General features: G+C 41.5%; 2 protein-coding genes across 2 annotated transcripts; one reads left to right on the top strand and one right to left on the bottom strand.

The window, feature by feature from the left end:
• Window positions 1–35,150: 35,150 nt before the first annotated feature.
• Window positions 35,151–77,276, bottom strand: SELENOF (selenoprotein F). Its single transcript, XM_030572606.1, has 5 exons — window positions 77,144–77,276; window positions 74,928–75,095; window positions 47,659–47,722; window positions 38,139–38,188; window positions 35,151–35,382 (listed from the first exon to the last, which is right to left on the bottom strand). Exons 1-5 carry the CDS (start codon window positions 77,210–77,212, stop codon window positions 35,251–35,253), a joined length of 483 nt encoding a protein of 160 aa, XP_030428466.1. The 5' UTR covers window positions 77,213–77,276; the 3' UTR covers window positions 35,151–35,250.
• Window positions 77,277–77,965: 689 nt separating this feature from the next.
• Window positions 77,966–235,509, top strand: HS2ST1 (heparan sulfate 2-O-sulfotransferase 1). Its single transcript, XM_030572605.1, has 7 exons — window positions 77,966–78,260; window positions 203,459–203,697; window positions 209,504–209,589; window positions 212,894–213,032; window positions 225,936–226,033; window positions 227,443–227,600; window positions 234,237–235,509. The coding sequence occupies exons 1-7, from the start codon at window positions 78,137–78,139 to the stop codon at window positions 234,461–234,463; spliced, it is 1,071 nt and encodes a 356-aa protein (XP_030428465.1). The 5' UTR covers window positions 77,966–78,136; the 3' UTR covers window positions 234,464–235,509.
• Window positions 235,510–237,262: the final 1,753 nt, after the last annotated feature.

Below are 237,262 nucleotides of genomic sequence, written 5' to 3'. Positions count from 1 at the left end.
TGAATTTTCAGTAAGTTGTCAATTACATCTTTGAAATGCACCAACCTATTGCTGCCACAGAGCAGCCTGGCTCTTGAAAAGGATAATGGGGATCTAATGAAACGTCATTTATTAAATAGTGAAAGTAGATAAAATGTCTGGCGATGATCGAAACTAACTCTTAATGTCTATGTCATGAAAACCCAGAACTTGTGTCGGAACATGCAAGAGATCTTTGGAGAGCTTAACATGATTGTGATGGACAAGAATAAATAGATAGCCAAACAGTTTAAATAAAAAATGGAGTTCAAGAGCAGAGGTAAAAAGGAGATGCATCTGTTTGGGTTTTTTTCCTAGGTAATAAGTCTTTTCCTTACTACTACTCTACCAACCTGGTTACCATTGTGGTGACGTAGTGTATCACTAAAGGTGACTTGGTGCACTCAGAACAGAGCAGGAGGTTGGGAGGAATATACAGACATTAACACTTGTTCAGAAGCAGAACACAACTTCATTGCAATTAAACTAAGAAGTCACTTGGAGAAACAGCCCCTGGCGCCCCCTTAATTTTCTTGAGCAGTGATCTCCTTTCTGTGCAGAGTTCTTAGAACCTGGATTTTTATGCTGAACTCCTTGGGAGTGGGCTTGTGACTGACAGTTGACCAACCACGGTGAAAAGTGCCTCAGTCATGTTAAAGGGCTCAACCTTCTTGCATTTCACCGCCCACATGTCTTATACGTACACCTTCTGGTCACGTCAGCTTTTCCTTCTCCCACCCACCCTTACTTTCTAGAATGTTGTTACTGTGTCAGAAGGGAGCCACGATGAACAGCTCTAGCAGTGTTACAGTTTGGAACTAGAGTTACCATTTAGACCAGGGGTCAGCAACCTTTCAGAAGTGGTGGGCAGAGTCTTCATTTATTAATTCTAATTTAAGGTTTCGTGAGCCAGTAATACATTTTAATGTTTTAGAATTCTTTTTATGTCTATAATATATAAGTAAACTATTGTTGTATGTAAAGCAAATAAGGTTTTTAAAATGTTCAAGAAGCTTCATTTAAAATGTAATTAAAATGCAGGCACTCCCACCCCCACCTCTCGGACCAGTGGCCAGGACCCGGGCAGTGTGAGTGCCACTGAATATCAGCTCGCGTGATGCCTTTGGCATACGTGCCTACCCCTGATTTAGACCTTCCTTTGAATAAAATACTCAATATGGTGTTGAATGTTTCTTGGACATACCTATAATTATGTCTGTACTGGCTTCTGGACACATGTCCACTCATGTTTGTGCTAGAATCCCCCCTCACCCTTCCATCTGCATCTAAACCCCAGAAATACGGGCCTCCAGGCATGTACAAGGCAAGAACTCTACCGGTCCTGAGGGGTGTGGGTATGATCACACCTTAGGCTGTGGTGTGGCATAGCCCCCTACCCATGCCACTCTGTAGTGTGGATGAGTGTAAGGTGCATGTACTGAATTAATTAGTCATCTAGCCCCTTTCCCACACTGCATTGCACTTTCTTGCCTGACTCTCTCTAACCAAATCTGCAAAGGTTCCTCTCTGTCTTTCACACACCCACACATGGACATGGAACATGCTGAAGAGCAGCTGCCTGGTAGATAAAATGTCTGGAGATGATCAAAGCATGTTCAAGTCCTGCTACATCTGATTAGAGTTCACTATCCTACATGGCCTCTCCCCAACACCAGGTACAAGTGAAAGTTTTGGAGAGTTGGTGCAGTCGGGCATTCACTGCACTGTGGCCCAGGGCCAGGAATGGATAAAGCACTTGAGGCTCCAGTAACAGAGGTCAAAAGACTCTGTTAGTTGCTCTGGGAGCGGTCCTGCAACATATCCCTTCTTCAAAGAACGGAACCAGGTGTTCTCCAGCGCTAAGCCGGAGGTGACGCATGACCCCCTCCTCAAGCCTGCTGCTTTGTCATCTGGTGGGATACTAATGGAGGCAAAGTTGTGGAGGCAGCAGTGACCATGGAGAAGGAGAAGAGCACATCATTCTGCACCTCTACTTGGAGGAGCCAGTTCAGCAAGCCCCTCCTGAGGAGTCAGAGGACCACCTTGAGACTCAGTAAGATCCATGCATGATTGGAAGCTCCCCCACCCCGTACATGCCTTGAAGTCTGTGTTTTCTGGGGTTTAGATGCAGACAGTAGGGGAGCTCTGGCATAAACATGTGAGTGGACCTGTGTATAGAAGCCAGTGTTGACATATAAATTATGTCCAAGAGGTATGTTCCCCCCACCCCACAAATCTCAGTGGTCACCAACCAAGACCCAACTGTTCTCTGGACGAATGAGATGCATTTCCTGATATTGCAGGGGCTGGTTTGGGGACAGGTAAGCACTTGAAGTGGTTCACTCACCTCTATACAAGTTCTGCCTGCTAGCTTAGACTATAGTCTCTTTCCATTGGAATTCTCTCCCAGTCCTACAAGCATATGTTGGCAAATGTTTGGTGCAGCAGAAATCCCAGCTAGTTCTTAAGATTCAACAGCAGTGTAATTCTGCTTGGTCCACTTTCATGGCTCCCCAAGCCTCTCAGTTCAGCAATTATGTAAAGAGTTGACAAGTTTTACATAACTTTTCTCTTTTGCATAGATTGCTGGATCCCCATCACAGGACAGTAAAGCCACCTTCTTCCCCCCACCACCCCAAACCCTCCAGTCTGGTATTTCCAAAACTATATTCTGCAACAGATGGCCAGTCTGAAGAGAAAAAATTGAGAACTCTTAATATTGCCCCTGAACTAAATACCCCCACCAACCCAATCACACAATTTCAAGGCATTACCATTTTTAAAACCGTTAGTTCATGCTACCTACCATTTTCAGAAGGTGCTCTTTTCTCCGTCTGTAAAAGGTATCCGAATGAAACAGTGGCATTCTTCAGATGCTGTAAAGTGCCTACATCTTGGCCTTCCACAGCAAAGTTGTGGGAGGGTTTCTTACCTGCTTTCAAAGGACAGATAAAACATAGCGCTGCTCTTGAGATTGTAGTTGCAGGACATCTGGCTGAGGAGACTGCACCCATTCTGCATGGGGAATTAGGGCCAGATAGAGAAGGTTACTTGAGGACCAGCTTACTGGGCTCGACAGGAGAAGCTAAGAGTAGTTTGACTTTCTGAGGGAATGGGAGCAAAGAGCTGTGGAGTGGAAGCAACAGACTGTTGGGGGAAATGTTTTCTCAAAGACAGGAGGGATTAATGGTCCAATTCCTAGAGCAGGATTCATGGTTCAGGGAATGAGAACTTGCTCCAAAGGACCCAGGGGTATGTCCTGTTGTAGTCTCTGTTACAAATTGTGATGGAACAGATTTGGGTCCCACCTGCTACAATAGCTGCTGCCAGTATCTGAGAGCTGGCACCTCCTCCTGCATCCTCAGCCCACTTTGCTGCTAAGGTGGAGGACCCCCCCCCCACTCTCCATGATGGAGGGGGAGGCCTCAGGACTCCAGGCATAACACCCTGCACAAGTACCCAAAACCCTTCCTGGGGGAGATCTGTGACAGTGCAGCAGGAGGATAAGCCTGAGACTGTACCTGACACATGTCTGCCCCCCCAATGCCATGCTGGAGATGCCCCTCCCAAATGTTTTCCGCAGCTGTTTCCCACCCCTCCTTGTCCAGGGGAGAGGAAGGTCAAGGCCAAGGAGACTGGGTCATAGGCAGTGAAGTTTTAATGTACTTCAGGGAGTCTGGTTTGTTTGTTTGTTTTTAATGTTCAGAGTTCCATTATATGCACTAGTTTCAACAAATGTTCGTTTCCTTTACTTGTGTGCACACCCACCGTTTGGGCTATGATAAGAGGGGTTTTTTTTTTGTCTCCCCCCATCTTTGGTTTTGGTCCTCACCAGTTTGTGCCTTGAGTTGTGTAATTGCCCAGGACAGAGAACTGCAAGGTTCTATCTGTCCCTCCCAGAACTTCCAGCCAGTCCAACCACACCCCTGTCCAGGTATGTGAATATAAATAAGCTGGAAACGTGTTGAAAGTACAATGTGCATGGAAATAACAAAATTAATTTAACAGGAGTCTGGGAGAAGAAAGGGTGGATAAACTTCCCTATGCATTTGACAAGACCGAACAGGAAAAACAATGATGTAACTGTGCCATCATACACGTCTTGTTCTGTGCCCACTCTGTCCTAAAGTATTCACCTTCAGTCTCACATGTTATGAAATGTACAGCATGCCACAATAATGGGGATGGCATTGGCCACACTGGCATCCAACCAGGTGTGTAGCGATCGCCAATGAGCCTTTAGCCATCCTAAGATGTTCCATTCCTGTCCTGAAGCTGCTTAATGTGGAGATGAATTCCCATTTTTGCCAGGTTGTTGATGTTGGGGTACGGTTTTGTTAGCCAGGGTAGGAGTGGTTAGACGGAGTCCCCCAGAACGATCCTGGGCACAGAGACACTGCACAGAAACAAATCATTTCTGGGGAAATAAAGTCCTTTCCTTCCACTTCAAGTACAGTTCCAATCTCCTCAGCACTCTGGTGTCATGAACCCTTCCTGTGTGTCTGTCATTAGTGTTCGTGAGCCTGCCTTTGTGGTCTACTAGACCTTGAATGAGGACCCTTTCTGATTGATGTATTCACTCACTTTTGATGGACAAAGTATAGGGGGATGAATGCCATTGATGGCCTCCATCTAGCCCAATATCCTGTCTTCTGACAGTGGCCAATGCCAGGTGTCCCAAAGGGAATGAACAGAACAGGTAATCATCAAGTGATCCATCCCCTGTCACCCATTCCCAGCTTCTGGCAAACAGAGGTTAGGGGCACCATCCCTGCCCATCCTGGCTAATGGCCATTGATGGACCTATCTTCCATGAATTTATCTAGTAGTTCTTTTTTAAACCGTGTTATCGTCTTGGCCTTCACAACATCCTCTGGCAAGGAGTTCCATGGGTTGACTGTGCATTGTGTGAAGAAATAATTCCTCTTGTTTGTTTTAAACCTGCTGCTTATTAATTTCATTTGATGGCCCCTAGTTCTTGTGTCATGAGAAGGAGTAAATAACACTTCCTTATTTACTTTCTCCATACCAGTCATGACTTTGTAGACCTCTATGGTATCCCCCCTAAGTCATCTCTTTTCCATGCTGAAAAGTTCCAGTCTTATTAATCTCTCCTCATATGGAAGCCATTCCATATTCCTAATCATTTTTGTTGCCCTTTTCTCAACCTTTTCCAATTCTAATATCTTTTTTGAGATGGGGCAACCATATCTGCATGCAGTATTCAAGATGTGGGTGTACCATGGATTTATATAGAGGCAATATGATATTTTCTGTCTTATCTATCCCTTTCTTAATGATTCCCAATACTGTTAGCTTTTTTGAGTGCCGCTTTACATTGAGTGGATGTTTTCGGAGAAACACCATTGTCTGGAAACCAGCAATAAGTTCTATAACTTTGGCAGCCACCCATGGGTAGATGAGTGTTTGATAGTTTTGCAAGCCTGACAGTGGACTTCTCAATCCCAAAGTGGTTTGTCACTGACTGGTAGCTGTCTGGCATTGCCAGCTTCCAGAGGGCAATAATCACCTGCTGCTGCACCAGTATGCATCTCTGGAACCATGTGTTTTGCTGCTATAGGGTTGGGACTGGCTCCTCACAAAGGTCCAGGAACAGCTGCTTCATTCTGAAGTTCTGGAGTTTTGAAGACTATGTTGCCCCACCGTACTCCATTGGTTTTTGTGGTCCAGAAGCAGCAGTCCATGGACATACAGTCACAACACTGGCACTCTCATGCATCTCTGTGTCATCGGATGTTGGTAGATCAGTCACTGTCCCAGTCACCTGTGTCTGGCTTGTGAGAGAGATTTGGATCCATTCACCCAAGATTCTCAATTGTCGCATACTGCAATATACATACATTTGTCCAGCAAGAAGGAGCAGGAGCAGAACCACATCATCAGTTACTTGCTCCAAGTTGGACAGGAGAGAGGGCTGAGCAGGAGTTGCCATTGCCAGATTTGTGAAGGCGCTTGCAATACACAGCAAGGCAGATCCTAGGATATCTCCCGTGACTCACTGAACCCTGGGATCCCACCCCTGAAATGCTAACGTTAACCGTGTGTACCAAAGAAGTGTGTACCAGCATGGCTGTGGATCTACCCAGGTAGAAAGCATATAGCCATGGCTAGCACAGCATATTTGGACACTTGTCAGAGGAGAGCACACACGTGTGGACATGTATCCAGTGTAGACATAGCCTATATGCTGCATAAACACCAGTTCTGAAAAGATTGCTACCTTGTTCTCTAGAAGTCTTGCTGAATTCTATAGCTTCATTTCACAATGGGCCATTTTCTTTGACCTTCTGACCATTTGATCATCCTGAGAAAAATGGATAATTTGTTCAATGAAAAGTAGCCTCAGTATGAACATTCCCATGGAATGCAGGGGTAGGGTGTCCGAAAGTAAAGCCTGGTTGGTTGAGGTTAGTAGAGGGAGAGCCAGAGATCTATCAGCTTTCTAAATTCAGTTGTGTGTTTCCATCTTCCTTCATGTTCTTGGTTTGATGCGTTTGATAAAATAAAGGCATAATAAATGAATTGTCAAACTAAGGTATGATTAGCATTGACCCAAATGAATAATGCAAAACAGAAATGAACCACGAGGACCATATATATTTCTATAGTTTATATATAAGCAGTATTTAACACTTATGTGATATGTGAGGAAGCTGAACTCGTTTTGTAGTTCTTGCAGTTTATATTCACATGAATTATAGAACACGCATAAATTTGTACTGCTGAGGTATTTTATGAAGCATTATTCATCCATCAGCCAATTATATTAGTTTTTTTATGCTATGCATTCTAATTAGGATGCAGATACAAAAGCACTGTGTGCGTGCTGCAGGAAACCACTGTCTAAACACTTCAGCTGTACATTAGTCCTAAGTAAATGCACCCCACCAGGGCTTCTGAGCAGAAGCTCTATGTGAGATGTGCTTCTGAGATGCTTCAGTAAATTGAGACCATATACTGGGCCATAACCAGACAAAAATCAAACTCACTGAAAATTTCCAAACATTTGGGACCAGTATTGTAACGTGGAAACACATCACCTATTTTTAAATAAACTGGCATCTTCTTTTGGAAGCCTGTCACTAAACAGTGGCTTACCCTATGTCTGGTTAGAGAGACAAGCTGGTCCTTAAACAAAAGTTATCTTAGACTATGTACCTGTGGGTACAAAACATTGTTTTCCATTGCAACTTCCATTTTGTTTCCCTGACACTTCTACGCGGCTTTCATTGTTCACTTTTCCTCCTTCCGAAGTACGCCTTGTTCGCGCTATCCTTTTTACATTAGAAATCTGTTGGTCCTCCATTAATGTTCTACTTCATAGAACAGTGATTTTCAACCTTTTTTCATTTGCAGACCCTTAAACAATTTAAAATGGATGTGTGGACCCCTTGGAAAATCAACCTGTGGTCTGCAGACCCCTACCATAGAAGTCTTAGACTGAAAACTGTCTAAACAGAATTCAGCTATAAATGTTGCACATGCTCAGCATGGCATTTGACACAGCATGAGACAGGGCGCTAAATAGTGGGCTTCTATGGTAACGACAACACTTCTGGGTTTTGACCAGTAGATGAGGGTATTCACATACTTTTTAATGCATTTTCTGGATCTGGAACTATTTTCATAGTCACCTTTCTCAGACCCCTTAGATATAGTCTGCAGACCCCAGATTGAAAACCACCATCATAGAACAAAGGATACTACTTTACTGGTAGAATCCAGTAGTAGTATTATCACTGCCTTGTACAGCTCTATCTCAAAACACTAATAACTTGGTATTTTAGATTCTAGTTCTAGTAACCAAACTTGAGAACACTATTGGGAATGGGGAGGGAGAAACTCTGACTGAAGCCGTATTTCTGACTTGATAGAGCAATTTTGTTTTACTACTTTTGTTAATTCTCTCTGATTGGTTTTATTTAATTTTGGTGGTAATGCAGAATGCATTCTGAGTTTACTCTGTAAAAGGGGTACAGGTATTTAGGGATCAATACTTTGTGTGCTGGCCTGTGTGGGTGTACATACTTCCACCACTATCCAGTGGCTTTTATCATATCAAACAACATAGTCATAGTGCTGTGTACTCTGCAGCAAGCCAAACCCAAATTCTGGAGCAGGGTTATCAAATTCTGGAGCAGACTGGAAAATATGAAGCTTCATTTATATTTGGAAAACAAAGGTTAAACAAAACACCAATTTGAATGTCTGCTAAAATATTGCTAAAGTAATAACTATTTTTAATGCTTCATTTGTTGCATTTAGGTTTCAACCCCCTCATTTGATTCTGACCTGAGGTATTGTTTCAGGCTCTCTGCAGACTCAGGAACATGACACTGTGTGATCATTTGCATTCAATTAGTGTCTTTAGATTTTTATAACCAGTCAGCTGAACTCCTCCACCCCCTCCCTTGGTTTTCTTTTTAATTTAAGTGTTTTGATTCTGGAACTCAAATATTTGGCAAATTCTTCACAGCCACAGAATCATGGACTATATAGAGCCCTGACTACAGTCACGCAGGGGGAGAGAAAAGAGGATGTAGAGTTAGGATCATATGTCCTGGTTATCATCCTGGCTCATATGATGATATACACATCTTTCAGAGTAAGAAGATCAGAATGGGCATTTCCTTTCTTATGGTACATAGGCTGTAGACACATGCTGTGTCTATCACAATATTCAGCTACTGTCTACACTGCAATAAACCAGGATTTTTGAAGAGGGTTGCATGATTTATTTCAGAGGGGAAAAATTCCCTTCTTCCCCAAGCTCTTGTTCTTCCATGATGTTTTTGGCCTGAAGCTATTTTTCAAACTGTTAAAATAACTAATTTAAAAACCTGATCCTAAAATTTTAATATAAGTGATATCCTGCCTTGGAGGAAATGTACAATCCTATTGAAGTGATCAGGCCCAACCTTGGCTTCTCTGAGAAACATAACTAGCTAAAAGAATAGTTCATGCATCAGTATGTTTGCCAAACCTACACTTCTTTGGAGTGGGTCACTGAAGCAGACTTCTCCATTGTGAGAGGGATGTGGTTTCCATAATGATGCTTCTGGCAAACATGGCCATTGTTTAAGCTGGGTTAGTACATTAAGTAGTTTTCTATACTGTTCTCTTCTAGCGTTCCAATTCAGAAGACTATTTAACTGTTTCTCTGCTGAATGCAAGACAAACAAAGCAATTATGATCACACTTCTGATTTCCCCAACACAGGTATGACCAAGAAATAAAAAATATTGGTTCATTTGCTCATCTTCCTGCTCTTACAGGAAAAATAGCTCCCTCTTCCTGAGCAATGCACTGCAGTGGCCTGTAGGGAACCTAGAGGGTTGTAGCTTTTGGTGGCCTTGCAGCCCCAAGTCACAATTTGTATTTAGTCTAATTTTTGTTCTTATTTGTGAGGCCTTCTGAAACAGTTAATACAAATGAATGCTATCGAATTGTATGATGATGGATTAATTAAAAGAGAATATCATTTAAATCTGTCACATACTATAAAAATCTATGTATAGGGTTGAGTGCATCCATGTACTGGTTTAGGGATATAACATTTCAGGGTGAGTCTTATATCCACGTGATGTCTCCACACTGAGTTTTGCAGTGGGAGTTTTGAGTTAGTTGACCTAAGAAACTTGTGTGCCTTATAGCTTAAGAAAGCTCTGAAACTGCATGTAAGGAATTTGTTTTTGAGGGGCCTTATTCTGGATAGGCTGTGTATGAACAATTGGTGCATATTGCTATCTGCTAGTCTCTCGGGAGGTGGGACGATTCCAGAGTTCAGGCTACAGCACAAACACAAACATCTACATGGCAATTAAACAGACCCTTAGCCTGAGCCCCACAAGCCCAAGTCAGCTGGCACAGGCCGGCCCTGAGTGTTTAATTGCAGTATAGATATTTCCTTAATTAATTAATAGGCAGCAGATTTAAAATAAAAGAAAGTATTTCTTCACACAATGCACAGTCAACCGGTGGAACTCTTTTCCAGAGGATGTTGTGAAGGCCAAGATTATAATAGAGTTCAAAAAAAGATTTAGGTTCATGGAGGATAGGTCCATCAATGACTATTAGCCAAGATGGGCAGGGATGCAAAACCATGTTCTGAAGTGGCTCTAGCTTTTATTTGCCAGAAGCTGGGAATGGATGACAGGGGATGGATAACTTGATGATATCTGTTCTGTTCATTCCCTCTGAAGCACCTGGCCTTAGCCACTCTTTACTGGGCTAGATGAACCGTTGGTCTGACCTAGTATGGCTGTTTTTTTGTGCTTGAGGACTGCTACTGTAATGCAAGTACAGCAACCACAATCACCTACCACCTGGTGGGGCAGGTATAGAAGAAGCCTGCTTGCTAGACCCCCTTAAAATAACCCTGTGACACGCACCCCGCCGCAACTCCTTTTTTGTCAGGACCCCCAATTTGAGAAACAGTCGTCTCCCCCATGAAATCTGTATCGTATAGGGTAAAAGCACACAATGAAAAAAGATTTCATGGAGAGAGACCACATTTCACAGTCTGTGATGTGTTTTTTGTGGTGTGCATTTGATAGGACCCTACTTATGATTAACTGCACATCTGCTCTCCAGGCTCTCATGTGGGTTCTAACTCAATTCTGTCTTGTCACCTGTCCTGTTCAGTGGTGCATTGAACTGCTGCAGACAGATTCTGAGCTGCAGAGTCATTAGGTTGCTGATACTTAGCTCTGCCCCAGCTTTTCAGAGAATTCAGATTCTGTGGCGATGTCTGTTTCTCATTGCCTAGCTGAGATAAGGTGTGTGGTGAGACTCATTCCAGATCAGGCTGAAGTGATGCCTGTACAGGAAAACATTTGGAGACGTGGGGAAAGGCTGTGTTAGCTCCCTTTTGGGGCAGGAGTTGTCCTCCATTTGCAGAGAGGTCCTTGCATCAGGGTTCTATTGGATCCATTGCTGCTCTTGGTTTCTCAGTTACAGGGGACATTTTCAAAAAAGCCCCTAAAGGATTTAGGATCACAAGTCCCACTGAGTGTCAGTTGGTACTTGTGCTCCTAAATCTATTTAAGGAAATTTTCAAAAGAAGCTAAGTGCCTTTTTCATCTACAGCTTGTCATTAGGCTTTGAGCTTTCCACTTTATTGGAGCCGTTCTGGAAGCTACAGAGTTCAGCTCCCCTTCTCCTAAATGTGCGGAGACACAGAGTTCTCCACCTAACACTAGTGCCATGTGTTCAGCAGTGGTTAGCAGTTCAAAGAGTAATTCCATCCTCTGGTTATAGAAAGGCCTAGATCATGTATGTCACGGAGCCCCCTGGCGATGCTCTGGAACTGCTTCCCACAAAGCCAGGCAGGACTTTGGGGAGCCTCCTCTCCCTTGGAGCAGACTGTCTTCAGGGCAAGAAGCTCACACGGCTTCACTTCCTGGGTCTCTCCTAGGAGCATTCAGCATCCTCTGCCCCTCCGTGCACTTCCCACAGACAGCCCACAGCGGTGGGGTCCCGGAGAAGCTAGAGGATCCTGCACCCCCACTTCGCAGTCAGACGTGACTCTTAGCCAGCCAGTAAAACAGAAGTTTATTAGATGACAGGAACACCATCTAAAACAGAGCTTGTAGGTACAGACCCTTTAGTTGGGTCCATCTGGGGCCCCCAGGGAGGCCACAGCCCATTGTGAAGCCCAGGCCCCATTGGGGCACCCCTCTCCATTTCCCAGCCAGCTTCAAAACTGAAAACACCCCCAGCTTCTCACTCAGCCTCCCCCCGGCTCCTCCTCTAGCCTTTGTGTCCTTTGGTTAATTTTACTTCCTGCTTTTCCAGTACACCCCTCCATTCCCTCCTCATGAAACTAAGTCCAGGGCTTTCTCGAATGTACTCATTTCTTTTGCTTCAGTTGTCTTTTCCTTGTTAGCTTATTCCATCTGTTTGGCTCTTGGCTTGAAATAGACCAATAATGCTCTAAAAAAAAAACCTGGGAGTAAATAAGGAACTCGAGCAGAACAAATTTGCTAATTCCTTGAGGTTTGCCATAACTGGAAGAAAGCCCAACCAACTTATGTCATGAATGTAACAGACAGAGCTGCAAGGAACAAGACCATGCATCATTCATGCTAATACACAAATCATAGATTTCCTTCCAGGAGTTAGGGCCCACTGAGGCAAGCTTTCCATTGAAGGCAGAAATTTGGCTGAGTCAGAAATGCAGAGTGTAAAGTTATGACTGCGGCTGGGAGTGTGCAACAGACATGCTGTAGCTCTTCTCAAGTTAGCATGCTAAAAATAGCAGTGTAGATAGAGTGGCCTGGGCAGTGGCACACACCAGCCACCCAAGTACAAGCCCACCCAGTCCCTTGGGTCCAAGCTTGGATGGCTAGCCTGTGCCACCACAATGCCCACAGGATTTTTAGTACACTAGCTCAAGTGGCTCTAGTGTCTGTCTGACGATGCAGGCTGGGAAGCATGCTCCCAGTTCAGCGTCGCCACGTGCTAAGGCATTAGATGTAGTAACCAGAGCCAGGGGAGGAGGAGGGGCAGACATAGAGCTTGGTCCAGCGCTCAGTAAGATAAAGGGGAAAACTCCTGTTGACCTCACTGGGATTGGATTGGGGCTTTTAGTTCATTGACAAACTGATGACAGTGGGCCTTATCCTGTAAACCTTTACCCATGCAAGTAATGGTCCTGTCTCACACAAGTTGCCCTGTTGCCCTGTTGAGGACGACTCATGAAAGTAAGCGTTGCAAGATGTGGGGCCATTCTGCATACATTGTGGGAGACCTATCTATTCTGCTAAGTAACTGAAAGTGGAATTTCTGAAAGCCTGGACTTACTGAGAACTTATTAAAGCTGACAGAACGTAAGAACCAGAAATAAATCATGATAGAATTCATCGTTAGTGTGTCCATGTTATGGCCAAGCAGACTGTTTAGAATTTACGCTGTGAAACCGTTATCCAGTATAGCTCATGTTGGGACAGTTGACCTCTTAATATATATTAGAACTGATCAAACAGCAGAATTGTTTCATATTTCAAACAACCCAGCTCTTGGGGATGTTTCAAGCTGGGACTGTGGTTTAGCTCATTATGTAGAAACTCTGAGAACAATAGATCGGTGCCTGAGTTCTAAATGGCCATGTGCACCAACACTTTGAGGTTGTTTGTATGTGGGGTCTAGGCAGCTGGACTCTCTCTAGTATTTGTCTGAAAAACAAAGGAAGAATCCATGATCATAAGGCCAAGGCATAGTAAAGAACTCATGGCTTACCTGCCAGGAAAAAAGAAAAGTTTGAGGCAAGTTAAACTTTGTAGTCACTCATTCAAAAAATGCCAGGGTATCTTCTTGAATCAAATTGCTAGCAAAAATCTGGTCAGTTACATCATTTCCTTTCACCTGAAAAGAGAGCGAGGACTTTAAGGTTTATTAAAGGTGACCTGCCAGGGATTTTTAAAAACTGGGCTGTTTCAGCTTTGTCTTTGTTATCATGATAAGCATACAAATTATCCCGATAGCCTTTTAATAACAGTAGGGCTGATTAGTGAGATGACTTGTAAAGCTGCAGCGTGACTGACTACATCATCCAATGATCTTTTCTGGCTCTACTGTCTATGATCCTGTGACTCCTATTATGTATAGAGAGTACATTCCTGAGAGTAAACCAGCTGACTATGTTTAATCAGATACGAGAACAGCATCTTTAGTTTAGTAGTTAACATTTTTGCCAGTATCTTGAGGTTGCTGGAGGTACAGTTCTCTGAAATTCTATTTTGGGGGGACCCCTGAAATCTGCCATTCCTTGCCATTAAATAGAGCACCTAGTCATGAGTCAGTCCAAAGGAAAATTGAATATTTCCAGAATTTTCATTTCAGTCACCCGGACCCAAACTTTCCTGTTTTTAGGGCAATGTGGGATTTTAAATGAAAGGACCAATATCCTAACTGCTAAATCATTTGGATAGTGGTGTTCTTCACTGTTGCACAATCCTGCATCCCTGAGAGTGGTCCCAAAAGTGAAGGAAGACTTCAGAATTGTGCTCCTTAATGTTCAATTGCTGATTAGCAATGAGGAATTTTATTACCTCCACTGGGGAGTGGTACTCAAAGTTGCTAGGCCCCCAGTGCAGTGAAGTGTTAAAAAATATGCTGAACTTTGAACATGAGGGTATTCTTATCCCTATTCAAGATACAACATTTAGGCTCGTGTGACTTTAAGTCCATGCTTAAGTGCTTTTCTGAAAAGGGTTTCAAAATAGAATAGCAATAGAAAATTTGAAATTGTACAGTGCAACTAGATGACCCTTTAATCCACATTTCAATGTGCCTAGAATGTCTCCATCTGTCAGGGAATTAAACCAATATTAAATATTGAACAGAAAGGAGTTCATTTGTGACTGAAGCATTTTAATTAAAAAGAAATACTAGTGCAGATCATTTGGTTCGTGGCTTCTCTTGCCTTGGTCAGCTGGAGACTTTTGGAGGAGCAAGAGATCATTCAGCTTGGAAGAAGCCTTAATGGGGGAGAGAAGCGGGAGCACCTAAACCAAAGGCCCTGCAATCCCAAATTAAATCAGGTTCAATCCTTTAGACCGTCTTCAAAAGAGTTATCCACTAGAGATAAAAGAGGTGAAATCTTGTCCCCATTGAAGCCAAAGGGAGTTTTATACCATTAACTTCAGTGGGATCCGCATTTCACCTGCGGAGTTTTGTCCAGAGAAAGAGTTCAAGATTAGATCATTTGATCTCTGTGAAGTGGCAAGAGTATCTATGAATTTGGAACTAGGATGTCGGTTGTAGCCAGTGAGACTATAGTGGATCTTCCTGGCTCAGCCTCACTGGGAATACATCCTTTTCACATACAAATCCTCTTTTAGTTTGTGCTTCATCTTTTTTACCCTAGGAAGTAGCAGAGAGCCAGAATCCTTTACTAAACCAGAAATACAGCCTAGTCTAGATCCACTTCCTACTTTAAGTTGAATCAACAATGAGGATGTTCTAATACAATGGTTGTAACCAAATTTATTACTCTGGGCACATGGAATTGTACATCACAAGCCTGTTAGTTTCATTTAGCTGTAAATATTTATGCCAGCTGAAACTGCAAATACATTGGTCCTCGTGACCCTCTACGTGTCCTGTTCTGTATTACCAACAAAACAGCTGTTCAATGATGTGGAGCAATGGGTAAGGCATCTGGAAAGAGGAAAACCTCCAAACAAATAAGACAGTTTGATGCATAGTATAATTCAGCTGTGGACAGTGAGAAAATTTCTAGTAAGTGAAAATACAGAATTACTTTATGAATATTAAATCTTTTACAAATAGTTTCCTGACCCCAGTGCTTGATGGAAAAACACATTAGCATGGGGAACATGCATCAAGTTATTAATCTGAATGTTAAAGAGAGTTTTTTTTCTGACAGCTCAGAATTGTTTTATACATTTTTAAAAAATGTGAAATAGGAATCTGACATGAACAATTAAGGGAAACTATTTAGAATCGCAAAATGAATTAAAGCTTTAAAATGTCTTTACACAGTTATGGGCAGAAGCAAAACTACTGATATTGGAATAATGAGCTAGGAAATTGCTGTTTCAAGAGGAGAATCAGCTGAAAACTACCTTTCCAGAAATAAACCCCTTCCAGTACTGGCCCTATGAGTGCAATTGATTTTAATTCTTGAGACTCAATAGCAGTGTGGAAATGGAGCAGGAGTCTAGAAACATGCCAAATGTTTTCTGTACATTTAGAAGTTAAAAGTATTTTGGTTAGAAATCTGGAAAATACCCCCACGGATATTTGATGGACTGGTCTGTGTACATACATGCAGGAAAAGGAGAGAGATCACCCCATTGTGTGTGTAATCTAATTTCTTCTCAAATTTCTACCATTAACACACTATGCGATTGGGAGTGGGATTTGTGCCACTTCACTGAAAATGTGAAAACCCAGATTCAGCAAAGTACTTTAAGCATGTGAGTAATTCCCTTGAAGTAAAGATTAGTTAGGTACATGTTTAAAGAGCACTGCCAAATCTTTGCCTCAGCATTTTCAACTGAGTGGCATCAATTCCATTTCCAAGAGTGTAATATGTAAAAGGTGGTAATTTGAGGAAAAAGTAGGATCTTGCCCTAACTTGTTAGCCCACTAATATCATTAAATGCTTTCATTTTATGATGAATAATAGGATTTTTTTTTTAACCCAAAGAATGTTGTGATCCCAGACTATTATGATGGAGAGGTACTAGCGTCTTCATGGCTAAGGTTGTCATCAATGTCCATTATAATGGTTTATTTTAGCCCCTATGTAATTTTAGCTTGCAAAATTCATTTGTGTAGAAAATTGTCAGATTTACTGTGAGGGGAAAGAAAAGGTTTCTGCGAAATTTGAAGAAAATTAATCAAAATGTGTTTTGAATTACAGCTTAATAAAAATGTCACCCTAATTGAAAGGTTGAATTTTTTCTAATGTTTCCTTGTCTTATTTAGCTCAGAAATGCCACACAACTATCCCTTCAAACTTTCCATAATCTTCCATATCACTGAAAGCTCACGCACTGGCTATGTTTGAAGAAAAGAGACTGTAATTAAGCAAAGTTATTCACAATATGTGTGGAGTCTTTAGGCCCCATGCTGCTCCTGTGGAAGTCAGTGGAAGAAGTTTTTTTGCCATTGACTTCAGTGGAAGCAGGATGTGTGTTTGTGAGCAAGTTCGCTTTTCATTGGTTGCTGCTTAGAAAGAACAATGTGTTTTTCTACAGTTAACAGAGATGTTTCTCTAGCTCAGGGGTTAGAGACTTATCGTTTTGAACCCCTAGAGCAGGAGTCGGCAACCTTTGGCATGAGGCTCACCAGGGTAAGCACCCTGGCAGGCCAGGCCAGTTTGTTTACCTGCTGCGTCTGCAGGTTCGGCCAATCGCGGCTCCCACTGGCCACGGTTTGCTGCTCCAGGCCAATGGGGGCGGCAGGAAGTGGCGGTGAGCACTTCCCTCAGTGCGCACTGTTTCCCACAACCCCCACTGGGGGAGCCGCGATCAGCTGAACCTGCAGATGCGGCAGGTAAACAAACTGGCCCGGCCCGTCAGGGTGCTTACCCTGGGGAGCCGCATGCCAAAGGTTGCCGACCCCTGCCCTAGAGGCAGGGTTCTAGTTCCCATTCTTCAAATATGTGTATTGTATTATGGAGAGGTAACAAGCTCTCCAGAGATACGGTTGCAATGAAAGACCCCATTTGAAGACTGCTTTTTGCAATTTTTACAGTGTCCCATAATGCTGTGTGTCTCTGGCCAGTGCAATCACATTATACAATTAGTTTCTTTAAACATACTAGGTGTGTGCAGGAGACACAGCTAAAGGAATGAACTAGACATATGTTTAAGAAAATTAATGTATTGTAAAACCTAGACCAACAGAGAATAAAAACATGGCAGTGGAAAAAGTTATCTTCAGACACACGCTTCTCCAACGTGAAAGGAAATGCCTTTAGGGGCTTTCCTCACCAAAATGGTCCCTAGGCTAGGAGGATTATTTCCCATCTAGCCTTTGAAAGTTACAACTCCCTCTTCCTCAATTGCCCCCTCTGGAAAATGAACCTCTTTACCTTCTCCTAGGCCATGTTCTAGAGTGGGTAATTAAGAAAGAGAGAGCAATTTTCAAAGGCTACATAGGAAATTGGTACCAAAAGCCACTCTCTGAAATGGCAAGCTCATATCTTATCCATTACATGCCAGTGGTTCTCATACAGATTTTTCAAATCTCTGTTTTCATGACACTATAAAATTAGGCAATTAATATTTACCTTTGTCATATTCTTCTAGAGCTACAGATCTAAATGCCAAGCATTGTTGCTAACCCAATTTTTCAGATGGTATAACAGATTAAAAAAACCCAACAACTTGGTCCAATTCAGCAAATCATTTAGACACATGTCCAGATCCATCCCTATTCAGCAAAACTCTCACAAAGGCACTTAAGCACTTGCCTAAATTAACTTAAGCATGTGCTGAATTAGGGCTGTAGCTGGAAGGCACTGTGGCCTAGTGGTTTGGGTATTGACCATAGAACCCAGCAATGTGAAAATCTGCCTTTACAGTGAAGGCAGGCTGGGCACTAAATGCATGTATAGCTAACTTGGCAATGCAAGGAGAATGAGTATATCAGGACCACACTGAGCCTGGGCTCTAAAAGAGCTGTCATTAGCTTTACCCTTGCTACTTATTCCCTTAATTTCATAATCTGATGGCCAATCCATGCCTCAATTTTTTTCATATATTTACACAACAGAAAAAAGTAAAGATTTATAAAAAGAAAAACAAAAAACACCCTCATACCCTACCTGGAACATGCCAATAATGTAAAACGTTGTTTCAGCAGCCAGTTAAAGTTGCTATATTGGCCTTGCTGACACATCATTTATAAAACCCAAGTGAGGATATTTAAAAGTGAGGAAATTACTAGGTAAAGACATCATAAATCTTTTACTGGTCACAATGGTCCTGATTCCAGCCTCTTCTGAGGCTCAGCTGCTATAAAGGACTAGAAGGCCCTCTCACTGTCTCTGGTAGTTTAGATGCTAACACAAAGAACACACCAAATAAGGAATTATGGTGGGAGAGGAAACAGATGCATAGGAAGGTTTATTAGGAATTTCATCAGGTTGGTATAGACTCCTACTTCACACTTATATTTCCCACAAAGACACTGTAGGTGCTTTCCAGTCTAACTGCATCCAGAGTTAAAATAATAATAGTTATTAGCATTATGCAGTCAAAAATCTCCAAGCACTTCACAAAGGTGGGTAAGTATCATTATCCCTATATACCAATAGGGAAAGAGAGGCCTAGAGTGATGCGGTGCCTTGTCCAAGGTAACTGGCAGTAGAGTTGGGATAAAGCTAAGGGGGATACTCCTGGTTCTTTACTCCTCCCCCCGCACCGTCCCTGTTGCTGTCTCTGGTTGCAATTCTTGGACAGCCGATTAGCACCCCACCTGCACTGGCTAACCAAGTGTGGGTTTAAAAAGCATTTAAGCATGATTTAAACTTAATTCTGACCCAACAAAGTTTTAACATGGCCTGGCCAGATAGTCCAGATGCCCAAATGAATCGATGATACAGACACAAAACCCAAACTGTATAAAACCAGCCACATTTTAGCCTAATATAAGTAGGGACATAGGCTAGAAAACAGCTTTTGAACAAACATTTGTTTTATCCCAGCCAAGTCTCGGGTATGAGCATGGTTTTTAAGCCTGTGCAGACAGACCCTTAATTGGCAAGGGCTGTGGGGAAGTGGTGACACAGGAACCATAACTGGTGCTAATGTAGCCTGAACAGTTTTTCTTATTATTGCAGTAATAAATACCATCTTGCACCTATAGCCATTTACATCTACAGGCTGATTGATTGTTCTTGGTTCTTTCTGAAGTCATGTAGATAATAATTCTAGCAGATCAAATCAAGATCTCATGGCTCCCTCAGCAATCAAGGCACTATTCCCAATGGTGTGTGGCTCAGCTGACATCACTTGAATTTGATGTTATGAGAGACAGGAAACTAATGGGAGAGTTCAGCTCCTCTAGAGATTTGTTGCTTTCCTAGTCTGCCTTTCTCCACAATGGTTTCTTCTGCCTCCAGGTTTGCTGCAGTCTAGTGGGAAACTGCTTCAGGGAAGGCTTAGTCCTTTTCCACCTTCTAGCCTCTTCTTCAAGTCTGGAAGCCAGCCTGGAGACAAGGTAAGAGTTTAGAGGGTAGAAAAAGGAGAAGTTATGAAAAAATCTATGAGGAGAGCAAGGGGAAATTCTTACAGTAGGGAGCTGGGAAGAAAGAATGGGTGTGCTTTGCCTTGCTGTGTTTAGCAATTACCAATCTCTCCTGGGGCTCTAATTCCTATTCAGGTGTGGGTCTGCTGTTTGTCACAGGATTGCTAATGCTCTGAATGGGTTGGGGGTAGTTATATGGGGTAGTATCCTGGGTGAAGATACATTCAGCTTTCCATTAACTGATTGATTGTTCTGTATCCTGACAAAAAAAAGGAGGGGGGGAAATCTAACTTATTTTCAATAATTAAGACAAAGTTGTCTTTCTCTCTCACCAACAGAAGTTGGTCCAGTAAAAGAGACTTAGCTCATCCCTCTTAACTCTCTAAAATTGATTGCTGCATTTCTAGGTGTAAAGTATCTGCCTGTAGAATTATGTCAGGCTTGAAACAGCTGTGGTGGCTGAGAAGTATTTAAGCTTTCTGGTGCAGCATGAGTGTCTCTGGAAACTAACACTGTGGACTAAGAAAGGCTGAACAGACACTAATACTAACGGAAAGTCTCAGAGAAAAGCTGGAGTTTGCTTAGTGGTATGTTGGCATTTAGGTCTTGGGGGGTAGTTTTTCCTAGTTTGGGAATTTCTGGAATATTTTCTCCTTTCAAACAAAATCTCCCTCTGGGTAGAGCCTTTCTTGAGATGAGTAGACAAAATTCAGCATTGTTGATTGTTCTGTTCCATTGAACTGGTCTTGAACTCATCACTAGGGACTGTGTTCCTTATAACAGTCATAGGTACCAAGCAAGGCCAATGATGGGAGAACAAACTACCTGTGACAGATGTGCAGTCACACTGATTAATGCATTATTGGAAGGTGTTCAGATACTACAGTGATGTGTGGTATAAAAACCTGTATAGAAGAGATTCTGAATCCACCTAGTCCCTAGTTTTAAAAACTAAGTTGACATCACCTAAGTGGGTGATGCAGACTCCTGGAATTAGGGGCGTGCATGAGATTTAATATTTGTAAGAACTGTCTGAATGATGGTAATACCATGAAGATGAGTTCTTGTGTTACTTCAGTCGCAAAAACAGGTTGAGGCACAACAGCAACCCTTGGTGACTTCCCATGAATAGTAAAAGGGAGCTATCTGGGTTCCTGTAGATTCCCAGCACAGAGTCCTACTTGGAATTGTGTGTGGTAGTTAAATCCTGGAGCATAGCAGCTGGGAGACCTGAAATACCATGGGAGTGCTTGGATACCTCCTCATGATGGGTGTGGTACCAAACACAGACTAGATTAATGGGGGGGTTACACAGAAATGGCAGCTTTTTAAAGAGTCTGTCTATCAAATGGCTCTATATTGTATGTTCTTTATTTTTACTTTTAAGAGACTTTTTAGTGTTGTTAAGATAGTCACAACCAGACTCCAGTGGTTTCAAAGTTTTGACTAGGACAGGTTCTCATTGACCGTGACACATTTAGAGGCAGGGGCAGGTGAGGAGTCTCTCTCTATTGGTTGTCACTTTTAAAATCTACTCATCACATCTTAAAATGGTTTTAAAAAAAAGTCTGTAATCATGTCCGATAATGATGATCCCTAATACATTCATGTAGTAATGTTCACCTCAGCACTAGTATGGACATGCTGTTTCTATATGGACACAATATGAAGCCACAATGTTTGTATTCCTGTTTTGTGCACCTTTTGCACTATAAAAGATCCATTTCTTAAAATCTGGGTAACTCTATACCAGCAAAGAAAATATCTTGATAAACAAGGTAGATGAGACTCCAAATAGGGAAGGGCCTTGTGGGAAAAGCTGAGCAAACAATCAGTGACAGTCACAAAGACAACCAGCAGATTAATCTTTCTGGGAAAGAGACTTCTTTCTTCAGATGTTACAGAAGGAGAAATGTTTGTCCCAAGATTGTCCAGCTCCGTTAGTCAAATACTTCTGTGTTTTCATACACATTACTGACTACAAATATCTGCTACATGTTCTGTCAGATCAACTAGGAAAGCTCTGACACTGTTGCGAGGGATGGCTACAGTCAACTTAGAAATACATACCTCAGGTAAAATCTAGGTAACGTTCACATTCCAAAGGGACTTGCTTTCATCTCATTGACATTGTGGCATTGTTCCTAAACTAGAGTGGGGTAGAGACAGTTCTGAAAGAAGGCAAGAGAGTCTGAACACTTGATTTTGCACTGGGTGAATTGGAATGTTAAGCTTAAGTTTATGTTGCCTGCTTTTAATAAGCTTGCCTAGGAATATGTGATGGTTAGGAAATATGCCAGGGGAGTTAGGGTAAAAAGGGCAAATGTATGGAAATGTGGTGAAAGCAATATTTCAAGTCCTGGACGCTTCTAATTGCTCTCACAACCTGTATTTTTTTCTGTGCTAAGGCAAATAATGGTAAATATCTTCTTTAGGTTTAATTCTGTAAGGTGTTGAGTGCTGCCAACCCTGATCCAGCAAAGCCTTTAAGCATGTGTGTTAATTTCAACATGTCTATTCATATACCTAAGGGCTTGATTGGGGCCAGACTGCTCAGCACTTTAAGATCCAGAACTTAGTAGTTCCTTAACAGTTTGAAAAGAGTTACGCTTGTCAACCCAACCTGACTCTCCAGATTGGAGGAGATTTCCCTCCTCCCTTCCCCCACACTTTGGAGGTGAATGCAGGAAGCACCTATTGGACAACTTCAGGGTCTCCCTGGGGAGCCTGTTCCTTGGTGATCCTGGTTTTCTCTTCTTCACTAGCCTCCTACACAGTCCATTGCTGCTGCTGTGGTTGTCATTAAAAAGTCAACACTTGGCAATGGTAGCCATGCAATGGTATTGGAGGCAGATATTTCCTTATGTTTCAAATAGGAAATTTCTGTGGTATTATGGAGACCACTGTATGTTAACATTGGAAAATGCTGACTTTCTTTAATGGTGGCCACTGTACAGAGGGTCTTTGTTAAATGTACTTAGTTGTTTACCATCACATTAATCTGCTCATCTTCTGCAGTACATTTTAGTGTAAAAAGCATTAGGTGGTATCTGTAAGACATCAGGATGGAGAATCAATGGCTCCCAAGTTAACAGTGACTGCTGTCCAGTCTTGGGTTCAAACACACTCCCCGTTGACTCTCTAGCTCTCATCTCCTAGGGAGAACAGGGACTAGTAGTAATGGTAACTACACTTGTGATTTTTATTGCATGTTGTGACAAATTGAAGCTCTGAGACCAGATGTCCCAATTTTATAGGGACAGTCCCGATTTTTGGGTCTTTCACATTTGCTGTCTGGTCTCCCCTCTCTGAGAGGAACAGTTTTTCTGAGTTTAGATATTTAGCACAACCCGTGTAAGAATACCAGTGCTTATGAGGCACACAGAATAGATTTGATTTAAAGCAAGTGTAATTTAAGAAGCTGACATCCTCCCTTTACCTTGACTGAAAAGGCAGAAGCAAATATATCTGGCATAAACATAATGCAAAGAGTCTGCTGAAATGCCAAACTTTCCATTGTACTGGCAGAGGGATTGATCTAGGTGACTTGATAGGTGGTTTTCATCTCTAATGGCCACGAGTCTTAACAATAGAAACAGCTTGCATCCCTTTGTTCTTTATAAGAACTCATCCCCTTCCTGGCAGAGGTGGCTCAGCTAAGGATTCTAGGGTTTTTATCTGCACAAAATGTAGCACATAATGTAAAGCATGGAATGTGGGAGTTCATGGTCACTTCACTTCAAAGTCAGTCATGTGCATACATACTTGTCTGTACAATATAGAATCTGTATGCCAGACTTACCAGTGAGCTAGACATTCACTGGATTGAGTGTGTTAACAAAAGAGAAATGCTGCTTCTACAAAATCCCTCTCAGAACTAACATAGGAGTAGCATAGCTTTGGAGGCACCTGCATTCATCTTGGAAATTAGAGTACATACCTAAATATGATCATTGCTTATTATAGCAACACTGCCATAACTGAGGAACCATTGGTGTTTCTGCTGTGAATAACAATGTGACCTTGGATAAACCTGCATCTCTGCATGCACTGGCCCCCCTTCCTCCACCTGTCTTACCTATTAGATTGTAAACTCTTCAGAGTGGTGTGTTCGTACAGTTCTCTAGCACAACAGGACCTCAAACTCAGCTGGAGCCTCTTGACACTACTATAATAGATCAGCTAAATCTATCCCTGATGATACTCAACTGAAACCGAGTCACCTGGGGATGAAATTGGACCAACATGTTTTAATCTAGTGAACCTAGTTGTTAATTCTAGAGTCTGGAAGAAACTTTTAAAGTTTTTTAGACTTGTCATATCTGAAGTGTTAAGATATACTTGGTTTAAAAAAAAATCCTTTTGCTGGCATTAGGTCTTGGGTGAAGCCTTTCACTGTTCTGTTTTGATAACCAATGAAATTGCACCAAGAACAAATTCAGCTGCTTAATTTGAAGTCAGTGGAATTACACTATAGTGCTGTTGGTGTAGTTTGGTAGCTGTTTTTGTGATTTGTTTCGCATAGTAACCTTTACATTCTAACAGCTAATCTGATGATGGGATAAGGGTATGAAGAGGAAGTTTCAACAATGACATTTGTTTCTATGTTATATGTACATGTGATATTATAAATTCATGGCCAAGGTGTCCATTTCTTCCTTCCCTGTGCTAGACAATCATTGCCCTAAATGGCGGGGGGTGGGGGGGAAGCACTATGATAAAGTAACATTTGTCTCTAGAACTGTGTAACTGAAGATCTAATGACCAAATTCTGACCAGATTTAGGATGCAGCTCATCAACTTTAGTGGGTTTGTGCACAGGTTGTAAATCAAGGTGGAAGATTATATTAAATCTCCTCCCGGGGAAGTTTAAAAGAGTAAAAATCTGACCAAGCTTTTTAAAGGAAAGCAAATGGGTGAGCATCACCTTTAAATCATTAGAGAAGTGCCCAAGACAGTTGATAACAATCTTCTTTGTAACATAATGTGATTGGCAGATGGCACCAAACATTTGGCCTGAAGAAGTGTGTGGGGAGGAGGGGCGGGAGTGGGAGGGAGTCTTGTGCTAGAGTATAACAGGCAATTAGAGAAGAAGCACATTGTTCTGTAGCCATATCTTCTGGGACTACAAGATTCTGATGAATTGTACTAGTGCCGTGGAACTCTGATTTATTCAGTGTATACCAGCACACTTGACAAATAATTTTGTGTACAGCATCAAGGACTAAGCACAGCTTTTCAGCACAAGCGATATATTCTCACCTTCATGGATGGAGATTTAGATGGGGATTTTCTCATGAGCCTACTGTCAGGATGAGAAATGCACATACAAATATTTATCTTGAAGAACCAGTGAAAGAGGGTGCAGTAGAAGGAAAGAGGCTGGAGTGGAGTTATGTAGAGCTCTGAAGGTCAGGACAAGGAGACTGAGCATAACATAAGAGACCATAGAAATCCAGTAGAGAAGGACACATGCTAAAGCGGTAAGCAAGGAAGTCCTTATAGCAGGGGTAAGCAACTATTTTTTTTTTTTGTCAAGGTTCAGATTTCTTGGTCAAGATATACTCCAGGTCCAGATTCTAGAGAAAATAATGAGGGGAATGGGCCACAGGGGATGGATCACTTGATGATTACCTGTTCTGCTCATTCCCTCTGGGGCACCTGGCATTAGCCATTGTCGGAAGACAGGATGCTGGGCTAGACGGACCTTTGGTCTGACCCAGTGGGGCCGTTCTTATGTAAGTAAATAAAAAGATATTGAGGATTAATTATCTCTGTTCTCCAAATACCGAAAGCCAGCATCATGCAGGGCCTAAAGCTTCTATCAAAGCCTTGAAAGGAAAAGACTGTTCCTACTGATCTCCGCTAGTTCTGCATGTGCTTCAGTATCTAATAAAGGGAATTTGCTTATCACAGATATATGTAGATCTGTAGAAAGAACTCTTTGTTGACCAGACAACCTGATTAACTTGATCTTTCCAAACCAGCAATTTGTGGCGCCTCTATCCCTGGTGATATAGGGCCAAAAGACTGCAGAAGTGTTAATGGGCCACTCTATCTTGAATGGTCTCTTAAATATGTCTGTCCTAACCAATCTGGGAGTACCTTTGCCAGACAGGAGGAAGAGGGGTGTGTGTGTGTGTGTGTGTCTCAAAAGGTTGTCTCTCTCACCAACAAAAGTTGGTCCAGTAAAAGATATTACCTCACCCAATTTGTCTCTGAAAAAGATAGGCATTCAGTTTTGTATATAAAATGCTTATGTAATTGCATGTCTCAGTGGTACACAGATATATGAGGAATTTTCCAAATTATTATTCAGCTTCCTCACCCAAAAGAAAATCACAGTCTAGTTTCTTCTGGTATCATTCGTCTCTCTCATCACCACAGACTAGTGATTTTTCACCTCAAGTCCTTGCCATCTGACAGCTAGCTTTCTTTCCGCTGAGCCTGGAGGCCCATCAGCCATCTTGGTGTACAATATCACCGGCAAGCTTTTTGTATACCAGCACAGCAGGCATGACTGACAAGCAGCCCTACTGGCTCCAAAATGTTTGCAAGTGAGATTGTCTGTCTGTTCTAAAAAGACATGTGCAAAGAGTTCCAAGGCCATATATATGAGGATTTTGTCATAACTCTTCTATGAAACCATGCTCTGAGTACGGGGACATCCCAGGACACCCTATGCATAGATCTTTGGCCCAGTTTGTAAGGGTTGGGTGCTCTTCTTTACCTTTCCTGCATGGGTATCTGCTTGGTCTCCATTCCCTCTGTGCGTGGACAATGAATCACTTCTGGTACAGAATAACTTAGTCATGTAGTTTTTAGGTATGCAGGTGCCTTAGTTGATGAGCTTCAGCCCAAGTGGGAAGGCTGATATGTATCTCAGCTCCAGCATGCACTGCTGTATGGTTCCTGGGAAGGGAATTGCTTAGTGAATAATTCTGCAAATATTCGGTTCTACACTGAGACTCTTTGTCCATGTACTCCAGTAAGTCAGCTGCCAGGCCCTCCCTCTGTGTGGAATTTCTTCATCTATATTAAAAAAATAAAAATAAACTAGCTAATATTTTCTTAAATGAAATTGTGGCTTAGCAATAAGATTGATTCATTCTATCCCTTCTAATAGTGACTTTTATAATGGGATTACATGAATGTAAATCTTCAGAAGAACAGTTACAAGATACATGTACATTGGCCAAACCGGACAGTCTCTACATAAAAGAATAAATGGACACAAATCAGATATCAAGAATTGAACTGTTTTTTTAATGTCATAATCTCCCCGGCCACTCAATTACAGACGTAAAAGTCTCAATATTACAACAAAAAACTTCAAAACCAGACTCCGAGAGACTGCTGAATTGGAATTAATTGCAAATTGGACACCATTAAATTAGGCTTGAATAAAGACTGGGAGTGGATGGGCTATTACACAAAGGGCTTGTCTACATCACAAAGTTGCAGCGCTGGTGAGGGGGTTACAGCGCTGCAACTTAGGAGGTGTACACATCTGCAGGGCATCACCAGCGCTGCAACTCCCTGTTTGCAGCGCTGGCCGTACTCCCGTTTTGTCTCGGGTGTAGAGGATCCAGCGCTGGTGATCCAGCGCTGGTAATCAAGTGTAGACACTTACCAGCGCTTTTCTTGACCTCCGTGGAATAAGCAGGTATCCCAGCATACCTGAGGAAGCGTCTGGTAATCAAGCAGGTCTCCTTCCCCGGTTTGCAGGGGGGTTCGGGGAACGCGAGAGCAAACCGCGGCGAAGCTGGTCTCCTTTCCCGGTTTGCTCTCACGTTCCCCGAACCCCCGTGCAAGCAGGTCTCCTTCCCTGCGGTTTGCAGGGGGGTTTGGGGAACGCGAGAGCAAACCGCGGCAAAGCTGGTCTACTTCCCCGGTTTGCTCTCGCGTTCCCCGAACCCCCCTTGAAGCCGCCCAACAGCGCTGCAGTGTGGCCACATCTAACACCACTTGCAGCGCTGGTTGCTGTAAGTGTGGCCACTCTGCAGCGCTGGCCCTATACAGCTGTACTAATACAGCTGTAACAACCAGCGCTGCAAAATTGTAGATGTAGACATACCCAAAGTGTAAATTTCCTCATGCTTATTCTCTTCCTCCCCTCTGCCCCCACCCCCAGTTCCTCACATCTTTCTTGTCAATTGCTGGAAATGGGCCATTTTCATTACCACTACAAACAGTTCTTTTTCTCTCTTGCTGCTGATAGCTCTCCTTAAAGTGTGTATGGTAACACCCATTGTTTCATGGTGTGTGTGTGTATGTGTATGTGTGTGTGTGTGTATATGTATATATATATATATATATATAAAATATAAAAAATAAGATAATGCCTCAAAGCACAACATGGAAGGTTTGACTCTTGGGAGCGACTTACTTCTTGCTGGTGATGAGTTGATCAAAGCTATATTACAAATCACTTAAACTGAAATGAGGCAAACTTATTTTTTGGGTTAAAGGGGTGATTCTCACAGTCTGATCTTTAACTTTGTAGTTTGCTATGGAAGGGAAAACTTATAAATCAGAAGAAAAAAGTAACAAGTACTTGTCTCTAGAAGAATAGCCCCCAGTACAATGAGGACAGTCTGAGCTTGACTGTCCCCTAATTATATTAGTATAAATAGGATTTGCAAAATAGCAAGAGCGTGTCTATTTTATTATTTATAGAATCTGTACAAATGCTTTCTTTATGAAGAAAATTAGCCTGTGTCCTAGCTTTGTAACTACAGTATGATGCTATCAGGCCACCACACTTGCTTCTTATTCAAATCCCTCTTAAATCAGTGCCCATAGTTCATGCTCAGGTTACTACTACATATAAATATACTGTCACTAAATATAAAAATAATATTCTCAGCCAGTCTTAATGGGAAGATCTTTAGTGCAGGGACTATCTATCTTTGTGTCTTGTACAGGGCCAAGCATGTAACTAGAGGCTGTGGCCTTCATGTCCATTCAGCCAATCTGACCTCCATTTCTCTAATACCTCACTCCAAAAGCAAAAGTAACATTCAGTCCTGCGTGGGGCAGACGAGCAAGATAAAGTTCTTCCATCATGCTTCACTGTTCAACACATGTTCTGTGTAGGCCTAAAAGGTCTGATGCTCAGTATCTGCAACTCCCATTGAATTATCACTCAATGACTCTGTCTCTTGCTATGCCTGCGACTCTGGTAACAAGTGTTAAGACAATACCAGGAAGATTGACAAAACAAATTCTGTTTCTTTTCAAATCTGTATGGGCTACTGCAGTAAAATACTAATGTGAAACTGTCTGCTGCAGCATTGATTTAATATCTAAATAAATATGCCATCAAAGCTGCTTTGGAAGAGGGCCCATTAGTGTGTGTAGTATGTATTTGTTCTGCTATTTTATCTCTTTGTGTGCCTACGTAGAGAGCGTGCAGTTCACACCACCCCCTGCCCCTACAGCAGCCAGACCCTTTCGCCATAGCTATACATTAGAGTTCCTGCATAAAGGTATGTTGAAACTTGAGCCTAGCTGGACAGCATATATATTTGCTTTATGACTCAGTAATAAACTCAGTTGCTCCCACTGCTGCTGGAAAATGATTGTTCAACTCCTTTTATACTCAAATTGTTGGTGTGGTGGAAAACAAGAGATGCATTTTACTCCACTTCAGGTAGGACCTCCAAGTACCTCAGATGGTTGGGGATAGACCTAAGCATCACTGAACTTGAGTTTCAATGCACCAAGAAGCACCTAGAATAGTTTTTTTTTTTCTTTTCCCTCCTCTTTTCCCTCAGACAGTACATCAGCCTTATGAAGGACATAGGCTAGTACGCCTCACTTACTCCCAGGAACATATTTCAAAATCAATAATTGATGTACTTGATCTGTATTTAAATGTAGGTGCCTATCACCATAGTTCCTAATGCAAGCATAGTTTTACTAAGCCTCCACCCCTCTCTGTAACTGTCCTCTTAATAACTAATTAGCCAAACCCGTTCTCTAGCAAACTATTTTTACATTTGATTACCATCACTTGCCAATATCTAATGAATGCCCTAGTGACAATATACATAGACTACAGAACTCTAATTAATATAAAAGTGCATTTGGCAGGGAAGACCGCCTACTGATCAATAGCAGATCAATAATGCAGTAAGGCAATATGCTGCACTCTGTCTTTTGTCTTCTAGTCACAGCTTCTCTCTTTTACAGGCTTTTCTCTTTGAAGGAAAAATCTGTTAGTGCTTCTAATAAACAGTCAATAAATTCTCTCTCAATATGCTGTAATAAACCATAGGCATTTTAAGGCTATGATTTGAGGAGCAGCAGGTCAGCTACAGCTGAGCTTCCATGAGTTAAGTCCCTATTGTTGTTGACAGAGGTGGTTTTATTTTTAGCCTCTGAATTCTCCTCTAGAGACATGCCTCCCCTTTTATAGGAGGAAAGAAATATCCTATATTCCCAGGCAGCTAAATAGCTTCCATAACAAGGCAAGTCTCTTCACAGTTGTCTAACTTTTCCCATACAACTTCCAAACAGTGCAAAGACAGCTACCAAATTTAAGTTCCTACTTGCTGTATGCGCTTGAAACTATGTAGGGGTGACAATTTCAGCATTCAACCTGGCTCGCATTCAGTGTTGTCAATTTCCCCCTTTCCACCAGTTCCATGTTGTCATGTGTATTGCAGGCACAAGAAGCTGGGTATAGTCATGGCTTGCCTCCACCAAAACATTGAAGTGTGGACTTGATTTTCTGCTCCATTAAGGCTATTTTGTACCACTCCAGTGGTGTAAGGCAGCCTTAAATCCCACTTAGCTAGCTGCAGGACTATGAGAGAAATCCTTGGGTACTGAGCTGCCTTGAGTCTTGGATCATTTCAGGGCAGTGAAATGGACCTTTTGGCATCATAGGAGCAGCTATGGATTGCAGCAGCCTTTCAGATGCTCGGGACTGGCCTGGAACCAGCTTGGCCCCACTCTCAAGGAAGTATCACAGTGACAAAGCTACTTCTGTCTTGCTCATTCCCAACTCCCTAGACCTACCCTGATCTTACCTTGCCTGAACAGAAGAGTCATAAATAGGCCATCTGCAGGGAGAACACCCACTTCTCAGTAGTCACACAATCTGTGGTTTTTGGTCCAGTTTATACATCTCGTTGATGATACAGCACTAGGCTACTAAACTGTGTGTGTGTGTGTGTATGTGTATGTGTATGTGTATGTGTGTGTGTGTGTGTGTATATATATATATATATATATATATATATATATATATATATATATATATATATATATATATATATATATATATATATATATATATATATATCTGAATGACAAGGCAGTAAGGACACCTGCTCAGGTGCACTGGGATGAATGATTCTTGTGGCTTGTCACAATTCTATTAAAATGCAAACAAAAGAGGATGTGAAGAAGAGTTTGTTATGGGTATCTAGAGAAATTCCAACTACTGTGGCTGGTGCTTAGATCCTACAATAGTAGCACACTTCTTCCAAGACCTGGAAGTTTCCAACTCCTTCAAATGTTGGATTAAAGCATATCTTTTAGAAATGTATCTAAGCTTTTCTTAAAGACTGCATGCAATGGTGAATCCACCACCTTCTCTGGAAAATGGTTTCAATATTTAGTTACCTTCCTTCACTGCTAGGAAACTACAACTTCAAGGTTGAATTCATCTAACTTCAACTTCCAGCCACTGGGTCGTCTTATGCCTTTATCAGGAAGACTGAAGAGCCCCCCCCCCCCCTTCTTTTCAATGTGTATGTACCTGCATGCAGCAATTCACCTTTCAAACTTATTTAAAGCTGAATAGGTTGTGTGCCATAAGCCTTGTCATAAAGCTTGTTTTCCAGTCCCTGAATCATTTTTGTGACCCTCTGAACTCTCCAGTATTCCCACATACTACTTGAAGTGTGGATACCAGAACTGGACACAGTATTCTAATAGCAGTCTTATCAATGCTGTTTACACAGGCAAGGTCACGCCCTACTATTTGATATTCCCTTGTCTATGTAGCCAGGATTACACTACCCCTTTTTACCACAGAATTGCACTGAAAGCTCACACTGAAAATTAACCTGTGAAGAGCCCAATGCCCTTCAGCAACACAGCTTTTCAGTTGCCATCTAGAGGTATAGCCTGCATTCTTTGTTGTGAGATATGACCTTGCACTTGGCTATTAAAATATATCTTCTTGAATTGTGACCACTTAACTAAGCACTCCAGATCACCAACAGTGACCCGTCAATCTTTGATATCTGCAAACTTGGCCAGGAAAAATTGTATATCATTTAAATAGCAACTTTTCAACAGAGCATCCGACGAAGTGGGTATTGACCCACGAAAGCTCATGCTCCAAAACGTCTGTTAGTCTATAAGATGCCTGTCATGGTATAAGCCCCACTCTGAACCTTAGCGTCCAAAAGATGGGGTCCCAGCATGAATCCCTCTAAGCTTAATTACCAGCTTAGATCTTGTAGTGTTGCCACCAACCAGGACGTGCAGTGCCTGGTACACTCTGGTCCCCCCCAAAACCTTCCCAGGGGACCCAAAGACCCAGACCCCCTGGATCTTAACACAAGAAAAGTAAACCCTTTCCCCCACCGTTGCCTTTCCCAGGCTTCCCCTCCCTGGGTTACCCTGGAAGATCACTGTGATTCAAACTACTTGAATCTTAAAACAGAGAGGAATTCACCTTCTCTCCCCCTCCCAGATTCTCCTTGAGAGAGAGACAGTAATCTTAACAGAGAGGAAATCAGGCTTTCCTCCCCCCTTCTCTCCTTCCTCCCACCAAGTCCCTGGTGAGTGCAAACTTCCTCCCCTGGGGTCTTACACAAGATAGCAAAAAATCAAATCAAGTTCTAAAAAAGAAAAGCTTTTATTAAAAGAAAGAAAAAAGTAAAAGTTGTCTCTGTAAAATCAAGCTGTCAAATGTTACAGGGTCTTTCAGCTTAGACACTAGAGAAAATACTCCCCCTAGCACAAATACAAGTTTCAGCAACAGAGATACAATCCTTTCAGCAAATACACATTTGTAAATAAAGAAAACAAACAAAGACTAAACCGCCTTCCTAATTGGTACTTACTAAATTGAACAGAAGAGGCTGTTTCAGAAATTTGGAGATATCTGCTTACATGTCTGGTCCCTCTCAGAACCCAGAGAGAACAGAGCAAAATCCAAAAAATACAAACAAAGGCTTCCCTCCATGGAGATTTGAAAGTATGTTGTCTCCTGATTGGTTCTCTGGTCAAGTGTTCCAGGTTTACTGCTAGTTAACCTTTTATAGGTAAGAGACATTAACCCTTAACCATCTGTTTATGACAGTGCCACAGGACTCTTTGCTGCTTCAACAGAGCAGTGTTTGGACCAAGAACTGACTCCTAGGGTGCCCTGCTAGAAACACCACAATTAATTTGTCACCCCACTAACAATTACATGTGGAGATCTGTTAGCGAGCCAGCTTTTAGTCCATCTAATGTATGCTTTGTTAGTTCCATCTAATGCAAGTTTGTTTTTAATCAGTGTCATGTGGTAAATGCTTGGAAAAATAACCATAACCTTATTAAAAAGAGATTTGATTGACAAGACCTACCTTCCATGAAACTATATTCATGGATTATAAGACAGACTGATTGTCATGGAAGTTGCAGAAATCATGGAATCAGTGACTTCAGCCTGTGGCAATCGGAAGCTGCAGGGTCCCCTGCCACTCATGGGGGCTGGGAGCTATGAGCTACCCTGCTGCCTCTGGCAGTCACCAGAGCTCCTGACTGCATTGGGCTGCAGGGGCACCCCCGCTGCTATAGGCCATGGGCTGCAGGAGATGCTTGAGCTCCAACACTGAACCTGCAGCTGCCCCAGTGGCAGGGCTCAGGCTTCTGGGACTTTTACTAAAAACCTGTGACAAAGTCTTAGCCTTAATTATAAGGCTAGAAGGGATCACAGATCATCTCGTCTGAACACCTCTCTTAGATGACTTGTATAATTTTAGCCTTTAATTTTTTGAGTCCTGAATAAACCATTCCATTACTTAACCAATCCATAGGTCCCGCAGTCATCCCTTTTTCAAATGTTTGAACTATGCTGGCAGTACTCCAAGGCTTGAAAATTTCTGTTTTTCACGACTGTTAAAAAATAAACGTCAGTGGTTCAGAGTGCTCCACAGCTAGTATCTTTAAGACTGTTGGATGCAAGTTATAAAGGCCTGTTGATTTGAAAATGCTTCATTTTAGCAGATTCTGCCTCACTTCCTCTTGCTACAGATAACAAATTTTCTATTCCACCCACCATCATACAAGATGAATACAGCATTTTGCACAATTTCTCCCTTTGATTTCCAGGCAGGTGCAGTGCTCTCTCCTTTACTTTGAGCTATCCATTGAGATACAAAGTTGTAGTTTTAAAAAAAAAAAAAAAAAAAAAAGGAAGTTTATGTTTTTTAATTATGTCAAGTGGTAGTTAAGGTTGCATGAGGACATATCTCAGCCATCCAAAAACCTTAAACTTACTTAAATAAGTTAAGGGGAGAGACTTGTTCATTAATTTATATTGAAGCTGAAGTTTAAGTCCACATTTCATAAGTTATCCTTATTTTAATGTATATTAACTCAACTAGCAAAACTGGGTCTCAGTCTCAGCATACTGTCAGTACAGGTATTTGTTCTCTGCTCACAGTAATGAGTTGATTTAAAAAGGAAATTTTTTATAAGTTCAATAAAAAAGCATATCCAAGAGTTTTTTGTGAAAGTGATTTATTGCCATCTAAACGCTTTACTACAGTAGATCTGAGTTATTAGAATATGAAGTAAAACACTTGGTTAAAGTACACTTGACATCAGACTTACACATGCCTTACAGGTTTTCTATGTAGTCTTCACTAACGTGCACCTACTTCATGTTTTACAATCACTCCAGATCGTGAGTTCTTCCTCCATCAAAACAAAATTTCCAAAACTTTTAGAACCAGGCATTTGTTATAAACTGTAAATAACATGTCTATAAAAAGGACAGCTGAGAAATACAAAATGCGAGAGGACTAGCAGACAATTCTTTTTGGAGAGAGAGTACATCTCACATTTGATTACCAGGCTTTTTGTATGTTACTTTTCTGTGTACAGGAAGTCATAATCATCTCAATTATTTGGAACTGCCAACTAGTTCTAAAAGTTTGTAAAAACTGGTCCAATTACAACAAACTTAGGGATTTGCATAATTAACTGAGTTCATCATTAATGAAATGCATTGTTACAAACACAAAGAGCTGATATGTACTAGCACAAACTATTTGTTCAGCTTGCCAAGTTGTCAGATGTATGCCATGCTGAGGCTTCACCTTCTAATTAAAAGATATTTAGTACCATACAATATTTTTTAAAAAAAAAAATAATGTAGAAGCTGGAATGATTTGCTGGGTGTAGCTTCTGAGAAACTGTGCTAACCAGGATCAAATGTGAGGAAAGGACAGAAAGCAGCAAGATTTATATACGTTCTAGTTTTTCACTTAGGAATTCTTCTACGCTATCTGTATTCCATTTGAGGATGCTCAGTTCTTCAGCAATGTTCCCACTGTCATCCAGCAGCTTTAGTATAGGATCAGAACCACGCACATACTGCACAAAGAGAAGGTTAGTTATCTTCTGTCTAGAAATCCCATTTCCCCACCCACCCAACCTCACAAATCAGCTTTAATTTAAATGTCAATTGCTGAAATACCAATTTCAAATTGAATTATTTTTTTATATGCAGGTATAAAAAATGAAAATTAAACAAAAAATTCTGACATTTAATACCATAAAGCACTAAAGTACAAAGTTTGTCTAATTTGTGCCATGCAAATTGTATTGGAAAATCTAAGCATAGTGGGTTTTTTTGGGGGGTGGGGAGGGGTTGGGGAGGCTTATGCTAATTTAAAAGTCCAATCTTTAATTTAGGAAAATAGTCATTCCTGCTAGGCCTTAAGAATGAATTAAAACATTGACAACAACAAGTGGAAAAAAAAACCTTGAAACTTTATCAGCATTTGCTCCAACACTGAAAATAGTGCCTAGCATCCATCTTGAACTGGATTCTTATTCTTAAACAAATAAGGAAAAGTAGAAAGTAACCTCAACAAAACTGAGTGAGCAATTTAAATTTATTTTAAAATAGTCTTAGTCCACATTTAAAATTTTCTCCCTAGTTCTTATTTTTCCAAGTGTGAGATACCATAAGTTAACTGAAGTGATATGCATATAGGGCAAACATTTGATACTCCATCCCTAAATATATCACCTAACTGATTGCATAATATTTACAGAAGGCCCCAGATATTTGCTTTCCTCCTTCAGTGCTTTTATAAAAAAAATTTAAGTTAGTGCTTCTGTAAAGAGCCTAGTTGCCAGTCATGGATACTTAGAGTCCTCCAACCCTAGAAGCAAAGGCAGAGAGCATAAAAGCTTTCTCATACTGCCCATCAACAGAAGTCAAACCCATAGGTGAGGGACCATCACAAAAAGTTCAGTTTTGATGCTCTTTCAGTCCTTGTCCTTTTTCCTATGACTGCCAACAAAAGATGCCAGTTACTAAAAGTTACTGAACTAAGCAATAGTAGTAATATGGTAACCTCTTCATCATACTACTTACTGAGGCAGGATTTCAAAACTGTTAAGGTTCAGCAACTACTGTATTACACAACACAGGATGGGAGGGAAGGAGGGTACAGATTGGATGGCTCAGGGAACTGGTATTTTCCTTCAGTCATTTAAAAAATTGTAATTGAACTTCGTTTGCCACCTGTAGTAACTAGGGGTCTATCTGAATTGCTCCTTCTCCATATATCCACTAGTGTTCTCATAATGTAACTGGCATATTTTTCTAGTTACTTCTGGTCACCTCTTCTAATCTGAGTTCACTGCTGTACTATAGATTTGTGCTATTAACACATGCCTTGAGACTATAATGCATCCTTTGCTAATATGACCTGTTGCTAAAATTTTCTCACACTTTTGAAGACTCAGCAAATAAAGGGGAAAGGGAAGCCCAAATTACAACTTCTGTTTCAATGGGTTAGGTTCTTTAAATACAATTAATAAGTTTCTAGAACAATTGCATTGGGAATCTTATTTTACTCTGAGCTAACCTAGTCAACTTGTTTTAGTTTGCCATTACAAGTCACTACAATTAATCTAATGGCATCACTAATCAGTTTCCCAAAAGGATTGTGGAACAAATACGAGACTTACGGGTGCTACAGGGTTAAACTGATAATGTTTCATATCAATTCTAGCTGAGAATGCTTTGAAGTTAAATTGTATTACAAATGCAATTAAAATCAATTAAAAGTAGAGACAGTGAGAAATTGAGGCAAAGGAAAAAGATGCTCTTGGGAGAGATTTTGGAGAGAGTGTACACAGAATGCATGAGGCAGAAAGTCTTTTTCCAGGTGCAGTCTGCTTAAGAGAACATTATTCTCGTACCACAGAGGTGTTCAGACTATGAAGTGACATACAATGCTATTTTTTGGTGAGTGGAGGGGAGGAGAATAAATGTGCAAATTGTGTGTCAAATACAGGTAGGCATTTTAAAAACAACTGAAAATTTGAACTGGATCTTGAAATGAATGGACAGACAACATAATTGTTTGAGTACAGAACAACAGGACTGTGCTGCTCTGCCAGATTAAATGTGACAGGCAGCAGCATTCTGCACAAGAGGGAGTTCAACACCCAGCTTTCCAGACCATGAAGAAAGATTGGTGCCAGAGTCAAGTCTGCAGTGAGGACTCAGCAGGGAGAGAAAATTAGAGAATATGGAAGGAGGATAGACCTGAGATAAGGGGGCGGGGAAGGTGAATGAGGCCAGGAGGAGTGAACCATGGAAGGATGGAGTAAGAGGAAATAATGGAAACAAAGATTTATGTGGAAAGGAAGTATAAGGATGACTGGATGGATGGGAATGGTAGCTGATTTGGAGGTTGAAGTATATAAGAGGAGAACAACACAGGAATCTTAATACAGAAAATGAGAACTGGAACTACAGTAGGAAGCTCAGAATTCCATGACTTCACACCCAGCAAGTCAGCATAGTTGACATACATAAACCATGTGCTATTACATATATCTGGTTATTTAGTAACCAATAGCACAACTGAAGCAATCATATCTTAGCAATGGATACAATTATACCAGGTTTTCACTCAATTTATTTATAGATGGGCCAGAGCTCCTGCCATTAAGATTTTACATCAACACTCCACATACAAATCCTTTGTATGGGATACAGGTTTATTTGATAAGCAAGTACTAAACACTCTGTGAAAGGGCAGGTTTCAAATAGGTTTAATTCCTCTTAAGCCAGAATTTAAAATGTTTTAAAAAATGCCACTCACCTTGATTTGCAGTCCCCTGAATAGTTTAGGTTTGTCACTCCTGACAAAAGCTGAAGTTTGGAAGAAAGAACAAAGAAAACCAACTGAAAATTATTATTCTATAAAGAACACAAAACTAGGTTCTCTCCTTCTATGTGGTCTCACACTTAGGTTAAATAAATGCATATTTGGAGATTTAATATTTCCAGATATACTTTTAGATTATGAATACATCTTCAGCCTCCAAACTATACTGCTACGCCTCATCAATAAGCAATAACAGTTGTGGAATGTATTGTACTTGGAAAAATACACGTTTTTACTTTCAATACATCTTGTCTTTTTCCCCCCAAACACTTGGAAACCACGACTGGCATTAGATGTGCTTCCATGTATGAAGGAGAATCTTAAGAGATTTATATTTTAGGGTTGAGGGCAGGGCTGCCCAGACGGGGGGGTAAGAGGGGCAATTTGTCCCAGGCCCTGGGCTCCGCAGGGGCCCCCATGAGAGTTTTTTTTGGGCCCCTGGAGCGGGGTTCTTCACTCGCTCGGGGGCCCCAGAAAATTCTTGCAGGGCCAGGCCCCGGAGCTTCTTCCGCTCCCGGTCTTCGCTGGCGGGGGAGTCCTTCCGCTCCGGGGCAGATGGACCCCCTGCCATCGCATTACTGCCGAAGCGGGACCTGCCTCCGAAGTGCAGCCCGGTCTTCGGCGGTAATTCAGTGGCGGGGGGCCCTTCCGTTCAGGGACTCACCGCCAAAGTGCCCCGAAGACCTGCGGCAGTGGCCCCCCGCCGCCGAATTACCACTGAAGAGCGGGCTGCACTTCGGCGGCGGGTCCCGCGTCAGCGGTAATTCGCCGGCAGGGGGCCCCGCCGCGAGTCTTCGGGGCACTTCAGTGGCGGGTCCCAGAACGGAAGGGCCCCCCGCCGCCGAACAGGGCCGGCTCTAGACATTTTGCCGCGCGGGGGGCGCCCTGCCGGTCGCATGGCTGCGGAGGGTCCGCTGGTCCCGCGGCTCCGGTGGACCTCCCACAGGCGTGCCTGCGGGAGGTCCACTGGAGCTGCCTGCCGCTGATGGCCCCAGGCCCCCGGAATCCTCTGGGCGGCCCTGGTTGAGAGCAGTCTAGGGCTAGTACAAGGTGCTAATGTGCAAGAACATTAGTTTGAAACCTCATTGACAATGCATTCAGTTGTGAGTGGAGGAGGAAGGGATGTCTCTGGTCATCTCTCTCTCTCTCTCTTGCACACACAGTCAGAGAAACCCTAAACTTCTACAAAAGAGGCAGAAATCCTTTTGTCCAACTGACTTTTGAGGCAGCAGGTTTGAGAATTTCCCAAGACTCCCAAATCAGTCAATCAGATCCTCCCCTTTTAATTCCATCCTTTAGAAACCATCTGGCCCATTTTCTTCCAAAAATGTCCGGGGGGCTCTTCAGACCAATGCATTCTGCCAGTTCAAGAATGCAGCCATGAGTGAGACCATCTACAGCTGGCCTTTCCCTTTATGGGAATGCCTCTCATAAGAAACTATTAAGAGATCCTAGCTCCACTGCAGCTGACAGTTATAGAAGAGGTGCCAGAACTCTACAAGTTTTAATCCCAGCATTTCTTGACATCTTTTGAATGCAACAACATGAAAACTCCCAGTTTACATACATGAAAAAGGAGGAGGCTCTTTCAATGTTGGTGTAAGGGAATTAAAAAAATTTAGGAATTCTATTTAAGTCAATTTAAATGCATTAGCAATTCTTATCTCTAAATGTCACAAGATGGGATTTTCTGCTGGGAAGTGTAGTATTTGTGATGCAATAGCTTTCATTGAGACAACAGTACTGTTTCACAATGGAAATAGCAAAAAAAATTTCTAAAACTCTTAACTACAGTGGTATATATTCGTTACAGCTTTCCTTTGAGAGGTTAAACTTCATTAAAGTAGTAGCATGATGATTTGTGCAACTTCAAACTATATAAAAGAATAATTGATTTAGAGTATCCTAATGTATAAGAGGACTCCATATACCCTAAAGTAGACCTAACAGACTGGCAACTGTTACCTGGGGTTCTTTCAACCTAAAAGCTCTTGGTAATGTTTACTCTGAGAGGTGGTGTCAGGCAATAAATCAGGGGAGGCACGGCTGTCCAACTGGTGGATGGCTGGCACAAACAGGAGAACACGAGCGCTTTCACTTAAAGCTAAACTTAGTCTCAAGCACTTAAACATGTCTGCAACAGGTTAGTAAAACATCCCCAACCCTCGATTAATTACCAAAGCTGAGTGTCTCTCTCGAGTGGCACAGTGGCAGCCCATCTGCTGGTGGGGAACACAACATCCATTCAGAGAGAGAGTCCAGTTCTGAAGAGAGGCCCCTCCCCCAAACTCTTCCCCCTTATTGTATACATTAGTAACACAATGACATGTCCCTTAAAGAAAACTTGTTAAGCTAGCAGTTTTAATGGTCACACAAGAGGTTCCTTCTGATTAACCAGGTGTGGGTTTTTCCAGAGTTTGCAGCCTTGAGGCCCCAATAGACATTCCTGGGGCACATCCTACTCTTCTGAGCTCTCTACATGGCCATTTACAGCCTGCTGACTTGGCTGCTTTTAGCAATAAGCCATAGTGGTTTCAGGCACTTTACTGGTTTGCCAAAATCTCCCTGTATAGCAACAACTCTACTGTATATATTGCAGTTAATATAGGAGATAGGAATTTTCAGACAAATGAGTGCAAACACACAACACTGGACTGAAGCCAATGTAAGCTGAAATCAGGGGGAGCAAAATAAAAACAAGACCTTAATTTTCTAGTCAGCAAGGTCACAAAAGAGAAAAATCAGTAGAGAAGGAGGGGGATCTACCAAGACTAACAAACTACTCAAGATTTTATTCAACTGTCATCACAGAAGGAACATTTTAAGCCTCTAGTTTTCAAATGGAACATTCAAGAAGTGAGATTGCACAGAAGAGTAAAAATAAAACTCCATCCTATTATGTTTAGACATTCGTGTCTTATTTATAAAGATACGATACAATGAATTGTTGAGTAAACGGCAAAAAAGGGTTGGCTAGTAATATGTATAAATCATTCTGAATAGTAAAGTTCGCAGACTTAATTTCCTCCAGCGAGGACACTTCTGTACATTTATAATTTTGGGGGGCCGGGGGCAAATAACATGGTCCTGCTTCAAAACCTCCATAATGACCCATATAATTTTATGAAGAGACTAAATTACAAAAGATGAAGTGCACCTCTAGACTTTAACAGGCTCAGTCATTTTCCTTGTGGGGCCTCAACTCTGGAGAAAAAGTATTTTATTAACGTGGATGGCATATCGAGGAATAAAAGTTTATATGAAAAACAAGTACTTCAGAATAGCAATTTGATAGATTACAAAGAACTAAAGTTTTCAAAAACTGATTCAAGATATCTGGAATGAGGAATGTGATTGTTCACAAAAAAGATGCGGGTGTGCATTTGCAGTTTCCCACTCAACATGACTAATAATTCTGCTACACTTCTGATTTGAAGAGCACTGGTTTTGACCATTCCTACTGTGTGATGTTTGTTTTATCGGAATAATATTCTGGCTAAGGAAGACTGTGATAAAGGGCATTAGTATTTGGGGGGAGTTTTTTTTGAACAAAGGCCACATTGAAAATGGAAGGGATCTTAGTAAATACCTGCAAGGTGTAAGTCTTAATCAATGGGATTTATTGAAAAACCAGACATTTCCAATATTTGAGAATTGGGTTAAGATTTCTGTGTAACAGATTTGCTGGGAGTGTACCAATTGCTTGATTAAAACCAGTCTCATAAGGAGGTGAGCTGGCTGTTCTCTTGCTGATCAACGGAATGCACTGGGAAAGCAGGAACATCCAATGAATGTCTTTATTATAACAATGGAAAGAATGTTAAAACATTAAATATCACAATTTTATCTCCTTCATTAACAAAACAGGGCTACCACTGAAGTTCCACCTGAAGGTAAACAGAGTACTCAGTGATTGGTTAATTTAAAAGTTTGTGTTAAGATGCACTAATTAGACTGGTCAGTCAAATGGGAATACATTTTCTGGCTTTCTATTGTGAATGAATACGTGTACATGATCATACAGAAAACGTTTAATATTTAGAGTAGAAATTGTCTAATCTCACTTAGTACAAATTGAATAAGTATAGTGTGCTCAGTATTACAGTATCCATAACAGAAAATTTGAGGAAAATTCACCGGCATTTTTGCTAGTATCACTGTACAGATATCGGCAGAAAAATATTTCTGTATACTCAAAGCTGTTTATATGACAGATAATGGGTGATTCTGGCAATATGTACAAAGACATTTAAAATTTTCTGGAAGGTGGTTGGTTTTTTAAATAGTGTTGTATAAGCAATAAGCAACCAGTTTTCCAAACAGAATAACTTGCTGGGACTAAAGATTTTTCATTGTCTCTCATACTCTTAGGTGCTTAATATCCACTGACTACATTTTGAGCTTATTCTAGCTAGAAAGATTTTAAAAAACATTTCTTGAATATTGACCTTTTTCCTAAATTAAAAACAGCAATTAAAATCAACTACTGTACTAATCAGAGTTCCATTTGATGCATCAGTACCAGTGGTTAAAGAATGGTTCTTCTCCTTATTGTATAACTTCATTGTCATACAATAATTCACTTTTTCACAAAAAAGAACTTTAAAACTAGAACTCTGTACAGTGAAGATCATCTCTGGACAAAGAAAAACAAGATAGACGTACTGCGCCATCAGATTTAATTGTAAGCCAAGTGATAAAATTTCAATCCATGTTTTATAAGTACTTGAGGTCATCTGCAGAATTAACATAGTAATCTATGTAATTCTAATACATTCACAATCCAGCAATTAGTGCTGCCATCTTGTGTATACTCTGCAAGAAAAATAAATTCTAGAGGGAGTCACACAGGAATCAAACTGAAGTGAATGTTTGTAATGAGAACATTGGCAGTGACAGGTTACACAGTTCAATATAACCTAAAAATACCAGCACTCCTGAAGCTTCAAAAGCAGTAGCATGACCTTCAGTCATCCTCACTTCTTAACAGTCAAGTGACAACTGGAAATATATAGAGCCCTTAGATAAATTTTTTAAGGTTCCCAAAACATTAAAATTTAAGGTGGACTCTCAAGATAAAAATGATCATTTTTACCTCCTGCCAAAACAAATGGGCAAGTATACTAAAAACTCAAGATATCAATACTTGAGAATCTGAGATAAATTCAAATTAAATAAAATCAGAACTACACTGTGCTTCAAAATATTTTACAGTATGTGGGAACAAGAACTTTGGTTGTATCAAAACTGGTTTGAAGACACCAGTTATCAGGATACATTTAGATCTGCTAACTATATGAAAGTTCATGACCAAGCGAAAATTATGTATCTGTAATCTTTCCTCTATTACCATTGTACAAAAGAAGGGTTGACAGGCAAATGAGAGTATGTATTGGCAGGCTCCCAAGCTTCAGTCATGGTATGTTTACACCGAAGTTACTAGTGTGACTGCAGATTACACAGACATACCTGAGCTAGCTTTAATTTGGCTTGCTTGTGTACCCGGAGCACTGACGCTACAACAGCGTACGCTACAATAGTGTGCGCTCCAATGTGGGCTGTACAAACCAACCTGGAACACTAGTGATTACTTGCATGACTAGCCCATGCTGAAGCATGTGTTGCCATGGCTTCACTGCTCTAATACTGGAACTAGCTAGATTAAAGCTGACTCTGGTATGTCTACATGAAGCAGCAATCACACCATGATTGCAATGTAGACAATACCTTCAATCATTTTAAAAAGCAAGCTAAGTTTAGTAGAATTAAGAAAACCTATGAACTTTTTTAGAAAAAACAAGGATTAAGAGAAAGGACTCTTGATTACTAATGTGAGCCAGCTTCCAGGATATTAGATACTAGAGGTCCTGAATGAGAAACTGATTTTAATTAGTTCCCTTTCAGGATAAATTATCCACAGCCCCTCGATGGAGTGTCTTCCTATATGTTCACCATTATTTCCCAAAATGGGTATAAATTGTAGGGGACTAAGGGAACAGCATGTTGAAGCTGGTTTTAACTGAAGAGGAAGTCTCAGGAAGACCCTGGGCTTTTCATAAGAGGGTGGAGTGAGGAAGAAGAGAGGTTAATAGAACAGAAGTCATTTTATATCTGTGCAGCCTTAATTTGGCCCCCTTGTGCATATGCGTTTTGATGGATCGTGCTCAGTTAATGAGCAGCTGGACCTGATATCAAGATTCCTTCTAGCCCTTCGTTTCTAAGATTTTCTTTTATTCTCATTGTTTAGTGTGTCTCTCCATGCCTTATTTATTGCACACTATTCAAACCCTGCTCTGAAGAAGGAATGATTTCATCAGGGGCTTTTCTATGGTGCTCACTTAGTATGTGAAGCACTCATACTACATTTATCTTTGACATCCTTTTTAAATGAGGATGCGTGGAGAATGGACTTATCTGTATTTAATAAACCTATGCACTTCATGTCATTCAGGCATGTACCAAGGAAGACTGCATGGGGAAAACAATGAGCACTCTACTAATTGGGAAATGTGCACCAACCAGGCTAGGTTAATTTTTCCCTGGCCCAAGGCTAGCATCAAAGGGACAACAAGCTAGTGAGGAAATGGGGTGAACAGGCAGCAGCAGCTAGACAGGCAGAGAATACGCCAGTCTCCACCAGGCCAGGAGCAAGGAGTCTGGGCTTAGTGGAACGTTGTTTCCCATATCTTGCAAGGAAAGAATGGAGTTAAGACCCAGGCGGACAGGCTTTTTGTTTGTACATCTTTGCTTTGCTTGATGAGTAAGTAGTGCTTTGTTTTGAAGAAACTAGGACTTAATCAGTCACTGGCTCCTGAAGAAAGAGGGCATGCAGGTGCCAAATACAGTCAGGCCTGTCTATTCATAACAGTTTGAGACTGCATCTCTAGGATGCATTCATTTACAAACAGGTAGGATCACATGGTTCTGTCCAGAGATGAGTTAAAAGTAGTGAAATGCATCACCAGTGACATTCACCTGAAGGACTAAACAGTCTAAATTGCAGCTCACCTATAATGGGACAAGGGGAATACTGATGGGGAGGAATTGAAGCAGAACAAAGTGTTCAATTATGGTTGCCCATTTCAGATAGCAAGAACCTGATTTTTTTCAGAATACTTAGCCTTACATAGCACTTTATATGTTCAAAGAACAGCTCCTATTAACATCAGTTGCATCTTAAGTGATCGGCACTTTGACACAAGACCCTAGGGTCCGATTTGCAAGACCTCAAGAAAATGAGGAACACAATTAATTGCCATCTGTGAAAAGTCTAGATTAAGTGATATAGGAACTCTACAGCAGAAGAAAGGATAGGATAGAATCCAGTTGTCCATGGCAGCATTCAACTGCCTTAACCATGAGATCTTCCTTTCTCTTGCTGCAATCCCTTTTCTGAGTCACTACACAGTTTTCTACCATAACAAATATGGCAGAGGTTCTACAGCCTCTTTCACCACACAACCCTGATTCATCCCCTGAGCTGGACCATCTTATGCACTGCATCAGGCTGGGTGCCTGTGGAAAATATTAGGATGTGATCATGTATATTAGATCATTATAATGAATGTATACAAGGGACTGAGTTAATGTTGCTCAGGCATTAATGCAACCTTAGTTCTGGTATTTCCTAGCCTGAATGCTTGACTTGGCAACCTTGATGTTCTTTTCATGTAGTTTGTGTGTAATTCCCTAGCTTTTTAAGAAAGTCAACTGCAAACACAATTCCAGCATATGGCATTGTATTGACACCCACATGAGGTCATGAGCAGGGTTGGAATCTTTAGATTCACCTCAAACATTTGGCACTGAAGCTAAGTGAGTAACTGATAGCAACATCATACATGTGGACCAGCACTAAATGGGGATGAGATACCCACTTTGGCAGTGGTTTCACAGATATTTGCTCAGAGCAATAGTGAAAGTTCCACCACCAGGTTCTATTCTAGGCTTTTGGAGCAGGAGTGTGTTCCAGTGGGGAGAGTGTCTTCAGCCACATCCTCTCCAATCTGTCCCAGCCTCCTACCCCAGCTGGTACCTCTCCTCCCACCTGATCTGCCTCTCCATCCCATCTCTCCAGGCTTCCAGTCCCCCTCCTCTAGTTCCTTATGCAATCTGTCTCCTCTTACATTCCCTCATTCCTTGCCCAGCCCAGTCCCAGTCCCCATCTCCCAACAATCTACCTCCTGTCAGGCTTTTGTTTAAGCTTTTATTTAAGTCTGGCAGCTTCCTCCACACTGACTGTGCACTTTAAACTCCTTTTTAGTATCTCTCAAGTGCTCCTTGCTCTCAGTTCCAGTTCCCAGACATCCCAGCTGGGAGCGGCAGTTATAGGGCAAGTCCCAGTGAGTTTCTGCAACCCAGGGGCCAGAGCACACTGAGTTACTCTGTGGGGTTTGTGCATGTACAGTCTGGTCAGCACTAGGACCTGTGAGAGGCTGGAGCATGCACTGTTGGTGTGTAGGGATGGTACAAGTACAGTCCAGTCACATGTAAGAACTGCGAGAGTCTTAAAGCTTGTGCAGTGAGAATCAGAATCTGCAGAGATTGTGTTACTAATGCTGAAGCCTGTCCTGTACATGTCCAAACAGCAATTTCTCAAAGGCTTATAGCTTGGCCAAATTTGGCCAGACTTCCTCAGAGATAGCAAAAAGCATATCCCTTACACAAAGGCTGCACCTCTGCAAATTTCAAGTTCCTTCCCAAAGTAGGTTGGTGCTAGAGCATTTAAAAGAAAAAGCTGCCAGAATTTTAACATGGGTAAAACTTACTTTTGCCAGGTCTCATTCTCTAAAATGGCTGACATGTTTTGGCTGTTATATACCATTTCTTGGCATGAAAAAATTCACTCCAGTTTTGACACAGTTATATAACATCTTATTATAAACAGCAAATGAAATATAGGGCATACCTAATGGACAACGCTATCAACCCTGCCGATAATAGATTATGTTGTTTTCAGAAGACTGATTAGAAAGGATAAAAGTCCATAGCCGAAAGACTAAAGTTTAGGATAAGTACTTCTAAAACACATCTAAATAAAACACAAATTAAGAACTTACTAAACAGATGAAAGGGCTGCAGCCATTTAAATCCTCTCCCCCTTTACAAACATTTCTATATTGAAGTTCTTTATAGATTTAACCCTGAAACTCGCACTGTTCCCCTTCTACACTACTGTATTCCAGTCATGCTAGTCAGCTTATCCATGGAGAGAGCAGGCAGTTACATCAGGATTTGGGCTAATAGTCCATAAAATGGCTAGCAAGCTTCATGTAACAATACAGAAAGATATTGTAGTTCCAGTAGTCTAGACTCAATAGGAAAGTGATTAAAAATTGAGTCCCATAAACTTACAACTTGCTTTAATAAAATACTATTTAAATAGTGTCATAGCTGAATGATCAAATCTTTTTATATATACATTGACAGAAGATTTAGTGGTACCTTTACTTACCCTGAACTTGAGGGAACCTTCCCAATTTTCATCCACACACTTCAAGGATAGCACCTGCATAGAGCTGCAATAGAAGAAATATTTTCTATTTATTAAGTTCAAACTACTAGTTTACTTATATTTGTATCTACTTAATTATCTTCAGGAAAATTCAGTGTTACATGGATAATTTAAATGATGCTTTTTAAGCACAAGTCATCTTACTAGCAACCCATTTTTAATGACTTAACTGGTTAATTATTAACTGTTTTATTGTGTAGAAAGATCACTCCTGTGCTCTTTTTAACCCATTCCTTTCAGGTTAGGGGTTTGTTAAAGAAGTGGATGGGTAGGGTTCTGTGGCCTGCTTTGTGCAGGGGGTCGGACTAGATGATCACATCGGTCCCTTCTGACCCTAGAATCTATGAATCTATCATCCTTGTTTAAAATGGGATAGAGTAATTCCAGTTGCAATACTGTAGCAATAAATTACAGCAATGGCTGTATCTATGCGGATATTATCTAGAACAGTGGTTCTCAACCTTTCCAGACTACTGTACCCTTTCAGGAGTCTGATTTGTTTTGCATACCCCCCCATGTTTAATTTCACTTCACTTTAAAAACTACTTGCTTACAAAAATCAGACAAATATAAAAAGTTTCACAGAGCACAGTTAATTAAAAATTGCTTACTTATGTTTACCATAATTATAAAATCAATTGGAATATAAATATTGTACTTGCATTTCAGTGTATAGTATATAGAGCAGTATAAACAAGTCATTGTCTGTATGAAACTTCAGTGTGCACAGACTTTGCTAGAGCTTTTTCTGTAGCCTGTTGTAAAACTAGACAAATATTTAGATGTGTTGACGTACTCCCTGAAAATACCTCTGCACACACCGAGGTATATGTACCTCTGGTTGAGAACTATGGAATATGAATGGGGGAGGGGAAAGGAAATACAACAAAAGAAAATTCCTCCACAGGAAGATTTTTAATTTTAGAATGGGAACAAATCTACTTTTCAGATACTCTATTAAAATAGTATTAGAATATTTTAATATAACAATAGATAACTAAGGGGTCACAGCCATTGCATGAAGACTGGCTAAATGCTAAACTTCACTATGTCAAAAAGGCAGAAGCTATCACTCAAACTGGGAACAATCCTGACTAATTCAAACAGGTCTGTACTTACTTAAATGTAGGAATGTTTTGCTGTGCATTTTACTTAGGGCTTGTCTTAATGTACAGCAGTGTGCCACTGTAGCACTTTAGTGAAGATGCTACTATGATAACGGGAGAGCTTCTCCCATCAGCTACCATCTCTTGGGCAGCTTGATAACTATGCTATGTTGATGGGAGAAACTGTCTACACTGGGATTTTTCATGCTCCTGAGTGACAGTTATACTAATATTAGTCTGTAATATAGACATGGCCTGAGTATCCATAAAACTAGCAAACACAGAAGAAAGTTTTCAATGCTATAAATCAATCAATAATTCTGAAGACTTCAGTGAAACATTTTCTAGATTTAGAACTAGTCATCTATCTCTTAGGCCACTGGAATCCTCCTTGCAACTCAGGGCTTGTCTACACTACCACTCAGTCGATGCAACTTATGTTGCTCAGGGGTGTGAAAAAAAACAACCTCGACAGATGTAAATTACATCAATTTATAGTGTTTACACTGAACTGCGTTGGCCAGAGACACTTCCCTGCTGACATAGCTTCCATCTCTCACTGAGTGAGTAATTATGTTGAAACCAAGTACAATTTTACTTTGAAAAGTAACTATGTAAAAACAGTATCTTAAACATCTTTTCTCTCATGACAAAAAATAAGCTTTTACTGCTTTCTACTGTTTTCACAACACTGCTAAGATACAATGAACTACAGATTCTGTTGCATCTTGAATATAAACAAGTCTGTTGCTAATATACATTTCTAGAGCTCTTTGGGCTCAGTCAGCAGGCTGCCTTCCATCTTTAAATCTTATGCATCATAACTAAAGGTTCTGAGGCCAAATGATGCTCCTCAGTGATAACTGAAGCACAACTGCTTTTCAGTTCAAGTTCAAATTCAAATATGTTACACCTCAGCTAACCTACTGAAGGCTGGCAATTGTAAACAGAGAATGTTATTTTCTAAGTAAAAAATGTGAGACAATGAAGGATCCGTACAATCCAGTTTTCACAGCAGAACTGCATAAGGTTTGATGTAAAGTGCAGAGATTATATGAATTGCTTACATTTGTTGGCTTGATTCTGAGCTTGTAATTAACTTACTATTTTCCTCGTTTAAATAGTCATCACTTTGACATTCAGTTTAATTTATTACTACTTCAACACTGACTGGCCACAAAGTAAATTTGTGTCTAGTGTTAGATGTCTCAAAATAATGAACAATGACTATGCTTCATTACCTACAGTAAGGTATTACAAAGTTGACTTAAGGATGGATTTTCAGCTTAGCTTCTGAACCTCTTTCTTGAATATAGAAGAAACATTTCTTTCTTATTTTGTAGATTATCAATCTCAAAGTATGCTACTACTGGCATTCATAAGGACTGAGAGATTTTGCATGATCTGCATTAATCAGCAGTCATTTCCATAGGAAACTGAACCAAACATGTTAAAATAAAGCTACATGCTTTGATAAAAGCACTTTTGACTGTATTTAAATTAAATTGAATCTGGAAACGAAGTTTTTAAAATTAAAATTAGCATTTTGACTCCTGCTAAAGCCCTCTATTTCTGTAGAGCAGCATTTGAGATTAGCAGTGCCTGGTGCCTTCTAACTTCAGTTTTAAATCATGTAGTGACGCTGATTTAAATAAAACTAACTCCATTGATTAAACATTGTACAAACTGTATTTATACAATATTAGAAAAATGAAGTTCACAAACTTAAATCTTGGTGTTCCATAGTCCCAATAAATGTCATTACAAATCAAATACTGTTCATGCAAACCCAGTAGTATCTGAATCGAGCTGTTCTTTTTACCTGGCACATCAACAGTAATTCTGGATTTAGACTTCAGATAGCAAGTAAATTGATGCATAAGGCAAAATAGATTGTAAAGTGCTTTGCCATCCTTATCTTGGCTCTAAGGGCTTGTCTACACTGGCAATTAACAGCGCTGCAACTTTCTCACTTGGGGTGTGAAAGAACACCTTCCCTCCCCCACTGCCCCCATCCAGCAAGCTGCAGTGCTGTAAAGCACAGTGTAAACAGCGCTCCCAGCGCTGGGAGCTATATGCCCCTCATGGAGCTTTTCCCCCCACCCTCTCCCGGTGCTGTGCCCTGACCACACAAGGCACATTAACGTGTAGACTAGCCCTAAGTTTGACAGCAATAAACTTTTTTCCTGTGCAACAAGTTTAAAGTAAATAGATGGGATTATGAAACAGATATGGGAAGTAACAAGGTGCCTCTTTCTAATCACTTTCTGACCATAGACGTTTTTACATTTGTGCATAGCAAAGTAAAGGATCATCACTGATGACTATCAACTTCTAGATCTGATTGTTATAAATAAATATAATTAACTCCTTCCCTGTGAAAAAAGGAATTAGTTGTAATCATGTGTGTAATCCACATGTGTAAATTAGCTTTAAAAAGTTAACCACTCCCCTCAATTTACATAGCAAGTACTCAATTTTTCATGCATATATTCTTGAGGTTAAATCTGCCATAACTGAAGTCCAACTGTACTACAGAAAAGTTGATTCATGATGGGACAAACAAGTGCTCTGTGCCACTTTTCACAGGATGGTTAGACACAGTCAATCAACTTCATTTACAACTCAGGACAAAAGTTGCTTTTGTGAGATACATAGATCCTTTGCATCATCTACAAGCACACAATGTTGTACTTGTTAACATCTATTGCTGCTGCCATCCCATCATAACCAGATTAATGAAATCCACAACACTTGTTTCTGAATAATACGTAACATAGGGAATTGGTTCACAAAGAACATAAGGGAATGATACACCACTCTTATAGAAGTAGTACACATCTAAATTGACTCAGCTGTTCATTACACAATGCTTTTTTTAAATGAGTTGGCTCATTTTAAAAAATGCTTACTTGCTTTTAGTCTTTGAAAGTCATTTTAATGTCACAGAATGAAATAAAGGACTTCCTACAACCAACTATAGTGTCCATTTTAAAATTTGAAATTGCTGTTATGTATACTCACAAGCAGAAGTTAAATTATTTAAAACATTCTCAGTATCTCTTCCCCACTAAGGATTATCATGACATTAAAATTTGAAGTTCTCTCTGTTTTACAGGGCATCAACTTCAGCTAAGATTTCACTCAAAAGCTTTTTTTTTTAAGCACTTAAATGCTAATGTAGAAATCATGGCCCTTTAAATTTAGAGAGGCAGAATGTCATTAATGGAAGTAAAAATAGTTATTCAGAAAAGAAACAGTGCACATTATCTATAGAATGCCACTCACAGGAAGATATCATTGTTTTACACTGGTACAAATCATCCACCACTGAAAGGCAAAGAAGCCAACACGATAGAGTGTTTCTGGCGGTGAACTAAAGAGTAATTTCTTCAAATGAAGTTCCCAGTCACTTGTAAATAGTTTCTGTGGACATAATCCAATTAGCCAGTTTCCAGTTTGAGTAATGGCAGAGTTACAGTGCCAGAGTCTATGCTGGCAGAGTTACAGTGCCACTAAGAGCACTGAAGGGAAACCACTGTGTGTTCAGTCAGCTGCCTGCACAATAGCGTGTTGACACTCCCAGCACTTGCAGCAGTATTCAGAGCATTGCACTCTGGGGAGCTATTCTACAGAGCATTTCTTCCTCTTCTGCCGCTAAGAATTGTTGGAGGACTGAGGGGGTTGCCAGGCATCTTGGGTCCTGTCCCAATGCCCCATGATGCATTGCTTCACACCCCCAGCAATCCCTGTGCTTCTGTCCGCATTTGGCACCATTTTTCAATTGTTTATGTACGGCACACTCTGCCTCTTTTGGGCTGCAGGAATGGATCCCCAAATGTTGACCAGTATGCTGCTGCTTGAAGTACAAAGGCAAGAGGAGTGCAACATTGATCTTTCCATGCAGACTACCTATGACACAAAATTGCTTGTGGCATTCACAGAGATGCTGACCACAGTGGAACATCGCTTTTGGGATAGGGAAACAAGCAGAATGGTGGAATCACATAGTGATGCACGTCTGGGAAGATGAGCAGTGGCTGCAGAACTTTTGGATGAGGAAAGCCACATTCATGGGACTGTGTGGTGAGCTACCCCAGCACTGCGGTGCAAGGACACAAAAATGAGAGCTGCCCTGCCACTGGAGAAGCGTGTGGTGATTGGACTGTGGAAGCTGGCTACTCCAAACTGCTATTTATCGGTCACTAACCAGTTCAAAGTGGGAGAGTTGACCTTTGGACTCCTGTTGATGGTATGCTGCAGGACCATTAATTGCATCTTGCTCCGAAAGACCATGACAGTGGGCAATGTGCGTGACACTGTGGATGGCTTTACACAAATGGACTTTCCTAACTGCGGAGGAGCAAAAGATGGCACGCATATTCCAATTCTGGCACCAGACCATCTAGCCACCGAATACATTAATCACAAGGGGTATTTCTCAATGGTTCTCCAGGCACTTGTGGGTCACCGTGGGCGTATCACACACACTAACGCAAACTGGTCTGGAAAGGTGCATGCCGCAAGCATCTTTTGGAACACTGGTCTGTTCAGGGAGCTGCAAGCAGGGACCTTCTTCACGGATCAGAAGATCACAAAATGCCCATTGTGATCCTGGGAGTCTCTGCCTACAATCATAATGCCATGACTTATGAAGCCATACATGGGGCAACTTGACATCAGCAAGGAGTGGTTCAACAATAGGCTGAGCAAGTGCAGAATGACTGAGTGTGGCTTTGATCATTTAAAGGCCCGCTGGCACTGCCACTGAGAAGCTGGACTTGGCTGATGACAATATTCCTATGCTTATAGATGCATGCTGTACATTTCAGAATATTTGTGAAGGGATGGGTGAAAGCTTCACTCAGGGCTGGATGTGGAGGCTGAGTCTGAACAGCCAGAGACCAGGGTTATTAGAGGGGTGCAGCGCGGGGCCACAAGGATTAGAGATGCCTTGAGGCAGCAGCTTGAAGCTGAAAGCCACTAATTTGTTGCTACGCTTGAGAGTGCAATGCTTGTAATGCTAGGAGGAGGTTGTGATTGGTGTAGACAATGCAATAGGAAGGTTTAACATAACTGCTTTGCAGGGCTCTGTTTGCTATCAATTAATAGAATAAAGATTTGTTTTCAAACCACCACAATTTTTATTCAAAAACAACCACCAGAGGAGAAAGTCAAAACAAAAATCAGCAGTGAGGGGAAGGGAAGGTGCCAGGAGGAGGTGGGGTCCCAGGATGGCTAAAGATTTGTGCGTATCCAGGGATCATATCCAACCTTCTCCTTCAGAGTACAATGCAGTGGGTACTGAACTTCAGCAAGGCCAAACTGCAGAGGGATGGGTGTTGAGTGTAGTGGTTACTGGGAGTCCGCAGTGCTGGAATGTGAAGGGGAAAGAGTGTACCCACAGCATTCCAGACTGGAGCCAGGAGGTTAAGTGTGTTTTGGGAGTGTTGGGGGGAAGCATGGGAATGAGTTTTTTGCTACAGCAGTTGCAGAGCAAGGCAGGCATGGAGCTGCTCAGTTTGCAGTGCTAGCATCACCTGCAGCGTGTCTGCTTGGTGCTCCATAACATTTAAGAGCTGCTCCGTGGCTTCATTCTGGCATGCCACCTTCTCCTTTCAGTCCCTCTTCTCACTGTCCCACCACTCCTTCAGTTCTTGTTTCTCAGCTATGGAGAGCATCATAACATCATGGAGAAAGTCCTCTTTTTTTTTTTTTAATTCTGCGCAGCTGTTCAGATGCTGATAAAGAGGGAGGCTGGGCTCCCAAAATCATCGCTGAAGTTTAAATGCAACATTTTACAGAAGCAGTCTTGTTTGCAACACACAGACCACTGATTCAGTGATTTAAAACACAGCCAGTATTCTCATACCTGTCACGCTAACTGGCTGACCCCAGGCAACCACACATGAGCCACGACACCCCCAAAATGGTGAGTAGCTGCATGGGCAAGGTAAATCACTCTTCCCGGACCCTGCTGTACACTGGGCATGTGGCTCTTACGGAGAGCCAGTACTATAGGGGGGGGGCCTGATAATCATTCCTGTCCCTACAGGATGTGATCATTATGGAAACTATCTCACTGCCATGGGTGAGCAGGGAATCAAGGGAGGGTCTTCTCCAAGACTCCGGCTTCTGCCCTAGTCCCTATGCAGCTTGCCTGTGTGCAGCAATGCTGTGTCTCTCTTCCCCTATGTGATGGCACAGTGGCATGGGAAAGTTACCATTAATGGGGCAAGAAACAAAGTAGCTCTGCCAAAGAACCTGCAGAAGCAGATTGCCCAGTATCTCCATGAGTTTCCTGAAGATCTGAAGCAAATTCCTGTGAAGTGAGGGAGTCAGTCCGTTCCACTGCTCAGATTAGGCATGTGGTGAGAGACAAATCTTTCTGCAACCCTCCTTCCCCCAAAACTCGCTTCAGTGATTCCCAAAATGAAATTAATGTACCAGGGGCCTCCTCTCCTGTTTGCGCTTTGCCAAGATCTGACAGCTGTGACTGCCTAGTCTCCTTTGGGGTAGAAAAGAGCTCCTGGCTGCATGCATCTCTGACCTACAAGTCATCCTCTGCCTCTGGGTCCCCCCTCTCCGTCCCCCTCCACATCCTCATGCAAGATTTCCTCCTCCTGGCTCAGTCCACTCTCGAGTGGCATGTGAGCCACCGAAGTATCTAGTGTTCTTCGCAGTGAAGTTGGGGTTGTCGCTGAGTATCAGGTCCAGCTCTTTGTAGAACTGGCAGCTTGTGGGCGCAACACTGGAGCGGCAGTTTGCCTCCTGAACCTTTGTGGTAGGCATTCTGTAGCTCCTTCACTTTGACCCTGCACTGCAGTGTGTCCTGGTCATGGCCCCTTTCTCTCATTCATCAAGAAATCTGTCCATAGGTATCATAATTCCTATTGCTGGAGTGCAGCTGGGACAGGACAGCCTCCTTTCTCCAAATGCTAATGAGGTCCAGCAGCTCAGCATTACTCCAAGCAAGGAATCGCCTGGTGCATGGAGCAGGCATGGCCACCTGGAAAGATGCACTGAGACCACTGCATGCATCACCAAGAAAACAGGAAGGGGACTTTCAAAATTCCAAAGAAATTCACAGGTGGGGAGGATGATTGGATGAGAGCAGGGCAGCAGAGTTCAAACCTATGACCAGAGAAGCAAGAACAGGCATTGTGGGACACATCCCAGAGGCCAGTCGCAGTGCTGTAATCGACCACAGTTTACACTGGCACCGCAGCACTCTAGCCCCAGCACAGAAAGCTGTATGCCTCTCAGTGGGGTGGTTTTTTACAGCACTGCAACTGCGCAGTTTCTGCGCACTAAGTGGCTTGGCAGCATGTACTACCTCAGGAGTTAAAGCGTAGAAAGCGGCTTTACTGCACAGAAACTTGCCAGTATAGACAGGGCTTCTGACGGAGCTTACATCTGAATTATAAAAACTATCATAGAAGCTGTAGTGAACTGAATAGAATTTCTGCTCTCTCATAGAAATATAGCACCCCAACTAGCACAGATCACCCCCATCATCTTGCTATCGGTTTAGATCAATGCTAACTTAGGAGAGAGAGAGAGAGTTTCACACTGCCAATATTACTTTCTATAGCACCTATGATTTCCATGCAAGTTTTCTATCCAGATACTGAGCTGGCATGATCTTGTTTAGACCAACATCTAACTCAGACATACTTATAATTTTATGGCTGGCTGTAACACAGCAGTGATGACATTTTGAAAAACATAAAATGGATTGTTGAGATACAATAGTCAACTAATAATCATCCATTTTTAAGTACCTAGATAATCTGATAGCAACTTTTTTAAACAAAATGACTTCTGAAATCAAAAATTGCTGTGGCATTTGCCTATCTGTTGCACTCACTGGTTTAAAGACCTTGACAAAAAATGTTTTAAGAATACTGGGAATAAGAATCCTGAACTTTACCAAAAAAGAAGTAACAAATAATACTTGTGTGTTGAGAATTTCCAGTTGCCTCAGTTACAAATGTATGATCTAGTAAAATAATTCACTATCAAACCATCTCTTCATAAACCAAATTTGACTGACTCTGCCTTATATGAAATTGGAATTCTAAATCAGATTCTCTCATTTTGTTTTTTCCATACTGACATTTGAAATCCTTTAGTATGACAGCAATAATTCTTCTCAATTTGAAGATACTGCAACATATGGACAAAGAACTAGGGTAATTGATTTAACAATCATACATTGTCCTCTTTTTGGAGGAGGTCATTTAAACAGATTAGGTTATGCATGTTGCCAAAATGACCCTAAGCTTCCTGACAGACACAAAGTTTACAGGAATCAGTAGAATACAAGGAAGTAATTGGAGAATTTTGTTCCAAGGGGTATTATGAATTATTGCTCTGTAAATGAGAGAGCCAAAAGTCCATTTCTGCATAATTCCTAACTTGACATCAGACTAAATCTGGTGACAAAAACCACTCTCATTCAAACTTCACCCAGGGGTGGGGGGAAGGAGGCAGAGGACAAAGTGGGGGAGAAGTCAGGCTCTAAATGAGAGCTAAAAATGTAAAGGTCAGACGATCAAAAGGCATTGTTGTCTGGTGGTGTTCCTGTCTTCATGGCCATGTGTATTCAGAGGAATTTGCCAATCAACCCTTGTAGCAGAATTCTGCTGCAGAATCTAAACTTTCATTTATTTTAAGTTTAAAGTCTAGCCTTTGATTTTTGAAAGAGCATGCCAAACACACAAAATGTATACTAGTTAACATCCTTAAGATAAATGAGGGCAGTTTATACCTTTTCAGGACTAATGACTGTCAGATAAACACTGCTCCTCATTGCAGCAGAAACATCTAGTTCTTGAGTGCCCAAGCATCCAACTCTTTGCTAACCTGTTGCCAAAATCTTCAGCTTGCCTAACAACGTATGCAGTGTAGTTATGCTTTGTGACTACAAAAGTTTGAAGCATACTGAAAGTTTAGGGACAGTGTAAAATTGAATACTAAAAAATAAGTTAACATGGTCCTGATTGTATTACACATCTTGATATTTAATACATTTCTTTAGACTTACTAAAACACTAGTGGGCCTTGCTGCAGAGTTTAGCTTCATCTTATCTGTAATACTTCAAAAATGTGTACATGAAAGACCAACTGGCTGCCTTACACAATTCTAACACAGAGGCCTCATCCCTCTCTGGCTGAGAGGTAGCAATAGCTTTGGACTGAGGTCTTATTCAGTGAAACTGGTGAGGGAAGACCCTATGCTACACAGGACCAGAAATTCCATTGGATTATGATGGTCGTGAAGGTACCTAGACCAGCCCCTTCCCAAAGCACCACCTCTGATTTTCAAGATAAAATACCATATTTCTCAGATAGAATGACGGGTATTGTTGTCCCAGAGGTGGAAAGTGGAAACCAAGTATTTCATTATTAGAGCCATACCAATTTTATGGCTGTGAAAAACATGTTACAGACAGTGAAATCTGATTCCCTCCCCCCCCCCCCCCCCAGCTGCTGCTTGGAGCCCAGGCTCCTAACTGCTAGTCTCGACACGTTGGGGAGGGACAGTTGTCCTCCTCCTGTATGGCTGCTCCTTGTAGTGAGCTCAGACCCACCTCCAGAGGCAGCACAGAAATGAGGGAGGAACATCCTCACTTCTGTGCTGCAGCAGCCTGGGAGCTGGGCTCCAGGCTTCCATTCTTCTACTCCTTCTCCTCCCCCCCTCGCCCTGCCCCTTTTCTCCCTGCTGTGGCTCTAGGTGCTAAGCTCGAGGCTTCCACCCCTCAGCTGGCGCAGTCTGGGCTCAGAGTGATCCAGTCAGGGCTTCCACCCTGGGGCTTCTTCTGGGGCTAGGGCACCTATTTTTTCCAGGGGAGCCCCAAATTGGCTGGGGGTGCCTACCTTAATCTGTCCCTGCCGTGGACTAGCAGCTAGGAACCCACGGCAGCATGGGGGAGATGCTACCCACCTCCATCTTTGGGAACCTACTGTGCTGCCTTCAGAGCTCCCTGCAGCTAGAGAAGTGACAGTGGAAATCTTGGGACCCCTTCTACAACAACTTTGCAACCCCCCAGGATTTCATTTTGGGTCATGACTCAAGGCACAAGACTGTGAAATGTCAGATGTAAACATCTAAAATCATGAAATTGACCAATTAAAAACTCTTCTGGCTATGAAATTGACCACGATGGAGCATGAAGTTGGTAGGGCCCTATTCATTACTAAAAGAATAGGGATGATCATGTCAACATTCCCCGAAAGACTGGACACCTGTTGGAAGCAAGAGCCAAAGGGAAGCATGTTTAAGTGGATAAGAAATCATACTGGAACTAGAAGATATAGATGGATGTCTGGTAAACATTACTAGCCAGAACAAAAAAACCTACAGATATCTATAACAAGTGTTGGCACACCCCCACCCCATAAAAGGACTATATGCTAGTCATCTCTGAAAACTAGTGAATAGAACCAGTTTTATTATTTTATACTAAGTTCAGTTAGTGTACGTAATGAAGTAAATTGGCAAAGTATGGGAAACTATCTATTTTGCAGTCTTAACATTAGAATCCATTGTCTAAATAACTTTTAATGTCCCTCATCCCAGGAGGGCCAGCACAGCCCACAAACTACCTCCTTGTTCTCCAGGATCTTTCACTAGAAAAGGGTCTAGCATGACTAAGAACCTTGAAAATGTTAACAAAATGTAAAAAAGCAGTTATGTACTTGTTTGCAGAGTCAAATAAAACGTTGAGGTATGACTGTTTACGTTCATTTAACTGGATATTCATTCAGATGTTAACAGTAATACTTTAAGAGTATGTCTGGATTATTAAAAGACAACAAGGTTAGGTTAAGCATTAGCTGACTGCATCCTATTCTCTACTGTAGATAAAGATTCACAATTTTTTTAACCTTGCTTTCTACCCTCGATTCCCTCCGCTCCTCAACCTCCGTTTCCTAATGTAGACAAATGTTCTATGGCTATGTCTAGATTAGACAAAGAGGTCAAGGTTAGTCACCACTTTCTACCTACTACAGACACAGATTACCATCTCTGAACATTGATGTAGCTGATTGAGATCCACCTTGGGTTGATTAAAGCATTAACGCAGAGAAAGAGGATCATATTACTAAGAATTATAGTGAGTGGGTGGGCTTGGGAAGAGTACCATTTATTTAACCTCTTCCCTCCACTCCTATCTAAGAGCCATGCCAACAGAGCCTAGTGGGGCACCTAAATCCCATTAATGAGCCCAGACGATCAAGGGTATATTTGAACTTCATTTAATGGGAATCAAAGCTGAAGAACTCTGTGCCTGATCAGTTTGAACATCTGCACAATATTTATTAAAGGCATCTCCTTTATCATCTCAAGTGGACAGAACATGGAAGATCATAGCTACATGACTTCTTGTCCCCAATTTGACCTGCACTCCCCTAAAAATAAACACATTTATTCCATATATGGACTACACATGGAAACTGTTTTTTTTAAAAAACAAAGTTGTAAAGTTGAGTTATTGACTTTTTCAGCTTGAACTAGGCAATTAAGGTCATATGACTCAGTTGTTAGCTTTGTAAATTTACCATTTAGCTCTCATTCGGCAATTTCAAAATTTTATCTGTAATAAAAGTAGGATAACTTATTAATGGGGTACTGAACAAATTTAACTCCTTTTACATGGAAGGACAATGTGAAAACCCCCACTCATGCAATGTATCGGAAGCGAGGGCTACAGTTTTGTAAAGCCACAATTTGATCCTCTCTAAAGGGATTTCACCAGTGTGCATCAAGACATAGGATATACAAAGGATTTTTAATGATAGGATGGAAATAAACTAGTATTTCCACTCACCTGGCACAATTTAGTGGGCCTGATTGTTACACCCATTTTACGCTTAGTGTAATTGCAGTGAACTCTTAACAATTCCACTCAATTTACACTGAGCCAGATGAGACTGTCTCACTAGAAACCATGTATTTAGAATCTCTGGCATATTGACAAGAACAAACTCAGGATGCTTAGACTTAGACAAAAATAATCCTTATTTTGTTGTAGCACTTAAGAGAACGAACCCAATTTAAAAATGAAATTAAAATCAGGTCCCTCAGAAGTAGAATTAGCTCAAAGCACAAAATGCTTTCTATAATCATTCAACTACTCTACTGAAGATTCTTTAGGCAACCCAGAGAAAGTATTCAAATTTTTGTTCAAATTCTTCTTTCTTTTTACATCACCCATAAGTCTATTTAGAAAGTGAACAGTTACAGGAAGCTAGGGCTTTAAGAGGCTATTCTAAAATTGAATCTCATATTAATATTAAACATATAATATTCACAAACAACTTGGTTTTACATTAGTTTAAGGTTGCTCTAATAAAACTAAATCATAATTAGGAAAAGTTAGGTTCTGAAGTCAAGTTTCTCAAATTAGGAAATGTTAGAATAAATGTTGCCCATACAACCTTAATTTGACCCCCTTGTGATTTATTTTATCTTCACAGGACTCCCAATACACTCAAATCTGCTTTGGCAGTGAATTGGGGTTGTGCAGTGAAGGGGTGGCTGTAGGACCTAATTTGTTGCAGAAGTTGGCATGTTTGTTGTGAATGAAGCGAGACTGTAGGAAGAATCCTAGAATATCAGGGTTGGAAGGGATCTCGGGAAGTCATCTAGTCCAACTCCCTGCTTAAAGCAGGACCAATTCCCAGATAGATTTTTGCCCCAGATCCCTAAATGGCCCCCTCAAGGACTGAACACTCAACCCTGGGTTTAGCAGGCCAATGCTCAAACCGAAAAGATGGTCTTTGTAAGGGCAGTTGAATGCCATCCTGGAGACTTGGATTCTGTCCTTGCCTCTGCCACCATGTTCGTATGTGATATTAGGCAAGTCACTTAAGATATGTCAATGCTGCAATTAAAAACCTGCGGTCTCCCGTGTCAACTGACTCTGACTTGTAGGACTTAAACTAAGGGGCTGTTGAATTACAGTGTAGATATTCGGGCTCAGGCTGCAGCTCAGGCTCTAAGACACTGTGAGATGGGAGAGTCCCAGAGCTCAGGCTGTAGCCCGAGCCCAAACATCTACACCACAATTAAACAAACAGACCATTAGCCTGAATCAGCTGGCATGGATCTGCCATAGGTGTCTAATTACAGTGCAGATATGCCCTCACACAAAACTCACCACAGTCACTTCTGCATGTAATTAAAGGCAGTATCAAAGTGCATGCACAAAGGGGCTGAATTAAGGTTTCCTGGGCAACATTCATTCTAGCATTTCCTAACCTTTTCATCCTTAACTTTATATTTCCTTCTTTTATTTATACATGAGCAACCTTAACTAGTTAGTATTTTTGTGAATGCCCTTTGTTAAACAAATGTATGTGCTATTTAAATAATAAAACTTGCTTTCTCTGTATATTGTATTGCTACCACTTTTCTGCAGCTCCCTATTTCACCACTCAGTGCAATATTGACAAATACACTGAAAGTAATTCAATTGCATTCAAACAAAAAAACTTAATGCAATCTCAGTTTTACTGCAATTTCTAAATGACTAGTGAGGAAACAGTAACTTGGGTATGACTTTGCAGTGTGGCTGTTCACATCTGGGCATCAATCAATCCTGCTAACTCTGGTGAAGATATACCCTGAAGAGATTTCTGTTGATCAGGGAAAATCATCTCATGGAAGGAAAAAGCAAAAGATTCCAATGAAGGATCTCTTGCTGTGCTTTATATGGACTGGGAAGGAGGCTTCAACTTCTATTTCTTCAAATCTCCAGAATGTGAGAAACAAAGAACAGAGAAGTCTGGCCTCATCTTGCTAAATGTCACTAAATCTGAAGTGCTTTTGAACCTTGTTCTGGTTTCCTTCTTCTTGTCTGCAATGTTAAAGAGGGTTTTGGTACAAGGAACTAACTGAATTAACAGCCAAATAACAATCACAAATGCTATAACTACCTTAGTGTCAGGCAGAACCTAGAACTGTATATGAGCAGGAAGCTAACTGAAGTAGGACTTCAGAAATGCTTTAGCCTCAATTGCCGACTAACGTATCAAAGAAGGCAATTTTAATACTACTTTGGGTGTTTTATTTCTTCAAAAATTCTCTAGCAACACTGAACTATTAGTCCAAACTGGTGAATTTAAAGATGTAGAAAACAAATTTTCAAGCATTATAGCATGTGAAGTTTAAAATTTCTTACCTAACATAAAACAGGCCAAATGCCAAATTTTACACATTTTTAACCTTGTGCACTATTACATTCAGCCAGTGGTTCTCCAACTGGGAGTCAGGATCCCTCGGGGGCCTCAAGGTTATTACCATTAAGTGTTTTTAATTTATGGGGGCTGGGGGTCCACACTTGGAGGCTTGCTATGTGAAAGAGGTCACCAGTACAGAAGTTTGAGAACCACTGCATTAAGCAGTATGAGGGTGAAAAAGCTGCTGATGAATTTTTCGATATTCTCAGTTCAAATGGCTAAATATACCAATACATCACTAACCTATATTTTTCTAACTAGTCCTCTGCCCATATTATTGGTAGCTCAGAGTGTACAATCTAAGTGCCGTACAACGTAACTTAAAATCCAGGTGCTGAGTTGTCAGCTTATGAACTCCCTGTGGTGAAGACATTTATGCTTTTGGAAAATTTTACTGTTCTTGAGCCACAACTTACAGTCAGTTATATTTGATGATGATTTAGAATAATGGAAGTGCTGCTCCACACAACTCATTGCTGCTTTCTTTAGAACTATGGTTCCCAAACCTTAGTACTGCATTTTCCTTACAGATATTTTAGAAGTTTGTGGCTCCCCACAATTAAGTATTTTTTTAAACCAACTCACTGCAACTTTTTTTCAGCTACATATACTTTAATTATCCAATACGGGTTTTAAAACATGAATTTTTTTGGCATGTTTGGGGACAGCCTAAGATTTCAGTGAGAATGGGTCTGTTCCAAACTGCATAGTTGTACAACATTTGGTTGAATCCGATAGTGCCAGATGTAAGTTGTTTTCAGAGTTGAATTTTTTTCTATATTTAGTTTTCACAGAAATCATGGCTGAAAACCTGAACTGAGGTAACAAAGCAAACGGCAACAGCACTTTTACAGTGCATCACTGAATTCTTCATACTCTCACGTAAGAGAACTCCTGGTTTTATATTTGAAAAATTGGTTTTTAGCATGACAATTTTGATAATTTCTTGAGCCAAGTTACTTCAGCTTGGAATGGAGTAAATTTTTACTGAGAATGGGTTTCAACTCCCTCTATACCTGGAGATTTGTGTTCAACTCCAGGAAAATATTCATCAAAAGTGGGAATACAATCCAGTTTGCTATTAAAGACTAAATATAATCTGATCACTTTCAATCCATTTTTTAAAGAAGTCTGACATGTTCAGAGCATTCAGTTGATCAAATATGTCCATCAGGTAAGCTAACTTAGTCAAGAAGTCCACAATGAAAAAGACCTTGCAGATTGCATGTATACAGGAGGAAAGTTCTGACTGCACAAAATTCAAAGACCATTTTAACACTTTCCCATGTGACAACCACCTGCCTTCTCTGTGAAACAGAAGTTCTGAGTGGTCAGAGCCCATCTGTTTGCACAGCAAATGAAAACGTTAACTGCTTGGGATTTTATAAACAATTTTAATAAGAATGGTGAGGACTTTGTACTTCAGGTTGCAACTTCAACACCAAAACTCAGCAATTAATCATGCAAAATTGTTGCTAGTACCACTCTCTTTATTCATGCTGCAACCTCACTGTTCTTTATGGTCCTGGCTGCGGCCCCCTCTTTCAGGGTCCCACTATAACAGAGCCCAGGCAAGCCTCTCTATCTTCTGCCACTTCTGTGCCCACAAACCAGCCAGACATTTCTGCTTTGGTGCACTCACCCGTGCTCTTTATTTATAGTATAAATTCCTACCACCTTGTAGCTACAGACAGCATCAGCCTCATAGCCTCAGGGACTGCTAAAGAGGCTGGCAGCTGTTCCCTATTTGCCACTTAGGCCTGGGCTTACTCCCCTTTCCTGATTGAAGTTTGCACGACAGAGGTCTGGCTCAAGGTCTCCTAGCCAGCACCATCACATTCACACAGAACCAAGTTAAGACCTTCCATCCATTATGAATTTATCAAGAATCTTGAATATTTCCTTAATGGTAGTTCAAGTTGGGATTTCTTTAAAAGTTCTTCAGCTATTGTCCTGGCTTTGGCAATGGAAGCTCACTGTGAGTAAATAGTAGTAAGGCTGTCTTAAATAAAAAGATAGATAAGTACATGTAAAAATTTCAAGCAAACATTTTTGTTTTAGAACTTCTTTTGCTGGTGTGAGCAAGTCATCAGATATCACTGAGACTTTCTAGTGTTTAATGAAAATTCATTTAATGTTTTTTACAAGACTTTAAATATTTGCTTCTGGGTTAAACTGTATTACCAATTGCACCACTGTTAAAGAACTTTTATTGTTATACTAAATCTTTGGGAACTGATGCTTATAATGGGAGTTCATTTACAAAGCAAATGCTGTAGCTATTTTGAAGACGGTCTTTTTATGATACTATGCCACTCAGTTGAAAATGTGACAGATTTAAAAATCAGAAGAGACTTTTCACTCCTTCCACCACTATCAAATTGGGTTAGTCTACTCTTCAGAGCTTGAGCTTTAAAAACCTGGCAAATCCAGGCTGTGCAGTTCCAAGCAATAGTTTTACACATGAGTTTAACAGGATAAAACCTTCTGAAGTGTGTGTGTGTATATATAAGTGATTTTTAAAAGATCACTACAATACGATGCTGTATCTTATAACCATAGTAAAATGATCCAGTATTAGATATGAAATAAGTAGAAAAGTCAACCCTTATCTATTTTCTTATCCAATTTGTAAATGCAACTAGTACTAGTGCTTCCTTGATTAATCACTAGGCCATTCTGATCTAGTCTCATGGGCTTTATCAAATTGGTACTTAATGAGCCAGCTTCAAATCAGAAACGTGATTTGACAGTTTCTTCAACAAGGCAGCAGACTGAGTAAGAAAGGACAGAAGGATACTCCAAATGAGAATTGAACCCTACCAGTCTCATTTCTTTAATGAACTTGCCACAAAACCCAAGCAAGAAACCTGTGGCAGAGTAAATCGATATAAAAAGATAGCTTTCTTTCACCAGGGAAATCAAGTAGTACCTCATATCATTTCTATTTCCCTTTGAATATACAGCATATCCTGTTGGATAGCTTTACTGAAATGGAAACTCTCGACATATACTGTAAAGCCTTGAGCCTCCAAAGACTTGTGAGCATACTTCACTTTACACATTATAATCTCTATGAAGTTACTGTGGGTATGTCTACATTACGGGATTATTCCGATTTTACATAAACCATTTTTTAAAAGATTGTATAAAGTCGAGTGCACGTAGCTACACTAAGCACATTATTTCGGCGGCACATTATTGCACTGTGGGTAGCTATCTCGTAGCTATCCCATAGTTCCTGCAGTCTCCCCCGCTCATTGGAATTCTGGGTTGAGATCCCAATGCAAAAACAGTGTCGTGGGTGATACTGGGTAAATGTCGTCACTCAATCCTTCCTCTGTGTAGCAATGGCAGACAATCACTTCGCGCCCTTTTTCCCTGGATTGCCCTGGCAGACGCCATAGGATGGCAACCATGCAGCCTGTTTAGCCTTTTGTCACTGTCACCGTATGTGTACTGGATGCTGCCGACAGATGCGGTACTGCAGTGCTACACAGCAGCATTCATTTGCCTTTGCAAGATAGCAGAGACTGTTACCAGCTGTAGCACCGTCTGCAATTGGAAATTGGCGATGACGGTTATCAGTCCTTTTGTACCATCTGCTGCTGTCATGGGTGCTCCTGGCTGGCCTTGCTGAGGTCGGCCAGGGACGCATGGACAAAAATGGGAATGACTCCCCAGGTCATTCCTTTCTTTATGTTTTGTCTAAAAATAGTCAGTCCTGCCTAGAATATGGGGAAACTGTATTAGAGAACCAGAGAGCACAGCTGCTCCAGGTCAGAGCCCCAGAGATCCCACAGAAATGATGATGCCATTCTAGGGGTGCCCCTGCAACAACTCCACCTGTTGCTTCCCTCCTTCCCCAACCCTCCTGGGCTACCGTGGCAGTGTCCCGCCCATTTGTGTGATGAAGTAAAAGAATGCAGAAATAAGAAACACTGACTTTTTAGTGAGATAAAATGAGGGAGAGGCAGCCTCCCGCTGCTATGATAGTCCAGGCAGTACAGATTCTTCATTAGACATGAAAGGGGGGAGGGAGGGCTGATGGAGCTCAACCCCCAGTTGCTATGATGGACCGTTTTCAATCCTTTTGCACTGTCTGCCAGGAATGACCAGGAGTCATTCCCACTGTTTCCCAGGCGCCCCTGGCCGACTTCATCGAGGCCAGCCAGGAGCACTCACGGGATGATGATGGTTTTCCACCATTTTGCAGTGCCTGCCATCAGGAAAGGAAGGGGAGGGGATGCTGCTGTTCAGCACCGTGTCTATCAGCAGCATGCAGTAGACATATGGTGACACTGAAAAAAGGAGAGAGATGATTTTTTTCCCTTTTCTTTCACGGGGGGGGGGGGGGGAGTAAATTGATGAGATATACCCTGAACCACCCGGGACAATGTTTTTGAATTAGGAGCTCAGCCAAGAATGCAAAAGCTTTTTGGGGACTGTGGGATAGCTGGAGTCCTCAGTCCCCCCTCCCTCCCTCCACAAGCATCTATTTGATTCTCTGGCTTTCCATTACACTTGTCACGTGGGACTGTGAGTCCCTGCTGTGGCCTCTGTCTGGAGATTTTTTCAAATGCTTTGGCATTTCGTCTTCTGGAATGGAGCTCTAATAGGACAGATTTGTCTCCCCATAAAGCATATTTGGGGTTGGGAAGGAATTTTCCTCCAGGGCGGATTGGCAGGGGCCCTGGAGGTTTTTCGCCTTCCCCTGCAGCGTGGGGCACGGGTCGCTTGCTGGTGGATTCTCTGCAGCTTGAGGTCTTCAAACCAATTTTGAGGATTTCAATAACTCGGTCCTGGGTTAGGGGTTGTTATAAAATTGGATGGGTGGGGTTCTGTGGCCTGCCTTGTGCAGGAGGTCAGACTAGATGATCATATTGGTCCCTTCTGACCTATGAGTCTATGAGATCCAGTATCTCCCATACAGTCTGTGCTGATCAGCGCTCCACACTGGGCAAACAGGAAATGAAATTCAAAAGTTCGCGAGGCTTTTCCTGGATACACTGGCCAGTGCATCAGAGTTCAGATGGCTTTCCAGAGAGGTCACAATGGTGCACTGTGGGATACCGTCTGGAGGCCAATACCGTCACTTGCGGCCACACTAACTTTAATCCGACATGGCAATACCGATTTCAGCGCTACGCCTGTCGTTGGGGAGGAGTACAGAAATTGGTTTTAAGAGCCCTTTATATCGATATAATGGCCTTTGTTGTGTGGACGGGTGCAGTGTTAAATCGGTTTAACACTGTTAAGTTCAGTATAAATGTGTAGAGTAGACCAGGCCTGTGACTACTGATCTGCTTACTCCCCTCACTCCCAATGTCTTGGACGGAGCTAGAATTTCACCAGCTGTAAGTTTAAATACATACATAAATAAGCCTTTGCAACACCAGAACCCAAAATTGGGAGGCCTAAGAAATGAATTACTACAAAGAGAAATCCCTCTAATTCCACAATACACATTTTCAGCATGTCCCAGTATAAAATTTTATTACTCTTAAAAACAGCTATACAAGCAAGTATTCTTAAAGTGTTCTTAAACACTACATTCTAAATGAAGTTGTTCACTGCCCAAATTAACCTCCAGGCTGTGTTTCTATAGGGCAATTATTGTGGAATACATGACTACGAATATTGAAACAGGTTTTCACACTGTTAGTTTGTTAGATGTAATTAAGAAAATCAATGGTAAAATGTTTTATTTTTGCATTTCTCTAGAAACATTAAGTCAAGATGATAAAACAGAAGTTTGCGTATGAAATGCTTTGACAAAATGCTATACAAAATACTAGTATTGTGTAGATTGGAGAATTTTCTTAAACATATGCCCTTTAGTGCAAGAAAGTTAAGATGATTCACAGGACATTTGAATGTAAAAATTAAGATTTCTTTAACTTCAGGTAGGGTGGCATCTCTCATCACCCTCAACTGTTAGAAATTATAATTGTCATTTTTCTCAGAGAATGACTAAGCTACATCTAGATGCATATGCCTACAATATCCAACTTGGTGGTTATGTCCAATCTAAAGCATTCTCAAACTGGAAACACAATAACCCAGAGTGAAATTTATAATACTTGAGAAATGGTCTTGCAGAGTCTGATTATAATTGGTGAACAGATTATGTAGTGCAAAGAACTGATGTTACACAATTAAGCTTCAAATAAGTACTAGAGTGCACTGATCTTCACTGGGTAACTTAATCTTGGCTATAGATTTTACTAGTGCAACGGTATCCAAGGTCTGACCTCTAAGGATATATCTTTGGAAAATTACCCCAGCATTCTCTCAGTAGGCATATAGGATGGGTTAGAGTCAGAGCTGAAAAGATCGAATGTTGCAGCTGAAAAGTACACCTCTACCCTGATATAACACGACCCCATACAACACGGGTTCACATACAATGTGGTAAAGCTCTGACACACTGCTCTGAGCAGCGTGTTAAGGGTGCTGGGCCAGGCCAGGGCCAAGGGCTAGATAAGGGGCAGAGGGTCTCAGAGGTGGTTGGGGTGGTCAGGGGTTCTCCCCCCCCCCCCCCCGAGTCTGGGAGGCAAGCTGTGGGGAGGCACGTTTGGTAGCCCCACAGTGGCCCTGGGGATTAGTGGGGGCCAGGAGCAGCCCGCTCTACTTCCCTTGCCCCGGCCCCAGCCGTCTCGCTCGGGGGAGGGGGTTTGGGGGAAGGGATCCCCCCCTGCACTCAATTGCTTCTGCTGCTGCTGAGCAGCCCGACCTCAGCCCGCTCCACTCCGCCAGCTCCCAGTCATGGCGCTCCGCTTCCCACAGCAGGTGAGTATGGGGGTCATCCTTTCCCCAACCTCCCCGCACTCACCAATGGCAGGAAGTGGAGTGCCACAGCGGGAGGTGGCGGAGTGGAGCAGGCTGGGGCTGGGCTGCTCTGCTTCCTGCTGCTGCCCGTAAGTGCCTGTCAAGGGGTGGGGTGTGCGGATAGGAGCAGGAGCAGTCAGGGGACAGGGAGCAGGGGTGTTGGGTAGGGGGTGGGTTCTTGGGGGTGCTTAGGGACAGGGGTATTTGGAGGGGGTGGTCCAGGAAGAAGGAGGGCCAAAGCAAGTTTGATATAAGGCGGTCTCACCTATAACAGTGAGATTTGTCTCCCAAGGACCGCATTATATCAGGGTAGAGGTGCATTCACATGGACAGGGATCCTGTACTTCCTAATTTTCACAACATATACCGCTTATTCTTCTCTTCCCACTTGTAATATTTCCCACCTGTTTCAAAAAAATGCACAATTGTTCCACTAGTATAAAGCAAATACAGGCATTTTCCAGAATTTACGTAAAATTAATCTCATTAAATTCAGTTTAAACACTGTCAGATGAAAATGCAAGGTAATGCACATTAAACCAATGTCTGTACTGCAATATTTCTTCAAGTATTTTCTCAGAAAAAATATTGTTAATCTGTGTGACAAACCATAAATCCGTATCTCGTTGTACAGACATCAAAGGGAGAAGGCTGAGTGGCTCTAGCATAAGCCAAAAAGGAAAATGCTAAAGAGAGAGGAATACTAATTAGTTCGATAGCCTTCAGTTAATTTCTTTTTTGGAAAGCCTGCAAGTAAGAAATTTTAAATTGAGACCTGAACATAGTCTAAGGAAACACAGAAAAATATATAGTATTTGGATAAAAGCATCATCATCATCATCTGCAAAGAGCCATGTTTTATTTTCTTGACGCTCTCCACCCCAACTCCAAGTATGCTGTCTCTGATAGCAGCCAGGGGTTCAACTATGATAAATAGCAGTGAAGAGGGCAGGCAGTACTGCCTCAAGCCAACAAGTTTCCATTTGCAATTAATTTAACCTTTAAATCTCAGTAAAGAAGTCCAGGCTAACAAGTTTTGTTTCCTAAAGTGGAGAGTTTTCAAAACACTGAACACACAATCTCAGGGTTCTGAAAGACCTCTGCAGTATGTGAGAGAAGGCTCACTCAGCATCATGAATATTAAGAATTCATCTGATAACTATCTGAACTCCACTGTACATTGTCAGATTGATCATAAATTACTCCCACTGGTAAAAATTGTATCTACCCAGCCAGTTAAAATAATATAATCCTAGAAATAGAGGGCTGGAAGGAACTCTCGGGAGGTCATTTAGACTGGCCACCTGTGCTGCATCAAGACCAGGTATAACATCTGAGAGGTGTGTAACCTCTTCTTAAAGACCTCCAATAACACTTCACAACCTCCCAGGGAAGCCTATTGGAGTGCTTATTCTTAGTAAGTTTTCCGTAATAGCTAATTTAAATCTCTCTTGCTGCACATTAAGTCCTTTACTACTCACCCTACCTTCAGCAGAAATGGAGAACAATTGATCGCTGTTCTCTGTAAAACAGCCCTTAATATATTTGAAGATGTATCAGGTTTCCTCCCACCCCCAACCCCTTGGTCATCTTTTCTCAGAACTAAACAGGCCCAGTCCCTGTTTCCTCAGAGGTCTAACTCCTGCTTATACTGAAGTCCATCGCAGAGTTCTTGAAAAATCTCACTCATGGAGAAAAGGTAATACAATGTTTTAAATACAGATCCTTAATACCAGTAAAGGACTGCCTCCTCCCCACTGCAGGATTCTTGTATTTCTTCAGGTTCTATCTCTGGGTGTGTGTTTAGTTCTTTTTTTATTCCAGCCGCCAGCACTGAAATGCATTATTGTGAATAAGATCTGTTCAGATATCAAGTAGCATAGGTAACTGACTTGCGTATTTTGAATTTGTTGTAGAACATACTTGGAGTAAACATGATGCATAGTATTTTAACTTCATCTTTGAGCAGTCCTTTTTGAACTACATCAGCCTCTTTTATTGACATTCTCTTTCATTCCCAAAGGAACCATAGTCTTTTACCTTAACTGTCTTCAGATTTTCCAGCTTTCATACTAAGACACTTCAATAATTTCTCTAACTGTACAATTAGATTTTTTTCAAGTCCCCATACTTAGACTTCTTGAAATCTAATACACATCTTCTTCTGTATTCACTGAACCCTTTCTCACATTATGTTGAAATTAACTAGTTGCTGATGACTGACTGCTAGGTTTCCTCCTTATTTTCATGTTCTCACTCGACTGTTTCCTAGCCACAGGAAGGGAAGATGCTGGATTTTCCACTTTGAATTCTCTGTCTAGATAGTTTGTCCTTTACAAGTCTTCGGATCCCCTTTATTTAAATATATCTGACGTGTTTTACTTAGTAGCTGTGTGAATGTTTTTCATTTTTATGACAGGAAAAAATAACCAAAGACAGACATTTACATATTGTAGATAAGGCTAAAATAATCACAGAACAAATAAACTCAGAACAAAATGATGGAGGGACCTTGCAGTTGTCCCTGACACAGGATGGGCCTTCAAAGAGGCTCATGTATGTAATACTTAGTTTGGGAACTGAAGAGGTACAACCTCTCTAAACGATTGAATAGAAGAATCAGTTTTTTCCAATGAAAGAATTAAACTATACTAACATCGAACTATCATCTTAAGCAGCTCACCATACTGCCAAAACTTCAGCTTCAAGACTAATGAACCTGGTGTCAAGGCAAGTTATCTTCAAATCCAAGGTCTTGCAATGTCACTCTGAAGTGAAGTGTCTAAGAAGATTTTAAACACTTTGAGTGTCGGTCCAGGAATTCTTCTATTAATTGTCCTTTAACACAGCTGGAAGGGAGCAGCTTCTCTTCTAGCACAACCTCACTAGCACCAAGTTGATTGTTAATTGGTATGGCACTGGCATACTGCCACCTCTTTAACTACTTCACAAATTGTACCTCTCTCTTCCGACACTTCAGATATGAAAGTCTTCTCATGCTTTGATTCTACTACCACCATCAGTTGCCACTTTAAACCTTCACTTCATATGCTTCTGATGGATGGTGTACCATGAGAGAACTTTAAGCTAGTACTGGGTGAAAGAGAATATTTGCATAGATAGTTTTCTTCCCTCCTTTGATGATCTTGTCCCATTAGTATATACAAAATTAAGCTAAAACCTATATCAACGTAATGCTATGGTTGAGAAGGGAAGCATTCAAGGAACTGGAAATTGAAGTTATAAAATACAACATTAAGGTTTTTAGATTTAATATCAAGCACCTTTGAAGTCTGCCAAAAACATAACTCACAAGGCATATTCTGTACAAAGATTATAATAGTGTGTAGGATGTGAATATTAGGGTGCCTTGCATCAGTCACCTGTTATAACTGATTCCTGTTAACTCAGTGTTTACATCTGTTCTTCTCCCACAACCTTAACACAAAAAGGAAGTCCTGGTTTGTATGCTCTTTTACAGCTAAAGTGTGGCTGGCGAAGCCCCTCATAGCCTCCCACCCCCAATTCACCTACCAGACTTTGAGGGGTGTGGAGCAAGCTGAAGACCTCTGCCTTGCAGCACGGTGGTGGGGTAAGGTCTTCTACCCAACTGAGAGGTGGGCCTTGTGGCTTCAGCCCTGCAGGGTTTGCTTGCTGGGGTTTGGGGTGTCAGCAAGAGCAGGGCTGAAGCCCCGAGCCCTAGCAGGCATGCCCCAGCTCTTGAACTTCTGAAGACTGTCATACAGCATGGAGGGTCAGTAAGTTTGACCGCCTCTGACGTTATCATGCAATTTGTGCCCATACCATCACCACATCCAGTACTTGTGCAGTTTTTCCCCTACATCAGCTGCTTATTTAATATTTCTATGTCTGTTTTTCCAGTTAAGTGAAACTTCCTAGAATTATCTTGTGAAATGCCGACAGATGGATTTTAGTGAATTGCAACTGACTGTCAGCATGTCTTCCTTCAGTGTTGCTAGCACAGATATAAAGTGAGAGCAAGAGCAGAATGGCAAGGAATTCTCACAAAAATAAAGCATGTAAAGAAGCTGGACTCCTTAAAGCTTACACATACTGTGTGGTTCTCAGGAGTTCGCTATCTACTGTAATAGATCATTCTTCATGTAAGATACCTTTTTTATGGTAGCACATTTCTAAGGATCTCGTACAGGATTTATAAACATTAAATCTTTCACTGCACCAGTAGGGTGAAGTCTCACACACATTTGTTATTTAAAAAAAAAAAAAATCAATCTGTCAGACTGAAATGAGAGCTACTTCTGTGTGGACCCAGTCCAGGAACTGTTTTATACTTATGCTCTCTCTGTTGGCTTACCAGCTATACTAATTCCCAGAAATGTGCTGATATTTTTGATATACTGGCACAAAGTAAAAAAGAGAGCCAGTTCATTTCTTGCTCTCTCAGAACCATAGGAATGAAATCTGAAGTTATTTCTGGAAATCAGTAACACTGAAATCATTAGGTTTACTATTGTGATGTATACTTGGTATCTATCAATTTTGAATATAGTTATAATTATTGATTAGAGTTATTTTCAAACTGCTCTGGTTTGCAAACTATGGAGATTAAAATAAAATGTAAAAAAAATTCTTCAGTGTCCTTTAATACTTAGGTCATTACAGCAATAATAGCTGCTGCCAAAAACAAAAGAACAATTCTTCCTATCCTTCATTACGTCCCTTTTCTGCTCAAATCCCAATCATTCTTCCAGTTAACCAAAGTTGAACAGGGTTCCCACCAGAGCTAGTCAGAAGTATCTGAGTGACCAGAAGGGCTACTGTAGAAAAACAAAAGGTGCTCGCACTCATACCTGAGCATTATTTCGGAAGCTGACCTGTTCCAAACCTTCAAATTCAGATCCTCTCTATATTGGACTGTCCTGGAATAGCTGTATTTCCCTATCACTTAGAGGTTCTAATTAGAGTATTTATACAAGCCTAGAAAGCTTATTTAATTTAAAAAGTTTCAGAAAGAGTTGTGAAGGTTTGCTTTAAACTTACCTTTCTAGTTTCAAACTGAGCTTCTTCTTGGCAACACTCTCTGCAGAATGGATCTAGTTGATTCAAACTAAATTGTCCAAGAAGGTTGCAAGAACTACATAGCAAGTTACTGGAAAAGCCTAGTTCTCTGCATGCTTCTGATGATAACTGCGCCCCATACACAGATATCTGAAAGTGAATAAACAATCATTACAAATTTTAGCATTTTAAATAAGTTATTTGCCGTTGTGGGAAGGGAATGCTGTTTGATAGCTAGTTGGGACTCTTGGGTTCTACTCTTGACTCTACAACTAATTTGCTTTTTCAGTTTAGGTAAATCACTTAAACTCATGTAGCACTGTAGAGCTGCATTGGAGAGTTGTAGCAAATGTGCTGCTGAGGATGTAGCAGTGAGCAGTTTCTGAAAGCCTACTTTGCTTTTCTGCTCTGAAGCAGGCCCCAGTACAGCTGTTCTTGCATACAAGTTCAGGTGTGTGCACGTGTGCGCATGGTCTAACAACACACTTCAGCTGTGGGAAAAGTTTCTGGCCCCACACAGCTTTTACCATGGACAGTTCAGCCCATTACAGTATGATTACAGCATTCATGAGTGAAGGGAACAATAGGGAGAGAAAAAAAACAAACGCTTAGAAGAAGAAAAAAAAAGGCAGGGAACGTAATGAACCCAAAATGAGACTTGGCAATGATTGATGCATTAAGTATTATTACTCCTGAATATTTTCATTTTTCAATGGGAGAATGAACACGTTAAACAGTGGTTCTCAAACTTTAGTGGTGACCCCTTTCACATAGCAAGCCTCTGCGTGTCACCCCCCTCTTATAAATTAAAAACCCTTTTTAAATATTTAATACTATTATAAATGCTGGAGGCAAAGCTGGGTTGGGGTGGAGGCTGACAGCTCGCAACCCCCAATGTAGTAACCTCACAACTTCCAGTTTGAGAATCCCTGTGTTAAAAGGTATAAATTGCCTACGGAGGCTGTGGAATTTCCATCATTGGAGATTATTAAGAGCAAGTTCGATCAGTGGTCCCCAAACTTTTTACCTCAGGCACTTCCACTCCCCACCCCCCGAGCTGGGGCAGGGCCACAGCTCTGTGAGGATGGGGCCCCAGCTGATGGTGTGGGTGGGGCAAGGAGTTGGGGCCTCAGGCCTGGAGCAGAGCTGAGTGGGGGAAGGCACTACCTCACCACCTGCATGGGGGCTGGACCAGGTCTCCATTGCACCTCCCCCCCCAAACGTTCCTCCATGTCACCTTAGGGGGACATGCCCCACAGTTTGGGAAACTCTGGTCTAGATAATACTTAGTCTTGCCATGAGCACAGGGGACCCTTCCAGTCCTATGATTCCATAACATTTCCTCTAATTTTCTTCCTATGGTACTTTCGGTAGCTGTGTGTTTTGCAGCTCAGTAAAATAGGATAAATATTGGATTTAATACAAGCCTACATTTTTCATGCATGGGCAGATGGGGAAACTAAGGGTTTTTTTGGTTTTGTTTTTTTGTAATTTAAGCCATCACTGCTTATCAACACTATGGAAAGGGAGAAGTCTTGCAGATCAGATATAGTAAAGGCAGCAACAACACAATATTCTCCTCACAAGATCCATAAACCATGAGCCGAAAGGGGCAACCACACAGCCCTTTTCCAATTCCAAAGCACACCTTGCTCCTGGTACTGGGGATGCCTAGGGACAACATCCAGTTGGAAACCGAAGACCAGCAAACTCGTTTCCCGAGTTACCGCCCAGGCTCCAGAGCGGCAACTTTTTGGTTATAGTCAACCCAGGTTAGAGCCGAGAGGATAGCCCGGAGAGGAGAAACTCTACCTTTCCAACCCACGTCAGAGCCACCCGGCCTCCTAAAGTGTATCCACAACGGGCGCCAGCCAGTGCAGGACCAAGCCCTCCCCTCGGGCGGGGCAATCAGCACCGCCGCTGTCTAGCTTGCACAAGGCGGGAGAACAGCACAGGCGGGAGCAGGGGGTAAGAACTGAGCGAGGGGGAGGGGAACGTGCAGGTGACAGTTACGGGAGGAGAGACGAGCATGAAAAGAGCCATCCCGGCCGCCAGGCCACGTCTCTCTGTCACTCGCTGTTCCCGCCCCAGCCAGCATCTCGCTGCCCGCCAGGCCCTATGGGCTTTAGTCTCCCTAGGAAGGGGCACCCGCGGCAGTCCCCTCCCTCGAGCCCATCCAGATGGGATGCTGCCCTCACCGCCTGCAGCACCGCCAGGAACCAAAGTGGCCAGCGCCCCGAAGCCGTTAATCCTGTAACCGCCGCCATTTTAGTGCGCTGAGGCTCTGGCGGCGCCGCCGCCGAAGGCTGCTCTCAAGTCCCCACCCTCGTAGGGTGTCTTTTCGCTGCCTACGGCGAAGGAAGCAAAATGTACGAGTAGAACCTTTACAGCGCCGAGGGAAAAAGATTATCCCAGGGCTCTTTATGTAGAGAATCTGAAGCGGAGCTACCTGGCCCTATCCAGGGAAGGGGTTTAGAATGTAGCCGGAGGTATCATTTCGGAACTTTACTCAGGCACCAACATAGTAACCCCACAGGGGTCCTTTTTCTTCTTATAAACTCAACAGCGCCCAGACCTACCATCCTAAAGATTGGCAAGCAGATTAACCAATGGCGCTGCGAGTTTGTTGATTGCCGCGGTGCCAATGTCCAATAATATATAGATATGTGGGCTGGACTTCAGAACTGGTATCCAATGGAGAAGGAACGCGTGTGGGAGGGGCGTCAGTCAGTGCAACCGTTTCATTGGGGGTGGAGTATTGGTGGCGGTGTATTGGAACGATCAGCCAATGGGATATGGGAGAGGGTGGGGCGTTGGAGATGCCGCCCAATGGTGGAGGGGCTGTGGGCAGAGCGTGTGTTTCGCTAGTCAATGGTGGGGATTTGGTGGACGTGTGTGCGTTGAGCGTTCGGTTGCTGAGCAGCGCACGCAGGCGGGGGGAGGGGCGCGGGCTGGAGGGCGGCCGCGGAGTGAGGCGAGTGAGGGGCGGGCTGGCGCGGGGGGCGGCTGAGCTAGTGCTGGCGGGGGGGGCCTCTGGAGGGATGTGAGAGCCGTCTGTGTCCCTTCGTGCGCGCTCACTGCCGCCCTCGCGCGCTGCGTCCCTGCGTCCCGGCTGAGGCTCCCCTCGGCCTCTCCGGCCGGGCCCCACGTTATGTCGTGATCCCGGGCGGGCGGCGCTGCTGCTGCTGCTCATGGGGCTGCTCAGGATTATGCTGCCGCCCAAGTTGCAGCTGCTGGCGGTGCTGACGTTCGGGGTGGCCGTGCTCTTCCTGGAGAACCAGATCCAGAAGCTGGAGGAGTCCCGCGGCAAGCTCGGTGAGTGCGAGAGGGCCAGGGCCTTGGGGGCGCGTGGGGAGGGGCGATGGAGGGGAAGGGTTGGGGCTGTTGCTGCGGTTGGGGAACAGGGCTGGGGGGGAGCAGGGGCCACAAGCTCAGAGGTGGGACGAGGCCCAGGGACCAGAAGCGCTGAGACGGGAAGGGGGCATAGGTGAGATACGGACACTATGCACATATGGGGGTTTGTGGCGGGTGGATACTGCACAGAGCTGAGAGGGAAGGGTACAGTGAACAAAGGTGGAGCTTGCGGGGAAGGGGAGAGATGGCAGTGCACAAATCTGGAGCAGTATCCGGAGGATGAGGAATTGGAACGCGTAATCTCCACTTCGTATGTTGAACCCACTAATGTGGGATATGGGAACACAACTCTTCTTCTCCCAGATGGCTTTTGTGTTTTCATGTCTGGACATTGTAAGTAACTTGAACGATGTGATTTGGGGGACCCTGCAAAAGAGGTTGTAAACAGTAGAGGAAGCAGCCGTGACTTTTGAGTTTGTATGCACATTAGGCAGGATGATGAAGCCAATGAGAGATTGGTGTTTGGGGAAAATATATAGTTATAAAGAATCTAAGTGCACATTCATTCTCAGAAAGGGAAAGGAAAGTTAAAGATCAGTATTATGCTATTAGCAGCTGCTGGCCTCTGCGTGTATTATGTGAGGTGCAGTTGGAGATTGAAGTGCAGCAGTGGTACAAGCAAGCCCAGCTCTGCTTCTTCCTCCTCCGTGTGCTGCTGAACGTTTTTAGCCTAATCGTCTTTATTTTGACGTAATAACAAAGAAAAATACAGAAGATATTTATAGTTAAAACATGCATGTTGGTGAAAATTATATTAAATCACTTTAATTATAAATTCACGTGATTTGTTTTACCTTTACTGAACACAGGCTTTAAATATCTCTATTTAGCAAGGGGTGCTGGTGTTACTACTAGCCTCATATGCTCTGTTATGAAACAGTAGTTAAACAGTATACAGCTACGTCCTAATAACTGCCATATAAAATTTTTTCCTGTAAAAAAAGTTTAACTTTTCAGTTGTGATTTCTCTGCTAAAATAACACTTTACTACTTCATGTGTACATTAAATGTCAGACTGTAGAACCAACAAGCATCTGATTAAACCTGATCAAAATGAGGAAATACCATTTCTGTGTCAATAGAGTTTATTTACTCAAGAATTGTAATTGGAGAGCAGTGGGACCCCAGAAATACCTAGGCATAGTGTGATGGGCTGAGAACAAGTTCAGCGCACGTTTCTAATTGCCTAATCTACTCAATATTAGTAGTTTGTGGTAAGTTTCTTAATATTTGAATGTTTATGGGTTAATCCAAGAAAAAAGGGAATGAATATACAATGTTCTTACCACCAATAAGACTAGAAATGGATTTTGAGTGCAATGAGAAGTTTAATGTTGCAAGCCTATGAAAGAGGTGAAATCAGAGTAATGGTCAAAGTGATGAACCCACATTAGACATGGTTTGTTATCTGAACTAGGTAACGGAAGTTAGTGTCCTGTGAGAAGACAGTGATTGACTGGATGGGTGGTCTGAGTCTTCTTGAGCTCCTCTTATTCAACTGAAATTTACTAATATTTGAAGGCTGATTTTTTTTTAATAGCTTAAATTTTTAAGCAATGGTTAAGTGAAAAAAGGGAAATACTTGTTATGGAATCAGAGAATATTTTGAGCAGATATTGTCGATAGAGCGGTCGAGGTTTAATTGAGTTTTGTGCAAGTCTATTTATAATTGTTCGGCGCTAGTGGTTTCAGTGCATCTAATGCTAGCAATGGATATCATGCAGGAAAAAACCAAGTCCTGCCACAAAAGGACTAATATAATGCAATGTGAGAGTAAAGAGTATTGCTGGTAAGATTTTTCCAACCCTTTGCTCCTCCTTAATAGATACGTATTGGACGTGATTAAGTTACATATTTAGAGGATTGAAATATACCGTTCAGTCTGCCTCAAGAAAAGAATCATATCACTATGATTTGCTGATGCTGCTTTTATTTTTTAAGAATGCTTAAACTCTGTTTCTGAGCTTTGATATTAAAATATAATGGGAAAATTTGCCTTATAATTAACTTGTTAGTGACTGTCAAAGTTTGTGTGGGAGGAGAAGCTAGGGCTTTTTATTTTTAGTGTTGAATTATTCTATATGGGTTTAACACCCTGTTAGATCATATGTGTTTTTAATCTTGATGAGGTAGTACCTTTTGTTTGAAAGACCTGTTGCTACAATGATGTCCTCCAAAAGGTGCCTCTTATTTTTTTGTGCATGTTAAAAGAAAAAAAATTAAAATTGATAACTTTGTCTTCATTTTAGAAACGTTCTGTATCTGTTAGTACAATTAACATCAAACTGTGATACAGAGAAGGTAGTTTCGCTAAATTAAACTGATCAATTTTGGCCCGATGCACTTGGTTTAGAGGAGTGAACGTAAAGAAAAAGAAGTGGGTTGGAAAGACTAGTAATTCCATGGACTGCTTAGAATAATGAGTGCAATTTAGTTGAAAGGCCTATGAAAGTAGTCTGTGACCTTAAATATTGCTCTTAACATGGTACAAACAATATGTAATTTGGTTTAAGTCCCATATTATTGAATTATATGAATCTAATATATTGCATGAGAAACTATGTCTTGATGGGATGTAGAAGTGAATAACTGCACGACTTACATTTAGACTCAGACTACAGTATGTCACTTTAAATGGTACAGTTAGCAGAAAATAGTTCTACAGTCTTATGAGCAAAACTCATAGAACAGCATTTCCTGATAACTTTCTGATGAAACAGGATTCCCTGACATGCAAGCTCCATTGGTTTCTATATTGCAACAAGATTTTCACTCTGATTCAGGATTAATATAAAATAACTCACATGAAATGAGAAATGGGTGCATCTTTATGGGAGACAGAGAAAAAGGGACTGTTTTATTTTCTTGCACGTATAATTCATTCATTCTTGCAGCTCAATTCCAAAGTCACTTTTACGTATGATTTTTACCTCTTTGAGGACTGCAGAAGTTAACTTGCAGTGGGCATTTGCTTTTCTCACATTGTAGCTAAATTCCCCCTTTATTATTCAGATTGCTGTGCTCTTCTAATGTTTCCTTTAAATAGTGCTATTGTGAGCTTGGTTTGATGTTTTCTTTTGAATAACTGATGAGCCCACCATGGGCAACACTTGTTTCTTAAGTAAGGGAAATCTTTTTAAGTTAAATTTAAGTATTGGTTTAATATTAGAGAGATTGGTCTCAGGATTCTTATTTTTCAAGGGGCTTCTGTCTTATTGTTTCATGTAGACAGAATAGCAAACCTTTTTAGAGTCCTATATTTATTAAGGGACTAGCTGAATATGAAAAGGATTTCTATTGCTTCCTGCCCCAAACTACCCTGGAAAATCTTGTTTTTTCTTGTGAAATTTAGTTAATTGTTGAGAAAATAGGATTTCTTTTTGCTAATTGAGCAGATCAAGTAGAGAATAAAGAAAACAATTCTCTCTCTCTCCCCTCCCCCCCACCAATTTTCTTTTTGGTGTTTATGGTTCACTTCTTAGGTATATATTGATCTAAATTAGTTCCTTGTAGTTTATTAAATATTGGCTATTTCCAAAGCCCCATGGTTCCAGAAAGTGATGGATCTTTGGGTCTGCTGGACTTTTGCAAGCATTCTTAGTACTTACTTTATTTGTCTTTCAGAGTGTTTCTGGTGTCAAAACCCAGGTTCAGGTACCTCTTGGGGGGGGTATTAACATATAACCAGTAATCCTGATTATAATCTGTAATTTTATGGAAAATATTTTTAAAATGTATTTATTTATTCTCTAAAATTTATGAAAAACTTAATTTGTGTTTGTTGCAATTTTCTAACTAAGCATATCTAAATCTTATTTATTAACTATTTAGTAAGAAGATTGAATTCTAACTTTGTTCTGTGAAGGTAAATATGACTTTGAAGTAAGCCTCTCTTTACTTTCTGCCAAAATCAACTCAGGGTTTATAACTGGATTTATTCCCTGGGCCATCCCATAATATTGTTAAATTTCCCACTCTGTACCTACATTTGGTAGCTATTATATAATGAGGGTGCTACCAACTAACTCCAACATGTTCATAAAACATTTATTAACAAAGAGTTAATTTCCCTTTCATATTAACTGACCGATAGTGCACATTTTATTTGATCACCCCTGAAGGAAAAAGGTGCTTATAGTTTCCTGCATTCCAGCAGGAATAGGGTCATGTGACTCATACCTATCTGTGTAATGCTGCTGTGATATAGTGACTGAGCTAGGAACAGATTGCCCTGCTGTATATATGGACATACATTTTCGGCAACAGTGAGATCAAGTATGAGCAGTGGCATGTTTTGTTGAGGGCAGGAGCTTCATTGACCATCCAAAAGAGTCTATTCTGAGATTTTGAATACATGGCTATGCCATTATGTACACAGTTCTTGCTTGGATTTATTTCTAAACATATTTTTTCTGTAACTGATTCTGTTTATGGCATTGCTGGATTTGTGATCTACAGACATTAGTGAGGCATCCTTGTGGCATTTCCACCCATTTGCAGCAAGAATCTTATGAAATGCGCTGAAAAAATTACCTGTGTTGAATTCGTACTGAATGGGTCAGTAGGAGTGGCACAGTATTCTATGCCCTTTACTTTTGAAGGGAGTGTGAAACGCATCATACTGATTCTTCAAGCTGAAATACAAAACAGTGCTTCTCTCTTCTGTCATTTTAAACTACTGTAGTAAGTCTCTGCTGATTCATATTATTTTGAGCTCCAGAATAGCCTTATGTTAAAAGCTTTTTGTGACTCTTTGGATAACCGGGCATAAATTTTATGACATGTTTGTACATCAGACTCAAAATTCTGTGGCAGATCTAGCAGAATTAAAAATGGAGGTTTATGAAAAATCAACACGCAATTTATTTCTATATTAAAATTTCCATCTGTCCCATAATTTTCAGTTTTCAATGTAAAATGTTGTATGTACAGTGTATTGATAACTTAGAATTTGTTAGGTGAAAGTTGTAGGTTGTAGTGTTTGGATAGAGGCCATTTATGTTTTTGGCACCAGGGAAGGCATGGGAGACTGAAAGTATTGGTATTTCACGTTAACATCATTACTTAAATTGTTAATATTTTCAGTAGTGTATACGCACATCACTATGAATGGTGGGTCATTAAACACCTCTTACAGCTACCATTTTAGGCCTTCTGTACATGATCCCAAAGACATTGTGTTATTGGGTACACTGTTCATATTTGAGTTTCTTCACAACCATAAGGACTAGAAATGTAAATGTTTCTATTATAAATAAAACGTTTAAATTCTGTAGTACAATTCTTTGGTGAATTCTGGGGCCCAGTAATACATTAGAGACCTCCATTTTAGATGTGTGTAGGTGGTTGCCCATATATAAGAAGGTACAGCATTGACAATGGATGTGAAAAGTATACATCCAGAGTTACACTGTTCTGTTCTTTCCCCTACTGGAGAAGCTTTTTCCCTTCTGCCATTCTTGAGAAGGAAACAGTCACTGGCCCTTGTCAACACTAAAACTTTTCAGGAGTTTAGAGTCATCTGAGTGCAGATGCAGAAATATTTACAGAAATCTATTTCATATTTTTGGGTTGAACCTACAGCAGAACAACCACCTCTCCTGTGAAGCTTGATTTTCTTTAAGGCTGTCCTCATGAAAATTCTGGTGATGTTGATGGTGATAATTACAGAAAAGAGTATTGTTATATTCCCATGTTTTATGTTTTTTTGAAGGTTCTGTTCTTCATACCCTTCAGGCAACTTGGAGGCTCCTCCAGGTGCTTCAGTGCAGGTTAACTTCTCACTGAATCAGCAATTTAGCTTGAAGCCTACTTTAACACTTCCCACTCTAGTATTGTATAAAAATTACATATTTTACTGTTCTTAGATGTATTTTTTTAAATCCCTTTGTTTCCTTTAATCAGATGCAGCCTACTTTTCAGTCGTGTATTGCCAGTTTAGTGTGTGATTCTTAAACCAAACACTCTAAATAATGTCAGGAATCTTGTTTAATTGTCCTTGACAGTGTAGCAAGTAGTGTGCCTTAGTACGTTACTTATAATTGGACTTTATTTAGATAGAACAGTTGCTTATACTTTAAAATGTACTAGTTTAATTATATAAAAATGTAAAAGAATTTTTTATTAAAAAGGATGCTTGTTTGCTGTAGAAGTAGCATAATATATTACTCTTTCTCTGTGAGCGCAAATTATCACATCAAGGAGGTGGGAGAGATGAGTATGTTTCAGCCCCTTGCTGTTGAAGCTAACTGGACATTTGAACAGTTCACGAGCCAGTCATTTCCATATCTACCGAATGGCAGCCATGAATCACTCTCAGAATTACTCTGGCCATGCTTATCCTGCCTTCTGGTATTGCATGACTTTTCTGACAATTCTGGCACCACTTCAGAAAGCAGAAGACTTCTAAATGTCAAAGCTTCCACATACTGCCACTTAGCTGATCCAAAAAACTATCTGCTTGTTTGTGAAAATATGTGTAACTTGTAGTTAATGTTGTCATTTGTGTCAAGTGTACAAAAACCTTGTCAGAATGCTGCTAAAGTGCTGGTAGTCAGCTTGTTTTGAGAAGTAGTGCTATTTATTTGTATACATTTCAGTGTTTAACTTGGCAAAAAAAAGTATTTTTCAATGGGCTGGTGTTGGCATAGTTTAACATTTCTGGGAAATGAAATGCTTGTCCTTATTTTTCAGTCATATATGAAAGATAAAGCATTGTGAATGGCAGGGGGTCAGTAAAGACATACATACGTGGAATTTGGCCAAATGGCTGTAACTTTATTTAAACATACAAACTTAAACAGGACAGTTTCTGAGGGCAAGGACAAGTTGCCCTCAGAAACAGCAAAATGAGGGAAGGGCAGGTAACATCTGCTTCAGGCTGTCACTAACTTGCCTTCCTTTTGATGCTGAAATCCCAAACATAATGCAATCCTATTGATTTAAACGATCTAATTAAAATCAAGGCTGAATTAGAGCTTCTGCTCATAGCCCAGAATTCTGGGCCAACACCTTCCTAAAGAAATCATTTAACCTGTTAGTATAGTGAATCCAACCCTTTTTCTCAGAGACAGTGGATGCTTAAATCATAGTGAAAGTGCTTGACCAGAGCCTCCTGACCTTTTGCGTTGAATCAGCCCTAAGCTTAGCTGGATACCCCAGCAATGTACTTCTCAATACATGTGGAAGTGTTTGTGACAGATATGACAGTATCCTGGACAAATTTTATTGAATTAAGTTTTTTAGAAGTTGATTGCTTTAAAAATGCCAATTTTTATTGCTACTAAGGGATTGTATGTAATTTTGTGAAGGAGATGGACCACAGGCCTCCAGGAATTAAGTACAGTAGGGGATAGTTAGGCACATAAACTCAGTTGTAACAACTCCAGAGAGCTATCAAGCTGGATGCTCCTGAGACCTACAGACAAAGAAAGGACTTTTGGATAAATAACCTGAGTTTAAATTGACTCGGGGCCTTCTTTCTGATCCAGCATACGGATAGGATCTTCTGTCCCAGCGGAGGGCCCCAGTCCTTAGGAGAAGGGTTGGAAGGACTGGAACTGACTATCGTGCTTATGGAGATGGGGCCATGCAATTTGGTAAGCATACTAGCACACGTGTGGGTTATTTTATTGGTTTTAGTATGTTTTTTCACTGTAATGATAAATGTGCTTGCTTTGAAAGAACAGTGCAGTAGCTTAACTGTTGCAATTTCATGTGTACCGTCTCTGAAGAGAGGAGCAAAGTAGCCCTTGTTAGTTAGACTGTCTTTTGCTGGGGATATCACAGTATAGTCAGTGAATTGTGTAGTCTGGTGGAAATGCAGAGAGAGATACACCTCCACTCAAAGAGGTGATGGCTGAGCAGCCTGGAGTGAGTGTCACTGCTGAACCATAAATAGGGAATACAAGGGTTGTTGACCTGAACTGTGACAGTGTTCATGTTAAACATGTAAGTTGTTGTGTTTCAGAGCTGCCCGCCATCATGATGAAAGAGTTCAGTGTTGTCATAAGAAATACTTTTGGGCTTCAGGGTCTGGCTTCTAGCTTAATCAGAAGCCTGGTGGATATGTGTCCTCCGTCATATGCATGGCAGCAGCTCAAACCATACAGCACAATCAGTGGAAAGAAGGGGTTCAGAATTGCCCAGTCCATTTTCAGGTGGAGGAGAAGCCCTAGTCTTAATCATACTGTTGTCCCTAAGGTGTATGATGAGACTCTGGAGTAGGAGAATCAGCCACTGCAGCTCATAGCTCCAAGGCATGAGCTGATCCCACCATATGACTTGCAGACCAAACCATTGAGGCAGCACATGTTTCCAAGGGATATCCTGGCCAATGATCCATAGGGAGAGAAAATCCAGGGGATCTTATCAGGTGAATATAGGGGAAAAAACTAGAAGAGTAAATAGAAAGGTGAGGATAGGTGGTATCTGTTGTCCAGAGGAAGAAAGGAGTGGCAAGCTCTTACAAACTGCTGAAAGGCAAAGGGATGGTGGTATGGGCAGAACAAGAAGAGGCCTGCTTCCAGTCCATCCTTTTATGGATGACACCCAGTGCCCCTGAACCAATCCTGGCACATTTTAGAAGTTCTGTCCTTTTGGCTTGTGTATGTCTAGGGCCTGACCCCACATGTGTATGCTGGCTGCATGGTCTGAAGTATCTTAAGTCCAATATTTTCAACCAGAATTAGGTTCAGACTTTGTTCTCTTACATTATTCAGTTTTGGAATATATAACTTGTTATTAGCAATATTTGGGACTATTTAATATGTATGATGTTATTTAAGTATGGGGACCATTTTTCAGATGCCTTAATTTACATTATATAAGCAAATTACTGCTTGAATATGGAAAAAATACTTTTGCTTATGGACACTCCCACATTTCATACCCGTGTAAATCTATCTTTTATTCCCCAAATAAATGGCTTTATTTATAATGCTACATGTTTCTAATTCAAATTCCATTGATAGCCATCATAAACTATTTATAGGATAAAAATATCATAGCTACTTAAAAGCACCTTGTGGAAGTCTATCACCATGTTATGCTTTTCCACTCATGAATAATCGGGTTTATGGATTAGTTTTGCATGTAGCATTAGAAACTAAATTAAATTAGATTTTGAGTCTGACTTCTTTCTTGGAGTATCAACTAGAAGCATACAAACATTGCGTGATAGGGATGTTGCAAAATGTTTTCATTTTTTTAGTTTGGGTTTTTATGGTGTATTGTAGGAGTGTATGAAAACTAAGTATCTAAAATACTTATGGCCCCCACTATTGTAGTCTTTAGCACCTCACAATCTTTTATTTATTTATTGGACTACTCTGTATCCCCATTTTGCAGAAGATGAATTGAAGTAAAGCGAAACTCAGTAACTCACTCAAAGATGCCTAGGCAGTCTGTGGCAGAGTTCCAGGCTAGCGTTATTACCAGTAAACCAGTTTTCCTTTCTCAGCTATGGAATATTGGTATAAGAGTATAGCTTGTTCAGGAAGGACAGGCAGGATTAAAAGGGAGGACATGTTGCCTTATGTGTCAAGGAGATAGACACTTGTTCTGAGGTTCAGAAAGAATTGAGAGGCAGACCAGTCAAGTCTCTGGGTGTAGATTAAAGGGATAAAAATAGGAGTGATGTCATGGTAGGAAGTCTACTACAAAGTCTACACAAAATCAGGAAGAAGTGGAGGATTAGGCGTTTATAGAAGAAATAATGGAACTATCCAAAATGCAAGACTTAGTAGTAGTGGGGAGCTTTAGCTACCCGGACATTTGTTGGAAGAGTAATATGGCAAAACACAAAATTTCCAATAAGTTCTTGGAATGTGGAGACAATTTTTTGTTTCAGAAAGTGGAGGAAGTGTCCGCGGGGACAGCTATTTTAGAGTTGATTCTGATCAATATGAAGGAATCGGTTGCCAATCTGAAGGTGGAAGGCAAATGGATGATAAAATAATAGATTTCATGACTGTAAGGATGGGAAGGAATGAAAGCAACAGAACAAGGATAATGGACTTCAGAAAGGTAAACTTTAACAAACTCAGAGAAGTGATAGGTAAAGTGCCAAGGAGTGAAAATCTAAGGGAAAAAGGAATTCAGGAGAGCTGGCAGTTTGTCAGGGAGACAATAGTAAAGGCATGGCTGCAGACTATCCTGATGCAAAGAAAAGATGGGAAGAATAGTACGAAGCTAATATGACTTACAGCAGGAGCTCTTTAATGACTTGAAAATGAAAAAGGAATCCTACAAAAAGTCGAAACATGGACAAATTGCTAAGGAAGAACACAAAAGAATAGCGTGAGCATGTAGACACCAATCAGAAAGGTTAAGCACAAAAGTTACACCTAACAAGGGACATTAAAGGCAATAAGAAGCGGATCTTTAACTATGTTAGGAAAAGAGAAACATCAAAGAAATTGTGTGTCCTCTCGTTAGTGGGAAAGAGCTAGTAACTGATAACACCAAGAAGGCTGAGATGTTTGTCTATTTTGCTTCTAGTCTTCATTAAAAAGGTTAATGGTGACCAGATAGTCAACAGAATTAATGTTGACAAGAGGGAAGGAATGCAAGCCAAAATAGGGAAAACAGGTTACAGAATACTTAGGCAAGTTAGATGTATTCATGTCAGCAGGGCCTGATGAAATTCATCTTAGCCTACTTAAGGAACTAGCTGAAGCAGTTTTGGAGCTATTAGCAATGATCTTTAAGAAATCATGGAGAACATATGAGTCCCGGAGGACTGGAGAAGGGCAAAGAAATACCTGTCTTTAAAAAGGGGAAGAGGATCTGGGCAATTATGGACCAGTCAGTCTAACTCAATACCTGGAAGATACTGAAACAAATTAATAGGAGGATAATAGGGTTATAAGTAGGGGTTTCAATTAATCACAATTAACATGTGATTAAATCAAAAAATTAATCGCAATTAATTGTCATTTTAATTGTGCTATTAAACAATAGAATACCAAATGAAATGTATTAAATATTGTTCTACATTTTTAAATATATTGATTTCAATTACAACACAGTATACAAATTTGACAGTTCTCACTGTATTTTATTTATTACATTGTAAAAATGGCAAATAAAAGAAATAGCACTACAGTACTTGTATGAGGAGAATTGAAAAATACTATCTCTTTATTGTGTAAGTGCAACTTACACATGTATATTTTTGTTACAAAACTGCACTCAGAAACAACAATGTAAAACTTTAGAGCCTACAAGTCCACTCAGTCCTACTTCTTGTTCAGCCAATTGCTAAGACAAACAAGTTTGTTTACATTTATGGAAGATAATGCTGCCAGCTTCTTATTTACAATGTCACCTGAAAGTGAGAACAGGTGTTTGCATGGCACTTTGTAGCCGGCATCACAAGGTATCTATGTGCCAGATATGCTAAACATTCGTATGCCCTTTCATGCTTCGGCCACCATTCCAGAGGACAAGCTTTCATGCTGATGACACTTGTTTAAAAAAAACAAAACGCATTAATTAAATTTGTGACTGAACTCCTTGGGGGAGAATTGTATGTCTCCTATGCTGTTTTACCTGCATTTTGCCATATATTTCATGTAATAGCAGTCTCAGCTGATGACCCAGCACATGTGGTTCATTTTAAGAACATTTTCACTGCATATTTGACAAAACACAAAGAAGGTACCAAATTCCAGTGTGAAATATCACAAATAGCTACAGCACTCAACCCAAGGTTTAAGAATCTGAAGCGCCTTCCATAATCTGAGAGGGACGAGGTGTAGAGCGTGATATCAGAAGTCTTAAAAGAGCAGCACTCCGATGCAGAAACTACCAAACTCGAACCACCAAAAAAGAAATCAACCTTCCTGCTGGTGGCATCTAACTCAGATGGATGAAAATGAACATGTTGGTCTGAACTGCTTTGGATGGTTATTGAGCAGAACCCACTGTCAGCATGGGTGCATGTCCTCTGGAATGTTGGTTGAAGCATGAAGGGATATATGAATCTTTAGTGATGATGCTGCCCTCTTCTTGTTTACAGTATCTTTTGCAAATGTAAACAAAATTGTTTGAGTGATTGGCTGGACAAGAAGTAGGACTGAGTAGAGTTGTAAGCTCTAAAGTTTTACATTGTTTTATTTTTGAATGTAGTTATTTTTTGTACATAATTCTACATTTGTAAGTTCAACTTTTGTGATAGAGTTTGCACTACGGTACTTATTAGGTGAATTGAAAAATACTATGTCTTTTTTACAGTGCAAATATTTGCAATAAAAAAATTGAGCACTGTGCACTTTTTATTCTGTATTATAACTGAAAGTGATATTTTTGAAAATGTAGAAAATATCCAAAACTGTTTAAATAGATGGTATTCTTTTGAACAGTGCAATTAATCACATGATTCATCACGAATAATTTTTTTAGCCACTTGACATTCCTAGTTATAAGGAATAGTCAGCATGGGTGTGTCAAGAGCAAATCATGCCAAACCAGCCTAATGCCCTTCTTTCATAGGGTTATTGTTCTGGTGGATAGAGGGGTAGCAGTAGAAGAGCAAAAGTAGTTGATTTTAAGACTTTTGATACAATCCTACCTGACATTCTCATAAGAAAAATAGCAACATGCAATCTAGATGAAATTACTATAAGGTGAGTGCACAGCTGGTTGAAAGACCATACTTAAGAGTACTCATCAATGATTTATTGTTGAATGAGGAGGTCATATCTCATGGAGTCCCACAGGAATCAAAACTGGATTTGGTACTAGTCAGTATTTTCATCAATGAAATGGATAATGGAGTGGAGAGTATGCTTATAAAATTTGCAGATGACACCAAGTTGGAAGGGGTAGCAGACACTTTCAAGGGTAGGAATAGATTTCAAAACAACCTTGACAAATTGGAGAATTGATCAGTATTTAACAAGATTAAATTCAATAAAGATAAATGCAAAGTACTTCACTTAGTAAGGAAGAAATAAATGCACATCTACAAAATGGGGAATAATTGACTAGGTGGTAGTACTGCTGAAAAGGATTTGGTGATTATAGTGGATCGCAAATTGAGAGTAAATGTGATGCAGTGCCAAAAAAGTCGTCATTCTGGAGCTTATTAATAGTGCCATATGTAAATAACGGGAGACAGTTGTCCTGCTCTACTCAGCACTGATGAAATTTCAGCTGGAGTACTGTCCAGTTTTGGGCACCACACTTGAAGAAAGATATATGTGCAAATTGGAGAGGAGGAGAGCAACGAAAATGATAAAAGGTTTAGAAAACTTGACCTATCAGGAAAGGGTAAAAAACTGGGCATAAGACTTGAGGGGGACCTTGTGTCAGTCTCCATATGTGTTAAGGATTGTTATAAAGAGGACAGTGATCAGTTGTTCTCCATGCCTACTAAAAGATAGGACAAAAAGTAATACTCTTAATGCGCCGCAAGGGAAATAGGCTTCCAAGGAATGTTGCGGAATACCCACCATGGGAGGTTTTTATGAATAGATGGGACATACCTGTCAGGGATTGTCATAGTATCTTTCCCAATTCTGAACCTTAGCGTCCAAAATATGGGTACTAGCATGAATTCCCCTAAGCTTAATTACCTGCTTAGATCTGATAAGCTGCCACCAATCAGGAATTCGAGTGCCTGATACACTCTGGCCCCCCCCAAAACCTGCCCTGGGGACCCCCAAGACCCAGACCCCCTGGATCTTAACACAAGGAAAGTAAACCCCTTTCCTCACCGTTGCCTTTGTCAGCCTTCCCCTCCCTGGGTTACCCTGGAAGATTACTGTGATCCAAACCCCTTGAATCACAGCACAGAGAAATTAGGTCTCCTGGAGAGAGAGAGAGATTCATGCTCCGTGAATCTAAAACAAAGGGATTCCACCCTTCCCCTCCCTTCTCCTTCCCTGTTAAGTACAGACTCAATTCCCCTGAGCCTCAACAAGGGGAAAAAAATCAGACAGGTTTTAAAAGCAAAACTTTTTAAAAAAAGAAAGAAAAAAGTAAAAGGTCTATCTCTGCAATTTTTAGATGGTAAAAAGTTACAGGGTCTGTCAGCTTAAGAAATTGGAGAAATAGCCTCCTCCAATAGAAATACAGTTTAAAATACTTCCAGCCAAATACACATTTGCACAGAAAGGAAAACAAATAAAAAGACTATACCGCCTTTCTGCCTTTATACTTACAACATTGGAATAGAAGATTAGAGAGCCTGTAGGTACGTGTGGTCACTCTCAGAGCCGAGAGAGGACAAAGCAAAACCCCAAAAACACAAACAAAGCCTTCCCTCCACCGAGATTTGAAAGTTTCTTTTTTCCTGATTGGTCCTCTGGTCAGGTGTTGCAGGTCACAGTTTGTTAACCCTTTACAGGTAAAAGAGGCATTAACCCTTAACTATCTGTTTATGACAGGGATGGACTAAGTTTACTTGGTCCTGCATCAGCACAAAGGGTAAACTTGACTTCTCAGAATCCCTTCCAGGCAGACATTTTTGTGATTGTGTTTCTATTAAATGGATCTTCAGGGTTGGAAATAGCCTACTCAGATTTCTTGAAAATGAATGTTATTTGAAAGAAAACGTGTTAATAAGAACAAAGAACAGATTTGGGTTTCTACACATTTTGGCTTAGTGATATCTGAATAAGAGGTTTGGACTCTGACTGGAGCAGAATAGAAACAGGATAAATGTCTTATAAGAGCAATGCATAAACAATGAGAGGGGAGTTTAGGGAAATGTTGCAAAAGGATGTTTTAGATAAATGTTGTACAGAAAGGGAAAAGAGTGTATTTGGTTGTGAATACTGAATGGGTTTTGATACCCTCTCACCTTCTGTTTTATGTTACTTTCATATATTATCCTAAGTTGGTTGCATGGCTTTATTCCTTAATAATATCATATCTTAATGGTGTGCATAAGAATTGCAGATAAATATGAAAGGTTGGCTGTTGATCTCTGTAAGATACACCTGAGTGGCCCAATTCAGTAGTGGCTAAATATTATTCACAAATGTTTGGCATCGTGTGTAAAATAAGTTGGCAGTAACAGTTTAGTTTCTGATATGTGGATGTCCATGTCTCAAAACCACTACACTTGATACTGATTCTTACCCATGTTGGCAGTTTCTGCTGAGGATGTGAATTGGCAGAGAGACTGAACTGCCCTATTATTAATTAGTGTATTCCTTCCAAGTCAAGCACAGAAGTATACTGCCACTGCAGTTGGATATTGTAATTAACTGCTCCTCTCCCCCACTTTTATTTGCTTTAAAGTAGTAATCTTGGGTTTGCTGTAATAAAGTCAAGATGTGTATTTCAGGAACTAATTTTGTTGCAAAAATCGTTACTAGAATTTGATTGTAAGTTTTATTTACATAAGGGCATGAAGGATAGGCCACCAGAGTCCCTCCTCCCCTAGGCTCAGACATCTGTGCTGCTCCTATTCCAGGGTTTCTGTTCCTGGTTTTGCATAGACTAGCTGCATGATCTTAAGCAAATTGCTCTACTGTTCTCTGCCTCAACTTTCCTCATCCGTAAAGTGGGGATATAGTCTTATTTTTGAAGTATGATTAGACTTAATTCTGTAATGTCTGCAGAGTGCTTTGAGATTCTTGCATGTTGCGCTATATATAATTAAAATTCAAAGCTTTATTATTATATGTGAAATTCTTAATCATTCATGGCTAATTTTATTATTCACCAAACAGTTAATAAGTAAAGTCAGAGAATAAATTGTAATGATTTTTTTTTAAAGGTGCTTGGAAAGCGAGAAATTTATTATCACTTTGGACCAAACCTGTTTTTTCTTTCCCCACACTCCTTCACCTTTGAGGTGTGAGATGACACATGGCAGTTTTTATGTTAATGTGATTTACCAATTTGTGTTGAAACATGTGAAATTGGTGTATTGATTGATTAAAATATGGTTGTGAAGTGTTTATTCAAACCTGCTTAATTACCTTAAAATTTGCAAAGTGTGTGTGTGGTGGGGGTGGTGGTGGGACAGTATTAGTCACTCATTGAAGTCAATGGAAAAAGACCTGCATTTTTATTAAGGAAATCAAGAATCTCCCTGCCCCCAGGGACCTTATTTTATTTCTCTGTTCTTTGTTTTTATATAAATCATTAATTTTAATCTGAACTTTTTTTGTCTGGAATACCTCTTCTACTCCAATATGCAGTACAGCACTGCTTGTCTGAGGAAAAAAGATTGAAGAACATCTCATTTACCTGGAGGTAAGGATAAAAGACTGTTGGAGGGATGAAGGGAAGCTGATAATAGAAGGAAGGAGCAGAGAAAATTAAGCAACTTGGACACATGGGAGCACAGAAACAGCGATTACTCATATTCCTCCAAGCTTTTGAAAAGTGGAGAGAAAAACTATTCCCACTGTGTTCATTTTGTCTGTTACTTAAAAAAAAAAAATTTCCTCTTCCAGAAGTCTCTACTCTCCTGGTATTTTATCTCCTCTCCTTATACGCTTTTACTGAAGATGAAGAGGGAATGCAAATGCAATCATGGGAAAAGCACTTCTTTTTTTAAGCCCACATTTCTTACCATGTACTTTGAGTGCATTGTCATGAGGGTGGATTGATTTTTAAACTCCAATTTTAATCATGATTTAACTCAGTAAGCTGGAAACCTTGATTTAAATAAATAATTTTCATCTTGTTTTGCATTTTTACTTTCTAAGTACCTTCCTAAAGAAAAGTTGATTCTTGTGGTTGGTAACCATTAAAACATGTTGATTTGCAAATATCTTTTACACTAAATTTGATACCTTTTAGCTATCCAGGACAATACATTATATCTATATGTATTTGCTTATGAAATTACATAGCTTAGCATACATTTATTCAGATTGCTAATGTTTTCTTTTTTTTAAAATTTATTAGAAAATGGTGAATGATGCATTTCTAATTTACTGGATGTTTAGTTTTTACTTGTGATTTGTGTAAAGCTGTATTTGGATGGAAATTGGAATTCAATTAAAAATGTGAAAAACAGTGTTTAATTTTTTATTAAATAAATAAAACTACGTTAAATGCACTAGATACATAAGAAAAATAAACTTATCCAAACCTGATGTTCTTTTAAAACAAACTGATTTCACAAAAGAATATTGTCTACAGTTAGTGAATTAAGTGGTTGTTTCTGGTCATCATATCCTTTAAGATTTTAGAACTTGTAGCTGTCATCCTCTCCCACCTAGTTTTAATTGAAAACTGGAAGAGGAAAATAAGCTTTCATGCTTTTTCACCCTTTTCAATTAGTTGTTTAATTTTGAATGACCTAGTCATTGAACTGCATTAGTTAAGTAAACTGAAATGAAGAAAACATTCTCTCTGCACTTGCTACTGCTGACATAAGCTTGTGAAGCACTTTAGCAGACTCTGGCACCATGTGCTTAGCCAATGACTTCCACCAGTTTAGTGCTTTGACTTTCTTTAAAACCGAGCAGCAAACGTATTGGTTAATGTTGTTTTTATTTATTTTAAATGATTTTAGTAAGTTTAGCTTTAATATAAGTTGTCGAAGTTTCAAATTTAATTTTCAATAGGCTTAGTTTTAAAAACAAAAATGCATTTTATTTAAATTAAAGCTGATTTTTTTATTATCCACTGTGATTTACTTTAGTGTATGTGGCGGAAAGAGTTCAAGTGGCAGAAAAACTGCTTGTGTGCTGCATCCAGCATGCGGGCTGCAGCTTAGAAATCTTACTAGCAGTAGTTTGGCCACACCTAATGTATTTTCCCCTTAATCCAGGAATTCGGCATGTGAAATATTTAGTTAACCATTTAATGTTTCAGTTGAAAAATTGTTAGAAGTTGTGAGCCTAAGTGGTGAGGGAGCACAAAAGAGTAATTCCATCCTCTTGAAAACTGCTAGTATGTCTTAAAGTGCAATTACTACTTGTTGACATGAAGTTGTTGATTGAATAATAGTCTGTTTTGCTTATGGGAAAAAGTTTTGGCAAGCTAAATCACCACAGCCTGCGTCAATCAAACTGGCCAACTCTTTCATCAGTATCAAATTCTTTGTCCAATAAAAAAAAAATCAATCTCTCAAATTCCAAGTAATGAATAGGATTCACTTGAACTTACAAAACACAATGGAAATGACTTTCCATTGATTGTCCCATCAAAATTAGGTTGTGTAGGTTTAGATGAAAGTGTTTAAGTGATTCTGACAAGGATTTGCAATGAAAGAGATTGAAAAACAAAATGTTTAACAAATTTTGAGTCTGATAGTTAAAATGAATAGAAACACTTTTTCCCAAAGAACTATTTGAGATCCCAGGTTAATGTGAGCAATATATTAAATGAAAAAGTCGAAAATATGTATCTGCACTTGGCGAGATCTGAGTTCCAGTTTTTTTATCTTCTGCAACAGTTGAAATTACTCATACATCACCAGTATTTTTATTTCTTATGTAAAATCATTTTTTTAGTCATGTTATCTAAAATACAACTCGAAGAATCAGGAACTTGTCTGCATTCCTCATGCTTGATTGTTTGATAAATTCAGAGCAAAAGGAAAATGCTGTCTTATGTTTTGTGGCTATTGGGTCATCATTTACAAGCCTCAGTTAAGAGCATTCATAATAAAGTAAATTTACAGATTCTAATTTCTCATACTGCCAGAGCATGTCCTAAATATGATAGAATCTTAATATTTTTATTTCTTACAGCTTTACCTATCTAAGAAAAATTAGCTGGTTTGAGCTGAATCAAGCTGTACTTTCTAAAGGCTGCTCTTTTTGGGGGCTTGTGTTTGAGAGTTGTAGGATTTATCCAGATCACTGTCAAATATTGGGCAGGATCACCACTTGTCAAAGTGACTGTGTTAAGAATCATTGCAAGAGAACTTTTTAAAGTACCGAATCCCATTAAAAGCCACGAAGTGGTATCTTCACAATTGTATTTTGACTCAGATTGGTTCCCCTTGCAGTTTTTTTACATCTTTGAGTATGGATTTCGCCAAGAACAAACATACACGTAATAGGATCTACCTGAAATATGTTTTAAAAGGGTGAGATATGGTGATCTTTCAGACCTGGATTTTATGATTTTGAGAAGGGACCAGGGGATGAAATCCTGGCTAAACCTAAGTCACTGGAAAAACTAGCATTGACTTCATGGATGGTCAAAATTTCATCCAGAGTTTTTTGTTGTTGTTGAGAGCAAGGTATCATACAAGCCTATAGCATTGTATTTATTTATGTATTTTTTAAAAGTCTGTGTTCCAGGAACAACTACAGTGAGTACTAGGCATGTTATCTAAAGATGAATCTTGCAATGTCTGAAAATTGTATAGGCACTAGAACCATTTTCCATGGGGCTGGTCTACACTGGTAATTTACATGGCATAGCTATGTGAAAAGTCCACTTCTCTGAGAGATGTCGCTGTGCCGACCTAACCCCTGCTGTACATGATGCTAGACCAATTTGAAGAATTCTTCCATTGACCAAGCTACTGCCCCTAAGGAATGTGGATTACTTATGCCAATGGGAGAATCCTTCCTGTTAGTGTAGGTAGTGTCTTCACAGAAGTGGTGCAGCTGCAACATTTTCAGTGTACGCAAGCCCTTAGTCTTAATTTGTGCCCTTTGAATACGAAATGTCTTCCAGCCCACAGAGCATATCCCTGTTTTGTTTTTAAACTTGCTAAATGCACTAAAATGTCTCTCTTATTTTAAATGAGTTGAGTCTTTTTAATAGGTTTTTGGGCAAATGAGCTTTGCTGTGTTAATTTGACTGCCAGTAAAGCAATCGTTAGGTAAGTACTCAATAAGTGGCTTGCTACCCTTTGAGGAAACAATTAGATTTTGCCATCCTTTTTGATTATTGAAGAGTACATGGAAGATGGATGAACCGTGGGGTGTTTGTTTGTTTGTTTTTTAATCTTCATTCAGTTTACCAAGATACTATTAAGAGTGGCTATCGGTAAATTATTTCTGCTTTCTTTGTTGAGAATTTCTTCACATAGATCCCCACCTTCTTCGTGGATCAAAATATTTTATAGTTACATTCTCCTTAGAGCTTAAAAAATAAAGCTTGTTTCAGATCTTTCTCATAAATTATTAATGTATACATATTTATGGAAATACTGTTTGGCTTAGGTGGTGCTGGAGCTGAGAGCATCTGCTTCCCTTTTCCATAGAAATTGTATAAGGTTCAAAGTCCTCATTTGACATTAGGACACATTTGGTATATAAATTCAGATATTGATCAAACTTAAAAAAACACAACACACAAAGCAAATTTCTTCTGGTAAATATTATGTGGTGAATGCCTTTATTCAGATTTTTAGAAGAGATGATGGTAAATGCTTTACACATGAGAAAAATTTTAAGTCGCGTTGGCTGGAATTGGAAATACTGAGAAATCTTTCCTTCTGTAGGCTACAAAAACTTTTATTTTTAAAGCCTTGAATTGCATTACCAACAAGCCTGCTGAATTTAAAGCCAAAGTGTGAATAACCAAGAGGCAGCCACTCAAGCTTGCACTTAACATGTGGCAGAGTTTTATGACCTGTAATTTTTAATAGATAGACTTCTCCTCTACTAGAATACAAATAATGGGTGTTATGAAGTTAACTAAAGGAAGAATTTTTTTTTGCTGATGTGCAGATACAAGCTAGTAGGAGGCAAAACATTTTTTCATAGTTAATTGAATTGGTACAATACTTATTCTAAATTCTCAGATTTTAGAAGAAATCTCTTCTGTTAATATGGCTGATTTGTCATCTGCCACCAGTGGCTTCTATGTTAAAAAGGTGGATAGGACAGTTCAAGGGGAGACACCTCTTCATGAGATCCTTAGTTATGCATGTGGCTTGTCAAAATGTTCTGTAGGTCTGTATGCAATTATCTTGCAATGCATTTATCTTGACCCAGACCATATCTTTTAAAACAAACATCTTTTTTAGCCATGGTGCACAGTTACTTTTTAAATAGGAAATTATTAATGTAAAATAAAATTATTGGCAATGTAACTCACATGGGTAGTACCTGAAATAACTTATTGAATCATTTTTTTAAAAAGACTGGATTTTCAAGTAAACCTCCCTCTAATAATAATCTGAGGAAAAAATATCTTTAGGGCTAAAGAAGGAAATCATATCATTTCATTAAAAAAGTAATGTCATAAACAAAAAGGATCACCAGTTCAGTTAATTTTCTCTTGCAAATTATTTTAAAGATAAACTTGCATCGGGAGGAAAGGATTCCAATCATAAGGGTCAGAATAGAGAATAGTATGAAGACAACCACTAGACGAAGATAGAATAGGTTATTTAAGGAAGTAGTGAAGAATGGATGCATGTATGGGGAATTATGTGATTAAAATTTTTGTTTATATTCATGAGGTAATAGAATTCTCTGACCTGTAGCCTTGTTAGGTCAGACATGAGGACTGAGGAGCCAAAATCTTCATTTAAAGGAACTTTCCTGAAGCCTAGTATGTTTCAGGAAAGGAGTTAAATAATTTACTTGACCATGACCCAGCTTTTGTGGTTTTACAGTACTATTTATTAAACAAACTCCCTCCCCTTTTCCCATGTGAAAGACATACACAAAATCAGGGGAAATAGTTGGACCACTTTCCCTCTCCAAAAAAACAGTAAAACTAGCAGTGCAGGCCTTCTGTGTAGACTCTTCTGGCTTTCCTGTCTGTCCTCCAAACCTTGCTCTGGAAAACATGGTCTTGCCCACTAGACTAGTCCTACAGTAACTCCTCACTTAAATCCGTCCTGGTTAACGTGTTTCGTTGCTGAGCAAGTAGGGAACATGCTCGTTTAAAGTTGTGTAGTGCTCCCTTCTAATGTCCTTTGGCAGCTGCTGGCTTTGGCCATGTCTACATCTAAAATTTTGCAGCGCTGGTTGTTACAGCTGTATTAGTACAGCTGTATAGGGCCAGCGCTGCAGAGTGGCCACACTTACAGCAACCAGCGCTGCAAGTGGTGTTAGATGTGGCCACACTGCAGCGCTGTTGGGCGGCTTCAAGGGGGGTTCCGGGACGAGAGAGCAAACCGGGAAAGGAAACCAGCTTCCCCGCGGTTTGCTCTCTCGGTCCCGGAGCCACCCAGCAAACCGCAGGGAAGGAGACCTGCTTGCTCGGGGTTCCGGGACCGAGAGAGCAAACCGGGAACGCCGCGGTTTGCTCTCTCGGTCCCGGAGCCAGCCAGCAAACCGCAGGGAAGGAGACCTGCTTGCTTGGGGTTCCGGGACCGAGAGAGCAAACCGGGAACACCGCGGTTTGCTCTCTCGGTCCCGGAGCCACCCAGCAAACCGCAGGGAAGGAGACCTGCTTGCTCGGGGTTCCGGGACCGAGAGAGCAAACCGCAGCGAAGCTCGTTTCCTTTCCCAGTTTGCTCTCTCGGTCCCGGAACCCCGAGCAAGCAGGTCTCCTTCCCTGCGGTTTGCTGGGTGGCTCCGGGAACGCGAGAGCAAACCGCGGCGAAGCTGGTCTCCTTTCCCGGTTTGCTCTCTCGGTCCCGGAACCCCGAGCAAGCAGGTCTCCTTCCCTGCGGTTTGCTGGGTGGCTCCGGGACCGAGAGAGCAAACCGGGAAAGGAAACCAGCTTGATTACCAGAGGCTTCCTCCTTCCACGGAGGTCAAGAAAAGCGCTGGTAACTGTCTACATTGGATTACCAGCGCTGGATCACCAGCGCTGGATCCTCTACACCCGAGACAAAACGGGAGTACGGCCAGCGCTGCAAACAGGGAGTTGCAGCGCTGGTGGTGCCCTGCAGATGTGTACACCTTCAAAGTTGCAGCGCTGTAACTCCCTCACCAGCGCTGCAACTTTCTGATGTAGACAAGCCCTTAGTCTACTGCTTGCAGGAAGAGCAGCCCATTGCAGCTAGCTGGTGGGAGCTTGGAACCAGGGTGGACCAGCAGCCCCCTATCAGCTCCCTGCTCCCCTAAGTTCCCTGTGCAGCAGCTGCCTGCAGTTCAGTTGTGTCCCTTCCTCCACTGCCATGTGTTGTTCCTGCTCTCTGCCTTGGAGCTACTCCCTGAGACTCCTGCTTGCTGTGCGGGGGGGGGGGAGGAAGAGGGGGCGTAGTGTTAGGATGTCCCTCTCTCCCCTGCTCCTGCACCCCACTTACCCCAACTTCTGTAGAGCAAGGGGGACAGACCAGGGCTGAGGGAGCTTGCAGCAGCTGCATCTCAGCAAGCTGATCTAATTAACAAGGCAGTATACTTAAAGGAAATGCACATATCTCCCTCCATTCCTGCTGCCTTGTGTAGAGAGAGTTAATGCTTGAGGACTCAGCCAATTGCTAGTTCATTAGTTAGCAGTAAGGGAAATATCCCACTCTCTGACTCCTCTGCCTCAACCAAGGTCAAACAATCATCATCACTGTGTACCAGTATTAAATTGTTTGTTTAAAACTTATACTGTGTGTGTTTGTAATATACATAGTGTCTTTGGTGAAAAAAAAATTCCCTGGAACCTAACTCTCTCATTTACATTAATTCTTATGGGGAAATTGGATTCACTTAACATCGTTTGGCTTAAAGTCACATTTTTCAGGAACATAGCTACAACGTTAAGTGAGGAGTTACTGTACTTTGAGGCCATTTTAAAAAAACACATCTGTTGTCACTAGAACAAACCCGAACACTGATGTTGATGTCTGTGTAGGTAATGCAGATGTGAGAGAATCGTTAGTCTGTGAATCAGAAGAAAACATGAGAAAATTATTCAAATGTAAACATAACTTTCAATGCCAAAAACTCATGCACTAGAACGGAAGACATGAAGCAACTGAATGATCATGTAAAGTATGGAAAATCTTTTTTGGAACTACTAGGCATCTTTTTATGTTAAGGAAAAGCAGAGGTTTCATGGTAGTGTATGTAATTTGAAAGCCTACAGTACTTCAGGCTGTCCAGGATAAGCTTTTAACAGTGTTGCTTGTAAAATCCCATTGAACAGAATTTCATGGCACACAGTTTATATAAAATGTACATACATATTTGTGCTATCAAACTTGAACAAGACATTGTCAGTTTTCAGGAGATGGTGAGAAAAGGTTCTGGGTAAGGTATGTAATTTGAAAGCCTACAGTACTTCAGGCTGTCCAGGATAAACTTTTAACAGTGTTGCTTGTAAAATCCCATTGAACAGAATTTCATGGCACACAGTTTATATAAAATGTACATACATATTTGTGCTATCAAACTTGAACAAGACATTGTCAGTTTTCAGGAGATGGTGAGAAAAGGTTCTGGGTAAGGTTTAAAACAAACTAAAATAGTAATCTTAAAAGATGAAAGCTTGGATTGGGAAACATTAGTGATACCTTGAAATCAATATTTGGAATTAATTTCTGCACCTTATTTTTTCTTAAAGCTATAGGGAAGCCAAATAAAGGGCTACATCTTGCATTTGTTTAGGTTGGATATGACACCCACCAAGTTTGTGGTAAAACAGCTTTTTAAAGCGCTTGATATATTAAGTAACCAATTTCCAGGTAGTTATATCACGTTGACTTTTTGAATGTCCGTGATTTACAACTGGGTGAATACCGAGGGGGAAAAAATATAGAAGTTTAAACTTCTGCACAAATTCACCTAACCTGGGCTTGGGTCCCTCATGTCTATGCTTTCTGTTTACAGCTTAGCAAACAAGTTGACTAGTGGAAATGTTTGCCAAAGCAAGTTTCAGGGAATATTTCCAAATAATTTAATAAAAATTTTTTTGAACTGGGACTTAGTTTTTTTCCATAGGAAACCTGATTTCAAAGTACACCTCTACCCTGCTATAACGTGACCCAATATAACACGGGTTCACGTATAGCACGGTAGCAGCGGGGCTCAGGCAGTGCTGTAAAGAGTCCGGGGCTCCGGCTGCTGCGAGGAGTCCCAGAGCTCTTTAAATCATCGCAGGAGTCCTGGTGCCACTACCCTAGGGCTGCGGCAAGCGGGGCTCGCTGGCGATTTAAAGGGCCTGAGGCTCCGGCTGCTGCGAGGAGCCCAGGACCCTTTAAATCACCGCTGGAGCCCTGGCGGCCGCTGCCCCTATATAACAAGGTTTCAGCTATAATGCGGTAGGGATTTTTGGCTCCCTATGACTGCGTTATAGTGGAGTAGAGGTGTAGCACTCATTGAGCCTGAGCAGAAATAGTACCACGAGATTGCATGATCCATTCAAAGCAGCTAAAATTTTGAATATCAAATACATGAGCAATCTACAGACAATTATTTGTAAAAATTATTAAAATTTTAAAAACATGAATATATTTTAAGAAAATTGAATTCTATTTACAGAAAATTTATGAAAAGAAATATAAAACTCCAAATTATTTGTTACAACATACTTAAGTCTGTCAAAGATGCATCTTTGGTGAGATGTTTTCCTGCCTGACTGGTGACAAGAGCAGGAGGAGAAAAGGAGAAATTACACCAGTTATAGGATGTTTGGAGCATATTTTCTTGAGCAGATGGAAGAAGGGAGCCTGTAAGTCCCTTCACCTGGAGAAGAGGAATTCTGAAATCTTTTACTTCTGTTGTCTCTACTCAGGGAGAAGAACATCAAGGGGAAAAGGGAGCCACAGAAAACTTTTCTGTAGAGGATGCAATACGAGTCCCTTCTCACTTGCCAGGATTAGCCCATGGCATGGGAATGGAGATGCTTCTCTCCATGGATAGGAGCAGTATTAAGAATCCAAGAGCTTCCTCCCTGCCCTGTGCAGGATACAGATGGTCCTGAGTGAGCTTTCCTGTTGCAGCAAATACTGTGTTAAATGCATGGTGCTTAGCAGACGGTGCATGGCTACCACTCTGAAACCTTTGATCATCTCAGATTCCTTTTTTTGACCGAGCAAGCATGTAGGTTGGCGGCGGTGTGTTTTTTCTTTTCTGGCTGGACTGTACAAGGAAACTTTATATATAGCAAAGATTTAACAAGTGGTCCTGTTTGATTACGATTTGATTATAGCAATTAAAATGTTGTGCCCTTATTCCGTATGAAACTGAATTTCTTTAATTTGTCTTTAACTTCGCTAACATAAAAAGAGAACTTAGGTTAATATTGTTAACTGAATAAAAAGTTTCCCGTTATGTACCGTGTGACATCATCAAAGCTACTTGCCTAACAAAGTGAGTGTGCAGTATATTGCTGTGCTTTGTTCTTTAATGTCTAGAACACATTTTATTTCCAGAAAGCTAGAGGTATAAAATTACAATAATATGTAAATTATTCCAGTTTTCTTAATGAAACTGAAGGTGTACATCATAATAGAGGCTACATTTTTATCAGATTTGTTGACATTTTTGGGATAAATTTTAAACCTGTTCAGTCTTGCACACCGTCAGGCTTAATCTGGAAGAAAATAATGACACAAATATAAGAACAGCTAGGATAAAATACTTCGAAGGTTTTGGTTGTTTCCTGTTGTAAAATACAACAGAGTTTGGTTAACTTTAACAAACTCCGTTATTTGGCTAGATTAAAACTACTGGGGGGAAAAGGGCTGTTTTTAAATTTAAATAGCATGTTTTATGCAACCATAATGCAATAAGAGGAACGCATCAGAAAAATGTTTCAAACTTGTGACCTAGACATGCGCTTCCTAGGGTCAGTGTGTAGCAGTGGTCCCCAACATGGTGCCAGTGGGTGCCATGGCGCCCTCTAGGGCATTTATGTGCACTGACCTAGTGCCGAGCAGGGGGGAGAAGCTATGGTCCCGTGCCTGCTGGGGACAGTGTGTAACGGGCTCCGGTGTTCTCTGTCCTCAGGGCTTCTCTCCAGCTTCTCTCTGGATTGATATATTATGTAATATTAAATATGATGTTTTTCATGTTGTTTAATGTACAAATACAAAATAAGCCTTGAAAAATTGTTGACGCCTGCCACACTCTTCTGAAAACATGAATGTGCTACCGGCCACGAAAAGGCTGGGGACCACTCATGTATAGTCTAATGGCTTATAACGTGACACAACTTTTTCCTTACTACTTAAAAACATTGTCTCAATTTGTGATTACTAATGTTACCTCAGGCAATTCGGAGTTTAGAATTCCGTTCAAAGGATCCTGAATGTTGATTTCTAAAAGTACTCCGCTTTGTTATAACATCTATAGAACTTGTCATAACTTGCGGTAGTATTTAACATACTGTACTTAGTAACTGAAGTGAAAAAGTGTAGTAACTACATGAAATACAAGATTGAATACGTTATTCTATGTTGATCGGTTGTGAGATATTTCTCCTCCCCATATCGTTGAGAGAATTTGTTGTGGGTTTTCTGCATTAAGTATACTGCTAAATGGTTACTTTGTTTGGTTTTACTGAATGATTTAAAAAAAAAATTCTTTGCTTTGCAGACAGAAAATATGTGATTTGAGCACAATGTTTTAAGTTTACCATTGCTTCTTGTTTGATCAGACAAAAGGTGAGCATTGATTCTTATCTAGAATTCCTTATAAATGATGCATTCTAGCATATATTTTTTATAAAAGTTTTAAGATCAGCAAAAAATTTCTGAGTGGCATATGTGCCAAAGAGAAGATAAATTAGTTGTCAAAAATATTTTTTGATAATTTAGCCTATTTCTCTAACCATTTTCTATAACTAACAAATGACAGTTGGGGCTTTGCAAAACCATGGCTACTAAGGCATACTGACAACTATACATTCTAGTGCTGCTGTTTTTATTATAGAATTAACTTGACAGCAGTACTGATTTTACAAACAAAAATTTATTGCGCTTTGGTTCATTTTCTTTTTTGAATCATAAAAATACTTTCTGATTAATACATGCTTGCTAAATTGCTCTTTGGTACTTCTCTCTAAATTACTCAGACTCTGAACCAACGCAGTCATCGCAGAGTATTTGATAAATGAAAAGTTATTTGAGTTACAAAACCAGTATCAGCATTGAATAGTGAAAAGTAACTGTCTAAAATACTTTCATATACTACTTTAATAGTATCTTAAATACTGCAGATTTCTTCAGGGGGATTTAACAGTGCTTAACTGAAGAAATCTGAGACATAATAGTTTTGTGGGTTCTTTTTAAGTCTGTCAAGGAGAAAGCTTCAGCCAGTTGGCAGCGGGGGAGGGGGAAGGACAAGAAGACTTTCATGTGAGAGTCAGCAGTTGAATCTTGCTCAAGTTGTTATGCCAACATGTAGAGCTACGTGTTGGCATGGGAAATCTTGGGTTTCAGATATAATAAGCCCTTGATAGCTAGCACTTGATAGGTGCTGTGGTCTTAGTTTTTTTTTTTAAACATCTGACTATAAAGAGGCCAGTGCCTGTCTCTCTGCTTCTGTTAATATTCTGTTATTGTCCTCACAGTAAGATTGATGTGATTCTTATTAGCTTTGTTGCTGGCCTGGGGATTAAGAATACTGGTTGTTAAACTGACAGGAGTATTGTTAATTTCACACATTTGCTACTTGGGAGAGCTAGGAGCTGCTGCAGAAGCAACAGAGCTGTCTTCCTGTTGACTCAGGAGGACAGCACTGCATTCTTTCTCATTTGGAAGGTTGGTTTTACAACTGAGTACTAGAAACTTCTTAAAAAGAGCTTAACTTTTGCAACAATTAATGGGTTCCTGTCAGTGTTCCCTCTAATTTTAGACAGGTCATGTGTGCAAAAAATTTCTTCTGTGCAGATTTTTGAAGCAGAGTTCAAATTTGTGTGCCATGAGGCAAATGCACCCAAGCAAGTAAAATGCTTATACATTTAAAAAGTTTTAATTTGCAATTTGTGATAATAGTTTTACACCATGTTATTTAAAAATGACATTTATAAAATACTTAAAAAAGGAAATTTAACCATTCTTCATGGAACAGAAGTTAGTTTTAAGCATTATGCTTTGATCTTTTTTATAGACAGTCACAAGCATATATCAAGCACATATTAATCATGATCATTATCAATCCATAGGCTTTTGTCCATTGGTGTCCACTTTCACCTTTCATTCTATACACATGTCCAAAATGAGTGTTATGGGTTTTCAGATAGCGACATCATAAGTAAAAAAAAAAAAAAAAAAAAAGAGTTTTTTTTTAAATTTAAAATGTTCCTAAAAAAATCAATAAATGATTATCAGCCAAGAATAAGATATGTAATTACAAATGCATTTTAATTTCCTTATTGGTTGAAATGTCTGACTGCTAAACTAACCTTACCATTTTTCCATGTCATCTTTTTCATTTGCCGATTCCATATAAACTCTGTCCAGATGTATCAGTCCTCCATCCAGCCACCATGCCATTGAGTTTGACACCATCACATGTGAACATCACCATTTTCATTAGATCAAATTGGTGTTTTTTATAAGACTCTTTGATTGCAGACACTGTTGAAACAGTATCACATTCTTGCAATCGTAATAGTCCACCAAACGAAGTTTTATAGTCTGCAGAATTTATGGATCTGTATTTAAAGTAGAGTATCAAGTATCTGTTAATGGATATATCAGTGCTTTCATCAATAGCTAGAGTATGAAACGTTGCTGATGCTATTTCATGCATGAGGTCATTTTGGACAATGAAGTTGATAATTTCAAGCAATTCAAAAGCATAAATTTTACTTCTCCAGCTCACTGGTATGCACACATACTTTTCTATATGGTCATAAAATATCCTGAACAGAAAGCACTGAACTGTTCATTTTAATAGCCAACAGCACACTGTCAATAAGTACCTTGACTACTTCTGGGTTTGAGTGCTTGTGTTCGAGATTAATTTGCCTCTTCTGCTTTTCAGCTGGACTTTCAAGAATCATGCTAAGCAATTCGCTCTGTAAGGAAGGGTTTTTGTTTTCTAAGTCTTGTTACACCATCTATATGAGACTTACTTGACAGATGACACTTTAAGAAATCCAGTTTCCATACATCGTTCCACATTCGTCCTGTTGAAAATTCTTCTGAAGCTCTGGCATTGTGACAATATACACAGACCGCTTGGTTGTCCTCATCATATGTGAATATTTCACGAAGTTTAACAAGCATTATACTATGTGACTTCAGTGTAACCGTCTCTATAGTCTCATCCAGTCATCCAGATTTAAATGAAGTTGCTGTTCTTTTATGCTTTAGATCTCAACACAGTGACATTTCAGGATTGATTTTTTTACCAGATTGGTTTATTTAAAATTTAATACTTTTATTATATGGCTACTATTTCAATGTGCTTTACAGCATGACTTGACAAAAGGGCAAACAGGAGATCATTCAGATCAGGGTACAGGAAGTTTGTGCATAGCAAAAAAAATGCGGCCAAAAAACGCAGGAAAATGGTAAAACATCATGAGTAAATGTATGAAGTCCAATACTTTTGAAAGATTTCATGAAAACAACACTTACCTTTGTTCATTTCTGGGAAATCTTTGCAGTGCCTTAGCAACTATGGCCAGGCATTTGGACTTACTTGCACATACTTGAGTTTGTACACAGCCAAATGAACAGACTACAAGGAGATGTGTGGGTCCCAACGTGATCAATGTTCCATGTTTGAAATGCTGGCGGGGAGGGGTTTGAACGATTCATTGCCCTCCTTTCCCTTCCCCCCTTTGTCAGCTAGTAGATGTGGCTGTTTTGATAGATGGCGGGCGAACACTGTCAAAAGTCACCTGTAAATGATATTTTGGCCTGACTCCAATTTTAGTATTTCATTTTTTGTGCGTGCAGTGTTTCACCATGTGTGTGGGGTTTAGGATCAGGATCTGTGTGCACGTTCATATGTGCACAGCCTAGAGGGAACTGTGGTCGCTGTACTAATCAGTGATGAGTGGATGTTTCAACTGTGATTAAGGGGCAGTTGTCATGATTGACAGGCTTTATATTCAACCATAACCTTTTCTCACAGTTATCTCTCTCCTGTCAGTTTACCAGTCTGCATATTGATAAAATTGCTTCACTGTTTCATCTTTTTTAATTTGGTAAGTCTAGCAACTATGGACAGCCTAATAATATCAACCGGTGGATATATGGATAATAGGAATCCTTTAAGGTTCATTTCAGGCTTTCAAGTTAGTATGAACAGTAAAGGTGCATTTAAAGGGGAAAAGGGAATTTTTTTAAATATAAGTACTGCTTTTGGGAATAATAATGACGTCCTCAGATTACTCTATGGTATGTAGTGGGTGGTTGTTTGACTTGCTATTTGTACCTTTGTCTATGTAAATGATTTTCAAATGGAGGCAACTGGGAAATGTATATGCCCCCCGTCATGCTTTTAGGCACACAGTCTGTTTCCTATCTGAGGTACAGCTAGGGCAGCAAAGTACTGAAAATGACTGGCTTCAGAATAGTGTGGTAATAAGGAGCAGAAATGCCTTGACTGACATTCTAGTCAATCAGTTTTACTTTACAGTTAAACATTTATGCAGGTTGCATGTTGAAAAAGAGTTTTTTTTTTTATTTAAAGGGCAAAAAGGGAAGCTGGAGGGAATGTGGAAAGAAGTAGGAAAGCAGAAGTATGGAAACTGCCTGACAAGGCTGGAATATGAGTCAACAGCAGTAGTTCCAAAGTTCGTGTCCAATTTTTAAATTTAGGACTTTGTACTGGAACCCCTTCCCATAATCTAAGCATCTTCCATGGAAAATGGGCAAAATGAGGTCTTTATAAAATCCACTGAAGTCTTTTTGTTTCTTTTCCCTTCTCTGATGATGGGAAGTTTTGTTTTGTTTTTACTCTCGGTGGTGGTATGGAACAGTAGAAGACCATAATCGTTGCTTTTTCATTCTGGTTAGAATGGAAAGGTTTGATCAAATACATTGCTTTGATCATGCAACACTACCTACAGGTACTCAGACTCTGGATTTTCTCATCCCTTTTGGTGTTTTATTCCAAGAACAAAAGACTTCTCTGACTAAAAATGCCTTATCTGTGGCTCTCAGGCTCTTAATCCTCTTTTTTTTTCAACTGCTGCTTCCTAAAGGAGTGCAACTCTCCTGGAAGTTCATAGATGGAAATTTAGGCCCAAATCCTAAAAGGTATTTGGCAGCTAATTCCCACTGATTTCAGTAGAAGTTAGGAGCTTAAATGCTTTTGAAAATCTGGGCTTTGCTCTCTAATATAGCTGGAATCTGCTCCATTAATGGCTTGTGGATCAGAACCAAATTCTTGAACTTGCAGCAGAAGCTGACTGACAGCCCGTAGAACAACTGGAGCGTGGATTTAATGTCCTCACTTACTGGATCAGACTGTATACTGGAGAACTGTGACTTTAAAAAGGACATAGGGGTTGTGGTCGATAGCCAGTTGAACATGATCTCCCAATGCATGAGGGTAGCTAAGAGGACTAACTTGATATTTTGTATGACGTGGGCAATATTGAGTAAGAGTAGGGAGGTGGTATTACATCTGAATAGAGCATTGGTGAGATCTTTATGGAAATACTGTGCCACTAACACTTAGAAAGGATATTGAGAAATTGTAAACTTGGTAAAGGGTCCAGAAAATAGCAGTAAGAATGAAGATCTGGAAAATCTGTTATATAGAGAGAGTCTTTTAAGAGACTGCCTATTTAGTTTATCAGAGAAAAGGTTCAGAGGGACCTTGGTCTGTGTAATAAAAGGAGAAAAGATTTTTGATAGTAGAGGGCTCTTAAAAATAGAAGACAAAAGCATATCAAGATCCAGTAGCCAGAAGCTGAAGCTAAATAAAATCAGACTAGTAATGTGCTCCATCTTTAAACAATCTCACTGAGTGAGGTTAATCAGTCATTTGAAAAACTTACAAGGAAAGTGGTGGATTCTCCATCACTTGAAGTCTTCAGCTAAACACTAGATGAATTTCCAAAAGATACACTTTAGTTCAGCCAGTAATTATGGGCTTGATGTAGGAATTACTGTGAGAAATTCTAGAACTGTGTTATGCAGAAGGAACGAGTAGTAGATGATCTCAGTGGTGCCTTTTGGCCCTAAAGTCAATGATTTTCTTAGTGGCTGTGGTTGCTTCTGTAGAAAATAAGGTATAGAACTTAATGTCATTTTCATATGCCTGATGCCGAGGGTGTTTGAGTGGACTGCCTAGCCCTGATGCAGCAATTCCTCTCTTAAGTTACTGTTTTGGGAATCAAAAAACAAGTTGATTGCTTTTAAACTATACTATTGGTGTTGTAAGAGTATAGTAGAATAGAACTTAGTAAGCATAGGGTGGTCTGCTGCACTGGTTTCACAGTAATTGGAATAAAACTGCTGTATTTCTTACTGTTTTTTTTATAAATTGGTTAGTAAAGAGCTGATTTATTTACTTTAAAAGTATAATCAGTTTGTCAGTAGATCTGCTTAAAATTAGTAAAATTGCTGTTCAAAAGTGTCTTTAAAATTGAGTTGAAGAACTTTGGAGAGTTAATTAGGTCTGATAGTATGTTTTTACCTAATAACAAACCAATGTAAACTTGACTTAATTTGAAATCACACTTAATCTGCTGTGATGCTTCTGAACCTTGCTTTCAAGATGTTAGGTTATAATAGCAATTCATATAGATAGTCACACTCAATCAACTAGCTCACAATCAATTGAACAAATTAAAACCAGTTTGACAAATGAGCAGAGTAGCCTCAGTAACTGCTAAAATTGTTTTTACTGTAGTCTTTTGTATATTGGTCCCAGTGAAGAAATTTATAAATGATTGCGCGCACACCTTTGTTTTAAAAGAGCTTTATTAAAGTAGCAAAGTAAAACACTCAAAAGTGTAGTAAATGCTGGAATTAAGGTTGCCTGTATGATCTTAATTTGGCTCCCTTATGCATATTCATTATGGTATAGTCTCTAATTAAATGATCACGTACAATTTTTGCCACGGGACCCAGGCCTCATTCGATGCACGGAATGTTATGTGCTTGCTTAATGGGTAGTTAAGTTTGTCAATATTTTGTTTTATCCTCATTGGTCAGTGTATGGCCCCAGGCCTTATTTAAACCCTGTACACTACTCAAACCCTGCTCTGAAGACAGAATTATTAATTTCTTCACAGGCTTTTCTATCATGCTCATCACTATAGTATTGGAGTGTATCACAAACAATCTTCAAACACCCCATTGAGGTGAAGAGGTTGTATTATTCCCATTTTAGAGATGGGGATCTGAGGGACCCATTAGGGTAAAACATTTTCGTTAATTTTGGATGTCCAAGTTGAGATGACTAGTACCTGATTTTTCAGGGTACTGAGCATTTTATAAGCACTTTGTATGTTCAGAGAACAGCTCCTATTCACTTCAGTTGCAGATATGAGTGCCAAGCAATTCTGCAAATCAGACCCCGGGGTCTGAAGGCACAGGCACAGGCAATCTTAATTCTGGCATTTACTATGTTTTGAGAGCTTGACTTTGCAATCCTAATAACATACTTTTTTGTGCGTGTAATTCCCTGGGTTTTTAAAAACTGAAAAAGCAGAAATTCAATCATGGTGACATAATGACATCCACATGAGTTATCAGCAGGATTGGACCCATTAGATCAACTGCACAGACCTCTGCCACTGGAACTAATGGAGTAATTGATAGCAGTTGCAGGTTATCATTTTCTGTGTGGATCAACCCTAGAGGAGAACGAGAAACTCTTACAGTGGGTTTCACAGCTATTTGCTGGCGATAGAGGAAGGGTGAGACTCAGGAATTTTGGGTTTCATTCCATGCTCAAGGGGGAATAGACTTTTTTGCCTGTAACCTCCCCTTCCACCAAAGCTTGAACCCTTATGTCTTGTCCTGTTGCTAGTCTAGTTTCTTCCCCACCGCTTGCTCCTTTTACCAGTCCTTTGTCCCTTAGGCTTGCTGTCCGAATCCCTCTTGTTCCCTCCCCACTTGCAGTCTCCTTGCTCAGCCCATTGCAGTTTCTCCCCCCAGGTCTGTTTCCCAGCTCTTTGCTAGCTAGATTCAGTTCTCTCCTCACACAGCAGCTTCTTACATGCTGCTTGGCTGCCAGCCGGGGAGAGCGGGATGGGTCATTGGGAGCACAAGAGACAGGCTCCCTGCTCTTAGTGTCTGGCCCCATTCTGGACTGGAATAGCCATCACAGGGAAAGGCCTTATGAGCTTCTGTGTCTCTGAGGTTAGAGTCACTTTATGGGACAGGTGCATATACAGTCTGGTCACACATAGGAGCTGTGACAGGATGGACCATGCCTTTTTACTCTGTTGCGATGGTGCATGCTCAGTTTGGTGAGCACTGGGAGTTGAGAGGCTTGAGCTTTCTCAGTATGAAAAGAATCTTCAGAGAATTTAGCTGATGAAAATCAAACAAGTCTTTCCTGAGCACATGAAAACTGCAGGGTGTTTTTTGTTCAAAAGCTTAACTTGGTGAAATTACGATGTTATTTTCACAGGGATGGCAAAAGTCACATTCCTGACACAAGGGCCAATCCCTGCTCCAGTGTACTAGGGTGCTAGACGTTTTTCAAAGAAAAGATTGCCAGAATTTTTTAACATTGTTTTTTCCCTAGCTTTGTTCTCAGAAATATCTGAACTGTTTTGGCTGAAATTTTCTGCAAAAAAATTTAGCCTGAGGCAGACACTTGTCCTGGAATATTGAGCCCAAATGTTAAAGATTAGCAGAATTGTAAGCAACTTTAAATGGGCTGTTATAATAGGAAGTGTTGGGCAGCCTTAATATGTGGTGCTACTAGTTCTGTCTATGATACCAAGACATACTAGCTGTGACTTTTAAAACATTATAAGGTTAATAAGTAGGACTAATGAGGTGGTCAGTGGAATTTAGATGTACATGATTTTAACATCCTTCTGTGGTTATTCTAAAACTTAGTCAGCTAAGGGTACATTTCTACTACCTGTCAGATCGGCAGGTAGTGTTCGCTGCATTGGGGATCTATTTATTGCGTCTCGTCTGGATGCGATAAATCGATCAGTTAATCAACGCCCATACTCCACCTCGGCAGGCAGAATAAGCGCAGTCGACGGGGGAGCTGCGGCAGTCGGCTAGCTGCCGTGAGGATGGCCAGGTAAGTCAAACTAAGATACTTCTTAGTTACGTATCTTAGTTTGAAACACCCTCCACCCCGCCCCCACAGTGTAGACCATCCCTAAGTCATCTTTCTCTGATCAAACTTTTCAAGGCTTGCAGCATCAATCAAACTAGAGCGAGAGGGGGCTTTCACAGGTGAAAAGAACCCTGATAATATTAACTTGATGTGTAATCGTGTATGGTCTTTTTTTAAATAAATATTAATCAGGAAGCAGTGTTTGTAGAGTGGCAATGTATAGATATCCTTTGGGTAAGATAAACAGTAGTTCTATATGAGAGTTCTCAAACTTCTTTATAGTGTAGATCATATATTTTTGGAGAGATCCTCATGGATTACCAGTCTTCTTGTCCAGACTGAGTTACGTCCCATTTACAATTGTATAAAATCTCTAAGATTTTCAAAAGTAGAATAAAGTAAGACAGCTGAATCAATATTTAGCATCAAAATAAGTGGCCATATTTTCAGAAGTGCTGAGCATCTGGCATCACCCATTGACTTCAGTGCTCAGGCTTCTAGCCTTCATGTGAGAACACTGAATTGTTCAATTGCTTTAATTAAAGTTTTTTGGGATCAGTGTGGGGAAGTTATAACTATCCAGCATCACAATCGGACTATTTATAACTTTTTTCTATATGAAGACTTGCTTTTTTTGGGAATTCTAAGAAAAATTGAAATAGATTTTTTTTATTTATCTTTAGCTCCCTCCAAAAACTGAAAACTCTCAAATCTATAATAAATAATACTTACATATAAGAGTTGTTTTGACTGCAATATGGTTATTTATGTTTTGAACTGTGAAAAAATTTATTTCAGAGTGTGTTCTTCTCATGCCGGCCTGGACTGGGGAAGTTACACCGATCACTTCCAATAGGTGGAAAACTCACTGTGGGAATAACTTGCTCACAAAGTTAGTGTCTATAATTTTCCCGAGGCTTTTCCAATAATTGATTCTTGTCTAGGACGAAAGTGTAGAAGAAACAAGTTTGCTGCTCATGCAACATTCCGTACCATCTGCTGGAATGGAATTTCATAACAGCAAGCCAGAAGTTTTGACTTTTATATTGGCTGCTGTAGTCAAGAGTGCACAGAATTTTTGCGTGCTTAATAGATCTTTGCCCGTGATGTAGGACTGAAGAACACCTATTGAGCCATTTTACAGATTAGTTTGTGAACTCTGATTGAACAGAAACCTTTTGGTAAATGACAAAGCCAGTTTTATACTATCAAAATTGCTCAAGACTCTGGTAGGAAGGGTGGTTTTAGCAGCCCATATTTGGATACGGGTAAGCTATTGAAAATAGTTGGTCATGATGATTCATAGAGGTAATAGGAACTAGTGTATGTTATGGTTTTGCTACTTACCTGGTGGTCCTTGCTTCAAGGCACAACAAATTGATTAAACTGAGTCTGGGAGACTGGAAGCCTCAAAATGGTAATCTTTGCTTTTCCATACTTGAGGAGTCCCACAAATGCTGTTCTTCATCTGTCATAAAAAACTCGGACGCTCCTTGCTACTTCAGAAGGAAAAGTGGTTAGAAAATGGTTGAGAGCTGAATGCCTTCGTACAGAGGTCGTGCAGTCTGTTAGTTGTTGTATATGTGTCCTTCGTGACACACGATGACACTGGAAATATCAAGAGCAGTCATTATAGTTTTGTAAATGCTCAAAAGGCTAAAGACTACTGAAGACTGTGGTCAGGAGCCGCAAGTCTTTATCCTTGCTTTCAGTTTTTTGAGACAGGGTTGTTCTGTTTCTAACAATTTGTTTATTATTTATATTTGTGTCACTTAGACAATAATACTGATATTAGGGCCTGTTTGTCTTTGGCACTATACAAACATGTAGTCAGTATCTGCCCTAAAGAACTTGTGTATATCAAGAAAAAAAGCCTAAAATATGCCTGCCATGTGAATAGGCAAGTAGAGCTTTGCAAGACGGACATGCATGACAGGCTCACTGATGGTAAGCAGTCTACCGTTTTCAGAGTTCTTTTATTTGTCTGTTGACAATATGTGCCGTGTTCGATATAGAAGCAGCTGTTTTTCTACCCTTTTATGTTTTTACTACTTAGATTCCATGATCCAAACTGTTGAGAGAGATACTATAGAACAGTGGCTCTCAAACTCTTTTTACTGGAGACCCCTTTCACATAGCAAGCCTCTTGGTGCGACCCTGCCCTTATAAATTAAAAGCACTTTTTAATATATTTAACACCATTATAAATGCTAGAGGTTAAGTGAGATTTGGGGTGGAGGTTGACAGCTCGTGACCCCCCATGTAATAACCTCGCAACCCCTCTGAGGGGTCCCGATCCCCAGTTTGAGAACCCCTGCCAGCGAAGGTAAAATTGGTAGTTAGTTAATACATTTCCTCTTGTATGATAGAGCTATTGGTTCTAACTCTTGGTTTGGTAGCAACCTGCTTAAAACAGCTAGCTCTTAAAACTGATAGATAAAACCATGTGTTTGGTGGCGTGTGGATTTTGGGGGTGGGGGCGGTTTCTTTTCTTCCTCCCTCATTGCCCTCCTTCTAATAAAGCAAACAAACAAACAACACCCACCCACAGTGTTGACAGTTTTTTGTGATGCATTGGCTTCTATCAGATACAGTGAGTGCGTGCAGACTTGGGTACGCACATGGATCTTTCTTTTAGGGTTGCCAACTTTATAGTCTCACAAAACTGAAACTTTTTTTTCCCCTGGCCTTGCCCGGCCCTGCCCTACCATGCCCCTCCTCCTCCTCAGAAACTCTGCCTCTTTTCTGAGGCCACATCCCCCCTCGCTCTGTCTCTCGCTGTCCCCACCCTGACTTATTTCACTGGGTTGGCTCAGGAGGTTGGGTGGTGGGGGGTTGAGGGCTCTGGTTGGGGGTGCGGGGTCTGGTGTGGGCCTGGGGATGAGAGTTGCAGGAGAGTGCTTTGGCCTGGGGTTTGGAGTGCGGGATGGGGGGGTTGTGGTGGTGTGGGGTGAGGCTCCAGTTGGGCATATGGGCTCAGGGCTGGGACCAGAAATGAGGACTTCAGGGAGGGCACCATCTAGAGGTGTGGGCCCAGGGATGTGAGATACAGGAGGATACTCTAGGCTGGGGTTCAGAGTGCAGGAGTGGGCTCCAGATTGAGACGGGGTTGTGGTGCATGGTCTGGTGGGGTGAGGCTCTGGCTGGGGGTGCAGGCTTGGAGGTTGGGCTGGGGATGAGGGGTTTGGGGTGCAGGAAGGTGCTCTGGGCTGCAGTCAAGAAGTTTGGAGGGTAGGAGGGGGATCAGGTCTGGGGCAGGGGGTTGGGGCGTGGGAGGGGGCCAGAGATGCAGGCTCCAGGCATGCAGCTCCCGGAAGCAGTGGCATGTTCCCCCCTCCGGCTCCTACATGGAGGTGCAGCAAAGCAGCTCTGTCTGCTGCCCCTGCAGCTCCTGTTGGCCGCGGTTTGCAGCCAATGGGAGCTGCAGAGCCAGTGCTTGGGGCAGGGGTTGCATCATGTGGAGCCCCCCTCTATCCCTATGCCTAGGAGCTGGAGGTGGGACATGCCACTGCTTCTGGGAGCCGTGCAGAACCATGGCAGGCTCCGGGGAGCCTGCCTTAGCCCCACTGTGCCGCCAACCAGACTTTAATGGCTGAGTCAGTGGTGCAGACCAGAGACACCATGGTCCCTTTTTGATCAGGCATTCCGGTCAAAAAATGGTCACCTGGCAAGTTGCAACCCTACTTTCTTCACTTTTTCCTACTTTGTTTCATCCTTTGCATCTCACACTGGAGGAATACCCTTAGATGTACTGCACTCAAGGATTCAACTTTTTTCAACGTTGCCTTTACATATGTATGTTAATGTAGGCAAAGTATAAAATTTGATATTTAACAAAGTGGACATGTTTATGAAGAGCTTTTCTAAGTACACGTTGACTCTATAAGGCAGTAATGCATGTATATGTACGTATTTAGTTTTAGTGTTCGATATTGGCTTCTAGTCTTCACAGCCAGCTACTTCATTTAGGGCTATAGTCAATATGTTAGGAACCAGTTATTTTTGTCTTGAGAGAATGTCCAGAGATGAGCTTCCAGTCCCCAAACTTAGTATTTCAATGATCAAATAGTGCAGTGCACATGGATTTTGAATAATTATATAGAATGATGTTCAAGTGTAACTTGGATGATGGCTCAACAGACTGAATGAATTTTAATCTAGTTGATTATGAAAATCAGGTCTTCAGGGGATAAAATAATTATGCCAATTAGAAAACTTTATTGAAAAAAAGTTGAAGATTATGTACTATCTGCGATAGCAGTCTGTCTATCTGCCCTGCATACTATCCCACGAATGAAATGTTAAAAAGCATGGCATGTTAGTTTTTCTGAACTTAATGCCTGCGTTTGCAATGTTTTATTACTATTCTGTTCTTTAACTAAGCGTATGCCTACACTACAAAATTAGGTCAAATTTATAGAAGTCATTTTTTTAGAAATAGTTTTTATAGTCGATTGTGTGTCCCCACACAACATGCTCTAAGTGCATTAAGTCGGCGGACTGCATCCCCAGTACTGACACTAGCATCGACTTCGGGAGTTTTGCACTGTGGGTAGCTATTGCACAGTTCCTGCAGTCTCCACCGCCCATTGTAATTCTGGGATGAGATACCAATGCCTGATGGGGCAAAATCATTGTTGCGGGTGGTTCTGGGTACATGTCATCAGCTCCCCCCCCCCCCCAGTGAAAGCAATGGCAGACAATGATTTTGCACCTTTTTTCCTGGGTTACTTGTGCAGACACCATACCACGGCAAGCATGGAGTCTGCTCAGCTCACCGTCACCATATGTCTCCTCGGTGCTGGCAGATGTGGGACTGCATTGCTACACAGCAGCAGCTCATTGCCTTTTGGCAGCAGACGGTGCATTACGACTGGTAGCCATTGTCATCATACTCCTGGGTGCTCTTTTAGCCGACCTCAGTGAGGTCAGTCAGGAGTGCCTGGACAGACATGGGAGTGACTCAGCCAGGTCATTCCCATTTTCTGCCGAGCACCCAGGAGATGATGATGGCTAGCAGTTGTAGTGCACCATCTGCTGCCAGCCTAAGATGTAAAAGATAGATGGAGTGGATCAAAACAAGAAATAGACCTGATTTGTTTTGTATTCATCCCCACCCCCCCGCTCGGTGAAATCAACGGCCTGCTAAACCCAGAGTTTGGAGTTCAATCCTTGAGGGGGCCATTCTGTGTGACAGTTGTTTGTGTTTCTCCTTGATGTAAAGCCACACCCTTTGTTGATTTTAATTTTCTGTAAGCCATGTCATCAGTCACCCCTCCCTCCATCAGAGCAACAGCAAACAATTGTCTCACGCCTTTTTTCGGCACAGACGCCATGGCACTGGGAACATGGAGCTTGCTCAGATCACCGCAGCAATTATGAGCACTGTAAACACCATGTGCATTATCCTGCAGTAAATGCAGAACCAGAACCTGCCAAAGCGAAACCAGGCAAGGAGGTGACAGCAGTGCGGTGACAAGAGTGATGAGGACATAGACTTCTTGCTAAGTACGGGCCCCGCAATGTGCACATCATGGTGTTAATGGAGAAGGTTCATGCTGTGGAACGCTGATTATGGGCCCGGGAAACAGATTGGTGGGACCGCATAGTGTTGCAGGTCTGGGACCATTTCCAGTGGCTGTGAAACTTTCGCATGCATAAGGGCACTTTCATGGAACTTTGTGACTTGCTTTCCTCTACCCTGAAGCGCCAGAATACCGAGATGACAGCAGCCCTCACAGTTGAGAAGCAAGTGGCGATTGCCCTGTGGAAGCTTGCAATGCTAGACAGCTACTGATCAGTCGGGCAGGGGGCAGGACTGGGGAAGACCTGGCTGGAGGCTCCTATTCTGTTCTGGGCTCACTGCTATTCCTGGCTGCGTCCTCTTCCCCTGCATGGCATCTCGGGCTTTGTCAGACCCACCCCCGATTTCTCCCCCAGCTGTAGGAAGCTCTGCAAACTACCCCCACATGCTTTATGCATCCATCGCTCCTCAGCTCCAGGGTGAGGGATCACTGTTCAGGGAGCTGCTCCCCCCTCCTCCCACCCCCATGCATCCAGGCCCCCTCATAGCCATATCCTCGTGCCGAGTCCGTCCCCCCGACACATGCAGAACCCCCCTGCCAAGCCCTGCTCCCCCTGCACCTGAACCACCCCAATGAGCGACCCACACCCATCCTACCGAGCCCCAAACAGCTGCACCTGGATCCCCACTCCCCCAGCATCCGGACACGCTCACTGAGCTCCCCACACTCAGACCCCCCCCCCTGCCAAGTTCTATTCCCCCCACCCTCAGACTTCCCCGCTGAGCCCCGAGCATCTTCACTTGGATGCCCCTGCATAGTCCCATTACTATTGCACCCAGAACCCCCCCCCCCACAAGCCCCCATGCATCTAGATCCTCCCTGCACCTGGATTTCCCCACTGAGCCACCCGCACCCAGATTGTCCTACACAGAACCCTCTCAACCCACACCTGGATCCCTCCACACTAAGTTCCTCCGCACTTGGACCCTGCCTTGCTGAGCCTGCCTGTCCACACCTGGTGCACCTGGCATGGAGGGGCAGAGCCCTAGCGTGTTCCTGGGACAGACCCAGTCCTTGCGCTGTGTCAGGATTGGGTGCAGCCTCACCGCTGAGTGTGTGTCCCCGGGGGGCAGGAGGGGGTGCTGTATAGTGATCGCCCACCTTTGTGCAGCCAGTGGCCTGTGCTTCCCAGTGCTATGCTGGAGCCTCCACATATATTTGACAAATAAATAACAAATTTGCAGAAATTTAAAATACTGTGTGCAGAATTTTTAGTTTTTTGGTGCAGAATACCCTCAGGAGTAGCTCTGTATGGGAGGACTCAGCTCAGGGAATTGCCTAGCACTTTGGTATGCACACCCTCCGGAGTGTAAACCCAAATTATATTGTCTTGCACTATACAGAAATCTATACATTGTAAGCTCCTGACATTTTCCCCCTCCCTCTATGTGGAGGAAGATATGCACAGCTTTTTGCTCCCTCGGTTATGAATTGCACAAAGTGGGGTTTGGAATAAACAAAAAAAAAGTTTAACTACAAAAGGTACATTTTAAGTGATGATTATTAAGGGATAACGAACAGATCAAAGCAGATTACTGAGCAGATAAAACAAAACACGCAAACTGAGCTTAATACATTAAAGAATACTGGTTAGAAATAATCTCTCTTAAATGTTTCAAGCAGGTTGCAGAGTTTCTTGAAAATAAACTGCACCGCTTGTGTAACCCACACACCTCCTGAGTGTGGTCTTCTGTCCCATCAGGTGGCACCGAGACCACTCTGAGAGCGAGCGAGAGAGAGAGAGAGAGATTAATGAGGCTGCTCTGCAGCCTTAGCTAAGGCCATATGGCTTTTAGATCATGCAGTAGAGGCTCATGCAATAAGTCCCAGGTTCAATCCCACTTGCCAATGACCAGGGTCTGTCAGTGTTACACGTGCAGCTTAAATCTCCAGGGATTCCTTTTACAGCCTGATCATTCTCATCTGGGTTCAGTCCCTGCCTTCCCGAGCTTAATTCCTTTGTTTCTTGGGGTGTTTTCATCAGTCTTCCTTCTTGGGTTGGGAGGCAGTGGAGAAGAGCCAAGATTAACTCACTCCCCAGCCTTAAATAGGACTTGCATATGACGGGAATCCTTTGTTTCCCATCCTGTAGAAAAATACCAGCATTTTAAGATGGTATCCTGTACTAGGTGACATGATCACATGACCCTGCAGTGTCAAAGCAGCATCCCAGGAAACTTCTCAGGAAGGAGGGAGATGAGTATCTTCAAAGTCCTATTGTCCTTCCTAATGACCCATTGAGGCTGATTGCATACTGCCTGGTGGGCGTTCCCCACGTGTGTACACAGTTGTAATTGTTACATAGTCAATATCCCTAACTTCAGATACAGAAAAGATACATGCATATTAATTGGATAATCTCATACAGTAAATTGTAACCTTTCCAGTGATACCTCACATGACCCATCTTGCATAAAACATATCTTATAATATGAATATGGCATAACTGACAATATTTTTATGAAGAATAGGGGGCGTAATGTCACACGCATGTTGGGCCAGATTCCTCAGAAAACTACTGAGGAACTAAGAACATAGAAGCAAGTAAAAATAGTGACTGCATATGCACAGTACTATATTTCCCTCACAGATATGAGTTAAGAATGTGGTTATCCTGAAGTATGTATTTGCCAGCTTGTCCATGCACTGAAATATGGTTGGTGGGTGTATTTGGATATTGGAATCCTTTAGCTTTTCCCTTCACTTCCCTTTCTTCTTTTTCTAAGGAAATTAAAGTTGGAAAACCTACACTAATGCAACATATGGCTGAAATATCATATCATATGTATATTAAAAACAGAAAATTTAGTTACCATTTCCACAACTGTAACTGAGCTAAACAGCTCATATTCTTGTCGCAGCCCTAAAGCCTATGCTTAAACATCGTGTCTCTTTGGCCAGTTGTCGGTCAAAAGGTCACATTGGTACCATGTGCAACACCGTAGTGCCGTGTGTCTATTCCCGCTCTTTTCCCTGGTCACCTAAGGGACAGGCTAGTGCCGTGTGCAAAAATACTAGTGTGCCTGTTCTCGCACCTTCTGTCGGTCAAAAGGTCAAGTTGATGCTGTGTGCAAAAGCATAGGGCTGTGTGCAAAAGTAGTGTGCCGGGTGCAGCTTCCATTGACGTAGAGGGCATCAGCTCGGAACCTGGTTGGTGAAGGAGATAGGGACCAATCAGACCCTGACACGAGTAAGAGTCTTCGAATAAAACTGTATCTCACGCCAAAATCTGCAGGAGTATCCGCGTGTTAGCTGGAAGGCCTGATCACCCTTCCAGCCAGGGTCTCCTCCAGATTTAGCCGTCTCGTGTCGTGTTGTTTTGATTTTTTGGATTACTTCCCCTCCCCAATTCGCCATGTCCTCGGTGTCTGTACTGCTGGTCAGCTGCGCCTGGAGTGTGGTATATGTATTTTAATTTCTGTAGATATTCTGTTTAACTTCTTCCCTTTTTCCTTTCCCCTTACTTGGTACCAAGTTGTGTATATAGTATATGAGAGTCAAATTGTTGTATTAATTGCTATTGTAGTTAGTTGGTGTATTTTTATAGTATTCAATTAATACGTGTACAGTTTACTTGGTTTGTGTATCTGCTCTGGTTTTTAGTGAGCAGTTGATTATAGACTGCTTGGTTTCTTGTTGTTGGATGTAAATAGACTGTTTCAAGTTGTATGTATATTCTTCTGATAGTATTGTTTGTTGGTAAAAGTGCTCCTCCCCAGCCCAAGTTGCAACTCATTCCCCATTAATAAACAACCAATTGGTTTTGAATTACAATCTGTTTTCATTTTGATTTTCCTCTCTCAATCAAATCCTTACTCGAACCTGCACTGGTCTCAGACAGTTCACAGAGGGCTTGTCTGCACAGTGCTTTAGTCTGCACCAGAGAGGTGTAAATTCCAGTGCTTACTAATGTCACGCATTAACTGACCTATATGGACCATGCTGGCATACACTAAAAGATCCCTAGTGTGTGTTAATGTAGTACTATTTGAAACAGGAATACATTAATGCACACTAGAGAACTTTTAGTGCATGCCAGCAAGGTCCACACAGATCTCTTACTATGCAATGTGCTAGTGCAGACTAAAATTTACATTATTCTGGTGTGGACTAAAGCAGGGGTTCTCAATCTTTTTCTTACTGAGGTTCCCCCCCCCAACTTGCTATAAAAACTCCATGTCCACCTGTGCCACAATAACTAACTGGTTTTCTGCAGGGCTAGTGTTGGGTTAGCAAACAGGGCAGTTGTCTGGGACCCCACGTCACAGGGCCCCCTGTGAAGTTACATTACTCAGGCTTTGGCTTCAGCCCCGTGTGGTAGGGCTTTGGCTTTTTGCCTGTACCCTAGCGAGTGTGTTAGGTAATAAAGCAAGTCCTCACTCACCTCTCCAACACCCAAGTTCGTGCGGAGTTGGAATTTGGGCACACAATTCTGTCAGAGACCAGACAGCAATGCGTTGATCAACGGGCTCACACTACCCCAAAAGCTTTAGAATAAGTGTGGCCCCTTTATTAGGGGTGAGCATCAATATTTATACACAGAAGTAAACAAAGTGATTAATAAAAGATAATGGTCATGCATAATCAATCAAGATTTTACAGGAAAAGCAAGTTTAACAAGTAAATGCATAGAGATAAAGGCTAATGGCTACTTGAGGAAGGGGGTGTCATGAGTAGTTTGCAGGTCAGTGCTTTGTTCAAAAAAAAGGTTCAGAAAGGATTATGCAGAGACGGCCAGTCTGGGTGTTTTTTTGGCTCCAAAGTTCACCAAAAGTTTAGACCCAACAAGTGTAACCTCGGCCCTGCTTAGCGGAGCCTCTGAAATCTGCTCGCAGCCCCCCAGGGGGCCTCGGACACCTGATTGAGAATCACTAGACTAAAGCATCATGTAGAAAACCCTAAGAGAGTAGCCATGCACAAATCCAGAGTTTGGTGGCATGATTTTTAGGATCCTTTGGGGTCTAGACATGTGTTTAAAGGGAAGTGCCATATATAGTCTTTTGCACTCGCATCCTACCTGGTGGGAGGAAGGAGTCATTCTCTCCTCACCTCTACTTGCAAAGTAGAGGTTGCCCGGAAGTGGAATTGTGGTATCCAGAATACCTGTGTCTGATAGAGTGGAATATTGAGTGAGGTATAAGGTGTCAAAGTTAGACTCAGGACTCTCAGTATGTCAGACCACTGTGTTTTATTAGCACAGCGCTCTGCTAATAACACCCAGACAATGTGAGCACCATACAAGACACAAACTATCTTATTTATACTGATAAAAGGGCAAGAATTTAACAAGATAACAAAGGAAGCAGAATCTGCTAAGTTTACCTGGGCTAGGCATGTGTATCTTATTTCCTTACTATTACTGATCTTCTGTTAATGTTTCGCCATTAGCACCATTGTTCATGCCTAATGTTTCTTTTCCTGGCACCTGTATTTCAACATTTCATATTTCTGCTTAAAGTTACATACAACATTTCTTTAACCCATTCTTATTTTTACAATATAATTGATTCTGCTTTCGCAAAGGCTCCAATCAGAAAGTAGAATTTTCTGTGGTAAACAGTTGAGCATTTTTGATGAACTTTGGTTCTGAGAGTTGGAAGGGAAAAGAGAATGTGCTTAGTCTGCTTTGTGCTTAGTCTGTCTGTGCTTAGTAATATAAAATACTTTCCTCTAGGAACCAGAGCTTTGAAATGTCTTTCTTTAGTGCTATAAAATTGCAACCACATTAGGAGAGAATTTGTTCTTTTCCCTCTCCAAACTGCTGCTTCCTCCTCTTATGACACACTTGTGTATATCTTCATATAGTTGCATATGTCACTCAAGACATCAAACTTGATGGTATGGTAAGTCCTATATAATCACAGAGTTGCATTAAGGTATTTCTTGCACTTAATTCTATTTAAATTTGGATTTTAGATTAAAGTGATACTGGAACATGAATTTTAGAAGATTAGTTACTACTTACATTTTCTGGATTCCCAGGCATACAGATAAACCAAGCATGGATTAACTGCATCCATCTGTAAGTCATTTTCTTTCATTCGGATTGCCCAACAGAGAATCTTTATTTCACCCGGCTGAAACATGTATTTCAACCGGTTCCTTTTTTGGCTATTTTCCAAGTCCATCAGGACACTCTTAGTTTTTAAAAATAAAAACTGGGTAATGTAGACATTTTAATTTTTAGGAACAGAGGCCTGTTATTTAAGAGAGGGTGGAAATAGAAACCACAGTCATTCTTTTCCAATTAAGTAGAAGCACTCTTATAATTCATGAAACCCTTAAATGGAGCTGAACTTTCAGTAACCCCATTATTGTAACTGGTTGGTGTTATTTTGATTTGAACAATTCATACCTTCTTTCCTGTGTAATAGTGGAATAGTTGCTTTTTCTGCTCCGGCTCCCTCATTCTGACAGACCACAATGATGGTAATAGAGCTCACACATCATATTCTAGAATGCTAATTTAAAGAAGGATAAACTTTTTGGTGATGTAAGTTGAGCTTTTCCACATGTAATTTCATAAATGCATTAGAGGACTATGTTGGTGATGGTGGGCAATAAATGCAATATGGTGGATGCAGGCTGACAGACTTACTGGCCCTTTGTGCCTCTTGTACAGTAAGCATGGGGTTAGGTGGGCTGCACACAAAAGAACGGAAATACCTTGGTTTGGTAGTTAGTGTTTAAATACTTCTTTCCTGGGGTACGTAAGTTTGGGAAGGGGTTTGTAACCTGGTTGTGTGGATTCACCAGTCTGAGAAGTCCAAACAAAGCCCAAATAGTCAAGTAAAGTTCCATGTTCTTTTCCTAAAGGCAGGTTTTATTAAATAACAAGATGCAAAAGGCCCAAAGTAATATAAATGATTAAGAGACTTTCCTTCTTTTGCAAACTTGGCAGATGGAGAGGAGGGAGAAGGGCACATGCTTGCCTCCTAGGTAGCCCTTCCTATGTAATAAAGAGAGCATCCTCCAAGGTCCTTCACTGGCTCTTTCCTTGCTGCTACCCTTGTCTAAGGCAGGAAGCCTATATTTGGCTTCTTGTATATCACACATTTGCTCCTAGTCATGTGCTCTGACTACAGATTCTTGCTTTAAAGGTCCCAAGGGACATAACAGGCACACTGGCCAGCAGACATTTGTCTCAAGGCTCAGTGCACTGTTACAGAGTGTTAATTTGGTGCTTACAAAAGCAATGTTGCTAATATATGAGACTTTATCATTGATCTTGCAATATTTTGTGTGGGTTCTTTGTAAAATTCCAGCTGTTGCACTCCAAGTGATGTAAGAATTTCAGGTTTCATTTTTTTAAAATAAATTTCTAGTCCTTGTCGTTGCAGTGAAAAGCTTAAAAATGTGAACAAAGTGCACTTTAGGCTCCAAACCCAGAAGGCAAATACAAAGAACTCCAAATGTATTCTTGTTCCTTCTTTTAATGGTTACTTCTCTTTGCCTCATCCATCTTGGATCCGTGCCCTGTTGAAGTAAGTACAGCTCTAGAGACAATTGCAGGGAAGGGAAGCTGGAAGTTGGATGCCTACAGCTGAGTGGAAGGAAGCTGCTCCTGCGCCTGCTTACTCCTTCAACTAGTCTCTGGAAGCAGACTGGGACTATTTGTGGGTATGTCATAGCTTCGTTTAGTCCCATTTCTCATTAGTTAGAGGTACCCATGAACTAGAGGTAAGAGGAGAGAAGATCCCTTAGTGCCTCTGTGCACCTGTGAGAGCAGAGGACAGGCACTTTGGATCGGCAGCAGCTCATGAAGAGTGTTAGGCCCCTGCGGGAGGGGGAGCAAGCGGATACTGGACACAGTGTTGGTATATAGTACTCTAAATGCTCTTTATTGATTATAAAACAAACCTTACTCACTCCACATTCACACCCCAAACATGCTATGCCGGAGTCCAAAGGTCAGAATGGTCCCGATGGCCAGTCGAGGTTCCTTCTGTCAGGATAAGATCATAAGATGGAGAGAGTCGGTGAAAACCACGTCTATATCCACCTAGGACTCTGGATCAATAAGCTACTCCGATTTGCAGAAATCATAGTCTTCCATTCTATCATGTCATTGGTTCTTTGCCTTTGTTTACTAAGCCTTCTACCCTCACAATTCCAAAGAGACAATCCTGGGTGGCGAGCTGCCATGATCCAAGGCATGGCATTTCCTCCAGTTCTTATACAATTTTATATCAGTCCAGCTGGTGGTGTTGCCTTTTCTGATGATTTTCTGTATTTTTCTCGGAGCGTAAGATTGTTTTTGCCCAGAGTTCTAACAGTCCTTTACCTTAAGTCCTTGCTTCGGTTGCTAACTTGCAAGAGACGCATTCATGTCAAGCACACGTCATTCATGCCAGGCCTCAATGACCTATAACATATTACATGGATATATGAATCACAGTGTATATTGATAGATATATATCTGTCTCCCAACATTGAATGATGAATGCCATTAATTATTCTATCATTTTATAATTTCGCAAGCAATTAAATTTGATATATCACTTGCTCCAAAACTTCTTGTCGCTTTCTTATTTGGCAGTATAAACATAGCACAATAAAAGTTAACAAAATCAGTAATGCTAATAATACCACAATAGGATGTAGCATTACATTTAGAAGAGCTGTGATACTGGGAGACCATCCTTTAAAAAAATTATACCAGTGAGAAATTACCAATTCTCCTCCTTTCCCCAATTTTAATATTTGACCATTGTGGATCAAAATGTTTATTTTTCCCAGCTGAGCAGACTGAGAGAGATCCTTTGCATATTACCTGATTTATTTATTTTTTTGCTTTCATCAATCTGTTTTCCCATTGTTCCCAAGGTATCCTCAAATCAAAGGACCAGTCCACATCTTTTGGTTCCCATACAATTTCCTTTTTAAAAAATAGAGGACCTTGGTAAATAATTCCATTAATATTGACCTCTGTTACATTACATTTACATGACTCAATTGGGCCTTTTTCTGTCATACTTCCCCAAAATACATGTTTTTTGTAGTTACCACACAAATACACCCAGTGCCTAAATCGCACACTCCTGTGCCATTAGAAGCTAAATATTGCATGGAACGTTATCTGCTTGAATGGTTCAAATGACATCCCTCTAGGGACCAGTTTAGTTGTGGGCACACCCATTTATTTCGTCCCCACACTTCACAATGTTTTGTTAATTGTACTCATTTATAATCCACTTCTTGAATCAAGTGTGTCCCACTTATTTCTATTTGCCATAACTCTTCATTAATAATTTTTGGCAACACCCAGGCCATTGCTGCTTTTCTTTGCTTTCCTGTGTTGTGTAACAGCATTTTATAATTCCACTCTCCCCTCAGAGTGGCTTGATCCCAGTTAAACTCCATATTCATCCTGTAATTCGTTGGTTCCATGTATGAGGATCTTTGAACCATGCAGAAGGCCATTGCCCATTACTTAACAGATTCATAGAATCATAGAATATCAGAGTTGGAAGGGACCTCAGGAGGTCATCTAGTCCAACCCCCTGCTCAAAGCAGGACAAATCCTCAGATGGATTTTTGCCCCATATCCCTGAATGGCCCTCTCAAGGATTGAACTCTCAACCCTGGGTTTAGCAGGTCAATGCTCAAACCACTGAGCTATCCCTTCCCATTCTCTCTATGTATCGTATCCCATAAATTTGCACCTGTACACATTGTATTGCTAGTACAGTTTTATTGTCAGTTTCAGATACACCAAATAGATTTACATTTAGAGACGTTTTCAAGGCTTGAGTTTGTTTTGATTGGCGTTCCATGCTTCCTATTTCTTGTTCCGATTAATGCACTAGTATTTTGTCTCACATGTTTGTATAGCCCCCAAAATCTTACCCAAAGCTGACATTTTCCCTTCTAATGTCTCAATATCAAATGAGTTTAAAGCTTCAGCTCCAATAATACCTATGATATAGTCTCCTATACCTCTTATTTTGTATAGTCCTGTCTCGCCATTGTTGTTGCCATGCTTGTAATAGAGGCAAGGCATATGGCATACACTTCGGTTGTTGTGCACTTACATTTACTTGCTCTCCTTCCAACCAGATAGTTTGATCTACAATAGTTGGGGCTTCAATTACTTCTTCCCTCCTATATGGCTGCTCATCCGCCATGATCCTTGGTGCAATCTTGTTTCTGGTATCTGATTAATAAACATAAAAAAAAGACTGTATTCCCGAAAATATATTCCCCCATTAATTTTCCTAAAGCAACTCAAGCTGATAGTTAGGGAAGGGTTTGCTATTACACCATATTCCCATAATTTAGGAGCCATTGACTTGTTCCATCCCACATGAGTATTAACCAGTTCTTGTTCATTAGTCACATCTAGGGTGACTACATCAAATCTCAGACTCCAAAAGGTACAATTGAGTATTCATGTTCAGATTGTTCTCATCATAACTAAATCTAAACCTTAGGTGACCTTCCCCCCTCTTAGCATGTACAAAGATCTCCATTGCTCTTCCAAATCTTTTGGCTTTAGATATTCCGATGTCACATTTTTGCCATCTTTCCACCATATTTCAGATTTTACCTTGAAAATCTTTACATATGGTTTTGTTTAGTCCTGTTTTTCCCATTCTGTCCCACAAATAGTCAAATGTATTATTCCCTTTAATCCATACCTCCATCCTGGAGGCGCTCCCATATGTATATCCATGTACCCCTAAATTTCACCAAATATTCAAAAAAAAAAAAAGACCAAAAACTATATTTCCACTTTTTTTTAATTATGAAGATCCTCAATATTGAAGCCATAGCCATTATTTCATAGGAATAATGTCCAATGCGTCCGGCCATATTATTTTAAATACACTTACACTAACCTCTTCTATCTTTGCTCGAGCTCCGGTATTTTTTTTCCTCCTAAAATATAACCCCCACAACACAATTCCTCTACTAAACACAAAATGCAAGGGAAAGCAAGCATAAGCAATAAACCAGTTAAAAAAATTGTAGCACCATATCCACACTCCAAATCCAAGGTCCATATAGGATAATTTCTGGTGCAATTGGGCATTCCTTTCCTTCTGTAAGAAACTAAAAGAAAAAGAAAGGAACATTATTAAATCTTTAGGCCATAACTTTAATTGTGATGTGTGGACCCACCTTCCCTTTTTATCCCTTGTTAATCTGCACTACAGTAGGTGAAATTTTATTCATGATGGAAAATGGTCCAACCCATTTAGATTTCAGGACATGATGTTTTTTATGTTAATTTCAAATACATTACTCTGTCTCCGGTTTTCCATAATTTACTGTCATGAGCCATACGAGAATGCACATAGTCTTGCTTTTTCAATGGTGTCAGTCAGTTTAAATTCCATTTTCTTCAGTTCTGTTGTTAACTCCCTTATCCATTCGGTAACTGATACCTCCTCCTCTTCTGGGTACAAGAAAGGACTCCACAATCTCATAAGCCTTCCAAAGAGAATTTGGTAAGGCTGGTAGCCAGTACCCAATCAATCACTACTTTGGATTGCCACCAACACCATTGGCAACTTATCGTCCCAGTCTTTGCCAGTTTCTTGTACTACTTTACGTAGAGCTCATTTAATAGTTTGATTCATCCTTTCGACTGTCCATGATGATTGAGGTTGATAGGGGATATGTAGTTATTGCTTTATTCCTAAAGTTTTTAATCAACTTTGAATTACTCTTTCTACAAAATGTGGCCTGTTATCTGAATCAATTGTTTTTGGAGTTCCATATCTACTAATCACTACTTCCCACAACTTTATCATTCCAATATTTTTCATTCCCTTCTCGCTTTTGATGACCTTTCATGTCTTACTCTTATTTTTCTTGGGTGTGTCGTCCCCCCCCAGCCCCAAACCAATCATGGATAGATTTCCAGTTCTTCTTTTGAACCACATTTTTCCCCTTAACTGTTTCCCAATGATTCTTTTTCCAAATCCCAGCCCAGTATAACGGTCCTTGTACCACAAAGTCTGAATCCATAAAGACAGTCTGCAACATTTTTTCTGTTTAAGCAGATCACTAAGAGCTCTGACCTCTGCTCCCTAAGCTGAAGCTGTACTCATAGGCCTGGTCTACACTACACGTTTAAACCGAATTTAGCAGTGTTAAACCGATTTAACCCTGCACCCGTCCAGACAACGAGGCCCTTTATATAGAAATAAAGGGCTCTTTAAACTGGTTTCTGTACTCCTCCCCGACGAGAGGAGTAACGCTGAAATTGGTATTGCCATGTCGGATTAGGGTTAGTGTGGCTGCAAATCGACAGTATTGGCTTCTGGGTGGTATCCCACAGTGCACCACTGTGACAGCTCTGGAAAGCAATCTGAACTCGGATGCACTGGCCAGGTAGACAGGAGAAGCCCCGCGAACTTTTGAATTTCATTTCCTGTTTGGCCAGCGTAGAGCTCTGATCAGCACGGGTGGCGATGCAGTCCCAAATCCAAAAAGAGCTTCAGGATGGACTGTACGGGAGATACTGGATCTGATCGCTGTATGGGGAGACAAATCTGTTCTATCAGAGCTCCATTACAGAAGACGTAATGCCAAAGCATTTGAAAAAAATCTCCTGGCTATAATACAGAGTCCACAGCACAGAGCTCTGTGTCAAGTGTAACAGAAAGCCAAAGAATCAAATGGACGCTCATGAAGGGAGGAAGAGGGTACCGAGGACTCCAGCTATCCTACAGTCCCCACAGTCTCTGAAAACATTTGCATTCTTGGCTGAGCTCCCAATGCCTGTAGGGTCAAACACATTGTCCAGGGTGGTTCAGGATATATCTAGTCAATTTACCCCCGCTCTCCCCCCGTGAAAGAAAAGGGAAAAAAATCGTTTCTTGACTTTTTTCAGTGTCGCCATATGTCTACTACATGCTGCTGGTAGACGCGATGCTGTGGCACTGAACAGCAGCATCCTCTCCCCTCCCTTCCCTGGTGGCAGACGGTACAGTGCAGAAGGACTGGTAGCCGTCCTCGTCGTCATCCTGTGAGTGCTCCTGGCTGGCCTCAGGTGAGGTTGGCCGGGGGCGCCTTGGTAAAAATAGGAATGACTCCCGGTCATTCCTGGCAGATGGTACAGAATGGCTGGTAACCGTCTTCATCATAGCAACTGGGGGCTGAGCTCCATAAGCCACACCCCCCCCTTTCATGTCTAAAGAAAATATTCTGTACTGCCTGGACTATCATAGCAGCGGGATGCTGGGCTCCTCTCCCCGCCACCGTTTAATGTCCTGCCTGGACTATCATAGTAGCTGGAGGCTGCCTCCCCCTCATTTTATCTCACTAAAAAGTCAATGTTTCTTATTCCTGCATTTTTTATTACTTCATCACACAAATGGGGGGACACTGCAACGGTAGCCCTGGAGGGTTGGGGGAGGAGGGAAGCAACGGGTGGGATTGTTGCAGGGGCACCCCCTAGAATGGCATGCTGCTCATCATTTCTGCAGGATCTGACATGGAGCGGCTGTGCTCTCTAGTACACTTGCCCCATATTCTAGGCAGGACTGACTCTATTTTTAGATACAACATAAAGGAGGGAATGACCCGGGGAGTCATTGCCATTTTTGTCTTTGCGCCCCCGGCCGACCTCAGCCAGGAGCACCCATGACAGCAGCAGACGGTACAGAACGACTGATAACCGTCCTCTCATTGCCAATTTACAATGGCATGGCAGATGGTACAGAACGACTGATAACCGTCTCTGCTATCTTGCAAAGGCAAATGAATGCTGCTGTGTAGCGCTGCAGTACCGCCTCTGTCAGCAGCATCCAGTACACGTACGATGACAGTGACAAAAGGCAAAACGGGCTCCATGGTCGCCGGGGCAATCCAGGGAAAAAGGGCGCGAAATGATTGTCTGCCGTTGCTTTCACGGAGGAAGAAATGAGTGACGACATTTACCCAGAATCACCCGCCACACTGTTTTTGCGCCATCATGCATTGGGATCTCAACCCAGAATTCCAAAGGGCGGGGATGACTATGGGATAGCTACGGGATAGCTACCCACAGTGCAACGCTCCAGAAATCGACACTAGCCTCGGTACATGGACACACACCACCGAATTACTGTGCTTAGTGTGGCCGCGTGCACTCGACTTTATACAATCTGTTTTACAAAACTGGTTTTATGTAAAATCGGAATAATCCCGTAGTGTAGACATACCCATAGAACCAGAAATAGTTTCCCCATCAATTTGTACAGCAGCATATCCCATATATTTCTTAGAGTTAAGAACTAGCATCTGTAAACCAAACCTCTTTTTCTCCGAGGCTTAACACTTCATCTACTGAGGGTGCTTCTTCAGCTAACTTAGGTTCAGTTTCTGAAGGTGGGCATTCATGCGCCTCTCCATCAGGAAGGCATATGGTAATATCATTGCTTGTTAGTTATTCTCATAAGTAACATCTCTCTTAGTTAACATCAAGGTCCATTGGGCCATCCTGGTATTGGATACTCCTTTCCCCTGCAGTTTCTCTGATAAAATATACTTCAAGGGAGAGCTAGGTGTTTGTATTATAATAGGGGCTGTGCCAGTAATCAAAGCAAGAGCTTCAATGGCCCACACAGCAGCTAAACATTCTCTTTCACATCCCAAACTGCTGCTCCTTAGGGGTTAATCTTCTAGACTCATATGCTATTAACGTCCTGTCAATTTCTTGCATCAATACAGCTGCTAGATGTTGAGTTGCTGCCAACTTAATCACAAACGGCTTGTTTATCTCTGGGAATTTCAGTGCTGGAGCTTGCATCAAGGCTTGTTTTAAATTACAGAATTTAAAATTTTCTTGTTCAGGCCCCCACTCCCATTCTACTTAGTAAACGCCACAAAGGTCCAGTTATGGTGTCAAAATTCCAATGTGTTTCCTTAAATAGTTACCTCCTTACATCACTCTCAACGCATGAGAATCCTCTGGTCTTGGTAAATTCATTAATGATTTCATCTTTGTTTGATCTACCTGAATTCCTTGTTCCCTAGGGTCGCCCCCAAATAATTCACTGTCCTCTGCACTAGTTGGACTTTCTTTTTATTAGCCTTGAAACCCTGTTTCCTGGATGAGTCTCAACACTTTTTTAGTCAGCTCAGTCACCTCCCCTTCAGTGAACCCCCACACTAATATGTCATCTACATATGAGGTGACATTCTCCCAATCCTCGTTGGATAATTAATCCAGCATTCGCACCACATGTTGTTGTGCACTAGACAGAGCGCAATGTAGGCCATGGGGAATTATTTTCAGTAAGTATTGTTGTCCCTTAAAAGTAAACGCAAAGCGGCCCCAAGAATCGGGATGCAATAGGATGGCAAAAGAACAATTTTCTAAAAATCTGACAGAGAACCCTTTTGGGCCCCTCTGTATTCTTGCCATTACTTCAGGTAGATCTGCTACTGTTAGTGCTATAGGGTGGGTAGCTTTATTAATTTGTCTAAAATCCACAGTCAATCTCCAGTCTCCTGAGGCTTTTAATACAGGCCAAATTGGGCCATTGTATGAGAAATTCCCCTTTTTCAATCACTCCCTATTCTAATAATTCAATTCTTTTCTCAGTTCCTGCTTCTGCTTGCACAGGATATTTATATTGTCTCTCTGGTGGCACTTCATCTCCCACGATTTTAACACGTGCTTTGATTTTAACACATTCTGCTTTATTCTTAATTCATACATCAGGAAACTCTGTTACCCACACATCCTGTTGATCCAGAATAATCTCCTTCACTGCTTCTGCAACACATATTCTTGGAATGTACCCTGCTGTCGTGACACTTTCTGTCCAGCCGGGCACATGCCACAGAACTCCATTAGCTAAATCCAAAACTAACTAATTCATCTTCAAAAAAGGAGTCCTCAATATTACTGGCTCAGCCGCCTGATCTATCTGAAGCATTTGTTCCTCACAACAAAAATCCCCTACTCTCTCTCTGGGTATAGCTATTTCTACTGAATGATAAATTTTTCCTGCCACTCTTTCCCCAATAAAGGAGGCTGTTGTAATTATCTCTGACACACATCGAGTCAAATCACGTGTAATTACAATATTTACACCAGCCCCACTATCCAATAGGGCATCTTTGGGTCCATTATCTCTCACAATGACAGTTGTCCTAGGCCCCTGTTTGAATCCCATCTTAATCTAGTTACCATCTCTCACTTCTGAGGACCCATTTCCAGTGGAAGCAACTTGGCATCAGGGCTTCTCTATAGAGCAGGTTTCTCTGAATCCTTAGTTTGCATAACTGAAACCTTTTTCTGCTCCTTCAACATTTCTTCTTCCATCCTTTGCATTTCTTTGATCAGTTCGTCAGTACATCTCCCATTCCACTTATCCATATCTTCTCCCCTCAGTGTCAAATATCTCCAAGTGATATTCCGAATCACATTTACTCCCTTCTGGAGCTCACTTTGATTATTCCACCCTCTACCTCCTTGGGGTGGGGTGTTTTGTCTTCTACCACGTCTTCTTCCAGTCTCACGGTATCCTGATCTATAAGCACTCTCATCTGAATGTTGTTGCTTCAACAAAAGATACTCTGGGTTTTAAGGCTTCTGCCTGGTTTCCCCCTTTCATCATTCATTGGCATACTATCCAGAACTCCGGTGCATCCATAACAGTTAACCCCTCATTCTGGGCTGCTTGGTTCATGAAATTAGTAGACATTGCTAATAAATTTCTGTCCAAGCTTTCAAACACATCATTTCACAATTTTCTCCGATTCAAATCAACTCTCATCAAAGAATCAGCTATGATATGTCTGGTGACCTCCGCCACCAGACACGTCATCCATTGTATTTCTCCAGACAGTAATCCTGATGTTATTCTCTTTAACTGGGTGAATCTCCGGGCTTCATGTAATCTGCACTGGATAACACCTTCATGGGTCTTTGACCTATCTCTTTTCCTAACAGCATAATAAATCGTGGTATCAGCTAGTGTGCTTCTGGCTGTCTGTCCAAAGCATTTTTCACTCAATCTACTGCCTGTCTAATCTCTCCAGTGGCAGCTGCCCTGATTAACCTGTAAGATTCACTCTCATTTAAATTCTCAGTTTCTCCTAATTCTGCCCATTGTACTAACCATGCAGGAAAATTTTTCATATTCACTGGGCCTAATAACTTTACCATCAACTGTAAGTCTGAACTCGCAGGAGTTACTTGTGTCTGCTCTGACTGTAGCTCCCTCGTTGCATCCTTAATGGTTGATCTCCATTCTATCAGTGCTACAGACTTTTCTGGTTTAGGCTGTGCTGGCCAGTTTCTTATCTCTTCCCTCAACTTAGTATAAAACTCTTGTCAAGGTTGGTCAAATTCCCTTTTCTTTTGACCACCCTCACAGATCCTCTCCATACCAGATATTATTGGAACACGTTTTGACACACAGCCGCAACTTGCAGCTCCTGTATTTTCACTTGCTTTTTCAATACTGCTATAGTTTTCTGACACCAACTGTGAGAAATGCTTGTGATGGCCTCTTCCTTTTCCTTAGTCAAATCTCAAATTAACAGTTTCATTCCTATCACTTGATGGTCTAATTTATCTTTGCTTTAATCTTTTCCCAATCCATAATTCTTTTCTCCAATTCCCTATTTTGTTTCCCCGTTTGTTCTTACTGAGTGTGCATTCTATGTGCCTCCCTCACTTCCCGTTCCAATTTTTTCGGCAATTTTTAAAATGTTCTTGTAATGTTTGTAACTCCGCACAGATTTCCCCCTTACAGGCAATTTCCCTTTTTACAGCTTGCTATACCATGGCAGTTTGCTTTTGTACTGGCATTAGGCTTCTACAGCTGTACATATTTCTCAAACATGTTTTCTAAGGTATCAAGTATTATATCCGGTTCCACTGCACCTTCCATCCATGGGTATGTCCCAAATGCAATAATCTCCTTCTCTAACAGAGAAGGGGCTTTAACTTTAGTTCACTGGGGTGCTTCTTCCACCCACTTACTTCTCTTAAACAATGTTTTAAACATTATTACACTAACACCACATGGTATCTCCCCACGTTTCGTTTCATTGCTTTTCTTTTTGGTATATAAAAAGCTTAAAAATGTGAATGAAGTGCACTTTAGGCTCAAAACCCAGAAGGCAAATAAAAAGAACTCCAAATGTATTATTGTTCCTACTTTTAATGCTTGCTTCTCTTTGCTGCATCCATCTTCGATCCATGCCCTGTTGAAGTAAGAACAGCTTTAGAAGCAGTTGCAGGGGAGTGAAGCTGGATGCCTGTAGCTGAGTGGAAGGAGAGAAGGAGAAAGACAGCCCTGGGAGCTCAGAGACTCCTTTTTGTCTTTTTTCCACCTGTTCGTAGAGTGAGTAGCAGTCGTAGGTACAGCAGCTGAAAACACTCCTTTGGTGATGTCAGATTGGAAACCACTCATAAAGTGAGATCTATAGAAGTTTATGGAGATTCCCAGATAATCTCAATTCTGTGCTTCAGCTCCCCACATATTCTTCACTCAAGGGCTATCTTCTCTCTATTTAGCATAGTGCTAATTGGGCCAGAGTGTGTGGTAGCCTTCTCATGTGAATAAATGTTCACTTGACAGTTAGATTGAGGCTACCAAATGCATTTTTACTTGGATATCAAGCCAGTTCTCTAAGAGTTAAACTGAAATACTAAATCACATTATTTCAGTATATAGTTGAATGAAACTACATTTAAAATATTAAATACTTGAATTATAAATGGATTAAGGTAATGAAATGGGAAGAAAGGTATCTAACCAGCAGACACACTAGGTTTCAATTTTGCTATAGAAAATTAGTAAAAAAATATATAATTTTCTCTACTAGATTTTTATAAGAATAAACCCATGCAAGAGCACATCTGTAGATTAGCAAGCAGATTTTATTTTTTGAGCACTAAAGGTTTTTATGGATGAAGAATACAATATGAGACTTTAAGACTCAACATTTCAAGTAATGTTTGAAATGTTGGAATAAGTATTTTGATAACTTTTGTAAGCTACATTTCTAAAAAAATGTTTTGTCTTGAACACATTTTTGTTGTAACTTCTCAATGTCATCACATTGCTGATACGCGGTAACTTTTGGTTACTTCAGTCTTGATCCTAGCCTCAAATTTGCAGATACATATTACAAGTTACATGCATGAGCTGTTCTTACAAAATTCATAGCAATATGCTATAATAACTATAATTATTTGGATATTGTTGAGCCCAAAAGGTTTGTTTTCAAGTGGCATAAAATCCAAGTACTGTATTAATAAAAAGTGTTGGTAATGTGATGTTTCAAAGTTAGATACACAGTAAAAAATTATATCTTTTTTTTCAATGTATGTCATATGTCCAGCTCAATTCTCTAGAGCAGTGATACTCACTCCTCAGTGGTTCAGGAGCCAAATTAGCGATCAGCATTACCCAAAAGAGCCACAGTCGTGTGAATTCATTGTTTTATTTACTATAATTAGGGCCTTACCATATTCATGGTTCATTTTGATCAATCTCACGGCCAGAGGTTTAAAAATTGGTCAGTTTCACATTTTCTAATGTTTACGTCTGAAATTTTACTATGTTGTAACTATGGGGGTCCCAACCCAAAAGGTACCTGGAGGTGGGTCTGATCTCCTCCCCCTCCTCTTACCAGAGCAGCCATACAAGGGAAGGACAAGTTCTGTCTCTCCCCAGCCCAGCAGGGACTTGTAGCTAAGAGTCTGGCTAGGGCACTCCCAGCAGCCAGGGGAGATCAGATTTCATTGGGAAGGGCTTATTTCATGGTCCGTGACACATTTTTTATGGCCGTGAAATTGATAGGGCCCTAACTATAGTACAATATATTCATATTTAAACAGTATGACAGGAAATACTTATTCTATATATATAATAAATATAAAATTCTCACAGTAAAATTATTGAGCAAGTATTATTATTATTTTTATCAACTACAATAGGTTGATAACATAATAAAAGCATCCTGATTGGTTGTTAATTAAATCACACAGGTTTTTAATATCATGTGCTGCAAAGAGCCCCAGGAGACATATTAAAGAGCCGTTTGTGGTTCGTGAGTCTGGGTCTGAGTATCCCTGCTCTAAAGCGTATACAGTGGACTAAACTGGTAAAAACATATCACAATCTAAACCTAATGTAGATTGTAAAGTTCTTGGGAAGGGATCTTCTGAGCCTTGTACAGCACTGAGCATACCTGTGCTGGAGATCACTATTTAATAATAGTGTCAGTAAAAACTCCAGCTCCACTGAAAAGTCTGTGTGAACAGATCTGTCTTGCAGCAAGCCTGGAAGAGCTATTTTCTTCAAGCTGTCAGAGTGGAATCTGCGCTCTCTCTCTCTCTCTCTCTCTCAAAGTAGAACATGTTACTGAAAATACTCTTCTCCTCAATATGCTAAACTAGGGACTTGCAGTCAAGGTCTAAGCTGTAAAGGTCAAATGACCATATAAACACCTTGACTTGCACTGGGTAGCTAATGGCAGTGCAATCTCTGGAGCACAGGAGTAATATGTCTGAAATATTAGACCATTTTGGACCATTTTGCATAATTTAGCAGCCACCTCTTTTCAAACAGCCTGCATTGACACACAAATTGAATACGGAATCTGCTGTGCCAGGACATCCTTTAGAAGACTATTCAAACGAATCTTCAATGATAGGGATCTGCAAACAGGCGCCAAGATCTTGATTTAGAAGGCAATTGTCATCCCCACCCTTCTCTATGGGTGTGAGATCTGGGTTGACCTACAGACAACATCTCAAGCAGCTGGAGTGGTTCCAGCGGCACTGCCTCAGGAGGATTCTCAGGATCAGCTGGGAAGACCAATGCACTAACATCAGCATTCTCTCTGCAGCCAAACCAACATCAGCAGTGTAGGAACGCATGTCATGGAACACATCTCTGCTGGGCTGGCAACTGTGTCCACATGCCTGACACTTGCCTCCTGAAGCAAGTACTCTTCTCTCAGTTAAGTCAGGGAAGAAGGGCTTGCGGAGGGAATGCTTCAGAGACATACTGAAATTACATTTTGAAAAGGGAGGAATCAACCCAACAAACTGGGAAGACTTGGCACAGAACAGGACACAGTAGCACCACACCATACACCAAGCCACGGCTCACTTTGAGGAGAACAGACACGCTCATGAGACAGAGAAGTCTCTCACTTGCATGACTGCCCTGCCCAGCCCCTCCTCCTCCCTCAATGATGACTTATGTCTCTACCAGCTGCTCCAGGTGCCTGAACCAACCTTCCTGTGCTACTGGGGAGGGGCGCATGTCTGTCCTTGCAGCTTCCCTTTGCTTCCCTGGCGGGAGTCTTTTTTCTGCAGGGAAGAAAAGAAATCTGCAGGAGATGTGAATTCTGTGCACGTGCAGTGATACAGAATTGCACTAGGAGTAAATTTTATTTATTGTGTGTGTGTGTGTGCGCGCGCGTGCACATGCGCACACACGCGTGCACACACGCACACACATTGGCATGGGTGGCTGATCTTTGTCCCCTGCCACAGAATGATAGTCAACCAATATAAATATCATAATGTGTACTATATCCAGACTGAAAAGGATCAAGGAAATCAAAGATTGCAAATACTGTTGCCACAAATTTCTCAATCCCATAAAGCAAAATCAGATGGCAATTTCTGAGAGAGGCCCTGGCTCAAACTAACAGTCACCCGTTTAAGAGATACGGACACTTTGTCTTCTCCTTTAAGGGTGGCTTTGACAAATCCATCAGTAGTGACTGAGTGTCTCTAAGCAATATTCACCAGCCTGAAGAGCTGAATTGATGGAAATCACAAGTGCAGCATATGGCTGCTTAAGCATTTTGGGAGCATTAGTGAGTGGAAGTGGTTGGGACTGAAGGAGAGAAAACGTCAGGTAAAATGTTTTAGAAGCACATAGATGCTTCAGAAAATTTTACCCTTCGCTTCAAATCCTTTCTGTCATAGATATGTTAACATGGTACTGGCCCAGATTGATTTCCACAAAGTAAATTGGAAACACAGCAAGAAACACTCAAGTCTGTTTCTGTGCCATGTGAGCTGGAATGTCCACGCTCTTTGCTGCCTAACACAATTTTCTGCTAATCAGAACTATGCAGTGTCGTGGAGGCAAAGAACCCTTTTTTCTTCCTCACCTGCCTTGGCTGAAATAAATAAGAAAATGTATGCTGCAGTTTGTCAATGCAGGATGTAATTTTCATCATGGGTTCCCTAGATGCCTCATTGTAAACCAAGGTGCCCTGTGAGGAAGCACATGTTCTCTCTTATGTGAGTAATGAAATGTATCTAACTTCCTTTTCAAAATAATCTTTGTTAAAATAGCTACTGTATTGTATAACAGGCTCTGTATAACGGAGAGAACTTTAAAAATTCACTTCTCTCTGCAAGAGAGGGGTGGTTTGTGTATGCCAGAGAAATAATTGCCACGTACAAAACTGTCAGTGTTGTTTGAGTACAGAAGGAGGGATGTATTATTGTACCGTAGAAATCTTCTACCCTGCAAGGTCCTTAAATGCAAGTTGGTGCATGTACAAACTGAAAGATTACCTAAAAAAATAAAAATAAAAAAAAAAGATCAAGAGCACTTCTCAAGTCATTTTCCCCCCCTCAGCTAACTGCTGTTCTTCTACCAACACATTCAGTTCCCCCTCCCCCATAAATACTTAAGGATCTCTCTTTTTCACTCCCTCCAACACTCCATCTTTCTTTTTGAATCCTAGCAGCAACACTGTGTAAAAATAACTTATGATCAATTAAAGTAACTTGGGACACTCCCCTAGTAGCCAACCCAGGGAGAATGAGTCTTTGCCATAGTTACAATGGCTGTGCAGCAAATGCGAGCAGTAGTTTGAACTTGTATTTGTCAGCTAAGTAGTTCTGACTAAAAATACCTGTCGGGAACAGATATCTGCTATAACAAGTTGCCAGTCATGTACAGAGCCCAGTGTCAGTAATTAACACATAACAAAGAACAGTAATAATCTTGTATTTCTATTTCTCAATACAATGCAGGCAGGGATGGTGCAAGGATATTTTGCGCCCTATGTGAAACTTCCACCTTGTGCAGCAACAACTCCCCCCCCATACACATCGGTTCATTGAGAGGCAAATCCCAACAAGCCTTTATCGACCCCAGGGGCTGCTCCCCATGCCAGGTTCTCCACCCCCGGCCCCTGAACTCCCCTGGAGAATACACTGCCCCTGCACCCTGGTGGCCCCCGCCCCAAGTCCACTGATTGGCTTTGCCGAGCTTGGGCCACTGCTGCAGCTCGGCAGGGAGGAGCCTCCTTCCGGAGGCGCCAGAGTGTCCCACTTGCGGTGGCGGCAAGCCCCAGCCATGGAGGAGCCAGTGCAGTGCAGGGGGGCAGCAGCCCTGCAAAGATGGCAGCGCCACTAGCAGGGAGCAGTCATGCCCCCTCCTGCTCAGGCTGTGGCCTGGTGCACCCCTCCCAGGGGCGCTGGGGGGCTTCTGCAGGCTACAGCGGATGCATGCGTGTGCCGGCCCCCATGCGCCTCCCAACTCCCCCCTCGCCTAGGGTTACTATATTTCAGCAATCAAAAAAGAGGATGGGGGGGAGCCCTGCCCTAGCCTTGCCTCCTCCTGAGATCCCCCCCCCCATCCTAACTGCCCCCTTAGGAGCCTACTTGTCCCCTGACTGCCCCAACCCTTATCCACACCGCTGCCCCCAGACAGACCCCTGTGACTCCACGCCCCATCCAACCACTCCCTGCCGCCTGACAGGACCCCCAGAAGTCCCGACCCATCCAACTCCCCCTACTCTCTGTTCCCAGACTGCTCTGATCCCAGTCCACACCCCCGCCTACTGAACTCCCGACCCATCCAACCCTCCCCCTGCTCCCTGACTGCCCCCCCCGGGACTCCCCTTACCATACCCATGCCAGTCAGAGACTGGCTCCACATGGAGGCAAAACGGGCTGCTGTGCGCACTGCCCCTCCCCCGTAGAGTGCTGAGGCAGAGGGAGGGGCAGCGGCGGCTCACACATCCAGGAGCTGCAGAACCCGAGCACGGTGAACGGGGGTGCCGGGGGGCGCGCTTGCCCTGGCTGCAGGTGGCAGCCCCCATGTACCTCCTGGTTCCCCCCTTTCCGTGCTCGGGCTCTGCGGCTCCTGGGAGTATGAGCCGCCGGCAGCGATGAAGCTGTTAGGTCTTGCTGTGTTTGCCCTGCTGTGGGCTCGCAGCGAGAAGGGAGCCAGGCTACTCGCCTCTAAATCTCTGTTAAACAGATATGCGGTGGAGGGCAAGGACCTGACTCTGTAGTACAACATCTACAATGTTGGCTCCAGGTTGGCTTCACCAGTGCCCCTGGGCAGGGAGGAATCCTAGCTCAGAGGGAGTTTGACAGGAGGTTTTCCCCTCACTTTCTCGACTGGGCAGCTTTTGCAGTGATAACCCTTCCCTCCATCGGAATCCCTCTGCTGCTGTGGTACTCGAGCAAGAGAAAATACGATACCCCCAAGACCAAGAAGAACTGAGGAAAGCCAAATGCAGCCAGCCCCCAGAACTCAGGAACCCCACTTAGAATTACAGTGTACTCAGAGTAGCAGCAATCAACCCTCCAAATCAAGTGACTGGGCCACCGGTTCAGTGCTGGCAGGGGTGGGATTTGTATAATTCTTGTGGCCAGTCGCTTTCTTGAGGTTTTTTTAACCCTTTCTCAGCAGGTCTGGAGCAAATACCTCTCTGGTTCTGTTGTAATTAAGCTCCAGACGCAGCCGCAGTACAAGAACCCTAATAACGCCCAGGAGGTGTGGGGCTGAGAGCCTTTCTGCAGCATCGGTAGCATCGTATGTGGCCAGATCTCTTCACACCACAATGCTCCCCGAAGTTGGATCAGCCTATCACCCTCGATCCCCAGCATTTTATGCTTCTTACAGCTGTCACTGAGAGGATTGATCAAGTGACGGTAACGGAGATCTCCTTTCTATGCAGGTTTATTAGTGCTGTTCCCTCTCAGCCAAGAGGTGGCCTATGAACCCCCATAGAAAGATGCCTGCCCTAGAGAGAAGGTTGGCAACGTTGTTATATTTTGGTGAGCAATTGACCGCCGTTTTTCTGATTACTCTGAGACATGTGTGACTGTATGCACCAAGGGTTTTATAATAAAATGAGCCGCCGGCACTGCTGCCCCTCCTGGAGCAGGCTCAGGTCCCTGCGTCCCGGTGGCGGCTCACATGCTTGATAGCCGCAGAACCCGAGCATGGCAAATGGGGAGTCAGGGGGCATATGGGGGCTGGCGTCCGCATGTGTCCGCTGCAGCTAGGAGAGACCAGAAGGGGGACTCAGATGCATTTAGTCCTGTAACAATGACACCGACACATTTTGGAAGAAAGAATTGGGCTAATAGCAAGGAACTGCTAAACAAGACTAAGTGTCTAATTTTCAAATCCATGAGCATAACAAAAGAGCTTAATTACTTAACTACCACCCACTTAAAAAATCATCATATACACATCTTAAAGGGATAGTGAAAAAACAAATTCATCTCACTTTCTAGTTCTTATGCGCTAGCACAGTAGTACAGATTTTGGCTTACAAGTGCTGTTGGAGATCATCTTTTTATTGAACCTCTTGTTTATTGATAACACTTATTTTTTTACTTTTAGTATGTTTTCAATAAAAGCTCAGCTTTTAGACTTTAACGTTTATAAGAGTTCTTTGTCACAAGTGAAGGTTTACTTTGAGATGTAATATTGTATATTTGATTGTCGCCACAGGGCTGTAGAATGTACATTTTATTTAATTGAGCTCTTAGAAGCTGCTTCTGGAGGGGAAGTGAAATTTTTTTTGAATTTCTACACTGAAGACTAAGCAAAAATGAACTTTATGTGCATACTTTTCTTTGAGTAACTGTTTAAAAAACAAAGCAAACAAAAACCGAAACCCAAAGCAAGCTAGGGGGATTTATAGTTATTCAAGGACTGTAGAGGCCCCAAAGAACACTCTTTGATTTGTTTTACAACTCTGCAGCAGCACACTTTTGCATTTAGAATGCTAAGTAAGTATAATATTTCTCTTTTCTGGGAAGAACCTTATTATAGCAGAAGCTGGAAATATTGAGTGTTTACTTAACTTTCTAAAAATGTTTTATTATATTTTATGTCAACCTCAATGGATACAAACATGCAATATCTCAATTTATATTTTATTACATTAGGGATCTATACTCATTGGCAGCAAGCAACATAGGGAAAGGAGAATAGATTATCTAAATCGGTCAGCACAATTTCTATCATTGAGTCTAAGATACTTTGTAAGGTGTGTACTAAACAGCCTTCCCCACATTTTGTTAACCTCCTTCACTGTGGAGCTGTTAGTTACTGCATTTTTAGGAAATGGCTAATAAGCCATTCTGGTTTTTAATATATACCATTTACCATTTACTTACTAGATTTATTTAAATCTAATAGCAGGAGTTCAGAAGGGTATTTCCATGCTAACATTTGTGCTTATTAACATGCTGTCCTTGCATTTTAATATATTCTTCTTCCCCACTTTCTTTGTGATGCTTCTACTAAAGGCATAGAAAATTAAGTGTAAATTACATTACCTGTGGAACATCTCTTCACATTTACATAAACTCACGTTTACTAAATTGAACCAAGAGGGAAAACGCAACATAATTATGTCATAATTGTATAATCAGTTGACTGTGATTATATTTTCTCTCTTGATGCAATTTAGTAAACGGGAGTTTGTGTAAATGGGTAGTAATGTTCCTCAGTTAATGTAATTTATGTAGTTTTCAGTGATATTTTTGTAGAAATGGGAATCAGATACATTTCTTTTAAGTTAATGTTTCTTTCTGGGTTTCAAAATGCATTTGCCTAATGCCCCTTTCTGATGGCATCAGATGGCTTTCTTTGAGAATAACTCACAATTTATCTTTGTTTAAATCTAGGACACACAGACCCTAATCTTTGAAGCTGGAAATAATGTAGAATTCATTTTCTCAGTGTAAAGCTTTTCCATTTCCTCAGTTCCATTCAGAATTTTTAATGGAAATGTACAGTAGTAGCTGACATTATAGCAGATCTTTGCAGGAAGAAGGCATACATGGGTAAAATGAGGGACATTTGTGAGATCTGACCGTCAATTTAGTTGAGTGATTGCAGAAGAGATTTTATTTCAATTATTTCTCATTTTAATGCATCATGAAGAAAGTATTTTCCCCACAATGCAAGCAGCTTAGAAAGTGGCCTTTATCATTAGCAAATAATAGAAAATTATATTGAAGGCTTTAATATAAAGGAAGTGCATGTGGTGAATTCATTGCTAGATTGTATCTTGCCATAATTTATGTAGTAATAGTTTATTACTGCTTGTAGTACTCCAAATACTCAACATTTGTACCTTGAAAAAATCTTTCAAACTTGGATGTCTAAATACATATTGAAACTCTCCACTCATGTGTTTCCTTACCTGCTAGTACGTTTTACGGTGTTGAAACCTGTCTACTCTAGGTGCTATCACAGTCTATTTAAAAAATACATTTTTTTCCAATTATACAAGGCCTAAGAAAAATTGTACTAATTTGGCTAAAACAGTTTAGAAATTGACTTAGAGAAATTGGTGCAATATAATTGGATGCTCTTATTTTGGTTAAGATAACTTCATTGATTTGACTTAAATTAGTGAGGAATCTAATTTAAGAAAATAGATATAAGAAACTCTTAACCAAAATAAGTATCCACACATTGTCACCTTCAGGTTTGACTCCTACAATGCATATTACATGAATGTATGTTAATGGCTACCACTTGGAAGGTCCAACTATTGTAAAATGCAACTGCCCACACGTAGGTTCTGTATTTTGCACTATTTGCCAATTTGCGCTTCTTATAACTTCTGAGGTATTGATTACCTAGTGTTTCAATAGTCAAGGACCCAATTATGAGTCATGTGTGATGACACATTTGTGCTGTGGTCAAGCATGACAGTTTAGATCAGCTTTTTCTGATGCATCTTTGGAACTTGTGGGAACAAGCAATAGGATGTTCTTAAAAAAAGCAAAACGGTTTCCAGAGTTCATTTTGGCTAATCCTCCATCAGAACCTGAATCTTGCCATTTCCAGGGCTAGATAAAATATGCATTTCTGATCACAGTTGTCTTTGTGGGTTGGTAATTTCCCCTATCCTTTTTGTCCACTGAGATCCTTTTAGATTGTATTCCTATGGCCTGCGTGTAGGGCTTTTCTTTTGTTTGGAGAGAAGTATCAATTTTTTATTTTTTTGCACAGAACAGGTATTTGTAAATATCATATATTAATTGTAGAAATTGAAACTATTATTTATTTGTGCTATCATAGTGCCTAGGATCCCTAATCAAGGATCAGGAGCCCATTGTGCTATGTGCTGTATAAACACAGAACAGAAAGGCAGTTCTTCCCCCAAGGAACTTACTGCCCAAATAAACTAAATATTCGGGTGCATGGGTGCCCTTATGTATTTGTGAATAAGATGTATTGAGATTCCTTGTTTACAAAAGACACTATATTCTAAAAAAAAACCTTTTCTGAAACTAAAATAGCAACTAATTTTGTAAATTAGTATTTTGCCTTACTGCTAATAAGCAGCTCTTCACAAAGTGTGGAATGATGTGATTGATGCCAATGGGAACCTTTTCCCCCTTAGCTTTTATCACTTCTCTACTTTCTCCTACTTGTCCTCCAAGAAGCAAGTATAACAGATTTTGAAAAATCTAAGTGTTCACTTGAGTAATTGTGTTAGGGCAAGAAGGGGCTTTTTTGTTCAGGAACACATCTGAGTCACATTGCTGCTTGAAATTCTCACTTCTTGAGCTGCTTGACAAAAACCTTGAATAGGATGAATACACTTAACTGGTATCTCATTACATAACATTTTTTAGTAGTATGGCTTTTGAAACCACTTGAGTGCTGATTATAAAGTAAGCAATTTAAGGATAAAGTTGCTTCAGGGCCTGTTAACATAGCTTAGGGAAAACCTACTTGAAATTGATTTGGATTCTGAAAAAAGCAATCTTCAGTGAAAACCAGACATAATGCAATCCTTTTGTTAACAGAATGGGTATGCTACCAAGCAGCACCTTTCAGTGTCCAAGCAAAATTTTCATCAGATTGTGAATCTTACTCTGCTGAGGTTTATTTTGCTAAATCAGTGTTCAAACTGTTGTTTTTTTAAAGTTTGTTTTACTGAGATTGCATTAAATGTGGTCATTGCAGTATTAGGGATACTCTTCCTTTAAAATCTGGGATTTGATCAGGGACTTTTTCTTTTGTTTTGTTTTGTTCTTTGCAACTTTCTCTGATCAGAATGTTGTTTTATTACACTTTAAAAAATGTAAAGATTTTTTATTAGGTTTTAGTTACAACAAACTAGTAAGTTTGAATAGCGCTTTAGGATTTTATTGGAACTTAGGTATTAGTGTGGATTTTGTAGGCCCTTAAAAATACACTTGCCAATACTTTGCAAAAAAAAACAAACTAACTTTTTCAGGGATTAAACATTTAAACCATAATGGATTTCATAATTTTGTGACACACATTAAAAGAAAACTGACCTTGCTGTTTGTGTTTTGAATAGTACTATATATGGTAAAAGTATTGCACACTATACATGAAAGGAAATACGGTGCCATAATGTGTCTGAGAAATAAATAGCTTGTCTAATATTCTTCTTTATTTATTGCCTGGCAGCTTACTTGTGAAATAGACATATTGACTTAGACAAGCGTATTTGAGAAGGTACTTTAGAAGTAGTTCTCAGCAGTAGCACTGTGGAAAACCCACTGACCTGTAAAAGTGTGCTGCTGAGTGCAGTATGTCCATCTGGATGGTGAATGTATTTGATTATTCACTAATGGTGCTAGTGATCCTGAAGATCTTTTAATGTATCCATCACTTTGAAAGAACTCTGTCTTGAGCACTTACAATCAATTGTTATATGAAAACAAATTGAATAACTCTAGCAGAGAATGAGCCTCAAGGTTTAGTTTACAAAAGTAAGCAGACTTAGATTCTGAAAAAAACAGCTCTGATGGTTGCATTTTCAGAAAAATAAGCTTTTTGTCTGATTTTTTTTTATTATGGTTAGCAATGGGAATGTCCTTGACCTAAAAATATTTTACCTCCTTCAGTGTTCAGAAAAAATAAATCAAACAGTTTTTATGGGCCAGATTCTGTATTTAATCCATATGTACAACTCCCAGTGAAGACTGCATGCACTAAACTGGACAGTTGATAGCTCATTAATTATCTAAAATTCATGCTTGCAATAACTTTCTTTGGACTAAAATCTGCTGCTGTATATTTACTGAGTAGAAACTAATCAAACTTGAATCAGATAATAAATTCTGGAAAAGTATCACAGTAATGTGGGCCTTTTAATGATTTAATACAACTTCCATCTTTCCTTTAAGGAACGTAGTTTAAGATTTTTAGCAAACTTGATTTAATTTGAAGAACAGTGACTTCTTCTGTTACTTTTTAATGTCTAATTGTCTATATAGATGGTTACCTTTTTCTGTTCTCACAGGTTGATGGACAAAATGGGGCTTTGACATGGTGGGTTTTTTTTTTAACAGACACCCTTTCTATCCTCCTTCCTTTCAGAGCCCCAGTTTTTGAGCTGTCTACCAGGGTAAAAGACAGGACTGATTAGACATGCTTCCATCTTGCTTAACAAGAGCAGATTAACTTCTGGACCAAATTCCTTTGTTTTAATGGCTCAATGTTTGTTTGTTTTTTAAAGACAGCAAAGTACTGAAGTGATGGCACACCATTTAAGTTATACGAAGCAGTTTCCTCCTGTGCTATTGATTATACAAGAGCAAGGGCCCTTAACAGAGCCTTTATCTCAAAAGGTACACCGTCAACTTGACATTCACACTACTGTGCAAAAAAATGTATACCTAGGGTAACAAGGTGTTAGTGGTGATTCTTTCCAGTGTAATCCATTACACAGCATAAGGAATTCCTGTTAAGCACTCTGAAAAGTGACTCTCTAAAAAGGCACTGGGGGTTCCATGTTTGTATCTCTACTACTCTGGGGCCCATTGTCTTCTGACAAGATAACCCAAAAGTGACTGAGGGCATCACTTTAAGATAATGAGGTTATTCTCACATTTTTATTATTGTAATGGTAAGAAGTGAGTAAAGAATCAAACTTGATTTTTTTTGAGGTCCCTGGCTACTTGTAGAGATAGCTGTGAGAACATTTTACTTGATAAACAGAGAAAAATTATATGGAAACCACTGATATCATAATAAACATTTAACCCACAATGCTGCCTTTAATCACTCTTCAGAGTGGAACCACACTTTAAAGTAACCTTCAAAAAAGATCATTCTTAAATACTTCTCTTGTGAAAACAGTAAGAATCAGATATAGTCTGAATGTAATATATATAATGCTGTGCTGAAATATTTAAGGGAAGAGTTGTGGTGATTACCCTGTCAGAGGGCAGTGTCCCTCTCTAACTACTGCTAAACCATTCCTATCAGAGATGACTTGTTTTGGGGATGAATATTTCTAAGAAAATGGATCACTTGATGATTACCTATTCTATTCATTTCCTCTGAGGCACCTGGCATTGGCCACTGTCAGAAGATGGGCCAGATGGACCTTTGGCCTGTCCCAGTATGGCTCTTCTTATTTTCTAATGCATAGATTTCTTTTTGTTGGACTGAAGCAGATTTCTGAAATTACTTATTTGATGCAAACTTTCTGAGTTTGATTATCATCAGGCTCAGACCCATCCCCCATTCTGACTTGCATAAATTGAGCTCAATATATATACAGTTGGTACTTTAGGTTTAGGTTGTGAAATAAATTTATTTTGTTTAAGTAGGTAAAGTGCCAAATAAACAAATGCCTGATTGCCTTACTCCCTTTTTTTTTACGTGTGCAAAGCCTTAGAATACAGGATATATCACAGGCTCTGTCTTGATAAGCAAAAAGATGTTTTTCAATCATGTTGGCTCAGTCATGTTAGCTTAACATGATAGGAAAAGCCCTCTTAGGGCCATGTTTGTTCACACAGTTTTAACATATATTAGTTGGTTAAGTTATCCCACAGGCTGTCCCCACAGGTTGCAATGCTGCCAGCTAATGCGCCTTCAGATGCGTTAGGTTGTGTCTAAACAGGGCTTTACAGTTGTATTAAGCTAACTCAGCTGAACCAACTAAATTTTTCCCTGTGGAGGCGCAACAATGTGACAACTGAAAGGACAAATCAGATCTGAAAAAGAAATGTTTGAGTTAGTTCTTTTCTCCCTTCTTGGTTTGCCATCATAAGTTTCTTTATTAATAGCTCAATATCTGCTCATTTGTCACTTTTCTGGGAAGAGAGTGGGAAAGTGAATTGCAGGATTTCACCGAATGTAACTGCAGGTTGTGCAGGATGTAGTAAACATGCACCATATGAAGACATTTCTTCCTGGAACCTACTCCTTCATTGAACAATCAACTAGCTGACAAAAAAAATGTCACTGAAGAAACAAAATTTAGCAGCAATGCACATTCCCGAAGTGACTATCTTTTGACTAAATATGACCACTTTTCCTTGTAATTCTGTCTTTCCTTTCAAAGTGTGGGAGTATATGAGCATCTCTTGTAAGGAAGGATACTGTATATGCACAGATAACCTAACTACAAGATACTCTGATACTTTTTCATGTGGGGGAGAGCAAGACTTAAGTTTCCAATGTGATGTCTATGTTGGCAGCATTGCAAAATTGACTAGAGTTCAGGATTCTGAAGCTCTGTATGTCTGATTTTTAAATATTTCCACATTTATTTTTACAACATGAAAGTTTTGATAGAGTACCTCCGTAAAAGTAGATAGGTTTTTAAAAAGAATAAAAATTGTATTTGTTTTTCTGCACCCCAACTATAGTTTAGAAAGGTGTTTTAGACCAGGTCAGAGAACTACAGCATCAAGTAGACTTGTACCTCCTTTGTCTTGTTGTTCTGTCCTGCTACCCCTCAATTTTTATTCTTGCTTGTGCTGTTAATAATCATGTTTTTGCAGAGCATGGATAAGAATATGCATGTAAACTACCTCTACAGTAGTGCAAGAGTGATGACTTCATGCTAGTCCAAAAGAAAAGTGCAATGGACCATCAGTGCACAGTCAATGGAATTAACTACACCAAATCCACAAATTAAACAAACATGAAAAATGAAGAAATGTTTCTCTAATTTTGCAATTATTATAATCTCAAGTGTTACCTGTAACAATTAATAGGTGTAACATTTTCACAAAAGAAATGTAATTTTCAAATTGATGGAGTTATTCTGTAGGAATCAGGTTTTGTCATTTGACTACAATGAAAACAAAGAAGGGGACTAAAATATAGAGAGAGGGAGTGGCATAAAAAGAGAAGCAAACTGACTTCCAGAACCAATTAAAATACGACTACTTTATTAATAGCACTTCTATCTCCTTAAGTATCTTATGTGTGCGCTCATGTTTGTGACATCTCTGACAGGAAACATCATGATAAGTGAGTGTAGATGTGCTTGTGATGGAAGTCCTCTTGAAAGTGGAAATGCCAGAAAATTTAATTTTGCTGATAATGGTTGGGTAATCATTTCCCCTCCCCAGTAGCAGCTTTCTTTTAATTATACTGGTCTACAATATTTGAAAAGTCGTCTGCTTCAGAGATAAAATGTGATATTTATTATGTATTGTGATGTGCTGAATTCAAATATGACAATTAAAACAACTGATTGGCTATTGTTTGTTTCTAAGATGTTTACATTTTTACATGTTATGTCTATGTATATTGTGTAGATAGTAGAGTTTTAATCATAAATTGTAAACCTCGGTCTCTTCATGTGTTTGCTTTACATGATAATATTTCACCTGTCCTGTTTATGTAACACTTTAAAAATCAGCAAAAGGGTTATATAAATAAAATTTATTATGAAACAAAAGGCAGAAAACTATTATGTACATAGTTTAGTCCTATTCAGTGTCTACTCGGCGCTTCTTGGCTTGTCTCTTGTATTGTCACTGTCCAGCAATAGTCTGCAAGCATTGATGGGCTCCATTTGCCCTGATAGCCTGCCAGAAGATTCCACTGCTGTAGTCTGGAGCCCAACAGCTCTGCCTTACTCTTGGGTAGTTCCAAATCCCTGACAAGGTCATTTGGTTCACCTTGTATTATGAGGTGTGGTTCAGAGGAAGAGGATGGGAGAAAATGTGAGTCCTGTGACATTGATGGTTCAGCACCAGAAGTTTCATCCTCTACCTCTTCCTCGTCTGACTCAAGTGAGAATGATTGTGGTGCATCAGGAACTGGCAGTCCTTCTCCGTGGGGTACTGGGCGTATAGTTGATGGAATGTTTGGATAATGCACAGTCCATTTTTTCTTCTTTGACACACCTTTCCCAACTGGAGGCACCATGCAGAAGTAACAATTGCTGGTATGATCTGTTGGCTCTCTCCAAATCATTGGCACTGCAAAAGGCATAGTTTCCCTTTTTCCTGTTCAACCACTGGCGAAGATTTGTTGCACAAGTGTTGCAGCATATGTGTGGGGCCCACCTCTTGTCCTGATCTCCAATTTTGCAGCCAAAAGAAAGGTGATAGCCTTTCTTAACTATAGTGGTTATACTGCGCTTTTGTGATGCAAAAGTCACTTCACCACAAACATAGCGGAAGTTATCTGCACTGTTCACACAAGTACCAGGCATCTCTGCTCACTTTGGCTAAACAGAAATGTGTCCCTTTGCAAAATCAAACACTGACAAATAAGAGAGCACTGTATGATTTCTAGAGCTGATATAGGGCAATTTGTTCAGCAGAGTGATGCAAGCTTTGTTATGATTGCATCATCCATGACTTCTAGGAATAACAGGATGCAATTCATATCATGTATGACGCAATACCAGCTTCAGATTTCATCATTCATTGTTTTGCCTAAAAGCAAGTACTATCCAAACCCAGTCATAGATTTATCCATAGATCCAGTCAAAGATGTATTTTAGTCATTTCTGGTTTAAATTGAGATCCCTTCCCTTTATAACTCACTTATCCTCCGCCATTCCCAAGTCAAGGGTCGTATATATTGACTCAGTAGCATATCTTGAAAACTAGAGCCAATCAACAATTTTAAGCATCATTTTCGTTCTCAGTGACCCAGAATTAGTACAGTTGGACTACATTTATTTCAGAAGCATTTTGGCTGTAGAGCAGTGTTATCCAAACGTCTGTGTTTAACTCCAGGACTGTTCTCTGTTTGAGTAGATGTAATATAAGCTCCCCCTATTAGTGCATTCGCAATAAGCTTGGTTGTGGAAACACCAAAGAAAAGGATTTTAAAAAGCATTTTTATTAAAGATGTTCATTGTAAAAATATAGATGAAAATATTTACTTATAAGCTTCATAGCTACAGTACCATCAACATGAGAAAAAAAGACTAATACTGAGTATTCACTTCATATATTTGATGCATAATACCATTTTAAAAATTCTTAGGGTTTTGTGATTATAATATCAAGCAATCATTCTTCTAAATTTGGAGGAAGGGAGATCTTTTGTTTTACTATAAATTTTAATGAAATTCTGGAAACCCTGTGACAGGCTCTTTAGTGCATCAATAAGGCTATGGTAACATATTTCTTGTTTTCCTGGGAGTATCTTCCATTACCTTAATATGTGCAGCAAATTAGTCATAACAATCGTTTCACTTGGGAATAGTGGTGAATTAAGGCAAGGCTTTAGCATTGACATTACCAGCTCAGCTTATTTTTACAGTCAAAAAACTCAGTAAGAGTTGTAGCGATGGTTTGAGCCATATTAGTTGCTGTATTAGTTTACTATTATAATGCAGTGGGATATATACATTGGGAATTCTTAATAAAAGGACATTAAGCTAAATAATGCACACATAGCATTTAGTAGTCAACTGGGGCTGATTTGCTTAGACAGAGATGGACTTTCTAATTGATCATATCCATTACAGCAAGACTGTATTAGTTTTAGATAACGAATCAGTAATTATGAGCATAGTCTAGTGATTAATAAGTTTTAGCTGGTTCATACTGTCAGAGGTATAGATGATAATTCTCTATTAGAAGAATTTTAGTTCATGGTCTTATTGATTTAGTCTACTTTGGGACTATGGATTACTACCTGTAAATGTGTATTGTCAGGGTTGTGGAAAACAGTGCTGTGAAGGTTTCAGAGAGAACTATCTATCCAGTATGTGTTTTCTGTGGTTTTTATCGTATCTTTTCATTGCTTTATCATAAAATTTTAAAAACTTCTACACTACTATGGAGTATTTTTGGGAACATAACCTATACTTTGAAACATTTTTGATACTACAAAAATCAGGGTCTAATTTCATTTGTGATTTAAAATTTTTAGCATAGAGTTTCAAGGGAAGTGATTAGAACTTCAAGGTTATTGTTATGCCTATTCAATCTACTAGGAAAAAAATAAAATTTACTGTCTAGAAGCCTGAAGGGGGAATGGGTGGAGTTACTAGTGGTTAGGGACATGGGTACTTCATGGAATAGGTCACCATTAGATGTTAGAGAGGGGAGGTGGATAGAGTTGTAAACTCAAAATGTTTGGCGGGGGTTTGCTTTACTAGAATGTAGAAACTTCTTATAACAGTTATGTACAAATCTGACTGGCTTTTCTTATTTTCTAGTCTTCACAATGGGTGGCTTCTCATTCTAATTGTAGGAAATGTGAGTGCTGCTGATGGATTTAACAAATGAATATTAGAGCTGGTTGAAATTGATTGAAATTTTGGAAAAATGTAAATGGAATTCCTGTGAAAAATTTCACAATTTTTGTTTACCTTTTCAACAAGCTCTGTATCAGTGTATGGATTTATTTGAAGGAGATGCTAAGAAACAAGGATATAACTGACTGAGATAATTAAAACAGATAATTCTTCTAAAGTAGAATGTAAGAATGTCACAAATTAAGTAGCAAGATGTAAAGAATTTATGCTTTCTCCAAAAGTGTAGAAAATTGCTTAGTTTGAGTTTTTCAAGAACAAATGAACCATTGAAAAATATGTCCAAGTGGAAGAGCAAAACACAGTGAACTTCCCCCTGCAAATGAGACATGTCGACACCATTTTCATCATCAAAATTTAGCAGTGATGATTTAAATTTCTGTCTTAGGTCTTCCAACAGTTCTTCAGTATCTGTTTCATTTGGAAACAGTCTTTGTTTATGTGACACCCAAAATATGGCAGTGACCAGTGATTATGTTCTTAACAAGGCACTGAAAGCCCAGCTAGCAACCCTGTAGGCAAGTCTCAAATTGCCAAATCCAGGCTTTCTGGTACTTGTCCCTAGGGAGCATGTCTGATTTAACAGCATCTGCACAGCAGCTGGGAGATGCAATTCCCAGCTCAGGTAAATCTACACATGCTACTTGTCCTTCTTGTGCCTAAAAATAACACTGTGGCAGTGGTTCAGACTAGCCACCCAAGTACATTGGGGGATGGGCAGGGTTGTAGTGTGGCGGTTATTCCTAGTTGTCATCTACACTGCTGCAACAACATGGCTATTTTTAGGTACTACACAAGCAGTGCGTATGTCTACACAAGATGGGAATTATACCTCTCAGCTACAGTGTGAGACACCCGAAGGCTTGTCCTCACCACAGTGTTAACTTAAGCGTAACCAACTGGAACGAACTCCTCTCAAGTTAGCCTGGCTCAAATGAGAGCAGTCACATTGCAAAGCACATGAGCAGCACAAAACGTTTGGATTAGTAGCAGGAGTGACTAAGTCCCACTGCATTACTAACTTGGCCAGCTAACTTGAATTTAAGGCACCTTTTAAGTCAAGCTAGAGATTTTTGTGTGCACAGAAGTTGGATTGGGTGCAACACCTTGGTTATAACCTGAGCTAACACTGCAGTGAAGACAAATACTATCTGATGAGATGGTGAGCAACGTCCGCTAGGTGAGAGACAGATAATAAAAGACAGTTCTTCTTCGAGTGATTGCTCACATCCATTCCAGTTAGGTGTGCGCGCCGCGCGTGCACGTTCGTCGGAAACTTTTTTACCCTAGCAACTCCAGTGGGCCGGCAGGTCGCCCCCTAGAGTGGCGCCACCATGGCGCTCTATATATACCCCCGCCGGCCCGCCCGCTCCTCAGTTCCTTCTTACCGCCGTGTTGGTCGTTGGAACTGTGGAGCGCGGCATAGCTGTCCTCCACGTCCCTAGCTCTCCTAGTTTCTATCGCTTGTCTATCGCTTATCTCTAGTTCCATATAGTTGTTAATTAGTATTGTTAAGTAGATAGTTTAGTAAATAGTTGTTAAGTAGTTCTTTGCCGGGGGCTTAGCCCTTCCCGGCACCCGGCGCCAGGCTCATGCCTGTTTCGCCAGGCTTCAAGCAGTGTGCGGCCTGCAAGAAGCCCATGCCTACCAGCGATCCCCACGAAGCGTGCCTGAAGTGCCTCGGGGAATCGCACAGATCTGACAAGTGCCGCATCTGTAAGGCTTTTAAGCCGAGGACAAAAAAGGAGAGGGATCAGAGGCTCCGAACTCTCCTAATGGAGGCGGCACTTGACCCGTCGACTTCGCAGACCGTGGTTTCGGCACCGGCACCGGATCGCTCCGGCACCGAGAAGACTCCCCGGCACCGACCTTCTCCGGCACCGGAATCAGAGCCTAGGCCGTCGAAGTCTGATACTCCGGCCAGGCAGACCCGGCTTGAGCGCCCGGCCTCGACATCGGCCACGGCGCCGCCGGCACCGTCAGCACCGTTGACTCCGGGCCCGGCGGGTCCGTTGAGTCCGGTGCCGCCGAGCTCCCCCATGAGATCTGGGGTTGAGATAGTGGTCCCATCCACTCCGGAGACCTTCGCCTCGGCTCGGGACCTTATTGCCCTGACTGAGCCCACTCGGCTGCCACCCCCGGTACCTCCGGTGCGGGTTGTGTCCAGAGGCAAGCCCATGCTGTCGGCGCCGCCCAGAGACAGTCGTTCGCCATCCAGGTCCCGACGTCTTGGGCGCTCCAGATCCCGACGCCGCTCGCAGTCCCGGCACCGCTCCCCTCAGCGATACCGGTCGCACTCGCGGCAACGGTCGGCATCGAGACGGTCGCGGTCAGGCTCCAGTCGGCGTCACCGGCACCGCGACTCCAGGAGCAGGTCCCGACGCTACTCGCCGCACCGGTCAACCTCCCGGCACCGAGCTGGTGGCAGGTCCCGGTCTCGGTCGACCTCCCGGCGCCGAGCTGGTGGTAGGTCCCGGTCGACCTCCCGGCACCGAGCCGGGGGCAGGTCCCGGTCGACCTCCCGGCACCGAGCTGGTGGCAGGTCCCGCTACCGAAGCGGCACCCGGTACCGATCAGGATCCCGGCACCGTGATAGATCCCGGTCCCGATCCCGGTCCCGGCACCGATATGACTCCCGGCACCGGTCCCCGGCACCGAGACGATCCTCCGTGCCGGCCCGCGCAGACCCATACCATCTGGGGTCGGCCCCGCCGTGGCCCTCGAGACAGCCGTCCGTATCTTCTCAGACGGACAGTGGGTATGCGCTCGGCACCGACCGGCAGGCGGCGCTGTTCGGGGATCCGCCGCTGCAAGACCAAGGCCCACAACAGTGGGGATTCTGGACACCCTGGGCATACCATCAGGCCCAGGGCCCCCAGCAGCTCCCTGCCAGACCGGCGACTGCGGAGCGTAGGGCCCCTGAAGCCTCCTTGTCTCGCCCCCCTCCCTCCCCGGAAGGGGAGGAAGGGTCCAAACAGCAGGACTCCGCTGTGGCTCCGGAGGCAGAGGCGAGGGCTGAGGATGACCCTCAGTTGGACACTATCGTGCCTGGGGTCTCCTCATCCTCCTCCCCGGATGAGGCGGTGGCGGGTACCTCCTCCAACAGTCCCCCCCCGCTGGATCTCAGGGCGCACCAGGACCTCCTCAGGCGTTTGGCTCAAAACCTGAGTCTGCAGGCAGAGGAGGTCTCGGAGATAGAGGACCCAATTGTCACCATCCTCTCTTCCGATGCTCCCACCAGGGTCGCCCTGCCGTTCATACGGACCATCCAGGCCAATGCCAATACTATCTGGCAGTCCCCGGCCTCCATCCCTCCGACAGCGAAAGGAGTCGAGAGGAAGTACATGGCCCCTTCTAAGGGGTACGAATATTTACATGTTCACCCGACTCCCGGTTCACTGGTAGTGCAATCGGTGAACGATAGGGAGCGTCACGGCCAGGAGGCTCCGGCCCCCAAATCCAGAGAAGCCAGGCGGATGGACCTCCTTGGCCGTAAGGTGTATTGGGCTGGGGCACTGCAGCTCAGGGTCTCTAACCAGCAGGCCCTGCTGAGCAGATACGCCTTTAACTCCTGGGTGGCAGTGGACAAATTTAAGGAGCTGCTGCCACAGGATGCTCGCCAAGAGTTTACGGCCATCCTGGACGAAGGCAAGAAGGTCGCGCGCACGGCCTTACAAGCCTCCTTGGACGCTGCGGACTCGGCTGCCCGTACCCTCGCGTCAGGAGTTACGATGCGTCGCATCTCCTGGCTGCAGGTTTCCGGCCTTCCGCCGGAGCTCCAGCACACGATACAGGACCTTCCTTTCGAAGGCCAGGGCCTGTTTTCCGATAAGACAGACCCCAGACTTAAGAGTCTAAAGGACAACCGGGTCATTGCGCGGTCCCTCGGGATGCACACCCCCGTGACACAGCGTAGACCCTTTAGGCCGCAACAACAGCAGCACCGTAGGCCGTTTTCCCAGTTCCGCCAGCGGCAGGACCTTTACAGGCGCCGCGGCAGGAACGGCAGGCGCAGGCAGTCTGGGAACCAAGGGGGGCAGAACCAAGGCTCCTCGAAACCCCCGCCTGGTCCTAAACCTTCATTTTGAAGGTGCGCCCGAGGGCGCGGTAACAGTTTCCCTTATGGATCCTTTCCCCCCGTTTTCAAGCCGCCTTTCGTTTTTCCTCCCGGCGTGGTCCCAAATAACATCGGACCGCTGGGTCTTAAGCCTGGTGCAGACGGGATACCGCCTGCAGTTTGTTTCGTTTCCTCCTTCCCGCCCTCCTTCCTCGTCCCTCTTCAGGGACCCCTCTCACGAGCAATTCCTTCGACAGGAGGTGCAGACGCTCCTCAGCAAAGGAGCTATAGAGGCGGTTCCGGAGAACGAGAAAGGCAAGGGGTTTTATTCCCGCTACTTTCTGATCCCCAAGGCCAAGGGGGGCCTCAGGCCTATCCTCGACCTGCGAGAACTCAACAAATACCTCGTGAAGTTGAAGTTCCGCATGGTATCCCTGGGGACCATTATTCCATCCCTGGATCCGGGAGACTGGTACGCCGCCCTCGACATGCAGGACGCGTATTTCCACATTGCCATTTGGCCGCGCCACAGACGCTTTCTCCGCTTCGTTGTGGGGGCTCTTCATTATCAGTTTGCAGTCCTCCCATTCGGCCTGTCCACGGCCCCGAGGGTGTTTACAAAATGCATGGCAGTTGTCGTGGCGCATCTTCGGCGCAACCGTATCCACGTGTTCCCTTATCTGGACGACTGGTTGATTCGGGGCACGTCGGAACAGCAGGTCAGCAGCCATGTCCGCCTGATCACCGCCATATTTGCAAGTCTGGGCCTCTTGATAAACACAGACAAGTCCACTCTGAGGCCCACGCAGAAGGTGGAATTTATCGGGGCGGTCTTGGATGCCACTGTGGGCAGGGCCTCGCTACCTCTGCAACGGTTCCAGACCATGGCGGCGATCGTTCAACGTTTGCGGTCAGCCCCGTTGACGTCAGTGAGGACATGTCTAACCCTGTTAGGCCACATGGCGGCGTGCACTTTTGTGACCGGCTACGCTCGGCTCCACATGAGGCCTCTCCAGCTGTGGCTTATCAGCCGTTACAGGCCGCAAAGGCAACCTTTAGACATGTTAGTCACAATTCCCCAGAAGGTCTTAGATTCTCTCGGCTGGTGGTTGGACCAGTCCGTATTATGTGCGGGTCTTCCCTTTCACCCCTCTCAGCCATCGGTATCCCTGACAACGGATGCCTCAGATCTGGGCTGGGGGGCCCACCTAGGGACCCTGCGGACACAGGGCCTGTGGTCCCAGGAGGAGGTGGGGCTCCACATCAACATACGGGAGTTGAGAGCGGTCCGCCTTGCTTGTCAAGCGTTTTGTCATCAGCTTCAGGGTCGTTGTGTCGCCGTGTTTACGGACAGCACGACGACGATGTACTATATCAACAAGCAGGGCGGCACCAGGTCCTCCTCCCTGTGCCACGAGGCGATACGTCTCTGGGACTTTTGCGTAGCCCACTCCATTCACCTCAGGGCTTCCTTCCTCCCTGGAGTGCGGAACACTCTGGCAGATCGATTGAGCAGATCCTTCCTGTCACACGAGTGGTCCCTTCGCCCGGATGTCGCTCTCTCCATTTTCCGGAGGTGGGGTTATCCCCGGGTGGACCTCTTCGCGTCCAAGGGGAACAGGAAGTGCCCAGCGTTCTGCTCCTTTCAGGGCAGGGAGCCGGGGTCGATAGCGGATGCCTTCCTCATCCAGTGGTCGACCCACCTGTACTATGCATTTCCCCCGTTCCCTCTGGTCCACAAGGTCCTCCTGAAGGTGCGCAGGGACAGGGCGCTCGTGATCATGGTGGCCCCGGCGTGGCCCAGGCAGCACTGGTACACCATGCTGCTGGACTTGGCCATAGCCGACCCAGTTCCCCTGCCCCTTCATCCGGACCTGATTACCCAGGACCACGGGACCCTCTGTCACCCAGACCTGCAGTCGCTGCACCTAGCGGCCTGGCTCCTGCGTGGCTGACTGGCTCAGAGCGGCGCTGCTCTACGCCCGTGAGAGAGGTGCTCTTGAGCAGCAGGAAACCGTCCACAAGAGCCACATATTCAGCGAAATGGAAGCGCTTCTCCTGTTGGTGCGTAGAGAGAAATCTCCGCCCTATGGAAGTTTCGGTTTCCGAAATATTAGACTACGTTTTGTCCCTCAAAGGGCAAGGTCTGGCTTTATCGTCATTGCGAGTCCACCTAGCAGCTTTCTCCACCTTTCACCCGGGTGTGGACGGTCGCTCCGTTTTTTCTCACCCGACGGTGTCGAGATTCCTTAAAGGGCTGGAACGTCTATTCCCTAACGTCCGTCCCCCTGCCCCAACCTGGGATCTTAACCTGGTGTTGTCCCGGCTCATGGGACCCCCCTTTGAGCCGTTAGCTACTTGCTCCCTGCTCTACCTCTCTTGGAAAACTGCCTTTCTAGTGGCTATCACCTCAGCTAGACGGGTGTCGGAGCTCCGAGCTCTGGTGGTAGACCCTCCATATACGGTCTTCCACAAGGATAAGGTGCAGCTGAGGCCACACCCTGCTTTTCTGCCCAAGGTGGTCTCAGCCTTTCATATCAACCAAGAGATTTTTCTTCCGGTTTTTTTTCCAAAACCTCACTCCTCAGGCAGGGAGCAGCAGCTCCACTCGCTGGATGTCCGTAGGGCTCTCGCGTTCTACATAGAGAGGACTAAGCCCTTCCGAAAATCCCCCCAACTTTTCGTGGCGGTAGCAGATCGTATGAAAGGTCTTCCTATCTCCTCCCAGAGGATATCCTCTTGGGTTACGTCCTGTATCACGACTTGTTCTGACTTGGCCCATGTCCCTGCGGGCCGTGTGACTGCGCATTCTACCAGGGCGCAGGCGTCGTCGCTGGCTTTCCTAGCCCGTGTGCCCATCCAGGAAATCTGTCGGGCAGCGACCTGGTCATCGGTCCACACCTTTGCTTCCCACTACGCCCTGGTCCAGCAGTCGAGGGAGGATGCGGCCTTCGGAACTGCAGTGCTCCGCGCCGCGACTTCTCACTCCGACCCCACCGCCTAGGTATGGCTTGGGAGTCACCTAACTGGAATGGATGTGAGCAATCACTTGAAGAAGAAAAGACGGTTACTCACCTTTGTAACTGTTGTTCTTCGAGATGTGTTGCTCACATCCATTCCACACCCGCCCTCCTTCCCCACTGTCGGAGTAACCGGCAAGAAGGAACTGAGGAGCGGGCGGGCCGGCGGGGGTATATATAGAGCGCCATGGTGGCGCCACTCTAGGGGGCGACCTGCCGGCCCACTGGAGTTGCTAGGGTAAAAAAGTTTCCGACGAACGTGCACGCGCGGCGCGCATACCTAACTGGAATGGATGTGAGCAACACATCTCGAAGAACAACAGTTACAAAGGTGAGTAACCGTCTTTTTCTTTTGCTCATTTGAGGGGAGATCTGAAGGACAACTGTCGCTGTGGAGCTTTCTAGGAAAGGAGACTGAGTGGGATTGGGCAGAGGGACTGCCTGGGATAATTTTGGACTTCTTTAGCCATAAGGTAAGAGATGCTTATTCTCAGACCTCAGATTTTGGAGAACCCTTGCTCCCAAGGAACAGAAGGACTGTCATGAACCCAGATACAAAGGAAGACTGACTATACACAGATCCTGTTTGTGGAAGCCTGAGGTTAAAGTGTGGACAGGAGCAGATTTTCTGAGCAAGTACTGGAATTTAAAACAGCCCTAAAAGGGATGGTTTTACTTTGGAGTAGTATGGTATGTGACTTAGGGAATGTCTATACGTACAGTGCTGCACTGCATCTGATGAAGATGCTCTATGCCAATGGGAGAGAGCTCTCCCATCAGCATACTAAAACCACCTCTGCGAGTGGCAAAAGCCATGTCGGTGGGAGAAACTTTCACACCAACATAGCACTGTCCAAACCACACTTATGTCACTGTAACTTGTGTGACTCGGGCGTGATTTATTCACTTCCCTGAGTGACTGCCAACATAAGCCATAGTGTACACATAGCATTGCCTCAGAGGCCCAGGGGGTTCTGAGGTATGACTGCATATTTTTATGAGCGTTCAAGCGAGGCAGTCCTGTAACAGTGTCATTTAAAACATTTGAAAGGTAAGGACTTGAGCTTGAGAGGAAACTTGCAGTGTGTTCTGCTTACATCACCTTCAGTATAACACAAAAGAAGTACTTTAAATGACAGGTTTCAGAATAGCAACCCAACCATTCCCAATCTCTGTTTAAACCCAAGTTAATAGTATCTAATTGACACATTAATTTGAGTTCAGCAGTGTCTCTTTAGAGACTGTCCAGTCTGGCCAATGTACATGGCAGAGAGGCCTTGCTGGCACATGATGGCATATGTCACGTTGGTAGATGCGCAGGTGAACGAGCCCCTGATGGCATGGCTGATTGTGGTTAGGTCCTATGATGGTGTCACTTGAATAGATATGTGGACAGAGCTCGTTCACCTGCACATCTACCAATGTGATATATGCCATCGTGTGCCAGCAGTGCCCTTCTGCCATGTACATTGGTCAAACTGGACAGTCTCTATGCAAAAGAATAAATGGACACAAATCTGACATCAGGAATCATAACATTCAAAAACCAGTGGGAGAATACTTCAACCTTTCTAACCACTCAGTGACAGATTTGATGGTGGCAATTTTGCAACAAAAAAACTTCAAAAACAGACCTCGAACTTGAATTAATATGCAAATTAGATACAATTACCTTAGGTTTAAACAGAGACTGGGAATGGTTGGATCATTACACTAATTGAATCTATTTCCCCATGTTAAGTTTTTTCCTCACACCTTCTATGGGTCATCTCGATTATCACTGTAAAGGTTTTTTTTCCTCCTGCTGATGATAGCTCATCTCAATTGATTGGGCTCTTACAGTTAGTATGGGAACTTCCACCTTTTCATGTTCTCTGTATGTATAAATATCTTCTGTCTGTGTGTTCCACTCTATGCATCCGAAGAAGTGAGCTGTAGCCCACGAAAGCTTATGCTGAAATACATTTGTTAGTCTCTAAGGTGCCACAAGTACTCCTGTTCTTTTTACTTTAAATGAGTGATTGAAATACTTTACTTTTCCAGATAGATTTAAACTTTCAAGTTCACACTTAAATGTTGCTGTAGGGGGTAGAAGGACAAAGTAAAGGAAGACCTAAAAGAATTAACATTGACAAATAAGGTTAATCAAACAGTTTAAAAAAAAAATCTCCAAATAGGCACAAGTATCTATAGAGGGAATGGTATGTTCTATTTAATGCTATTGATTCAACATCTGGGGAAAAAACCCTCAGAATATTCTCAGTTGCTCAAGATGCCATTCAAGAATGCAGAGGAAAATATGACAGAGGTCTTCACAGGGCCGGTGCAATCATTTAGGCGGACTAGGCGGTTGCCTAGGGTGCCGAGATTTGGGGGCACCAAAAAGCGCCCCCAAATTTTTTTAAATGGTTGAGCAGCCGCTGCTGCTGGGACAGAGAGGGAGCCTGAGCTACCAGCGGCAGCCGGCAGTCTAGGGTGTCCCCTGGGTCAGGGCACCACCGCGGCAGCCAGCAGCCCAGGGGCCCCCTGGGTCAGGGCACCACCGGAGGGGGCGGGAGGCAGCTCCTGTGGAGCTGCTGCAGTGGTGCCTGCGGAGGGTCCGTTGGTCCGCAGCTCCGGTGGAGCTGCCGCAGTCGTGCCTGCAGACGGTTGGCTGCTCGCGCGGCTGCAGTGGACCGCCCACAGACACCACTGCGGCAGCTCCACCGGAGCCGCGGAGCATCAGACCCTCCGCAGGCACCACTGCATCAGTTCCACCAGAGCCGCAGGACCAGAGGGCGGGGCGGCGAAATTGCCGTCCGCCTAGGGCGCTCAAAACCCTAGCGCCGGTCCTGGGTCTTCAACATTTGCTCAAAGTAATGAAAATAAAATGAAAGAATTGGGAACTTCACAGATGCAGTTCTCTTCCTTTCTGAGGCACGATATCTAAACTTCATTAAGAAAGAAGTAACAGCTAATGTAGTACGAATGCACGTTGTAGAAGTTCAGAGTTCTTCTACAGGCGTAGTCAGCCTCATGATTAGTTGACTAAAAAAGGAAGGTTAATGTTCCAAAATTGTGGAAAATTGTATAAGTAGAATTGCAGAAGACAGGACAATTGAATTCAGAATATGAAGAATTTTTAACACTTCTATCCTGCTAGTTTAGCATCAGTTAAGAACATTTTTAGCATGCTCTGATTAATATGATAGATATTTGTTAATAAAATTTGTTCATAGAAATCAAGGTGCTGAATGAAGAAGTAATTTGACAAGTATATCAGTAGGTAAGGGGAGATACAAAAGAGTAGTAGGCCTCACTAGTTAGTAGACTAGGAACTTGACTAATTATATTTTTTATTTATATTGAGGTAGTGCCTAAAGGCCACAACCAAGTTGTGCCTCATTATCCTAGGATTTATACAAACACGTATAGTAAATAACGATGTGTTTTACTTACAGAATTGCAGCTTTTCATTTTATAAAATCTCTCTTATGAGTAAGGAATAAATGTTTCCAAAGTGAATCGCCTAGTATGTGTTCTGTGTTGCATCTCCATTCTCTCAAACCCTGCCCCTCCAGTGCCTTCAACCTCCAAAGAGGTGGTGGGATGGGGGATGATACACTGTTACCTTGATTTGGAGAAATAATAACCTTGGTATACATTATCTCGTGCTGTTCAGAATTAATACTGTACATTTTTAATTAAATATTTAATTTTAAGGAAACCTAATTTAGTGTGAATGCTGAAGTTACAGGATTTGTAAAAAGATTTTTTTCAGCCACAGAAATTATTAGGTCTGTTTCAAGGCCACCAAAAATAGCAGTCCCTCTTAATGTATATTTTAAATACGTATTGGTGGTATCTGTGATCAGTGTATTGGACATTGTGCTGCAGCAACACAAGGAAAAATGGATAGCCTTAGATGAAATTTGAAAAGTGGACTTTGTCTCAGTTGAGAATCTCTGCTCTTGTGAACTAGTGTTAGCTAATGTTACTTTTATTGCTTAATACTTTTTAAAACGAGTATATGGACAGGGGATGTAAGTGATATAATCTGGCTAATTTAATAAATGACAGATATTTCTATTAGTGGAATCCCAACTCAAGTAAGTAACAATCATATCTAAGTTAAGTAATTTGTCTGACTCTAATGAATAATTTGCAAAGAAGTGGACTGCCACTTTCTTGGCACATTGTGTTTTCATCTTAATGAACATTTTCTGCTTGGTCATGATCCAAATGGGAATATATTTACATAATGCTAATCAAGCTCCTGTTCTTTGCATTGGGGGAAGACTTTAAATTTATTTTTAGTCTGTACATGTACAGTAGAACCTCAGAGTTACAAATGCCAGAGTTACAAACTGATTGGCCAACCACACACTTCATTTAGAACCAAAAGTACGGAATCAGGCAGCAGCAGAGACACCCTCCTCCCTGCTCCACTCCCCCGCCAAATGAAAAAGAAAAAAAAAGTAAATATAGTACAATACTCTGTTAAATGTAAACTACAAAAAAAAGGGAAAGTAATATTTTTTGACAAGTTAAGAAAACTGCTTGTTTCATTTGAATTAAGATGGTTAAAAGCAGCATTTTTCTTCTGCATAATATAGTTTCAAAGCTGTATTAAGTCAACGTACAGTTGTAAACTTTTGAAAGAACAACCATAATGTTTGTTCAGCGTTATGAGCAACCTCCATTCCCAAGGTGTTCGTAACTCTGAGGTTCTGTTGGATCTAATACATGAATTCAGCAACTAGTTGCTTAAACTATGAATTACTTATACAGTAGAAACTGGTAACACTGTCCATCCTGCATGCTATATATTGAATATACCTCTTTAAAAATGTTTTCTAGATTATATATTGTAATATTTAGTTATAGAAAACATTTAAGTTTTGATCACTCATTGGGGAGAGTGGGATGAATTTTAACAGACCCTTTTCTGCATACATTTTAGATTTCATAAAGCTTCAGTTTTTTCATCGTATAACAATGGTTCTGCTGATAGTGTGGTATTGTTGGCAGGCAACTGGTGAGGACTAAGCTATCAGTCAGAACCAACCTTGAAAATTACTTCAGGTCTTGCATCTTGAAAAACAATGGGAATTTTTGTTTGTTCTAAATTTAAATGTAAAATTGAACCAACTTGGAATTTAGAAGAGCAGGTCACTTTTAGCTAACAGCATTGTACTTTCTCAGTATAAATGGTTTGTGTCTAAATAGTAAATGGGGGCACATGAAAGAGCACTTGGGTGATGAAATTTACTGTTTCTTAGTAGAAAAAAGAATAATGGATGCTTTGGCAACCGTGAGACATTGCAAGATGAGAGAGTTCTTTTAGTGGGTATATTCAAGGGATCATCTCATTGTCTTTTCTTGGAATAGCTCATTTTTGTCTTTTAAAAATCGTCCAGTTTTCTGCAGAGTTATAGCACAATATACTTTTTAATCTGTCCTCTGTCAAGTAGGAGTCAGAAAACTGTTATCCACTGATGTTTTATTTGTTTTTGCCAGTTTTTCCTGTGCCCGTTGGAAATAGGAAATGGTAGCATTCAAATTTTAATTAAGTTTATTAAGTTCAACAGAAAAATCTTATCAAGGCACAGAATGTTGAAAACATTTAAGTATTTAAGCTATTTCCATTCAACTGACTATGTTCTTGTTTTAAAACATTTCAGTTGTGTCTTGTCTAAAATTCCATGAATTGAAAGATGTGACTAAGCGGTTCTTTTTCTGGTGCCTTCCACTGAGTCAAGCAGAAAATGTTGCTTGTTACATTTTCCCTTGTTGAAACATTTTCTTTCTGGAAGAAATAAGTATTTAGGGTTGTGACAATGAAGGATAGGCATATGAATCAGTGCTTCAGGTAATCAAAATCACATAAATGTGTGAAAGAATGAACTTCTCAAGGATATTCTTTTAACTGTGAAAGTTTGGCCCCTATTGGTTGTTGAAAAGCAAACCAGAAGGTAGCTGTGGCTGATGCAGAAGTCTTTATTTAAAACCAAAATCAAATTGGACTGTATACTGACAGCAGTGACCAATCTATGTATTCAAGGCCTGCAGTCCAAAAGGGGCCCTAAACAACAGCTGCCTCGCTGCAGATTTTGCTTACACTGCTTAAGCCCTGTCTGCACTACAGGAAAAAGTCAATCTAAGCTACGCAATTTGAGTTACATAAAAAGCATAACTCAAGTTGACATAGCTTAGATCTACTTACTGTGGGGTCCATACTCCGCGATGTCTCCCGTTGACTCCCCTTACTCTTCTCAATCTAGTGGAGTACAGGAGTTGACGGGAGAGAAGACCCACTAAATCAACTGCCGATGCATCAATCGCTGCATGTCGATCCCCTAGTAAGTGTAGACAAGCGCTTAGTCTGCAGTAGAAGCACAACAGGAGCTTTGTTCCTGAGCTCTGGTAGAGCTACCATCACAAGAGCGATCCCTGTTTTGACTAAGCAAGACAGAAATTATTCTGCATGAAATTGATCCTCATCTTTCTCTTTGTGGTAGAGGAATGCTAACCCCAGGCAGGAGTGCTCCTTCTTTGCTCAGTCAGTGAAGAGAGTGACAGCAAATGGACCCCCAGCCACAGGAACAAGCAGGGAAGTTTGCCTTCCGTAATCAGGAAAGAGCAGGAGTGGTAGGGAAAATAGATACTGTCTCTTTCTGTTGGAATTAATATCTCTTCACCTGAAGATAGGTGCCATGATGTGTGAAAGGGAGAGGGATTTGAGAGGTGGAAAATCCGGATGGAAGAAGGTATGTAGAAAAAAGAAAACAATGGAGAGAAGTTGAAAAAAACCCCAAGAGCGAAGGTGAATGAAGAGAGAAGGAAAGGCTAATTACCAGACCAGAGCTGAGGAATTTTTGCTGGAAACCCAGTTAAGAAGGCAGGAAGTAAATAGACTAAACCAAAATCAATATAAGAAGGATGGTTGTCTAGTGGATAGGACACTGGACTGGGACTCTAGATGTAGGTTTAGTTTCCATCTAGCCACAGAAATTTTGTGTAACTTTGGACAAATCACCTAATCTACCAGTGTCTCAGTTTCCCTATCTGTAAAGTGGGGATAGTACTGACCTACCTCACAGGGGAGCTGTGAGGATAAATACATGATTTTGAGGTGCTCAGATACTGTGGTGATGAAGACTGTATAACGTGGTTGGAGAGAAGTATCCAGAGGAGATTAGACTTTCTTTTTTAAATTGTTAAACTTATTATGAAGAATTACAGTATGAGAAAGCCAACTCTGAAAAAGAAAGAAGAAAAGATACACAGTAGAAAGAAACATGGAAAGAAGGAATCCAAAGGAGAAGCAGTTAAAATGTACTTTTGTTATTATCTTGGGGCAAATAAAGAATAAAGCAGAGAAACTTGTCAGGGACTTTTTGGCTTATGGTAGGGACAGGGCTGTTAGTGAATCTGTATTTTTATTAAGGTACCTGCCCTATGCACTCAAGTATGCTTTGTGCAGATTGGGCCCCATGTTCCTGAGCAGCTTGATAATTAATGTAGACACATCCCATTTTGGGGTTGCTGTGGTTAAATCTGTCATCCAGCAGGCCCAACTGTATCCAAGTTTCCTTTGGTATGTCTATTCCAAACACCAGTTAAATTTTTGCAGTTATAATTGGATGACACTGAGTGTGCCAGTCCAGCTCCCCAATTATAATTGTCACAAAAATGGAAAGAGGATTAAGTCATTTGGTTGTTTCATGCAGCCTTCCTTAGGGGGACTGTCTCTCCCAGGTATAGACCACAGTCCTCTGTTAAATTCCTAGTGGGAGAAAACATATGAGAAATAATCTATTAGCAGGGCGTAAGGGTGCATCTTCTACTCTTGTAAGATCATACAGGAATTGATTCACAGGGGAAATTTTGCTTGTGTAAGGACTGCAAGAGTGGGCCAACAGCAGAAAAAGGAGAAGCTAACGTTGAGCAAAGCTCTAAATAACAGTAGTGAACAAGTGACTGCCAAAAGAAATCCCACTCCTCTGTGTCAGTGAGTCTCAGGCTGGGTCAGCTGCCTTGGCCTTGCAATAAGGGACTAAAAATAGCTGTATAGATGTTCCTTCTTGGGTTGGAGCTGGGCTCTGAAATGCAGTAAGGGAAGTGGGTGTCTCAGCCCAGGCTCTTGCTTGAGCACGAAGACCAAGGCCAGGTCAATTGACCTGGCTCTGAGATTCACTGCTGCGGCCGCAGGTATCTTTTGTTTTTGTTTAAGTGTAGCTGTACCTTTACTTTCACTTAACCATAGCCACTCAGGTATGGTGGCTATTATCCAAATAAAATGTAAGCGTACAGAGCACACAGTTTGTCTGGGAAATACTGGTGTGCCCAACTTCTGCTTTGACTCCTTTGTGTGAAGGCATAATGCCTCAGTGCGTGCATGGTCTTCAGGCTGGTTGCAGTTATTTCTTGGTCCAAACCATTGGGACATTCACTAGAATCAGAGATAGTGGATGAAATATGTAGATGGTTTTTTCCTCAAAACCTTGTTATCCAAAACATTTGAAAGATCATAGAGTCCAATTAAGGATAAAGTGACAAAGAATCGGCTGGGGGTGTGGAGGCATATGTGTGCAGTAACCCATTGTCCCTTGGGATGGGAGAGAAGTCGGGTCCACAGGTGTCTGGGATCTGGGAGTTAGACTGAATGTTACACCAACTGATTCATTCAGTCTAAGTTTGAGCAGGTTTTGTTTGTTTGTGTGACTTACAATTCCCAATTTGACATCAGAAGGTTGGTAGCTTTTGACTCATTCATTCAAATATGCATCAGTGCTTTTATATTCCCCCCTCCATCCCCCTACCCCTGCCCCAGCAAATATCCTTTCATTCTCATAGGAAGTTCTCTTTTGGTGTCAGACATATTGTATTGTGTCTCTGCACTTTGAAGATGAAGACATTGATGACTTAGCATAACAGTTTTATTTGCATAAGTCCTATACCTGTACTCCATAATTATATACCACCACTGCCAGCAGCTGTGTATTACATGTCTGCAACTTGAAATAGTTTTAATTCTGGTGGGGTTTTGGTTTTTTTTTTTTTGTATTTTTATTTTTCAGTATCAAAGGTTGGCTTCATTTTATGCAAATGAAAACATTTGAGTAGGGAGCTGTGATTAGGGAACTTGATTTGGCATATTTAATTTACATATTAACCATAAACGTGCTTAGTATATTAGTATGTCATGCTGTATTGAAATGCAGGTTTTTGGCATTCTTTTTAATAGCTTTTTTTGTGAAATGCACAAATACAAAGCTGCGGCTAATTTTCGTTGGGATACAAATCTCTTACAATACTGTAGTATAACGCAGTGCCCCGCTGAAAACAAATGGAAAAGAATAGCTTTGTTTCTTGCAGTACAGTGATTATCTCAGTTCCTGAAGTACACACATGACCTTTGTAAAAGAGCTGCTAGACACTTCGGCCTTATTTACACTGCAATGTTACAGTGTTGCAACTTTCTCGCTCAGGGGTATGAAAAAATACCCCCCTGAGCACTGCAAGTTTCAGCGCTGTAAAGTGGCATTGTAGACAGCTGTGTTCCCAGCACTGGTAGCTATTCCCTGTGTGGAGGAGGGTTTTTTAATAGCTGAGACTACACAGCAACGTTAAAGCGCTTCCGCCTCAGCGCTTTAATGTTGCTAGTGAAGACGTACCCTTACTCTTTGTGCACTCTCAGTTGGGTGTGAACTTCAAAGTCTACAGGAAGCATCCATTTACAAAAGTGAAAAGACAAGTGAAGCATTCCAAAATACAAATATTTGCAGCAAGTATTATTCAAATAATTGCAGGAAAGAATTGGGCTAATGTATCAAGCGCACTATTTAGGCTAAGTTGCTTCCTTAATGAACAAAAATGCTTATATTTAGGCTCACTTGGAGGCTATATTGCAATGATCCTTAACTTAAACTGCAGACAATTTTGGCAGCCATGAATAAAGTGTGGGATAATAAGAAGAGTAGTGCAGAAACCACATCCATGCATCATGATGATGTCATTCCTGGTTTTTGTTTACTTTTTCTGGTTTTTGCCTCCCGATTTTTTTTTAATGTAAAGGGGAAACTGGTTAGGTGGCAACATCTTGGAAGTAAGGTGGGTGTTTTGTGGAGGGTGTTTCTTTGTTGGGGGGAGTAGCATTCAATAAATAGAGAAAAGGAGAAACAGTTTTATTAAAGGAGGTGCAGTTTCAGGTAGGAGAAGAGAAAAGCTTATGGAAGCAGAAGAATACCAGCAGATGCTGAAGCAGGGGGATCTGACTTTGGGAGCCAAAGAGGTGGTTAGCTCCTTAGCTAACACGGAGCTTGTGGTGGATTTGAGGAGCTATTTATAGATAAGTGGAAGGTGGGTAGGGCCATGGGAACTGGAAAGCCAGCCTGTTAGTAGTTCCTGGAGAGCAGCAGCCCTCTCTTTACAAAACTATTCTTAAATCACTAAAGCAATGTCTATACTAGCATTTTTTCAATAAAACTTATGTCACTCGGGTGTGAAAAAACGCACGCGTGATCGACATAAGTTGCACAGACAGAAGCATCAGTGTGGACAGCACTATGTCAGCGGGAGACGCTCTCTCCCCTGACATAGCTACTGCCACTGATTAAGGGTGGTTTAATTATGTTGACGAGAGCTCTCTCCCATCGGCATAGATTGGCTACATGGGGTACCTTACAGTAGCGCAGCTGCATCAGTACAGCTATGTCATTGTAAGATCTCTAGTGGAGACGTAGCCTAAGGCCTGGTTTGCACTAGAAAATTGGGTCCGTTTAACTATGTAAGTCAGGGATGTGAAAAATACATACCTCTGAGCAGTGTTGTTAAGCCAACCTAAGTCCCCATGGGAGCAAAGAATCCTGTGGCACCTCATAGACTAACAGATGTTTTGGAGCATGAGCTTTCGTGGGTGAATACCCACTTCATCTGACGAAGTGGGTATTCACCCACAAAAGCTCATGCTCCAAAAAGTCTGTTAGTCTATGAGGTGCCACAGGATTCTTTGCTGCTTTTACAGATCCAGACTAATACGGCTACCCCTCTGATACCTAAGTCCCCATGTGAACAGTGCTAGGTCAACAGAAGAATTCTTCCGTCAGTCTAGCTCCTGCCTCTTGAGGAGGTGCATTACCTACACTTACAAGAGAACCCCTCCTGTTGGCACAAGTAGTGTCTATACAGAAGCACTGCAATAGTGCCACTGTAGCATTTGAAGTGTAGACATACACTTTACAGCGCTTCAACTTTCGCGCTCAGGGGTGTGAAAAAACACCCCCCTGAGCGCTGCAAGATACAGCGCTGTAAAGCGTCAGTGTAATCAGGGCCGCGCTCCCAGCGCTTCACGCTACACCTGTAAAGGATGTGGTTTACATGCAGCGCTGGGAGAGCTCTCTCCCAGCGCCGCCGCTCCGACTACACTCACACTTCAAAGCGCTGCCGCGGCAGCGCTCCCGCAGTGTTGCCTGGGCAGCGCTTTGAAATTCCAAATGTAGCCATACCCTAAAGCAGCATGATGAGTGCTACAAAATTGATTTAAAGAAGAACAGATCTTAATGGGTGCTAGAAGGAAGAAACTTTGCGTTTTAAAAATAAAATATTTACAGGAGGGGAAGGATGAGTCTAGATAATAAGCAGAGACTGATATCCCTATCAAGTTATGGTTCTTTTTTGGGTAGTTCTGCACCTTCAGATCGTCACTCTAGGAGTGCATTCACTCCTCTTCGCCTGCCATCAACGGAAATGAACCCAAGACAAGTGTAACAGCTTGAATTGTTCCAAGATGTGAAAACATGCATTGCCTTTCCACCATTATAGCTTTGAGAGGAATTGGATGATTAATTGCCTCCCTCTTAGTTCTGGGATTCCCAAGCCTGCATGGAATCCCAAATAGTTGCCTGCCTTGCCAGCCCAAATACCAGCATAAAGTTTAGTGCCATCTAGTTCCTTTCTCATTTTTTTGTATCTCTCCCCACCATCTGTGCTGCTTCTCTGGAGAGATCAGTAGTCCTTTGTGCACATACCTTTCTTCCAGTCTCTAATACTGTACAAGCAGAGGGGTAGCCTGTTTTGTTTGTTTTTTTACAGAAACAGATGTTTTTTGTAGTGAGGAAAATTATGGAGGGGGAAGTATAAGGGGAGCTCAGATGAAAAATCTCTAATATTTTCAGACTGCCACTACCCTTGTGTGCCTATCTTCTGTTACCTATGACTTGTAAAGTGCTAAAATAAAATCAATTAAGACCAGGCCTAGCACCCCAAATTGGAAAAGATAATCTGTAATTTTGTACACAGGAAGCCAAATAGCAATGTGTCCATTCTCTCAACATTCCTTAGGCTTTTCAAACAAGAGCAATTTTTGCCCATCCTCTGGCAAAACAGCTACCAAAAAAGAAGGAAAAAGAGGCTGAGACAAGGGATGGCATAATGCTGATGGTTGAGAGACTGGATTTTCAGGCCTCTGATCTCATTCAAATCTATTCAGAGCTATCTAGAAGCTTCCAGATTGATGAATTTAGCAGACCTCCAGTGCACCCATTCTGAACTGAAGGACTGCACCTCTTCTTTCATTGTTGTTTGTAATACACCAAGTTAGCAAGGAATATTTTAGTGGCCTCTAGGATAGCTCCTCACTTTGATTTTCTCATTCATCGTTGTCTTTTCTTTGAAATAGAAAATAATTAGGGCTGTCAGGCAATTAAAAAAATTAATCGTGATTAATAGCGCGCGTGACGTTACACCCTATATTCTTCTTAGAAATATGGTTATGATATGAATATTGTATAACTAAGATATACTTTAAGATGGATCTTATAAGATATCATGGGAAATGTAATAATTTACTGAATGTGTTTATCCAATTTATACGCATATATCATTTTCGTATCTGAAGCTGGGAATATAGACCATGACTCTGTATTTCAAATGTGCTCTGTTGGATGAGGCCAAACAGTGTTAGTGACTTATTGAAGAAATGCACACAAGCATAAGAATTAACCCAGAAACTGTGTGCAATACAAACCTCTCAGAGATAGCTCTATGCAATGGGAACTGTTTGAGCCAGGTCACATCAAAAAAATTTTTCCAGCAAGTGTGGGGAAGATATAAAAGAGGGACAATGACAACATGAGGGGTCCTCACCCTCCCTACAACAGCACACCTGAAAACACCCGAGGAACAAAGACTGAACTGTGAGAAGTGATGGTCCCAGGCTAAGATCTTTAGCCTGTGGATGAAAACCTGGGAAAGTCAAGGGAACCTGTTCCTTAAGAATATGCCAGTCTGTTTATCACTCAAGGTGAGAATTTGCTGATCTGTGTCCTATCTATGTAGTGCAGGGGTACACAACCTATGGCACGCATGCTGAAGGCAGCATGCGAGCTGATTTTCAGTGGCGCTCGCACTGTCCGGGTCCTGGCCACTGGTCTGGGGGGGCTCTGCATTTTAATTTAATTTTAATTGAAGCTACTTGAACATTTTAAAAACCTTATTTTCTTTACATACAGCAATAGTTTATAGAAAGAGACCTTCTAAAAACATTAAAATGTACTACCAGCACGCAAAACCTTAAATTAGAGTGAATAAATGAAGGCTCGGCACACAACTTCTGAAAGGTTGCCGACCCCTGATCTAGTGTGTCAAGCTCAGTTTGTGCATTTCGTTTCATTTGCTTAGTAATCTGCTTTGTTCTGTTTGCTATCCCTTGAACCACTTAAAATCCGCCTTTTATAGTTAATAAAATTTATTACTCAACCCAGTTTATGCAGTTTCTAACTGGCGGGGGTAGTGGGGGCAAGAAGTCATGCATCTCTGTCTTCACATTGAGGAAGAGGGCACATTTTATGAGCTTACGCTGTACAGCTATTTCTGTACAGTGTAAGACAGTGTGTTTTGGGTTTGTCTCCCAAAAGGGGTGCACACGTGGGTGCTAGGGGAATCCTCTCTCACAGAGCTGACTTCAGCCACTGGCTGCAGCAGGCTGTGTGTGCTGTAAGAGGCTGGAGAGCCTAATTCAGCAAAACAGAGTGGGAACCTAGACTGATAGCGCAAGAGAGGCTCTGAAATCCCAGTCCAGGTGGCATCCCGTACCGGGGGGAGGGTATGCAAGCTGTGTCAGCGTGATAAAAAAAATTAATCGCAATTAATTGCTCAAATAATTATGCTGTTAATAATAGAATACCATTTATTTAAATATTTTAGCTATTTTCAGATATATTGATTTCAATTACAACATAGAATACAAAGTGTACAGTGCTCACTTTATATTTATTTTTGGTAAATATTTGCAGTGTAAAAAAGTATTTTTCAATTCCCTCATTACAAGTACTGTAGTGCAATGTTTTTATTATGAAAGTTGAACTTACAAATGTAGAATTATGTACAAAAATAACTGCATTCAACAACAAAACAATGTACTACTGTAGAGTCTATCACTGAGTCCTGCTACTTGTTCAGCCAGTCGCTCAGACAAACGCGTGTTCACATTTGTGGGAGATAATGCTGCCCACTTCTTGTTTACAATGTCAGCTGAAAGTCAGAGCACGCTTTCGCATGGCACTGTTGTAGCCAGCATCACAAGGTGCCAGATGCGCTAAAAATTCATATGTCCCTCCATGCTTCAACCACCATTCCAGAGGACATGTCTATGCTGATGATGGGTTCTGCTCGATAATGATCCAAGGCAGTACGTACCAAAGTATGTTCATTTTCATCATGTGACTCAGATGCCACCAGCAGATGATTAATTTTCTTTTTTGGTGATTCAGGTTCTGTAGTTTCTGTAGTGTTGCTCTTTTAAGACACCTGAAAGCATTCTCCACACCTTTCCACTCTCAGATTTGGAATGCACTTCAGAGTCTTAAATCTTGGGTTGAACGCTGTATCTTTAGAAATTTCACATTGGTAACTTCTTTGCATTTTGTCAAATCTGCAGTGAAAGTGTTCTTAGAACAATATGTGTTGGGTCATCATCCAAGACTGCTGAGGAAGGGATTTGAGCGGAAGGGAAGGAAGGGTGCAGGGTCTGGGCGGCGCTTACCTCTGGCGGCTCTTGAAAGTGACCTGTAAGTCATGTTCCTAGACTTAGGGACAGCCAGGTGGCTCTGCACGCAGCCCCTGACTGCAGGCACTGACTGCCCCTGTAGCTCCTATTGGCCGCAGTTCCCAGCCAGTGGGAGCTGCAGAGTTAGAGCTTGGGGCAGGATGTGGAGGCAGCGCACGCACCTCCCTTCCTTTGGCCTCTCCTGCACCTAGGAGACAGACATATTGTCCGCTTCCGGAAGCCACGCGGAGCCAAGGCAGGCAGGGAGCCTGCCTTAGCCCTGCTGCACTGCCAACCAGACTTTTGGCCTATTAAAATCTCATGGCTTGCTTTTAGTAGTCACTGGGAGATTGAGGCAAATTCTGGTAGACTCCTGGCCAATTTGGGAGGATTGGTAACTCTACACTGGCTCCATTCTCCAACGCATGTGATGCGCAACATTGCAGCGTGTTCATTGCTGGTGACAAGTTTGAAATGACATACCTTCAAAGAGACTTGGGAAGAAAAATTTAGAAGATGTTTAACATATATTGACCTATTAAATTCACAGGAATGTTAAGCTTCAGCAGTTCATGATTGTAAAGGTCTTGTGCTCTAAGTGGGAAGTGTTGTTGCTAATTTAATTTAGAATAATCATTATCTTAAAGCCTATTATTATATTCAAATATACTATATTATTTAAAACCCAGTGCAGGTCACTGGCAGGGCATAAAAAGACTTTTTCATCTTGAGTGAAAGTTTTTAATATAAGCCGATCAAAATGAAAAATGGTTTATATGCTGCTCCTTGTCCTGGTTATCATACAGCAGACACCAAGTCATGGAGTGGAGCACGGTAGAGAGTGGGAAGAAGTGACATTAGCCACCACACAAAATTCCTTCCAAACTACAGAGAAAAGCAGTAAAAGTAAGATTATTTTATACTAAAATTATTCTTCTAATGATTTAAGAGGACTGCATAGCCCTGCAAGCATAACACTTAATACTTAAGAATATTTGATTTGGATTTTAATTTATTTGCAAATACAAATATTTTATAATCTTGGAGAAATGTTTGTACTTGGGCAGCTTTATTATTTATTATTTAAGCTTATAACAGTCATTCATCCAGAGAGTTGAGTGATTTACACAAGTTATAATTTAACTTGGACACAATTCATTGAATATTGTATGATGAGCAATTTTTTTCCCCCTTAAAGCATGCACTATATGGTTACCACCTTCTAATGTCTGCCTTTCCAAGACTTTGCCCCCTACTCTGCTTTTGCCTCCATCGTTCATTCCTGCCACCCCGGACCTGCCCCCATTGCATGTTGGATCATCTCCATCTTCCTCATCCCCCTCCCGGAGCAAGGCTCCCTCTTCTCCCTTCTCCGGGGCTGTACTGCTGCAGCCTGACAAGGAGCCTGCCTGCAGGTATGAGGTAGCCCTGGCTGAGCAGGGGCTGGTGCAGGTTAATGACCTGGTGTTTCCCGTTGCCCCGTGGTAACCAGACTTTTAGTGTCTGATCAGTACCTATGACTGGACGCTGCTAGGTCCCCTTTACACCCGGACTGGCACCCAGACACAGAAGCCGAATACTGGACTGTCTGGGTAAAACCCGAACGAGTGACAACCCCAATGCACAATACTAGTCATTTTTGAACCCTGAGTCTCTTTAAAGTGATTTCTTGTGTTGATTCCTTTTATCATGTTTGAATATTCATAGCATATAAACTTGTAATACTTGTTTTTTTAAAGTGTCTGTCCCAAAATAAGGGGACTTCAATTCCCATTGAATTCAGCCCATGAACAAGAAAAATCTACCACCCCTCACTGCTTTTTAATCTAGCCACTATTGATTGGTTGATAGCTGGTAGGCATCACAGCAGAAGTCAGCTTTGCAGAGAGATATGGAAGAATGTATAATACTTTCCCCTAACTTCTGGAGCTAACATGAACAGTTTTACCGCAATGTTTTTGTAACTATAAGGATACTCGGAATCTTCTTAAAAGATTGAAACGAGAAATGAAGCACTGTTTTAATTAATTAGTAGAAGATGCATTTTTTGCAATTAATGAGTTAATCCATTTTATGGACAACTTTCTCACTCTGCTTAGAAATTAAATATAGCATTAATTAAAAAAATAATTAGTATATACAATGACCACTTAAAATTCTCTCTCCTGTAATAGGGCATTTCTAACAGACTGCAATCTGGACTTCAGTATAAAACACTATTAAACATGAGCAGATGGAAATTATAAAATAATATTTAGTTACAGATTCACTGTCACACATTTTTGCAAACAAAGTGAGAGGGCCATTCGCAACTAACCAAAATCAAAACAAATAATGCTAGTGCAATGCAGGCATGTAAATGTCATACACAGAAATATGACAGTAAGGCATTCTATAGGCATGATTTGAAAGGATGACACGCATAAAACGGAGACTATGTATTCACTTCTGAGAATTGATTATTGTATTAAAAACAACTACCTACCTAAAGGGGCAAAGTTTCAAATGAAAATGCAATTCAGTTGCACTAAAAGTTAGACACTTTTTAAGTCCTGATCCTTCAATCAGATCCATGCAGACAGGGAGTTGGGCTTTATTAATGTTCAGAAATCTGCCTGTATGCATTCAGTTATAAGATCATGATCTGTAAATGTATTGATCTGTTAACATTTTCCCATCTTACTGAATGTAGTAAGTTTACTTCTGTTGATTTTATTTATGCTTTTTAAAGCCTTCTTGGTTACAGTGACAGTGTTGCCAACTCATGATTTTATCAGGAATCTTGCAAATGTTGGTGGTATTCTTTAAGCCCTAAATCCTGGATCCAAGTGATTACTTGAAAATCCCAGTTTTCATTTGAGAGATTGAGAGGAAAAAAACAAAAGTAAGTTTCTGCTCCTCGTAGTTGTAGAGAAAATCTTGAAAATGTTTTGAAAAAAGTATACCTTAAAGGATGAAAACCCGAAAAGTAAATCAAAAAAACCCCAGATGTATTATTATTCTTTTAGTCTCAAGCTTTTAAACCAGTGATTTATTTATTTTTTTGAATGGGGAGGTGGTGAGGGTCTGACACTGGATTTTTGAATGTTTGAGTTTGGCAATGTTCTGGTTTTTTTGTTTATGAAAATAGAGGAGGAGGCAACTTTTCATTGTTCTGTTTTAGAACCCTCAAGCTGTAGAATAACTTATGTAATCATGTGATCTTACTACCATTAATCTTGTCCACCCTTCTCCTTCCCATCTGTTTGTTTCATGCCATTGTTACCTCTTAAATTAGATTTTAAGGTGTTTGGGGTAGGGATAATGTCTTCCCATGTGTTTGCACAATTGTTGGTACAATTGACGTATGATCCTGATTGCGTTCTTTGGACGTTACTGCGGTACTTCTGCTACTAATAGTAACATACACTGGATCACTTAAGAACATAAGAATGCCCATACTTGGTCAGACCAAAGGTCCATCAAGCCCAGTATCCTGTCCTCTGACAGTGGCCAATGTCAGGTAGGGAATGAACAGACAGGTTATCATCAAGTGATCCATGCCCTGGTATCCAATCCCAATTTCTGGCAAACAGAGGCTAGGGACACCATTCCTGCCCATCCTGGCTAATAGTCATTGATGGACCTATCTTCCATGAATCTATCTAGCTCCCTTTTGAACCCCATTATTGTATTGGCCTTCACAACACCCTCTGGCAAGGAGTTCCAGAGGCTGACAGTGCTTTGCGTGAAAAAATACTTTCTTGTGTTTGTTTTAAACCAGCTACCTATTAATTTCATTTGGTGGCCCCTTGTTCCATAATTGACCTGCTTAAGTTTAAAGCGGCACTGCCAACTCATGTTTTTAAATTAATTAAATTTCAGTGTTCTGAGAGATCAACTTTTTGGTAGCATTTCCTGATTATTTTTAAATTTATTTTTTAAATAACTGTCAAAGTTATTCTGTTAACCTGAAGTGGTCTTTCATAGCTCAACTGTTTTATTTATCATGAACATGTTCTCATAAATTTTTATTTGGTCAAGTTTGTTTTTAATAGTCAACAATAGTCAACAATAGTCAAGAATTATGTCCAAACACATTTTTTTTTTTATGGTAGCTGCAAGATTTTTTTTTCCCCTTCCTAAACAGCTTTGGTATTTGAAGGTGCCTATCACTGTGTGATATGTAAACATCACAGTAGAAAATGAATGCTTTGCTAAGCTTCACCCAAGATTTATAACTTTTTAATTTATAGGAGTAAATTTGGAGTGAAGTTGGAAAAACCACCCTAATGCTGCACAATAGTAAATCTAGTATTCCACCCTCTTGTTACTCAGGAGTTCTCAACCTTTTTCCTTTGGAGCTCCCTCTCCCTCCCCACAGCATTCTATAAAAACTCCAGGCCCACCTTTGCCACAACAACTGTTTTTCTGCATATAAAAGCCAGGAGTGGCATTAGGGGTTAGCAAGCAGAGTAGTTGCCCCGGGCCCCACAGTACGGGGGTCCTGCAAAGCTAAATTGTTCAAGCTTCAGCAGCGGGGCTCTGGCTTCGGCTTTCTGCCCTGGGCCCTAGAGAGTCTAATACTGGCACTGCTTGGCGGACCCCCTGCCACGGACCCCCAAATGAGAACCACTGCTGTAACTGATACATTGTGTCCTAAAGTGGAGTAGGAAAAGATGAGAAAAGCATAAAAAGTGAAGAAAGGACATATGAATAGCGTTAGCCAAAAATAATTAACAGCATTATTAGATAAATGGACCTAGAGAAAACCGACTACAGGACTAAATCAGCTGAATCAAAGCAAAGGAAAGAGTAGTGAATTAAATGATAAAGGGAAAAGAATGTTTGATTTCTAATTTTAAGGACAATTTGATGGCAACACTTATTAACTACCTCTAACTCCAAAAGAAAATTTGTGAATTGTTGATTTATCGTAAGGAGCTGTGAAGATCAGGAGGCAGGGAGTGCTGCAACTCCTGAGCAGCTCATATACACTGGCACAGAGACGGAAGGGTTCAGGGGACATGTGTCCTTTCAGAGGAAAGGCTGACTTTTGGGACTTACTGTGAAACCAGCATCTACAGCCCTCTAGGACTTGCGTGTCCAGAAGGCCACAGGTTTTATGCTGCTTAGGAACCTGTGTGTCATTAGGTATTACTTTAATAAACATTGTAATTACTCACCTTCCCTATACCCCTGCACATGATGACAAAAAGCTTTGGCAATATATTACCTACATCCTTATCTAAGATGCTATATGTTAATTGACATCAAATTAAGAAAATTTGTTCCTAAATGACGTAGTGTTATCAATACAATCATTGTCTTTGTAAATGGCAGCAAAAAGGAGGTTGAAGATCCCAGCTGTATTAGATAAGTGCTAATGTTGGATTTCATCCTATTAACTGTTGTGGGAAGCAGATTAAATTACTTGTATTAAAGTAAAATTAACAATTTAATTTAAACATGTAAATCATTGAATAAGGTAATATGAGCAAATAAGTTCCTTCCCCTTCTCCCCCCTGAAAGATCACTTAGCTGTATTTGTACCCTCAGTACAGTTTGATCTGTTAACTCCATAGTAAGGGCCAAAAAGGTGATTTTTAAAACTAGATGAGCTTTTTGGCTGTTCTAGAGGGTTTAGTAAAATTGACATTTGTGAATTAATTTGTTAGTTTACATTTTTTATATTTTTAGCTCTTATTTTTGTTCTAATATTTTCAAGGGGCTTTTCAAAGATTCCTCTTATCCCCCTTTTTATCTTCATTTCAGCTGCATTGAGTTTCATTGCAACCTTAACCCCTTCCTTAGACAGTCAACAGTTCTGCATGTCACAGTCAGAATGAATTGTTGGAGACTGGTGGAAACTACCCTACTCTTAGCTCCTGTTGGCTCAGAGAGTAAAGTATCTAAGCCTAACACCTGAGGTTTCTTCCCTCATGCAGCATAAGTCCAACATGCCCTGTGTACTCATTTTTATATGTATAAAAATTATGAGCAAATGGTATTTTTCAAATGATATTTCTTGCTGTTAGAAAAGACTTATTTTTAGATCAAAAGAATTTTATGCAGACAGGGAAGACTATTTTAATTAAAAGCTTAATCCAACCCAAAGCTGGATTAGCTCCCAGAATTTCTGGAAGGGCAGGCAGTTCACTGCTACCAGCTGGAATACTTCTTTGTACAAATACTTTTTATCTGCATACCTAACCTGTTGCTCGCCTGGTTCTGTGCCTTTATCAAATAGCTACAACTCTTGATATATACTGTCTCTATATGGTATAAGATTTGTTAGTGCTTAGTGTCTGAGTGCTTTCTTCATTGAGTTGGTGTGTTGTTTGAGCATGTTTAGCTGATTATATTTTTGTCTTTTGTGACTGCTACTATTTATCAGCACAGAGAAGATGAGCATTGAGGTCTTGCACTAGTACACGCAGCATATGCCTCTGTGCTGTTCAAAACACAACTTTTAGAAGATTCATTATTGGTGGTTCAACCTGGTCTGAGTCATGAAAGCCCAATAGGAACTTTATGATTAAGACGATGGGAAAATATTTTCTACCAAAAAACATAACTGAGTTAGTAAGGTTGCCAACTTGGTCATATTTAAAAACCAGACACTCCAGAAGGAGTGCAGGAGCCTCCCCTACCCTCCCTCTTCCCTGCGGAGCCCTGCTGCTGCTCCACTTTCTTCCCCACCACATCCACTCATCTTCCCTCCCACTCCACCCCTGGTCAGGAGGGACTAGCCTGAGGAGCAGGAGCTGGAGCTGCAGCCGCCCAACGAAGGTAGGAGGCAGCCCCAGCTAAGATGGGGCTGGAGTAGATGATGACCTGGTGCCTCCTCCACCCTCAGTAACCAGCCTTTGGTAGATCTCACTGGAAATGGTCAGGTACCTTTTCAATTGGGCTTTCCGGTTGAAACCTGGGCACCTGGCCGACCCTACGAGTTAGGCTTAGCTCCCATTCGTTGTCATGGCAAATGTGGAAGAATGGATGGTTATTTCAAATCTATGGAGAATTATGCAGTGTGAGGAAACTGTGTGCATAGTCTTAGAATATTCTAAAAACTTGCAAACCTTTGTTTTTATCTTTCCTCTTATTTCTTCAGCTGAGCAGTAGAACAATAGCTTTGTCTTCATTTGCAAACCAGTGAGGAGGTATCCATTTGGCTTGCTTGTGAAGAAATCTTGTTTTTCAGAGAGGAAACAGGTCGTTTGCAGCCTACTTACCTTAGTCCCGTTCCACTTAGTTGAGTTATGATCCAAAGGTGCACAGTGTCATGCTGTGATATAGCAAGCAGAGACTTACAAAGCAGGTTTAAAGAACCAATTTATTTCTTAATATTCAGTGTATTTCCTGGATAAAAAACACATTCAGGTTTCCAACTCTTTCATTTACTATGCAGTAGCTTTAACTGAATACTATAAAATGTAATTTTTGAACACAGGAGAGGTTAATATGGACAAATGTAAAATTCCACAAAACAAGCTTGCTGCACAACTTAACAATCATTCTGTTTTTTGCAGACCTTGCTACCTTTTTCTGCTCCATTTCAGTTTAAATAGATAGGTTTTCAATGTACAGATCTCCAAGAGGAAAATGAGAAGATTTTATATCTATTGCTATTTAAGTTACTGAAGTCAGTGAATTTTTTGCTTATGAATCAGTTTTAACAGATATTATATGAAAATAAATACTTGATTACTGATGATTTGAATATAAAGGAACCAGGGAATACCATAATATGAAATCCTCAGACCTAAACTACGAAGGGCCCCATGAAGATCTAATAGATTTCAACAAAGAAAATGAAACTAGAGCTGTATGATCAAGGGCAGGCCTGCACAACTCGTAAAGCGGCCAGGGCCATATTACTCTATAGAAAACAGCTGAGGGCTGAACCCTGCTCCCCAGCGCTGCCAAAACATGCCCCCAGCCCACCCCCGAAACACAACACATACCCCCAGCGCCGCCCACCCCACGTAAACAAACCCTCCTTCCCTGGCGCCACCACGCCAAAACAGCTGTGAGCGAAAAGGAAGGATTGGCGTGTGGGAGGGGCTCAGGGCGAGAGTGGGAGTGTGGGGGGTGAGAGCTCTGGCTGGGCTGGGAATGGGAGGTTTGGGGTGTGGGAGGGGCTCAGGTCTGGGGCAGAGGGTTGGGGTGAGGGCTCTGGCTGGGACTGTGGATAAGGTGTTTGGGCTGTTGGAGAGGCTCAGGGCTAGGGTTGAGGGTGTGGTGGGGTGAAAGCTCTGGCTGGGGGTGGGGCAGGGGTGGGGATGAGTTTGGGGTGCAGGCAGGCTGCTCTGGGACAGGGGCCAGAGAGGAGGACTCTCCTCAGCCCTTTCCCTGCTGGCAGCAGCAAGCTCTGGGGGAGGAGACCCCTTTTCCTGCCCTCTCAGCAGCAGACTCACCCCCACCACTGTCACTGCATGTTCTCCTAGTGCCCCTCTCAGGTCCAGGAATCTCCCTCTCCTCCCCTGTGGTGGCTGCGGGGGGGTGCTGCGTGCGACTCCTTCCATGATGTTGCCGCTGACTGTAGCCTCACTGGGGTGAGGGATGGGGCTGCCTCCTTGTCCAGCATGGGGCAGGAGCGGTGACTGCGGGCGGGGGGCTGTGTGCTGGTGGAGGGTCCCATTGGAAAATGAAAGGGTCTGAGGGGGAAGGGCAAGCTCAGAGTCAGTCTGCCCTGGCAATTAAGATGGGGGGCACTAGGACCCTGTGACAGCAGTTGCTGCAGGGAGACAGTGTGGAGCTGCAGAGGAGAGATAGGGACTCTGCTCCAGGGCCAGAAGGTAGCGCGGGGGAGCAAGTCGAGGCTGGGGGACACTCGGGAGAGGCGCAGGGAGATCACCCGGGTTATAAATATCTCAATGCCAGCGGGTTTTTTTTTTCTTTCTCTGTCGCTTTCTGCGCCCTTCGCCCTTGTTACAGCATTGCCCCCCATCACTACAGAGGCTGCCCTGGGAGCAACCAGCGCAGTAGCCACCCCGCCCCCAATCAGTCCTGCCCCCCGAGCTGCAGCTTGAGCCCAGGCCAAACGCCCCTCCCCTCACTTGGCGGAAGTCCCCAGAAGTGACGCACACACTGTACACCAGGAGAGGGAATCGGGAGACGGAGACACTTGCGCTTCTGGCCGTTAGGGGAGTTGGAGCGTGGTCGGTGAGGTCCCTCCCCAGAGCAGGGGCGAACCCAGCAGCCTCACCCTGCCGCTTGCCCGCGGGCCGCAGAGTGAGCCCAGACAGGCCACATGTTGTGCAGGCCTGATCAATACAGCATCCATTTGGGAGCTGAAATTATTTTTAATTCTATTATGATTTCCAATAGCTGATGCTGTTTCACCCTATAGACTTCTTCATGTTTTTGCAAAGGGCTGTTATATAAGTGATTTATAATGTTATTGTAACCAGAACTAGAGTGTTTATCATAAAAAATACTTAGCCCTTACATAGTCAATAGTATCAGTTATGCCGGTAGCATATCCATCTACAGATTCCAGAGATATAGTTGTGGTAAAATTATCATTGGTAAGCACAAATTCTTAAAATCTCTAAAGTCTTCCGATCTTTTGTCACGGTATGTCAATTGCTGTGCTAAATCAGCAGGAGATGCAGTTTCCAGTATTGGCTGATGCTCATGTGGGGACAAACTGGCTGTATTTTTTCCCTAAATTAAATTTAATTTAGCCAAGAAGGGAAGACTTTCAAGAATGCAAGTGTAACATATTGGAGTGGCTGTGTGTCTTTGCAATCATAGCTTCATGGGATACAATTGGTGATTTATCCTAGCATAATATTGTCTATATATTTTTCCTTAAAGTGATATTTAAGTGATCTAAAAAAAATAATTTTTAATAATCCCTTTTCCTTCCATGCTAGCTGGGTACCCTAGTGGAAGAAGTAAATGACTGCATGTCTGGTGAAAGCTTGTATAAAATCTGTCTCCGGCCTTTCGTACTAAATGGAGTCAGGCAATCTATATTGATCTTGCTTATTTTCATTCTTTGAAATTGGATTTTGCTTCAGGGAAGGACAAGCACATTTGTATACTGGAACACTTGTGACAATTTTATCCGTATATAAAACAGTTCCATTAACTTTTCCTGCTAACAGCTAAAAACTGCATTGCAAGGTGAAGAGACAGTAATAAGAAAGAACAAGCTCCACTTCTAAATAATAAAGTACAGTTTTGTATATACAGAACAAATCCTACCCCGACTTGTCAGAATTTTTCACTGTAGCTCTTGTAGTTACAGTACTTCGTAACAATTCTCCATGAAAAGCATTTGGCAAATCCCAGAAGCCTCAAGCCACCTCTCTTCGTGATCGGTTATTTCTGTTTCTGACTAAATATCTCACAAGATTTGTTTTCTTAATAATAATAATAATTAAAAAAAAAGGCTGAAAGTACAGAGATGAAAAAAGGAGCTGAATGGTGGCTGTCTGCTTCAGCCTTCTTTCCTTATCGTGTATTTCATGTATACCATATGTGGTGATGCTGTGAGTAAGGTCAGTTTAAAGTAGGAGAGTTTGCAGAGCCATTTGGCATCTGGTTTATGCAAAAGTAGTAAATCTTGCCACTCTACATTATGGTGCATGAAACGTTTCTGTAACAATTTCATTATGTAAATTTGTAATGAATGTTAACTACATCATTATAGCATCACAGGATACTGTAGTTCTGGTTGAAGAGGCACTTTTAGTATAAGCCTTTATTTTCAAGTACTTACAATTTTTTTTCAAAAAGCAATACTTTAGGGCAGGGGTAGGCAACCTAAGGCATGGGTGCCGAAGGCGGCACACGAGCTGATTTTCAGTGGCACTCACACTTCCTGGGTCCTGGCCACTGGTCCGGGGGGCTCTGCATTTTAATTTAGTTTTAAATTAAGTTTCTTAAACATTTTAGGAACCTTGTTTACTTTACATACAGCAATAGTTTAGTTATTATAGACTTATAGAAAGAGACGTTCTAAAAATGTTAAATGTATTACTGGCACGCAAAACCTTAATCAGAGTGAATAAATGAAGACTCGGCACGCCACTTCTGAAAGATTGCCAACCCCTGCTTTAGGAGCTTCAGTTCACTGTTTGTCTGTCTGTCTGTCTTCCTCCCTCCCCCAGTTTACTTTGTATGGTCACCCATACCAACAAGTTTCTTACAAATAAATGTAATTCCATAGTCAAGATTGTTTGTAACCTTTCCTGATGTCTGACTGTTTGTTTATTTAAAGGAACACAATGAAGTAATTTGGTCCCTAAATTTGACCCAACTTTGGGGTTCTAGATATCTGTGATTTTTTTCTTTTAAACCTATACTTGCTGAAAAATTACCTAAATGACACAAAATACCTACTGTTTGACCAATTGGTGCTAATGCAAAGTTAGACGAGAAAGTGCAAGGTAACAATAACGGATTCTGTTTCCAGAGCTTGGTTGACATCATTTCTAGGTCTTATGAATAAACAAAATGAACCATGTTGGCTTGTGTTCTCTATGGAAAAATAAAATGTGTTTTGGGAGAAGAAATCAGTACTCTTGATTGGTATAAAATTCAAATTCAAGTGTTATCTTTCAAATTGGATATTTAACAGGAATTTGTAAGTAAAACACTTAGTTGAAGGCCTAACAAGCAAAAATATATACACAAACTACAGAGGAACCTCAGAGTTATGAACAACAGACCTATGAACTGACCAGTCAACCACACACCTCATTTGGAACGAGAAGTATTCAATCAGGCAGCAGCAGAGACAAAAAAAGAAAAAGCACAAATACAGTACAGTACTGTTAAAAAAAAAAATTTAAAGGGGGGGAGAGCAGCCTTTTTCTTCTTCTTCATAGTAAAATTTCAAAGCTATGTTAAGACAATGTTCAGTTGTAAACTTTTGAAAGTATTCACTGTCTACCAAGAAATAAAAAATTACGACCAAAACTTAATCCTGAACTCAGTGTTGCATAAAATTGCTACTGACAAGTCTTCTGTCAAATATCTATAGAACAGTGGGCAATGTAGAATCTGATGTTTAGATATAATACATATGTAGAATAGTGAGAGGAATTCAGCTTTAGGACAGAATTTTCTAGTTAGATATTTTAAGCCAAACCTTGAACTGTTTTATAACACATTTCTGTGTGCATAGTTGTATAGCATACAGTATGGCTTTATAGTCTTGTTCTAAATAAAGCTCCGACAAAAATGCTGTCTTGAAAGTAAATTAGCATTAAACACTAATGAAACAGTAGCAGGATTTCAGCATCAGTAGTTCTAAATTTCAGACAGCTGCTACATTACATTTTAGTTAATGATCTCAAAGCCGAGCAAGAGCAGAGTCCTATTTGTTCCCGTGTTTTTCACCCACCAATAGCACGAAGGACCAGGTTTTTGCTGGAGTGTGAAAATAATTGTTTTTTATAGATTGTCGTAAACACCATTCGTTTCCCCCTTTATTCTAAAGATCCTTTACCAGTATTAGAGAAAAAAAATATTTTGGACATTGTTAGCACCATTTACCTGCTATTGGCACCCAAATTTTAGCTATCCTGGATTATTTGTTGATCTTAAAGAGCTCAGGGTTAGTAGTTTCACTGGAGTTCACTTGGCGCGCCCCCTTGCAGCGTCCCAGGGCCATGAGCCCCCCACCCATGCTCAGCTCCAGCTCTGGCTAGGTGGTGGCTGCTTCCAGGACTGCACACTCTTGTCCCGCAGCTGTGGCCAGCTCTGGAGCAGGGACTATGCACCCCCCACTGTGGCTGTTGAAGCTGGGGCTTGACCTGTCAGTCCTATCGCCCCCCCATGGGACTCCATTCCTCCCCCCAACTAGCCTTGCCCCCCGGTTATTTTTAGTAATGTCACGGACAGGTCAAAGGCTCCAGTGAATTTTTGTTTATTGCCCATGATCTGTCTATGACTTTACTAAAAATAAGTGACAAAATCTTAACTGTATCCGTATGTGTGCAACAACTTGCCCTCCTTCCCTGCTACTACAGAGGCTTATAAAACCTGGATTTGGTATTTGTAATTAGGCCAGTCTTTTATATCCACAAGCACAAGACACACAGGATGGATGCATGACGCCAGCGGCTGCTGACCAGAAACTTATCTCGAGTGAATGGGGGAAATGCACACCCAGAAGAAGAATGTATGTAGACAGCACATATCGAAGAATCACAGTTACTGATATAGGTAGGATCAGATCACTCCCAGTTTGAAACTCATGTTTAGACTATAGCTCTGATACCAGTTAAAGCAGCTGTGGTCAGATGTTCGGCTGTGTGTGTATGTATTCTTTCTGTGTACCTTCCCAGCTCTGTGCAGACAGCTGGCACAGCAGACCTCGAGCAAACCTCCCAGATCCGTTACGATACGAAGGCACCTGGCCAGGTTTATTGTCGATGAAGCACAGTCCTAGCTCCCCAGATCAATATTTACAGTTACACTAGCACATATATGCTTGTGACAATGGACACAGCTCAGTGAATGGCGGGACTTTCCATTCCCTCCTAGGCTGGCCACACACTGCCTTTGAGACCCCATTTTATACATCAGTACAAACTAGTTATGTACTGCCCCTCTGGCATAGCTGGTTACCAACCATCACCCTGTACATCTCTGTCCATCACAGTCATCCTGATCTTCTTTAGGATGGGTCAGCGTGTTCCTGTTATCTTTAGGGAATGTGTTGGTACCGAGCTGTTCTGGTACCACCCTTCTGGATTGTGTTTGCGTGAATGCTCTGTGCCTAGCGCTGCTTAGGAATGTGCGTTTTTGCAGTATCAGCCCTGTTCTGTGAGCAGGGTCTGCCTCTAACTTACAGTCTGATTTTGCTTTATATTAGCAAAGTCTTGACCACTGCTTTAGCTCAGGCCTCATACCAGGCCTCTGATTCAAGGGCCTATGTTTCAGGCCCTCTTCCTGCTACAGCACCCTGTGGGTCAATCCACAGGCATTGTCTCAATAATCCCCAAAAGTCCCAGCTCTAAAATACCTTTAGAAATGTGAGGTAAGCAAAACATTGGAACTGAAATTATAGGAACACACCAGTCATACATTCACTCAGCTGTGCCCAGTGAGGGACCGTTCCTGTTTTACAGACAGATGCTTATAACTTCCCACGTATTTTGGAACTCAGAAGCTCAATTTTGAACAGCTTTTTTTTTAATTACATAAAAACTGTGTGAAAGGAATGGTTAGAGCTGGGACTCCTGAACCAGCCCTCTGTCACATCAACTCCAGTTAAGGGAGATAAATTGGAACTGGCTAGAGACACTTTTACCTGATTGACAAAGGGGAAACAGCTGTCCCCCTAAATAGCTTGGAGTTGCATAAAAGCCTCAAAGGAAGGAAGATGGGGGGCAGACAGAAAAGGGGAAGTCAGAGAATGGAAAGAGAGTGGGAGCTCTTCTCTCCTGGCTGCAGAGACTGAGAAGTCCCTAAGGCTGAATCCCCAAGCTTGCTGGGGTGAGAAGGTGGTGGGAATTGCACACTGTAAATAAACTGCACCGGTGCTGAGCTAGAAGGTCTCGGAGTGGTTTTTGGAGCAAAGCAGAGGCAGGAGCAAAGGGGGCACTGCTATGCCCTGTTACTTTTTCAGAACAGATGGTCTTTTCTTCCTAAAATCATAATTTTGGAGTAAATTTTTTATATGCTTGACTACAAGTCTGTCTGTCCTTTTTTTTTTTTTTTAAATTAGCTATGTACAGTGCCTCTAGAACTGAGCCTTATAAAAAACTTCTCTGTTTCCGTCATCATAGTCAAGATGAAGTGGACAAAAGCAAGCTCTTTTGACTCAACAAATACTTCAGCATGGACATTTAAATTAAAAGCTTTTGGCATTAGAATATCTCATACGATCAGGTTGTTCTTAAAAATAAAAGTAGATTGAAATAAGATTCTGCAAGATCTGAGAGCTAGTAAATACATCCACTTCAGTTTCCTTAATCCAATTTAAGAATAACATTCGTTTAGGGAGGCGGGATGTGTATTTGGGTTCTGCTAGTTATTCAGTTAACTTCAACAATTAATTGTATTGGGAAACAGAAGAAACTCAGATATAATCTCCTTCAAAAAAATTAATTTTATGCTCAGATACTCTGATACTGTTAGGCTGTGGGGAAGGAGAGGGTGTCAACAAAAGTAAACTTAAATCTTGGTTCTTTTAGAGCCTTCAGGATAAAAATTGCTCTATAAAGTAAATGTAAGATTTGTAAAATTTAGTTCATTACTCTTTAAGTAGAGTGTATATCTTTAAATATAGTTTGGGAGCATACTGCTTTGTTCCTAGTTAGGACTTGCATGTATGAACTAAATATTATTGTAAACTTAGTTTTTAATGACTAAACAGGCAAGAGTTTTTTGAGAATGGAAAGGATGCTAACAAGTATTGTTAAAGAAAATTACAGTGATTAGTTTTAAGAGTTATTTATTTAAAAAAAAATTCTGAGTTTTCAAACCTGTTTAGAAGAATGTCACTGTTCTGTTTCCTTCAAAACTATATGTACTGATGTCTCTCTCATTGGGGGCTGCCCCTTTTCAACTGTTGCATTCCAGCAGGCAGTTTTCTTTGAGGGTGAATGATCAACAAAATCTTATCTTCGGCTCCCAATGCATATATTATATCCTTTGTGTGTGAATTTTCATTGATATCAGTGGAAATTTGCACACAAGTAAAGAGCACAGAAGAGCGATTTTAATTCTGGATGAAGAATAATTTTGCCATTACAGTTTGGGAAAAGAAAATGAATACATGATGGATGTTTCCATAGTAGGTTTCAAGTCTTACAAGTGACTAAATATATCTGTTTCTTGTATAAACTGAGTCATATCTACTTGCTCTAAGGAGACACAGACTTTACTGCTTTTATTCCTGTTGGTACTAAGAGCCAGCACATTAAGAGGCTAGAAAATATTTCTTCTTTTGCGTCAACAGAATAGTATATTGTTACAAAGACTAAGGCCTTCCTTGTCCGTATTCAAAGTTACATGGATTTAAGTGAAAGTGTGGTTTTTAAACTATTTAGTTAAGCCAGTGCAAAACCTTTTGTTGAACATTCATATTTCAGTTAATATCTGGCTTATATGATTTAGCTTAACTATAAAGCTAGGTTTAAATTGAAGGCAGTGGGACTACAGAGGTGTCTTTGAGGGAGGCCATCTTTTGGCCTGCAGGATTTCTTTCAAGTAAGAGAGCGTTAACCTAACTTGACCCTTATGCCTGATCTACGCACAGTTCACTGGTTTAACTAAATTTACAGGTTCAAATTTAACCAGAAAAGACCAATTTAAATTAAGGTGTCCACACATGCGTTCTCACCAGTTTAGCTCAAATAGTTTTAAAATTGATTTAATTTAGTGCTGTCGATTAATCACAGCTGACTCATGTGATTGATTAAAAAAAATTGTGATTAAAAAAATTAATTGCCGTTTTAATTGCACTGTTAAATGTCAATTGGTATCCTATTTAATTTTTTCGATGTTTTCTACATTTTCATATATATTGATTTCAATTACAACATAATACAAAGTATATTATTTTTATTACAAATTTTTGCACTGTAAAAATGATATAGTATTTTTCAGTTCATCTCATACAAGTACTGTAGTGTAATCTTTGTTGTGAATGTGCAATTTTCAAATGTAGATTTTTTTTTGTTACATAACTGCACTCAAAAACAAAGTAGAACTTTAGAGCAGGGGTTCCCAAACTTTAAGAGCCCATGAACCCATTTCTCTAAATTGTGAAATCTCGTGAACCCCCTTCTAAAAATGAATATTTCCAGGGTTTTAAGTTTAAATTTCCTCAGTGTGATGGATGCGCTTGCTTTGCTCTGCATAGCTCTTGGAAGTCCGGAACCACTGGAGAAAGATAAAGTCTCAGGTCTGGTTTGGCATCAAGTCTGTTTCTGTATTTCGTTTTCAGATGTGCCTACAAGGAAAATGCTCTATTGCGTAAGTTTGTTGTTGAAAATGGTAACAAAACTGCAGCAGCATTTTCTGCCAGAAGGGGGTACTCGTTTCTTAAACTCAGCCAAAAGTTGATCAGTGACAGATTTCTGAAACTCCTTTTCAGTTCGTAATCACAGGAGGAGATCTCATTCAATTTCTCTTTTTCTTCGGTGTTCGATATCTATGTTGAGAAAGTGGTATCATCAAAAGGGCTTGCAAATCCAGTCGTCATTGCCTTACATAGCTGGAAAGCAATCCCTGAAAGTTATGCAAAGTCTTTTTAGGTGTGCAATTATATTGGATTTAGTGCACTGATGCAACTGAAGTTTATGTTCTGCCAGGAAGTCATGAAGATTACTGAAACACTCAGTTTGATTGTTTTCCAAACAACTTTCCCAGAACTGCAACTTCTTTATCATGGATTCAACTCGCTCTTGCACATTGAAAATTGTTATATTGAGACCTTGAAGAGATAAATTTAAGTCATTAATTCTTGAGAAAATATCTGCTGAATAAGCTAGGCTCTGGAGCCAGACATTATTTTCCATACAGCTGGCAAGGTGGAAAGGGTGGCTGTTGGAAAAAAAAACACCAGGATTTCCATTCTAAGCTCAAACAAGCACACAAGGATTTTGCCCCGTGAAAGCCATCTAACTTCAGTATGCGTCAACAGACAATCGTATATACTACCCATTTCTTCACAAAGAACATGAAATATTCTGGAATTTGTTGGCTGTGATTTTATGAAATTCACCATTTTCACTGCATTGTCCAGCATTTCCTTCAGTCCCCAGGCATACGTTTTATTGCGAGGGCTTGTCCATGGATGCTGCAATGAATCCAAGAGACTTTTGATGCACCCTTTTTTGTTCAAGCTACGGATCCAGTATACTTCCCTGTCATTGATGTGGCCCCATTAGTGCAAATGCCTAGGCAATGAGACCAATCTGTTTCCTTTTCTTGAAAATGTGCATTAGTCAGATTGAAGATATCTTCTCCAGTTGTACATTTTTCCAATGGTCTGCAAAACAAGTCTTCTTCAACCAGACCTTAATTCACATAACGTGCAAACCAGTAACAAAAGAGCTAGATTAGCTACATCAGTTGTTTCATCCAACTGTATAGCATAATATGGACTATATTTCACTCTCTGTACAATTGTCTCTACATTATTTGACATGTCATTAATTCTTCGTGACAACATATTATTGGACAAAGGTATCATGTCAATCCTTTTTGCTGCCTTTTCTCCAAGCATGCAATGAACTACATCTTTTATACATGGACCAATCAAGCTCTCTGCTATGGTATGGGCTTCTGTTGCTTTTGCTACTCAGTAGCTCACACGGTATAATGCTTCAAGTGCATTGTCATTATCAGTACTTGCTTTGGATATAAAACTGGTAATGTCACTTTTCCTCTCAGCTAATTTTCACTTATAAAAATCAACAGGCTTGTCGAGTTGTGCAGGATACCTAGTTTCTAAATGGCGCCGAAGTAGAGAAAGTTTGAGGCTGCTGTTTGCTAGAACATCACCACAAATCTCACGCAGTGGTTTTGGACATTCTTGATCACCAATGCATGTAAAGCCATATTTTATATAATCGTCGTCTTTTCTTTGTAAGTGACTTTCCAGGACCATCATAATCATTAGACTTAGATTTTCAACAGTGTGGACTTGAGGAAACACTAGCTGATTCTTGCGTTTTTACACTTTCTTTTTTCAGCCACTTATCCATTGAACTTGTGTACAAAAGTTCTAATAAAAACAACACAGAGAGACTGCTAACAACCAACAAACTAGAAAATGAGAAGTGTCACTGAAGCAAAACAGCATTGCAGAGAGAATGACAATTACTGAGGCACCTTGACACTGCTACACTGGCTTCAACATGCTTCTGGCTGGTTTTGTAGCGAACAGCTTTTTTTCTGCCATGAGGGCCCTCCCTACGAGGGCGTCCTGCAAGGGACAAATTAGCTTGGACCCTGCCCCCACCCCCGGTGTACGGCGTGGCCCCTGCTTACTCTGCCCTCCATACCAACTTCCCCTGTCTGACAAGGACAGCTGCCACCTTTGGGTCTGGGGGTCTCAGCTGCCACTCTGCCCACCACAGGGCTCAGCTACTGGCCCCGCGCCAGGGTCTGGGCTGCTGGATCCGCACTCCGTGGGGCTTCTCCTGCTGGACCCCATTGAGCTTGTGTTACAGGTACCGCTGACCGCCGGGGCTCGGGCTGCCGGCCCCAACTGCCTGGCCCTGCTCTCCCTGGGGCTCAGGCTGCCAGCCCCACGCGGAGTGCTGGGGTTTGGGCTGCCGGATCCCCCACTGATGGGGGTCGGGGCTCAGGCTGCCAGCCCCACGCAGAGCGCTGGGGTTTGGGCTGCCGGATCCCCCACTGATGGGGGTCAGGGCTCAGGCTGCCGACCCAACTGCCCAGCCCCGCTCTTCTTCAGGCTCGGGCTGCCGGCTCCCCTGCTGATAGGGGGGCAGGGCTCGGGCTGCCAGCCCCAACTGCCAGGCCCTACTCTCCCTGAGGCTCGGGCTGCCAGCCCCACACTGGGGCTCAGGGGGCAGGGCTCAGGCTGCCTGGCCCCGCTCTTCCTGAGGCTCGGGCTGCCAGCCCCACACTGGGGCTCAGGGGGCAGGGCTCAGGCTGCCTGGCCCCGCTCTTCCTGAGGCTCGGGCTGCCAGCTCCCCCACTGATGGGAGGCAGGGCTCGGACTGCCAGCCCCAACTGCCTGGCCCCGCTCTTCCTGGGGCTCGGGCTGTCTGCCCTGCAACCGGGTCCCACTTGCTGCCTCCAGTGCCGAGGTTCTCTGGTCACCATTAGTTAAATTTTTCTTGCGAACCTCTTGTAATGTTCTGGAAACCCCTAGGGGTTCACGAACCCCAGTTTGGGAACCACTGCTTTAGAGCCTACAAGTCCACTCAGTCCAACTTCTTTTTCAGCCAATCACTAGGACAAACAAGTTTGTTTACATTTACAGGAGATAATGCTGCCCTCTTATTTACAATGTCACCAGAAAGTGAGAACAAGCATTTGCATGGCACTTTGGTAGCCCGCATTGCAAGGATATGCTAAACATTTATATGTTCTCACCGTGTCACTAAAGGCCTCGTAGTGTAGCCATAGCCTATGTCTTTAGCTGGTTGAAAAGCACGATTTAGCAGTTTTTTCAAGTTTGTTGCATTCTTAAAACACTTTTGTGCAAAATAGTAAGCTTGAGTGCTCAAAGTTCTCTGGCAATTTCTTCAAAGGAGTGTCTGGATGTGAATGGTTTCTTTGTTTCCTTCCTCCTTACTGATTTTGCCTCCAGTGAAGCATCTGTATACTGGCACATGTACAGAGCTCCTCTTTCAGCATACTCTAATCTTGTCTACATTGGAGTTCTTTGCATTGGTGTAGCTACACCGGTACAAACCCTGCTGTAGATATGCTGCACTGGTGTAAGAAAAGTGCAGATTATCTCTGTTTGATTTCTGCCATCTGAGATACTGTTCCATATTCGTGCCACTATGGGCAACAGAGCAATATCTGTCTTGTGTGAAGTGGAGAAGATGAACCTATGTGTGTCATGCTCCCTTCAGCTGTGTGGTGGTATAACCATTCAGATTCCACATCTACTTTTGATATTTGCACATGCCGAAGGGGTTATCTTTTGTGATCTACGTGCAGTTTTTATACTAGTATAACTAATTTGGTTAGGAGTATGATTTTTTTTTTTAAACTGAAATAGTTATACCAGCACAATACTTAGCATGGATGCAGTTATACTAGTATAAGCACTTCTATATTGGTATTGTGGAGTCAGTACTAGAGGAGTTTCACCAATTTAATTGTGCTTGTAAAGTTAAGTGATACAACTACTTTGGCTAGACAAGACCGTAGGAATGTTAAATCTGGTCTTTCCTAATTTTACTGGAAGACTTCCTTGGTGTCACAACTCATTTTGTTGTGAGTTCCAACTTCTTAATTGAATGTGCCAGGGTGTTGAGTTCTTAACAAAGACATCATTTATCTAATATGTTAACAAAAAGAGGTGTAAACAGCTCAGCTGCAGATCCTTTCACTATCTTGTGTCATTGTGGTGGTCATTTAACTGGTTCTCCAGACACATTCTTCTCAGGCAGGCTATTTCACAAAGTGAAATCATGTAGGGAACATGGCAGTTTTAGCTTAATGATATTCAGAATGTGCTAATAAGCCACATCATTACACAACTAGGTGAAGTTACTATTTTTTAAAAAGTTAATATTAGGTTTCCTTTAATCTGCTATTTGCTGAATTAAGTGACTTATTCTAGGGAAAAAAACACAAAATTCTTCTTTTCTTTCTAGATCTTTCAGTTCAGCAAATGGGTAAGACTAGACTTTCAATTGTCAATTGAGAAATACATGAATCGTTTACAGGCAATTTCACACCCATCTGGGCTGCAAGAGGAAACCTCATCTGTCAGTGGTTACAGTGCTGCCAGCACTACTCGGTTCAAGACTGTGCACAGCAGAAAGAGATGCATACATCTGTACTTCTTTGTTCTTAATATATTATTATTGTGGTAGCACCCAATGGCCCCATTCAGGATTGGCGCTTTGTATTAGGAGTGGTACAGGTACTTTGGAAGAGATGGTACTGCCTGAAGAGTTTGCAGTCGAAAACAAGACTTGGGAAATGAGTGTAACAAACAGTAGGAGAGAAGTTGTAGGAGTTAGCTGAGGGCAGTGATAATATTTGGTTTAATAGGCTACTTGTGTGCACAGCTTGATAGTTCTACATTGTTTTTTTTTAATATTTCACATTTAAACTGTGGTATAGAGGTAGGGTGAAGTAGAACAGTATGAAGTGGTGAGTTAGGAGCACAAGAGGAGGAAGAAAAGTGAAGACCAAAGTGATGGAAGAGGAGATAGGGAATGAGAAAGGAGAGAGGGAGGATGCAGTTCTACTAAGTGCCATGCATCCTTCATTACAATCTCATATTTGGCAGTCCTGTCACATTTGTCTGCATTGCAGGTAAAATCTTATGCATATATGAGAGTGAGAAACTTTCCCTGAACTCCATTTGGCCTAGAGGGAAAGTGCATTGGGCTGAGAGCCAGGATTGAACATTAGATACTTGTCTCACCGGTTCATAACCCTTACTACTGAGCAAAGCTTCGTATCCGTAAGCTAAGAGGAAGACAAGTATTATCCATTTTACAAGTAAGGTAATCGAGAAGTTGCCCATGGTCACTTCAAGCAGACCTGGGATAATAACTCAGATCTCTAGTAGGACAGAGCAGACTGTCACCCATTCTGTCACGCTGACTTTCAGAATGAGTGTGCCAAATCAATAAATGTAGCTATGCAGTCTGTAACCACTGCTGTAAACACTAGACCACACTGCCCTTGAGCAATGAAGAGAAGCCAGGATCATAACTAACATTCCCCTGTTGCCGCACATAGCTGTGCCGCACTGAGTGTGTGTCATAACGTCCTCCTAGGACAATGGTCCCCAAACTGTGGGGCACACCCTTCTGGGGTGTGTGTGTAGGAACTTTCGATGGGGGACCAGGCCAGTGTAGAACTGATAAATGAAATTGTTTTTAATTTATTAATGTAACTTCTGTTCACCATCCACACTACACTTGCCTACACTGTAACTTCTGTTCCGTATTGTAATTCAAACTCCATTTTAAAACGTTCACTCCATTTTGTAAATGCTTCCTCCAACCTTCATTTTTGCAAACCCTGCTGTAATCTTATTAGTTTAGTTTAGATGTGTGAATGAGGTATGTATGGATGACGGAATCAACCTTCAGCCCCAGCCTGTCCTGGTGAGATAAAGTTCAAATACCAATGGCTGAAGACCTAGACAACAGCCCTAAACAAAGTAAGAAGCATCCACCCTAAAAAGAAAAGGACAACAGAACAACAGAAGGAAGATCAAAGCTAGGTTCAAGGCTGAAAGTCACGCCTGCAATTGATGGGTGATAGTCCAAACCCAGAGGCAGCGTGACACAACAAGACCTATAGACTTTGAATCCAAACTAAAAGCCTATAAAAAAGAAGGGTGAGATGAGAGACTCTGGGTAACTTTCTGCTGCCAACATGGAAGGACATCAGTGCCTGCCCAACAGAGATCCAGCTTGTCCTTGTGCCTGGCTTTCCTGGCCAGTTAACCGCCACAAGCTACGAACCCAAGCTACAAAATCAAGCTAAGAACTTAAGCTATCTTCAGGACTGGTAACTATGCAGCAGCTGCAGAACATCTGATGGATGTGTGTGTGTGTGTGTGTGTGTATAGGTATTACGTATAATGTATGTGTATAAGAATTAAGATGTTAGTTATTAGTCATAAATCAAATTGTTACCATAATAAATGTGGTATCTTTGTCTTGCCCCCTGAAAAGATCCTGTGTGGTTTTGTCTGTACAACACCAACCCCTACAGGGGGAAAGAAAGAAACATCACCCAGCCCTGGCCACAGCTCCTGGTCTCAGGCCCTGCTCCCAACCTTAGGTCCTCAGTCCGTGGCTGCAGCTCTGTCCCCACTCCTGGCCTCCGCCCCACCTCTGGCTACAACTGTGGCCCTGCTCCTGGTCCCCCCTCTGACTGTGGCTTCCAGGGTGCATGGACAGATTCCACTACTGGTAAGGGAGGAGCACGACAGAAAAAAATTGGGGACCACTGCTCTAGGAAGTACTCCATGTAAAGGACAACAGCTTATTTTTACTAACAATTACTCCTTTAGTTCAAGTAGAAAAGGTTTGTGATGTGAATCTCTTGATCCTGAGCTCAAAGCTTGTTGTTGACCCATGTGGGGAAAAAAGGTACACCATTAAAGACAGTAGTATCATAATGCATAATTCTAAAAAGATGTTTTGAAATTTAAATTGTGAATGGTGGTAGGTGCTCTATTTAGCCTGAATAGAACAAAGCTTTTGAATTTTGTCTGGGTCAGCACAAAGTATGTTTACCATACTGTAGAGCCATAACGATTTGCTTCTCATTTTCCAAGTAGCTTTGATATTTGAAGAGGAGACTAATTGCCCAGAGCATTGTCCTTCTTGTAAAAGGAATTTTTATTTGTAGCTTTTTTCTCTTCCTTGTGTTTAATAAAGTTTTGTATTCAATGCAATAATTTTGCCCCCTAATGTAAATAATTTCATAAGCGTCTCCTGTTTCTTTTCTTGTCAAATTTGGGTGTAATACAGCTAATTAGATTTTTGCAAAACCATACATTGAAGTATTTACACATGAGGAGTTGTCTTAATTGGAATAAGAACAATAGTTCTTTTATTTAAACTTCCAGTGCCTCTTCACCATTAATTGACTAAACCATCTATGGTCAGTGATTTTACTGGGTTTTTTAAAATACATATTTTATACTTTACTTTAATATTTGATTTAATTATTCCTTTTACCTAGTATCATTTCTCAGTACTGGGTATTTTATAGGATTTTGGGGGGGACTTGTGAGAAGTGTTACCATTTTGATACAGCATCAGAGACAACTTTTTAAAGAAAACAGGGTAGCTTCTTTTAATGCTAACATAGTCAGGGGAAAGAATATCATACACTGTTTATCAGTTTCCAGACAACGTATTCTGTTTCCAAGCATAATTTAGCTTAATCTATAAACGCTCATTGTGCGGGAATGGAAAATTTTAAATCCAGACGTTAAAAAACAAACGATTAGTAGTTATTTTCTTTATTAGTAAGATGGTTTTTAACCTTTATTGTCATTTTAATTCTAAGGACTGAATTTCAAGATCACTATCTACTTCTTCATTATCACTGAAAGCTTAGTTTTTCTGTTACTCTTTACAGAAAGAGCTATTGCAAGACATGAAGTCAGAGAAATAGAACAACGTCATACAATAGATAGTCCTCGACAAGATGCAACTCTGGATGAAGATGATGATGTGGTGATCATTTACAACAGAGTACCTAAAACTGCAAGCACATCCTTCACAAATATTGCCTATGACCTTTGTGCAAAGAACAAATATCATGTTCTGCATATCAATACAACCAAAAATAATCCTGTTATGTCACTGCAAGATCAGGTAAGTTAATTTGTGGAGATGATGATATGGACTTTTAGCCACTTCAACAGTTTTAATATATTAGATATTTTATTGTATGTTCAGCACTATTCAGGAAAAAGCATTTTGAGTGTGTACATACGTCCACAAAGAGTAGTAATTTGCTATTATAAATATAACCGGAGGAACAGATGGAATTGGATGCCATTATAATGTAGCTTTATTAAATAAGTTTATAATTAGAATGACATTTTCTCCATATATGGAGAAAGTTAATATTGTTTCATTATGTAACAGGGTTAATTTACCACACTACTTGGCATGATAGAAGTCTCTGCTTAAAGGTCAAAGACTAGAATAAAAAGGGATACGGTGGCTCAGGACTGACCTGCATTGGCATAGCAATGTGTAATGCTTGTCTAGTATATCGTTTATTCACGTTATGCTTGGCTGTACATAGTGCTTCCATTTCACCACTTTCATGTGTATCAAAGTTAACTCTCCAAAAATATATTTTAAATGAGAAGAATAAAAAGCTCATTCAGCTAGGTGAGTTATAAATTACCAGAGAGGAAATAATATAATGCAATGAACATCTCAAGGAAAATTGTATTAGGAAGTGTTTGGTATTATATAATGTTCAGCAAGTTTTCAGTTACTTCTGTGTCCTTGAATATTTCTAAGTTCTTCTTTAAACCCTATTCTTTAAAAATCCCATACTACATAATGTTGCTCTGCTTGCAGTGTTTAGCTTAACAGAAAAACATTACTTGCAAAATTAGTTGTGCACTGTTATGTATCTAATTTACCAATGCAGTTCTGTGAGTAAATTCACAAATGTAATTGCATATGCAAGTGACCAATTAGACCTGTTAAAGTATCCAGTTGTCCAATTTGCATATGAAATCATGTGCCTGAATTAGTTTCACAAATGCACATTCCTGACTTTGAAAATCAGATCCCAAATCTCTGTTAGCCTATTTTTTCTATAATATAAGTGAACATGGATCAACTAAATATAGCATTACTGGTAATGCTATAGCTGCTTGTGGCATGTTGTCAAGTCAGGATCAAGATTCTGCATTGTTTTTCCTCAGTAGCCCTTGTTATAAGTAAAATAAAACAAGAATAATCATTGGTGGGGATAGTGAGCTGTTTTCTTAACAAGTAATTGAACTGTGTGTGTCTGTCTCTGAGAGAGAACCTACGATTGAAACATATTTGGTTTTATTTCAGGATTTTGGATAATTTAAATTCAGAAAGCAGTGTTTCAATGGACAGTATGAATCACTGACTTAAAGAAACTGAAGTGATTTTCGTACCAAGGCTTCTGCCAACTATATAGTAAATATTTGATAAGTCAATATTTTTTTAAAATAAAAGCTCTGGAAAGGATGTAACACCTTCAAGCTTCAGGGCAACCTCTGTGGCCTTAACTCTACTGTGTGGCTGTTACTAGCACAAACTAAAAGGTACCTTGTTCACATTAATGTAGTCCTCTTCAAACAGGTCTATGTTAATGTAAACTAGGTACCTTTTAGTTCACACTAGCAGCATCCCCATCAGGGAGATGGAGTACTTTGGTGTGCATTGCAGTTCACACCCCTGTAGCCCAAATTATTAGGTTGTGTAGACAAGCCCTAACTTTTTGGGGTGATGAAACTTTTCTTGGTGACAGGTTAAGCGATTCCTGCCTATGTAGGATTTCTACCTCTTGATCCTGGACACAGTACCAAACTTGATGGATCACTGTTTTGCTTCAGTGTAGCAGTCTGTGCCTACGTCCACACTACAGCTTTAAATCGATATTAGTAAAATCGATTTTATAAAACAGGTTTTATAAAATCGATTTTACGCGTCCACACTAGGGCACATTACTTCGGTGGTGTGCGTCCATGGTCCCAGGGTACCATCGACTTCCGGAGCGGTGCACTCTGGGTAGCTCAGTAAAAGAGTAGGACCAATAACTTTGATGTCCGTCCACACTAACCCTAAATCGATTTAGTAATATCGATTTTAGGGTTACTCCTTTTGTTTAGCTGGAGTACAGAAATCAATTTTAAGACCCCTTAAAATTGATTTTAAGTGCCTTGTAGTGTGGACGGTTACAGCGTTAAATCGATATAATGATATAACGCTGTTTAAATCGATTTAACGCTGGAGTGTGGACCTGGCCTTAGTTCGTAAATCCTAAATTGCTGTGACTCCATTCCCTTTAGAACCAGCCAGTAAGGCTGCTATACGGTCATCTGTTCCACCCTTCCTCCAATAAGCAACTCAGATGGCACTGCGGGGGAGGAAACTATCTCCAGAAAATGGAATAATAAAATAGCCAGCAGGAAAAATACAGCCAGAGAAAGAGAGGTGATGATAGCAAGGCAGTAGGAAGAAGCAGCAATCCAATAGCAAAATGATTAGCCCTGCATATTGGGAGCAAAGGACCATAGCAGTGGAGCAGCTGCTGCTGTTGACAAGAGGCGCATACAGCCTGGGATGTAAGAGGCCTCAGACTAGAGTAACTGTATTTCTCAAAGTGGATATTTTCCACTAACTTAGTGCTCTGAATAAGTTCATCATGAAGCACTGAACAAATGTCATTATCATTCACCTTGAGCAAAAAGACAGTTTTGGTAGTTTCTTTAGAATTTTCTCTTCACCCCATACTGCATTCATTCTACTGGACTGTTTGTTCCTGGTAAACGCAAAGCTAATTCTACTCAGTATAGCAATATGTCTTGAACAAATATTTAGAAGTTATAAACAAAGCCAACATCATAATGAAAAGTTGGAACATTTCAGGTGTCTCAAAATAAGTTCCTGGGACAGACAGTCATAAGAAAAAGCTAGATATATGGTCAGTACTGCAGAGAGGAAGAAGGATTGATTTAGGGGACAAGGAGAGGTAATTGGTGGATTGGAAGTAAATTATGTAGTAGGACACCAGTTTTGTGCTGTATGCACTTTTCTTCAATGTAAACTTCCCCCGGCTTATTTTGCTGAGTTGATATAGGACCTTCTAGTCCCTCCTTTTAGATCACTGGAATCATTTTAAGCTTCCAGTTACCTAGAAAACTGTACTTCTTCATTCATTCCTGTTTTCCTTGCAGTACTTCTTAGCTCCTCTGAGGACGTTTGATCCAGTTTTCAATTCAGTGAAGCTCAGCTGAGCTAACACCTATTAGGAGCTCTGAAATAGCCTTTGAGTTATTTTTCCAAAAATACCTGGAAAACACTTTTTTAGAAACTCATTCACACTTACTTGTATTTTCCAAAATAACCTCAAAGATCTTACTTAGTTTGGACACAAACTTGAATCATTCACTCTTTTTTGAGCCCCAGTAGCTACAAAGCCCTTTAAAATAAAACAAACAAGCAAACAAAAGCCGACCCACGTTCAACAGGAGAGAGGGGCAGAGAATTGTAAGAAATAGTCATCAGTGACCCAATGAGAGTAAAAATCATTTACCTCCAGCATGGCTACGGGTTGTCATAAAACTTCAGAAGTTCTTTGTAGTACAAGTCCACATCTTAAGTCAAATGCAGCTGTGTCAGTTGCTGAACAGCAGCTCACTTACCCTGTCTTGGCTTGTGCTGGACTGAGCACCGTCTGTTGAAAGATAAGCTAAGAAAAGTCCTGGCTAAATCATCTAAGCAGGCCTCTGATATACATGACGACTGTATGATATGCTTGATATTACCTTCTTAGCCATGGGTTTTGCCTGGACCAGTATGAAACAAAGTGTAAGTTAATGGTGGTTCTTTGAGTGGTGCCCCTATGGATGCTCCACTGTAAGTGTGTCTGCATCCCTGTGCCGCTGACCAGAGAACTTTGGTAGCAGTATCCACTGGGCCTGCACATGCACTGTGTTTCCTCGTGCTGTTGCATGAGGCTAAGCAGTGCATGTGGGTTAGCCATCCTGAGTTCCTTCTCACACACCCGTGGTTAGAGACAGAGCCTTTTCTTTAGCTTTTAGAAATCCTTTAGCCTTCTTTTGACTTATATTTGGCCTTGACTTAAAAAAAAAAAAAATAGAAAAAAGAATAGATTTTGTTCTTGTGTTGACCCCTTGTGGGTGGGAGGAGACCCCATGAAAAGGGTATTCCTGGCTCTCCAGGCTTGAAGAAATGTCGCACTTGCTGCAAGTCAATCCCGGTGCACTCCCAGTGCGTTTGCTGCCTTGGCAAGGGCCACGTCCAAAAAAAGTGTTCCCTCTGCCAGCAGCTCCGACTGAGATTCCCGCAAAGTCAGAGAACTCCACCAGAAAATCATCTGCATGGAGGCAGCTCTCTGACCCTATCCCTCCAGCGGGTGTGAGTCTTCCCCTCAACCTTAAACTTTGAAGGATAGTAGGTCAAACGGTCTTGGGACTCCTCTCATAAGTCAAAAACTCAAGTACCCTCAGTGAGCCTGAGGGATAGCCAAAAGTGATCACCATCTCTGTTTGTTGGTGTCCACTACTGTTAACAAGCCCACAGATCCTTTGGGCATGGGCATCGAATCTTCGTTAGAGAGAGACAAGGTCAAATGCTCTAAGACATTCTCAGTATGCAAGTTGTCATTCGTACCACCAGCGGCAGTGGCCCATCTGCCATTGGAAAGATCGGTATGGGTGAGGTCCTCATCTCACCCGGCACCACTACTGACGCTGGGATGCTCAGTACTGGCAAAATTTCATCAGGCCAGCGACCTGGCTGTGTCGGAAGCTCCTGACTCTCGGCCTCTTGCTATCGAGATCACAGCACTGAGCATGACCAACCAAAGGGATTTCCACACAATCATACCATGCCTCTCTGATGTCAAGTGAGGGATTGGACAGTGAGCCAGATGGGGTTTCTCTTTCTTCCTCCCAAGCTTTATATAGGACCTGATATCAACAGGGTCTGTGACTACCACCGGATGGCACTGCCACCATCTTGGTAAGGTCACCTGTGGGCACATCTGCCAAGCTGTATGCCCCCACAGGGGCCATACTAGGACACCTGGGTCCCGCACCACCAGCCCATCTCAAGGGCACCGAGCATTGCCCAACAGCTTCCCAGGCATGCCTCTTGACTACATCATAGCATGCCTTGGAAGTGGAGGAGTGAGAGGTGGACACAGAGGAGGAGGTCACACTCACGGCCATATCCTCTTCCTCACTGGACGAAACAGTCATGCTGTTGCCACCGTCCATGGCGGATGACTTCCACATGTCTCGAGCTGGTGAAGAGAGTGGCTGACACCCTCCACATACCATTGGAGGAGGTTAAAGATACGCACCACTAGCTTATCGATATCTTCCATGCCTCATCTACCTCCAAAATCACCCTCCCAATTAACCAGGCCATCCTAGACCTAGCTAAGTTATTGTGGCAAATCCCAGCTTCGGTGGCCCTGATATGCAAGTGGGCAGACAAAAACAAAAATTATGTTTCTGCAAAGAAATCTGTTGGAATCTGAATACAGATTAATGGATTTTGATCCCTGTTGCTCACTGCTGAGGGAGTACCTTCAAACTATGTTTCAGGCTAACAAAACATACTAATTAAAATGTTGTTTGTATTGATCATATTTCTGACTTTGCTTTTTTTGCTTTCTGATTGCTGCTTTCTGCTGCTAATTTTTTTAGCTTTAAACTGTGGCTCTGTAAGATGAGTCAGTTGCCATGTGATTCTAAATAAAGTATCTTTTTCAGTTAGTCATTTGTCTTTTGGTAATATTCATAGTGATAGATTTTTATCATAATGCATCGTTCGGTTTTACTTATTGAATGGAACATATTATTGTAGGCTAAGCATCAGCCATTCCAGACAGTATTGGAATATTGACTGTTTTCTATTTTTGTAGGTGCGATTTGTGAAGAATGTAACTTCCTGGAAGGAAATGAAACCAGGATTTTATCATGGACATATATCTTACTTGGATTTTGCAAAGTAAGTTACCCAATGATTTGTTTCATCTACAATGGTTGATACTATTTATATTCTTCAAACTACACAGTAAATAAAATATTTCCTTCCGAAATGTGATAGTTTTACCAGCTTTCAGTTGTGGAGTCCAGTAGTTCAAGTAGATTATGTTGATCCATCTTAAATATTACTGCCCTCTAGTGATCAGAATCTGACAGCCGTTTTTTAAAAATTTCAAACATTGAGTGTTCTTCAAAATGGCAATATTCCCTTTAGATTTTTAATACAACTTTGACCTGTTTATTGCATGATAAAAAAAGAATTAACTCATTGTTTAGGACCTGACTCCACAAGTTAGCAATATTATTCCTTGGTTGAGCAAGAGGAGTGCGTTTGCCTGAGAATTTCAGCTCGCTCTTCTGAATACTGAGTGTGTCATCCTAGTGATATGCTTCACAGGCTGAAAAGTTTAGACCCAGTCGGTTCCCAAACACACCACATAACTGGTATTCAGTTTGGTTGCTTTTAAGTTTGTGGTTCACCATACATTTTAAACTTTTTAAAATTTAGTTTTTAACATGCCACAGTTAATGACATACCAATACATTAAAGCAGTCACTTTTGTCCTATACTGTCTTTAAAAATATACATAGAAAATACACTGAATGATGTTCCCCTTTGTAGAGCTTAATCCTGCTCCCGCTGAAGTCAATAATAAAACTCTTATTGGCTTCAGTGGTGCAAGATCATACCCATATTCCGCATCACTTGTGTTCCTCCTCCTTTCCACTTAGATGATTAACTAAGACCTCAGAGGGTAAAGATCTTTTGGTTTGTAGACTTTAAACCTCTCTCTAGAAGTAATTTTTAATTATAACTTTATTTAAAAAAAAGTAAGAGTAAAATGGGGGAGCAGGAGCATCATAAACTCCCAATTTAGCTTATCTCTAATAGAAAGTCCAAAAAGCCACTATATCAGCTGGAAATTACCAGTGGGCATCAGCTGAAATTGCAAAATTGCTAAAAGAAACAGAAGGAGAGAAACCTTAATTAAAAAAAAAATAGAAAAGAAAAGAGATAAAATGAAGAAACCTTGTGCTTCACATTGCATCAACCTCCTCTCCCACCCTTTTAAAAACATTAAAATACTATATTAATAGACTTTTTAAATTGAACCCTTAATGGAATAACAGCCTTGTGAACAGCTAGGTGAATATTATTCTTTACATTACTCAAGGCATAAAGCTGAAATATCTTCTAGGTACTGGACCTTTCCAGATTAAAATAATTATTGTATCTGTAGAAAGGCATCTAAGCAATTTCACAAATTTTATTCATGTTCATATTTCCTTTCAGGACTGTATTATCCTTGTGTTTGCTGTTTGCTGCCCTTTTACCTAAATGACTAATTTTTTCCCACAACAGCTTCCATTCTCTTATTTGTGGTTTTCATTATTAAAATCATACATTGAGTGCTCTGGTTGCTCTTTGCTTTTGACCTATACTTTTAAAGAAACTGTGAGTATATTCTGTATTCTTGTAATTGTCAAGTGTACAAATATGTCATAACACAATCCAGCTCCAAGGAACTTTGCATTAGTCAGTCAGAATGGTCATTATAAGACCAGGTTTTCAGGCCTCTGTCCAAGTCTGTGTCATTAGTCTGACCCCAAAATAACATTCTTAAGGCCCCTGTGCTACCTAAAAAATCTTAAGTCACTGACAAGTCAATTACAGCGGGCTATTTATCAGCAGGAGGGGAAAAAAAACAAAAACACTAACCCAGGAACCTATCTTTGCAACCAACCCCATTGCTTACTCTGTCCACATATCTATTCAAGGGACACCGTCATAGGACTTAATCACATCAGCCACACCATCAGGGGCTCCTTCACCTACACATCTACTAATGTGATATATGCCGTCATGTGCCAGCAGTGCACCTCTGCCATGTATATTGGCGAAACCGGACTCTCTCTACACAAAAGAATAAATGGACACTAATCAGACATCAAGAATTATAACATTCAAAAACCAGTCAGAGAACACTTCAACCTCCCTGGATGCTCAATTGCAGACCAAAAAGTGGCAATTCTTCGACAAAAAAAATTCAAAAATAGACTCCAACGACAAACTGCAGAACTGGAATTCATTTGCAGATTGGACACCATCAAATTAGGCCTGAATAAAGACTGGGAGTGGATGGGTCATTACACAAAGTAAAAACTATTTCCCTGTGCTAATTTTTCCCCTACTGTTACTGGCACTTTCTTGTCAACTGTTTGAAATGGGCTATCCTGATTACCACTATAAAAGTGATTTTTTCCTCCTGCTGATAATAGCCCACTGTAATTGATTTGTATAGTTAGAGTTTGTAAAGCAACCCACATCTTTTCATGTTCTCTTTATATGTATATCTTCCTACTGTATTTTCCACTCCATACATCTGATGAAGTGGGTTTTAGCCCACGAAAGCTTATGTCCAAATGAATTTGTTAGTCTCTAAGTTTTCACAAGTACTTCTTGTTCTTTTTGCTGATATAGACTAACACAACTACCACTCTGAAACCTGTAATAGAAAATGAAGTGATGGTGTCTGCTAGTGTTAAGGGCACCCACATTTTATAATCATAGCCAAATGATAGTCCCTGAGCACCTCCCCTTCCTTGTAGTTTCCATCTCTCTCTCCTTGGCATCATGCCAGGAATACCACTTACTTCACCAGTGCATAGCACAGTTAAAACGGCAACAACAGCAGGAAGCAGAAAAGGAAGACTGAACCTTCTGAGGGATTCTGTGGTGTGAGTATTTGATTGCTAGACTGAGGGAAGGAATTTCTAAGTTCAGGTTACTTATATTAAAACTTTCTGCACCTGGTATGGAAGCAGGTAGGATGTAATTATTGACATTTCAATATTGTTTTAGCTGAAAGACTAGGGTTGGATTATATTAAAAACAAACAAAAAATCATACAGACACATGCAGAATTGATTTACCTGATGTGTGGCTTGATTTTTTGTTTGTCTTGTTCCTATAAACAAGAATCTATTGTGTTAACATTTCTGGAACCCTCCATCACGCGGTAGAGAATATCTCTGTTTTCAGTACTTTTTTCATCTGTCCTTTTTCAGACAGCGCTCTTCTGTTCTTTCAAACAATAATATATAGCCCTCTTGTGAAATACTGACTTCCTGGCACTACAGATTAAAATTTCCTGTCTATAATATGTATACACTTTCACTTTTACCTAATGTCAGTAATTACGTTTTTGAGATGCTGCAGGAAAAACGTTGGCTTGACATTTTTATTTATTTATTTTCTATTTCAGATTTGGTGTTAAAAAGAAACCAATTTACATTAATGTCATAAGAGATCCTATAGAACGACTAGTTTCTTATTATTACTTTTTGCGGTTTGGAGATGATTACAGACCAGGGCTACGAAGGCGAAAACAGGGGGATAAAAAGGTAACCGAAGCTTTAGATTCTGCTTTCATATTTTATTTGTACTAAAGTTGATCTGAAAACAGCTTTAATATATGGTTTGGCAAAAGCCATATTTCTTTAAAAAAAATTTTTTTCCAAAATATTATTGTGTTTAAGGTTGAAATTACACCATTGAATTTGTGTGAAGTTTGAAAATCAGAGCTGTTCTTGGATCAACAGTGGTGATGCTGGTGATTTTGGTAGGTCGTATGCTCCACTTCGTGTTGGTTTTGAACCAAGGTGTACAACGTCATATGCTGTTAGACCTTTGAAGAAGTGTAAATCCAAGATTCTGACTTCTTGTCAATAACTATTTGTTTGAATTCTGAGGAAAAACTGAAAGAATTTTCTTGAAACTTGGCAAACAAATTAATTTAGGGCTAAAAAGTCTGAAAAAGCTCAGCCTAAATGTCATTGTTGTAAATATTCAAGGCTGTAAGTATCAAATGAAAAGACTATTCTATCAGAGGCATCCAGAAATCCATTCCTGTAAGAATCTGAACTGAACCTGCACTCAAAGCTATCATGCTAAAATAACATTCTGTCATGCTGTTGATTTTGAATGCTTAATATTGTGATAGGGTTTTAACATATGCAAAGTGCACTATTTGAAAAGTGTGGTTTCAAGAGATACATTGTTCTGTGCTTTCGTACCCTTCTTTAGAGCTGACCGGGATTGAACTAATTTACATATTCAAACAGCAAAATCTCACTTGCTCAAGCATTGTTACAGCTTCCTGTTAATTCCATAATTTATTTATCCCAGGATGCATTTATATATCTGCTGTAATATATATACTGTTGGAATGCCTCACTTTGGATAGTACTTGCATATAAGTAAACAAAGTAATGCAGTATATTTGCTGAATGCACAGTTTTTAAAGAGGTTAATTTTGACCCAAAATGTAAGTTTTGTAAAAGTAAGCTTTTTACAAAACTTAAGGACTGAAATTTTTCCATTTTTTTTTTCAATTTCAGTGGAAACAGGATTTTTAAACAAAAAACTTTTTCTGCAATGTTTGCAATCTAAATATTGCACCGTTATGCTAATACCTTGGAAAATGAAAGTGAAACTGACTAAACAAAAGTCAAACTAAATAGATTATTTTCATTATGCAAGCTGAGCCAAATGCAAAGAAACAATGACATAGTAAGTAAGTTTTTACTTTTTAAAATTAGCTTTTTTTTTTTTTTCTTCTTCTTTTTTTTGCTCAAGACCACTAATCTGGAAGCTGCTGCTCCTCCTTGCTTCCTTAGTTAGAAGTAGCTCTGCCTCTGTTACTAAGGCTTTGGCTCCATCTGCTGCCCCTGCATCCCACCTCCACTCACCAGACTCTACCATGTGAGTAGAGAGAGGGTTCTGCAAATAAAGACATTTGTGGTTTTAAGTGTAAGCTTTCGAACATTCTGAACTTTATTTCAAGTTTGTTACCTACAAATGTTGCAAAGCCTTGATTGTAACAACATATGTGCTAAGTCTGAAGATAACTTGAAGATTGCTTGTGTTTCTGAGTACAACAAACTGTTCTGGTGCTTTTACTGTTGAAAAGCATTTTTAACATTTAACCAACTCAAAATATGCCTAATGAATTTCCTGTAAGCTTTCCTTAGGGAAAATCTTTTCTCGGTTAAAGAATAAGCATGAAAACTTCAAGCAGAACAGTGACTGAAAATAAAGATTTAAAATGTGTCCTTTGTAGACTCGCTATTGTGATGGTATGATACATATCAGATTTTTAAAAAAAAAAGAGGAGGAGGAGTATAGGTCTTGACTTTCTAACCTACTCTGTTCCTTTGTGTATAGCCGCTTTTACTCCACTGATGGTTAAAAAGTTCTAACTCATCACCTTATACACATTGTGGGCACTAAGTCCACCTCTGTGCGTTCTCTGCTATGATCTGTCCTGAAGTGATATAGGAAGACATTAGATCCAGGGTTTTCTTTATTTTCAATCCCAAACAATGATTGGAAATGGTTTGAAAAAAAGTCATTTGGCAAATTAAATATTGAACTATTGTTATTTCACTGGACAGGTATCTGACAGAATTAAAACTAGTATTGTATAATAAAACTGTTCCACTTACAGTATACCATTTTGTCTTCTATCAGACCCTGGGTATGAAAGGAATACTTCGATATCGTAAGGTTGCTTTAAAAAAAATCATATCAGTTAAGGCATTAAATTGGCTGGTTTTTTTTATTTTTATTGCGTTTGCAGTAAAAAAAAATTAATATTGACTGGATAGATTTGTCTGCCAAAAGCTGAGTGGACGGCAAGATGGACCAGTTGATGATTGCCTGTTCTGTTCATTCCCTCTGAAGCACCTAACATTGGCCGCTGTTAGAAGACAGGGTACTAAGCTAGATGGACCTTTTGGGCTGACCTTCTGTGGCCAGTCTTATAGTCTTACATAACATCATGAAGACTTTCACTTCTAAAACATTATTCAAGATCACTAGAAAAATGTTCACTTTATAAAACTTCTCATACATGGATGTTTGGCTTTTCTTTTGGATGACTGATTCAATTGAACTCAGATTAAGCAAAGAGTATGCATATATTAGTTGGAGGGGGAGAGTCCTCCCCCTCCCCCCGCGTTCTTACACGTCTGGATGAGGAGACTATGGAACTTGGGGAGGTGAGAAGGCATTTATACAGAGGCTGCAGCGGCTGCCATTTCTGAAGCTCCACCAGACGCCGGAGCTTGTCAGTTTGATCACGCAGCAGCCCCAGCGTTGCATCATGCCTCTTCTGATCTTCTTGCCACCACTTCTCATCTCAGGCATCTCTTCTCTCCTCACATTGGTCCCTCCTGTCCGCACATTCACTGGCATCTTTCCTGTACTTTGATACCGTGTCCTTCTACTCATTCAGATGAGCTCTTTCATTGCGGGTCGATTCCGTAATTTCAGAGAACATTTCATCTCGCGGCCTTTTTTTCCGCTGCCTTATCTGAGATAGCCTTCGGGACGGAAGAGGGAGGCTTGAAAAATTTACAGCTGTGGGAGGGAGGGAAAAAAGGGGAGAGAAGTATTTAAAAAGATACGTTTTACAGGACAATGCTTATACTCTTTCACGGCGAGCAACACTATTCACATTACATAGCACATGTGATTTCAGTACAAGGTTGCATTTTGCATCTTAATATTGAGTGCCTGCTGCTTTGGTGTTAGAGATCACAGGCGCAGGTCCAGGCAACAGAATTCAGCTTGCATGCAGCCATGGTAAGCCATTGTCTTCCAGCTTCTGCAGCCTTCATAAAAGCAGCACCCTCCTTTCTCACATACCAAGCAAAGCCCGTTGAGTGCCGTGGTTTTCCTGTTAACGTGCAGCAGCAGAAACCAAACTAACCCCCCCCCCCTCCGCAATACAATTCTCTGGGATGATCGCTTTATCCCTCTCCCCACTGCGTAGCTGGTATCAGGGAAGATCCCTGCAGGAACGAAGCTAACCCCCCCCTCGCCCCCCGCCGCGCATCCAATTCTCTGGAATGATCATCTTACCCCTTCCCCCACCACGTGGCTGGTATCAGGGAAGATCCCTGCTAGCCAAAGGTGAAAAGCTCAGTGCCAACTCAACCTCCCACCCCCCCCCCAAGCTTGACTAACTGCCCAGGAGGATTTCTTTTCAGCCACGGGCAAACAGCCCAGTAGGAACGGCCACCTCTGTCCCCTTAATTAAATTCCTGTATTTCAACCAGGTTACCATGAACGATATCACTCTCCTGAGGATAACACAGCGAGATAAAGAACAGATGTTCCTTGAATGCCAGCAAACACAGGGACCAGATTACTTGCTACTAGCATGGCATGGTCAAGTGTCCTACCATGGAGGACGGATTAAGGCTGCACTGCCCAGAAACCTTCTGGAAAGGCTTTTGGAGTACCTCCAGGAGAGCTTCATGTAGATGTCCCTGGAGGATTTCCGCTCCATCCCCAGACACGTTAACAGACTTTCCAGTAGCTGTACTGGCCGTGAATGCATCCCAAGTCCTCACGGCAAATTAATCATTAAAAAAGTTTGCTTTTAAACCATGTTTTATATTTTACAAAGGTACACTCACCAGAGGTCCCTTCCATGCCTTAGGAGGGTTGGCACGGTACTTCCGCTGAGAAAAAGCTCCTGGCTGTTGGAGAGAATGGAGTGCTGTGTGCTCTCCACAAGCTCGTCGTCCCCCTCCTCCTCCTCCTCCTCTTCCCCATCCGCAGAATCCTCAGCTATGGCTGAAATTACCCCCTTCTTGGAATCCACAGTCAGGGGTGGGGTAGTGGTGGCAGACCCTCCTAGAATTGCATGCAGCTCTGCGGCTCTGCTCCAGACCTTCCGTTTGCTGCTTTGGTTTTCTGGTAGGCTTGTCTGAGCTCCTTAACTTTCACGTGGCACTGTAGTGAGTCCCTTATGTGGGCTCTCTCCATCATGCCCTTGGAGATTTTTTTCAAATGTTTTGGCATTTCGTATTTTGAAATGTAGGTCTGCTAGCACGGAATCCTCTCCCTGTATAGCAATCAGATCCAGTACCTCCTGTACAGTCCATACTGGTGCTCTTTTTTGATTCTCGGACTGCATGGTTACCTGTGCTGATGAGCTCTGCGTGGTCACCTGTGCTCTCCCACACTGGACAAACAGGAAATGAAATTCAGAAGTTCGCAGGGCTTTTCCTGTCTACCTGGCCAGTGCATCCGAGTTCAGATTGCTGTCCAGAGCGGTCACAATGGTGCACTGTGGGATAGCTCCTGGACGCCAATACCGTGGAATTGTGGCCACACTAACCCTAATTCGAAATGGCACTGTTGGTTTTGGCACTACTCCCCTCATCGAGGAGGAGTACAGAAATCGATTTTAAGAGCCCTGTGTGTCAAAGTAAAGGGCTTCTTTGTGTGATGGGTGCAGGGTTAATTCGATTTAATGCTGCTAAATTTGAACTAAACTCATAATATAGACCAGGCCTAACTGTGATTCCAAGTCCAGGATAAGTTTACTGGACTGGAAGTTAATTAAAGAACAAAAAATAAAAACATCATTTTAGGTGTAATTTTATTAAGAACCAATAAGCCAAAAACCCACAATGGCACTTCTGTGGAAACTCTTTTCAGAATAGAATGCACTTTAAGTAACTTCTTTCAGAGATTAGAGCTATTATCATTAGTTTAAATTTAAACCTTTCTAATGTGTTAATAATTCTCTGTTCTTGTACTTAAGGCTCTTGTTTTCAATCTTTATCATGTCACTTTAGCTAACATAAATGTATTTTGATTTTAGATGTTACTGTTTTTGCCATACGCATTTGAGTTGTCCCACAAGCACCCTGTTCTACCCAGATAAAATTTTGTCACCAAGCTTTAATTTTTTTCACTCTTTGTAATAATTCAGATAGTAATGCTGCCCATGCAACCTTTTCAAAGCGTTTTGAGGAAGCTTTGCTTAACAAGAGAATGACAATTTTACTTGCATCAGATATAAAATTCAGAAAGATCAACAACTGACTAACACAACCGGAGTATTCATCACCATAATCGTTTACAATATATCTCTGAATCCCATCTGAATTGTGTCTTTGTACATATGACTTTAGATAACTTCCAGAGAGCCACTAATTTAAGTATTAACAGTACTATAGCATCTTCTGCATGTTTCTTTCAGCAAGACAGTTTAGCTGCTTATTTGATATGATTTTTCTTGATACAATCCAAAACCAAAAACTTACGTTTAGAAAACCAGTTAAGATTGCTAAAAGTTAAGTTTTTCTCTTATCAATCACGTTACTTAAGAATTTTTAAGTAAATAAGCAACTAGTTAAGAATGATATAACTTTACCCAGCCTGCATCTGTGTAATAAGCTCCTAAGCTTGTCATTCTGAAACCTAGAATATCTGAGTCAAAAACAATAGAAATATCTACAAGCAAGTTCAGAGTATCACCAGGTTTAGTTATCACTGGATTTCACAGTCTGTTACCACCTAACTTAAGTTCTCAGCCATATTTGGCTTTCCTTACGTACATGACCTTATAAATTACCCCCATATGACAGCACAGGCTTTTTAGTAATAATAGTTCTTACCAAGTTCCAAATGCATATTCATTACAGTATAGCCTTAACTCTGACCCAAAATAAATACTGCTCTTTTATCAGTAAACTCACAGAAAGCACAAACCCTTCTAAAAGACACCTATAATTACATACATATTGACCAGCCTCAAATATAGGTCCACATGTATGTCTAATGTAATTATAAGCTGACTATGTTGTATGCTTTTCTTATTAAACAACTTACAAAACATTATTATCAAGGAACAACAATGTGAAGTATTTGATAAAATAGTGCAATTGTTTTGGTAAACAAATGTAATCTAATTCCAAACTAAACTTATTGGGGAACAAAAATAGCCATTTTAATGGAAGCTGATTATATCCTTAATTAGTCTCTATGTACCTTACAACCATCACCACCGCCATTATGCGTATGCAGATGGAGTTCATCATTTTCCATTTTCCAAAATATAGAAAAGTGTTTTGCATGGCAGTTCCTCTTACTGATATCCCATCATGGTTTAAGGGAATTATAATAGAGATTCAGCTAGTATAGAGGACTTAGTGTGTATGGTAATTTGAGTGGCATTCTTATTTTGCTGCGTGAACAGGGAAGAACTATTATCTTTCTGTTGAACATCCCAGAATAAAATGAATACCTTGCCTATGAGAACACAGTCTCTTATGTACAAAAGTTTCTATGTTAGAACTTCTGTTGCTATAGCTGTCAAGATGTAGGTGGAGGAGAGAATGGGAGGTCGATGTCTTCATTTTGTTTTATTTAGGAAATTATTTAGCTGTGTTTAGCTGTAACTACAAAGTGATCTGTGGTGCAGGAGAAATCTTATCTGCTGATAAATTCCAACTCATATTTGGCAGATGTCTGGACAGGTTGAGAAATGTGCCCAGGACAGATCAATGCTTAGATATGTTGATAGATGCTGTATAAATATGTAGAGTGGATAAATAGCACTCATGAAAGAGGAAAAAAGAAAATCATCTTTTTCCACTGTCATTTCAAGCATAAATCTTTCTCTCTGGCAACTTTTAAGATATTAACCTCCTCATTCTGAGCTGGGCAGATTCTTAAGTTGTTTTGTGACTCAGGTTTAAAACATGTTTATCTTTCAGAAAAGCATCATTTCAGTGAGGTGCCACATTATTATCAGTGCTGAATTCTGAACACTGTAAAATTCTACACTAGTGAAAATGCACAAATATATTTTACTGAAGTATGGGCAGAGCTTTATTTGGAAATGGATGATTTTACCAAACTGCTGCAATTTCAAGCAATCTGCTTGTAAGTGTCTGCATCTTGGGTTGGATTCCTAACAACAGTTACAAGAGTGGTAGAGTCCTAAATCTTACCTGGTCTATGGTCAGTTAAAATTAAACAAATACAAGTCTTTTTTTTTTTAATCTTTTCCCCAATTTATTTTCATTTTATAGGTTTGATTAACTTATCAAAACAGTAATGTTTTTAATTGCACAGAACACAAGAAATATTGTAAAAACCGGTCTTCAAAGTATAATATTATACTTCCACAGAATAAAAACAGTACTGTACTCTAAATGTGTATCCTATCCCTGGCTTGGAGAAATCATAAATACTTGCATTTCTGACTACTGTATGGATAGCATGTTTTTAATACTAATGTTTTAATACTAAACACTATGCTTCACTGCAGGTATCTGTGTGTAGAATGATGTCATGTATCTAGTTTTTTTCCTTCAAAGTGAAGTTGGACGTAGTAACTTACTTTTGTGTGTACTCTGATGTGGAGCCATAGTATTTTAAGTTCTTCGAGTGCTTGTTCATGTCAATTCCAATCAGGTGTGCATGCACTACATGCACGGTCATCAGAAACTTTTTCCCTTAGCGGTTCCCATCAGGTCAGCTAGGGAGCCCCCTGAAGTGGTGCCTTCCTGGCGCTCAGTATATGGCCCACCCGACCCCCCCCTTCAGTTCCATCTTACCATCCATGGTGACATTGGAACTGCATTTCGCTTGCTTGCAAGTGTTCCCTTAGTCTAGTACCTAGTTCTGCCCAGTTTCTTGTTTTAGTAGTTAGTGTACTGTTGTTTGTAGTTAGCATAGAAATTGGTGCGTGGGATCGTTCTTCTCCCCTCCCCCTGCCTTGGGCTTCGGGGCATGCCTCAAGTCCAAGGGTTTGTCTTGCAGCATATGCCAAAAGCCTGTGCTTAGTAGTGATCCCCACAACTTGTGCCTGAGGTGTCTAGGAGGGGCGCATCAGTCTGAGTGCTGCAAGATTTGTAAGGCTTTCAAGCCTACAACTAGAAAGGAGTGTGACTTCCATTTAAAACAATTACTGATGGAAGCTGCACTCCATCAATGCATGAATCGGTGCCAAGGAAGGACTCTGACACAGGAGACCCACGGCACCGAAGATCCCCGGCACTACAGCAAGGAGCAGTGCCCTGGCACTGTTCCCCGTCTCCGGTGCCCTACAAGCATTATAAGGAGGAGGACAGAGGGCGCTCTCCTCAGAGAACTGCAACACCATTAGGGGAGGCTTTGCTGCTCCAGAGGATTGTGCCATCGACTCCACTGCCCCAGACTGCACCATTAAGCCCGGCACTTAGTAACTATCCAGTGAGGAGTGCCTGGCGGAGGTGTTAGAGCCCCCCTCCACTCTGGACACTTTTGAAGCTGCTAAGGAGCTCATTGAAATAACTGCTTCTCAGCCACTGGCTGTTAGAGAGAAGCCTCCAGCTCCTCCTAGATGGGTACCATCTAGAGGCAAGCCCGCAATGATGAGGCTCTCCTCCTCATCACTGGCCTGGCACCATTCCCAACACCATTCCAGGTCCCCATCGCCACAACACTCCCCAGCATCAGCCTCGGTACAAGATCGCATGGCACTGAGAGCACAACCATCTATATCTCTATCACAGAGGAGTCAGCACTGATCTAGAACATCATCACAGGGCCAGCACCGACACATGGCCCTGGAGCACAGCGGCCGTTTCCTGGCACCGGACACGTGGCACCAGTCTCGGTCGCAGGATAGCTGGCAACAACTTTTGATGCAATAGTGGCAGCGCCGTTCCCTGACCACGTCTTCACAGCACCAACCGCTGGTGCAGGGGTCGTCGACAGCGCAGTGGTCATAGCCCTCAGGATCTTCAGACTCGGAGGCCAACTCTTATTACTCAAGGCGCAGTAGACATAGGTCCAGTAAGCACCAAAGAGACATATAAGTGGCCTGGCAGCTACAGTGGCCTATGCACACACACACACACACATGCCCTTCTTGACCCCCTGAGCTTACCACCAGCCCCAGGGTACCCCTTCAAGGTCTTCTAGGTCAGTGGCCTCGGGAGGTCACCCTTCCCGGTCACTGGCGGATAGACCTACCCCTCGAGTTATGGAAGCGACCCTCTCCAGACCACCCCTCATACTACAGGGGAGTCAGCGGAGCTAGCTCGAGAACCACCCATAGCCCAGGACACATCCGACCAGGTCAGACCAATGGAGAAGTCTAACACAACCCAGGAACAAGCCGAGCAGCCAGAGGGCCATGAGGACCCTATACATGCTTCTTCATCATCCTCACCTGATGAAGCAATGGCAGGAGTGTCCGCTTCAGTTCCTGCACCCATTGACCACAGGGCACATCAAGACTTGCTCTGCCGCATTGCTCGTAACATGGTCCTAGAGGTGGGGGAAGTAATCGAATCAGAGGGCACAATGGTGGAAATTCTCACCCCAGAGGGGTCCTTCCAGAGTGACATTACCTATCATCATAATAATAAAATAATAACAAGACCCTCTGGCAGACTCCATTCCACCCACTGCCAGGGGGAGTGGAAGGGAAGTAGTTTGTCCTCTCCCAGGGATATGAATTTTTTATTCTCCCACCCACACCCTTGCTCCCTCGTGGTCTCGGCAGTGAATGAAGTGCGCCAAGGGCAACAGGTGCTGCACCCAAGGCTAACCTTTGACAGGTAAGTATATGCTGCAGGGGGCCTACAGCTGAGGAAGCACTTTCATATAGCCATTTGGCTGGCCCACAGACATTTCCTGAGGTTTGTTGTCATCGACAAACACGATCAGTTCACGGTGCAACGAAGGTCCCCCTGGATGTTCACCAAGTGCATGTTCGTAGTTGCAGCCTTTCTCTGCAAGAGAAAGGTTTATCCCTAACTCGACAACTGGCTGCTTCGGGGGTGCTCCAGGGAGCAGATGGAGTCCCAAGTCCAGTTAATCAGAGAGACCTTCCAGAGACTAGGACTCCTCAGTATGGACAAGTCAATGCGGTCACCGACCCAATGAATAAAATTCATTGGGGTGGTGCTGGACTCAGTTCAGGGAGGAGCAATACTACCGGAGTCCAGATTTCAAACGCTGACAGGCATCGTTCAGATTCTCGGGCAATACCCCATCACAACCACAAGGACATGCCTCAGTCTCCTTGGACACATCGTGGCATGGGCCTATTTGGTGAGGCATGCCAGGCTGAGGCTCAAACCGCCCCAGGCATGTCTCACCTCAGCTTATCACCCAGCTCGAGACATCGTGAATCCTCTTGCAAAATTCTCTGCAGAAAAGGACCTAGTGGTTACAGTGGACGAGAAGCTGGATATGAGTCAACATTGTGCCCTTGTTGCCAAGAAGGCTAATGGCAATTTGGGCTGTATAACTAGGAGCATTGCCAGCAGATCGAGGGATGTGATCATTCCCCTCTATTCAACATTGGTGAGGCCTCATCTGGAGTACTGTGTTCAATTTTGGGCCCCACACTACAAGAAGGATGTGGAAAAATCGGAAAGAGTCCAGTGGAGGGCAGCAAAAATGATTAGGGGGCTGGAGCACATGACTTATGAGGAGAGGCTGAGGGAACTGGTATTGTTTAGTCTGCAGAAGAGAAGAATAAGGGGGGAATTTGATAGCTGCTTTCAGCTACCAGAAAGGGTGTTCCAAAGAGGATGGATCTAGACTGTTCTCAGTGGTACCTGATGACAGAACAAGGAGTAATGGTCTCAAATTGCAGTAGGGGAGGTTTAGGTAGGAAAAACTTTCACTCAGAGAGTGGTGAAGCACTGGAATGGGTTACCTAGGGAGGTGGTGGAATCTCCTTCCTTAGAGGTTTTTAAGGTCAGGCTTGACAAAGCCCTGACTGGGATGATTTAGTTGGGAATTGGTCCTGCTTTGAACAGGAGGTTGGACTAGATGACCTCCTGAGATCCCTTCCAACCCTGATATTCTATGATTCTGTGAGACAGTTCGGACTCGGTAGTAACAGTGCTGGACCAAGTCTTCGATACCCTATGCTGGTGGCTAGAGCCTCGCATGGTGTGCGAAGGAGTCCTATTCAACATCCCTCAACTGTCCATGATCTTAGTAACGGGCGTGTCAGACCCGGGTTGGGGGGCCTACGCAGGAGATCTACAGACACAGGGTTGGTGGCCGCAGTCCTAGATCCCACACCACATCAATCTAAAGGAACTCAGAGTAGTGAGACTAGCTTGCTTGACCTTCCGGACTCGATTACAAGGTCAGTGTGTGGCGGTGCTGACTGATAACACCACGGCCATGTTTTACACAAACAGAGCAGAGCCCACTACTCCCCTCTCTGTCAGGAGGCTCTCCAGCTGTGGGATTGTTGTATAGGACGCCTCCAGGTGAATGGAGTGGGCTATCTCCCTGGAGTACGGAACGACCTTATGGACCACCTCAGCAGGTCGTTCTGCAAGCATGAGGGTCTATCCATCTGGACATCGTACATTCCATCTTCCAAAGGTCGGGATTTCCCTGGGTAGACCTATTCACCACCAGGAAAGTGTCCAACGTTTTGCTCATTCCAAAAGCACAGTCAGGGCTCTTATCTCAGACACATTCATGCTACCCTGGGGAGACCGTCTCGTCCACAAGGTACTGCTTAAGGCGGAGGCAGAGACAAGGCAGAGGCAATTCTGCTCTCGATAGAGCGGTGCTCCAGTCAGTGATTCCTTAACTCCAATCCTACCCCTGGGGGGAGAGCTTGGGAGTCACCTGATTGGGAATTGACGTGAACAAGCCTCAAAGAAGAAAAGATGGTTGCTCACCTTCTTGTAACTGTTGTTCTTCAAGATGTGTTGTTCACGTCCATTTCAATACCTGCCTTCCTTCCCCTCTGTTGGAGTAGCCAGCAAGAAGGAACTGAAGGGGAGTTGGGTCGGCAGGGACATATATTGAGCACCATGAAGGTGCCACTCCAAAGGGCCCCCTAGCTGACCCGACGGAAGCTGCTAAGGGAAAAAGTTTCCACCGACTGTGCACGCAGCGTACACACACCTGATTGGAATGGACTTGAACAACACATCTCAGAGAATAACTGTTACAAGCAGATAAGTAACAGTCTTTTACAGACTCAGATTTGAAAAAAGATATCAGTAATTTGTTGGTATGGTAAAATAGTGGTAGACTATTGAACCTATCATTTATAAAAAATATATATATATTCACTGTGTTATAGAGTTATGATTCAATCCCCGCTCCATTTTGCAGTAATGTTATTTCAGCATTTGGGACCATTGTTATGATTTTTTAATAAGAAAAAACTGTAATACTAACAATATATAGTCTTGCTGGTTCTGAAAGAATCCGCTTTTCTGCAGAGGATACAAGTAGGAGTTAAAGTAGTCAGTTAATTTCAATCACAAAATGTTAAGACCAATAAATTCTTTTTATAAGGTATTTTGAAAACAAAGCTTGAAAAAAAATACATTTTCTCTTTTCCCCCACATCTTGTATCCCTCTATCCCCAGCACATTAACAAATAACCATGGTAAGACGTTTGATATGTAAGGCTGGGGTTTATAGCTCACTGTGCAATTTTGTCTTTATTCCAGACCTTTGATGAATGTGTAGCAGCTGGAGGATCAGACTGTGCTCCAGAGAAACTTTGGCTTCAAATTCCATTCTTCTGTGGCCACAGCTCAGAATGCTGGTAGGGAGATAAAATTGGCTTAAGCTGCTGATCAAGTATATTATCACTATAATCTATATTTAATAAGTTAATGTATGGTGGAGGGTTAGATTTTGAGAGAGACTGAGAGCATCTGGAGTATACTAGCATGTAATTCACTGGTGTGTACTTTATGAGTTTACCTTCCAAAGGTATTTGACTTTAAAAGATTTGTGCAACTATTTTCCAAGGAATAAGTTTAAAAGAGATTTGTTTTGTAATAGACATAATAGAAGTGTGCAAGCAATTCTATACCTAAAAATCAGCATTTCCATTGTAGACCCCAATATTACTGATTCAATATTGACAATTTCTTGTTGAATTAGGGTAAATCTTAGTGTACATGTTTGTCTGAAGTAAGTGTTCTCCTGTTCAAGCTATTTGAGTTTTATACGGAGGGAAAATGATATAAGTAGCTTGGTCTGAGGTGCTGTTTTGCTAAGCTGTTTGTCAAACTCTCAATAATAAATGCAGCTTAGCTGTTAAAAGGTGAAAAGAAATTTGATAAGGATTAATTGTACATGTGGATCAAGCATTTTTGTTTCTTATATTAGAGCCGTGTACTTTAAGGAAGTCTCCAGGGAATGTAAGTTTGAAAATGGCTTATTTGTGTATAACAATTCCATTCAAATCCTTTTAACACTCAGTGATAGAGAAGTTGCTAACTGCTATCAGTGGAAACAAATATACTGAAAGGTTCTATTATCCCTAAATTTGCTGGATTTAATCACAAGCAAAGCAGGTGACCACCTGGGGACTTGTACTCAAGTGCAAACTCTGTATAATGTGGGCAAGCCCCATGTACCCCAGTCTGACAGTGGGATCTGAAGAAGAAGAAATTTTTGGCCCCTCTATCCCACCTTTCCTCTCTGGTAATGAAACCATAAGAATGGGACATATGACAGCTCTATTCTTTCTCCTTCGTAAGGCCAGCTTTGCTTTTATGTGAGTATTTAACTATGGTAATGAATAAGACTTGCTAATAAGGCAATATTAGAGGATAAAGAGAAGAGGGCATGTGCCCCCCCACTTCATTTTTTGAGTAGGCAAAAATGGTAGTTCTGACCACTTAATTCTTGAGGCACAGAAAAAGTAAAATTTTAGAAATTTAATTAAAGGAATAACCATATAATTTCTAAACCCTAGTGAGTGAGATGTTAGTATTAGCAAGAGACTGTTGTGAGCAGCCTTGTAAAATAATCCATGACGTTGGGGTTTGGCGTTGACATAGTCAAAGGTGAGAGCAATTGGGGAGGGGAAGTTAGGTAAAGGAAATTAGAGATGGATGTGATTTTTAAAATGAGTCTCTCTTGCCGATGTGAAGAAAACTAGGAATCAAGAATTCTTGGCTGACTTCAGAACCTTGCTGTAATTACTTTTTATCATTTTAGGAATGTGGGGAGCAGATGGGCTTTGGAACAAGCCAAGTACAACCTGATTAATGAATACTTCCTAGTGGGAGTCACTGAAGAGCTTGAAGACTTCATTATGTTATTGGAGGCAACTTTGCCCCGATTCTTTAGGGGTGCTACAGAACTGTACCGGACAGGTATTTGAAAAGCTGTTTTCATTTCTTCCTCACCCCTTTTTCATTTATGCTTTCACATGACCTCTTCAGACCTGAATGAGCAGTCTTGAGTCTCTGCCAGGGTTGCTTCTCAGTTGATTGATACTATGCAGGAGGCAGAATCATTCCAAAAGAGTTCTGTTATCAGTGCAAGCCAAGAATCTTTAGCCCTTATGTGCATTACACACAACTGGGGTGGAGCATTTGGTCTGTGCAGCAGTTCTGCAGTAATATGACTTACTATTATTTATATATGCAGGTTAAACATGGCAGGCTTTACTAAGTAAAGGGCCCAGCCCCAAAGAGGAACTAACACGCTAAGGTCTTGATCTTGCAAACTGCTCTATACTGGAAGATTTCTGCACCCAGGTGGAGCCCCAATAAAGGATCCTTTAATCTGTATAAAACTCCTGTATGTCAGTGAGCATCTACACAAACATGGAGGTCTGTCTGCATGGATCAGCTCGCAAAACTGAGGCGTAAAACAATAGAAAAGTAGGGGGTGGTGGAAGGAAAAGGGAGAGCCAGCCCTAAACAAGAAAAGGAGAAGCTTGCACTTTTTTCTTTCAGATTGATTCCTTGAAGCTACACTTTTGTTTTTAAGTGATTTTTTTAAAAATGTTGACACATTTAAAGCAAGAAGTATCATTTTTACTTTAGACAAAAAATATTAAGAAGTATTTCTGGACATTTCCAGAAGTATTGTCCCAGGAAAGCAAATCATTATTTAAGGAATGTCACTGCAGAACAAGCAAATTGGCACTTCTTTTGCCACAGTGTAATTTTCAGAAATATAATCTTCTAGAAGTGGTATTTGAATGATTTGTGTGTTTATATATATATATTATGTATACAATTATTGCTACACAAACATATGATGATTTCTTCTTCGATTGCTGGTTCATGTTCATTCTACATTAGGTGCACACGTGCCACATGCACCGTTGCTGGAAATTTTTCCCTCAGCGATCTCTATCGGGCTGGCTCTTGTGCTCTCTGATGCTGCGTGCTTATGTGCCAATATAAGGAGTGCTGCCAGCCCCGCATTCTCTTAGTTCCTTCTTACTGCCCATGACAGTTGCTGGAACATCTCTTGCTTTGGCAAGCTGTTTCAGTGGTATTTTCTCTTCAGCTTAGTTTATTAGTCTTCAGTTAGCACTAGTGTAAATAATACTAGTGCAGGTAATTAGTCCTCCTCCTTTAGGGTAGAGGGGCTCTACCCCAGTCCAATGGCAGCACTGTTGTCTCCACCTTGAGGGCCATTGATTTTGGTGAAAGACCACCCTCTTTCCCTCCTCCCACCCCTACCTCTGCCCCCACCCTCACACAGCTGCCAGGATGTCATCACAGTGCCTTCTACCCCAGAGGCCTTTGCAGCAGCCAGGGACTTCTCTCTCCTAGTACCGCCGACTCCAGTGCCATAGCCTCCGGCTCTGATGAGCATGAGCAGAAAAGAATAAGGGGCTCCAAGCCCTTTCCTGGTACCGGGACCTATGTACCTTCCAAAGGCAAGCCAGCCATGTTTCATCTGTGAGGTTGTTCCTGGTCCAGCACCGGTCCCTAGACCCTCGGCACCAACTGGCAGAAATGAGGGGTACTGGTCCCCTGTGATCACCTCAGGAGGACGTTTCTTCAGTCTGAGATGGAGCCCTACACCCATCCCAAGAGCTGTTGCTGTTATCCAGCCTACGTCCCACCAGTCCTACTGAGTGGTGTCTAAGAGGTGGATTCCTGCATGGCTCCATTCAGCATCGGACCCCAACTCTAGTACCAACTCCAGTACCAACACACAAGATATGTGTCCAGTGGATGTCATCAGGGCAGAAGAAGCAGAGGAAGCTCCTCCTCCGGTACAGTCCTCTTCCTCCCCAAACGAGACCTTCTTGACTGAGTGGCTCACTGTATCACCATCTGAGGTGGCCCTCCCATCAACAAGGTTGTTATGGGTCTGATCAGAGCTCTGTGGCAGACGCCATCTTCTCTTCCTCCCACTTTGAAGAGGGCAGAGAAGAAATACTATGTGCCAACCAATTGGTACCACTACTTATATTCTCATCCTCTTCCTGAGTCCCCAGTGAGAGAGCCAGACAAGCACTACCCCCAAACAGAAAGGCTTAAAGAAACTAGATCTGTTTGGCAGAAACATTTATTCAACAGGAAGATTGCAACTTCGTATCTTGAACCAGCAAGCCCTGCTGGAGAGGTACAATTATAATATGTGGGATTCTTTGACAAAATTTAAGGACTCGCTGCCTCAGGGCTCCATGCAAGAGTTCTCTGCCTTCTCAGAGGAGGAGAAGAACATAGTCAGAGCCTCACACCAGGCAACCCTGGACGTAGCTGACCCAGTAGCCAGAACGATGGCTTCCACGGTGGGCAAGAGTCTAATGCTTGGCTGCAATCCTTAGGGCTACCATAAAAAGTCCAACAGTCAATCCAAGACCTCCCATTCAAGGGTACCTCATTGTTTTCAGAGCAGACGGACACACAGCTTCATTGCCTGAACAACTCCAGGGCTATCCTCAGGTCCCTGGGCCTCTGTGCTCCTCATCCTTCAAGGAAGCGTTTCAGGGCTCAGCAGCTTGACTGCTTCTCAGCTTCTTGTGCTTCCAGTTCCAGCTCCAGTCCTTGCCTCTCTCAACTGGTGGAAGGACCCCCAGCCAGCTATGGCGGGCATTCCCTTTGTCATCCCCCAGCCATCAATGTCCTTAATTTCAGACGCTTCCGATCTAGGCTGGGAGCCCATTCGACCGCCTAAGACCACAGGGTTGGTGGACCACAAAGAGCTCTCCCTACACATAAATGTCAGAGAGCTCAGAGCGGTCCGCTTAGCTTACCAAGTATTTCTGCCCCAAATCACAGGCAAAGTAGTATGAGTACTTATGGAAGACAGAGTCATGTTCTACATCAACAAGTAGGGAGGAGCATGTTCCTCTGTCCTGTGGCAGGAGGCTGTCCCTCTATGGAACTTCTGCATGAAGCACTCCATTCACCTTGAGACTATCCATCTTCTGGGAGCTCAGAAAGCCCTGGCAAATCATCTCAGCTGATCTTTCTTCTCTCACCAGGCCATCAGGTTCATCTTCCAAAGGTGGGGATCTCCCCAGATAGATCTGTTTGCAACCAGGCAGAATAAGAAATACCATCAGTTTTGCTCGCTTCGCAGTCATAGCCCGGGCTCCCTTTCAGACACCTTCCTGCTTCCATGGACTGATCTCCTATTTTATGAATGTCCTCCAGCTCCTCTTGTATACCAGGTCCTTCTGAAAATCAAGCAGGACAAGGCGAGCATTATTTTAATAGCCCTGGTATGGCCGTGCCAACACTGATTCAGCATGCTGCTAGACTTGTCAGTAATGCACCTAATCTCAAAAAATCTAGGGCTGTTTACTCCACCCAAACCTCAGAACCCTTTACCTGATCTTGTGGAAACTCCATGATTGCACCTGGAGGAACAAACCTGTTCAGAACAAGTCCACTAGGTCTTGCTAGGTAGTAGGAAGCCATCTACTAGGGCTACCTACATGGCCAAGTAGATGCGTTTTTCAATATTGTGTTCCTAACGAGGTTTGTCTCCAACTTACTCAGTCTTCCTTTAAATCTATACTGGAATTCCTGCTTCATCTAAAACAGCAAGGTCTGGCCATTGCATCTATCATGGTACCATGGTATCTCAGCCTTCCAGCGGTTAGCGAGACTTTACCCTCAGATTTTTGAGCTGATTTCCCTGTGGGATTTAAATCTGGTCCTGTCAAGACTCATAGGCCCTCCCTTTGAGCTGCTAGCATCGTGCCCTCTGCTGTTTCTCTCCTGGAAGGCTGCCTTCATGATAGTGATTACCTCAGCCAGAACTATCTCAGAAATCAAGGCCCTTGCCTCAGAACCACTATACACTGTGTTCATCAAGGACAAAGTTCAACTGTGCCTCCGCCTAGCATTCCTGCCAAAGACGGTTTTGCAGTTCCATAGTAACCAGGCCATTTTCCTGCCAATTTTCCACATGAAACCACACAGAAATTCAGAAGAATGGCAGCTTCAGTCATTTGATGTCAGATGTTCTCTAGCCTTTTACACTGAGAGGACTAAACCATTCTGTCAAGTATCAGAGGAGTACCTATGTTTGTTGCTTTTTACAGATCCAAACTGAGTCCTGTGGCACCTTATAGACTAACCAGATGTATTGGAGCATAAGCTTTCGTGGGTGAATACCCACTTCATCAGATGCGTTCTGTAGATCTATATAACTCCTTGTGGCAGTAGCAGAGAGGATGAAAGGCCTGTCAGTTTCAGCCCAGAGAATTTCATCTTGGATAACATCTTGTATTCAAGTGTACTACGAGCAGGCAGATATTCCACCTCCTGCTATCTTGACTACTCATTCGACAAGAGCTCAGGGCTCATCGGCGGCATTTCTGGCACAGGTCCTGATTCAAGTGCATGCCTTCTCCTCCCACTATGCCATCACCCAGCAGGCTGTAGGTGATTTCAAGTTTGGGAGAGCAGCGTTACAATCCGCATGCCCATGAACTTCAAGCCTACCTCCTTGGGTACTGCTTGTGAATCACCTAATCTGGTATGCACATGAGCAAGAACTCGAAGAAAAACGGTTACTAACCTTTCCATAACTACTGTTCTTTGAGATATGCTGCTCATGTACATTCCACAACCCACCCTCCTTCCCCCTGTTGGAGTTAGCTGGCAAGAAGGAACTGAGAGGGTGCGGGGCCGATGACGCCCTTATACTGGTGTAGAAGTATGTGGCACCAAAGGGTGTGAGAGCCGACCTGACAGATACCACTGGGAGAAAAATCTCTGGCAACAGTGCATGCACACCTAATGCGGAATGGACATAAGCAGGGCCAGCACTACCATTTAGGCATCCTAGGCAATCACCTAGGGCGCCAGGATTATTCAGGGGGCTGCATTTTGCCTGGGGGGGTGGCAGGCTACTCCAGTTGACCTGCCGCAGGCATGCCTGCAGAGGGTCCGCTGGTCCACAGCTCCGGTGGAGCTGCCACAGTCATGCCTGCGGACGGTCGGCTGCTCGCGCGGCTCTGGTGGACCACCCGCAGGCATGCGTGCGGCAGCTCCACCAGAGCCACGGACCAACGGACCCTCCGCAGGAATGACTGCGGCAGCTCCACCGGAGCCGCGAGATCAGCCCGGGGGCCGGCGAAATGGCTGTGCGCCTAGGGCGCGAGAAACCCTAGCGCCGGTCCTGGACATAAGCAACACATCTCAAAGAACAACAGTTACGGAAAGGCTAGTAACCATTTTTTATTACTTCTACTGTTGTAACACCCAAGTGGCAAGCACTTTCCAAAGTAAGATGAAGAAACATTCACAGCTCCAAAGAGCATGACGTTGGATTATTCTAAATCTAAATCCCCTTCTTGCAGGCATAGAGAGTGCCCATTTTACCTGTGTCTGAAGGTACCTGTACATTTGGAGACCCACAAAGTCACTATGGGTGTGTCTCCACCGTGTTTTAAAATCTCTGGCAGGAAGTCTCAGAGCCCAGGTCTACAGACCCAGTCATGTGCTTGAGTGCTAAATACAGCTGGATAGATGCTTCGACTGGAGCTCAGTCTTTGAAGCCCACCGTTTTCCCCAGGCTTCAGAGCCTGAGCTCCATTCTGACCCAAGAGTTTCCACAGCTGAAACTTGCTGCTCTAGGTTGTAAAGCGCAGTGTAGGCATACCCCATGAGACTTACAGCCTCTCAAAGTCTATTTCAAATTGGACATCTAGCTGCTGGGTTTTGGTTTGTTTTTAGCATGCTCCTTCCTATTTGTCCTGCTGTTTTACCTTTGCAAGGGCTTTTTGTCCCCATCCTGTGTCAGATTGTTTGGGCTATGGACATACAGGTGCATGTTTCTCCTCTCCTTTGGTTATCACAGACTGCTGCCATTAGAAATAGCTGAACCCTCTCTAGGTAGCTGCTGTTGCCTCAGCTGGCCCTGCTGCATGTGGTGATGTAGGACTCTGGGCAGGACTTCTGCCTCTGAAAAGGAAGAGGGACAAGATTATTCTTTAGAAGCCCCTAAATATGCAAAATTAACATTTTATATGCAGTTTTTTTAATCATTCAACTGTCACTCTTATGAAGAGTGATAGTCACGTGTTAAAATTAGTAAAGTTGCACCTTAAACAAAGCGTGTTCTCAGAACCAGCTTTCCTGATAGTAGAGTATTCTGGCTTTGAATTTTCTTAACTTCTTAGTATTTAGTATCCATAGTATTTCCAAGTAGATATTAATGAAGTTTGAAATAAAGATCTTACAGGTCCATTATATGGGGTAACACAATTCACTAATTGATCATTTCCTGTTTGGGGCTTTATTAACTGATTCCTTTGCATGGAGTGAGGAGCAGGTTCTCTGAGAAAACACTAATGCAAAATGCATTAATACTTAGTGGCGGAGGTTTCAATTTATCGGTCCCACATGATTATATTAATAAATTTGGGATTAAGTTCTATCAATTTTGATACAGTTTATCAAAATGTGGATTGAAGAAAGTGTGCAAATAAGACAGCTTCGGCCCGTACGGTACAATTCTGGAATTATTTAAACTTGTAAGTGCAAGTAGAGTTATAACTGCTTTCATTTTCCATTTAGGAAAAAAGTCTCATCTTAGGAAAACAACAGAGAAAAAGCTCCCAACAAAAGAAACCATTGCCAAGCTGCAGCAGTCGGAAATTTGGAAAATGGAGAATGAGTTCTATGAATTTGCACTGGAGCAATTTCAGTTTGTCAGAGCACATGCAGTTCGGGAAAAAGATGGAGAATTGTATATTCTGGCTCAAAACTTTTTCTATGAAAAGATATACCCTAAGTCGAACTAAGAACAGGGTATATTGTTAGATCAATGGACTAAACCTTTGGTCACTTTGTCATCTTAGTTCTCAGCCCTGGAAAATAGTTTGCTGGTAGACCTCTGAGGCATTTCTCTCTAGAGCTGAGGAAAGTGGGCTGTGGATCACACCAAAGGTGTTGGATACTTGACTTAAGCTTCAGTTCTTTTATCTAACTAATAGTTTCAGTGGGAATTATTACCCTTTCCCTGAAGAAACATACATTTTCCTTTACAGATATTAACTGCACAGAGGTTCTGGTTGAAAATACAAACAAAAAATGCTTCTGTTTATGCTGTTGATTCTCAGAGCAATTTATTTTCATTTAAACTTCTGTAAACAAGAAATCATTTGTTTTCCCAGCTTCTACATGGAGATTTTGGTTGTATACAATTAAGAATAGTGTTAATAACTGGTTGACATCTGTGCTTTGTTTTTGTGAGTCACGTTACATGATATTCATTGGAATGATCAATCGTGTTCTGCTAAGAAATGCTGCTGCTGGATTTGCCCATATATATAAATGTGATTTTATTAAAAAGAAAAGTTATAACTAATCATTAGTATTTTAAAAAAATAATTTCCATATTAATATTGTAAAAAGAGAATCAAGGCAGTATTTCCTTTTTCCTCCCTCACTCCAACTGCCAGTGAAGTTGGGAAAATTCTGCAAGGAAACTTGGCATTGCCTGCAGTTCTAGTTAATGCTATAAAAAAAACTAGTAAATTCAATATCAAGTTGCTCCATGGATTCTTTGTAATGACTGTAAACTGAGATATTGGTGAATCCATATTATGACTCCATTAGTGAGCTGTGGTATGGTTTGGGTTTTCCTACTTCTTCTATACTTTTACCTGTAGAATATTTTTACTATGGTGCTTTATAATGTGTTTTAAAGCATTGCATTTACAAAAGGAGTAAAATGCTGTAAATACTGCATATTTTATGTATTTGGACCAAAAGGTTACAAATAATTAGCTGAAAGTGGTTTTTGCACCAGTTTTGTTACATGTGAAGTAAAAACCATCTCATCTGATGTTTGGCTTCCTATTTTAGTTAACTGTTGGACATCACTGAAATGCGCTTCAATGACCTCTACAACTTTACTAACAAAATCAAATGTTTGGTTGAGACACGCTGAACTTGGCATAAATGCGTTTATGTAACCGCCTTACATCACTATTGTAAACTTGTATGATTTGCTGTTATTAGCAGCTTGAAACACCTGGTAGATTAAGTGTAGTTGAGATTAGTGAACAGACATTTGGGTACAGGGGACAGTGTGTTTTAACAAACTGCAGTGAATACCTACATGTAACTTTTATAAAAATCACAGTAATTACCCCTTTTTTCACCTTCAGTTTATAGAAATTAGTTTCCTTGGGTTTGATTGGGGTTGGGGGAAGGAGATAATGTGACATGTATTTGAATCCCTAAGGATAGTGCTTAAAACAATAGTATAAAGTTATTAAGATGGAGTTTCTTTAATGCATTTGTTTTTTGTAATATGAAAATGATTGGGAGTTGAAAATCATGTGTACACTGGATGTTTGCTGCCAAAAACACAATGATCCAATTTTGAAAAGATTAATGGATACACTATCCAGTACTAGTTTTAAATTTCCTTTACTATCCTTTGGACCTTCTTCTTTTGAGATTAAAAAAAAAACAAAAAACTTTTCTCTAATAGCTGTTCTCCTCAATTAGGTACTGGTGGATCTTTCTTTCTGATTACTGATTTATGTAGCATGCACCAGACAGGATTTTGCTTGATTCCTTTCCTGTGTATCAGTGTCATTAATGATGCCAACACATCACTGAGGAACAGGATTTGCTACTTGATTTATGTTTCTTCTACTAGCTGGTTGTCTAGCTGGACAAGAAGTACTGGAGAGTCATCATAGAGTGGCTGTTGCAGTTCTGAGATTTTCTGTTTAGACTGGTAAATTTTGGAAATACAGTAGATATTTATCATTTTAAAAAAATGAACATTTTTACAGCAGATCACATTTTGTCCCCCATGTAATTTGGTTTTATTTGCTTAAAGCACCTTGTTTTCTTGATCCTTTGTAAAATTTTCAGAATATCTCTGAACAAAGATACAAAGTGAAAACACAGCACCCAAGTAGCTAACGAAATAGGGCATTTAAACAAACAAACAAATGCCTTAGTTTGAGAAGAAAACTATGGGTGAAATCCTGGCCCTGCTGAAATCAGTGGAAGTTTTGCCAGGATATAATTGTATAAATATAGTTTTTGAACTTCTGGTCCTCTTCTGCCAATAGGCATCTTAAAAATAGAGCAGGCATTGTCTGCTCCATTTTAAAGGAGACATTTATTTTTCATAGTTCACATCATGGAAAAAATCTTTTATTTCCTCACATAATAAAACTCCTGTCCTCTGCTTGTTGTGAATTGATAAAATTGAGAGTGGTGCTACAGAAATATGCATCTGTTTAGAAACTTACTAATTTAAAAAAATTAAACATATTACATGTTGAGGTGGAGGAGGAATCACAATTGTGGCTCCTTTTATGTCATATGAAATAATTCATTCAGAGTATTTTAAAATCCTTTGATCTCAAACAGTCAAACTTCTGCTTCTTAAAGGGATAATCAACTTTACACATTTTTAATAACCTACTCTATTCTTGTTTTCTGTAATTCTCCAAATCACTGGTTATTAAAAGTAATTTACAGTGTATGTGACAATTTGTCTCAATACTTTTCCCCTAATGAGTCCAGTGAAATTTAGTGACTTGCAGATGGTGTGATCATTGGACTTGATT

Source organism: Gopherus evgoodei, chromosome 8 (genome assembly GCF_007399415.2).
Source record: "Gopherus evgoodei ecotype Sinaloan lineage chromosome 8, rGopEvg1_v1.p, whole genome shotgun sequence".
NCBI lineage: Eukaryota > Metazoa > Chordata > Testudines > Testudinidae > Gopherus > Gopherus evgoodei.
This window is presented reverse-complemented; position numbering and strand designations above follow the sequence as displayed.

What these genes read in the sequence shown, in the direction of transcription:
- HS2ST1 (XM_030572605.1), top strand. Translation starts at nt 78,137, where the DNA reads ATGGGGCTGCTCAGGATTATGCTGCCGCCCAAGTTGCAGCTGCTGGCG. An exon ending in GGAGTCCCGCGGCAAGCTCG is followed by an intron (nt 78,261 to 203,458) that starts GTGAGTGCGAGA and finishes TACTCTTTACAG; the next exon opens with AAAGAGCTATTGCAAGACAT. An exon ending in TTATGTCACTGCAAGATCAG is followed by an intron (nt 203,698 to 209,503) that starts GTAAGTTAATTT and finishes CTATTTTTGTAG; the next exon opens with GTGCGATTTGTGAAGAATGT.